At 43.8% G+C, this 239,155-nt stretch overlaps 3 protein-coding genes and 2 pseudogenes across 5 annotated transcripts; 3 read left to right on the forward strand and 2 right to left on the reverse strand.

Moving 5' to 3' along the window:
* Positions 1-4: 4 nt before the first annotated feature.
* LOC121166883 (zinc finger protein 585A) lies at positions 5-2,119 on the forward strand (the record flags this gene model as incomplete). The annotated part of the gene is made up of 1 exon (XM_040996206.1): positions 5-2,119. A coding segment is annotated over one exon (1,173 nt), but the record flags the coding sequence as incomplete, so codon positions are not given.
* On the forward strand, positions 1,427-1,529 carry LOC121166889 (annotated as a pseudogene).
* Positions 2,120-13,455: 11,336 nt separating the features above from the next.
* Positions 13,456-224,551, reverse strand: LOC121166871 (zinc finger protein 420). Of its 3 annotated transcripts, XM_040996185.1 has the most exons (9): positions 224,528-224,551; positions 221,584-221,661; positions 215,304-215,430; positions 213,421-213,516; positions 205,493-206,899; positions 175,340-176,097; positions 99,205-100,242; positions 41,888-42,704; positions 13,456-15,483 (listed from the first exon to the last, which is right to left on the reverse strand). In XM_040996185.1, exons 1-9 carry the CDS (start codon positions 224,549-224,551, stop codon positions 13,868-13,870), a joined length of 5,961 nt encoding a protein of 1,986 aa, XP_040852119.1. In that variant the 3' UTR covers positions 13,456-13,867. The 3 variants fall into 3 exon arrangements, with proteins under 3 accessions (XP_040852119.1, XP_040852120.1, XP_040852121.1); XM_040996186.1 differs by lacking the exons at positions 41,888-42,704; positions 99,205-100,242; positions 175,340-176,097; ... (3 more) ...; positions 221,584-221,661; positions 224,528-224,551 and adding an exon at positions 34,403-34,499 and having other exon boundaries at positions 13,456-15,783; XM_040996187.1 differs by lacking the exons at positions 13,456-15,483; positions 99,205-100,242; positions 175,340-176,097; ... (3 more) ...; positions 221,584-221,661; positions 224,528-224,551 and adding an exon at positions 53,222-53,309 and having other exon boundaries at positions 41,417-43,021.
* LOC121166866 (zinc finger protein 540-like) lies at positions 74,984-81,408 on the forward strand. Its single transcript, XM_040996175.1, is given in 6 exon segments — positions 74,984-75,043; positions 75,353-75,479; positions 76,732-76,827; positions 79,631-80,497; positions 80,500-80,770; positions 80,772-81,408. Coding segments are annotated over 6 exon segments (2,058 nt in total).
* An 11,578-nt stretch (positions 224,552-236,129) lies between the features above and the next one.
* On the reverse strand, positions 236,130-236,439 carry LOC121166887 (annotated as a pseudogene).
* Positions 236,440-239,155: the final 2,716 nt, after the last annotated feature.

The raw sequence follows: 239,155 nt of genomic DNA on the forward strand, positions 1-239,155 counted from the left end.
AGAGAAACCTTATGCATGCAGTGACTGTGGGAAAGCCTTTACCCAGAAGTCAGCACTCACAGTGCATCACAGAATTCACACGGGAGAAAAGTCATACGTGTGCATGCAGTGTGGCCTGGCCTTCATCCGGAGGACACACCTGATGGCACATAAAATAATTCATACAGGTGAAAAACCTTATAAGTGTGCTTACTGTGGGAAATTCTTTACTTCCAAGTCACAGCTTCATGTGCATAAGCGAATCCATACAGGAGAAAAGCCGTATGTGTGCAGTAAGTGTGGGAAGGCCTTCACAAACAGATCAAATCTCGTGACACATCAGAAGACTCATACAGGAGAGAAATCCTATGTATGTCCTAAGTGTGGGAAGGCCTTCACCCAGAGGTCAGATTTGATAACTCATCACAGAATCCACACTGGAGAGAAGCCTTATGAATGTGTTACCTGTGGAAAAGCCTTCACCCAGAAATCACACCTTAACATTCACCAGAAAATTCATACTGGAGAGAGACAGTATGAATGCCATGAGTGTGGGAAAGCTTTCAACCAGAAGTCAATCCTCATTGTGCATCAGAAGATTCACACGGGAGAGAAGCCCTACGTGTGCACCGAGTGTGGAAGGGCCTTCATTCGCAAGTCCAACTTTGTCACTCATCAGAGAATCCATACTGGAGAGAAACCTTATGAGTGTAGTGATTGTGGGAAATCCTTCACGTCCAAGTCTCAGCTCCTGGTACATCAGCCAATTCACACAGGAGAGAAACCCTATGTGTGTGCCGAGTGTGGGAAGGCCTTTAGTGGAAGGTCAAATCTCAGTAAACATCAGAAAACTCACACTGGAGAAAAGCCTTATTTCTGTTCTGAATGTGGGAAGACCTTCAGACAAAAATCAGAGTTGATTACACATCATAGAATTCATACTGGAGAGAAACCTTATGAGTGCACTGATTGTGCAAAATCTTTCACTAAGAAATCACAGCTCCAAGTACATCAGCGAATACACACTGGAGAGAAACCTTATGTGTGTGCTGAGTGTGGGAAAGCATTTACTGACAGATCCAATTTGAATAAACACCAGACAACACACACTGGTGACAAACCTTACAAGTGTGAAGTGTGTGGAAAAGGCTTTGTTCAGAAATCAGTGCTCAGTGTGCATCAGAGTATTCATATTTGAGACAAAGTGGGAAAAATGTTAATGAGGACGTGTGTATAATGTGAATCTAGTCATCAGACCACTGTATGTTATTAAGTAGACACATCTATATCAGTGTCACACTGAAGAGGAGGGCGACTGGGAAGATGCAGAGATGGAACTCCTAGCCCACTGCCGCCAGGCTCACTAAACCTTGGGACTTTCATACTGAGTAGGAGCTGAATCAGTTTGATGCCTTAATGAGAAATGCTATCTAAAATGTGATGGAAAATTGCTTCTCAGCCTTTTGGCTAAGATCAAATGAAGTATCTTCTTATCAGTTCAAAATATAATGCAATGCTATTAGAAGAATTTTTAGGGAAGATTACGTTAAATTGTTTAATCCTGTTTTCTGTGGAATAGGGATAGTGCCAATGAAGTAGTTAAAAAAATAATAACTCATATATATATTATGGTAAATTCAAAGTTCTGCGAGTTGATTCAAAACACATTGTTTTACAGTTGTCACTGTTTTTCATTGTTAACAGATTTGTACATATTCAGTCTATAATTGAATAATTCTTTTTAGGAAATACGTGTCTTTTTTTTTTTTTAAGGAAAACCTGTTTATATAGATGTGGAGCTGAGAATGTGTTAAACTTAAAATTTCCTTTATTACTCCCTGGGAGTATCTTTGAGTCTCATAAGAACTAATATTAAAACAGACTCAAACATACTGTGATTATCTGCGCGAGGTCCATTTTCATGCCAAACATTCTACAGGACCGGTTTTGCCAAGTGCCTGAAGCACATGAGTTTAGTGTCTGTGAGTGTCTTTGCATCCGTAATGCCCGCAGGAAGAGCACAGGTCATAATTCTACCTGTGTGCTTTCTACCTCGTGTCTAATGATAAACCCTCGGAATACTTTGCTACCTGACCCTAACAGGCTGCTTCAAAATTATAGCTGTTCTGCCTTCCTCTTCTATAATGTTCCATACCTGTAAGCATAAGGATAATGTGTACATTTGTTTGTGTATTCTAACAGTAGATCATTTTCATAGTATTCTTTACCACTTTGAGCCTGGGTACCTGCATGTGGGTGGGCATGGGACTCTCAGGGAACTGTCCCCTGTGAGCTTGTGGATGGGAATGTTGATGTGCTTATTCCTGGGCTGCTGCATTCTCACATGGGTTGAGGCATCAGAGCTGAGCCTCATGGCCTGGGTATATGCCTGTGTGTGTGTAAGGGGGAGAGAATGGAGCTTGTTCTGTGTTTCTGTTTTGCATAATTAACCAAGGGTAGTTTCTTGCAGTTCCTGTATGAGTTTCTTAGGGCTGGTGACCTTATATCCTATGGTATAGCTCACTGAAAGAACAGAGTACCCATGTCCTGTCCCAACATTAACTGCATAAACCTCCTAGGAACTCTGTTTAGACTGACAAAAAAAAGGGATGCAGATTCAAGAAGGTCCTGGTGATTCCATGGGCATCCCATAGAAAGAGAACAACAAACCTGGCCTTAGCTCCATGATCAAAGAGGAGAGGGACTTGGGGACAGGATGGTGTGTTCAGATGGTGGCCCCTTATGGCCAGTTCAGCAATTTCTCATTAGCTTTAGCAGATGACCTGGCAGCTGGGAGTTTGGTCCAGCCTAGATAGAAATTGCTTTTTTCCTCGGTCACTCTTAAGAACAAGACACATTTATCATTGGCTCCTAGACAAATGCTTGGGGAATCCTGCCTGAGAGAATTTTGTTTCCCATGCATATTTTTTAAAGATTTATTTTGTTTTCTTTTTATAAATTTTATTTTTTATAATGATTACATGGTGGATCAGGGTGGGAAGGATTGAGGTTTAGGGAAAATTGGGTGAACTCATTGCTTCCAAATTTGCTATTTCTTCTTGTTTCTGGGGAAAAGGGAGAGAAAAGAGGGGAAATTACAACTTTCTACCTGAACCCTATCAGATCCCCCATTTCTGGGACTCACAAACCCGGCCCCCACTGGGCCCAGGCTGGCATGGCTCACCTAACCTCAGTGTCCGCAATCTTTTTTTTTTTTAAAAGGATTTATTTTTATTATTTTTTTATTGGAAAGGCGGATGTACAGAGAGGAAGATCTTCCGTCCGATGATTCACTCCCCAAGTGAGCGCAACGGCCAATGCTATGCCAATCCGAAGCCAGGAGCCTCTTCCGGGTCTCCCACGCGGGTGCAGGGTCCCAAAGCTTTGGGCCATCCTTGAATGCTTTCCCCGGGCCACAGTCAGGGAGCTGGAAGGGAAGCGGGGCTGCCGGGATAGAACCGGTGCCCATTTGGGATCTCGGGCGTGCAAAGCGAGGACATTAACCACTTGCGCCACCACGCCAGGCCCAGTGTCCGCAATCTTATTGCGCAGCCTGGCCTGGTCCAGTCTGCCCCTGTTGCAGCTCCTTCTGGTGGGAGCTGCAGCCTATCCCAGCCCAATCTAATTGCTGTCCCAGTTCTAATGTGAACTGTCTGGTGTTTAATGATGTGGTGTCCTGGGTGTCACCACAGGACCAGGAGCTTGATGAGTGGAGATAGTGTAGTGGCTGCCCAAGGTGTGGGGCCAGGCTGCGTTGAGAGGCCTCTCTTGCCTTCTGCACAACACTGTAAATAAAAGCTTGGCCTCTGTCATAGCTCCTTAGTGATCTCTGGTGCAGTTTCTGCTTTCTTGAACCTACTTGGGATCCTCAGGTCTTGGGGGTCCCTCTTGTGGAGACCGGGGGACTCAAGGTGTGACATCCACACCAAGTAGAACTTTGGGCCATAGGATGCAAAGGTGAGATGAACCAGTGCACACTTTATTGAATTTTTCTGGGGCAACTTATACCAGTTTTTTGCAGGGCAAGCAGGTAGATAAAAGTTACTAGTTAACTAAACAATAGCATACAAGCTGCTCCAATGACAGATCATAAGCGCTCAAGGGAATAATCACCAGGTCTCAGGCAACAGGATAAGTAAACATGAGTTACCGGTAAACAAACAGGTCTAACTAGGGAAAGAATCTAACAGAGCTTTCTCTGTGTTGAGATACATTCAGGCTATAATTGCTAAAGAAAGAAATGATAGTGAAGACGCCTCCCACCTTCCCAGGCACGCTGTGCAGACACGGTGGTCCACAGTCTCAGCGGGAAGTTTGTTTCCTGCATAATTCTCAGGTTGCTGAGAGTGTCTGAAACTCGGTGTCCTCGGGTATTTGGTGGTCTGGGTCAGGGAGTGGATCTCCACAATTAATAAACCTCAACACTTAGGACCCCTGGAAGCACCCTCTGGCATGACAGTCTTGAAATTGACTGATGCTGGATTTTCTTTTTTTTTTTTTTAAGTAAGATTTGTTTATTTTTATTGGAAAGTTGGATTCAGAGAGGAGAAGAGACAGAGAGGAAGATCTTCTGTCCACTGATTCACTTCCCAAGTCGCCACAGTGACCAGAGCTGAACCCATCTGGAGCCAGGAGCTTTTCCAGGTCTCCCACATGGGTGCAGGGTCCCAAGGCTTTGGGCCGTCCTTGACTGCTTTCCCAGGCCACAAGCAGAGAGCTGGATGGGAAGCAGGGCAGCTGGAAAATGAACATGCCCACATGGGATCCCAGTGGACGCAAGGCAAGGACTTCAGCCACTAGGCTACTGCACTGGGCCTGGAATTATTTTTGTTAAAGATTTATTTATATGAAGGAGTTAATAGAGGAGAAAAAGGTCTTCCATCTGCTGGCTTACTTGGGCTTGGTCATGCTCAAGCCGGGAGCCAGAAGCTTCTCCAGTCTCCCACTTGGGCGGCAGGGTCCTGGGCCATCCTTCACTACTTTTCCCATGGTATTAGCATGGAGCTGGATTGGAAGTGGAACAGCTGGGATTTGGATGGGCACCCATATAGGATGCCAGTGTGACAGGTGGTGGCTTTACTCACTCTCCCATAGTGTTCACCCTCATATTCTAGACCTTAATTGCTTTTTTGCCACCTCACCTCCTGGAATCTCAGTGTAGGTGGGATCCTTGTGAACACTAATGTGTATACACTTTAATAGCACTCCTGTCAACACTGCCCTGAATGTGCCTGTACTAACCAGGGGATTAGGTCCTGGCCTGGTGCCTGCTGGCCCTGAGTCTGAGGGTCACTGAGTTCACAGTTGCCGGATGCAGTGGTCTCCAGGTTGTACACTGGCCACATCCTGGTCTTACCTGGCTTCATCTCGGTGATCCTCAGATTGCATGACCTGGGGACCACTGTGTCCTAATGTGGAGCGTATGTGTGTGTCCTCACCTGGGACGGTGATAGTCTTCTGAGAGCACAGGAGGTTACTGGAGGTGGGGAGGCAGCAGCATTGGTGGAGTCCGGCCGACTGTGATCTTAGAGTCAGAATTACTTTATGAAAAGGCTTGTGACCTTCTCTGAAGAGTGAGCCCTTGTCATTGGCAGCAGGGGAATCCCTCCACCATGTGCTTGGACTCAGCCTTGTTCTAGGGGCTCAGGCTGGCACTGTGCCCCAAGCATGAGTGGCTTGGGTGAGGGTGAGTGAGCCCAGTGCCTAGTCTGCCTCACTCCTGGGCATGCTGTGCCAGGGTGTGGAATGTTCATAAAGTCTGGGGTCTCTGTGTATCTGCTGGGGGTTATGAGTTGGGCCTGAGGCCCAGGGTCAAGTTGCTGAAAGAACACAGCACCAGCATCCCAACTCCAACCACACAACCTTGTCGAGATTGCATTTAGACCTACAGAGGATGAACATACAGATCAAAGAAGGTGCTCGGCATACTATTTCCATCCCCTCTGTCAAGGTAACCATAACAGCATGAGCAAGAGGAGATGAGGGAGAAGATGGACCCTCAGGTCACCCTGCTAGGCTGGGCGGCTTCTTACTACCAGTACCAGCATTTCCTGACTGCTCCATCATTCTTCCATTTGAAATTAGATTGTTTTTTCTCAGTGGAACTAGTAACTCTTGAACAAGATGGCTTTCTCAAATGCTCAAGAACCCAACGGCTTGGTAGTTCCAGTCCCTGTGTCTTCTTCATACATCTTGATGGCTGTGCAGGGGAGCCCTGGGGGTGCTGGATCTCCTTGTGTACGCTGTGGTCCCTGGCAGCTCTTGGTCTCAGTGCCCCATCACAGCGAGGCCCCTTAGGACTAGGTGCAGGATGGAGTGTTTTGGAGTATGTTGTAACCTTCATCTGGTCAGAAATGGTGTCTTTCATTTCCTACTTCCTGCTAGTCTGTGTGACTGCATCCCTGTGCTGAATGTCCTGGTTTCCAGTGTTTTCACTGCGAGGCTGGGTGAGTGGAAGTGGGGCGGTGGCCATGTCACATGAAGGTGCAGCTGTCCTTTCCCTGGCCTCCCTCCCAAGCAGAATCCTAATGACTTGGTGTGGCCCCCAGCACATGTCCAGGGGTGGCTCCAGGGTTGTGTTGGGCTTTCAGTGGGAAGGGTCATCCTCACTGGTCCTGGGAAGTCCCACTGAGTGTCACTGGATCCCACCCCTGCTCCGTTTGCTCACCCCAATTTAGTTCTGTATGTGGCCTGTCTGACAATGACAGTGCTTTATACTCTGATGGCACTGGCCTCAGCATTCTCCCAGAGCGCTTCACTGAGTGACTGGCTTCTGGAATTACACCCGGCGCCGGCTAGGCCCACGTCAAAGGAGGTCCCAGACCCACAGTGAGTGAATCTTCACTGTGTATTGGATCTGGAGGGTTGAGCAGGCCCATTCCCGCCTTAGACGATTTCACAGCAGCCATCATTGTACCCACTTGCACTTACCTCGTCTTGTCTGGATCAAAACCCGGAGTTGTACTGTGGCATCTCATCCCCCGAGGCGGAGCAACGCAGGTGCTTGGTGGATTGGGCCGTGAGGGATTGTCCAGGGCCAGCAGTTCCAATGAACTTTGAATGTGGCGGCCCTCACTCAGGTTAACAGCCCTGCATGCAAAGGAACTGGCCGGCCTGTAGCTGCGCATGCGTGCTCAAGCCCGCTGTGACGTCACAGTGAGCTCTGCGCTGGCCACTGGCTGTTGCCTGGTGACGGGACGGAGTCTGCGCCCTTGCTGTCTGTTTGCCGCTGCTGAGCTTTCCAGCTGGTCTCCTAGCGGGTTCTGGGGAATGGTGTGGGAATCCCAGGAGCTTAGGAGAGCAGCTCAGTTGGAACGAGCGGTGTAGGCCGTGCGTGGTCTGCTGCAGGTGTGTGAGTTTCTTGCGTGACTGGGTGCGGGTTGTGGTGGTTGTTCCCGACAGTAGAGACAGATCACAGAGGGAACTCCGTACTGATGCCCAGACTAATCTTTCAGGAAGCCGCGTTTTAGACCCAAAAAACAAGGTGCTGGTGACACCGTTCCTATCCTTTCTTCAGAAGGCAACGGGAAGGCAGACTGCAGCTCTGCGATGAACGAGGCCAGAGGAACTGGGCGGGTACGCTGGTGAGCTGAAGTGGGGGTGCTGCTGTGGCCACTCCCTGTAGTTTTCCACTGTTGGTACAGATCCTCCTGGCAGCTGTAACAAAAATTGTGGGTTCGGTTTCTTGACGCTGTGGTTGAAAATTCTAGGATGCACTTGGGTTCAGTAGTTAACTGAGCAAGCAAGGAGAGTTTATGGCGTTGGAAAGTACACTCGCATCAAGTAGGGGGCTGGGCAGGCTGGGGAAGAGCATCTGCTGGAAGATGGAGCAGGTTTCCCTTCGTCTCATGATAGAGGACGAATGTTCTTGGGAGGAGAGGGAGAGTTCTGAGAAGTGGAACTTTCCCTTGATGCGAGTGCCACCCGCTCTCACCAGGGGCTGCCTTTGGAGCCGTTGGGGCAGTTGGGAGGCAGGGACTGCTGGAAGTACTGCGCTTATGTAATGAACCCAGGGCTAATTAGGGTAATGCAGTGGCCGATGGTAGGATGCCTTTTCTGGGACATTTGTCAGTGTGTAGTTTCTGAGAGCTGCTGGGGCATCCAGGCTCTGCTCCTCTCTAGCTTTCTGCCTCTTCTTCAGAGCTGGTATAGTGACTGCCCGTGTGACCCCGAGCCTGCACTGCTCATTTGGCCACCGTTTTGCTTTGCCTCGCTGTTGGGAACACCTGGCGTGGGGAGGGTCCACGAGCAGGTCCTCCCTGACGACTTGGCCTGGGGTGATGCCCGGGACTTCCCAGGTTCCATTTCTGCCTTTTGCACGTGTTGTGGCTCTGGGGCTCAGCCTCCGCGCCCCTGACCAACCTTCACCGTGCGTGCAGTGCTTTCACTTTCTCTCCTTCCTTTATGTGGGACTGATATCCAGTGTCCTGCTTCACTATTCATGACTTCAACCCACACTGAGTTTTCTCACCTGTCGAGTTTCGTGAGGAACAGGACTGTAAGGCTGGGTGAATGGATGGGGCGGGTAGCCATGCGAGCTGAGGGGGCTTGGGCTCCTCTGAGAGGCCTCTCTGTCTTCTCTGTATTGTTCCCAAGAACTGGACCTGGCCTCCGGCAGAGCTCTGCTGGTCCTAGGAATGGTCCGCACTTCCCACAGCGTGATTGCTTGGCTCTGCTACCCAGCGTCACTGGCTGGCTGGGAATTACTGTATCTTGACCCTGAGTTCCAGTCTGGCTCTGGCTGCTCTCCTGGGATCCCAAATCAGTCTCGCCCACCTGGCAGGGTCCCTGGGGATTGAATGTGCCTCTCAGACCTCCTGGGTCCAAGGTCAGTGACTTGACCCCTTCACTTGTAGACTCAACAGTTTCTGCTTCCTGGGTGGGCTATATGCCCTCTTTTGGGATTTCCTTAGAGCAGCCACTCAACCTGCTCCCCCAACTCCCCATCCCGTTTCCACAGAGGAATCACTGTGGTCAGTTCACATCCCGAGACACTAGGTGACCCAGGCTGCAAGGACGAGGCCGGGGCCGGCTCATCTCACCGTGGTAGATGGAGCACTCGTTGCTGCCTGGCAACCACAGCAGGCCCTCCAGGTGCATGTGTTGCTTCAGGCTTAGTACTGACGTCACAGGGACAAGCTTTACCTGTGGCTGGTTGCCTGTGTCATTCGGGGTGGATTCCTTACTTGCCTGTGTGTCCCAACAGCACTTTAGGCTGAGGTCCTGGTGTGATGCAAGGTGAAGGTGCAGTGTTCCTAGGGATTCAGGAGGGCACACATAAGTGGACCATTGTGGGATCCCAGTGTGTAACCCTCCAGCATGGGAAATCCGCCGTTCATCCGGGAAAGGTACTGCAGGCGCTCGTGGGCTGCGTCCTCCGTGGGGTGGAGGTGGTGTGCTGGAGCAGGGGAGCCTGTAGCTTGGAAAGTGGCTTTGATGAAGCTCCTGTAAATGGAGCTTGTGAAATGGGTGAGGAACCAGCCCAGTGATCCTAGTTAGTCCTGGAGATGCCGCCCATCGGTGTTCTTTTGTGACCAGATGTGGATTTTGTCTGTTGGCTTTGTTAGTGGTTTTTAATTGAATGGTTTTCTCTGACTTTAGAGTCCACCTGGCTGGAGAATCACATCAATCATCAGGGAATTTGGTTTAGACCTAGAGAAATCAAATCCACCACTCCTTTCCTTCTCAATTTAACAAGTATCCTCACTGTAGCTTGGTAATCACGGCGAGAAACATGGTTGAAAGGATGACCAGCTGAGCGGAGCACGGTAGCCAGTTCAGCGGTGGGCCGCTAATGTCATTCACCTGGCTGCTGTGACGTCTCCTAGGCTGCCTCTCACGTGGCTCAGGTGCTCTGTGGATTGGAGTTTCACCCCATTCCCAGTGTACTGGGAACTTGGAGCCTTCATAGGTGCCGGGCAGGGGTATACAAACCAGTCACAATCTGCAGTTTTTCAAGAGGTTAGGGGAAAGGGGAGAAGTGGGAACCTGAGGATATCAGATTCTGATGGCAGATCCCTTTAATCCCAGCATCCTATGGGCTTTGGGTGCCAGCTGCCATGTTTCCACTGTGCTGTTGTTCACCGGGTGGTTCTGGGCTCAAGAGTTGGTTGTTGGGTCCAGTTGGACCCCTGGGGCACAGTCAGCTGTTACCATACAGGGATGTCTTTGGGGTCCCTGGGAAGAAAATGGTCATGGGCTTCTGTCTTCTAGCATGTGTTAACTGCAACAGACGCTCACCAGACTAGTTCCTGCTCTGTTGTGAGTGTCTTCTCTGAAGTCAGGAGCCGGAGTTTTCCAGGGAACTCTCCTTACTGAGCTGCTGGGCTGTGTGGATTTCTCTGGGGTGGCTCGTCAGGGGAGCGGCTCTGCTTCCTGTGCTGAACCTCAGGGTGGCAGGTGGTGGTGGCCGGTTTGCGTTTTTTGTTTGTCCTTTCTCTCTGCTGCCTCAGTTCCTGATATCCCAGTGTCAACAGCCACTGTTCTGTCGGACGCTCTTATTCAGGTATGCACTTCCAGATGTAGCTGCTTTGAGTTTTCTTGGGAAAGCAGGAAGCAAATGCTGGTTTTCTGTATATAGGCATCTTGATTATCTACTGTTTTTCTCCTTGAAGTAATTAATGTTTGAATGCTTCATTATTCTTGAACTATAATCAGTGATTCCATGGTCTCATGACTCTGGATAAATGTAAGCAAATAAGTGTATGTACTACCAAATAAGTATCATCTCTCATAGAACTATTGTATATGCACAGCTGTGGACAGTACTGCCATTTCATATGTAAGATCTCTCTAGGTTAGTATGTTTAAAAATGAACTCCCAGTTCTCCCCACTGGATTTTTAGACCTTCAGCTTCCTCATCTTGTTTCATGAATTTCTAGCTTTCTTTTTACTGAAGATAATGCCTCTCTGTTTCCTTTTGTACTTTTTTCACATCTAACATCTAACCACTAAAGAATATCTGCTTTCTTCAATACATGTATCATGTATTTAGGATATAATATTTCTTAATGTAACATTACCACCCTAAACCATCATCTTTCCTATTTATCATTGCCTTAGTCCCCTATGTTACTTTAAAAAAAAATACATAGCCATTCTTTCCTTACAGTAGCTACTTGGCACACCATGTCTTCTGCTCAGAACTCACCAGTGCCTTTCCATTTCCCTCAAAAGAACAGCCAAAATGCTTACTAGGCCTTTCAAGATATGGCCCTCTCTTGCATCTAACTTCCTGTACTAGCAACTCCTCCTTGTTCATAGCTTTCTTAATACTTAAAAAATATATGTTTGATAGGCAGAGTTAGAGTGGATTTTCCATCCACTGGCTCACTCTCCATGTGGCTGCAACAGATAAGTCAGGACCAGTTGAGACAGGAGCCACCCTGGGTCTCCTGTGTCCGTGCAGGGGCCCAAGCACTTGTGCCATCCTCCACTGCATTCCCAGGCCATTAACAGGAGCTGGTTCATAAGAGAAGCTGAAGTCAAAACTGCCAATATGTGATGACTACACTACACTACCTTAGCCGATACATCATAGAGCCAGCCCCCTGATCCTCCTTAAACACACCATGAAATTTTTGTTTTAGGGTTGTGCCTCCATATATTTTTTTCCTTTACTTGAACAAATCTTGACTTTGATATGTCTTCCTTAATGTTCTGAGTCATTGCATTTCATGTGTCAACCTGGACAGTCATATTCCCATCACCACCAACTTTCCTTTAATTACTCTTTTACCCTGTATTATTGTCCTAGTATTTCACATTAATTATTTTCTCTTAAATAATATAATTGTTAATTTATATATTCCAAACAACAAACAGAATGGCTGGATTATAGTGAGCCCTCCCTAAATGTAGGCTAGACATGGGTGGGAAAAGCATGAACTCTGTCATATTAGCTTCCTTTGATAGGCAATGGATCATTTCTTCTGCAGGCCGGCCATTTAAATTTTAATGGTCTCAGTTCATGGGATAGAGGATTAATTACCTGCAACAAAGGTAGCACCTCTTAACAAAGCAGTTACATTTTCCCTTTTATTAGTGACCTGGCTAGCTCTACTGTCATGTATTTTGGAAATTACAGAAAGCAGCAAAAACCACTAAGTAGATCCTGAAACCCTCCTACCATTTCCTCCAACCTTACAGCCTCAGTTGGCACGCATTTATTATGTAAGGTAGTGGATGCAGCCTCACCAAATGCCTTGCCAGTAGAAATAGGGATGTTTCCTTTTTCAGGCTGAAAGGGATAGATCATCTTGTGTATGGCCTTACATCAATATTATGTTTGAATTCTTATGGCCACACGCTCCAGGCCTAGGCACATTTCTGTTGTTCTTTAGAAATTTTGTTGTTAATAAGAGAACTAAAACTATATCAGCAAAATATAGGGGGGCAGACTGATCAGAGTTGGTATCATTTTTTCAAAAGCCCTCAGAGCCAGAAAACCATTCTGTTCTTCTCCACCGTCTATACTCCCAGATGCCATTTTCAATGTCTGCCTGACACTGTTGGAACTCTGGCATACATGTCCACGCTTTGGATGCAAGGGAATCTTCACTGTCCTCTTAATGCAAAGAAATGCCACTTCAGTTTGTTGCCCTTTAGGATGAATTGATGGTTTTTCCTTCTAGGATTTGTTACTAAAAAAGGAAATTTGAATATTGGGTAGAGAAAGAGTAGTCTCTGACAAAAACTCACAATTTAATACTCATAATTTTTCATTACAAAATAGTCTGTAATGTTAGATTTTCTGTGTAATTCAAAATCTGCACCTGTTAATTTTTTTTCATAGAAACAATTCTCATTTAAAAAAATACTTTCCAGGGCTAGTTTAAAAGTACATTTATTTATTCCTTTATTGGCAACAAACACACACACACACTCTCTCTCTCTTCCTCTCACTCAGAGAAAAAAAATCCTGCATCCACTCATTCACTAAGTGGCCACACAGCCAGTTCTGGAGCAAGCCCAAGTCAGAGAAGCTCCATGCTGATTTCCTACATGGATGTCAGGGGCCCAAGAATGTGGGCCATCTTTTACTGTCTTTCTTTCCAGGGACATAAGCAGGAAGCTGGATCACAAGTGGAACTGGCTTTTCATTAGGGGAGGCCAGCATTTAAAGTATCAGTGCATGCTTTGGTACTATAATGCTGTCCTTCCTATATCTATGTTTGCTAAAAATTTCAATTCAAAACAATATTGAATTGTGGTTAATGATGTTGGAAAATACAAATTTGGGGGTTTTCTGACAGGTCACATATCATTTATATATATATTTTTTCCTTAGCAGTTCTGCTTAATAATCCACTTACACATAGGGCTTTTGTTCTGTATGAATTTCCTGACAACATAAGGGATCAGATTTGACTAAAGCTTTCTCATATTCATGACAACACACAGTACACTACAATCAAATCTGGGATAAACATTTAATGAAATATTTTCTGAGTGTGTACCCTCCTAATACAGAAATGATAGCTTTGATACATGATTGTGATAGTCTTTCAATGCACTATTCTAAGAGTTCTTATAAATAATAAGACACAATACTTCCACGAACAGTGAGAAAGATGCTGTTTATTCTTAGGTCTGCTTACAGTTGGTTAAATCAAAGCAGAATTCTCAGAGCCAAGATAGTCTTGGAAAAGACCTGTGCTGTGGCTAGAGGCCTTCCTGTGTTTACTACATTAGCAATTCTCTATTTTATAAATCTGCTAAAGTGTAGTAGGTTTCCAGTAACAACAGGCTTTTCTATCTGAATTAAGTTAATATTTTCATTATACCATCAAAATTCTCACATGTGCCCCATGCCCATATTCACATCTGTAGGAAGTCTTTGCTTTCAGTGGATGACAAGAACAAAATGTGAACAAAGAATCAGATAATTCATATGTAGACTTGTGCACCATGATTAAATTCTATTCCACATTCCTTATATTCAAAGGATTTTTCACTGATGTGAATTCTCTGGTGTTGAGTTAATTGTGAGCCACGAGTAAAGGACTTCCCACACTCCTTACATTGGTATGGTTTTTCACCAGTATGTATCCTCTGATGTCGGGAAAGATGTGAACTCTGGGTAAAAGCCTTTCTACATTCTTTGCATTCATAGGGTTTCTCACCAGTATGGATTCTCTGATGTAAAGTAAGTTGAGAGCCATGACTGAAGGCCTTCCCACATTCCTTGCACTCATATGGTTTTTCTCCAGTATGAATTCGCTGATGTTGAGTAAGCTGAGAACCACGAATAAAGGCCTTCCCGCATTCCTTACACTGATATGGTTTCTCACCAGTATGAATTCTTTGATGTTGTATAAGTAGTAAACCACGAGCAAATGCCTTTCCACATTCACTGCATACATACGGTTTCTCACCAGTATGAAGTCTTTGATGTTGGGAAAGGTGTGAACTTTGAGTAAAGGCCATTCTACATTCTTTACACTCGTATGGTTTTTCACCAGTATGAATTCTTTGATGCTGAGTAAGCTGTGAGCCACGAATAAAAGACTTCCCACATTCCTTACATTCATAGGGTTTCTCACCAGTGTGAATTCTCTCATGTTGAGTAAGTTCTGACCCACGACTAAAGTTTTTTCCACATTCTTTACACTCATAGGGTTTCTCACCAGTATGAATCCTTTGATGTCGAGTAAGGAGTGAGCCACGGTTAAAAGCTTTCCCACATTCTTCACATTTGTAGGGTTTCTCACCAGTGTGAATTCTCTGATGTTGAGTAAGCTGTGAGCCATGACTGAAGGTCTTCCCACATTCCTTACACTCATATGGCTTTTCATTGGTATGAATTCTCTGGTGTTGAGTAAGTTGTGAGCCACGGATAAAGGCTTTCCCACATTCTTCACATTTGTAGGGTTTTTCTCCAGTGTGAATCCTTTGATGTTGCATAAGGAGTGAGCCCCGGATAAAGGCCTTTCCACATTCCTTACATTCATATGGCTTTTCCCCATTATGAATTTTCTGATGTTGAGAGAGCTGTGAGCCACAAATAAAAGCTTTCCCACATTCCTTGCATTCATAGGGTTTCTCACCAGTATGAATCCTCTTATGCAGAATAAGTTGCGAGAGCTGAGTGAAGACCTTTCTACATTCTTTACATTCATACAGCTTCTCACCAGTATGAAGTCTCTGGTGCAAAGTTAGTTGTGAGTTCTGAGTAAAGGCCTTTCCACATTCTTTACATTCGTAAGGTTTCTCACCAGTATGGACTTTCTGATGTCGAGTGAGTTGTGAACTGCGAATAAAGGCTTTCCCACATTCTTCACATTTATATGGTTTTTCACCAGTATGAATTCTGTGGTGTAAAATAAGTTGCGAGCTTTGAGTAAAGGCCTTCCCACATTCTTTGCATGCATAGGGTTTCTCACCAGTATGAAGTCTTTGATGAAGACTGAGCTGTGAGTCACGACTAAAGGCCTTTCCACATTGCTTGCATTCATAGGGCTTTTCCCCAGTATGAATACTCTGATGTTGAGTTAGGTGTGAAGCTCGTCTAAAGGCTTTCCCACATTCCTTACATTTATAGGGCTTCTCAGTAGAATGACATCGTGGATATTGAGATAAGTAAGTGTGCTGATTGAAAATGGACATTTTTTCAAATGTAATCATTCCTTCCCTGATAAATTCCTTGATGTTCTCGTTGCTTTTCCAACTTGTCTTGGATTTTTAGATACTCTATAGAATTAGATTCCTGAAGATCACAATTGCCAAGCTTGTCACTTATTTCCCATTGAGATATAATGCTGTTGCATAAGTATCTTTTTGGAGGTAGGTCCTTATATACATACCTTGAAGGCAAGTCAGAAACATAAAACATTAAATAATTTAGAAGAAATGTGACTTCAGTAAAAGCCAAATCATAGAAAACAGTATTGGTTTGAAATAACAGGCTTATGTGTTTTTAAAACATTGTTTACTACCCATTGTTAAGCCCACATTTCACATTAAAACTATGTAGACACAGTTTCTATGTGAAATTCCCTATTTTCTGTAATATTTTACTCCTATTTCTCTCACACCATCAAAATCAGGTAAATTTATTTCATGGTAATGTTGCTACCTAGAACTTGAAAAAATAAAGTTTGAATGTTAAAAGGGCAGCTGAGAAGTCAGGGAATAACGAACACTCAGGAGACTAGAAGAAGAAACTAGGAAACTACCATCAATGGTTCTCTAACATTGGCGGGAATCAAAGTCATGTAGAGTTTGATGAAACTAAAGATGTCCAGATAGTACCTGAGACTAACTGAATTTGAATCTAGTGAATCTGTAAATGAGCCTGGAGGTCTCCCGTTTTACCATTTTTATTAATTGATTCATATTTTGATATATTTGGTGATTTGCTATCACTGCCTAAAACTTTTTAATGGTCAAATTTGAAAAGGCATCCAAACTCTTTCATAAGTCTGAGAAATTGCTTCATGGTGTGGTCTGTACCTTTGTATCTGCTTTTTCCCCCTTGGCATTCTCATCGTTGATAACTCTCAGCAAAACACACAAGCTCCCTTTCAACTTAGAAAAATTCACAAGGCCAAAACATGTCCCATCTCTTGAGATGTTCTAAGCCTATAGAAACTGGGTTTGCTTTAATTACTAATTCTTCCATCTGAAGGATTCATTTCTGTTACTTTAGATAATTACAATTAATTACATAAACTAGACAACATATAAAAGCCACCCAAATGAAGGCACAGGAGACAACACTGAAAGAACGAACTTATGGGCTAAAGTTTAAGTGAAGTCCACTTTTCTGCTTCAGGAAAAGGCAAATAAGAGGTATAGAATCAAAACAGTGCTTTGGAATCCTGCAAATGTCTCAGTGACTAGCTAGAAATGAGGCCTGCTGAAATTTCTCCATAATTAAGTTGGGATCTCCGGGGCCTATGGTAATACAGCAGAAAAAGCAGGTCAGTCTGGGTAAGGTCTGATACCTGAATCATCTTTGAATTATTTGAAACTCAGAATATGGAGTGTGGTAATTCAAGATTGTTTGCTAAAGTACATTTAAATGCTTATTAGAAATATATAATATGTAAGACTTAGAATTATTTTATTTCTCCTGAAAAACAGGAGAACAAACAGACGAAAGCCTAAGTCTTGAACAGCAAGTCCTGTACCAGCCACCAAATCTGCATCACTAAGTTCCACTGTCCTGTCCCTTTGCAAGCAGCTCTTCCTCCCACCAGAGGGCAGAAAGCACCTGTTTGTGCCTTCCCCATTATTTATTCACAGATGGAAACAAAGGCATATCCACACTAAATTTAGGGTCATATAACTCGCTCCTGTTGACATGAATACTACTTCCCCAGTAGAAGCCAGATTATTTTTAATTCTCCTTATTTTTTTCAAACAAAATACCTAGTTGCTGTTGTTTGCTTTTTTTTTTTTTTACTTCATCCTTCAGTTCTCAGCTCCCATCATCACTCTAATATATCCAAACTGAACCACAGATGATCATCATAGAAAAATATCTTTATCATTTCTAAGGCACTAAAACATAATAAAAGGTCTATATCTTCCTAGCTCCCTGTCCACCACAGGCAAATCCTGGGCTTGTTCAGGCCCTAGGTCTGAGAATTTCCTGTCGGGTCTCTGGGAGTGCCCAGGCTCATGGCTCTGCCCACTGCCGCCACGTTGGTGGGTGGAGTCCAGGTAAGTCGGCTCAGAGGTGTGGGTACCTTATTCTCCCAGGCTTTGAGGCTGGGAGAACCCATGTCCGGTCAGACTCCCTGCTAGAAATCCTAGCTCTCTGTGCAACGCTACCAAGTGGTGGGCAAATCCTGGGCTTGCGGCCCATCAGAGCGCAAACTGGCACTGGGCTCTCCCCACTCATCGCACAGCTACAAGCTCTGGGGTCTTGGGGTGTGGACTTACTGCCCAGGGACATCCATGAATAAGGCCATGGTACATGTAGGTGAGGAATGAATCCTGAGGGACACCCAATGACAGGGCCACTGTACTTGCAGGTAAGCAAGGGGACTGAGACCTGGTGGTTTAGAGGGGAGAGACGAGAAGATCTGTATGGGTCAGACTCATGCACCAACCCACATTAGAGTCCTGAGCATGGAACATGGCTGACAACCACACACCAGGCTACGCAAAAGCTAGAGCATGGGTGGTGCCTGTCTAGCAGCACTAGATCCTAGTACCTGACTGAATGTTGCAACAGGACAGGAAACGGGTCACATTAAGCAGGGCCATGACACTAACTAGTACATGTGAGCACCGTGTCTGGGGGGAGATTCTGTGGGGAATATGTAGGCCCAACCCTATGGAAATACAAGTCCTGCTGGTGAGCTCAAGTGTTTGGGGGTGGTGATGGGCTGAGCTAGCTCTAACCTTGAAACCTGCCAATACTTAAGGGTTCAGGGACCAAGAATAGTCTGGGCATGTTCAGGCTGCAGCACCTACATGCATCCTAAACAGGGTGTGAGGCAGGCCAGGCTGCAACATTCACCAGCCCATACAAAAGCCAAGATGGAGGGCCTGGCTATGCTAGGCAAGGACCTAGCACCTGCTGCAACGTGTAAGATCTGGATCTGGCAGTGGGGCAGAGTAAGGGTAACTTGGCAAATTCCTCTTGTGGTTCATAGCTCCTGCTGGTGAGCATGTGGTCCAGGCCTGGGGTCGGGCAAGCTGGGCAAGGTAGCTCCAACTGATGGCAAATGTGTGGGTTGGTTTTGGAAGGGGTGGGCCAAGTAGGGCTGAGCAAACCTTAGCTCACCAGCAAGTGCAGAAACCAGGCTGCAGTGCATGTAGGTAATACTAAACTACGCTGTTACATCTAATGGTTTGCATGAGCCAGGGATATAAGCAGACTGAGCAGGGCCAGGCTGTAGTAGCCACCAGCAAGAGATGGGACTGGGGGCTGGCCTGGTCAGGCCAGGCTAGAGCGTCCCAAGGCAAAGACAGGAGGGACTGTGACAGGAGGGACTGTAACACCCAACAGTAAGATCCGGAATGGGTGAAGTCCAGTCAGGAAAGGTCACTGTTCCTGCTAGGACAGAAGGTGGACCAAGTAGGGCTGGCCCATGGACCCAGTGGTGTGCGCGAGATCTGGCATTGGAAGAGGTTGTGATGGATTAGCTTTGGGGAACTTCCGTGTCGGGACACAGTCACTGCAGGTTAGTGCAAGAACCATGATAGGGAGCAGCCCAGACCAAGCCAGGGAATGGTGCCCACTGGCAAACATTTGGAGCCTATCAGGGATGAATTAGACTGGGCCAGTTCATATCACCCACTAGTGAATCCAAATGCCAGAATGGAGTGTTGGGTGACAACACAAGCCAGTTCATATGAGGGCCAGGACTGGGGGCCAGCTGGGCTGGCTAGGCTGTAGCCCCAACCAGCATGAGCTGGAACTGGGGTTGGGATGGGCCCAGTCAGGCTCATCCAATCACCACATGAGACACAGTGGGGAAGGGGCGAACCCAGAGGGGGCGCTGCATGAGGCTCCCCTGCTGGACCACAACTCCCACTTGAGAGTGTGAGTTTGGACGGGGACAGACCAGACTGGGCAAGGTTACAACACCTGTTGGACTCATATGAGTTGGGACAGGAGAAAGTCAGGCTGGGATGACTGTCCCTACTGGTTCATGCATAAGTCAGAGTGAGGGTGGGTTGGCTGGGCTTTACTGCAGCATCAGCTGCTGGCAGGAGGCGCAAATTCTGTTTAACTGCAGAACCATCTGGAGAGTGCAGGATCCAGGAGTGGGAGTGGACTCAGTAGGGAAAGAGTGAGCACCTCCCTCTTGGGTTGCCACTCCAGCTGACAAGCATGAGAACCAGGACTGGGGCAGGCATGGCTAGACAGAGAGTGGCACCCACCAGCATGTGTATGGGCTGGATAGTGGGGCTGGTTGGGTTGAACTAGGCTTTAAGCCTCATTGACATGTATGAGAGCTGAATGGGATGTGGGACAGGTTGGACCAGTCTGCTGTACATACTGGCAACCAGTGCAGGGGACTGGCCTGGTGGGGGTTATTGTGGGTCACTTTGACTAGGCTACAGCTCCCACTGGTTTGCATGAGGGCTGAGTGTGTGGTGGGCAGGATTGGGCTGGCTGCAACACCCACTGGATTGTGTAGAAGACAGGGTTGGAGACAGAACTGACACAGCAATTGCTACCACCAGCATATACATAAGCTGACTGGGGCAACAGACTGTGCCGGACCCTGTATTGGCAAGCACATGCAAGAATCGGGTCTGGATCACCTCAGATGACGTTTCTTTGGGGATTCCCCTCAACTGAACTGCTGGACTCAGAACCCCAACCATGGAGAGAATTGCAGGTTCCATGGTCTGACCATGGAGTGCATGTGTCAAAGCTGAGCCTCCTCAGTGGCTTAGACGGAGCAGTGGACAGCACATCCAGGTGCACATGGAGGATATGGCAGTACATTGGAGTCTGCAGAGGACACCTGGTACCAGACTAGAAGACGGAGGACAGAACAAATTAGTCAGCTACCCCAGCCAAGTGCAGGGAGTGAATATCTGGTCAGAAACTCTAAGGTGGACTTTATCAACTAGTAGATTCTGGAAGATTTCATTGTGCTTAGAGTGGCAAGATCAGCAGTAATTCAGAACTCTGGAACTATCAAGACCTCTTCAGCAGGACTCTCGGCGCATGCCCCATAGTGAGGACCCTGGGGTGCGGTGGGTGGCTGTCCTCTATCCCAGGGTGCGGAGGCATTTGGGAAGCTGGGTATAGCTTCTTCCCCTACTTCCCCCCATCCCCCAGATACAGGAAGGAAAAAAAAGAGAATGTGGAAATGGTGATCTCACCCACCTTCCTGTAGCCCTTGACCCTTATCACCCTAAATAACTACGTAAAAATCATCAAAAAATAAATTAATATAAAAAAATAAAAGGTTTGCATCTTGTTGTTGTAACAGAATCCTGGAAAGGAATAATGCAGTTATCTAAAGAGTCAGTTCTAGAAATTCTATAAAAGGACAGATTTCTTGTAGATGGACATACAGATCAAAAACTAGAATACTTGCTGAGAATACAAAATCGAACATCCACAGGAAAATGGGAGTAGATTCTTATGCAAATATACTTAGCATATGATGTGGAAGCATCTTTGTAGGTATTTATACTTATGTTAAGACAAAGGATTATACACTAAATATTACAGCAACTTTATTCGTATTTTTCCAAATTGGAACCAACCCAGTCACTGCAAAAAAATATTGGTACTTCCCTACAATGGGAATTTATACAGCAGGAAACAAAAATGAAATATTGGTTGGTAGAAACATTAAATATATGCTAGTTGACCCCAAAGGCATATACTCTGATTCCATTTGTATAACTTTTTTCTTTTTATTGGAAAGGCAGATAAACAGATTCAGAGAGAAGAATCTTCCTTCTGCTGGTTTACTCCCTAAGCGGCCACAACAGCTGAAGCTGAGCCGACCTGAAACCAGGAGTCTCTGCTGGGCCCCACATGGGTGCAGGGTCTCAAGGCCTTGGGCAATCTTCTGCTGCTTTCCCAGGCCACAAACAGTGAGCTGGATGGGAAGTGGAGCAACTGGGACATGAACTGGTACCAATATGGAATGTAAGGCCAGGATTTAGCCACTAGGCTATTGGGCTAGGCCTGACATTCTGTTTTAAAAAATGTTTATTTTTAAAATTTTATTGGAAAAGTAGAAAGAAACAGTGCCAAAAGCAACCTCTCTTACATTCATTGCTGTTCAAATGCTCCCAGCAGTGAAGGGCTGGGCTAGACCAAAGCCAGGAGCCACAACTCCACTTCGATTTCCCACATGGGTGGCAGGGACTTACGTACTTGGGCCACGATGTACTGCTTCTGAGGATGCATTAGCACGAAGTGAGTTTGGAAGTCAAGAAGCTGGAACTCAAACTAGCTTTCTAATATGAGATGCAGGCATCTAAACCATCAAAATCCCGCTCCACTCCAAATGACATTCTTGTAAAGGTAGAACTCTCGGGATGGAAAACAGATGAGTAGTTTTCATAGCTTGGGGGAAAAGGACAGGCATTAAAACAAAAGAGCTGAAGTTTGAATATGACTTAGTCCTTAAACTCATGATGCAGGACATTTAAGCCTTAGTTAGTGGTACTAAGAAGGTGAAAATTTATTTTGTTGTTTGCAAAGAAGGCCTAGTGGGAGATTCCTGGGGCATACTGTCAGAAGGCATTTCTAGGGCCCGGCAGCGTGGCCTAGCGGCTAAAGTCCTCGCCTTGAACATGCCAGGATCCCATATGGGCGCCGGTTCTATCCTGGCAGCTCCACTTCCCATCCAGCTCCCTGCCTGTGGCCCGGGAAAGCAGTCGAGGACGGCCCAAAGTCTTGGAACCCTGCACCCGTGTGGGAGACCCAGAAGAAGTTCCTGGATCCTGGCTTCGGATCGGCATAGCATCGGCCCGTTGTGCTCACTTGGGGAGTGAATCATTGGACGGAAGATCTCCCTCTCTGTCTCTCCTCCTCTCTGTATATCTGACTTTCCAATAAATCTTAAAAAAAAAAAAGAAGGCATTTCTAGTGAGAGGGTTATTACAGAAGCCTGTGTTTGGGCCTTACCACTTGCTCTGATCCTAGTTCACCAAATAATCCTTCTGCCCACTGCCATCCACGGCTTTGCCAGGTGCTCCACTGACATGGAGCCATCCAATCTTGGACTCGCAACTCCAAAAGTGTGAGCTGAATAAACCTTTTCCCCATATAAAGTTAAGATACCTCAGGTATTCTGATGCAATAATGAAAAACGAATACAGAAAGTGTAGGGAATCAGGGGGTCGGTGATAAAACTTACAAATTATGACCATAATAGACATAATTGAGGTGCAAATTGTATATTAGATTAACTGAGGAATAGCAATAAGTGTTTAAAATATAATTTTATAAAACCGTTTTAAAAGTGTGGCCAAGCTTAGGAAAGAAGATGAGAGTGGAACACTGAAATGAGAACAGAAACTAGAGACAGAAATGTACTCTGAAGTTAGTTAGAGCCAGTCCTGGGTCATTCAGTGTTTTTACTTGCCAGAGTCTATATGGTAACATACTGAAAGACATCAAGAGATAAGCTGTTGGGCCCACAGAGAGCAGAGAATAGGAACTGAATCCAGCTGTACAGAAGTTGAGAGGTGGGCCTGGCTCGGTAGCCTAACAGCTAAAGTCCTTGCCTTGCACATGCCAGGTCACCTATAGGTGCTGGTTCTAATCTTGGCTGCTCCACTTCCCATCCAGTTCCCTGTTTGTGGCCTGGGAAAGCAGTTGAGGACGGCCCAAGCACTTGGGACCCTGTATCTGCATCTGTATCTGGAAGAAGCTCCTGGCTCCTGGCTTTGGATTGGCACAGCTCTGGCCGTTGTGGCCACTTGGGGAGTGAATTATCAGATGGAAGATCTTCTCTGTCTCTCCTCCTCTCTTTGTATCTGACTTTGCAATAAAAAAAAATAAACTAAATCTTAAAAAAAAAACCAATAAAAGTATTGCATACATATTTATGTGTACAGAAATATGTGGTTCTAAGGAGAGACTTGGATTTATATGTAGAAATAGGAGCCATCACTGAGTTGGTAATATTTAAACCTGGGGGATTTGGTACGATTATACAAGAATATCTTATGTAGAAAAGGGAGGTTTGAGCCCTGAGCTCCAGGACGCATCCACATTCAGAGGTCAGGTAAATGAGAAAGAATCCAGCGTGAAGGCTGAGAGCGAGCGTCTACTGGAGGCTGGCGACCTCGGAAAGCAAGTAAAGTGTTTTAAGGAGGAATTGCCAATGGTGTCAAATGCTGAGATGAGGTAAAAGGCTGACTAATAAGTAAATTAATGATAATACAAGTACAATTTTGGTGGAGTAATTTTGGATTAAAGTAGATTCATGAGTATGGGAGAGGGGATGGAGATAGGATGCAAAATTCTGTGTGCTGTTTGTGAAATGTAGCACAGAAATGAGGCTATTTCAAAAGGAAAACGTGTAAAAAGATTTAGTTTTTCCTTTTTAGAAGAAACTCTAGCATGTTATCGTAGCAGATACAGACAAGTAGGCATTTTAGTAAATGCTACCAAAGGGTCTTTAAAAATATTCATATTATACTAGACCCAGCGCGATGGCCGAGTGGCTAAAATCCCTTGCTTTGCATGCACTTGGATCCCACATAGGTGCTGGTTCATGTCCTGGCAGCTCCACTTCCCATCCAGCTCCCTGCTTGTGGCCTGGAGAAGCATTCAAGGATGGCCCAGAGCCTCGTGACCCTGCACCTGCGTGGGAGACCCAGAAAAGGCTCCTGGTTCCTGGCTAAAGATTGACTCAGCTCCAGCCATTGCAGACACTTGGGACGTGAACCTGCAGACAGAAGAGCATTCTCTCTCTGTAAATCTGCTTTTCCAATACAGATAACTAAATAGATCTTAAAAAAAAAAACCCTGAGTGCATATATTATAATTGTAGCATGTATTCCATGACCTAGTGACAGATGTAGCACCTTAGTTTGTGTAAATATGCTCTATGATGTATAACAATAAGATTGCCTGATGCATTTTCCAGAAGATGTCATGATTACTACACCAAAAGAAACTATGTGTTGTACCTGGAGGAAACAATCTCAAATGCACTTACTAGAAAATAAGAGGCAGAATATAAGAACTGAATACAGAGAAGACACACTTGCCTCAGCCACGGGGAACTGCCAGAACAACAAAGGGAGAATGCTGTTTCAGGAGACAGACTTAGGAAAATTTTTAGTGAAGAAGTGATGCAGCATCACAAAGACTCTGACACCAGGGCAGAGGAGAGGCATGCGGCTCCTGCGTCACTGCCAGAAGAGGTAAGAACGCACTGAAGTCCTTGCTGGCAGCACGGCCCAGCAGAGAATCCCAATCCTCGGTGACGTCAAGTCCAGCCTAGAGAGCTGACTTGGGGGTCTGAGCAACTACTCTGCTCCAAAAAGGTAACTCATATTGTCCGTCTCAAAGTGCCAGACTCCAGTTTACTGTGGTAGAGCCACTGCTCCACTCTGTTCTGATTTAGCAACTGCACTGCTACGAGAAGCTGCCAGAACCAGCTCACTTTTCTAGAATAGGCGGTGGAACCCTTGTACTCTGCAGCTGTGAAGTTCTGGGCTTAAGCTCTTATCGCTGCGCTTACTCTGTGTGACACAGCAGTGGGGTTACCCTTGGCCTCCTGGAGCTACCACCAGCGGCAGCCCATACAAATCTGAGAATACCAGACCTGAGGAGGAAGGCCTTTTTGCACCTTCAAGCTCAGGATGCTGGGGGCCCTGAAGGCAGACTGCGGCTGTCAAGTTACAATCTCTAGAGTAACTAGTACTCCACTGTGGCATCTTGCCTGTGGTCCAGGTGATAGCTACCTTCTGATGATTGCCAGCCTAACTGGCTGGCCACTGTGAATGGGGTTGCGATCTGACAGCATTCCAAAGCGCCAGCACTGTGACTGTTGGTACTGTTCCTCAGAGGACCCAGGGAAGAACGTGCCTGCATTCCACTTCTCTGTGTCTATATCTGCCAGTGCAAAACGTCCACTGTATCTTGCAATCACCCTGTAAAACTGGAGCAGGATCCCCTTCCATTCCCCGAGTTCCAGGATTAGGGTATTGGTGTTTTTACAAGCACCAGCACCAGTCACACTCTGTCAGCAGGAAGTGGACAAGATCCCATCAGTGTTACACAGTTCTAAAGCTGCAGTTACTGTTGCCAATGGGACAAAGGGACAGGCCCTCCTGTGTTCCTCAGGAAGAACAAGGTTGCAGCCACCAGGAACACTAGTAAGACTGCCACCCAGTTCCCCGGGGAACTGAAGACACATTCCCTACAAAGCCTGCATCCACTTCAAACTCATTTTTCTACCCACCCCCACCACCACCACCAAAAGCTGCAGATTAGGCGACTGTGACACTTGCAGGCCCTGATGAAAGCTAAGGAAACCCCTGAGGGTACGGGGTTTTGCTCATAGAGAAGTCAAGTCAAAGAATGGTCCAAATGCTACTCTGCACTCCATCTAAACAATCTTCTAACAAAATCTACTCCATGGAGAGGAAGGGCCTGGCAAATCAGGCCTAGGAACCTAGGAAGGAAACACACTGCAACAAAATAACACAGATGGTTTAAAGAGATGAGGAAAAAGAGCAGATGAGATGAACCAAAAGGATGTTGAGAGTGTCAACAGCAGGAGAGAGCACCTGAGGAGAATGTTTATTCTGGAAGACAAAATGGAAGAGAAGACTTCTGAAATAATGCAGTCAGAAGTGGACAGTGATTCAGCAGGTTAATAAGCAAACACTGGATTTGTACAACACTTTAGACCCCTGGATCTAACAGGCATACCAATTACATCCACTCATCAGCAACAAAATATACAAGCAACAAAGTGTACACACAGGACATTCTCTGGAGAGATCACATGTTAGGCCACCAAAAACAAGTATTAATAAATTTAAGATGGAAACCATGACAACAGTTCCAATCATATCTAGTATGAAACTAGAAACAGAATATCATGAAACCCATAAACTTGCACATGAAAATTTAAAACAATATGCTTTCAAAAAACCAACTGACCAGTGAAGAAATAGGGAAACTTAAAAATAGCTTGAAATAAAATACTAGTCCTTAGGGAGAAGTGCCTAAATCACTTCTCCTTAAGGAACTAGGAAAAGAAGAATCTAAACACAAAGTCAGCAGAAAGAAGGAAGATAAGGACCTAAGAAAAAAAAGATTAGAAAAATAATACAAAAAAAAAAATTTGACAAAACAGCTGGTTCGTTTCAAAGATAAAACTGACAGGCCTTTGGGTAGATTAAGAAAAAGATTCAAGTAAGTAAACTCAGAACGAAACGTTACAACTTATACTGCATAAATACAATCCTAAGAAACTACTATGACCAACTACACCCTAATGAACTGGATAAACAGAAGAAATGAATTCCTACATATGTAGGATAATGAAGGAAAAAAGAAAGCAGTACCAAATGAATCATAAAAAATAACAAAAAAATCAGGGAAAAAAAAAACAGGATTTTATAGTTTCAATACTGAATTCTTAAACAAACAAATTATCTATTTTTATTGGAAAGGCAGATATACAGAGAGGAGATACAGAGAGAAAGATCTTTTGGTTCACCCCTCAAGTGGCCACAATGGCTGGAGCTAAGCTGATCCAAAGCCAGGAGCTTCCTCCAGGTCTCCCATGCAGGTGCGGGGTCCCAAGGCTTTGGGCTGTCCCAGGCCACAGGCATGGAACTGGATGGGAAGTACAGCAGCCGGGAGATGAACAACCCAGCATTTGGAAGGGGAAGGACTAGCCAACTGAGCCATCTCACTGGGCTCTTACTCCTGAATTCCACTAAAATTTCAAGAACGAATTACAATATCAATCCTCAAATTCTTCCAATAATCAAAGAGAAGGCACTACAGATACTTCAAACTTACAAGGCCAGCATTACCCTGGTACCAAGGTCAGGCAAAGACAATATAAAACATCCTTGATGTTGCACAAATCATCAACAAAAACACTAGCAAAGCAAATTCACCAACATAGGAAAAGGATTATGAATTAATATGATTTATACCTGAGTATAAGTGCAGTTCAATGTACACAAGTCTACAAATGAAATATATCATGAAGATTTCTCACAAGACTGTAATACAAATAGCCAACAAACAGGTGAAAAAATGTTTAATACTGCCCACCATTAGGGAAATATCACATATCACATAACACTTCTGATCTGTCAGAATAGCTTTCTCAAAAAGATGAAAAAGAGTGGGCTTGATGCTGTGGCCAAACAGCTAAAATCCTTGCCTTGAACGTGCCAGGATCCCATATGGGTGCCAGTTCTAATCCTGGCAGCTCCACTTCCCATCCAGCTCCCTGCTTGTGGCCTGGGCAAGCAGCTGAGGATGCCCCAAAGCCTTGGGACCCTGCACCCACGAAGAAGACCCGAAGAGGCTCCAGGCTCCTGGCTTCAGATCGGTGCAGCTCTGGCCGTTGCGGTCACTTGGGGAATGAATCACTGGATGGAAGATTTTCCTCTCTGTCTTTCCTCCTCTCTATATTTATCTGACTTTAAAAAAAATAAATAAATAAAATCAATTTCTTTAAAAAAGATGAAAAAGAGTACATGTCAACAAGGATATGTAAAGGAGGGAACCTTTGTTCATTGTAGATGTAAATTTGTACAGCCATTGAGGAAAACTGCAGAAGCACCTCAAAACACTAAAAATAGAATTACCCTATGATTTGCCAATCACACTTCTTGGTATTTACTTGAAAGATTTTGAAATATGTTTGCTGAAGAGATGTCTGCATTTCCCTGAAGCACCAGTCACATGTGCCAAGAGAGTGGCATCAACGTAAGGTCCCATGAACAGGTGGAGCAAGATGAGAAAGAAATTCTGTCACGTGTGGAGTTGGAGAACATCATTTTGAAATAAATCAGGCACAGAAGGGCAAATACCACGTGTCTGATTATGTGGACTCTAAGAGGATAGAAGTCGTGGAAGCAGAAAATAAAAGGTGAATGTGTGTGGGGGGGTTACGACCCAAAGGGACAAAATCTCAGGAGCACTCGGGTTTTTCCTTTTGACATTTGCTGCACAGCACAATAGTGTCACGAACCTGACAAAAATATCTGAGAATTAAATGCCAAATGTCCTCATTCCTACTTAGCTTGATTTAAATAATCCATATTATATTCATGAAGCAAACAGTGCCCTACACAATACACAGTTATAATCATCAACCCATCAACCTAGAATTTTTTAAAAATAAGCAAAAAGAATCTTAAATTTTAGTTTAGTAGCTATATTCTTAAAAATAAATATTTCTAAAGAATAATAATCATTTGTATACACTGGTCAACTGTATTTAATGGTCACTGCATCCTGAGACTTGATGCCTGATGGTACTACTGGCAAAACCATCCAAACCCTCAAAGACCTTGTGAGCACAATTCAGACCTTACACAAATGTTGTTGAATACAAAAAACTCTGGAAATTTGCCAAAGTATTTTCTGACATTAGATTCACACATATATTAAAAGTTAGACATGGAGCTCAGGAAAGCTAAGTCAATCTCAGGAACAAACACAGGGAAAATTTTAGTATTTACTTTTAGTTATTTGAAAGATGTATATGACAATCTCTCTCCAAATGACTACAGTGGCCATGGTTGAGCTAGGCTGAAGCCAGGAGCCTGGTACTCTTTCTGGGTCTCCCACACTGTCGGGTGACAGGCTCAGGCACTGGAGCCTTCTCCTGCTCCCCCTGTAGTATTCCCAGGCACGTCAGCCGGGAGCTGGATCTGTAGTAAAGCAGCCATGACTCAAACAAGCTTAGCCTCTTGACCACAATATTGGTCCCTTAAATTCTAAATAAAATTATGGCAATAAAGAAATTATCTGTGTATTTAAGGATTATCACGATCAAATGAAGTTTACTCTGCAAATGCAAGAATAGTTTTACATAATGAAATATGTTTTTCCTATGTGAATAATCTGAAGAATAACATACAGAGGATTATTTCAAGAAGTGCAAAAGAAAAATCTTTTTTTTTTTTCATTCACTTCAAAAGCCAAAGTCCAGAGAGGGAGACCGAGATCCTGCATCTGCCTGCAATGGCCAGAGCAGGGCCAGATCAAAACCAGGAACCACGGACTTCACCCATCTCCCATTATAGGTGGCAGGATATGACCCACTTGGGCCATCCCCAAGGAGATGGATCGGACATAGAACAGATGGGCACAAACTGGCACCCAGATGGGATACCTGCATCAACTGCCATGCCACAACATTACCCCAGAAAAAAATATTTTAATTCTTTTAAGACCAATTGCTGAAAACTAAGATTTCAGATGTATATATGGCTTATGGTCAAGCTGCAGGTTTGAACACTTGCATCCCGTATCAGATTCCCAGAATTCAGTTCCTGGTTCTGGTTTCTGACTCTAGCTTCCCGCTTTTTAAAGATTTATTTTTATTATGTTTTTATTGGAAAGGTGGATATACAGAGAGGTCCCAGCCAGTGTGCTTTCCCAGCTTCTGGCTAATGTGCCTGGGAAACAGCGAGTGCTGCTCAAGTACTCAGTTCCTGCCGGCCATGCAGGGGACGCAGATGACCCAAAGGCTGCTTCCTGGCTTCAGCCTGGGCCTGCCCTTCACCAACTGGTGATAAACTAGCGGGTGAAAGATATTTCTGTCACTCATTCAAATAAATGAATAAAAATTTAAAAAACAATTTATTTTCAAATTCTGCTAAATGGCCTACTGAATATAGTTTTATAAAAAATAAATAGAAAAATATATATATAAATTGTACACACAAATATAATATTAATATAATATAAAATATTCCTACTCATAGTTCCCTAGAAACTGAAACTGCTGAATATAAATGCTTAAAATATACACAATATCAAATAAAAACCATAAGAAAGGAACAAGGTTTAAAATATCTGGGAAGAGGGGTGAATATCAAGTATCTAGAAATGAAGAAATGTCCAAAATTATATTAAAGTCATAAAGACAAAAACCTTAAAAAGCACTAGAGAGAAAATACAGATTACTTACAGAAGGACCAACAATAACCAGATGGCAGACTTCCCAAGAGCTAAATAGAAGCCAGAAGACTAGAATATCCTCAGGGTGCCGAGAAAAAAATGTCAGGATAGAAATTTATACCCAGCTAAATCACCAGGAAAGATGACAGTGAAACAGTTACACTGCAAAGTCAACAAAACATAAAATCTATAGCATTTACTGGGCCCGGCGGCGTGGCCTAGTGGCTTAAGTCCTTGCCTTGAACGCCCTAGGATCCCATATGGGCGCCGGTTCTAATCCCGGCAGCTCCGCTTCCCTTCCAGCTCCCTGCCTGTGGCCTGGGAAAGCAGCAGAGGACGGCCCAAAGCCTTGGGACACTGCACCTGCGTGGGAGACCCGGAAGAGGCTCCTGGCTTCGGATCGGCATAGCATCGGCCATTGTGCTCACTTGGGGAGTAAATCATTAGACGGAAGATCTTCCTCTCTGTCTCTCCTCTCTGTATATCCACCTTTCCAATAAAAATAAAATAAATCTTTAAAAAAAAAAGAAATGTACCAATTTCATCAGCGCTTAGAGTTGCAGTTCAGATAGAACTTACTGCCCAAAGTATTAAGTCAAAAGCAGGCCACTTTAAGAAATTTATTCTAAAGATAAACCTCCACATACAAACCTACACTTATTTACTGCTATGTTATATAATGAAAAACACTGCAAAAATTAAATGCCTACCTACAGGAAAGTGGTTGAATATTTTATTACACACATATAATAAAATGTATAGTTATTTTAGAAAATTAGGAAAATCTCTACAGACTGCTAGAGACCTCCAGGATATAGCAAATGTGTAACAGAAAAAAAGAAGGCATAGAATTGAATATATATACCGAATGCTCTTTTAATTAAAATGGAGGAGTGGGCATAACAGGTTAAACCATCACACTGGACACCAGCATCCCATATTGAACTGCCAGTTCAAATCCCAACTACTCACTTCTGATCTAGCTTATTTTTTTAAAAAAGATTTATTTATTTTTATTACAAAGTCAGATTTACAGAGAGGAAGAGAGACAGAGAGGAAGATCTTCCTGACCTAGCTTCTTGCTAGTGAAATTAGGAGGCAGCAAATAATGGCCCGAGTATCTGAATTCCTGCTATGCACTTGGGAGGCCCAAAAGGTGTTCCTGGCTTCAGTCTTGCCAGCCTTGTATGTTGCAGGTATTTGGGGAGTGAACCCAATGAAAGATCTCTCTGTGTCATTCTCTTTAAAATGAAAGTAAACAGACAAAATCCTGTGCTTTCATTAATCATCCTGATGGGTCATATTCTATTCTCTAAGAGGTACTAATGATAATTGTGTATTCATATGGTTAATAAAAAATACCTATACTGTTATTTTCAAATTCTTGATCCTTCTCCACCCAAAACAACAACAACAAAAACAACAAAAAAAGGGGTGGGGGAGAAAGAGGAGAAGGAATAAAGACTAGGATAAAAATAAACAGCAAGATGATGAGTTGAACCAACCCACTATCACACACAAAATAAATTTTCTAATATTACAAATAAAAACACATTGTCAAATTGAGTAAAAACAAAAAACTCAAGAAAAACATGTGCTTGAAATTTGAAAATACAAACAGGTTAATAGAATAGAAAATATAGACTTTGCTAATGCTGGTTACAAGAAAATCAGAATGGTCACATTAAATATCAGAGAAAGCCAATGTTCAGCACAAAGAGCAACGAGAATAAAGGCCATAAAGGGATAAGTTCACTATTATGACATAAAATCTAAAACATAAATATACCTAATTACAGGGCTGCAGAACACATGAAGCAGAAACTGAGAGAAACTATAAGGAAAATGAGATAAATCCAAAAATCAGTAAAGATGTTAACGACACTACCAATCTAGGAACCTTGCAGGTGCTTACAGAGTGCTCCACCCAGCAACAGCAGGACCCAGGACCCTCGCCTGCCCACAGGACACTAAGATGCAACAAATTCTAGATCGCAAAAGAATTCAAGAAACAAAAAGTGTTGTTTTTTTTTTTTTAACACAATGGAATTAAATTAGAAATAAGTAAAAGATCCTTGAGAGATACCCAAAATATTTGAAAATGAAATAATCTACTACAAAATAACTGACGAACTAATGGGAAAAATCTGAATGACATACAGAAAGGATTTTTAAAGAAGGCAGAACAAATGCAGCGAGACCGGCAAGCGACGACAGTGGAAGCAGGACAGCTCATTTTCCTTTTGTGTACATTTGGAAATCTCAATCAAAAGCCAAAAATACAACAAAGTAGTTGAAAGCTCTCATTTTTAAGTCCTTTAGTTTCCCTAAATTCAAACAATATTGGGAAGTATCAGTGACAACTACATTTTCCATGCTTTCAATCTACAAAAACAAAATCAAGCCCCCCCCCCAAAAAAAAATACACAAATTCTTTTGCCTCCATCATTTGAGAATGCTTGGGTAACACATTTTAAAAGAGAAAACAAAGATTCCTTTACTCTAAGAAAACACAAAGCCCTGCTGGGAAACAATTACTTATGGGGAATTCTGTGCTTGTATGCACACGGGCCATTCTCTGGAATCTGTTCTCAGAAAACAGGGATGAGCTACCAGAACAATCTGGGGCCACACTAAGAACACACACTCTTCTCTCCAGTATCTACCCCAATTTAACACAAAGGGAGTTAGACACAGACTAACACAGGTCACCCTTTGCGTCACAAAAGCCAGACTCCAGCTACCTTGGATTGAATGTATTTCTGGATTCAAAGCTCTCCATCAAGAGGAGCCTCCCTACAAGTTCTAGAGTGTGGCTGGCACCTTCAGGACTCCCGGGGGAAGTACTTCCTCCAGGGAAACCCCATTATATTCTCAAGTGGCCTTATCTTGAAAGTACTACCTAAAACATCTCAAGGACCAAGCTTATGGCTTGGAATTCACTCCTATTCTTCACCCAGAGGTTCAAATGTTATGTCTTCTTTTGCCACTTTTCCATATCCAATTCCCTTAGGGCGATAGGGTGAGAGATCAACAGGAAGCTGCGGCAAACTTACAACTACAATTTCAAAGACCTGAAGGAGGACACATCGACGAGGAAATATAGCCCCTTCATGAATGCGCAGCCACTTTGGTCAAAGAGAAGTCCGATCAGAGGAGCATAATGCCACATGGGAATCGGCAGAAATACTGAAATAAAATTTTACCCTGGTATGCCACTACACTTAGCAGAGGATCAGAGTATGAAACAAGAAAACCACATGACCTTACACACAATCACATTTCCACAGCCACACGGGCAAAACCACACTAATCAGCAATATTGTGTTATCAAGACCATCTAACCCTAAAATCCATCATACATGCAAACACATCCAAGTACTTTGTCAGGGACACGTGCTAGTAAAAACACCCTTAGTAAAAAAAAAAGTACAGCAGTCTCATACAAACACGAAAACAGCACATAAAACCCCACAGTGACACGCAGAGCACACACGCCATCCATCACCCCGAGAGAGAAATACGTCAAGGAAACACTGTCACACACATCCCATTCACAGGCAAACCCCAGTCACACATAAGACACCACGCACACACCTAACCTCGAAGTGACACAACCAAACCCTGTCACGGCTGCGGTGTCGCACACTGCACCTCCACACACACACAACCACGCTGTCAGAGCGCCCGCAGCCTCCGACGCCCTCACACTCGCAGAGCCCACGTTCCCACAAACGGCCGTGGCACATGCCCGGTCCTCCACAGGGGCACCCATCCCAGGCAGGCGGTACCACACGCACCCGCCGCGTGACGCCCGCGACGCCCCCCGACTCGCCAACGCCGGACAGTCTCACCTCCCCAGAAGTGCAGTTCAGGACCCAGGATCCGACGCCCAGAATCCAAGCCCGGTTCGAGTTCGCCCGCCCCACCAGTGCCAATCTCCTCCACAGACGCAAAGCCCTCTCACGACGCCAGGGCGTCCACACGCAAAACCGGAAACGAAGCCGCGCTCCGTACCAGGCGGTTGTGGGAAATGTAGTCCGCGGCGTGTGGGCGGGATTGTACTCTAGAAGTCGCTTGGCAGCACTAGGTGGCAATTCCCGGCTCGTCGCTCAACCACCGCGCCGCGGGAGTTTCGGGCAGTGCCCGCCGGCGCTCTGTACTCAGACGCCAGGCGCTCCCTGTGAGCAGCCCACAAGGCATCGGTCCGTGGTTCCCAGTCGGCCAGGCCGGCGAGGAGCCGAGGCCAGAGCAGCTTGGGCACTGTGTCCGCCTGGCTGGGCCCTTGTGGGGGCAGACGCCGGCGGATGGCGGACTGTGGGTTTCCTCTGGTGTATGGATCTGTTTCTGCCTGCATGTGAGCTTCCAGGTGCTGCACTCGAAGCTGAGCGGTCTTGGGATTTTGTAATGTTGTGAAATTGAAAGTGAAAGACCTCCGCTTTGTGGTTTATTTACAAGGGATCTGTGGATTTCTGGTTTTGTGTCCATAGCGGAATAGCTAGTGATGCTTTTGTGTTGTATAAACTGGCATTTCTTTATATTTTTAATTTTATATGTCATGATAGTTTCATAGGCCCAGGAATTTCCGCTTCGACCTTCCCTGTTGCCCCTTGCCCCGATCGATTTCCCCTACATTTTTACAATAGTATTATAACAGGATGCAGCCATTGATGGCTCACACCCGCGTGTCAGATTGGCAGTGGACAAAGCACAGAAACGGAGTTTCCCTCCGCACCCCGCCCTTCCTACCTCCCGCCATTCAAGTTAACTAAAGGTGCAAAAAGCACACTCTGCCCCGGCTGCCTTCTGCACCATTCAGAACAATTGACAGCACAAAAATGACACTGGAGGCTCTGCACATCTGGCCCCTCCTGCTTCCTAGTGTGCTAGATTAGGGTAACTATAGCAAAATGTTGGGCTCTGGTAACTCCCTGCCTGCCTCAAACTTTCTACTGCATGGCTCTCAATCTGATTGGAGGATGAGAGCTTAAAAACCCCTGACTTTCCCTCTCAGTGCAGTGGACTCCTCCTAACATCCCACACTTGGGTCCAGTGCGATCTCTCTTGCACTCTGCAACAGCACAGTCCTTCAACAACAGTCCTAAGTCACCAAGTGAGCTTGTACGTAACCGTGGCTATCAGTGGAAAAGTGATGCTCAAGCGATTTCTTCTTTGTTTAGTTGATGATTTGGAAAAGGTAATCAGTATACCTGACAAGTGCCGTGGAATCTTTTTTTTTTTTTTAATGTCTATCTTAGGGGGACCAGTGCAAAACCAAGCTCTGTGTGTGTTGGAGGGGGAGGGAGGTGTTTCCTTTTTAGAAAGATGATTTCAAAGACCAGCCTTTTTTTTTTCTCTGCCACAGTATCACAAAAGTGAACATCCTTTATTTTCTATTAGAAAAAACATTACAGGACCCAATATCATAGCCTAATGGCTCAAGTCCTCACCTTGCGTGATACCATATGGGTGCCAGTTCATATCCTGGCTGCTCCACTTCCCATCCAGCTCCCTGCTTGTGGTCCAGGAAAGCAGTCAAAAAATTTTTGACACGGAGTTTCAAGAGGAAGAAAGCACTTGTTTTCATATCTCAGAAAACCATCAAACATGTCAGGAACCACAAACTCTCAGATGAAACAGTCTTCTTTTTCTAGGGACTCCAGTGTAAAAACAGGCCATTAACTTAGAAAGGGACAAAGTTTTGAGACAGCAGACCTTTCTTCGGCTCCAACTGACCTGTCAGAAACAAATGTCCTGCATTCACACCGTGGGCAGGTGACCGGCTTGAGCAGTGGAGCCGGCTGCCCACCTGATGGGCCGCCTGGACATACCGCAGTCCACCCCCTTCTCAAGTCCAATGTTTAAGCCGGTTTCTGCCTCAAACCGTCTTACTCTGTGAGCAAGTCCGTCGCTTGGAAGCTTCTGAGTGGGACTCACCTATCTTTTTACATCATACAGTGTGGCTTCCAGAAAGCTCCCAGCGGTGATGACAATGAGTGGGGCTCAGTCTGCCTAGCCTCAGCCTTCTGGAAACGCCCACTAGCCAATGACTGCACAGAAGGCAATGACGTCACAACCGCAGGCCTCTGTGAAACGTCATCCAGGGCCTGAGGCTTCCCTCAGAGCCTGGCGAATCTCCTTGGCCACAGGAAGCCTCTTGGGAGTTCCTGCTGTGTGGGGCACTCCTGGTGGAAAAGGTCCCAAGCGGGTGGCAGTGGGGTGTGCAGGTGGTTAAGGGAGGGCTGGTTCCATCATGGGGATTTCTGGGGTGGCCCTGGAGCCCGGATGTGTAGGGAGGGTCCACAGCCCAAAGTGGGGGCCTGAGGGGGGGTGAGAAAGCAGAGTTTAGGAGGCTGAAGGGGAGGAGGACGAGGGCCTGGGGAAGAGGCCCATTACTCCTCCCCTTGAGTGCTGCTAAGAGCGTGTTTGCTTCTGTTCAAGCACTGTGTGGTTGTGCTTCTCTGTCAATCTAATCCAAACAGACTCATGAAGCCCAAGACTGACTTGAGAAGAGCAGTGCGTTGCTTGCTGTACCGAGTACTGAAGAGATGAGGCAAAGGAAGGATTCTGAAGGTAGAAATGAGAATTACATAAAATATGTTTAAAGTCTAGCCACGTTAATTAATAACCATGGTGAGTGACCATGGTGACATTAGTCAAAGGTGGCCCAGGCAGTTCCTGGGCAGTTAGTTGTTGCAGAAGTACTTTTTGGAAGGTTGTTTTTTCAATCTGGTCATGTGATTATGGTGGTCTCTTGACATCTGCTATCAGGCAGTTAAGTAGAAGAACCTTTTCTGCATAACTTCCTGACTTTTAAAAATACAATTGAAGAGATTTATTTATTTTTATTACAAAGTCAGATATATACAGAGAGGAGAGACCGTGAGAAACATCTTCCATCTGATGATTCACTCCCCAAGTGAGCGCAACGGCTGGTGCTGTGCCAATCCAGAGCCAAAATATATGGTAAGGTAGGCACAGACTGGTTTTTATGCTAACAACTTTAACATTCCCTTCATAATTTTTATGATTTTCTAAAATAAATGTTGAAATTAAAAAAAAAAAACCAAGTAGACAACTTATTAGAGAAAACCTTTGTAATACATTCATAAATTGTTAATGTAGTCATAAGACCCCACACTGCCCTGTCATATAAAGATAGCCACCAAGTCACTTAGTTTGGCCTGGTTTTGAACTCTATATAAATATAAATCATATAGTATGTAACCTTGGTATGACCTCTTTTGGCAAAAATTTCTTTTTTGAAATTAATCAATGTCATACTTGCAGCTTATGTATCAGTGTTGTTAACGGACGTTTGTTTCAGCCTCAGTCTATTCAGAATAGTGCTACATGAAAGTTCCTGCGTCTGTCTTTTACTCTACATGTACATATCTTGCTTGCATATATACTCAAGACAGCAAGTGCTGCATCATAGGTAAAACACATATTTAGCTTTAGAAGGAATCAGATCTTCAGAATTGAGTCAAAAGGGACATACAATGTTAATACGTAAGGAAAATAAGACAAAAACTGCCATATTGAGAAAGACTGCACCTCTTCCCCAGTCAGATCCCTTGAGAGCCTTTTCTGGTATTCAAAACAATTTTTCACAGGAAAGGAGAACAAAAAGTAAAAATAGAAAGTGCTATTATATTTTATAATTTGAGAACTGAGTCATTTTTCTAAATTTCTAAAAAGTCATTCAGTTGGGGCCTGGCGCAGTGGCCCAGTGCCATAATCCTTGCCTTGCATGCACTGATGAGCATCGGTTCTAATCCCGGCAGCTCCTCTTCCCATCTAGCTCCCTGCTTGTGGCCTGGGAGGATATTCTGGGGCCTTGGGACCATACACCCATGTGGGAGACCCAGAAGGTCCTGGCTCCTAATCAGGTCAGCTTTGGCTATTGTGGCCACTTGGGGAGTGACCCAGCAGATGGAAGATCTTTCTGTAAATCTGCCTTTCCAATAAAAATAAAATAAATCTTTTAAAAATTTAGGGGGCACTTTTCTGATTGCCTGCAACTCTCACTAGTGAGCATGACAACCAGGGCTGGGGGCGGGCTTGGCTAGACAGGCAGGGGACCCATCAGCATGAGCGCGGCCTGATAGAGGGATCAGTTTGGCTGAGCTAGGCTCCAGTGCTCATTGATGTGAACAAGATTTGAATAGGATGTAGGACAGAGTGCACCAGTCTGCTGCACTTACTGGCATGCATAGGAACCAGGACTGGGGGCAGGCCTAGTGGGGGCTATTAGGAGTTACTCCAACTAGCCTGCAGTTCCTTCTGGTGAATGTGAGGGCAGAGAATTTGGTGGGCTGGGTTGTGCTGTGCCACATCTATTGGCTTGCGTATGAGGCGGGGCTGGTGACAGAATTGACCAGGTGACTGCAACAACCAGTATATGTGTAGGCTGATGTATGATGGACTGAGCCAGACCCCAAACTGGCTGACACACACAGGAATCAGGTTGGGGTCTGAAGCCTGCAGAGTATGTCTAGTACCACAGAGGGCAGAACAAATTGGACAACTCTCCTGGCTAAGTATCTAAGTGAATTGAGACTCAAGGTGAATTATGTCAGCCAATGGACCTTGGAAAGATTTCCTAACCTTGGAGCAACTAAATCAACAACATCTCAGAACTATCAAAACCACTTAAGCAGTATCCTCAGAACATAGTCCACATCAGGAACCCTAGGATGACATTGGGTGGCTGTCCCCCATTCCTGGGTACTAATGTGGTTGGGTTGCTGGGAGCAGCCCTCTCCTCTTTTCTCTATATTTCCCTCAGATACCACAAGAAAATTATTTGAGGCAGCTATCTCATCCATTCTCCCATTCCTTGACCCTCCTCATCCTAATTGGTGGTCCACATGGGCATGTGTACCTCTCAACTCTAAACATCATTTAAACATCTATTATTACAAATAAAATAGGACCCAGCGTGGTAGTCTAGTGGTTAAAGCTGTCGCCTTTCATGCACCAGGATCCCATATGGGCACTGGTACATATCCTGGCTGCTCCACTACCCTTTCCAGCTCCCTGATTGTGGCTTGAGAAAGTAGTAGAGGAAGGCCCAAAGCCTTGGGACTCTGCACTGGGTGGGAGACCCGGAAGAAGCTCTTAGCTTCTGGCTTTGAATGGGCTCAGCTTCAGTCATTGCAGCTATTTGGGGAATGAACCAGTAGATGAATGATCTTTCTGTCTCTCCTTCTCTCTGTAAGTCTGAGTTTTCAATTAAAAAATACATCTTCAAAAGAAAAAGTAAAAATAAATTTTAAAAAGGGAAACTGCTTTGGTTCAATAATTGTGACATACATACATTAATGTAGTGTTAATAAAGGAAGCTGGGTGTGGTTTGTACATTATGGGAGATCTATCATAGTAATACGAGATGTTTACATTAGGGGAAGCTGAATGTGGGCTCTTTGGAAACTATTACTTCAGAAAACTAGTCTGAAACAAAAAATTTAAAAGTAGTTTTTATTTTATTTGATGCAGATCTGTAGTGATCCAAATCATGGAAGGGCTATCATGGTTTCATTTTTCACTTCTATCCTGGTACTATTATGGTGTATTTAAATTCTCACAATTTATAGTCTTGTATTTTTGTTTAGGATGGACAATCTTATTCAAAATTTCCTACATTCTTTATAAGACTGTCTTTCTCCATTTGCTGATAAGCAGGTACTTATCATGGTTAAGTTTTTCCATAAATAAGAACCTGAAGAAAATAATAATTCTGATGGCTAATATTAATGAGGAAAGTTACAGAATCCATACAAGTACCCTAATTGTGCTCATATTACCATATGTGTATCATATATGTATATAAATGATCTGGGAAGAGTCAACTTGTTCACATAGTAGAGAAACTGAGGTCAGCATGTTGGTCAAAAAGAAGCACAGCTGAATCTACAATGTATAAACCTGCAAGTAACAGAACCCCACATTATCTCTGAATTGAAGGATAAACAAGGTGCACACATACAAAAGGTATCAGTAGGACTATTTATAATGGCAAAATGTCTAGCATTTGACAAAACAAAGGTTTGAAAAAGACAGGTGTATAATCTAAAGCCAATAAAATATTGACAGTGTATTGTACAGAAAAAGATATTAAAGCCTGGTTATAGTAATATCATAATTACACTTTCTTTCCAACATGAGATAAGTCATAAAGGGTTTGCTCCAAGTTTGACAGTGACTATCCATGATTGCCAAGACTAACGTAAGCATATCTATTTTTATGTTTTTAATCTACATTTTATGGATGGGAAGTTGTTTCGTAAAATGAAGAATATATTTATAAAAGAAAAATAAAACAATCTTTCAAAACAAAAGGTATAGACCCATCAGATAATGAAAGATACTTCAAAGCAACAGCTATCTACCATAAACAGGGCAACACAGTAACCAAATGGGTGCAATTTCAAAACTATTGAACTGCTACTCAAGCGTCATGAACAAAAATATAACTTACCATCAAATAGCCAAAGAAAACATGAAAGTAGATAGTTATTGAACAGTGAATGGTGTTCGGATGAGGACTGGGGATAGGAAATAACAGATTTTCAATAGTTAAATTTATTTCAAAATGGATCAGTAATTTTGTATAATACATACACAAAAAATTTAAAAATAAAAGTAGAAAAACTAACAAAATTAGCTTTCAATGCTTAAAGGAAAAATACAGTTAACATGTTTTTAAGAATGTTTAGTGTTTATAAGTAAGACTATTTTGAAAATAATAACAAAGGAGTGTAGATAATGATCTTCAAAGACTTTAGTTGGAGTGATTCTTTTCCTGTACAACTTTCTTAGCCCGATTAACACATGAAAAATAAGTACAGCATTTGCCCCTGAACTACATTTGAAGAGACTGTCATTGGTGTGATTCTTCTGTCATGTGTTGAAACTCCTTTCTTAATCACCTAATTTCAGTTCATAAGTTTCAAATTCACGGAACAATGAGCTTTCTTATGTTGCTGAAATTTCTGAACATCTCTGAAAAGTCTTTCCATATTCCTTGCATTCATAAAGTTCCTCACCAGTGTGAACTGTCCGGTGTTGAGTAAGGCTCCAGATACCATGAAAAGCCTTCCCACATTCCTTACATTCATAAGATTTCTCACTAGTATGTATTCTCTGGTGCCTGTTAAGAGCTGAGCCACTATTAAAAGACTTTCCACATTGTTTACATTCATAGGGTTTTTCACCTGTATGAGTTAGCTGATGTTGGATAAGTTTTGAGCCACTACCAAAAGTCTTCCCACATTCCTTACATTCATAGGGTTTCTCTCCAGTATGAATTCTCTGATGTTGTATAAGATCTGAACTACCACCAAAGGTCTTGCCACATTCCTTGCATTCATAAGGCTTTTCCCCAGTGTGCATTCTTTGGTGCTGAATGAGTTTTGAACCACTTCTAAAGGCTTTCTCACACTCCTTACACTCATAGGGTTTCTCACCAGTGTGAATTCTCTGATGCTGAGTGAGGTCTGAGCCACTATTAAAAGCCTTCCCACATTCCTTACACATGTAAGGTTTCTCACCAGTGTGAATTCTTTGATGACGAGTCAGGGCTGATCCAAAACTAAAGGTCTTCCCACATTCATTACATATATATGGTTTTTCTCCGGTATGAATTCTCTGATGCCGAGTGAGAGCTGAACCACTACTAAATGCCATGCCGCATGATTTACATACATAAGGTTTCTCACCAGTATGAATCCTCCGATGCTGAGTAAGGTTGGAACCACTGCCAAAAGCTTTCCCACAATCTTTGCATTCATAAGGTTTCTCACCTGTGTGAATCCTTTGATGCCGGGTGAGGGCTGATTCAAAATTGAATGACTTCCCACACTCCTTACATTCATACGGCTTTTCACCACTGTGAATGATCTGATGTCGAATAAGGCCTGATCCAAAACTAAAGGCTTTCCCACAATCCTTACATTCATAGGGTTTCTCACCAGTATGAATTCTTTGATGATGGGTAAGGTTGGAGCCACTACCAAAGGCTTTGCCACACTCCTTACATGCATAAGGCTTCTCACCAGTGTGAATTCGCTGATGATAAGCAAGGTTTGCACCACTACCAAAAGCCTTGCCACATTCTTTACACTTATAAGGTTTCTCACCAGTATGAATTCGCTGATGTCGAATAAGGACTGACACAAAACTAAAATCCTTCCCACATTCTTTACATTCAAGGAGTTTCTCTTCACTATGATCGGTCTGATGCTGGGTCCTGAAAGTGGACATGTCTTCAGTAAGTATCATTTGACTGAAATGTCCTTCCTGAGGTATCTCTTTTCTCTCAAACTGGCTTTTACATTCCCAATCGCCTCTGAAACTTGAACACTCAATGTTGTGTTTTGTAAGTCTTTCCATTATCTCCCTCCAGGATGATTCCATAAATATCCTTTCTTTTCAGAAATAATTTCTTGTTCTCAACCTTGACTCATAGTCTGAAAGAAAATATAAGAGCAAACATTCACTTTTTTTGTGTTCTGAAAGAAATGAAACTTTTATCGTAGATATGAAAGATGTGATTGAAATTAACTCTCATAAAAAGTGAGTGACTTATACAGGACTCAAATTTGATTGGGCAATTTGAGAAGCCGATAAGGATAACAGAACAAGAAAATGTCCCATTGTAAAAGGAGATATTTAGGAAAACAGATTAGGCCAATTATTCCTAAACAATGATTTAGATAAAATGTCTGTAGATTTTTTTATTTTTTTATTGGAAAGGCAGATATACAGAGAGGAGAGACAGAGAGGAAGATCTTCCGTCCCATGATTCACTCCCCAAGTGAGCACAACGGCTGATGTTATGCCGATTCGAAGCCAGGAGCCTCCTCCGGGTCTCCCACACAGGTGCAGGGTCCCAAAGCTTTGGGCCGTCCTCGACTGCTTTCCCAGGCCACAAGCATGGAGCTGGAAGGGAAGCGGGGCTGCTGGGATTAGAACCGGCGCCCATATGGGATCCCGGGCGTGCAAGGCGAGGACCTCAACCACTGTGCCATCGCCCGTCTGAAGATTTAGAGAGCTTCATAGATATACAGATGTCTTTTTCCCACCTGATTTTTTTTTTAGAGGATGAATGCAGTTTCACATACACTTATGTGTTATCAGGATCACAATTTCATAAGTTTCACTGGAAAAATAAACAAATATACTCTAGAGGAAAAAAGCCAGGAAAGATGGTCAAATAACAGAATTTGCATATAACCTCCATGAGGCAGAAAGGTATGTAGCAGGTTTCATATGAGAAACTAATGTGTTGAGTATAGAATGAATAATGGGGAAAGGAATATTCTGCATTAAAAACAAAATTTGTTTATATCATTTGAATAAAAGCTAGATTTTCTTATAAAATCTGAATTAACCTCACAGGAAAGAAAAAAGGGTAGTAGAATAATTAACAATGTACCTTTAAATCCTAGAGAAGTGACGAGAATAAAGGGGTTACTTCAATATTATCAAAGATTGCAAGAATGAAAACAAATGAAGACACCGAATTTCAGCTCTGGTAATCAAAGAGTGATTCTGAAATCTCATATAAGATAACCTTGGACCCCATATGGGATCCCGGCACGTTGAAGGTGACGACTTTAGTCATGAGGCCACGCCGACGGGCCCTGGATTGTAATCTTAAGGTAGTGCATTTTCAAGGTCTGTGGGCATCGTAGCAGGTAACTAATCCTAAAAGGAAGTGAACACGGAACGCCCTCGTTTTACAGCCAGTTGGTCTGAAGCAGCAGGACGTTTACCGAGGACCAGCGGGCTCCTAACTGAGGTCTGACACTAGTTTGGTGCTGGACTGGGATTTGAATGCATCAGATGGGATTAAGATAGCATGCAATCTTCACAGACTGGAAAACAACATTAATAAAACAGCAGTGTTCCCCAATTTGCATCAAGACTTTAGTGGCCTTCAGAGAAATGACAAAGCCAACTGTCAAATTCATATGGGACTGGAATGAGTCCTCAAAAGCCAAAATAATATTGAAAAAGAAAAACCAGGTAAGCTCACTTTTCCCACCTCAAACTTATTAACACAAATCTAAGGTAATCAAAATAGTGAGATACTGTTTTAACAACAGAAATATACATCAATGAAATAGAACTAGGGCGGAGTCAGGGTAAGTCTGAGCAGTGGCACGGGTGTCTGGATCCCCAAGCCATGGGGGTACCCGTGTTGGCCCAGGCTTCCTGCATGGGATCCTAACTTCCCATCCACTGCTGCTAGGCACAGGGAGTGTCCTGGGCTCATGGGGGGGCAGAGCGCCAACTGGCGTCAGGCTTCATCTGCTGGCTGCCCAGTGGCAAGCCTGGGGGTCGTGGGGGTACAGAATTACTGCCTAGAGATCTCCATGGATAAGGCCATTGTATGTGTAGGTGAGGAATGAATCCTGAGGGACACCCAACGACAGAGCCACTGTACTTGCAGGTAAATGAGGGGACTGAGACCTGGTAGTTTGGAGGGGAGAGACCTGAAGATCTCTATGGGTCAGACTGATGCAGCAGCTCACATTCGAGTCCTGGGTTGGGCCTGTTAGCATGGAGCATGGCTGACTACCACACGCCAGTGCACATGCAAGCTATGGCTGTGGGCCTGTCTGGCAGTGAATACCTGGGCAAACGGAGACTCTAAGGTGGACTACGTCAGCCAGTGGAATCTGGAGAGATTTCATCATGATTGGAGTGGCAAGATTGGCAGCAATACAGAACTCAAAATCACTTCAGCAGTACCCTCGGAGCATGCCACACATCAAGGACCCTGGGGTGGCCGGGAGGCTGGGTGTAGTATCTCCTTTTGTCTCCCAATTTCCCCCCAGATACAGGAAGGAAAAAAGAGAATGTCAAAACAATGGTTTCACCCACTTTCTTCTAGCCCTTGACCCTTTGTACCTTAATCAAATATGTAAAAATTATGAAAAAGAAAATTTATCCAACTAAAAAAAAAAACCTTGGGACCCTGCACCCGCGTGGGAGACCTGGAAAAGCTCTGGCTCTTGGATTCAGATTGGCTCAGCTCTGGCTGCTTTTCATGAACTCCAACAAGATGATTCTACAACTCAATATGCAACACTAAATGATCAAGACACTCCTTAAAAATAAACTGAAGAGATTTGCTTGATCAGATATGACTTATTATAAAACAAATAATTAATTGACTAAAGCACTGGCACAGCAATAGAAAAATAAAATATGGCACATAACAAAAAGCCATAAATATATTCATATGGGCCTGGAGGTGTTGCCTAGCGGCTAAAGTCCTCACCTTGAATGCGCCAGTATCCCATATGGGCACCGGTTCTAATCCCGGCAGATCCACTTCCCATCCAGCTCCCTGCTTGTGGCCTGGGAAAACAGTCAAGGACGGCCCAAAGCTTTTGGACCCTGCACCTGTGTGGGAGACCCAGGAGAAGATCCTGGATTTTGGCTTCGAATCGGCATAACATCAGCCGTTGTGCTCACTTGGGGAGTGAATAATCGGACGAAAGACCTTCCTCTCTGTCTCTCCTCCTCTCTGTATATCTGATTTTCCAATAAATAAATAAATCTTTAAAAAAAAAAGAAATATGAATTAGGACATCTGGTTGGGATCCAGATGAAACTGACAAAGAAGACACTTGGAATTCTCTTACCAGGAATAACTGGCAGTGTGGTATTTAACAGACTAATTTCTGAGTGAAAACCCTAACATCACCAGGACTAGCATCTTCAAAGGGGGTGATCATCCCCCCCAACCCATTAGAATCCTTCTGTAGCCACTAGATTTATGCAGATCCAATCTCAGCATGATACAGGGGGCACGCATACTGTGTGACCCATGAAGATAAAACTTCCTTACTGTATTAATTTGTTAGCTCTGTAATAACATATATACAGGTAGGCTTATACAGGCTTATACAATGGACATTTGTCCGCTCAAGATCCTAAATATCTGGTTTCTTCTGGGGCCTCCTTCCTTGGTTGGCAGATGGTCACCTGTTCTTGCCTGCATGTGAGCAACCTTGATATTTTTTCATGTGTCCAAATTTTTCTTTTTCTTTTAAAGACCCTAGGACTTGAGCCATACTCTATTGCTTTCCCAGGCCACACACAAGGAGATAGATTAAGTACAGCAGCCGGCACTTGAACCGGTGCTAACATGGATAGCTGGTGTTGCAGGTGGAGGACTAACTTGTTGAACCACTGCGCCAGCACCCTAATTTTTTTTTTTTCTTGTAAGAATATTAGTCAGATTGGGTCAGAGCTCATTTAAATATGCTCACTTTACATTAACCATCCCTTCAAAGGCCTTATTTCCAAAGACAGTCACATTCTAAAGTGCTGAGGTTGATGTTCTTCAACACACAAATTTCAAAGTACACAATTTAGACCCTGACACTAACCAAACAAGGAACAAAATGTCACTGCTGTAGCTGTACTTTTTGTATTATTGTAACAAAATAATACTACATTGAAACATAATTTCAACATATCAATTCTTGTTCTAGGGATTTTACATGAACCAACTCCCTCTTGGGACCAACCCTATTATATGAGCACTTTCTATCATATATCCCATCTTTTGGTTGTCAGTTGTGACCCTCTTTATATAGATATATTTTAAGCAATAAAACAAGATCTAACACACACTTACATGTGTACATATTTAAATGCATACAACAAAAGCTGAAAAAGCACTGATTTTCAGCTAAACTTGAAAAGACTGAGGGACTGTAGTCACATGGACTTCAGCCTATGTAGAAGAAATGAATCATTTTCACACACAAAAAAAACATGAATTACCTATCTAATTATAATTTGGGTAAAAAAATAAAAACACACTAGGAATGTATATTATTTATGTCAATAATTTATACTAAACTACAGTCAACATAAGGGGTTTGATAAAATGGTAATACCAAAAAGCCATGACAACTCAAAACAAAGATACATGTTAATGACAAAGGCAGTTGTTGAATCATATTTTGGCAAGATAAAGCCTAGTAATAGGATAGTAGCCACAGAATGATCTCATTAAAAAGAATTGTATTTATGCTAATGACTTGACAGCAGTTATCTTTAAATCACAAAATTACAGTAACTTTTATTTTTTCCTTAAGTTTTCTGTAACTGCCAGGGGCTTGGAGGAGTGCCTGCTGAGACCGAGAAGCAGGCCCTGAACCCTGGAGTGCCTTCGGTCTTCTGGAAGGTCCTGAGACAAGCATGTTTAGGTGGCTACACTGAATGGCTCCCTGGGGACATGGCTAGGTGCTGGCTCTGCCACCGCACTCCCCGGCCCACTCCCTGCTAGGTGTGCTTTTCTATTCGGAAAACAATTGTAGCCTAATGACCTAGAGAAAGAATCCAAGTTCATGGGAACTAGGCAGTGCTTTAGCAGTAATGCCTTGGAGGTTTGTAACTACCATATTGCGTAAACTGTGTCTCACTAACTAGAAGACCAGGTGTCCTTGTAGTCAAAATAGTCCTAGACTGTCTGCTCTCAAGGCTGTCCAGAGAGCCAGGTAGCGTGAGTAGAAGGAAAGCTTACACTAAACTTTTTCCTCTGGACTCCTGATCCTTGGTCCCATGTGTCTTTTTCATGTGACAGAGCTCCTGCGTCCTAAGTTGTAAGATCCAAAGGGATCCACACTTCTCTATGACCCTTAATATATGATAAAAAGGAATTCTCTTCATAATGAAAAGAATAAAGACTGAGTAAAATCTAGAAAAGAAGGGTTATATCTAATCAAGTATTCAAAGATTTTTCTTTCAAAATCTAAAGTTTTTTTTAAAAAAGATTTATTTATTTTTATTGCAAAGTCAGATATACAGAGAGGAGTAGAGACAGAGAGGAAGATCTTCCTTCCGATGGTTCACTCCCCAAGCAGCTGCAACAGCTGGAGTTGAGCCGATCCAAAGCCAGAAGCCTCTTCTGGGTCTCCCACATGAGTGCAGGGTCTCAAAGCTTTGGCCCACCCTAGATTGCTTTCCCAAGCCACAAGCAGGGAGCTGAATGGGAAGTGGGGCTACTGGGATTAGAACCGGTGCCCATATGGGATGCTGGCGCGTTCAAGGCGAGAATTTTAGCCGCTACGCTATTGTGCCGGGTCCCCAAATCTAAAGATTGTACAGGTAGATGCATAAAGACATATATCAATAATGTGAAAATTTTAAATATGTAGCAAACACTATTTATTATATTAATACAATCCATTAATACTATTAATATTTAATTATATAATTTAAATAATACATCAGCCTGAAGAAGGCAATACAAAGTCCAGGGAAAAGAATTTATCAAATAGGTTGCAGGGATGATACTGGGGAAATTTTTTAAAAACTGCATTTAGATCCTTATTTCATAGCAAAACAAATTTAAAATGGATTGCAGAGTTATGTATTTAAGAGAATTAAATCCCGTTTCTAGAGAGCTTACAATGTAGCTATGCAGCAAAACTTACATACAGAATTCTTTAGGAAAAAACCCTATACCTTTCTGTAAACAGTTTATACAACAATTCCCATCAAGGGCCTGAGAATGGAAAGAAAGAGAGAGAGCAAATACTTATCTAAGAGATAATGAGATCAGGTGTTCCACACATATAGTACCAATGGCAGAGAGGTATTATCGCTCATTCAAATGTCAAGCAGCTGAGAACACAGTTTACAGCATATTACAGAGGGATTAAAGTAGGTAAAACAACTGATAATACAATTTCTTTTCCAACAAAACCAAGATTTGAACTGAAGCATTGATGAGAAGGGATGGTAGAGATAGACAGCATTGTGGGGCCAACAGGTGCAGGGAGAGGACAGAGCTAAAAATTAAATGCGGCAGGGAGAAAAATCTAAGATACAAAATGAAACAGACTTGACTGGAGCAGATGTTACAAAAAATATTAGATAGTTGGGCCCAGCGTGGTGGCTTAGCGGCTAAAGTCCTCACCTCGAAAGCGCCAGATAACATATGGTCGCCGGTTCTAACCAGGCGGCCCCACTTCCCATCTAGCTCCCTGCCTGTGGCCTGAGAAGGCATTACAGGACAGCACAAAGCCTTGGGACCCTGCAGTCGCGTGGGAGACCTGGAAGAGGCCCCGGGTTCCTGACTTTGGATTGGTGCAGCTCTGGCCGTTGAGGATGCTTGGGGAATAAATCAACAGATGGAAGATCTATCCTTCTCTCCTTCTATCTATCTATCCTATCTCTCCTTTTCTCTGTATATCTGACTTTCCAATAAATGTTAAAAATCTTTTTTAAAAATTAGACAGTAAATATCTAAATCAATATGCAATTTTCCTACCCTCCATATCTAAGGAAGTATTTCAGGAGGCTAAGAACTTAAAAAATTTAGCAACATTAGTAAGGAACTGAAGAAAGTAAAATGGAAGGATACCACACAAAATAATCATTAGCCCAGTTCTATCTTTCCCCAGGTAGTTAGCAGTAACCTGTTAACACAGAAAGTCAATACCTTGTCCAAATCCCAAGAAATATTTGAAGGAGAAATTGTAAGCCATGTTTCCGTTCCACTCCCAGCTGAAGTTAGAGGTCCACAGGAAGGAAGAAGTGTATTTAAATGGAGGAGTCCAAAGCTTAGAGGACATTAGAGGGAATTTTCAAATCTATTCTCTCCCACTCCCATTTCAAACTCTTTTGAGAGACATAGAGACGGAGAGAAAGACAGAGATCTCCTCCCTCTGCTGCTTCATCCCCCCTTCGCCTGCATAGCCAGGGTTGCACCACGCTGAAGCCAGGAGTCAGGAACACAACCCAGGTCTCCCAAAAGGACGGGAATGATCTAAGTACTTGAGCCATCACCTGCAGCCCCCCAAGAGTGCATCAGCAAGAAGATGCAGGCACTCTGACTTGGGACACTGGCACCCCAAGAAGCATCTCAACTGCTACGTCAAATGCCCACACAAATCCTTCCTGGCACAACATATCTATTCAAGTTAGCATAGAGCAATCACTTTATTCTAATCAAGCTGATTTTTTTTATTAAAATAATAAACGGAGGAAGTATAATAGAAAGAAGAAAAGGAGTAAACGTTATAGGTATTTAACATGAAAAGTCCAGGCTAAATAATTTGATTACAATTGCTCATTATATGAAGTATTCAGATTTCTGATAGTCAATGAAGAAAGAAAATATACATCACATATTGTATACTGTATAATTCCTGTCAAGAACTACTTACAAAAAATAAATAAGACCTTACTGGGAAACATAAAGAACAACTATATCATGTCTATCAGAAAAGAACTCCAATTTCTACTCAGATAAATACAATACAGTTCAATCAAAAATCCAAGTTGATTTATATATTTACATGCAAACGTGAAGGAACACAGCCAAGGCACTCATGGATTGTGGGAAGGCAGGAGGCCATCCTCCACATGTAAACTTACAATAAATAAGATGGTGAGGCATTCTTTAAGGAGTGACAAGCAAACCAATGGTCAGAACATAGACTCCAGAAACAGTCATTATACATAGTCCCTTGGTTTTTACCAAAAAGAGACTATACACCAACTTTTCAATAAATGCCAATGATATAACTGGATCTCACATTAGCAAAAAAATCCTTATGCTACAGAAATTAATTCCTAGTGATAAGCTCTGTTATAACTGAAAACTAGAAAGCTTTTAGAAGAGAGCAGAGAAGAAAACATTCTCTCTTAGAGCAGAAAATTATTGAGCAAACAATAATCATAGGAAAAGATTTCCTTACACTGAAAGCTAGAAGCTCTCACTAACAAAAAGCTATCATAAAAAGTGAAAATCCAAGCCAGGAGAAAATATTTTTGTCATACACATAACTGAAAAGATTTTATACAAAAGATATTTATACATGTATATATATCTTATTTATGGCACATTAGATTCCTCTGATACATAAGTTAATATATACTCTATATTTGTATCAGAGAAAACCCAATCAAAATTGGAAAAGTATTTAAATAAGTATCTTACAATGATCATGAGTTGCTGACCAATTTCATGAATAAAAAAAAGAAATGTAAATTAAACATGGCAACGTTTAGCAAATCAGCAAAAATTAAAAAGGAGGAAGATGCTGAAGCCTGGCTCAGACACAAGACAGGGGCCATGTCTGTCAACTGTTACTACAAGTCAAAATTTGCATGGTGCCTCTTGAGAACAGTTTGGCATTTTCTAGAAAAACTGAAAGTGTACGAATGCTATTCATTAGCAGAGCTAGAAAACGACAAAAATTAAACCTATTTGGTCTGAGGAGTAATATCTAGATGAGAGGCTAGGAAATGATTGCAGCGATTAGCACCAAAGGACTAGAGTGCTGTGTGCCGCGGTGGAGGGGGAGGCCCCGGTCTCCCTCGGTGATGAGGGTTGTGTTCTATTTCTTCATCTGTGTACTCCTTCCACGGGTTTATACAACTTGTTAAACTGCACAAAATGGCGTTGTATACCATTTCTGTCTATGATCTTAAAGAAATAAGCTAAATAATTATGCACCAAAGAGATGCTGTATAAACATATGAATTTAATTTGTAAAATTCCCACCTTACACGGACACATAAAACATACTGCTAGAAAGGAAACATCAAAAGTTGGCACTGGTTTCAACAGGAAATCGGAATTTCTTCATTGGAGATTTCAGTACATTTGAGTTCAAAATAATCATGCTTTATAATTAGAAACAGTATTTTTGTAAAAGACACCATAAATTTAAAAATTAAACTCACCTGACAATAAGGGGAAATCAGGTGTGTGGGAGGAGGGAAAGCTGGGGTGTGGAGCCATCACATTTTCTCAAAGAGAAAGTTACCTCGGGGTCACCAGATGAGCAAGCATTGACACAAGAAGCAAGCAAGTCACGTCTTGACAACAACGAATTTGAGGAAACAGCAACTACCTTGCAAGAGCCTTGTGGGGTTTCCAAAGCCATTCTTTACACCTTTCTGGAGACTTCTACGCAAGCGGGGCGCAGCGCTGGGAACCCAGAAAATAGCAAACACCAGGCTCTTGCGGGGTCTGAGGCTTGCCCGCCTGCCACCTACGGAAGGAGGCCAGAGAAGTCTATCCTGGATCCCACGTCCCCAACCAGGCAGCGTCCCCTGCAGCTGTGCGCAGACTCTGCGCCTGGGCTCCCCAGGGTCTCCTGCGCCCCAAGTCCCAAAGACACAAAGATGCCAAAAACCTACACTGGCCAAAAAAAAAAAAAAAAAAACAGTTACACGCATGACTTCAGCCACACGGCTGTCACAAGCATCCCAAACCCAAACCCAAGGGGCTGCCCAGAGTTACACACCCCATGGAGACAGACAACTGGGGACCCAAAGGCACCTCTCACACTGCGGGGGACACGCACTTCGGGGCCACAGAGAATAAATTCACAAGCGCCCTTCATCAACAATACCACAAACACGCGGGGACAACAGCCACCGGGCTCACAGTTCAGGCGTCCTACACCCGCGGGGTAGCAGAGCCGTGAACACGCACACTTACGGAGTCTCACCTTGGCAAGCGCAACGCCAAACCCGGTCCCATGGTGCCCAACTCCCATCAGGCGCGCAAGCCAAGTCGTCCTCGCGCCCACCCGAGGGACTCAGCCCGCGCCCCTCGGCCCGCTCCTCCAACCCCGAGACCGCAGGTTCCCGCGGCGTCCGGCTCGCAGCCGCCTCACCTGCGCCTCCCGCGGCCGGGTCTGCTCCCTCAGCTCCGGCGGGCACAAGCCCGACTCGGCCCTCACCAAGGCCATTCGTCCAACAAGCCTGAAGATCCCTCCCCTTCCACAGAAGAGGGTCTCGTTCTCGCGGGACGGAGCGCCGGACCGAGAGGCTTCTGGGAAGTGTAGTTCACAAGGCGACGGGCGACCAAAAGCCGGTGACCGGAACCCTGAAACCAGACAAAACTTCCTCCGTAGGGGGCCGTTATCCGGTGCTTCGGGATGAGGGTCGGGGTTGTCTCATCTGACCAGGATTGCCTGGACCAAACTTTTTTTTTTTCTTTTCCTGAGGGGAGAACCTAGAGTCGGGACTCCTCCTTGACCCCAGGAACCCCCTTCAGCCAGAATCCGGCCAAGCCAGTTTAGCAAGACACCCCCACACCTTTGATACTTGAATTCTCCATGGTAACTTGCTGTCCTTTCTCTTCCTCACTCTGCCCGTTAGCTATAAGTACGCAGCCACTATTGCGCTGTCACAAGAACTTGTAACGACATTCTCACAGCCCACTAGTGTGGTCTCTCTCACAGCCCAGCCCCCAGAGCGTGGCTCTCCAGCGTCCCACTGGGAAGCACAGTTCAAGATCCCAGCAGGTACTGGGCGGGCCTGGCAGCCCGCAGCCACATTCTCTAGGCGTTCGGCAACCCTGAACAGATTGTGCCAAGAAGCCACTTGAAGTTCCTTTTTGCGCAAGGACCACGCAGAAGAGTTATTTTTAAATCTTTTTTAAAAAGATGTATTTTTATTGCAAAGTCAGATATACAGAGAGAAGAGACAGAAAGATAGATCTTCTGTCCGTTGACTCACTCCCCAAGCGTCCACAACAGCTAGAGCTGAGCTGGTCCAAAGCCAGGAGCCAGGAGCCTCCTCTGGATCTCTCACAGGGTGCAGGGTCCCAAGGCTTTGGGACGTCCTCGACTGCTTTGGGCCATCCTCGACTGCCGTCCCAGGGAGCTGGATGGAAAGCAGGACTGCCAGGATTGAGAAGCAGGGGCTGCCAGGATTAGAACCGGCACCCATATGGGATCCCAGCACGTTCAAGGCAAGGACTTTAGCTGCTAGGCTACTGTGTCAGACCCAAACGTTTTAATATAATCATTAAGGCTGCTGCCTTCACTCAGCTAAGGCTTACAGCCTTTTGGCAGTCTGTGTTAGCATTTTCATAAGTCCGAGTTTATAAAAGCAGTTCTCGCATGTCTGTTTGTCAAATGGCATGAGACAGCTTCAGTTAGTTGAGCTATAAAATCTGTGTAAGTTTCACGACTGCCGTTTCCCTGAGTCCTCTACCCTGTCGTCCCCCCCCCCCCCCCAAGGCGCGTCTCCGAACCTGAGTGGTTGCTTCATCACTCTCTCGGAGTCGAGCCTGGATTCCCAAGAGGTCTCCCCGGCCTACAAGCCGGCGCTGGAGACACCAGTGCACGCATCGGTATTATGATTTCTCCTTTTTTGTTGTGGAGCCTCATCCTGCCACCAACTTCTGAATTGTAAAAGCAAATTTCCTTCTAAAACGACTTTAGCGAAATTGTATATGGAATCATGAAGCAAAAATCCGGTAAAAGTGGAATGCATTGCATATGAAGCTGTGGCCTTTTTGAATTCTTTGAAGGTATCTAATATTGAAATGTTGATGCTCAAATACATCAAGTCCCCTAGGATTCTCAGATCCTGCCTCTTCAAGTGGGATAAAATCAGTATTAACCGGACATGCCCTGCCGTTACGAGGGAAAAGGCTAGGGCGCAGATTGCAAACCTGAAGCAGGAGGGGATGATGCTTGCTCTGGGATGAAGCAGAGTAGGTTTAAGTTGGAGGAATATTTGTAAACTTTTGTTCTTAGGTGCAACCTCCATAGTCTGAAGTTCAGAAACCCCTTTTCTAATCTCCTTTAGAAGGAGGCCATGTTGGGTTTTGGTTAGTATCCATTTAAAAGCACTGGAATCAGTCTCAGAACTTTCAGAATCCTTTGCCTTGTTGGAAGAGGAGGATGAGTGAGGAGGGGCTGTAGATGGAGCCCTCGTCTGTGAGGAGCGCTTGGCTCTCCTCTGTCCTCATCGATTTCAGCTGAATCTACATTGATGGGTGAAGGCACAAGAGGTCAAGAAGCCAGCTGATCGGCTGATCAATAAGGCCTTAATGTTCCCTCTTCCGTAAGAGAAGCAAGCTCCATCTCTGACAGAACTCAGGATCCTCTGTGTCTGGCGGCAGTGGCTGTAAAGCTCAGGAAGTGAGAAGCACAGAGTCGTTATTTTACAAGGATTATTTCTCCTTCCTGCTGTGCTCTCCTGAGAGCTTTAATACCTTTTTCCATACTTTATAACACACATCTTCCAGAAGGATGAAACCAATAACAATGCTTAGCAATAAAAGAAAACAAAGCATCACATTGACTTTTTTTTTTTTTTTTACCTTAACTCCAGTTCCCTGTAATAAACCCTGCAGAAGATCACATAATGTTCCCGGACTGAACCAGAATTTCCCATATTAAATGAAATGCCGAAAGTTCACTTACTGTGAGCGTCCCCAAGTCCTTTCAGTTTCATTGCCTTCACTGAGTCCCACACATTGGGCACCAGCTGTTGGGGTTCAAAGAAAGAGTGAGACTCCAAGGCAAGTGAAATGTCTTTGTTCTTCAGTGAGGCAGCCACTTCTTGCCATGAACAAAGAAGCGCCTCAAACAAAATAAGTGGTTTTATTTTTAAAAAAGATTATTTTTATTAGAAAGCAGATATACAGAAAAGAAGAAAGACAGGAAGTGGGGATTTTTATAGTAAATATCTACGTGACAATGGGTGTCCGCGTGACAGTGAACATGACTGTATCTACCTGACGGTGAGCATCTATGTGACACAAAGCAGAAAGCAGGTAGTGAAGATTATCATTATACAAGCACAGGTTTCTAACCTTTTCACTTCAATGCAAACAACTATATACAGAATGTTTCACAGATAGCTGTCCCATAAATCTTTAACACTAAAAGAAACTACATAGCTCCTGCTTCCTTCTTGGTGTTTTACGAAGCACAGTGTTGGGCGGGCCAGTCATGCGAAGCGGAACCTCCACTTCATTGGCCACTTTTGGCTGATGAGTGGGAGCAGGGGTTGTGGGGGAGCAGCCAGAGTGCTCACCAGGCGCTGGACTCTGCCCGCTGGCTGCCAACCAATGGGCTTTGGGGACTTGGGGGTGACGAATTGCCGCCTAGGGACATCCTTGGATAAGGCCACCACGTGCGTAGGTGAGGAATGAATCCTTAGGGACACCCAGCGACAGAGCCGCTGTACTTGCAGGAAGGCAAGGGAACAGAGACCTGGTGGTTTGGAGTGGAGAGCCTGGAAGATCTGTATGGGTAGAACTGATTCAAAAGCCCACACGGGAGTCCTGAGATGGCCTTATAAGTATAGACCATTGCTGACCGCTACATGTCACCTCACACAAAAACTATGGCTAGGGACCTGTTTAGCAGAGCTAGATCCCAGTACCTGATAGTGTTGGAACAGGAGATGGGTCACATCAGGCAGGGCCATGACACTAACCAGCACACAAGAGAACCACGTCCAGGGGCAGATTTTGCAGGGGGATAAGTGGGCCCAACAATATGGTTAGCTTGAGAGTTGGGAGGGTGATGGGTTGAACTAGGTGTGAACATGGACCCTGCCAACACTCACGAGTACTAGGGCTGAAAATAGGGTAGGCAGATCCATGCTGCAGCACCTGCATGTGCATTCTAAAATAGGGTGTGAGGCAGGCCATCAGCTCATACAAAGACCAAGATGGAGGGGCAGGCTATGCTGGGCAAGGGCCTAACACCTGCTGGAGCATGTAAGATCTGGGTCTGAGAGTGGGCCAAGTGGGGGAACCTGGGAAACTCCCCCACTGGGTCATAGCTCCCACTGGTGAACATGTGGTCCAGACCTAGGGGTCGGGCAAGCTGGGCAAGGTAGCCCCATCCATTGGCAAGTGTGTGGGTTGGTTTTGGAAGGGGGAGGACCAGGCAGGGCTGAGCAAATCTTAGCCCACTGGTAAGTGCAGAAACCAGGCTGGAGTGCAGGTCATGCTGGGCTAGGGTATCACACCTACTGGTTTACATGAGCCAGGGATGGGAGCAGACTGAGCAGGGCCAGGTTGCAGCACCCACCAGTGAGAGTTGGGACTGGGGGCTGGCTAGGTCAGGCCAGGCTACAGCATCCAAAGGCAAAGGCTAAGACAGATGAGGGGCTATGCCAGGCTGGGTCAGAGCAACCACTGGCACGCATAAAATCTGTGCCTAGCTGGGGTGTGATTCCCATTGGAGAGCGCAACGGCCAGAATGGGGTTTGTGGTCTGGTGTGGATATGATTGCAGGGTACCTTGGCATGTGTATGGGCTGAGTCTGGGATGCGCCAGACTGGGCTAGACTCCAGCACCCAATGGTATTTGTGAGAACCAGGGTGGGTGTAGGACTGGCTAAGCTGAAGCTCTGCCCCTACTGAGCCATGCATGAGCTGTGTCTGGGTGTGGACCAGGCTTGGCTGGGCTGTAGCACCCAACAACAAGAACCGGAATGGGTGAGGGCTGGTCAGGAAAGGCCACTGTTCCTGTGGGACAGGAGGTATACTAAGTAGGGCTGGTCCAGGGACCCACCAGTGTGCACGAGATCTGGCATTGGGAAAGATCCTGATGGAGGAGCTTGGGGAACTCCTGTGTCGGGACACACTTCCTGCAGGTGGGCACAAGAACTAAGTCAGGGAGCAGCGCACCCAGGCCAAACTATTAAATAGAACCAAAAGATTGAATGGCTGATTCCAAGGCCAGAGAATATAAGTAAAGAATGAATCTGTACCATCTTTTTATTCCAAAAATAAGGAAATACTTAACATTTATAAAACTATTTTAAAGATATCATAGCTAACTGGAAGAGGCTTCTATGACCCAAATCTGGGGTAATGTAAATAAATAAATAAAGTAAATGTAATGGACATTCATTTAATAACTGACAAATGAACATAAAATTTTCTCCAAGGAAAATGTTAACAAATTTTAAAAGATTAAAGGCTAGAAAAATCACTATTTTGTTAACTATCAAGTAATAAGTGATTTAAGCAGAAATCATCAATGAATGCCACACAGAAAATAATTTAAAAAAAAACCTTATTATAATATAGACTCACATATTCTGTAATAATCTTATCAGCTTAAAAAGTGTTAATTCCAAACCTGTAAAATATGTTAACCAAGAAATCGAAGTTAACATCACCACTAATGGGGCATGCTAACGTCAGTCCATTGCATAAGCAACATACTGAAAAGGCACAGCATTGCTTAAGTACTTTACTTTCAGAGCTGCATATCTGAACCTAGTCATTAGGAAACAAGCAAAATCAAAGATACTGTAGAAAATAAATGCCTGTCCTCTTCAAAATGTCAGTTTCATTAAAAAAAATCTAAAGGAGTCTTAATAGACAAAAAAGATGCTACATGTAAGTTGGTCCAGGGGGAAAAAGTACTATTAAGGCATTATTAAACAAATTGCAAAAATATTAAAAAAAAAGGTGTAATTATATAATTGTAACAATATTAAATAAGCTGATTTAATACTTAAACTGTGTCTATGTAAATGACCACATAAGTGTACTCAGGTGTTATTCTTACGATACACACTGAAGAATTAGCGGCAAACGGAATGTTGGAATGGTTCTAGGTAAACATAATTTCAGTTTCTCTAAGTAATGGCAAATTTACTTTTCCCTTGCCCAATTGTGCCACAGTCACAATCCTAACCCACCAGTAGTTCTTCAAAAATACACCCAACGCCCTGCGGAAAAACAGACACATCCTTGGGGAAATGTCTCAGGCTCTTCCCCAGTCACCGCCATCGGGTATCAGAGTTGGGCTAGTATGCTAAGCCTAACCTTCCCCCGGGGTCTCTGTGCGACACACCATCCCAAGAATGACACGCAGGTCCAGCCCCCACGCACGAACCAAAGGCGTCCATGATCCCGGCCAGGGTCAGACACACTTAGACCTGCAGGGTTCTAGAATCATGACACGCAAATCCAGTCCCATGCAACAAAGGCGTCCATGGTCCAAGCCTGAGTCAGGCACACTTAGACCTGCAGGGTTCTAGAATCATGACACGCAAATCCAGTCCCATGCAACAAAGGCGTCCATGGTCCCGGCCTGGATCAGGCACACTTAGACCCGCGACAATCCTAGACAATCCTAAGTCGCCTCTCTTGTGTGTCAGTCTCAGGACCCGGACCCACACCCACTTAGCGTCTCAGCCGCCTGAGAGCTGCAGGGCATGCATCCCCTGTCACCAGTCAGCGCCTAGCGGAGACTACATCTCCCAGCAGCCTTCGCCGATAGTAGCAACAGCCCGAATTCTCTACGTTTCCGGTCTTGTGCTACATTTCCCAGAGGCCACCAGGCCCGAGGGACTGGGTACACCGCGTCACCCACCCCCGCACCCTTGGCTCTGCTAAGGGCTCGTCTAGGTTCGTCCTCGGCTCTGCTAAGGGCTCCCTCGGCCCCTGCAGGGCGTCGTCTTTGCGTCCTGGGTGCCGCTGTCGTTGGGGAATAATGATACCTGAAGTTCGGCGCTGCCTGAGGATGGTGAGCCGTGAATCCATGCGGTCGCGGCTTTTCTGGGAGAAACGGGCTGTGGTGGGGTGACAGGAATAGTGATGGGAACGGGAGCGCTGAAGACGCGGCCGCCTGAGTCCTGCCCTCTACGTTTCCCCTAGTCGGAGAGATGGGTGCAAGGTGGAGGTCGTGTGGTTTGATGCGGGGCTTGGTTTTTTGGCCGGGCTTGTTTCTGAGAGACCCTGAACCCACGCGATCTCCGGTCTTCTTCTCGGGTGGTACCCTAAGAAAAATCCCAGGAAGGAAGTCAGGGATGGAAGCCTAGAGGACCGTGTCAGGGTCGGCCCCTGAAATATTGGAAGAGCTGCAACCTAGACGTTTCTGGTCCTTTCCTCCATTTTCTCTGCGTTTGGGTGTGGGAAGCAGGGACAGCAGAGTTCTGACCAGCTTTCAGACAAGGCCGGGGGTCTCACGCATCCATTCCCCGCACCCCACCAGTCCGTCCTTTCTCCAAAGAAGGCTGTTGTGGAGGGAGAGGCTCATTGCTGCACATAGGAAAATGCAATGAAAGGTGAATTTGTGCTTCCTCTTTCTGATGTGGAACGGTGGAGAAGTGCGATGACTTTCTGGAGTGCCATGCCCAAGAAGAAGGCATTCCCGTGTTTTTCCCTCCAATGTGAATGGTACAAATCCAGGGCATTCCTCCAACTCCCCATGGCTGTCCAGTTAATTAAGTATGCATTTTTGGAAATCATTCAGTTATTCCTGTTAATTCTTTTTACTAATCATTCATATTGTAAAAATCTGCAGGATAGTGTTATCCCATGATTTTAGACAGTGATTAAAAAAAAAAAAACTGATATACCCACTTGGAATCACTACATATTTTTTACTCTTCTGCACAGATTTGAGTTAGTAAGCAAGGTAAAGCAGGAGATACGTAAAAAGAACTTTAGTTTAAAAATTGTTTTAATTGAGCCCGGTGCTGTAGTCTAGCACATACCTTGCACGTGCCAGGATCCCATGTGGGCGCCGGTTCGTGTCCCAGCAGCCCTGCTTTCCATCCAGCTCCCTGCCTGTGGCCTGAGAAGGCAGTCGAGGATGGCCCAAAACCTTGGGACCCTTGCACCTGCGTGGGAGACCCGGAAGAAGCTCCCGGCTTCTGGCTTTGGTTCAATGCAACTATGGCCACTGCAGGTGCTTGGGGAATGAATCATTGGACGGAAGATATTCCTCTCTATCTCTCTTCTATATATCTGACTTTGCAATAAAAAGAAACAAAAAAATTTTAAAATTTTATTTGAAAGGCAGTTATGCAATGGCCATGGCTGGGCCAGACCAAAGCCAGGAGCTTCTTCTAGTTCTCCCACGTGGATGCTGAGGCCCAAGCAGTTGGGCCATTCCACTGCTTTCCTGGGCACACTGGCAGGGAATGGATCAGTAGTGGAGCAGCTGGGACTCCAGACTGCACCCATCTGGGATGCCAGAGTCACAGGTAACAACTTTATCCACTCACCACAATGCTGACACTAGGAATTTGCTTTTTGGGGTTCTTACGAGTAGGGAAGTAGTCCAGCAGAGAACTCTGTTTCTAACAAGGACAGAGTGTCTCTTAGCCCACCTATCCATCCCCAATTCTAGCATGACTTTTTCTCAGGCTACATTGTTCTGGAATGTGAGAAGCAATATGATATAATGGCTAAGAATATAAACTGAAATCTAGTTTTAAAATCTTAGCCTTGACACTTGCTATGTGTGTGAGCTTGGGTAATTTGTTGAACCTCCTTTTGCCATAGCATGAAATGGGAATTGGGGCCAGTGATGTTGCATAGCAGGTTAAGTGACTGGCTGCAGTGCCGGCATCTGACACGGTCACTGGTTTGATTCCCTGTCTCTCAAATAAATAATCTTTAAAAAGTAGGATTAGTGGGCCCGGCGCGGTGGCGCAGTGGCGCAGTGGTTAAGATCCTCGCCTTGCACGCCCGGGATCCCATATGGGCGCCGGTTCTAATCCCGGCAGCCCCGCTTCCCATCCAGCTCCCTGCCTGTGGCCCGGGAAAGCAGTCGAGGACGGCCCAAAGCTTTGGGACCCTGCATCCGCGTGGGAGACCCGGAAGAATCTCCTGGCTTCAGATCGGCATAGTATCGGCCGTTGCGCTCACTTGGGGAGTGAATTATTGGAGGGAAGATCTTCCTCTCTGTCTCTCCTCTCTGTATATCCGCCTTTCCAATAAAAGAATAATAAAAATAAATCTTTTTTTTAAAAAAAGTAGGATTAGTAATACTTGTAGCATTATTAGGAAGGTTAGATGAATTAATAGTGTAAAATCACAATGCCTGCCCAGTAAACCTTACCTGCTGGTAGGTGGCAATTCTGGATCATTCTGTCTCATTTCCTGTAGATCCAGAACAATGACAATGTGAAATTAATTTTGTTTGCATTTGCAGCAAAGAAAGAAAGCCAAATGCTAAGGTTATATGAAAAAGGATTTCTTAATCCTTGATCATTTCCCTTTATTTTACAGGCTTCCAGAGGCAACAGGCCATTTAACTTGTTTACAGAATTGGTGAATGTATGTACTGTGTATTCAGCTGTACAAAATTTACATTCAGTACCATGTAAGCCAGTAAACGATGTGATAGGATAATATTCAGTGAAAAAGTTAGTCATAACGGAAAATGATTAGGACAGTATTAATACTGACAAACAAGAATTCTGGAAGTGTTAAATTATGTCACGTTCATATTTTAATCTGAAGGAAGTAAAAAAGGATTTTATCTAAACTGGCTGGATGGTAGGGAAAAGGGTAGAGCCATATTTGTTGAACATCAGTTTTGTACCACATTGCTCTTTCTTTTGCATACCCTAACTCTGAGTTGAAATGCTGTATACCTGCACTGCATTTTTTTCACCAAAAAACGCCTCATGCAACTGATATAATACAGCAAACGGATATTCAAGAGCATTGTGTATTATGAATATTATATAATGATATTATTATATATTTCAGTTCCTGGATTTACAAATGTGCTTAGTTCTCGTAACTGACAACATACAGAAGGAATTATCTTAAATAATTTAAGGGAGCCAAAGGATTCAAACATGATCATGGGCTTTAATTTACTCCTGCAAGTAAGACTAAAGTACCCATAATTCTAACTAGACTCGGCAAACTATTCAAGTACATATAGTATCTAATATAACAAGGACCAAGCTAGCACATCAGCAAGTAAAGCAGTCATTTGAATTACTTTTTTGGAGGTTTAAGATTAATATACAGATGTTGGCAGTAAAATAGGAAGTTAAGGTTTCTCCCTAGATTAAAAAATAATGTGAGGGATAGATTTCTAATAAAAAACCAAGATATTAGCTATAAACATTTACAAGTTTTTTATTGGGTATGGTAATAAGACTGAGCCTTTGTTAACATTTTCTATTTCTCATTTTATCACAGCAGAATTTTTGAACTGGTTTTATGATGTAGAATGAGACCTCTTTCATTGCACCTGCTGAGATTGGCCAATCATTATGACCTTTTTTTTTTCCTCCTGAGAATATTGCTACTTAAAAACAATCACATTCTCTAGTCTCAGCTCTGAACATTATAAATTAGTGTTATTAGTAGTATTTAAATGTGATTACAATGGTTATTTTCCATCTACATTTGAGTGTAGACTTGTTAATTGAAGTTCTTTTGTAAAGAAATGTTGTCCTTTATTTGTTACTCAACAATTAATGTCTGTATGGGTATATAACTATTTATTATTCCTGATATGATAGTATCTGACTTACAAATAAATATTAGCTATCCCAATATTATGGTAACATTTATTTGTTAGTCAAACTGTTCAAGCTTTTGCTACTTTGGGAGTTTTTTTTTTTTTTTTTTTTATTCACTCCAGTGTCCTTTTGACGTGCTCCGCCATCATCATCATCATCATCGTTAATCATCATCAGCAGCATTTTGTGGAATCAGCCACTTCTCCAAGAAACTTGTTTTGCTTTTATGGGGGAATGGCATTTGAGAACTAAGGTCTGGGCTGTAGATACACTCACTGTTTCCAGCCTCTCTCAGCAGGTAAACTAGGAAATATATATATGTATATTAAACTGCATGTAGATGCATAATTATGTTTATTTCTGTATCCATACCTATCTTTACAGCTATGTAAAAGAGTGTGAATTATTCTCATATCCCTTGCTTCAGTCCAACACAGTGGGGTTCATTCTAGTATTCCTTCTTAGCTTATTTGTAATTTCTTTTCCCAGTGAGCACACTTCATTGAGCAATGCTTCAATCCTAGTATATATTTGGTTTTACAACTACTAACTCTGTAAGAAACAAATAATATCAGATAGATACATTATATATTTACTCTTTAGTCTTAAGGTATCCAAACAAACATTGTTTTCCAAAGTTACTAGGTTAAGTCTTTGCTTGCCCATCTCCTTCACTGTGATTGTCATTCTGTATGTCTGGTTCATTGCCATCTGCATGCCAGCTTTGGAGCCTCTGACATTAATTTTTAAAAATTTACATAAAGTAAAAAAAATCATTATATAGAATAAAATTTATTCTTTCTATTGCAAAGGCTTGTGGCTTTTGATAAATTCATAGTTATATATTTAGTACCACAACCTAAAGCAGAACACTTTAATTACTGCTAAAATTCACTTATACTGCTCTTCATAGTCAAATCCATTGTTCTTAACCCTTGGCTATTACTGATCTGCATTTTATTCCTGGAGTTTTTTTTATCCCAGTGTCATGTAAATGGAATTATGTGAAATGTAGATTTGAGGATCTGGCTTTTTTGCTTAGCAAAATGCATTCAAATTTATTCTTATTTTTGCATGAATCAAAAGTTCATTCCTTTAGGTACTAAGTCATTTTCTGTTCATAGTTTGTTTATTCATTTCTCTGTTGAAGGACATCGGAATATTTCAAGTTTTTTGTGATTATGAATAAAGCTGCTATACATACCATAGATTTCTGTGTGAATAATTTCAATTCATCTGAATAGTACGAGTAGTTTGCTAAGTTATATGGTTATATTATATGCTTAGCTTTTTAAGAAACAACCAAAGTATTCTTTATTAAGTGTTTGTACATTTTCATTCTGATCATCAATGTACATATATTACATATAATAGATTTTGAACAGTATTATTCATGCTTTTTGTCAGAAAAACAGTAGATACAATGAGACTAGTAGGACCAGATTATCTAGCATCTATTTAGTTTTTCATGGGGGAAAAAAAAAGAAAAAGCAAAATTGAAAAATTCCCAGAGGAAGACAAGCAAGATTGGACTCTAGAAATACTACAATATATTATCTAAAATGCGCTGTTTTCAAGAACATTTAAGACATGACCAATATATAAGAATAAAAACAAGCAACAGAGTACTCAACTGGGAGACTTATATCCAACAAATGCCTTTCCTGATAAACAAAAAGCTGGATGAATTATTAGCATATCTTCCTAACAAATAATACTGAAAGTAGTTCTTCAGTAAAAGGAAATTAAGACAATGTAGTAGACGAAAACACACACACACAAATACCCACCTTCTGCTTACGAGAACATGTTACTGTTTGTTAAAGTGTCCCTTCCTCCCCACCCCCAAAGGTTTTGTTGATACAAATTAGGGTTCTTGAGATGGGAGGTTATGCACAATTACTTGGTTGAGTAGGGGGTTTCTCCATGTAATCATAAGGCCTTTTGAGAAGAAAGCAAAAAAGCCATATGAAGAAGGAAAGAGGGAACAACTGGCCATTGAGTAGTGAGCCAGTGAATGAGGTGGAACCTGGCAAAGATGAGGCAATGTTTGCCTCTAGCAGGAACTAGCACTGTAACAAACAGATGCTTTCCTGTGAGACATTTGATGCCTGGGACTTTACAGACACTTCCGATTGTATTTATGTTACATATGTAATAATTGATTACAGTAGCAATAGAAAACCTATTGAAAATAGCAATTCCAATGAACACAAACAGGGAGTACCTATAAAGTAATTATGTAGGTAAGAAAGAAAAATACATCTTTTTCACCATTCTTCTGATTGATTTCTTTTAAATTATTGCATAAGACAATAAAATTGTATTTTTGTGATTCTCATGTAAAGATGCAATATAAATAGATATGAAAATGGCAAAAAAAAAAGGTGACGCTATATTGCAGTGATGAAGAGTAATATATAGAGGAAACTTGCATATGCAGGAAGAAATTATTACAGACAACTTATGCAAGTAGATCATATAAGTACTAGCTGAAATAGATAAGCTTCTTAGGAGTACAGATATTACCAAGATAACTAAAATAACAAATATATTAGCTCTTCAAAAGTTTCATGAAAAGTACATGGATGGATTTTTAACATTTTTGTACCAAAATAAACCTGCCTCTTTTTTTTTTTTTGCATTTTACATGAACTTTTTGAAATTCTCATATAAAATTTGAACAGACTGATTATAAGAATTTTTAATTTAAATCTTGTGCACTGAGATAACCTCAGACTTGTGTTGTTAAATAGGAAATTATACTGATCCTTCGCAGACTTTTCCAGAAAATATGGGAGAGAATATATCTCAATTAGCTTATGAATCCAATTTTATACAGATATGACAGACTTAAAGACATTGGAAGAGAGCACAACAGACCAATAGCTACTTGAATATAGTCACAAAAATCCTCAAAATATTGTAGCAACACAGGAAAAGAATTATGTGTCTTGGTAATTACTCCTGTGGCTAACGTAGTTTAGCACTCAAAAAGTCAATTCTTTCAGCACATAAACTCATACAATAAATAATACCATTATCATATTAATAGGTGCCAAAACACACTGAGGGGAAAAAATGCTCAACAAACTATGAATCAAAGAGAGCCTCTCCAACATTAAAAACATTGTACTAGCTGGCTGTTACTATAGTGAGGCAGCTGAGGAAAATAATTTCATAAAGAAAAGGAGCCTGGACCCTGCACTTGCCTGGGAGATCTGGAAGAGGGTTGGTTTGGATCAGCTCAGCTCCACTCTGGCCACTTAGGGGGTGAGTCAGCTGAGAGAGGATCTTTCTGTCTCTCCCTCTGTCTATAAATCTGACTTTCCAATAAAAATAAATACATCTTTTAAAAAAGATTTATTTTAGATGATGGTAACCGTTGGAGGTTCACAGTACAAGCTTGGGTTCAGCCTATGATCATGCCATTCTTGCTGGCAGAGCCCTGAGTCAGTGCAGATACCACATGACCAGAGGGCACACATGTGTCTGGAGGTGGTCTCTTTAAAGCCACCAGGGAAGTTCCACCCTAATATCCCAATCCAATCACCTCTAAACACCACAATGGGATAAAATGTCTGCCTTTGTGGTGCTTGAGACTTTAGAAAATACTTGATAGCACATTTATTAAAACTAAAGCTAACACACTAATGGTGCAAGACTGAATACTTTCCCCTTAAGATGAAGACCAAGATCAGAATGTTTGTTCTCATCACTTTTGTTCAATATTTTACTGGAAGTTCTAAGAAAAAAAAAAGGTATTCATAATCCTGTATGTAGAAAAACTGAGAAACATCTTCTAGAAATGATAAAGAGGTCCATTAAGGTCGAGGTTAAGAGATAAACACCAACTGTTTCTTACACATTTATAGTTAATAATCTGGAAATTAAATGCCAAAAAGAATAAAATATCTAGGAATAAAAGACTACAAAAGACTGCTGGAATAACTGGGAGGTCTAAATAAATGTAGATATCCTATATTCTGAATTTTAAAACCCAGCATAGTTAAGAATATAAAGGTTGTGCAAAGTGATCTGTAGTTTCAGTGACATTCCAATCCAAACGTTGATGGAATATTTTTTTTTTTTCAGAAAGAGACAAATGAGCCCGGCATAGTAGCCTTGTGGCTAAAGTCCTTGCATTGCATAGGCTAGGATACCATATGGGTGGTGGTTCATATCCCGGCTGCTCCACTTCCCACCCAGCTCCCTGCTTGTGGCCTGGGAAAGCAGTAGAAAATGGGACCTTGGGACCCCAGAAGAAGCTCCTGGCTCCTGGCTTTGGGCAGAGAGCCAGCAGATGGAAGATCTTCCTCTCTGTAAATCTGCCTTTCCAATAAAAGTAAACTTAAGTAAAACTTAAAAAAAGAAAGAGACAAGCTGACCCTAAAATTCATACGAATATACAGTGGGTAATCAAAACAATCTTCAGAGGGACAATGTTGGAAGTTACATATCTCTTGATTTTAAAACTTAAATTGGCATAAATATATAATTTACTAGAACAGAATTGAAAGCTCAAAAATAAACATTTTCATTTACAATCAAATTTTTTTGACAAAGGTACCAGGAAATCTGATGAGGAAAAGCTAGTCTTCAACAAATCATGCCAAGACATACATTTGCATGTCATTTATAAATGTAAATTATATATTTGAGTTCTTTAACCTCACACTATACGCAAATGTCTTCTCAAATCACAGTTGCAAATGTGAAAGCCACATTTTATTTTTCAAAAAGATTACATATTTGAAAGGCAGAGTTACAGAGTGAAGAAGGAGGCGAAACCCGCATGGAATGCTTATCTGGGTTCCTCACATGGATGCAGCAGCCCAAGCACTTGGGCCATAATTGGCTGTTTTCCCAAGCACAGTAGCAGGGAGCTGAATCAAAAATGGAAGAGACAGGACACAAGATAGCACCCATATAGGATGCTGACAGGTGCAGGTAATGGCTTAACTAGTTATGCCACAATGCTATCCACCCCACCCCCCCAAAAAACTAAGTTTTAATACCATCAGAAGGAAATTTAAGGAGTCATTTTTTTTTTTTCATAGCACCAAGGACCACTGCTGGGTGTGTCTCCATTTAATGTGGTCTTTTGGACTGTTCTGCCCCGTGTGCAGCAATGCCTAGGGCAAGTTCTTCCAGGAATGTGCCTGGTCAGTTCCTCACTGAGGCAGACGTGAGTCTGTGAAAGGTATGTATACAGCCATCTTCCTAGTGCAGTTCCTAGTTCATTTGCTGATGCTGCCCTTCATGTTCATGTGTCTAAATATGACAGTCCCTACTCATCAGCCTCTACCACGCCTTCATCACCATCTCCAACATCAGCTTGTGGGACTTTGTGGCTGATATGAACCTTGGCACCAGTTATATTACTGCTATTACTGCGTAGAGCTCTGTTATCTACTTGGGGCTGGATTTGCCACCCCTCTTGGTCAACTTTAAGGTAAGTTATGTTTGTGGAAATCCACAAAGCCATTAAAAAGCAGCAGCACAAGGCCAAGGATGTTCCTATCTTCAGCCTTCTGTCTGAAATGGAGGAGACCTACAACAACATATACGGCAGACAGGGAAAAAGGCAATGAAGATGAGCAGGAGTGGGGAGGGGATTGTGGGACCAAGATCTGGGCTGGCCCTTTAAGACAGTTGCCCCCCCCCACTTCCCCAGGACCCCTGGTGGTCTAGTCCATGGGGGAGGTATCACACTAAAGAGCGAAGGATTGTGTTGAGGCCCCTGGAAAACGAGATGAGCACAGGCCCAAGAAGATGCTTCTCAAGTGTTAACCCACCACCCAGACTACCATGTTGCTCATCCTCCAGAATGTGTGACAAGGAGGCTGGCCTTTCGGACACGGAGATGTTCTCACACGGCAACCTGGTGGTGGTGGAGAGGCCCCAGGTGGTGCTGAGGTGTCCCTGAACATGGGCCAGTTTCCTTCCCTAGATGAGTCCACCTTGACCAGAACACAGTCTGAGCTCTCTGCACCAGGGGCTCCTGACGCATGAGTACAAAAAGACATAGCTCCAAAAGCGTGTGAAATGGTGCGGGTTCCCCATCCCAATTTGGGTGTCCTTCCCTTTTTTCTGGGGTATCCTATAATTTCTCAACCCCTGGCCTCCTGGGGCCCACATCTGAATCTAAAGATAGCAGCCAGTTACCTGCCTTAGCTGCACTCCCCATAGCTAAACTACCAATTATTTGCACCATGTCCTCAGGGCAGAGCCCCTGTTGTCCAGCTTAGCCATAACTCAGCAGTGGCAAGGTGTCTGTCTTGAGCTTGGCTGGTGTATTTGTGGATGGGAACACACATGATTAGAACTGCCCCTGAGGAACTTTGTACCTGCTTAGGTCTTTTCCCTGTCACTTGGCTGAATGTCAAACAAGTATCTTGAGTTGGGGGCTCTCAGCTATTGGAGTTCACTCCTGTTAAGCAGCAACTTCTGTGTGCTTGGCACTGATCTAGACATTTCATTATTTAAGATTTTAGATTTTATTTCTTTTTATTGGAAAGTCAGATATACCGAGAGAAGAGACAGGGAGGAAGATCTTCTGTCCGATGATTCACTCTCCAAGTGGCCGCAATGGCAAGAGCTGAGCTGATCTGGAGCTAGGAGTCAAAGCCAGGATCCTCTTTTGGGTCTCCCATGCAGGTGCAGGGTCCCGAGGCCTTGGGCTGTCCTAGATTGCTTTCCCAGGCCACAAGCAGGGAGCTAGATGTGAAGTGGGGCTGCCAGGATTAGAACTGGTGGCCACATGACAGCCCCAAACGTACAAGGAAAGGACAATTTCCACCAGACTACCATCCTGCACCCTTTATTTTTATTTATTTTAAGATTTTATTTTTATTGGAAAGGCAGATTTAGTGAGAGAGGGAGAAAAAAAAACTTCCCTCCTCTGGTTCACTCCACAAATGGCCAGAGCTGAGCTGATCCACATCCAGGAGCCAGGAGCTTCCTCTGGATCTCCGACACAGGTGCAAGACTTTGGGGTTATCCTCCACTGCTTTCCTAGGCCACGGACAGGAATTTGGATGGGAAGTGGAGCAGCCAGGACATGCTGGCACTTGAAGATGCAGGATTAGTTAATTGAGTCATTGTGCTGAGCCATGAGCAAGACATTTTCAAGAGGGAAGGAAGGGTATGCAAGACCCAGGTCCTGCCTGTTTAAGCTCTAAAGTGGGGAACAATACACGTGATAGGGCTAGAGGGAAGGTCATTTTCATACCTCAGCAGTATCATCTCTCACCCCCATCCCCCTTCTCCACCAGTTGGCCTCCTACTGCAAACTGCAGTGGGGAAAAGGCAAGTAAGGTGAGGGAGTAAGGGTATGATGGACAGATGTTGAAACAGTAATGATTTGTTGAACCTGGAAGAAGTCCACTGTGGGCCCAGGGGTCTAGTGCTCCATTCTTATTTGCTTGGAGCCCCGTTTCCTGTCTCTGATTCCCTTTGGCCGAGCAATGGCATATTCAAGGTTTTCTGCCCCCACTTAGCCTCTCAGGAACTGTAGCCAGGAAGCTCAGGAGTGAGGCTCAGCTCTGACAAATTCTTCCCTCAATGTTCCTGCCCCTTGTCAAATCCTGACCAGCCTGCACTTACTCTGGACATGCATGTAACAGTGGATACAATTGCTTAGCTCAGCCTGGCTCTCCCCCTAAAACAGCTCACATGCAGGCCAACAGGTGTTGTAGCCCCACCCAGCCAGGTCTGCCCTTGGTCCCAGTTCTCACACTTGCTAGTGAGAGCAGTAGTCCAGCAGAAGAGTCCCCGCAGCCTCCCTTGCTGCAGCCCAGTCTGCCATGGCCCACCTCACCTCAGCATTTGCCAGCAGGCACTGTAGTCTGGCCTGGTCTGATCTGTCCCCAGTTCCAGATCTTGCTAGTGGGTGCTTGAGCCCAGCCCTGCCCAGCCAGCCCCCAGTACTGGCCCTAATGTGAACTGGCTGGTGTTACAGTCCAACCTGGCCTGTCCTACCCTCATCCTGGTTCTCAGATCTGCCAGTGAATGTTTTAAATAGGCCCAACCTGGCCCACCCCAGGACCTGACTTGCACGTGTGCCAGCTGGTACTGTAACTAGCCTGATCTGGGTTGCTCCCAGACTTGGTTTTTGTTCTCATCCCCAGGGATAGCAACCTGACAGAGTTCTCCAAATTCCTATAATTAGGTCACCTCTCAGTGACAGACCTTGCGCATCCTCTGGGTCCTTGGCCCAGCTGGACTTGGATCATGTTCTGTCCTGGCAGGAACAAGTTTTGCCTGACCAGCCCACACCCATTCTGGTTCTTACTCTTGGGTGCTATAGCCCAGTCAAGCCTGGTCCACCCCAGACCCAGCTCTTGCATGGTTTAGCAGGTGCTGAGACCTGTTCTACTCCTGGCTCTCGCAAGCACCAGCTGGTGCTAGAGTCAAGTTCAGCCTGGTACAACACACCCTGGACCCAGTGCATACCCATGCTGAGGGATACTGCAGTTATGCCCAGCCTAGGGCACCAGCCCCATTCTGGCTCTCACGCTCACCAGTGGGAACCACTACCCAGCTGGGGCATCCCCTTAGCTCCCAGACCAGGTCAGCTCCAAGCCACAGGTTTTATGCATACGCAGTGGGTGTTCTGATCCAGCCTGGCATAGAATTGGGCCTTTCTTGGTGACTCTAGCCAAGATCATGATGTGTGGACCTAAGCTGTCATGTAGAATTGAGGAGGGTTCATTGATTGGCAGGTAAGTAAAAGTGGGGAAGGTACCCATTGCAAGTGGCTAGATGCTGGGAAGGAGACAATCACAATTTCAGGCTTACGCTGTCTCTCCTTGTAGCCTTATAATGCTATCAAGGTTAGATGGCGCCACAATGCTTCCTACCAACATGTGCAAGCAGTGACGGCCATATGTCTACATTCACATTCATTCTCTAAGTAGTTACAGAATCTATCAGCCGGGCACAGAGTATGGGAAGGGGCATTTTTGTAGTTTTCTGGGAAATGCTTTCAGGAGTTCATCTTGTTGGGTGTCCTCAAATCACGCACTGTACATAGATTACCTTCTGCTGTTTATCGTAGGTCATTATCACAGAGCGGATCAGAGTTGGAGCAACCAGGACACAAACTGGCATCGTGTGGTTTGGCAGCATCGCAGACGGCAGCTTTACTCACTAGGCCACAATGCTGACCCCAAATTTTGTTTTAAACAAAGGGTCAACCAGCAGATATTCTAGGCTTTAAGGCTATATAATCTCCCTCATAATAGTTATTCAACTTGGCTATATAACTTTCTGAATGTAGACACAGACAAGAGTAAATAAATGGGTATGATTGTGTTTCATTTTAATTCTATTTACAAAACAATGTAAGTGGGTCAAATTTGGCCCATGAACCCTGGTTTTCAGACTCTTGGTCTCCTGTCTTTAAGTCTGGGGAGGTCAGAAAGGCCTGAGGCCATGGAGATGGCCTGCTTGGGACCAAAGGCTCCTTTGTGGATGGTGAGAATCAAAGGAGGAAAAATCTATTCCAGGCAGTTCTGAACCCCGCTCACAGGCCTACCCAGAGTGCTGGGCAGGTGTTCTAATTCAGAAACACTGCTCTGTATCCTTGCATAGCCACATTTCCTTGGTGTGGCGAGGCTGTGTGTGACAGAGAAGTAAGCCTTTTGGAGGAGGTATTAGCAAGCAAGAATTAACAAGAAAAAAGTACTCAGCTATGTTTTGCTATCATTGTTTCTTTTTTTTTTTCCCCCCAATCCAGGCTTGCTAGAACTGTGTTCCTCTGGGAGAAGTCTTGAGGAAGACCAACCAATTCCTGTGATTCTAAAATCATGGCCCTTGTAAGTTGCTATTGCTTGTTCCTTCTGGACATTTTTTAAAATCATGATTTTTCATTCTTTATCATAAAATTTCCAAAATTTTTTTAACTTAATCTCCACCCCTGCCAGGCTCTACTTCTGTTTTCCTCTTTCGCCTAACCAGTACCCACCAAACACCCACCAAATCATTCAGCATTTCCTGTGTACTTAGCAGAAACAGAAGAGAAATCAGGTCCCTACAGGAAGGGAGGTTTCTGAATATCCCCTGTCAGATATGATGTGTGGATGGAACAAAGTATGGATGGACTTGACTTCAGATGGGAAAAACCTGGGCTTTCCCACAGACCTGTGCCTGCGGATAAGCTGCAGCCCAGTTAACTGAGTATGGTCTCAGTGTGTGGTTGGAGCTTGCTTTTAACAGACAAGGAGGGGTCTAGCGCAGTAGCCTAGCTGCTAAAGTCCTTGTCTTGCATGAGCTGGGATCCCAGATGGGCACTGGTTCTAATCCCAGCAGCTCTGCTTCCCATCCAGCTCCCTGCTTATGGCCTGGGAAAGCAGTCGAGGACAGCCCAAAGGTGCAGGGTCCTGTATGGGTGCAGAGTTCTAAGGCTTTCGTCCATTCTCAACTGCTTTCCCAGGCCACAAGCAAGGAGCTGGGTGGGATGTGGAACAGCTGGGATATGAACCAGCGCCCTTATGGGATCCTGGCGCATGCAAGGTGGCCTCCATGATTTTTTTAAAAGTTATTTTATTTGGAAAGTCAGAGTTACACAGAGAGAGAACCAGAGAAAGAGATCTTCTATTTGCTGGTTCACTCCTCAAATGGCTGCGACAGCCAGCACCTGGGCCTTCCGCTGTTTCCTCAGGCACATTAGCAGAGAGCTAGATGGGAAGTAGAACAGCTGGGACTCAAACCTGTGCCCACATGGAACATGAGTATTGCAGCTAACAGATTAATCCACTAAGCCACAGCACCAGCCCCCATGATTTATGTTTTAAACATACTTTAAAAATCATTGCATTGTGATGCAGTAGTTTAAGCTGCTGCTTGAGACACTTGGTAATGTATCAGAATGTTACATGAAGTTTGGAATTTCACTTCCTGCTCATGTGTATGGGGAAATCAGTGGAAGATAGCCCAAGTAAATAGTTCCCTGTGACCCGTATAGGGGACCATAATGGAGTTCCTGGCTTAGGCCTGACCGGTGTCTGCTGTGGCAGTCACCTGGAGGCGTGAACAGATAGAAGAGAGAAGATTTCTGCCTCTCCAGTTCTCTGTCACTCTGCCTTCCAAATGAATAACTCCTTTCGAAAAGTTACCTAAGGAAAATGAAAGATACAGGGCTCCTCTTTTTCCTTTAGTTAATATCTTATTAATTTTTATTATTTCATCTATAAATTTGTTTATTATTAATTATTTCTTTAAAATTTTGAAGCAGGAGCGAATCAGCTTATTTGCTTATACCCACTACTTCAATTAATTGTAAAACGTAATTGTTTGTTCCTAAAAATTTTGGCTAATCACGTATTCCCATTTTTAGGGAATCTTGCATGCACCAACTTGATTCTTCAAGAAAATAAGGTAATGGGGCTGCAAGTTTGGTGTAGCACATTCAGCCACCACCTGCAATGCGTCGTATTGCATGTAGGTTCCAGTCTGAACACTGGCTGTTCTTCCGATGCAGCTCCCTAATGCACCCGGGAGAGCATCAGAAGATGGCCCACACCCTTGGGCCCCTTCCGCCACATGGGAGACCCATGTCTGACTTTGACCTATCTCAAGCCTGATCACTGCAGCTATCTGGGGAGTGACCCGGTGGATGAAAGATTCTCTCCCTCTCGTCTCTCTTTTCTACAACTCGTTCTTTCAAATAAACAAATAAATCTTACTCTCTGCCCTTCTTAAATTGTTGTTTTGTGGTTTCACCCATGACGTGTTATTCTACATCTTCAGGCAGTGGTGATGTTCCAAGATGTGGCTATTGAATTCTCTCAGAAGGAATGGGAGTGCCTGGACCCTGCTCAGAGGAGCCTGTACAGAGACGTGATGTTGGAGAACTATAGAAACCTTGTCTCCGTGGGTGAGGTCTTCCACGTCAAATATGCGAGCTCCTCTCTGCAATGACAGATTTCATGTCTTTGAATTCAGGATATTTTCCTACAAAACAAGCTGAACTCTTTCTCTGTTTCTTATGGGATGAGTTAACTTTGTTGGTTTGTAAATGACACTCAGACTAAATATTTTTTGTTTTCATCATACTTCAGCGATCCTCATGAAACATTTCTCTATTTGCTCCTAAAATTGCCCCTTCCTTAGTGACTTCAAGACTGGGTTTGAATGCTGAGATACTGATTGCAGAGCCAAGGTCAAGCAAACCAGGTTTCACATCATATCTGAGTTGAGAACTGTTACGGATGTTCTGTTCTTGCTGTCCTAGATACAGGAGAACAGCCCTCCCCCCCCCTCCTCCCCGCCACCTCTGCTATTGGCCCACGCTGGATCTATAGTTTTTGTGTCATTCAGGGGTGCAGAATGTCTGGCCCACAGGTTACACAAAGCTTACAAAATTACCCCTGTCACAGCAACCACAGGCAAGACTCGAAAGTCAATCAATCTACAGCAGGCTAATCTTTAAGTTGGTAACATTGCATGTCCTGAGAATGATGTTCTAACTATCCAAATAACTCCTGGCAGGAAAAAAGGCCCCCTCCCCATCCCTAGTAGATGAACAAAATATATTTTAGATAAAAATATTCTGTTTCCTACAACAAACATTTTTTAACTTGCTTTTGATTAAAAGTTAAAATTCATTAGCTTAGCATTTAGCTCTAAGAGAATATAGCAGGAACCCATGACTCAGAAAGCTTTTTGTATTATTTTTTCAATATCAGAAAAAAGAAAACAGTTCATTAAAACCTTACGATTGTGAGGTAGTATTCTCAGCATTAGTTATGAGACTTTTATTCTCATTTCACAGATGAGGAAACTGAGGCCCAGTGAATTTGCTATAATGAGTAGGTGGCTCAAGCAGGATTTGAACCCCCAGATTTCTGGCTCCAGAGTTTATACTCTTCATCACTGCCACCTCTTACTAGAGTGCGCCTATATGTGTTTTAATTCTAAAAAGATCTCTCTGGCTCATCAAGTTTTATGATTTCTGGGATTCTTAGATCACCCTAAGTCAAATATTACCTTCATGCTATCCATTTTCTCAGAAGTATGTATCAACATCATGTTAATTCAGATTTTATTACTAAATTTAACCAAGCTTCCGAGTGTTTTGGAATTTGCGTGTTTTACTTCTACATCTTTTATTTCCTTCCTGAAAGCAGGGTATGCTGTCTCGAAGCCAGATGTGATTACCTTGTTGGAGCAAGGGAAAGAGCCTCGTATGGTGGGAAGGGATGTGACAGGAGGAAAGTACCCAGGTGAGTGAAGCCTCCTCAGGCAGCTGGAAGTTATCACTGTCACTAAAACCCGGCTGGTCTGCGAGGAAGCCCTGCAAGGTCCCCTTCAGGGGCTTCAGGCCCACAGGCCAAAGCTGGGAAGGAAACAAGCTTTCCTGATGTAAGTTACCAAAAGGATGTCAGCTCAGGTCCCAGCTACCTCTGTCCTTGTTCTTCTCTCCCCTTCCCCTCCTCTTCATTTCTTATCTCAATAGGCTATCTTCTTTTTCTCAATGCAATCATTTGCCTTCCACCTTACTTCATTCATGTTTTCATGTACTCGTTTCCAATGCTTAAAAGTTCATTCTTTCACCTATTCAGCATATATTTACTGAGGGCCCATTCTGAGCCAGGCCAGGCACAGTTTTAAATATTATTGATACATGGATGATGAAGCCCAAACCTGAGGCTGGCTTTGCAGTTCTGTGAGAGATGCAGGGAAGTGTAAATAAGGGAGCAGATAATATAACATTAAATAATGATGCTTGCTATGAAGGCAGGACAGGCAAAGGGGAGAGAGGTCGGGTAGCATTAATTTGGGTGGGGTACTCAAGGAAAGCTTTTCTAAGGAGGTGCTGCCAATGCAGAGACATGAAATAGGAACTTAGTCCACATGAGCATCCGGGGGAAAGGCTGTGCTGTGTGAAGGCAGGAAGGGCCTCGTGTACTTGAGGGACAGCAAGAAATTCAAAGCAACTGGATAAATCTGTCAGTGCTGATCCAAGCCTCTGCCTGTTTTGGTAAGTAAAGTTTTGCTGAAACATAGCCACCTGTGTTTATTTATACATATTTTGTTTGGTAGAATAGCTCAACTGAAACAGAAAAAACAAACAAACAAAAAACAGGACCCACCAAGCCTCTGATCTTGACTCTCTGGCCCTTTACAGAGAGTCCTCCCCTAGGGAATGAATAAATACATGCTGTTAGAACGAAGAGGGCCAGATAAGCCTGGGGCACTCTATCTCCAGAGTGGAAAAAGAGTTACTCTGTTTCTAAACAGAGAAGGAAGAGGTGGCAGTAAGTAGATTGAGAACAAGTAATCCAGGGGGCACAAGACAAATGAAGAAAGGTTTCAGCCAGGAGGAAGTGTCCACTGAGAATTGTCCACAGGACAGCAGAAGGAAGTTGGCTGTGACTTTGTGTAAGAGATCAAGGCGTCCATGGACTCTGGGGGTGGAAGCTTACTAGGTATGTCTCAAAAGAGAGTTGGAGGCAAAGCAGCGCTGATGTTCTGAAGTAGAGCATGTCTTTATGGGGATTTTGTTAGGAAGAGAACTAGTGATGAGGTTAATAGCTATGAAGTGATACAGGATAAAACAGTGTGTTTCAAGATAGGAGATTTTCGGGCCTGGCATGGTAGCCTAGGGGCTAAAGTCTTTGCCTTGAATGTGCTGGGATTCCATGTGGGCGCCAGTTCTAATCCCAGCAGCTCCACTTCTGCCCAGCTCCCTGCTGGTGGCCTGGGAAAGCAGTCAAGGACAGCCCAAAGCCTTGGGACCCTGCCCCCGCGTGGGAGACCCAGAAGAAGCTTCTGGCTCCTGGCTTCGGATCAGCTCAGCTCTGGCTGTTGCAACCACTTACAGAATGAACCAGCAGATGAACAATCTTTCTCTCTGTCCTCCTTTCTGTAAACCTAGCTTTCCAGTAAAAATAAATAAATCTTTAAAAAAGAAGAAAATATGCAGAAGGGCAGAAAATTAATGGCCATGCATTTGAAAATTGTAAAATGAAAGAAACTGACACTGGAATAGAAATAAAGGCTGTAAGACTGACTTACAGTCAGTAGGGCAGCCCATTCTGTGAAAGAAATTTATAACCTGAGATTGAAGGATGAAAAGGAGTCAGCTTTTCACAGAGTCATTTTTAAGAGACTTAACAGCATATTTAGATCTGTGTGGTATTGGAAAGGTCATAGCACAAGCCAGATCTAAATAGAAACCCCTGTTGTGGGAAATCAGATGCTCAGTGCCTATGAAAGAGGTTAAGAAACCAAAGACCATATTACAATCTATGGTGACATGTTTGTATTTTAGTCTAAGAATAAAGAAAAACTACTGAAATTATCAATTGGAGAGTCTCAAGCTTTTCAGAAGAATCTAATGGAATTAAAAAGTAAAGATACTCAGTTCCTTCTCGTTTGATCTGGAATGTTATCAAAATAGCAGTATTTCTATTTTTTAATTTTTTTTAAAGATTTATTTTTATTATTTTTTTATTGGAAAGGCGGATGTACAGAGAGGAGAGACAGAGAGGAAGATCTTCCGTCCAATGATTCACTCCCCAAGTGAGTGCAACGGGCCGATACCGATCCGAAGCCAGGAGCCTCTTCCGGGTCTCCCACGCGGGTGCAGGTTCCCAAAGCTTTGGGCTGTCCTCGACTGCTTTCCTGGGCCACAGGAAGGGAGCTGGAAGGGAAGCAGGGCTGCCGGGATTAGAACCGGCGCCCATATGGGATCCCGGGCATGCAAGGCGAGGACCTTTAACCACTTGCGCCACCTCGCCGGGGCCCAAAATAGCAGTATTTCTAATGAATTCCCCACAGGATTCTTATCCACACCAACATTTCTGAACCACTAGATGTAAACTATTTCCCATACCATCCTAATCTTATCTTGTACTCTCTAAGCTCATACTGCCTTGAGTTCAAATTTTAAGACTATATTGTGAAGTTCCTCAAACCTTTTACTTCTAATAAAAATTGTTCTTGTCCCTTATTTTGAAGATGAATGTTTTAGGTTTGAATGGCTGTGGGGAAATGATTTTTGTGTACTTGTTTTTCTTTCAGGTTTGTTCTCCAAGAGTAAGAACAAGACGTTATCTCCAGAAAAGCATAGTCATGAAATCAGTTCATCTAATTTGGAGAAAGTAAAAAGAAATACAACTTCTGACCTTGAAGGATCCATTGTCAGAAATGATCAGGAAAGCAAAAGTGAGACTGAAGGTCAACAGGAACCTCAAGAAGGACATTTCAGTCAAAAGAAAATTATGAATCAAAGAAGGCCATCGACTCAAAACCATACATCTCATCCTCCCAAGCAGAAAATCCATGATAGCGAGAATCCTCAATACAGGGAAAGTGGGAAGCCCGTTAGTTGTGACTCCAATTTAGTTCGACACGAGAAAATTCATTCTAATGAGAAACATGTTTGTAAAGAATGTGGGAATACTTTTAGTAGTGGCTATCAACTTACTCTACATCAAAAAATTCATACTGGTGAAAGGCCCTATAAATGTAAGGAATGTGGGAAGGGCTTTAGGCAAAGCTATCAACTTACTCTGCATCAGAGATGTCACACTGGGGAGAAACCCTATAAATGTCAAGAATGTGGGAAGGCCTTTATCATCAACTCACAACTTACTAGACATAAGAGAATTCATACTGGCAAAAAACCTTGTAAGTGTAAGGTATGTGATAAGGGCTTTTTTAGTCATTTAGAGCTTACTCAGCACGAGAGGATTCACACTGGTGAGAAACCTTATAAATGTAAAGAATGTGGGAAAGCTTTTCGACTTAATTTCTACCTCACAGTACATGAGAAAATTCACACAGTTGAGAAAACCTATAAATGTAAGGACTGTGGGAGAACCTTTGGTGCCTGTGCAAAGCTTATCCGACATCAGAAAATTCATACTGGTGCAAAACTATATGAATGTAAGAATGTGGGAAGGTCTTTAGACTTGGTTTTTACCTTGCTGAACACAGAAGGACACATACAGGTAAGAAATCTTACGAATGTAAGGACTGTGGGAAAACCTTTAATGTGCATGGGCAGCTTAATCGGCATAAAACGATTCACAGTGGTGTAAAACACTTTGAATGTGAAGTGTGTGGGAAAGCTTTTAATTTTAGTGGTGACCTGAGAGTACATCAGAGAATTCATACTGGTGAGAAACCGTATGAATGTGAAGAATGTGGGAGAGCCTTTACTTCGTTCAGCCCTTATTGAACACGAGAGAATTCGTACTGGAGTAAAGCCCTATGAATGTAAGGAATGTGGGAAGACCTTTAGGGGGCGCTCTCAAGTGAGTCTGCACAAGAAATTTCACACTGATGTAAAACCCTACAAATGTACAGGATGCAGGAAGACCTTTAGATTTGGGTTTTACCTTAGTGAGCGCCAGAGAATTCACACAGGTGAAAAGCCCTATGAATGTAAAGAATGTGGGAAGGCTTTTATTCGTAGAGGTAATCTTAAGGAGCACGTAAAAACTCATTCAGGTCTAAAACCCTATGAGTGTAAAGAATGTGGGAAGACCTTTAGTTGGCGTGGACAGTTTACACAACATCAGAAAATTCATACAGGTGTAAAGCCGTACAAATGTAAGGAATGTGGGAAGGCCTTTAGTCGTAGTGGAGACCTTAGAATACATCAAAGAATTCACACGGGTGAAAAGCCCTATAAGTGTAAAGAGTGTGGAAAGGCCTTTAGGCTTAATTCACACCTCAATGAACATCAGAGAATTCACACTGGTGAGAGACCATATAAGTGTAAAGTATGTGATAAAGCCTTTAGACAACATTCACACCTTTATCAACATCAGAAAATTCATAATGTAACCTAAGAAACCATGCTTATTATTCTACATCCAAAAGTTCACGGGAAATGACATTAGAGATAAATTAATTTTTGTGCAAAAGTTGAAATCCATGCATGGTCTTCATTATACGAATTTTCCACGGATGGTTAAAGACTTAACATTTATAGAATATAAAAATACAATATAGAATAATCATGCTAGATAATAATTCTGCCAATGTGTCAACCTTTCTTTAAGACAAATTGACAATAAATGGGTAAGAGGTTTTCAATACCTCCGGTTCTTGATAAATTTTAGGAAATTCATACTAAAAACAAAAATTAATGTAAAGTTATGGGAAATTTTTTGCAGCAACATGTACTTATCACTGCCTTTGTGCTTCTCTTATTTCCTGTGTGATGTGAGTGAAAACATTTACCTCTTGATGCCTAAACTGTGAAATGATATCCTACTAAAAGTGTGGTTAATGGTTTATAACATGCATTTTTCTGTAAAAAGTGTCTTTTATTGCAAATATTTTGAATTAACATTAGATAGTTTTACTTTTATCATCAATATTACTGTTAGTGAATCTTTTAAATGCACTGAAAAAAGCTGCATTATAGTTCACGAAATTTGTCTTTGATAAAATGAATGTTGGGAGTTGAATGTTCAGAAATTTTGTGTTGAAGTCCTAATCCTGCTATTTGGAGGTGGGAGCCTTTGGGAAACAATTGAGTCATGAGGGTGGAACCCTCACGAATGAGGTCAATTCCCTTATACGAGCAACCCAAAAAAAGCTCTCCAGCGCTCCAGCTCTGTCTCTAGCTCTGTTTGAGCTATGTGAGGACACAGTGGGAAAGCAACAGTGTAAAAAGAGGAAAGTCCTCACCGGAACCCAAGTAGACCAGCACCCTAATCTTGGTTCCAGAACAGGGAGAAGCACATTTCTGTTGTTGATACATCACTGAATTCCTGACGGTTTGCATATCGGTCCAAACTAAGATGGCCCATTTCAATACAGAACATGCAGAGATCTGAATTCAGACCTTATTGCTTCAGTTCAATCAGAGATCTAAAACTGCGAAGAAACTTTAAGAATGTAGCAAATAGGAAGATGTTAAGAATAAATAATAAAGCTGCTGGCACAGCAGTTGGTGCAGCAGTGAGAACATGGCCTGGGATTTCTTTATCCCAGAGAGCCTGCGTATGAATGCTGACTCTGCTGTTAATTCCAGCTTCCTGCTGATACACCCCCAGGAGCAGCCCTTGGATCCCTGCAGGCGTCTTCAGGGTAGGCCCAGATTGAACTCTCAGCTCCTGGCTGTTGCCTGGCTCAGGCCTGGCTATTCCAAGCATTTGGGGAGTGAACTAGTAGATAAGAAATCTTTGTCTCCCTGCCTTTCAAATAAACAAACACTGAATTAAAAAAAAATATTATACCATCTGAACTACCAGATAGAGGTATGAGGAATGTATGTATAATACTATAGAAATTAAAAGGATTCAACACAAAGCTATCTACCTTGTCATTTTTTTTAAAAAACAAATTTGTTCTGAAAGTTTTCTGACAGAGAAACAGAATGCAATCTATACTGACACTCATTTTACTTTCCACCTTGATTTGAGCATTTAATTTTCACATTTGTTTTGTTTTTAAATAAAGTATGTTATTTTTGCTGTACCATGTGTGAGCTCATTATAAAATATATCACTTCATTCTTAAATAAATCAGTTTGTATCTCCTTAAGTATTACGTGTAAGTGAACTACTACAATCATACCTTAAAATTAATAATTTAATGGAATCTTACAACACCTGGTTCAAACTGAAACTTCTCTAATTGCTGTAAGAATATATTTCATAGATACTCTATTAGGGGTCACTTTCCAGGTTTGTGCATTGTTACATTTGGTCTGTCACTTTAAATGATACCATCATTTTGTGATACTGGTTTTTTGAACAGTCCATCATGGTTGTCTTTAGATGCCTTGAATTTTTTTATGTGTCTAATTCATTTCCTCATAGTGTTCATTTTGTTCCTCTGTCTTCAAGATGGATCTTAGTGGAAACTTGATTTCATATTGGTTAAACATTTTTAGCAAAGCCAAGTCATAGGTATAATACAGTTTAAACAGAGAAGGCATACAATGCCAAGTTTTCCCATTATAATTGATACTAAATCTGATCACTCATTAAGTTGGCAATTTCCAAACCTTTCCACTGTAAAGGTGCATTACTTTCTTAATTTTAAGTTAAGTAATTGGTGATAATTTGAATCTTCTCTTAGAAATTTATACTTGCATGTATCAGATAGGCATGGATTAAACTGATAATCACAATTTAAACAATTGTTTAAGCGCGATGAAATGTGGGATGTGATCAATGCTCTAGTCTCTGGGATATTAATATTGCTTAATGCACATAGAAAACCACAATTGAAGTAGGGAATATTTTGTTTTCTCTGTCCTTAGCACCTGCTGGATTACCTTTCACTTAATAAGCATTTGATAAAACTTAGGGAAAATAAAGTGAATGCTAAAGTCAGATGAGGCTGATATAATTAAATTTGGACATTAATAAGAGAGATAGTAAACAAATGGACTTACCTAATTTTTTCCAAATATTGATGAAAAGAAAAAAAAATGGCACACACACAGTGACAGCATCATGAACAAAGAAAGTGACTTCACCACAGATACAGATATCACCTAGTTAAATCATGAGAAAATGCTGCTACACAGTCCACATATAATGAAGTATTTTTGAGAAAGTACACTGGAATTAAAAAAATATAACCAAGCCTAAACAAACTGGTAAATTTAGAGGATAATTAAACTTAACTCAAATGATTTCTTATATGTTTTCCAGCATAGTACGTTTTAATTAGATTTTAACACCAAAAGCCCAAGAAGCAATTAAATGGATATTTTAAAAGTTCAAGGAAAGAATCCTTACCAGAATTTTCCCAGTTCATGCTGCATAGTTGACATCATCCAACTGTAAAAAAGTAAAATTTAAATGATTTCTAATTAAAGGAAAAGTCAAAATATTAAATAAAATGTCAACAAAATGATATATATATGATGTCCAGGCACTCGAATTTTCTGGATCTGGGCAGTTCCCACATAACTTTTAAAAATAATTTATAATTGTTATATTTTAATTTTATTCTCTTAGATATATTTAGCCCTATTTCATCAATACCTCAATTTCATCAATGCTAAAAACCACTTTCCCTTGCCATTTTAGCATTTTCAAAATGATGCCATTTCACAGTCAATACTATCTTATAATTACATTGGACCAAATATCAGTGAAGATTTGTTTATATTTTGTGGTAAGGTCAATACTGTGCCAATATGAAAGTATTTTATACTTGATACAATTTATATATGTACATACACAAACACAAACTAAGCAAGGATTCATACAAATTTAATTCCTTATAAAGATGATTTTCTGAAAATAACTTTCCACACACATTTTATTATTTTCAATTAAATTTTAGTAAACTGTTGGGAGTATTGCTTATATATGCAGGCACACATGCATATAAATGGCTTATTAAAATATAAATAACTGCTGAGGAATCAGAGATACTGGAGGATATCTGAAATACAGAAAGCAACTGCTATTAGATCATTTAAATAAATCAGAAACCAAAATAAGGTAATAGGTACCACTTTAAAAGATGAGTATTACACAGCAAGGGTGATTGCCTAGGGTTTGTCATAGGAATAATATGGAGACAGTGAGAGTAATGAGATTGGTTATTTGGGGGAAGTAAATAACTAGCGTGCTCCTCTTCTTTAAAACAGCTAGTCGTTACTGTCCTCGGCTTCCAGGAGGAATATGAGAGACTAGTGAGTGGTCCCTGCACTGGTTAAGCAGGAGCATCCCTAGGAGAAGCAAGCAAGATGTCACGCAGCATTACAAAGCTGCTGCTTCCTTCTCTCTCCTGAAAATTAGGTCAGAGTAAAAATCAGAGCAGAATATCCTATTCTGCACGGAAGGAGCCTCATCCGCAGAACTTGAGCATTCATCACAATTAACAACATTTGAGGGGAAAAAGCTGACTCCCATATAACAAAAATAATTCTGATAGAAAATGAGGTCAAGGCAACCATATACAGATAGGATTTAGAAGATGTGAGAATGACATTCTGAAAGATATGTGATGGAAGATGGCATATCTCCAACAGCATAGATCTATTTTATAGAGGAGAGAGAGACAGAGAAAGAGATATCTTCTATCTGATGGTGCATTTACCAGATGGCCACAACTACCCTGGTCGGGGCTAGGCCAAAGCCGGGAGCTTTTTCCAGTCTCCCACATGAGTGAAGGGGTCCAAGCACCTGAGCCACCTTCCACCTCTTTCCCAGGAACATTAGCAGGGAGCTGGATCAGAAGCAGAGCAGCTGGGATTTGACCCGGAGCCCATATGGGATGTAAGTGTTGCAGGTTGTAGCTTTACCCATTATGCCATAATGCCAGACCTTTGTATATACAAATTATTCAGTTGTCTTTGTGCAATAAAAACTTTAGCTGAGGGAATTTCCTTTCTCTAAAGATGCGGTAGGTTTCTCCCAATAGGTAGCTAAGCTAAAAACCTGGGATATTACACAATGTGGAGTGGCTGGGACTTGAACCAGGCACTCCAATATGGGATATAAGTATCCCAAGTGGAGGCTTCCCCAGTTGCACCACAACTCCTCTTTTTCTGTTTCAAGAAGTATATACAGTAATATGTGTAAATCAATGCTGATGCACATACAATGCATAAAGATGTGTTTTATGACATGCGTACATAAATCATGATGGCAGAATCATGCAAGCAACATTGTGTACTACTGAAGCAAGTAGGTATTAATTCAAACTAGGTTGTTATTTATGAAGACATAGCGGTGGAGAGACATTTAGTCTGCCATTCAAGATGGTGGTCAAACCATTGATTCTCCTCATCCAAGTACCTGGGCTCCACTCCCAGCTTTCACTGCAGACTCTGGAAGACACCAGTGATGGCCAGAGTAACTGGATTCCAGCTATGCATGTGGAAGCCTTGGACAGCATTCTTGGCTTCCAACTTTAGCCTCAACTGACCTGGACATTCGGGGAGTAGTTAAGAAAATGAGATGTTTGTGTCTCTGAAATAATTGTAAAGATGTGATTCTCCACAGCAACCACTAAAACGCATTTAAATTAAATATTAAAGTGGGTGAAAAGGAAATAAAAGTATGCATCAGAAAATATGTCTAAACAAAATATAACAAAGCAGAAATAGAGAATAAAAAGAAATATGACATAAAAAACAAGTAGCAAAAGACAGGCTGTCTAAAAAAAAAGCAGCAAATGGTAAAATATATTTTCCTCTCAGTAATTATATTTCATGAGAGTGAATTAAATGCCCTAAATAAAAAGAAGAAATTAACAGAATGAATTTTAAAGGAATTTTTAAATGATTCAACTCGATACTGTTTCTTATAGAGATTAAATTCAAATAGTTTGTTGAAGAGGCTCCACAAAGATCAGGCAAAAAAGGTTGAGATAATAATTGTTATAAGAGGTTAAAAATTCGATCCAGCTAGAAAAATAATATTGTATCATATGTTGGACTAAAGTATACAAAACTGTTGTTATCATCCTTGGTCAAATCGTTTTGTGGACAAATGCATTCATTTCATTTTCCTTGAGTATATACTTAGAAATGTGAGTGAGGGACACAGGATAATATGTCCTTCCCTTGAATCGACACGGAGGATACAGACACTCTTCAAAGAGTGTTTTTACTGAATGACACTGCTTGCTATGTTTAACTGTGCATGTTGCATCACAGCCTACACAAAAAGCAGCAGTTATTAAGTGATATCATACTTGATGAATCTCATTAGTGCTTTTGTGAATATATTCCTGAAATAAGTCAACTGTCCACATGAAATACCTTGTAGAAATATTGTTCTTCAAAAATACATTTCATCCTAGTAATCTCATTTTGCATTACCAGTGGAATGAAATATGTAACATGATAAAAGGCAGTATAATGAAAAGATGTGTAGCATACTTCAGGAATGCATTTACCTCCAGAAATTCCATGGGTTCAAAAATCCTGTAGCTTTCCAGAATGCCTCCATCAATATCTTCAGGGATTTACCATCCGGATTTTTTGTAGTACTTCAGATTAACTACTATGCAGATTATACATTTCATGCTGAATTACAAATTTATTCTCTCAATATTGATATATTTTTTCAGTACTGCTGAATGACCAAGAACTACTGAGAGCATGTAGAAAAAAAAAAGCATGGCAATGGAAAATATTGGTCATAATTTTTGATATAGATGTTGCTTTCAAGTGTCTCGGCTATCACAGTTACCACAGTTGCAGAACTAACTTCATCATATACCTTTAAATTAGAGATAATTTGTTATTGTAAAATTGGTATATCAACACAAATCATATCAGACAGCATTTAACAAATAGTTAATAAAGTTATTTGTTGTTATGAAAAATAAATTCTTGGTATTTATTATTTAAGAAAGCACTTCCCAAAATATGAAAGAATTCCATGATGGCCGAATAAGGGTGCCTAGCACTTCCTTCTCCACAACAAATAACCCAAGCAACTATTGAATAACTGCATTGGAGGTGAGTAACCAAGGCAGACCACCAGAACTCAACAGGGAGAGTCAAGAACCTAGTTAGACACACAGAACTGAAATGATGTCAGAGGCAGAAAAAGAAACTGGCAGCCATAACTCTGACTCCCCAGCTGGTGGCAGGAGGCCCCCCCTTTGCAAGGGACAGGGTAAACAGGAGAGTTTCAAAAGATTACTTCACACCGGATGACAGCAATCCGAGCTGGGCGCTCTGGATCTGCCTGAAGCCTGTGCTATCGCTTTGCTTCACACAAGGAACTCACACTGTCTACCTGTAACACCCAGAGCCATGGCTGCTCCATCATTCTGTTATCCTGAGAGCAGAGCCACTGTCAGATTCATAAAGCCCCAGCAAACGGAAACCTATACCTGTCACGATCCTGGGGGCCCCACAGACACCCTAGAGGGGCTGTCGGCTCACACACACAGTCTTACAGTGCAATGGTGACCCCAACACACAAGCTCATGAAGTACCCTTCACAACTGGGAGTAACTAGTTATGCATGCAGAGGGATGCCAGGGTGAGAAACTAAGTTGATCTTTTTGGGGATCCTGGGTGAGCCCCTGCTTCTACCTCCTTCCACGATTGAAGCAGATACCTGCTAGCTCTGGGCCTGAGAGTACTTCCAACCATGTTCTCCTTCTTCTGTTCACCACTGTCAAGGTAACAAGAAAGGAAGGAAGCAAGAGAGAAAAGAGGGATGGAGGGAGGATGGATAGTAGGCCAAGCCTCCATTGTACTGCCAGCATCCCATGCGGGTGCCCATTCATGTTTTGCCCACTTCACTTTTGATTCAGCCCCCTGCTTATCACCTGGGAAAGCAATAGAGGGTGATTCAAGTCCTTGAGCATGTGCACTGACATGGGAAACCCAGAAGAAGTCCTGGTTCCTGGTTTCAGATCTGCTCAGCTCCAGCTGTTGTAACCATCTGCAGATGGAAGTTCTCTCTCTCCTTTTTCTGTAACACTGCTTTTCAAATAAAAAACACATTTTTAAAAAAATCAACAAAAAAACATCCGAGTTAAAACTACACCACACCCCAGCTGTATGCAGCTGACTAGGTTGTATTGTACCTAGCCAACTGTTTTACACTGCTGGGAGAAAAGCAGATGATAGCTGGTGGGCATTCTGGGCCTGCTTAATGCCAAATATGTGTTAGCTATACCAGTGTGTCAGCATAGTTGCCAGTTCAATTTTTTTTTTTAAAGTCATATATTTTTACAGATGCAAGCACACTAGGAAAAGGGGTATAAGGACCCGCACTCGTGCATGCGTGGGACCCTGGCAAGTGGGCAGGGCCCCAGGATGGCACAACACACTGCCAGAAGACCAGGCTTGGGGATCTGTATGCTGGTGAGCAAGAGGGGCAGCAGATTGCTCAGGGAAGGAGGTCTGGAGATGTGTGTGAGGGAGGACCACTGAGAGAAAATGTGCCAGGTGAGGAGTGTCTTCTGAGGGACTTCCACCAATCAGGCTACCTTTTGGGCCAGACCAATACACCTGCCCACGTGGGAGTCCAGTCCTGAACTGGGCTTTTTAGTATCAATTACCATCTACCAGTGCACACAAAAGCTAGGGCTGGGCAGACTGCCTGGCAGGCTCGATCACAGTACCTGACAATGAGTATCAGGGCAGGGGGTGGACCATGTTAGACTGGGCCATGACAGTAGCTAGCATGTGAGAAAGCCAGGTATGGAAGTAGATTCTGCAGGGGGAATTTACAGACTCACCCCCTATGGAACTGCCCTATCAGCTGGTTTGCTCGAGGGCTGGGTATGGTAATGGGCTGAGCTAGGCATGACCATGGAACTCACCAACACTCATGGGTGCTAAGGCTGGCAACAGGCAGGGCAAGTACAGGTTGCAGCACTTGCAGGCACACCTAAGAACTGGGTGTGCGGCAGGTCAGGCTGTAACATCTACCAGTACACACAAAGGCCAACACTAGGAGGAAAACCATGCCAGGTAAGGGCTCAGCACCTTCTAGCACGCATGAGATCTGGGTCTGGGAGTGAGCCTGGTGGGGGAACTTGGGAAACTCCCCTGGTGGGCTGTAGCTCCTAATGGGGAGTGTGTGAGTTGGCTGAGTATTGGTCAGTCTGGGCAGAGCTGCTTCACTTGTCAGTGGGTGTGTGGATTGGCTCAGGGATTGAGGGGTGGGGGAAGGAAGAGGGGGAGTGGACTGGGCAGGACTAGGCCAAACTGTAGCACACTGGCATCTGCAGGAGCCAGAATGGGATGCGGGCCATGCTGGGCTAGGCTAGGCTATCACACCTACTGGTTTGCATGAAAGTCAGGGATGGGGGCAGGCTGAGCAGGGTTCAGCTGCATTAACCACCAGCAAGAGTTGGTTTTGGGGATGGGCCAGGCCAGATCAGACTGCAGCATTGATGGCAAAGGCTAAGACCGGGGATGTGCTATGCTGGGCTGGGTCAGAAAAACCACCAGCTTGCTCAAGATCTGTGGCTAGGAGCCTGGTCAGGGAGCTACAGGGATGTCCCACTGGGCTGCAACTCCTACTAGTGGGAGTGACATCTGTAAGGGGCTTGGTTATCTGGGTTAAACATGACTGTAGCATCCCCTGGTGTGGATTAGGCTTGGGGTGTGCCAGTAGAGGCTAGGCTCAAGCCCCACTTGTGCTTGCAACAGCCAGGGTGTAGAATAGGCTGGGCTAGGTCTCAGTACCTGCTGAACCACATGAGAGCTGGGTCTGGAGGTGGACCAGATGTGGCTAGGCTGTAGCACCTAAAATTAAGCCAGAATGGATGTGGGTTGATCATGCAAAGCCATTTTGCCTGCCAGGACAGGAGATGGGCCAAGTCTGGCTGGGCCAAGGACCCATCGGTGTGCACGAGATCTGTGATTGGGAGGTGACCTGATAAAGGAGCCTGGGGGAACTCCTCTGTCACGATGCAGTCCCTGAGGGTTAGTGCAAGAACAAAGGTTGGGAGCAGCCCAGACCAGGCCAGGTTGCAGTACCTGCCAGCACACATGTAGGTTGGGGGTAGGCCAGACTGGGCTAATTTATAGCATCCACTGGCAGATGTGAGAATCAGGACAAGGGGTAGGAGAAGCCAGGTTTGACAGCAATATCAGTCATTTCACCTTAGGGCCAGGACTGGGGGCTGGCTGGGCTGGGCTGGGCTGGGCTGAAGCACTCACCAGCAAGAGTTGGAACTGGGGACAGATCAGGCCAGGCCAGACCTTAGCATCTTCTGGCAAATGCTGAGGTGAGGTAGGCCATTCCAGACTGGGCTGCAGCACCCACCAGCACACGTGAGACCAGGGATAACATTGTGAGGACTTCCCTGGTGGGCCTCTGCTCCTGCTGATGAGCATGAGAGCCAGGACGGGGTGCAGATCAGGTTGGGCAGGGCTACCCAAGAAGAGAGTGTGGGGCAGGCTGGCCTGCAACATCCACCAGGCTCATACAAAGCTTAGGTTAGAGGGGGCAGACTCTCCTGGGTAAGGGCCTAGTACTCGTTGGCACTTGTGAGAGCTGAATCTGGGAATGAGTCTGGTGGAGGTACTTGGGACACTCCCATGGTGGGTCAAAGCTTGCTGATAAGCTTGTGAATCAGGCCTGGGTGTTGGTCAGTGTGGGCAAGGTAGCTCTATCTGATGGTAAGTGTGTGGGTTGGTTCTGGAAGGGGTGGACTGGGCAGAGCCGGGCCAACCTTAGCTCACTGGCATGTGCAAGAGCCAGGCTGGAATGCGGGTCATGCTGGGCTAGGCTATCACACCTACTGGTTTGCATGAGCCAGGGACGGGAGCCAGGGATGGGAGACTTCCCAGAGCTAGACTACAGTGCCCACCAGTGAGACTTGGTTTTGGAGGACTGGGACAGATCAGGCAGCAGCATCTGATGGCAAAGGCAAGTAAAGGGAATGGGTTATGCCAAGCTGGGTCAGTGGCAAGATCTGTGGCTATGAACAGGCCTGATTGAGGAGCTAAGGGAATGCCCAGCTGGGCTATGATTCCCACTGGTGAGTGTGAGAGCCAGAACGGGGCAAGCACATGCAAGAATCAGATCTGGGGTCACCTCAGATGAGGTATCTCCAGTTACATTACCTGTTACCAAAAAGCCAAAACAGAAAATGCTGGTGAGGACGCAAACAAAGAAGAACCCTTATACACTACTGGTGGGAATGTAAATTCACACAGCCATTACAGAAAACAGTACGAAGCTTCCTTAGAAAGACTGAAAATACAGTTGTCATACAGGGGTCAGTGTTATGGGAGAGCAGGTTGGGCAGCTACTGGTGATGGTTGATTCAAATGTTATAGTGCCAGTTCTAATCTCAGTTGCTTTGTTTCTAACCCAGCTTTCTGCTAATGCTACCTTGGGAAGGCAGTGGAAGATGGGTCCTTGCAGTCCATGTGGGAGACCAGGATGGAATTCCTGGCTTCTGGCTTTGACATGGCACAGATGCGGCTGTTCTGGCTACCTGGGAATGCACCACTGAGATGCAAGGTACTTCCATCCCTCTCTCTGTATCTGTCACTCTGACTTTAAAATAAATATAATAAGGAGCTATCAGATGATTTAGCAATCCCACTACTAGATGGGTTTCCAAAATGAAGGAACAATTATACCAAAGAAATATCTGTCTGGGCTATTCTTAAGTGCCAAAATGCAGAATTAACCAAGCTGTCCATATACAAAAAAACGGATTTTTCAACGTGGCACATGTACAATGGAATATTATTCAACCCTAAAAAGGATGAAAACCTGTTAGGTTTAGTAACATGGATAGCACTGGAGAACACTATATTAAGTGAAGTAAGCCAGAAACAGAAAAGACCAATTCTGCGTGTTTTCATCTGTGGAAACTGAAAAAAAAAAAACTGGTAACACAAAAGTTGAGATTAGACTAGATGTCAGCAGAGGAGGTGGGGCAGAAAATGTAAAGCTAGGTAATGGGTTCCAGGACACAGCTGGAGGGAGGAGTAATCCCAATGGGGCACAGCACCATAGCGTAAAGACGGTCTACAAGAGCTAATGAACATACTGCGAAGTAACTGCGGAAGAGTGACGGTCCCAGCATACAGCAACGATAGTACTTGAGGTGACAGAAATGCTGATTAGCACTATTTGATCATTATATACACATATCTTGAGTTACAACCCAAAATTAGTATGGTTATTTTATGCAAAAAAAAAAATTTAAGGGAAAAATCTTTCTTCCTTTTTCATATAGTAAAACGAGTTTTTCAAACTTTTTCCCCCTAGTAATGTTGATCAAGCAGCTCCATTGAATTAGCAAAGGCCAGAATATTTCTTAAAAATCTCCCAGTGCTCCTACCTCTTGCCTCCCAATAGTTGCAGGGCAACAAAAACCTGCCTGAATCATGGAAACAAATAAAAGAATTCTATGTGATAAGCTATGTAATTATAAAAATTATGAGTTCAACATGTCCATCACAAACATTAAAGTAACTACCTATAACTTTTAATACCTTATTCTCCTTAACTATTAACTTGTTCTTGGGAGTGTTACATGCATAATGAAGAGTTTGTAAGACACAAGCTTATCAAACATTATTGCTTTATCCTGGGAAAACAGGCTTAGGATGCCAAAAGTTCCACAATTCTGAAACAATGGATTTTAAAAAATCATTTGCTGTCCTGATAATTATGTCTTAGTTGATATTAATTGATGCCTCACTTTTATTCAACCTAGACACAGAGGAGGAAAGTTTACCAACAGGCAGTGGTGTGCAAGGAACTTAATTTTTTTGGAAAAGAGCTCTGATTTGTAGAGTTTGATGATTTCAGGGGTTTAAAGATTCTACCATGACCAACTCTGCACTACTTCTTGACCAATTTCAAGTGCCTTAATAATTGGGTCCCAATATTTCCTAATATTTAACATAAGGTCTTTTAAAAGCAATTTATTCATTTTGAAAGTCAGAGTTACATAGAGAGAAAGGAAGACACAAAAAGATCTTCCATCCACTAGTTACCTTCCCAGATGGCACAAGTTTGAGTGCAGGGTGAGACCTGAAGCCAGGAGCCAGGAGCTTCATTTGGATTTCCCGTAAGGGTGGTAGGACCCAAATTCTTGGGCCATTTTCCAGTGCTTTTCCCAGGCCATTAGCAGGGAGCTGGATTAGTAGTGGAGCAGCCGGGGTAAGAACTGGTACCCTATCACAGGCTGCAGCTTTCCCTACTACACCACTACACTCGTCCCTAACATAAACTCTTTTTTAAAGATTTTTTTTTATTGGAAAGGCAGATTTACAAAAAGAAGGAGAGGTAAAAAAGGTCTTCTGTCCGTTGGCTCATTCCCCAAGTAGCCACAATGCCAGAATTGAGCTGATCCAAAGCCGGACCTTCTTCCAGATCTGCCACACAGGTGCAGGGTCCCAAGGCTTTGGGCCTTCCTCTTCTGCTTCTCCAGGCCATAAGCAGGGAGCTCGGAGGAAGTGAAGCAGCTGGGGCATGAACCGGCATCCAGGGGATCCTGGCGGTTTTGCAAGGCGAGGATTTAGCCACTAGGTTTTCGCATGGGATCCAACATAACCTCTTGAAAACTAGTAGGAGCTTGGTTCAGAAAACTACCTTATTAACACAGGAACACACTCAATGTCCATTACATCAGCTCTATTCTAGCCAGGTGCCAAATTCTGCACAGCCAAAGCAGGTTTTACACACACATAAAGCCTGCACTCAATCACAATCACAGTAACAGCCCTCCAAACACACCCATACAGAAAACACTCCCATTCTTTCTAACCCACACGTGCACAGTCACCCCACACTGCTGCACAGGGTGCACAGCTCGGAGCCTGACTGCTTTGGCCTTGTTTACAAATCCAACACCTTCTACTCTGATTTTGATCGTGAACTGGACAAAGTTACTTCAATATACAGGGGGGCACTGGAAGGAAGCCCTGAGGTTTAAGCTATTTAGCAAGCTTCCTGTGAAAAATGCAATTGAAAGCTGGAAACAAAAGTGTTCAGGCTGCATGCCCCATTCTCGCTGTAAGGCTCTAAGAGTAAGCAGCTCTACAGGGGAAGAGGGGAAGTGGTTAAGTGTCAGCGTAGAATCAATGAATAGGTTCCAACCAAGCACACGTAACTGAAGACCCAGGGGGAGAACAAAGAGAATGAAACAGAAGAATATTTAAAGAAACATTAGCTAAAACTTTAACTAAAATCACAGTGACAAGAGATCTCAAAATCTCAAGAATAAAGAAAACTTTTCTGAAATCAAACATTACCAAAAGTGACAGGAATCAACAATAAGACTGACAGCTGACGCTGAAACAGTGCAACTAAAGCTACAACAGTCTCATAATATCTTCAAGGTGCTGAAAAAAATATCAAACTGCAATTTTACACTAGATAAAAAATAGCCAGCTACTATTGAAACGAGTTTACCCTATCCAACCATAACTCCAAAATTTTAAATGTCCTGTTTATTTTGAGATTATCCCATATGACATTACTTATGACTACGGAATTTATTTTATAACAGAAGTGAATCAATAGGATCATATCCATGAATTCACCATGTTTTGGGTATACTCCCAGAAGACAACTGATCATATGCAGATGAAAAGTTCTGAAACAGACACAATAAGGATTATCTAAGAGGAATAGTATGTGATATTGGTGATTATTCTGTATATTTGCTCTGAACAAAAGATCAGCACATGATGCTACATCTCCAAAATCTTATACATGGATTAGTTCAGGAACCAAGGGTAGGAGGAGGTCAGATTAGACATTCTCAGTGTTTCACCACAATTTCTGGTTTTCTGCATTAGAACTTCGGGTTCTTCTACAGACAGCAGTATTTGATAGGATGGAAATTCTTAATCTCTTTTTTCAATGGTTTTTGGTTCCGGTTAGAATATATCTTCCAAGGGTTCATGTGTTGGAAGCATGATTCTCAGTCTTACAATGACCAGAGCTGGTGAAATGCGTAGAAGACACATTGCGCTAGGTACTACTTAGGTCATTGGAGGTGCCACCCACAAAAAGGATTAACAGTTCTCACAGGATCCCAGTTACTTTCAATGACAGTAGATTCTTGTAACAGGGCAAAATCAGGGATGCAGTTGCGACAGAGCAGATTGAGCTGCTGCCTGCAACTCCAGCATTCCATCATAGAAGCTGATTCGACTTTCAGCCCTTCACTGCCAATCTGGCTCCCTACTAATGCGCCTGGAAAGGTGGCAGAAAATCACTCAAGTGCTTGGGCACTCACGTGGGAGACCTAGATGAATCTCCTGACTCGTACCTTTAGGTGGGCCCAACCCTGTACACTGTAGCCATTTGGGAAATAAGGCAGCAGGTGGAAGATCTCCTGCTCTTTCTGTCTCTCTGCTCTCCACCCTGGCCCTACCAATCTCTGTAAATTTGCCCCGCTTCCCATCCAGCTCCCTGCTTGTGGGCTGGGAAAGCAGTCGAGGATGGCCCAAAGCTTTGGGACCCTGCACCCGAGTGGGAGACCCAGAAGAAGCTCCTGGCTTCAGATCAACTCAGCTCCAGCCCTTGCAGCCACTTGAGAATCAGTGAATGGAAAAGATCGCTTTCTATCAATCTTTCTAAAAATAAAAAAAAAAACAAATCTTCAAAAAAAGAAACTGTTTGGAGGTAGTTATTACCAGTAATAATCAGAGCACTGAAATTTTTCTTAAAAGGAACTATCATGAAGTTAAAAAGAAAATGCTTTTCAAAGCGGGAACGATGGAACAGGTTGCAAGGGACGCACCGATGTGAGATTGTCCCCTCTTTTATGTTTTTAGCTTTGGAATCACAGAAGTGTTTTACATTAAAAAAAAAAATCAAATCTGGACCCAGTGCAGTAGCCTCGTGGTTAAAGTCCTTGTCTTGCAATGTGCCAGGATTCCATATGGGTGTGGGTTCAAATCCCAGCAGTCCTCTTACAAGGTGAAGACTTTAGCTGCTAGGCTCGCAAGTGATACCACACACCTGCCCTTGTATTGCCTTTCTGACTTGTATTCTTGGGTGCTTTCTGGTCTTGGGGGTATTGATTTGACTAGTCCGATTTTGTTGTTTATACCAGAGCTAACAACATAAATACATAAGCTACAGATGACATTTAATTTTTTAGGAGTCATATTCAAAAATACAATGAAATTAATTTTACTATATTTTAAATACAAAATATATCAGAACACAATGTATTGAATAAATATCTCTAAAACATTTTAATATGCACTTTGGGAAACTAAAGGACTTGATATCCTTTATAAAAACTGAGCTGCCAAACTAAGAGAGTTTTGTTTTACATTTAACTAATTTAACTTGGACTGACCACATTTGAAGTGTTTCCCACCTCAATTTTTAAAAAAAGATCTATTTATTTTTATTGGAAAGGCAGATATATAGGAGGAGAGACAGGGAGGAAGATCTTTTGTCCAATGATTCACACCCCAAGTGGCCACAACAGCCGGTGCTGAGCCAATCAGGAGCCTGGAACTCCTTCCAGGTCTCCCACACAGGTGCAGGGTCCCAAGGCTTTGGGCCATCCTCAACTGCTTTCCCAGGCCACAAGCAGGGAGCTGGATGGGAAGTGGCACCACTTGGATGAGAACAGGTGCCTATATGGGATCCCGGCATATTCAAGGTGAGGACTTTAGATGCTAAGCTACTGTGCTGAGCCCTCCTACTTCAATCTTTGTGGTCACCATGAGTACCATCTCTGACACTGCAAATCTTGTCCATTAATTTCCACATTTAGTTATAGGAAGCTTTCTTTATTCATTCTTTGAACACGAAGAGATTACTATCGGAAAGGTGCTGTACTAGATACAGAAATAAGACATGAAGTAGGAGGGTGCCTGGACCCCAATCTTAACTTTCTGAATACATTACAGTTTATTTCATATTCTAACTGTTGAGCTTTGGAAACATCCACAGGTTTGATATATAGGCACTTTCAAATAAGCCACACTTCAACTTGCTTGTACTTTTAAGTTTAATTTAATCCTTAAAAGATTATAGAAAATGCTTAAACATAAAAAACTCGTAAGAGAATAGCCAAAGTAAAACAAATAAAACCTACGCACCCATACTCAGTTTACCACAATTCTGCCAAACTTACCTTTCCCTTTGCTTTTGCATAAGCATTTAAGGATAATTTAGACATCATCTCTCCCATGTATAATATTCAGAATCTCTTCTAAAGACATTTTAAAAGCATACCATAATGCTACTATCAGACCCAACAGAAACTTTGTCTAACCCTATTAACATTCCTAATTTTCCAACTGTAAAAACACCTTACTTCACAATTTGTTCAACTTATAATCTAAGAATAGACTTTTCACTATAATCAATTGGACTTTTCACTATAATCAATTGATGTCTCTTAATCTTTTTCAATAGCTAAGTGTTCCACTCCCCTTGTTCAATGTCATTTTATTGGTTAAGAAACCATGTCATTCCTCTTGTAGAATTATCTACAATTTAGATGTAATTGCTTCTTTTATGCCATATGATTAGTTCTTCCATTCCCCAATTTTCTCTGAACTTGCTATTAGGTCCTGAGGCTTAAATTCTGGTTCAACATTTTTGGCAAGATCTGTATATCCTGAAACACACAGGAACGTTTTACTGTCCTACTTTTTGCAAGGTTAAGATGGATCAGTGTTCAGATGATTTGACTCTGATCAATAATTCATTATGAGAACCATGTGTAGATCTATTATTACACTACACACAATGATCTTAATAGAATTCTCTAATTCTACTTCTGCATTCATTAGCTAGAATCCTGTAATAAAGAAAAATTTTACCTCACCAACTTCTGGTTGTTCTGGAATACAGTATATATTGCAAATGCAGCCTACATGTCTTTTCTTTCCTTTTATTCATCAATTTTCAGGATGAGTTTTACCCTGGCAATCTCCATTAAATATAATGGATGGAAGATTATAATGATGACAATAGGTAAGACAAAAAAAATTTCCACATTCATTCCTTTAATAAACTTGCCTTCTAGAATGACTTCCTAAAGTTCAACATGGTATTGGCGACAGACTTCCAAATATTCATCAGCATATTCTTCTTTTAAATAAACCTCTTACGCTTAGTTTTGAGCATGAAGTAAGAGATTCCCACATTCTAAACTTTCCCTTCGGAATTTATTTTCTAATGTTCATTAACACAAAATTAACAGCAAGATTCTTATAATTAAGTTACATTATGAATCCGTTGATGATACGTAAGGTGTGAATGTTGTCTGAATGCCTTCTTACATTCCTTACATTTGTAGGGTTTCTCACCAGAATGAATTCTCTGATGCTGAGTAAGCGAAGAATGAAGTCTGAAAGCCTTTCCACATTCTTTACAGTCATAAGGTTTTTCACCGGTATGAATACTCTGATGTTGAGTAAGCTGTGAGAGCAACCTAAAAGTCTTCTCGCAATCCTTACACTGATAGGGTTTCTCACCAAAATGAATGCTCTGATGTTGAGTAAGTTGTGAGAATAGTCTAAATGCCTTCCCACACTCCTTACAATTATAAGGTTTCTCTCCAATATGAATGCCTTGGTGGGAAATGAGTTCTGAGTAACGACGAAAGAACTTCTGACACTCTTTACATTCGTAAGGTTTCTCACCAGTGTGAATTCTCTGATGGAGAGTTAGATGATAGCCACGACTGAAGGTCTTCCCACACTCCTTACAATCATAGGGCTTCTCACCAGTGTGAATTCTCTGATGGAGAGTCAGCTGCTGCCGCACTCTAAAGGCCTTTCCGCACTCTTTACAGTCAAACGGTTTTTCACCAGTATGAAGTTTGTGATGTACTCGAAGGCCTGTACTACACAGAAAAGCCTGCCCACATTCCTTACACTCATAGCGCCTTTCAGCTGTGTTGAGTCTCTGATGTCGGGTCAGGTGTGCATACTGCCGAAAGGTCTTCCCACATTCCTTGCATTCATAGGGTTTCTCACCAGTGTGAATCCTCTGATGAAGATTAAGTTGTCCTCGAACTCTGAAGGCTTTCCCACATTCCTTACATCCATAAGGTTTCTCACCCGTATGAACTCTCTGGTGTACTCGAAGGTCTGAGCTACATGTAAAAATCTTTCCGCATTTCTTACATTCATAGAGTTTGTCAGAAGCGTGAATTCTCTTGTGCCGGCTGAGGTGGGCACACTGCCTGAAGGCCTTCCCGCACTCTGTACACTGATAAGGTTTCTCACCCGTGTGAATTCTCTGATGAAAAGTAAGTTGCTGGCGGACTCTGAAAGCCTTTCCACATACCCCACATTCATAAGGTTTCTCTCTGTTATGATTTTTCTGATACAGAGTGAGAGAAGCTAGTTTTCTGTAAGTGGGTACTTTTTCAGGGGTGGTTTTTGTCACTTGCCTGAAACGTACCTTGTAAGGACCATCTTGTCCTTCAAACTTTTTATATGCATCATCGTTTCCAAGAAATCTGTCATCAAGACCACGACTTCTAATTTTTTCTATTATTTCCCACTGAGATAAACTCATTTCATATTTATCTTTTTCTTGAAATAACTTTTTAGTGTCATACCTGGATTCCAAATCTAAAAGAAAATAAGAAACACATGGTATATTATTATTCTAAAAACACAAGGAAGCAAATGAAAATCTGTTAATAGAAAAAAAAAAGCATAACATAAAATAAAGGCCACAGTGAGTTTAAAAATCTAAAACACTTATGATAGATATCACAAGAGGAATAAAAAAAAGATGAAAGATAATCAAATTACTGGATGCAAAAAAAGTTTGAGAGTCCCAACTCACGTTTTTAACTATAATAAAGTGCAAATGGCTTTGCACACTTTCTATTTACCATAAGCCATTAACTCCAGTCATTCTTTCCTTTGTTCCCCATTTGCCTCCTATTTGCCTTCCCTGGGCTCCTACTACACGTCATACGCTTGTTATAGCCATTCACTATTACATTCTCTAGTAATTCTATCTTGGGTTTACATGGTAGCTAGGTTTCTTTCACACATTACGCATCATCTTTCAACTTATAAAAAAAATTTTTTATTTGAAAGGCAGAGTTATACAGAAAGGAAGAGTTTCCATCTATTGGTTCATTCTCCGAATGACCACAACAGCTAGGGCCGGGCCAGGCAGAAGCCAGGATCCAGGAACCCTATTCCAACTTCCCACATGATGGAAGAGGCCCAACTACTGCGGCCGTCTTCTTTTGTCTTTTCAGCTAATTATCAGGGAGCAGGACTGGAAGCAGAGCAGCAGGGCCTCAAACGCTGCTCATGCAGAATGATGCTGCAGGTGGTGACTCAGTCCACTAGGCCACAGTGCCAGCCCCACATGTAATAGTACAATTAAGAAGAACTGCCCGCGCTAACTTTAATTTATGTCCTTTATTTTCTACACCAATAGCTTATGTTTGGCTACCCAACACTTTCCCCAATCTTGGTACTCACTAATTTCCTCATTTATTATTCTCTTTAAATGTTTGTGTTTTAAGATTTTATTTATTTATGAGAAAGGCAAATATAGAAAGATCTTCCATCTGCTGGTTCACTTCCCAACTGGCTGTAACAGGCAGAGCTGAGCTGGAACTGGGCTGATCTGAAGTCAGGAGCCAGGAACTTCTTCCAGGTCTCCCAAAGAGGTACAGGGTCCCAAGGCTTTGCCCCATCCTCTACTGCTTTCTCAGTCCACAAGCAGGGAGCTGGATGGAATCCCAGCTGATGCGAGGCGAGGATTTAGTCACTAGGCTATCACACTGGACCCTCATTATTCTATTTACTTCCCTAAAACTTCCTCAAATGCAGAAACAAATTTTCATTTACCACTTAGTAACAAATCAATAATAGTAATAATAATTAAATTTCTATAACTAATTAACAATTATTGGATATTTTCCCCTGACTCCAAGTATATCTTCTTCCATTGACTAAATATTCTTTTTTTTTCCCCCTACAGAAATATAAAGCAAGCACATCTCAGCTATGAGGCATATATGAATATAAATGGAAAGCAATTTATTTACAGTTAACCATTCTTCCAACTGTTTCTTCATTTACACACGCTGTATCTCCCCTCTTGCTCAATTGTTACTTTGCACTGTCATAACACAAATTTTGCTCTCGGCCTCATTTCAAAACCAAGGTAAAGAGCAATTCTATTTGAGAATAGAATTAGTCAGAACAACGGTTTAGTCAGTTATGCTGCAGCCTGCAATATCAGCCTCATATGTGTTAGGATCCCAGATGGGCATGTTCATGTCCTGGATGCGACATTTCCCATCCAGCTCCCTGCCTGTGGCTTGGGAAAGCAGTCAAGGATGCCACAAAAAGCCTTGGGACCCTGCACCCACGTGGCCGACCCAGAGGAAGCTCTTGGCTCCTGGACTCAGCCTTGGCCATTGTGGCCACTGGCGGAGTGAAACAGCGGATAGAAGATCTTTCTCTTCCTTTTGACTGTACATCTGTCTTTCCAACAAAAACAAATAAAACCTTGAATAAAAAAACAATCTGCAGGGGCCCAGGTAAAGAAAAAAAAATTTGTAAAATTAAGTTTATGTTACGCATGGCAATATATTATAGCTGTTGCAGGAATTGAGGCCCACATGGCTCTCTTTCTTGACCATCCTGTCTAAAGTTACCCCCACTCACTCACTCAGTATCATTCTTCATATCCTTGCCTTATTTGCTTTTTTTCATAACATTTAATCACTTCAGGATGTTTAGCAATCCATCTATTTGCTTACGTTTTTACTGTATGTCTCTCTACCATGTAAACCTCAGGGAAGCAATAAAGACAAAACCCATAAAAGTCAAAACAGAAAGGAGGAGTTCAGCATCTAAATTAAAGTTACAGGTGCAACGGTTATCACTGAGGAAGAAAGTTCTTCCCTGCGGAAATGGAATGAGGCTACCCATGCGAGAGAAGAAACAGGCGGTCCATGGAAGCACGACTAGGTTTTCATCTAGATGGAATCTCCCTGATGGCTCACACTGACAAGTTCTGTTTTCTTACCAAGTTTCAGGACTGTTCTACGTAACCAACTCTTAAGAAGTGTGTTCCTCCTCAACAAGCAGGTCAGTGCCCTGCCACTGGCTGGCCTCTGCTTGGTGGCAACTTACTCACCTAGGCGCCATCTTCTTTTCTCACCCCTCACAACCAGCCAGGGCTCCTTTCCCTGTTCCAGTAGAGTAATCACTTCTGGCTTAGAAACGGAACATCCTGTTTGAAAGGAAATAACAGAACATAAAAACGGAAGTACCTGATCATGTGTTTAGAACAAAAATAGCTATCAGGATTGAAAAACGCTACAGTCACTTTAAGATCACAATGAGAAATGAGATCAGGGCGGTAGGGACATGGTTTTTATTTTAATTGAAACTTATACAGGCTGCCTTTTGAGAGTGATATTTGAAGGCAGTGCTTTCAAATTCTGCCTGCTACTGAGTCACTAGTGCAAATTATTTAATCTCCCTGTGCTTCGATTTTCTTCATTGTAAAAGAGTGGATAATAGTATCATGTTATTATATACAGGATTGTTATATGGTTTAATTTAATATAAGTGTTTAGGACAAAGTAAGTACTATGTATTTTAGGTGCTATTTACAAATATTTTGTTCCGGAGAAAATAATAAGCTTGTTGCTAGGATATTCATTCAATGTTTAATGCAAAGTTCACATATTTTAAACTTTCAATCACAGAGCAGTGAAGAGATATTTGTAATAAGAAATTAAATAGGGCCTGGCAGAATAGCCTAGTGGCTAAATCCTTGTCTTGTATGTGCTTGTATGACGCTATATGGGCGCTGGTTCATGTCCTGGCTATTGCACTTCCATCCAGCTCCCTGCTCCAAGAGCTTCTCTGTGTCTCCCATGTGGAGGATCCCAAGGCTTTTGGGACATGCTCTACTGCTATCACACTGGGCCTTTTAGCTGGGTTTTAAACAAGAAGATCAGGAATTCAGTACAGTGAAGTCTCTAAATTACTTAATGCACATAATCTTACCCAGGGAGACCAAGTTGCTGTAGTTCTCTAATATTACATCTCTGTACAGATTCCTCTGGTTTGAGTTTAAGCATTCCCACTCTTCCTGAGAGAAGTCCACAGTCACATCTCTGAACATCACCAAATCCTGAAACGACAAACCCATGTATTGTTGGTAAGACCCAATCAACTGTTTTTAAAGTGGAAGGATTTTTCAATGAATAGGCTTAGCAGCCCACGATGAGGCTAAGTAGCAGTAGGAAAAAAATGTGCCTGAAACAATTATTATCTCTTTTTTCTTGAATATTTCTATTAATGTACTGTAAGGGGCCCGGAGCAGTAACCTATCAGCTAAAGTCTTCACCTTACACATGCCGGAATCCCATATGGGCGCCAGTTCTAATCCCAGTGGCCCTGCTTCCCATCCAGCTCCCTACTTGTGGTCTGGAAAGGCTGTCAAGGATGGCCCAAAGCCTTGGGACCCTGCAGACGTGTGGAAGACCTGGAGGAAGTTCCTATCTCCTGCTTTTGAATCGGTTCAGCTCTGGCCATTGTGGACACTTGGGGAGTCAATCAGCGGATGAAAGATCTCTCTGTATATCTGACTTTACAATTAAAAAAAATAATAAATCTTTAATGCACAGTAAGGTTTGGGAAATTATTTTGGTAAAGGGCAATCTCTTAGGCTTTGCATACCACAAATGGTACCTGTTGGATATTCTTCTCCATTTTTGGTCAAACACTTCTTTTACAATGCAGCCGGCTTATAGGATGTACAAAAATAAGCCATGGATTTAATCTGGCTTACAGTCCAAGTTCGTGGTATCTAAAGTTTGCCTACCTCTCCAACAACCAAAACTTCTCTCTTTTTCTTTTCTAAGATTTATTTATTTTTATTGAGAAGTCACATCAGATTTCTTAAGAGGAGAGACAGAAAGATCTGCTGGTTCACTCCCCAAACGACCACAATGGCCAGAGCTGAGCCGATCTGAACCCAGGAGCCAGGAGCTTCTTAACGGTCTCCCATGAGGGTACGGAGTCCCAAGCTTTTGGGCTGTCCTCTGCTGCTTTCCCAGGCCACAAGAAGGGAGCTGGAAGGGAAGTAGAGCAGCTGGGATACAAACTAGTACCCATATGGGATCCTGGCACAGGCAAGGAAAGGACTTTGGCCTCTAGACTATTGTGTCTGGCCCTATATTACCTAACTTATAAAATTGAAACATTAAACATGGTAGGTAGTTCAATTTAGATGTGTTGTAAATACAAAATACAGACAGTTGTAATACTGTCTGAAATACAAACAGTAAAGACTTTGAAAAGGAGGGGCCAACACAATGGCAAGTGCCAGCACCCCATATGGTTCATGTCCCAGTTGTGCAAATTTCCATCCAGCTCCCAGCTTACGGCCCAAGAAAGCAGCAGAAGATGGCCCAAGTCATTGGAACCCCACACCCACTTGGGAGCCCTGCAAGAGCTCCTGGCTTCAGATTGGATCAGCTCTAGCCACTGTGGCCACCTGGGGAGTGACCCAGCAGATGGAAGATCTTTCCTCTCCATAATTCTATCTTTCCAATAAAAATAAACAAGCTTTTTAAAAGAGATTTATATTTGTTGGGCCCAGCGCGATGGCGCAGTGGTTAATGTCCTCGCCTTGCACGCCCGGGATCCCATATAGGCCCCAGTTCTAATCCCGGCAGCCCTGCTTCCCATTCAGCTCCCTGCCTGTGGCCCGGGAAGGCAGTCGAGGACGGCCCAAAGCTTTGGGACCCTGCACCCGCTTGGGAGACCCGGAAGAGGCTCCTGGTTCTGGATTAGCACAGCACTGGCCGTTGTGCTCACTTGGGGAGTGAATCATCGGACGGAAGATCTTCCTCTCTGTCTCTCCTCTCTGTATATCTGCCTTTCCAATAAAAAACAAAATAAATTAAAAAAAAAGAGATTTATATTTTTTATTGGAAAGTCAGATATACAAAAAGGAGGAGAGACACAGAGGAAGATCTTCTGTCTGTTGATTCACTCCCCAAGCAGCCACAATGGTCGGAGCTGAGCCAATCTGGAGCCAGGAGCCAGGAGCTTCTTCCAGGTCTCCCATGAAGGTACAGGGTCCTCAATTGCTTTCCCAAGCCACAAGCAAGGAGCTGGATGGGAAGCCAGACCCATAAGGGATTATAACCAGCACCCATATGAGATTCTGGCACATGCGAGGTGAGGACATTAGCTGGTAGGCTACTGTACCAGGCTCACAAACTTTGTTTAAAAAAAGGAAATTTCAGAATAACATGTGAGAATAATCTGGAAAAAAGAGAGTTCCAAATACAGACACCAACTTACATGAGCCATTATTTTAGCACGGCAGGAACTGGTCAGTTTTCCTCAGGGCTCATTTACTGTAGAAGCAGAGTCCACAGAAACCAGGGCTGGTGGAAGAAAATGAAACTATGAGAAAAGAATGGCCTCAGAGATTCCAATTTTTAAAAACCTGTTTTACTTCTCTGTTTCTACCCACAAACCCTGCCACCAGCACACAGACAAGTTATGAAAGGTAAGAAGTAACTTACACAAACATTTACCCTCCCTGTAATCACAAGGAAGTCTGCCATGCAAAAGGACTGACATAACAGCAGAGTCGCCCCACAGCGAAGCACATGCCCAGACACTCGGGCAGGTGGACTTCCAGTTAACCCCCCTCTTCCGCCTGGGGAGGCTGGACTGACAATAGGTTCCACAGACCTAGTCAGGCAGATCTTCGTATCTACCCAGACTTGAGGACAGAAATGGCATGTGGAAGAACTGCTCGGATTTTGCTAGAACCCAGAGTCATTGGAAGATTTTTAAAAATACACAGATGCCTTCCCAACCCTAAATACTGATTTAATTATCATAGAGTAATTCAGCACTGGGATTTCTAGATTAAAATCTCCCTCGGATGATTATAAAGGACAGAAAAGTTTGGTAGTCAAATTGCAGTATGCACCGGAATGCCCTGGAAGGCCTGATAAACCACAGATTGCTAGGATCCACTCCTAGAGTTCAGTGTCAGTAGGTCTGAGGTTCAGCTTCAGAATCCACCTTTCTAGGAAGCTGCAAGGTGATGGCGATGCTAACTGGGTCAGACACCTCTCTGGGTATCTCTGCCCAGTAGCCTTGACCATAGCAAAGCGGCGGCAGCATGGTGGGCGCCCCTCTCCCAGGCTCACCTTCCACTCTTAGGACCCTCAGGGCTCTCAGAGCTCAATGTCCACTTTTTCCTCGTTGAGATCACCAACACTGCCTGTACGATCTCATTTATTGCTCAAACTTTGATACTTAGACTGGGAAGATGTGAATTTGTGAAATCCAAGTACACATTATTCTCTAGAAGGAAAAAAAAAACCTGTCTATGTGTTTGATAAAATGCATATTAAAGGAACCTGATCACCATATTTGAAAAATTGGTGCCTTGTATTTACAAGGTTTTGGGGAAACGGATATGCACTGGTATGAAGTAGAAAAAATAAATGGTGTGAGGACAGAAGGTGTTCATAATGGGACCAAAAAAAATGTAAAAACCACCTACCTAGCTCTAAACATTGTTAAATAAATTCTCTGTATTCATACAAGGGAAAACAAAACAGTCATTGAAAGAAAGTGAGGACAAAAGAAATAAAAAGTAAGTTACAAAAATTTTAAAAGCATGAGTAAAATTCTAAGTTTATGTCATGGAAAGATGGTTATTACATCTCATGGGGTAAGCCAGTAGGTTAGAATTGTAGGGGCTGGCATGGTAGCCTAGTGGTTAAAGTCCTCATCTTGCACACACCGGGATCCCATATGGATGCCAGTTTGTATCCTGGCTGCTCCATTTCCCATCCAGCTCCCTGCTTGTGGCCTGGGAAAGCAGGAGGACAGCCCAAAGCCCTTGGACCCTGCGCCCGCCTGGGAAAACCAGAAGAAACTCCTGGCTCCAGGCTTTGTGGCAGATTGGGGAGTAAACCAGTGGACAGAAGATTTTTCTGTCTCTCCTTCTCTCTGTATTATCTGCAAGCCTTTTCAATGAAAAAATAAATAAATAAATCTTAAAAAAATAAAAAACAAGAAAAGAAAACAGAACTGTAGGGTCTGATGTTATACTGCAGCAAGCTAATTTACTACCTGCAGTGCCAGCATCCCATTGCAGGATCAGGTGGAGTCCTGGCTGTTCCACTTCCAAACCAGCTCCCTGTGACTGCGCCAGGGAAAGGGGCTGCAATGGCCCAGGTCCTGTGGTATCCGTCACCTATGTGGGAAACCAGCCTGAACCAGGACATGAAAGATTTCTGTCTCTCCCCTTTCACCTCTCTCTGATGGTCTGCTTTTCAAATAAATCAATATTTTTAAAAATGCTTCTACAAAGTGATGATGCTTTGGCAGAGAACCTGCAGAAATATGTGTTCTCAAAATAATCTACGAATTGGAATTAAATTTTACTGTATTTCTGTGCTGTCTTTATGGTATCCTAGTTGATCTTTTGTTTTATTCTGGATTTTCTGATTAAAAATTTCCCCTTGTATCATACATTGACATAAACTAAAAACAGCTGTTCAAAGAATATTACAAAATCTCCCCCAAATCATCCTCTGGCCCCCATCTTTCAAATCTAGAATCAATGGTTTTTATCTCTTTTAGGTAGGGATTTAAACTCCACACATTTAAATAATATGCTAATGCTGCTACTTTCTAATTTTCGGCTTTCATCATCGCGTGTTCGCTTTCTGCTACTGCAGCCTCGTTTCAGCCATCACTCATCCGCCCGCTCACTCCGCCTATGCACAGCGGCAGTCTCTACCACTCCAGCACGATTTATTTCTAGGCAAATAGAGATATTTGCCCCTTAAAGTGGAGGAGCAGAGTCCAAGGACTCCGTGCTTGACTCGTGATCCACATGAGCATCTGGCTGTTTCCTGCTTGCTAACATCCATCCTCAACTTGGCATTCCCACCACCCATGGGAGTGTAAATAAACATTACCCTTTCACAGCAACACCTACTATTAATTAAGCAACCACTGTGCTGTGCACAACTCCTGTGAGAGCTCTTCAGAAAGGATCGGCGAAGTATACTGAAATCCTGATTTTACGCACAAGTAAACTAGCAACAAGACTGCCCAAATTCACTCAGCGTTAAGCAGTAGCCAGGACTCAGGACTCTTAATTCAAGCTAAACATTCCTCACTACTACACCACAGCTCTCAGTCTATGCAATATAATACGATGAGAATATGATTTACCTAGACAAAGGAACCCCACTCCACTCCTACCCCCAATCACGAAAGATATCTAACCCCTAAAAAATAAGCCAAAACACAATCATTAAACCTTCAGCTTATTTTGGGAGTGCCCACCGAGCAGTTGAGCTCTGCACATGGTTAACCAGACTATGTGAAGTGGGCATTATAAAGAAAAATCTATTCATTGAGGTCCCAGGACATTGAACTAGGCAGGGCAATGCCAAGGCTCAGATCACTAAGTCATTCTGAAGCGGGACTTTTCAAGGGAAGGGACCCAAATGAATGTGTCCTGAAAATCAAGTGCATTCCACAGAAACAAAGAAACACCACAAACGCACACAGAAGTGAGCTTTTGAAAGGAGCAGCAGCGCTTTCTTTCTCTGGGGACGGTCAGGGCGGGGGAAGCTGAGCCAGGTGGGGACACTCGGGCTTTTCTGAAGTTGGTCAGAGCCACCGGGGTGCCACACACACCACACACACACACACACACATACACGCTCGCCATGCTGCCCTGACCCCAGCTCATCCCACTGGCAGACACGAACGGAAACAACGTGACAACGATTCTAGTTTGGCTGTAAATTAGGACTCCACCCCGCGAGGACGCTGGGAACTATCCAGCGGGTCCCCCAGTAACTGTGACAAAGACTGCTTTCCTTTCCCTGCTCTTCATATTTTAGGGTATCAGCTACTATATCGTGAATTACCGCCACCTAGTCAGGTGCACGGCAAGCCTCCCGGGGAGACATTTGGAATGGTGGACTCCGACCCAGCTAACAAAGGCCCCCCCACCCAACCCAGGCTGAGCCCTACTGTCCAGGGGTCCCCACCTGGCTGACGCCCTGAACTTCCCCGGATGAGCTGGCCGGATCCACAGCGGGACAAAGCCTGATCACATGGGCGCAACGGTCCATGGAACAAACCCATTGTTTTATTTCTAACCTCACCCCGCAACTCTCCCTGTCCCTGCAAACACCCCTCTGCTGACTTACTGGGCGGAAGGAATGCATTTGGGAGAAAGCGCTTTTTTTTTCCCTCCCCGAGATGCCGGCTTCAGGAAATTCTGGCTATCCCAGCCCTCAAAGATCCACCCCCTATCTAAGTCTTGGCTTTTTGTATTTTTGCAGGGGACTTCCGCGGTGGGTCGCCACCTCTGTTTTCCTTCTCTCAGCCTCTTCTCTCCACAGCCGGGCGGTGAGGGGCGAGGCGGAGCGGGGCGCGCCCTCCTGGCGCACACTCCCCGCCCGGCCGCACCCACCCAGCCCAGGGCACCGCCAGCGCCGCCCCCGGAAAACGCACGGCGGCTCCACGCGCCCCCTTCCCCACTCCCACTGGCCTTTCCTCACTGTCCGGCCAGCCCCATGCTCGCTTGCTTCCCTGCGGGGCCAGGACCTGAAGTTGGACCTGGACAGTCCTCACCTGATTCCCAGGACCGCCCCGCGCTCGGGTCGGCTGTGCCAGGATTTCGGCGAGGGCCCGGCTCGCTGGCGACGGCGCAGGCGCCCGGAGCAGGGGTCGGGGCTTAGTGGTGAGGAGGGGGATCGAATCCCACCGCTCCTCAGGGCTGCGAGAGGGGGCTCCTGGGGCGGGGTCCCTCGGCGCGCGAGGCTCCCCGAGCTACGGGGGAGCGGGAAAGGGCCGGGCTTTTGGGATGTCTCGGGTTCTCCCCACCGGGGCGCCAATCACGTGCGTAACAGTGTTGAAGAGAAGCGAGGCTGCCTGTTCCGTGGGCACCACGGCGCGGAACCACAAAGCCGTGGATGCCGCCTTTATTCGGAGTCGCGGCCCCGCGCGCGACCCGCCCCCAGCGCCGAGAAAGGACGCCTTCCGGCCGCTGTGCGCAGGCGCCCGCCGCCTTCTAGACCACCGCGTGGTTTGTGCACACGTCTGGGGGAGTTGAGGAGGAATTCACCGGTCCCCGGAGGAGGCGTTTAGCAATAAAATCTACCTTCACAACTTGCCTGGTACTCAATTCTGTGATCATGGAGCTCTGGAATAAAAATGAATTGGAACGTGAGGAGTGTGAGGAAATGTTCTTTCAAACTTTTTTTTAAGTTGAAAGCCCCAAATCACAGGATTTGAGTAAAAGCAGTATCCCTACAATAGATTTCATGCAGCACTGCACGATTAATGGCATTGGGAGAGGAGTTAGACTGGGCAGTAGGCAGTTAGGGCATTCTGGGTCCCCAAGTCATTTTTTTCTCAAATATAGAAGGGTATTTTCCCCACCATGTCTTAGATTCACCAGAGCACGTTTCTTCCAAGGGACAAGGGTGCTATTAGCATATCAGTTCCCCACCTGAAGTATTGGCCATCACCTCCAGCCATTGTCTGGGAGGGCTCAGGCTGGTCTCTCTATCATTGAGAGCAGGAAGAAGTAATACACATCTGCCTAAGGCCTGGAATGTCCTATGTCTGGCACCTCTGTGGCCTTCTGTCCCAAGGCCAGGTGCCATGGAAACCAGGAATTTTCTTTGTTTATGGAGAAACATCTTTGAGGGAAACCTTTAAAAGATGCTTTTCCCCACCATTAATACGGGTTCTTGTCCTCCTGCCACTATGGCAGAGCACTAGGGTCTTTTTCACTTTTCCTCCTGCCACTATGGCAGGGGGTAAGGGTCCTTTCTATCTCAAAGCCCCCTCCCGTCACTAGGACGGGAGTCTCTTTTCTCAACTTTTCTAATAAATCTTGCTTTAAAACTAAACTGTGTCCACATGAAAATTCTTCTTTCCTGCGAGACAAGAATTGAGGTTGCTGCCGTACTCGGGGTCAAAAACCCTACAGCAGCATTTGCTCATGACAATTGCATGCTAATGAAATGTGATCGAATTTCTAAGTTGAAGTTTAGGGGCCAGCGCCATGGCTCACTGACTAAATCCTCACCTTACAAGGGCAGATTATTCAACATGGGCACCGGTTTGTGTCCCAGCTACAACAATTCCCGTCTAGCTTCCTGCTTATGGCCTGGGAAAGCAGCAGAGGATGGCCCAAGTCCTTGTACCCTGCACAAGGGAGTCCTGGGAAAAGCTCCTGGCTCCTGGCTTCACATCTGCTCAGCTCTAGTCATCGCAGACATATGGAGAGTGAACCAATGGATGGAAGATCTCTTATAAATTTGCCTTTCCAACAAACATTTTAAAAATCTTAAATGAAGCTGCTGAGTGCATCGGTGGACAAGGGAGCTATTCACAAGCCAGGAACATCTAGGTTTGTGACTAAGCTAGGACACCAAGCAGCAGACTGACTCCTGGTGCTGTCTTCCTCTGCTTAAAAACAAGTAGTAGGGAGTGCCCTGGCCTCAATACTATCTTTTACTTTCCTTCATTTGTAAATAACAGATCAAAGCATAACAAGACTCTGTGTTAATGTCTTCTCCTTTTTTTTTTTCAGTGTTAAAAAAAAAAACTAAGAACTGCTAGCTTCACATAAGATAAGGATTAATGAAAGCTTTTGTGTGATACCCTGATTCTTTGCGGGGGGACAGTATATTTTTAAAGAGTGTCATCCTGAAATTGTGGATGATGGCCACGGTGTAAATTATTGAAATCATTTATCCGTTAAACATCTTCTTGTCTGTTGAATCAACTGTGACACTTAAAGTTGGAGTTTATAACCACTATCATGTATAACTCTTGGACTGATGAAAATTATGATCTAAAATGACAGGCTATTTAGAAAGGAAAGGCAGAAGTCTTGATCATAAAACCTGAGCTATGTGACTTGTAAGACAATCAATATTCTGGGGCAGGCATTGTGGCCCAGTGAACTAAGCCATCAATTGGAACCCCCAACTCAGAGTAGAAAGAGTCCCCCCCCTGCTAATACACACCTTGTGGAGCAGCAAATGGCATACTTGGTCCCTGCCACCCAGATGGGAGATGGGTGATATTCATGATGTGCACATTACTAAATTTATTTCCTTAAAAAAAGAAAAATCTTAGGACAGCATAGTCTGGCACCACAAATAAGTTGCTCATGGACATGTCACTCAAGTTGATAGCATGTTTTGCCACTATATATTTTCATAACAAGCTGTAAATAACCTGTGTAAATTATTAACTTCTACCATTTCATGTAAGCCTTTCTATTCCTCAGGAAAGACATGTAAAAAGTACAACTTATTCATTGTGGAATTTGTTCATGCACATATCTATTTGGGCAGGCTGGTGAAGTCCAGAACATCTTCGATGAGTATTTTAAAGTATATACAATAAATACAATGTATATTAAGCATATTAAACAATATATATTTAAGCATGTTTCAGGGGGTTAGTGCTGTGGTATATAGCAAGTCAAGCCTCCAACCTCAGCACCAACAACCTATATAGGAGCTGGTTCAAGACCCAGCCGGCTCACTTCCTAACCAACTCTGAGAATGTACCTGGGAAAACAGCAGAGGATGGTCCAAGTCCTTGGGCCTTGGCAGCCACAGGGAGACCTAGAAGAAGCTCCTGGCTCCTGGCTTTAGACTAGCCCAGCTCCAGCTGTTGTGGTTATTTGGGAAATAAGCCAGGAGATGGAAGACATTCTCTCTGTTTTTGTTTGTCTCTTCCTGTCTGTAATGCTACCTTTCAAATAAGGAAATAAATATTTTTAAAAATAAAATATTTCAGAAATTTTATATACCAGCAACTTGTGTGTCAACATATAGAAAATACTATAGTAAAAAAAAATTCTGAATTTCAAAATAATGTGAAGTATAAATGACACCTTAAAATACTACAATTATGTAGCATGATGATTTTTTTTCCCTCTTGGTGTCAAAATCAGTATTTCAACTAACTTTAATTTGCTGATCACATTTTTAAATGAAAGACATCAAATGTTGTAGGTTAGTGGGAGTGGATGGTAACATATGTGTTGATACTCCTTCGTTCTGTAACAAAGTACCTAGATTTGAGCCTTGGCTCTGTTCCTCATTCCAGCTTCCTGCTGATGCGCATCCCGCATCCCGGTAGGAAACAGCTGATGCCTCAAGATGCTGGCTCTCTGACACCCACGTGGGAGACTCAGAGTGAGCTCTGGGCTATTGTCTGCATGGGGAGTGCCAACAGAGAAGTCATTGATGCTGTGACCCCCATCCCTTAGAGGACAAAAGATGAGAAGGTAAGCCCTGCCTAGGTGGAAGAGTGTGAGGAGTCAGAGGGGATAGTAGGCAGCTAGGGTTTTTCTGGTCCCCAAGTTATTTTTTTAATATAAAATCGTATTTCTCCCCCATTTTTTCTTTCCAAGAGCACCCTCTCTTCCTGAGGAAGGACAGAGGGGCAGAATTAACATAGCAATTCACCATCTAGAAGTGACCTACCTCATTTCATCTCCTGGCCACTCTCAAGGAGATAGTGATTGCCTTATTAGAAGGGGAATGGTGCTGTGGCCTGGTGGCTAAGGTCCTCATGTTACACACGCTGCGATCCTACATGGGCACCATATGGGCAGCAGTTCTAATCCAAGTGGTGCCACTTCCCATCCAGCTCCCTGCTTGTGGCCTGGGATGGCCCAAAGCCTTGGGACCCACACCAACGTGGGAGACCCCGGGGGAGGATCCTGCTTCCTGGCTTCAGATCGGCTCAGCTCTGGCAATTGCAGCCATTTGGGGAGTGAATCATCGGATGAAATATCTTCCTCTCTGTTTCTCCTCCTCTCTATATATTTGCCTTTCCAATAAAAATTAAATAAATCTTTAAAAGGGGGGGGGGGGAAGAAGTTCACGATCCTGCCCTTCTGAGTCTTTTTGTTCTAGAGCCAGATGCTATTGAGAACAAATTCTTTCCTCTGTCCTTTGAGCAACTCCCCTGAGATGGTGCATAAAAGACACCATCTTCATCACCAACTCTGTTTTTTTTTTTTCCTCCCTCCTGTCATTACGGCAGGTGCCCTTTTTCTCTCCCCAAATAAATCCTACTTTGCAAACTGGAACTGTCCATAGCAAAATTCTTTCATGTGAGACAAGAAATGAGGCTGCTGCCTTTTTTTTTTTTTGCATAGAAAAAATATCCTACAGCAGAAGCATAATTTGGGGAGGGGTTACTGTAGAAAATAAGCCCACCAGAGACCTACCCACCAAAGAAAACAAAGAAAGCCGAAAGTGAGACATTTATTGATACCTACAATGACCAGCAGGTGGAAGCAGGTACCACGCTCAAGAATACAGCTCTTTTTATTCCTGTTATGTGGAAGTCCCTCCCCCAAATTTCTCCTTGGTTGAGCATCTTGGGAGGTACAATCTAAAGGGCACCTAAAACAGGCTAAGGGGGATGAATGCTGCCGGGTGGAGTAGGACAGGGAAGGGGGAAGAGTTATATCGTGGTAATGGCAATGTCTACACAATTCCAGGAACAAGGACCAAGGAACATTTGGTAAGGAGGTTTAGTGGTTACAGACTACAAAATGGCTTAAGGTTACAAAAGTAACAAGTAATGCAAGGTCTGCAAACCAAACTCAGCAAGTTTCCTACTTAGGGGTTTTTGCAAGTCTCCCTCTCCTATATGCTGCTGAGGCCTAGTATCACAGCCACACTAAAGCTAAGTGAAGTCTTCATGAACATACACCATGGCGTCATTTCTCACAGTGAGGGATCAGAAGTCCCTCTTTCAATATCTTCATGGAGACATTGGAATTCGTGTCCATGCTCCTGGTCCTGGAGGGGATGGTTTTCCCTACAGGGGCAGTGCCAGTCCCAGAAGCCTCCCTAGAACCAAGGCTCTGCCCTAATATACCACTCCTCTCCCAGAAGGCAAGCATGGTCAGTGTCTCTTGGAAATAGGCAAGGCACATGTGGCCAGCCTTCCTCCTTCCTTTTTGCATGCTTTCAAGTGAATGGGTAGGGCAAGAATAGTGGGGATCCCAATCAAAGGCCCCAGTCTGTACCCCTTCTTTGCCGTGTTGGAATTTCTGTTTTAATTTGGAAATTATTTGGCCATCTGGATAAGAGTGAACTATTCTGTTCCCAGGACATACATATAGCTCAAGGCTTGATTTCTGACCATCTGGATATGAACTACTTTACATACAGCTCAAGGCTTGATGACAGATGACACTTTTTAAAAATTTTATTTGAAAAGCAAAGGAGTGACAGAGGGAGGGAGATTTTCCATCTGCTGTTTCACTCCACACATGACCCAAACTCTTGGGACCCTGCACTCATGTAGGAGACCCAGAAAAAGCTCCTGGCTCCCAGCTTCGGATCAGCTCAGCTCTGGCCCCTCACAGCCATTTGGGGAATGAACCAGCAGATGGAGGGTCTTCTACCTCTCCTTCACTCTCTGTAAACTCTTTCAAATAAAAGAAGATACTTTTTAAAATATTTATTTTAACTGGAAAGTAAGATATATAGAGAGGAAGATCTTCCATCTGCTGATTCATTGCCCAAGTGGCTGCAACGGCCAGAGCTGAGCCAAACCAAAGCTAGAAGCCCAGAGCCTCTTCCGGGTCTCCCACGTGGGTGCAGGGTCCCAAAGCTTTGGGCTGTCTTCAACTGCTTTCCCAAGTCATAAGCAGGGAGCTGGATGGGAAGTGGCGCCTATATGGGATCCTGGTGCTTGCAAGGCAAGGATTTTAGCCACTAGGCTACCACACTGGGCCCATAAAAATAGATCAATCTTTAAAAACTAAATTTAAATGTGCAGAAAAGGTAGAAACTTTGACTCTTTAGATATAAGACAATACAAAACTGTCATCAGGTCAGAATGATCAATATGCATGCAGGAAAAATAAAAATAGAAAACAGGAAACATATACTACATTGATACTAGGCAGTTAAAAGTAAGTTCTGGATTTTGTGATGTTTATTTTTGGAGACATTGTTTTACAGGCTTCTTGATAGATTGATAGAGCTTATTTGCTCACTAAAAAGATGCACTTTCTTATTGAACTCAGCACTTGCCAAGTTGTATTATGACCTCATCGTGCCGGCTTCAGACCATCGGCAACATGGGTGATCCTTTGCAGCCAGGGCCCGTGTTATCCTGCCCCCTCATCACACCTCACCCACTGGCTCCGCCAAAAAAGCCCACCTCACTAATTTCATACGCCGGTGCTTCACGTGGATGTGTCTATGAATGGACACAGCTTTCTTTGTTATCTTACAGTATTTTTTGCTTATTAGAAAACATATCATTTAGCATTTTTTTAAAGATTTATTTTTATTGGAGAGGCAGATTTACAGAGAGAAAGGAGACAAAAAGAAAGAAAGAAAGAAAAATCTTCCTTCTGCTGATGATTCACTCCCCAAATGGCCACAATGGCCAGAACTGAGTTGATCTGAGCCAGGAGTCAGAAGCGCCTTCTGGATCATCCACGCAGCTGCAGGGTCTGAAGGCTTTGGGCCATTCTCCACTGCTCTCCCAGGCCATAGGCAGGCTGGATAGAAAGCGAAGCAGCCGAGCACAAACTGGCGCCCATATATATGCTGGTCCTTGCAAGGTGAGAATTTTGCCATTGAGCTATTGCACCGGGTGCTAATTTAGAATTTTTACCATTTTTACTGCAATGTGTAGGAGGAAGGGCAGTCGCATCATCGTCACCTGTTTTGTATCCCAGTCTCAGCTCGCTGAGTTCTGAGGAGTCTGGTGGAATGTGCATCGATCTTTTGATGATTTGTGTGGGCTTAGGAAGGAGTTCTTGGGGCTAGCCGAGCGGCATTGCAAGCTAAGCCCCCATCTGTGGTACCACTGTCCCATGCAGGTGTCAGTTTCCTCCTGGGTGCTCCACTCCTAATCCAGCCCCCTGGTAACAAAGCACCTGGGCAGGCAGCGAAAGATGGCCCAGGTCCTTGGGGCCCTTGTAACCAAGCGGAGACCTGGAAGAAGCTCCTGGCTTGGAACCAGCACAGTTCTGGTTGTTCCAGCCATTTAGAGAGTGAATCAGTAGTTGAAGGGCCTTTCTGTCTCTCCTCTCACTGTAAAGTTGTCTTTCAATTAAAAATAAATTAAGCTTAAATACACACACACACATATATATATAAAACTCTTTACCTCCAAAGTGAAAAACGCATAGCATTTTCTTCTAAAATGGTGCTTACTGATTATGCTAGAAACTACATTTGTGACTATGTGATGGTAGTTTATGTGCTAAGTGAGTTTTTAAGAACTGACAATGGAATTTGACATCTAGTAATAGTATGGTGTCCACTGAGAAAACAGTAACCTATCATTCAAATTTCAGCAGGTCATGTAAATTAATTGTGGATTCAGAAAGTAAAGACGCTAGTATACTTCTTTTTCTTAAGTCCTATGTTGAAGACAAATTTCTATTCATTTTCCAATAAAAGCAAATAGAGCTCCTTGAAGAAACAGAATATTCCAACACGGTAGGAGGTTACATACAAGAGGAGCCTCAAGCAACTTCAGTGGGGAAAAAAAAAATGGGCTCAGAGGTCCCTGTGCGGTAGCCTAGCAGCTAAAGCCTTTGCCTTGCACGCACAGGGATACTATATGGGTGCTGGTTCTAATCCCGGCAGTCCCATTACTCATCCAGCTCCCTGTTTGTGGTCTCGGAAAGCAGTTGAGGATGGCGTAAGACCTTAGGACCCTCCGGGATCCTGCTTTGGATCGGCACAGCTCCGGCCATCGCGGCCACGTGGGGAGTGAATCATCAGACGGAATAAATATTTTTTTAAAAAGTGATAAATGATATTCACAGAATTTTTCTTGACATAGGCAAAAAAAAAAAAAGAAAAGAAAAAAGAAAAAAAGAAAAGAAGGAGAGGGAAAGAAAAGAAGGAGAGGGAGAGACTTTGTCTTTCTACCGGAATGTACCTGAGGCTCTTCTCATTACTATACCCGGATAATAGGCATTTTGGAGGAAAAATGGCAGAGCACGTGACTAATCATCTTCTAAAGTCTTTTAGCCTCCCAAACCAGGACAAGTGTGCTAAGGCATCCCGAGAACACAGGCCTCAGCGTGGGAGACTTCTAAAGGTCTGCAGCGAATTTACACACACGAAAAGGACACCAGGGGAAATGAGGAGGCTGGCATAAGGCACAGGTCTTAGTTAATATGCAATTATTGGCTACTTGCGAAAAAACATATCAAAGTAACATAAGATTAGTGATAGGAGAAATGAGGTATCAATTATATGGAAACTTTGGATGATTTTCATAATTCATTACATATGAAATAGAATGTTTATTCATCACACACACACACACACACACACACACACACACACACAACTTTAAAAGTCTCTAAGACTTGTGGGATAATATCAGGAATTTTAAGATTCATATGAATGGCGTTCCAAAAAGAGGGGAGGCAGAATTTTTTTGGGTGCAGAAAAAAATAACTTAAGAATATAGTTTGAAAACTTACATTTGGTGGAAATTTCAAAAAAACCAGAAAAATCTCATCCTGATATTCTAAATTCAAACTGCTGAAACCCGACATGAAAGAAAGAATCTGGGAAGCAGAGAAAAAGATGTCTATTTTTTACATACAAAGACAGACGAACAGACTGATCACAGTTTGAAGAACTGAAGATTTCTCCCCATAAATCATAGAGACCCGACGCGGATCACCGTCATTACAGTCCGAAAGGACATAACTGTCAGCCTCAAAAGGCGAGTGATGCCGAGTTCAGGCTGATGAATAAATAGAAATGCTAAATGCTGGTATAATCATAACAAGCTATTTTTCTCATTCTTTAAATGATAACTTGGAAAGTGAAAATTCACAACACTATTGGGGAGGGGAGTTATTATTTAGTCAGTGTCGGTCAGTGTAAAAACCTAAGACAAGGACAATAGCAAATACACCAGGAAAAGGAACCTGTATGCGAGTTAAACTTCTACATTTTACTGGAAGCGAAAACATACTTATTATAACCAGACTTTCAAACCTTGATATTATTCCTAAAGCATTACTTTTAAAATAAGCATGCACAAACTCAAAAATAAATAAATAGATAGATAGATAAATAAAAAATCCAAGACCTGAAGAGTCATTGAAGAGACACAAACGGAGCAGCCAAGACCGTCCATGTGCAGGTGTCAGCTGACCACAGCTTGCTGTTTCCCTTGCCTAAACAGCTCTTCAGGAGCTGCTGGGTCACATGGACAGCAGGGCTCACAGCAGCCCCCTCTGCCACCTGGCCCAACACGGCAGGAGGCCAGCAGCCCCTTTGTCTGCTCTGAGCAGCTTTCTCCTTCAGCCTGGGGGAAAAGGGGGGGGGGGGACAAGGCAGCTGTTCACACACTGGCTGGCCTCACTCACAGCTGCCACCTGTGGCTTCCGCAAAGGAGTGCCTGGGGATCCCAGAGCCAAGCAGAGCAGAAGCCATGCACCTCCCCGTGAGCCCCCTTCTCTGCCCCTGCACCACTAGCAGCAGCAGCAGCAGGTGCAGGCCCTGAGCCAGGGAGGCAGAGGTAACCGAGTGCCACCTTGGGTGCCTGAGGTGACCCTGCCCATTTGCACCTGTGCACTTTGCCAACATGCACTCGGATCCCCTCCCGTCTTTGTTCACAGCATCCACGCGGGCTTCTTTAGCTGAAGCCCTGGGCATGCCTTTGTCATAGAAGTGAACTCTCCTTCGCCTGCGCAGTCTTGCATTCCTGAACCAGCTTCTGCTGGAAGCCTGCCACCTCAGCTCTGTCCCTACTTTGCCGCAAGTGCTACTGGTTCAGTTTGTCTGGCTGCACCTGCCACACAACATGCTCTCGGACAGGAGCTAGTAATTATATCCCACAGTCCCTGGGCAACTTTATCTGAAAGCTCTTGGACTTAAAATCAAAAGAACCGAGTGTTTTCTGTTCATGATTGGAAGGTGTCCTGTGGCTCAGTTTATAGGCAGAAAACTGTGCTTCTGCCACAGGACCTTGTAACTACCCTGATTCTGCATGGGACATCCGGCTGTCCCCCAGACGGTGGAGCAGAAGGGACTCTGAAGGACTCCAGAGAGAGCTGAAAAGCATGGCAGGATAGCAAGAGTGCCTGGCTGAGTAGGAGAGGCAGGACGAAGAAGGGGTCCTGGGCAGTGGGAAGAACAGCGGTCATGTGGTCACTTCACATGCACCACACCCCAGCTCTGCCACTCCTGCCACATATTGCGCTCTAGTCTGGCTATGTTCATCATCGATTAACCCGGAGAGACAGTGTCCAACCCTTAAACTTTGACCTACTTCCCCTATTAGACTTTCTGCTTTGGTGGTCAAGCCTGTCCCCTGTGTTAGGAACTAAAGCCAGTTACAGCTAGACTGACTGCTTTCTTCAAGAATGTGCTGATCAGGGCCCGGCGTGGTAGCCTAGTGGCTAAAGTCCTCGCCTTGAACGCACCGGGATCCCATATGGGCTCCAATTCTAATTCTAGTGGTCCTACTTCCCATCCAGCTCCCTGCTTGTGGCCTGGGAAAGCAATTGAGGACAGCCCAAAGCCTTGGGACCCTACACCCACATGGGAGACCCAGAAGAGGCTCTGGGCTCCTGACTTTGGATCAGTGCAGCTCTGGCCGTTGTGGTTACTTGGGGAGTGAATCAATGGATGGAGGATCTTCCTCTCTGTCTCTCCTCCTTTCTGTATAATCTGACTTTCCAATACACATAAATAAATAAATAAATCATAAAAAAAAAAAAGAATGTGGTGATCAGTGTGGGCCCTCTTTCTCTGAGCCCAAGTTCAGGGCCTCTGGAGAGAAGCCTGTATTTCTAGCATCAAGATGGCAGTTGTGCCAACAAGCTGCATATCTCTTTTAGGGAACTCCCGCACCTGTGAAAGTCCAGCACAGGCTCACGTGGCCCCACTCCAGGCTTCCCATGACTGTGGGAAACGGACAGTCCACCCACCACATCCTAGCAACCTGACTATGCTACCCAGAAAATGAGCAAGAACAGGCCTCTTCACTGTGGCTGTTTGGATGTTTTTGTGCCTGTTACTGTCCTTCAAGGCAGAAACGACGTCTGACTTACTTCACACCCTCATAGATTCTAACCATAGGTAGGCCTTATAAGGTTTCAATAGTTAATACCACTGAAATAGTTAATACTATTCAATAGTTAATACTACTACTATTTGGGCCCGGCACGGTGGCGCAAGTGGTTAAGGTCCTCGCCTTGCACGCCCGGGATCCCATATGGGCGCCTGTTCTAATCCCGGCAGCTCCGCTTCCCTTCCAGCTCCCTGCTTGTGGCCTGGGAAAGCAGTCGAGGACGGCCCAAAGCTTTTGGGACCCTGCACCCGCGTGGGAGACCCGGAAGAGGCTCCTGGCTTCGGATTGGCATAACATTGGCCGTTGCGCTCACTTGGGGAGTGAATCATCGGACGGAAGATCTTTGTCTCTGTCTCTCCTCTCTGTATATCTGCCTTTCCAATAAACAAAATAATAATAATAAAAAATACTACTACTATTCAATAGTTAATACTATTGACTGCTAGCCTTGAAAAGAAATTCCTGAAAACCCATTTTAAGATGATAACATTTCTGAAAGACTCTCAGTGCACATTAAAGTCTACAGATGCCCAATCATGTATTGCTTAGTAACACAAAAACATTCTGAGAAATGCGGACGTAGGCAAAGTCGCCCCCGCTGGGACCGCACAGGGTGTGCTTACACGAGCAAAGGTGGCCCTGATGTCTCTACACAACATAATCTTTTTTAAACACAGATTTATTGTTTTGGTGGGGTGGGGACTTGAGAAAGGGGTAAGGGAAATCCCAGAGCATATGGAACTGTATCCTAAAATGATAACAATAATAAAAGAAGTAAAATAAATTAAAAAAAATTTTTTTATTGGAAAGTCAGATTTACAGAGAAGGAGAGACAGAACAAAAGATCTTCCAACCCCTGGTTCACTCTTCAAGTAGTTGCAACAGCCGAAGCTGAGCTGATCCAAAGCCAGGAGCTTCTTCTGGCTCTCCCACAGGGTTCCAAGGCTTTGGGCCGTCCTTGACTGCTCGCCCAGGCCACAAGCAGGGAGCTGGATGGGAAGTGGAACAGCAGGGATATGAACCAGTGCCCAGTGGGATCCTGGCATGTGCAAAGTGGGGACTTTAGCCACTAGGCTATCACATCGAGCCCTAGACAATCTTATGGAACCACTGTTGTGTATACAGCCTGTCATTTTGATAAAAAAATCTTTATGTGACACACGGTTGCCTATTTAATATTTATATAAATACATGCTGCTGCTATCAGTGTTGAATCAGCTCATTAATGTGAAAAGTTGAGTATCTGGTTGATATTTATGCTTGTTTAATATACATTACCTATAATATTTAATTCCATTGTTTGTGTTATGATATATGGATTCATACAAATAGAAATCCTATAGATTTAATTAATTTAGGAAGGTTTCATGAAACTATACTCGATTCTTTCAGAATAACTTCGGCAGAACACAAAAAAATAAGAGCATCTTTTTATAAGATCATCTTAAAGGTGAATCACATATTTAAAACTTGAATGAATTTAGATTTATAGCCTTACGAAGTGAAAAAGATTTGAAGTAGACAATAACGTACGTTTTGTATTAATACAATACAAAATTGATTATAAGTTAACCAAAGGGTCCTGGCACGGTAGCCTAGTGGCTCAAGTCCTTGCCTTGCATGCCCAGGATCATTTGGGAAGTGAACCAGTGGATGGAAGATCTTTGCCTCTCCTCCTCTCTGCAAATCTGCCTTTTGAAGAAAAATAAAATCTTATCAAAAAAAAGTCGACCAAAGAATAACCATCTTGCAATTTTTTCCCAAACTTTACCATAAAATTGAAATTTTTTCACATCACAGATAATACTTGACTTGTAACAGCAATATTTCCTAGCCATTTATGATGTGTTTTACCTAGGCTAGATTCATTGCATTGAAAAGCTTGCAGATTGAGAAACATCAATCAAAGTGTGTAGTCAAGAGATCCCTTTGAAAAATCCTTTACTTTTCACATTTGGGCAACAAAGAGAAGCCAGTGGAAACACCTGGGACCAAGGTGCTATCAACAATCTGTATTTAGATCGATGAGGGCGTTGAGCAAATGGGATTCAATATCTGAATATATAGGATAAGAATCCAAAAGTATAACAGTTTGTGAAAAGCAGGGTCATTTATAGCCTCTTGTTGACTGAACATTTTGATTTCTTCCCGAGAATACACTTCCATATGCAGGCAGGCACATGGTCTCCACAGGCACGCACGCATATACACACACAGAGACACGCAGAGAAACACACAGCAAGTTCAAGCCTGAGCCCACTTCCGGCGGCTTGTAAGCGATCAAGTGTGCCAACCGCCACCGAGGCACCGCGCGGACCTGGCCGGCGCACCCGCGCGTTTGGGCGTGAGACCTCGAGACGCACAAGCTCCCGAGCTGCCATTGGCGTGCGGGTCCCCGCAACAGGTTTCTCCCTCCGCCCGCCACCTCACCTCAGCCGGGCACCCCCCTCACCTCAGCCGGGCGCCCCCCTCACCTCAGCCGGGCGCCCACCTCACCTCAGCCGGGCACCCCCCTCACCTCAGCCGGGCGCCCGCCTCACCTCAGCCGGGCACCCCCCTCACCTCAGCCGGGCGTCCGCCTCACCTCAGCCAGGCACCCCCCTCACCTCAGCCGGGCACCCCCCTCACCTCAGCCGGGCGCCCACCTCACCTCACCTCAGCCGGGCACCCGCGTCACTTTAGAGGGGGCACCTGCGCCACCTCAGGGTCGCCCGCCTCACCTCAGGGTCGCCAGCACCTGGGCCGTTATCCCTGCGCACCCCAGGTGTGGACTACAACCCCCAGAAGACCCTGGGCCCTGAACCGTGGGCGCCGCGAGAGAAGCTAGTCGCTGGTGGCGCCCCTTCGGAGCTGTCACTCACATGGCTCAGTTTCCAACCCCCTCCGAGGGATGCGGTCCGGAATCCAGTCCGGTGCGGGACGACACTTTCCAGAGGCGAGTAAGTGGACGTGGCTTCCTTGTCTCTCTCCTCGCGCGCTGCCCGTGACTCGTGGCCACCTGAGCAGAAGTCCACGCGAGTCGGCTGAGGAGACTCTGTGGACCGACCAAGGTTGCTGTGTGGCCGTGGGAGGGGGTGCGCGGGGTTCCCTGTAACCATGGGTGCGATTGTAAGTCCGCGAGGTGCGTCGTTATCCCTGGGTGACGTGTCCTTTACGCGAGGGTCCCTTGCCGTGGCTCTGTGATGTCACAGGTGTGTGACTCCGGGTTCCCTGCTGCGTGCTCCTTTAAACCACACTACTTGTTTAAACTTGTTCCTACTTTAAGATACTTGTATTACATTTTTGATGATCAAAAATTGTTCTCATGAACATCCTTGTATATATTTTGTATTCTTCCATAGTTAACTTCTTTTGAAAAATTTCTGGATGTGCAATTTTGCTATTGAGATAGTAAGTGTCTTCAGTATGGTAGACTTGACATCTGTAGTACTTGGCGCAGTATATTCGCTAGGGAGAACTATTTCCTTGACAATGCCTGTTATGCATCAATTAAGGTAAAATCTGAACAGGAGCAAGTCTGTAAGACAAAGTCCAATGAAGGCCACTGGAAAGCTCTAGGTGACCTATCTTGTGAATCCACCGGAAGTGAACTCAAATCTGTTTGTAGCAGTAGCCAGGATATGAATAATTATACCAATTCTGAGTAATTTGGTGATATGTGGATTTTATACTGTAACTTTAAGAAATATTTATTTGAAAGACAGAGTTACAAAGAGGAGAGGCAGAGAGAGATCTTTTATCCTCTTTTTAACTTCCCAAGTTGCTGCAGTGGCCAGGCTGAATCCAAGAACTTCATTCATCCAGGTGAACTTCATTCATCCATTCTCCCAGGTGGATGCAAGGGCCCAAGTAATTGGGCCATCTTCCATTGCTTTCCCAGGTGTATTAGCAGGGAGCTGGATCGAAGTGGAGCAGCCAGGACTGAAGCTGGTGCTGCTGTGGCGTGGTGGCATCACAGTTGGTGGCTTAACCTCACCACTGGCCCTGTATGCTGTAGCTTTGGTACCTTATAGTTTTCCTTCTAAGGAAACAGATAGAATTGGTAATTTGGTAATATAATCGAGTATTGGTCTGCGAGCATCAAAGCATAGCTGATAGATTTGGAAATAGAATAAACCTGCCCATTGATAAGACCTGAAATGCAGCTCTGTGACAACTGTAAGAAGAAATGATCAAGTTCAGATAGGGGGATCCAAAAGTAACAAATAAGTTTTCAATATTGAGAGAATAATGAATTTCCTGGAGGTCTTTCTTTCTTTTTGGAGGATATCTCCCTGTTAACAATAAAGCCAAAAGAAACATTGATTTCAAGCTAACCTACAGGCATTGTTATAATTAGGAAAAAAATTGAAAAAGAAAAATATTGTTCATAAGTGTTCATAAAACCTTCCAAACTTTCCTGCGTACTGATTTCAATAGTCTATCTGCTAATCTTTGTTTTTTGATTGATGTGCTCGTGTAGTTCACAATTATAATTAGGTTGATTTGACAATGTAAATACTTTTCCCAACTTCACATTTGTTGTCTACTCTATATTCTCGGATGATAATGTTTTTAGAAGTTTAACTAGTAAGCTTCCCAGACTCAAAGCTGTGAACATACACTGCCTTTCTATCTCCAGCATCTTAACCAACTTTGCTCAGTTCCCAAGCCTAAAGAAGCTGTGTTTTGGATGATGAGGGTCCTTTTGTTGGGAGGTGGGAATAGAAGGAAGAAACATTCATAGTCAAACTCTGCTGCTTAATCACAGGTCTACACTTACCTGTTTGTCCTTAATACAGAAGTTCCTGTATTCCATAATTTTGTCCAGTGGCAATACTTATGGTTCGGGAGATAAGATGTACTTATCCAGACCCTTAGATGTACAGACTATGTGTAATGGGAAAGAGTTTGGAGCCTGATATAGAAGAGTGTAACAGCAATATTAGGTAAATCAAATTCAGTCAAGAACATTGAACAAAATGTCAGGGTTTTTCTCTGCTGCTGCCTGGACAGTCTAGATCTGTGCTTTTTGGACTGAATGACCCTGAAGTGATCTGTTCTCTTTACAGGTCTAAAACTGTGGTTCATGTAAGTTGATGTTTTAAAATGTTAGTTTATTTAGATTATGTAAGTATTTTTGGTAGTTTACCTGAAGGTTCCCCCCAGGAAGGCCTCTCAAATAACCTTATTTCAGCTCTTGTTTTCCAGTGAACTGTGTTGCCAAATTACTCAGCACCTTTCCTACGTGGCTCCTTCTAAACTTAGTAGTAATCCCATAGTTACTGACCCAATAAGTTCAGCATGTCTTCCATGTCCCCCCACCCTTTTTTTTGTTTGTTTCTGAAGAGCAATGATGCAATTAAGTCATTTAAAGCAAAGGAGGATACGTTTTGAGTAAATCCTAGTTTGGTGGACTAGAGACAATGGTTGTATTTGACCATGTGGCGCAACTTGAACTTTCACTGACTTGAGATTAACCAGTGGAGAAGACAGAAATTTGGTTTTAGTTAAATGACCAGTTTGTTGGGGTTAGTAGGCGATTGGGACTTGTAAAGTGAGAGTTTACAAGAGAGACAGACACAGTGAACGTGGGTGATATGAATGTAACTCACCATCCTTCCTCAGCATTCTTTCATTCAGGGTACTGATGATCTGTTATTACAGTAAAAAGTACCTTGAAATGTAATTATTTAAAACAGTATGGAATTTAGAATTCTAGGGATTAGAAATCCAGGCATGGCTTAGGTCATGTCCCTGACTGTGGGTGGGTATTTTAAACAGTGATTAAAGATGTTGGTAAGGGGCTCGACGCGGTGGCGCAAGTGGTTAAAGGTCCTCGCCTTGCACGCCCGGGATCCCATATGGGCGCCGGTTCTAATCCCGGCAGCCCCGCTTCCCTTCCAGCTCCCTGCCTGTGGCCTGGGAAAGCAGTCGAGGACAGCCCAAAGCTTTGGGACCCTGCACCTGCGTGGGAGACCTGGAAGAGGCTCCTGGCTTCGGATCGGCATAGCATCAGCCCGTTGCGCTCACTTGGGGAGTGAATCATCGGACGGAAGATCTTCCTCTCTGTCTCTCCTCTCTGTATATCTGCCTTTCCAATTAAAAAAATAATAATAAAAATAAATCTTAAAAAAAAAAAAAAAAGGAAATGGCTTAGTTCAGCCTAAGTATAAAGGGAGGAGATTCCGCAAGGATGTAGCACTGTAAGAGAGCAGTCGCTGGTACCAGCAAGGAAGCTGTCGCCTGTGCGCAGTGTAAGCCCAGTGTTCAGTGAGAGAGGGTACAGGATCAGAAAAAAAAGAATGTTAGTCTACGTAGTGGATAAACACGGGGTCCTAGGATTGGGGAAGACCTGACAAATGTGCTTCTTGACTGCCTGCATTATCCAGTCTGCTACACCTGCAAAGTAGACTCTTAGGCCAATAATAAGCGGATCTGTCAAAACAAAACAGAAACAATAAGATACTTAAAACTTGAAGCTATTCATTTTTAAAAAAAAATACTTATTTTGAAGGAGAGTGAGAGAAAGAAATTTCCCATCTGCTGTTTTCATTGCCCAGATGGTTGTAATATTGAGAGAAAGACAGAACATCTCCCAGAGGGTTCCAGCATCCAAAGCTGACCTCTGTCACAGCTGGGAGCTAGTCGCTTCATCTGGGTCACATTACCATAGGAAATGCCAGTGATGCTGGTGGCAGCTTTACCCGATACACCACAACGCTGGCCCCAAGTTCGTTCTTAGGTTAACCCCATTTTCTAAAACCGAGACTTTATGTTGTATGCCTGTATGTATTTTAATGATTTGTTCATTTGAAGGGCAGAGAGCCAGAGGGAAGAGACAGAGAAATAGTGATCTTTCATCTGCTAATTTACTCCCCAAATGACTGCAACAGCAGGGGGGTGGCCAGGCCAAAGCCAGGAACCAGAAACTCCAGCCAGGTCTCCTACATGCGTTTCACAATATTTTTGCTATCACTGCCAGGCGTAATAGCAGGAAGTTAGATTTGAAGAAGAGTAGCCAGGGACATGAACCAGTGCTCTAGCGCTGACATCACTGTTTGCATTTCTTTCATTTCCCCATATTATGTAGGTTTTACATTTCAGACACCATTGACATTCAGGGACTTCGCTTGGCCGAAATGGCAATGTCTTAACCCTTCTCAGAAAACTGGATACTGGGATGTACTGGTAACTTGGTCTCATTGGGTGTGTTTTCTGACTCAAGCAATCTCAGATACTGTAGAATCTTCTCTCTAGGTAACATGTTTGCTTCCTGATTTTTAGGGCTAGTTTTAGGAAGCCCTAAAATTTTGTTGTTGTTCTTTTCCCCAAAGAAATTTCAGCTCCATTTGCCACATGGATCTTTGCCTTTCAGTGATGTTTATAAACCTTCTCTCGTGTTACTTAGAGTTGCCTTTCTTCATTTTTGAGGCAGCCTAGATGGAATTTAGTGATGTTTGCAAGGATACTTCAGGAAGTTCATGGAAAAAAGCATAATACAAAAAGCTGCATAGATTTTGAATCTTGTTTTTCACCAAAACAAATTTCTTTTTTTTAAAATTTGAATAAATTATCTTTTTGATGATTTTTACATATTTGATTAGGGTACAAAGAGTCAAGGGGCTAGAGGAAAGTGGGTGAGATCATTGTTTTAACATTCTCTTTTTTTTCCTTCCTGTATCTGAGGGGAGGGTAGAGTTAAAGAGAGAAGCCACACCCAGCCTCCCCGTTATCCCAGGGTCCCCGATGTGGGGCATGCTCTGAGGTCCTGTGCAGGTCATTTTGATAGTTTAACAGTTCTGTATTACTGCCAATCATGTCACTCCATGATGAAATCTCTCAGACTCCACTGGCTGACATAGTCCATCTTAGAGTCTCAGTTTGCCCACATAGTCACTGCCAACTCTTGTCTGGCATAATTGAGAAATTTTCTGTGTCCTCTGTCCTCTGTTGTGTCCTCTGCAGGCTCGAGTGTGCTGCCATGTCCTCCGTGTGCATCTAGATATGCTGTCCACTGCTCCGTTCAAGCCACCAAGGAGACTCAGCTCTGACACACACACTTGACAGTCAGAACTGAGTCTCGTGTGTGCCTGCCAATACAGGGTCAGACAGTCTGTTACCCCAATCAGCTTTTGCATATGCTGGTGGTTGCAATTGCTGGGCCAGTTGTCTCTAGCCTTTTTTTAAAAAAATTTTAGATTTATATTATTTTTATTGGAAAGTCAGATATACAGAAAGGAGGAAAGACACAGAGGAAGATCTACCATCTCATGATTTACTCCCCCAAGAGGCTGCAAAGGCAGGAGTTGAGCAAATCTGAAGTCAGGAGCATGGTACCTCTTCTGCGTGTGCCACATGGGTTCAGGAACCCAAGGCTTTGAGCCCTCCTAGAATGCTTTCCCAGGACCCAAACAAGGAGCTGGGTGGGAAGTGGGATGCTGGGATTAGAACTGGCATTCATATGGGATTCCGGTGTGTACAAGGAGAGGACTTTAGCCTCTAGGCTACCAAGCTGGGCCCTCCAGCCCTTTTTTCTATGTAAAGGAACCGGTACTGCAGTCTAGCCCCATCCTGTCTACCGCACACTTGGCCCCCACGCAAACCAGTGGGAGCTGTAGCCTAGTCAGAGAGACCTGCAATAACCCCCACCAGGCTCACCTCTTGTCCTAGTTCCCGAGCTTGCCACTATGTACAGCAGACTGGTCCAATCTGTCCCACATCCCATTCAATCTCCTACATGTCAATGGGCATTGAAGCCTACTTCAACCCAACCAGCCCCACTATCCAGCCCACACTTGTGCCAGCGGGTGCCACTCTCTGCCTAGCCATGCCTGTCCCAGTCCTGGTTCTCATGCTCACCAGTCAGAGTGGCAACCCAAGAGAGAGGTACCCACTGTTTCCCTACTGGGCTCACTCCCACTCCTGGATCTTGCACTCTCCAGGTGGTTCTGCAGTTTACCTTGACAGAATTTGACCCCCATGCCAGCATCTGCCAGCTGATGCTGTGGCAAAACCCAACCAACCCACACCCACTCTGAGCCAAGATAAGCCCATGGGTGCCATTCCCTGGCCTGGTCTGGGCTGCTTCCTTTCTTGGTTCTTGGGCTCACCTGCAGGGACTGTGTCCTGACAGAGGAGTTTCCCAAGCTCCTCCATCAGAACCTCTCCCAATGCCAGATCTCACGCACACCAGTGGGTCCATGGGCCAGCCCTACTTAGTCCATCTCCTGTCCTAGCAGGAACAGTGGCCTTTCCTGACTGGCCTTCACCCATTCTGGTTCTTACTGTTGGGTGCTACAGCCCAGCCAAGCCTGGTCCACACCCAGACACAGCTCATACATGGCTCAGCAGGGGCAGAGACCTAGTTCAGCCTCTCCTACACTCATCCTCATTCTCACGATCACCAGTGGATGCTGGAGTCTAGCCCAGTTTGGCACACCCTACCTCCAATCCATACCCATGCCAAGGGACACTGCAGCCATGTCCAGACCAGATAGCGGCCCCCCTGCTCACCAGTGGGACCCACAACCCAGCCACAGCATCTCCTTAGCTCCCTAACCAGGCCTGATCCAAACCACAGATCTCATGCATGCCAGAGGTTGCTCTGACCCATCTTGGCATAGGGTTGGGCTCACATATCCCCCACAGAATCCACCCTCGGACCGAGTTCTCTTGTGTGCTCGTTGTTGTCATAGCCCAGTCTAATGTGACTCATCCCCTGATATGACATTCACTGTCAGGTACTGAGATGCAACCCTTCCAGACAGGCCCCCAGACCTGCTTTCACATGGACTGACATGTGGTGATCAGCAATGTTCCATGCTAACAAGTCCAACCCAAGACTTTCATGTGGGCTGGTGTATCAAATCTGACCATTAAAGATCTTCAGGTCTCTCCCCTCCAAACTACCAGGTCTTAGTCCCCTCACTTATTTGTAAGTACATTGGTCCTCTTGTTGGGTCCCTCAGGATTCCATTCCTTACCTACATGTACAGTGACCTTAACCATGGATGTCCCTAGACAGTAATTCCACCCCCTTAAGACCCCAGAGCTCGCCGCCGGGTGACCAGCAGGTGAAGCCTGGCGCCAGTTGGTGCTCTGGTCACCTACAAGCCCAGGACCCTCCTCCTGCCTAGCAGTCTGCATTGTCTAAAACATTGCCAATTTATGATTTAGAAGAACATCTCCACAACTTTTTATGATGCCCTCCCAGGCCTTAAGCAGGGAGTCTGACGGGAAGTGGAGCTGCCGGGACCAGAACCGGCACCCTTGTGGGATCCCGGCATGTCCAAGATGAAGATTTTAGCTGCTATGCCACCGTGCAGGGCCCATAATTTGGAAATATTTTTAAAGATGCATTTACTTGAAAGGTAGGATTTTGGAGAGAGACAAGCAGAGATCTTCTGTTTACTGTTTCACTCCCCAAATGGACACAGCAGGCAGAGCTAGGCTTAGATCTCATGCATGCCAGCAGGTGCTGGCCCTCATCTGGCATGGCCTGCTCCATCCATTCTGGCCTTTGCATGAACTGTGCAGCCCAGCCCATCCCACACCTTGATCCAAAGCCATGAGCTGGGAGCTTCTTCTGGGTTTCTCAGATGGATACAGTGGTCCAAGGACTTGGGTCATCCTTTGCTTTTCCCAGGCCATTAGCAGGGAGCTAGACTCGAAGTTGAGCAGCCTTGACTCAAACTGGTGTCCATTTGGGACCAGTGCCACAGGTGACCTCCTTCTGTACCACTGTGCTGACCCCAGTAAATCATTCACTGTTTTCTTCTATTAGTTCTAGTTCTTAGTTGGACAGTTATTTGTTGTGGAATTTTTTTTTAAAAAATTAGCATGTTGCGTTTTCCCAGGGTTGGTTGAATGTTTGTAATCTGAAATTCCAAAATCTGGAAAGCTCCAAAAGATGAGGCTTTCTGAGTGTCACATGATGCCACACATGACCTCATGTGAAAACCAAAATTTAGAGAAATGAAAATCCAGATGTGTAAGGGGCTGGTGCCATGGTCACTCAAGCCTCCTCCTCAAGTGCTACCATTCCATATGTGCGCTGGTTTGAATCCCAGCTGGCCACTTCCAATCCAGCTTACTGCTGATATGCCTGGGAAAGTAGTGGATGATCACCCAGGTCCTTGCGCTCCTACAGCCTTGTGGGAGACCCAGAAGAAGGTCCTGGCTCCTGGTTTCAGACTGGCCCAGTTCTAGCCATTGCAGCCATTTGGTGTTTGAACCAGTAGATGGAAAATCTCCCTTTTGCTCTTTCTCTCTTTGTAAATCTACATTTCAAATTTTAAAAGATCTTTAAAAACAAAAACAAGATGTGTGTTTCTCAGCTTTAAGGATATTCGTGAGAAATGTGTTCCTGAGCAATTTTATCATCGTGTGATCATATAGTGTGATTACACAAGACAGCTGTGAGAAAACAAGGTGATGCAGTCTGACAGTACCAGCACGGTGCACGTGGGCATTTAGGAAGTAAACCAGCTGGTGAAAGCTGCCTCTGTCTCTCTATTTCTTAATTTCTGTCACTGTGCCTTTCAAGTAAAATAAAAATTTAACTCATTTAAAATCTATAGAAGTAGAGACAACATTCACAAAAGATTAAATTGTTTATAAAACACTGAACAGTGACTAGTCAGCTTTTCCATATATTCTAATAGCTTAATCCTTTTTTCTCTATCCTTTTTAAACGTTTGTTCTAACTCCTTCCAGTTTTATTTTTTACCATATGGATCAAATTTTGTAGTTTGTAGCTTTAAGTTTTCTTTCTTATATATAAGGTGACAAGAGCTTGTGAACAAGCAATTTCTTGTTCAGATTACTGTGGATGGTCATTACCAATGTGAACTCAAGAATTTTTTTATTTTAAGAATACACTTGTTATATTTCTAATTTATGTTATAATCAAATACTTAATGGCTGTACTAACTAGAGTTCAACAAATGAAAATTAAAGATTGGGTCTGGCATTGTGGCATAGCTAGTAAAGCTGCCACCTGCAGTGCCTGCATCTTATATGGGTGCTGGTTTGCATCCTTGCTGCCCCACTTCTGATCCAGTTTCCAGGTGATGCTCTTGGCAGGCAGTAGAGGATGGCCCAAGCATTTGGGCCCCTGCACCCCCACATGGGAGACCTGGAAGAAGCTTCTGGCTTCTGGACTCAGATCCGCCCAGCCTCAGCCATCGCATGCATTAGGGGAGAGTGATCCAGTGGGTGGAAGATCTCGGTCACTCCCTCTCTCTGTTACTTTGCCTTTTAAATAAGTAAATACATCTTCAAAACTGTTGCTGCACAAACATTCCAAACTGACAGGAGGAGTTATTGTAAAACCCCAAACTGGGTCCACCAGCCCAATGCACAGGAAGCCAATCACTGACATAGGCAGGGAGGAAGAGAGTAGGTGTTTATTGTGAAATGGAGAACAAGGAGCCAGGCAGCTATTGCTTCATTCCTGGGCTCCCTGAGGAGTTGGAGTGAAGGTTCTTATAGCCAGAAATTGGCGCTGAGAGGTGCATGATCAGCTCATGTCCAAGTTCCTGGTTGGTCAGTGGAGTTTGTGACCTTCCTTTGATTGGTCAGTGATGCCATGCTCTTTAGGGAATTTATGATGGCCAGGTGGGCTCCAGTTGGTCTGGAGGTTATGTGAATGTGGCAGTTACACTCTGCCTGGTGCTGGAGTTTCCCTACCCAAATCACCCCCGGACAACACTGGCCATCAAGGTTCTCACCTCATTAGAAGCCTGCAAAGTCAGCTGACTCACTGCCTTAAGTCAGTCAATTCCTTTTGATAAAAGTTAGACAGGGACACCTTGCGCAAAGGGAGACAGAAGGCCGGGTTCTGCTTTCATATTTGTGGGGTTCAGTTTCAAAACAAAAGAAAAAAATGATCATAATTATCTCAAAATATAAACTAGTTAAAAATAAAATATATACATAGATATTATTGTGGTAAAATACACATGAAATTACTAGTGCGACCAATTTAAACCTTTCTGCTCACATACATACACAATTCGCATTGTTTCATGGCCATAGCCCGGGGCCGCCCAGAACTCTGCAAGGGGGCGCCAGGAACCCCACCAGCCTGCACCGGCCGAGACCCGCTTTGTTCTCGCGAAGCTCGCGGGCGTGAAGCACCCTGGGAAATGTAGTCCGGCGCTGAGAGAGCCATGTTACGACAGCTCATCTTAGTAAGCCTGTCTTCGTCTTTACTGACCTCATCCTTAAAAAAAGAGAAAGCACCCTGGCACTCACGTGGGTGGTTAACTACAGTCGCAGAGCCTTCTGGGAAACGTAGTTTGGCGGCCACAGAGGCCAATCTGGATGGAATTTGTCTCGAGTCATCTCATCACTCTCCTTGACTTAGGCCCAGCGCTTACCAGGCGCTGCCTGGAGTTCTACCCACAGCTCAGAGAGCTCGGAAGTATGAGGGGGCAGATGTGTTTTTAGTGGGGTGTGGCTTATACCTTTGGTTCCAAGACGTGTGAGCAGGGAGATACAACCTGGCCGTTTTGGACGTTGGCCTGCCTGGAGCTCATAGGGGACCAGGAGCGTTCTAGTTGTGTGTGTGATGAAGGAGAGACGAGATGAGTGAGAATGTATGTGAGGTAGATCATCACTGAAGGGGAATGACTCTCTGATTTCTTCATAACGTATCCTCTGAGCCATAAGTATGAGGTATAAATTTATATTTAGGTTTTCTTTAATTTGTCAGTCATTTTTTGTAGTTTTCTGTATACAATTATTGCACATCTTTTCAAACTAAACTATTTCATGTAGTTGATGTTGTTGCAATTTTTTTCTGCTTTTATTTTTAATTACTTTGAAGATTTGTTTTTTTGAAAGAGTGACAGCTCTTGAAGGAAATAGGTGTAGTCTTTGAAGTAGACTTTTAATAGAACCTTTAGATAAGCCTTTCACAGACTTGATTTTCTCATTTCTGTGAAAAGTTCCTTGCCAGTATTTCAGTTGTTGCTATTTTACTTCCTTAGTCTTGGAACATGACCGCTAGTAACAAGTGGTTGGAAAGGTTTCAGTTATTTGAAAGATGAGATAACACAGCAATCCTGTGTCTTGCCAGGATCATTGGAACAATTAGGTCATCTGCCTATAAAAGTCTTGGTTCAGATAGGGACCACATAAATCCAGTACTGGAACTGGATGGCATAATTAAAGCCCGTAGGATTAGCAGGAATCACGCATTGCTTCACAGTACGGTCATTTGTTCTGTTGCTGAGGAACAAACAAAATGTGTGCCTGGACACAAGCTTTTCTTGCTCCATTGTGGAATTGGATATGGGTCTCATGTTCCAAAAAATGGTGAAGTTTTTATGCTAAGTGAATAAAAGTTTCACAAAAGTCCATGGAGAGAGCATGCTAGACCAACATCACTAGAATGAAGCTTTTGGGTGTGTTTTCCACTGTTGATGTCAGGCAGTTTTTGAAAAATTCACTTTGCACACTGGGTGACAAATTCATTTTGTAGTTAGTAGTCTTGCTAAACAATGCCCCAAACTAGTTGTGTTGTTGAAGAACCCCCAAACCTGGTCCACTTGCCAAAGGTGCAGGAAACCAGGGATTTATTGCAAAGCACAGAGGAAGGAGCTGGGCAGGTACTGCTTTATTCTTGGGCTCCCAGAGAAGATGGGTGAAAGGTTCTTCTAGATGGAAGTTGGGGCTGAGAACAGCAGTCAGCTCATGTTGGTCCACGGTGCACATGACCTTCCTGTGATTGGTCAAAGCGATGCCATGATTTTAGGGAATTTGTGATGGTCAGGTGGGCTCCAGCTCGGGTGGGGTTCAGGTTGCATTCTGCTTGGATTAGAATTCCCATAAGCAATGGCCTCCCCGGCCACACCCAAGACAGGACTGGCCACCAGGGCTCTTGACCTATGGGAGAAGCAGATGACTTCTCAAATCAGTGCTTGGAGGGCCAGCTGTATCATTGTCTCAGTCAGTAAATCCCTTTTGATAAAGGACAAAGAGGAACATCTAAGGGGCACAGACAAGAGGCTGGGTCTTGTTTTTACTTTATTGGGGTTCAGTTTCAGTAGTATTTCTAGCCTAATGTAGTCTGCCTAGTTTTTCTTGGCACGCAAGTGAGAGGCCCCAAGCAGTGCTGGCTACTGTTCTTTGGTGGTAACATTTAATAAGATGTTTGCTGTTTTAGAAATAGAGAAGCTGTTCCACAGGCTCTTCTTCACATGAGCATTTTGCTTTAAAATACTTTTTAAAAAAAGATTTATGTTATTTTTATTGCAAAGTCAGATATATAGAGGAGGAGAGATAGGGAGGAAGATCTTCCGTCCAATGGTTCATTCCCCAAGCGGCCGCAACGGCTGCAGCTGAGCCAATCTGAAGCCAGGAGCCTGGAGCTTCTTCTGGTTCTCCCACGTGGGTGCAGGGTCCCAAGGCTTTGGGCCATCCTCGACTGCTTTCCCAGGCCACAAGCAGGGAGGTAGATGGGAAGTGAGGCCACTGAGATTAGAACCAGCATCTATATGGGATCCCGATGCGTTCAAGGCGAGGACTTTAGATGCTAGGCTATCACGCCAGGCCCTAAAACACTATTTAAATATATATACATTTTAAATCAGAAAGGCAGACATATTTACAGAGAAAAAGAGAGACAGGGATCTTTCATCTCATTATTCCCCAAGTGGCGGCAATGGCTCGAGCTGAGCTGATCTGAAGCCAGGAGCCAGGAGCTTCCTCCAGGTATCCTACAGAGGTGTATGGTCCTAATGCTTTGGGCTATGCTCTGCTGCCTTCCCAGGTCATAAGCAGGGAGCTGGACGGTATGTGGAGCAACTGGGACAGAAACTGGTGCCCATAGAGGGTGTTGGCACTTATAGGTGGAGGGTTAGCCTGTTGAGCTACTGATCATGTCTCCAAAACATCCCCCACTCCTGTATCTCCCAGGATAGCCAGTTTGCTATTATACTATATAGGGATGTCTTAAGAACATTAGGCTGGGCCTGGTGTGGTGGCCTAGCGGTTGTAGTCATTGCCTTGCACGTGCTGGGATCCCATATAGGCTTGGTTCTGATTCCTGCATCCTCATTTCCCATCCAGCTCTCTGCTGGTGACCTGGGAAAAACAGTTGAGGGTGGGCCAAAGCCTTGGGACCCTGCACCCTCGTGGGAGACCCGGAAGAGGCTCCCGGTTTCAGGTCAGCGCAGCTCCTGTCTTTGTGGCCACTTGGGAAGTGACTCATCAGACAGAAGTTCTTCCTCTCTGTCTCTCCTCCTTCTCTGTGTATCTGACTTTCCAATAAAAAGAAAATAAATCTTAAAAAAAAAATACATGTTTAGATAAAGAAAGGACACTATGCTGGGGAGCCAGATGAGTTCATCCTTGGGGCCTGGATGCATAGACCTCCTGGCAACGTGGTGGTTGCTGGGCGCATCTGCGCCAGGTTGGGCTCAATGCTTGTATCCCTAGCTCCAGCCACTGCTGCCAAGCTGTGGGCAAATTCAGGATCCCATATAGATGATGGCCCAAAGCCTTGGGTCCCTGCATCAGCACGGGAGACCCTGAAGAGGCTCCTGGCTCCTGGCTTCAGATGAGCTCAGCTCTGGCTGTTGTGGCCACTTGGGGAGTGAACCATCTGTTTTTCCTCCTCTCTGTATATCTGACTTTCCAATAAAAATAAATAATAAATCTGTTTAAAAATCATTTAAAAAAAAAAGAACACTAGGCTGGATTATTATTCAGGCAGAATGAAACGATGCATCTTTCATGCAAAGGATAATTTTGAACCATGTGGTTCCCTAGGAAATGTGAATGTTTGAAAATTGAAGCACAATTTCTATTTTGGAGGCAGTTGGTACATTCAGTTCCCTACTCAGTACCAGGTTGTGTTCCAAAGTTTAACTTGGTTATTTGGAGCTCGGTTTGCTTATTATAAATGGTAGGTAAATTCTTCGCCTTGTCTGCTCAGAGCTGTTTAAGTCACAGCAGAGTTTGTTAGACTGGTAATGATGGCAGCCTAATTCTGGCTGTTGGTAAGTGGGATCACATGGAATGGGAGACATGCTGTCCGTACCCGCCCCTCCGTCCCTGTATGTGCCTGTCTGAAGACTGGAGTGCAGGGAACTCCTATCAGAGTGGCTTCTGGGCCACTCAAGAGCTTCAGGTTCGTTGTCTTTTCATCTTCCAATCCTATTGTTGATTTTATTTCCTTTACAATTTAATTGCAAAACAAATGGTTGAAATTAATTCCCCTCCAGGGCCCGGTGCTGTAGCCTAGCAGCTAAAATCCTTGTCTTGCATGTGCTGGGATCCCATATTGGTGCTGGTTCTAATCCCAGCAGTTCCACTTCCCATCCAGCTCCTTGCTTGTGCTCTGGGAAAGTAGTGGAGTACGGCCCAGAGCCTTGGGACCCTGCACCCACGTGGGAGACCCAGAAGAAGCTCCAGGCTCCTGGCTTCAGATCGACTCAGCTGCAGCTGCTTGGGGATTAAACCAACAGACAGAAGATCTTCCTCTCTGTCGCTCCTCCTCTCTTTATATCTGACTTTCCAATAAATAAATTTTTAAAAATTCCCCTTCATGTGTTAATGGATAAAGAAAGTTGTCGCTAACCGGCATATATGTTAGGCTAACTCTGTTAGTGAGTGCTAGAATTTCATGTTATTTGAGTCACGCTCCTTAGCAATATTGGAGGTACAGCATTTTTAAAATATATTTTTGTTTTTAGTTGACTCATAGTTATTGCTTATATTTATGGGATAGACATTTCAGTACATGTGTAGGATCTGTAATGATCACAATGGGGTAATTCGGCTATCCATCATGTCAAATCTTTATCAAGTTTCTGTGTTGGGAATTTCAAGAATCTTTCTATGTTGTTTTTGAGACATGCAGTTAATTGTCGTTTATCGTCATCCTACGTGTATGGAAGTTCTTCCTCCTGTCTAATTGTAGCCCTGTGGAGTACACTGTTAACATTTTTTTTAAAAACAGTGTTTCTTATTGATAAACAGTTTTTCCTCTGAATTTTTCCATTCAGTCAGTATAGCAAGATGCAAAGACCAACCAAGGCGTTTGAAGTCAGGCAGCTCCCAGGAAGGAGGCTGGTCCTGGTCCCAGCTTCTCACTTTCTGATGGGTCTGAAACAGTGCATCTCAGCTCAGGAAACCGGAGAGGGAATGAATCCATGAGGAGTCTAGGAAGCTAATCCAGTGGGGACTTGCGATCTTCCAGCAGCGCTAAGCTCTTGGATGCACACGCATGTTGGACAACCCGATGAAACTTGAGTGACACCAGAGGACCAACCGGTGCCTCTCACTCCCCAAACCTCCTTACTTACTAGACAAATGGTTGTGAGGAGTGACTCAAATATTGACCCTGAAGGCCCTTGTCATTTGGACTCTACTATTTTAGGTATCTGCTCCCAATTTGCCAAAACTTGTAAATTTCCTGCCATTCTGGTTGCCGACAAATCCCTCGTGGCCCCTCCCCATAATCCCCGCCCACCTACCAACGCGACAGTCCCATCCACGCCCTCATTCTTCTCTTTGATCTGTCTCTTGAAATTAAAACGGATGTATTATTTTTGGATCCTGAATTAGGCAATTTAAGTTTTGCTGTAATTTTTTTCAATGTATATTTGCAGATTTTTTTCTACTAGTAATACACAGGATTTGCAGATGAGCTGCTTTTAAGGTCAGCATACTGAAGCTTTATACATGTGTGAAAATAAAGCCTTCAGCAGCAATATTTCTAGCATAATTCTGGCTTTTCTTCTGCAGATATGATGAGGCAGATGGCCTAAGGCAGCAAATTCCAGCATGCATGTGGGCAAGCCGTGAATACGGCCCAGTGTTAGGATAATACCTGTATTTCTCCTGTGATTTGGATTTGTCAACCTCACATTTCTTGGACTTAATCATTGAAAAACTAACTTTTTTCACAAGGTAGTTAATAACTCTGTGCCACGAGACATCCTGCTGGCTCTACCGATTTTTCTATAATATGTTGACTTTCCATCTGAGTCTTTCATGGAAGATTTTTTTTTTGCTTGCTGGGGCCATTAGATTCGGATTTCACTGAGGTTGAGTTTTGCATGCTTTATTCAGCACACAAGTTTTTCTCTTAGTACAGAGTAACCTAATAAAATGCTGCACTCTCTTCTGGCTCTGCCATCTGTGAATTGAGAAGATTCTTATAGTGATGCTATGAGTTTTGGCAATCAAATGAATTTGATGATTGAGTTAGTCAGCTTATCTCACACAAGTCTTTCTTTTGTGATGCAGTTTAAATTATATGTTATAAAATTCACAGAAATTTGTAGTGTAATGTCCTATTTTTTGTGACAACAGGGGGACTGAAATTTACTGAGAAGTAAATAGTATAAGAACCCAAGAAAAATCTCCCCCCAAAAATACAAACTTTTGATCAACTCTGGGAAATAATACATTTCAGCATAAGATTTACAAGATTAATAATAAATGGAAATGAAGAATCTTTACTGGGCCCAAGAAAAAAATGATCATTGACCATTCCAGACAGGTCTGTGCCCAAGGCGCCCCCGGGAAGACCAGCTGTGCAAGCCCTGAAGCGTCAGGCCTCATGCCTTTTTCCTTCCTAAGATGCCATGTCTTTTTTTTTCATTTTTAAATTTATCTTTCATTTTATTTCAAAATCAGAGAGACATATGGCATGTGGGTTTCTCAAACAGCCTCTTTAACTGCTGTGCCAAACTCCTACCCCAAGATGCCATTTCTTGACTAATTACTACCTACACTGGGCATCCGTGAGTACTGGATAATAGAAACACTTTCCAGGCTGTCCAGAAACCCACACGTGTGCCTTATAGAGCTAACTGACCTTTTAAAATGTTCATATTTTTTTTTTATTTGAAAGGAAAATGGTAGCAAGAAAGAAAGGGTGAGAGCAAATGCGAGAGAGAGAATTCTTCTATCCACTGGTTCACTCCCCTCAAGCCCACAGTGGTTAGTGCTGGGCCAGCCCAACGCTGAACTCAGCACTCAGAACCCAGACTAGGTTTTCTCCATGGGAGCCAGGGACCCAGCTACTTGAGCCTTCACTGGTTGCCTCCTAAGGGTGCACATTAGCAGGTTGCTGCAATGAAGAATGGCACCCAGACTTGAGCTTAAGCACTCCAGTATAGGATACAGACATCCCAAGCAAACAACTTCACCACTACGGCCACTGTCCACACTCTTCCCCCAACCAATATATAACTTAATACTTTGTTATTTGGTATCATGAGCCTTTATGGGGGCTTGCGAGGGGAGTGGTCCCATAACAATGCAATACTGCCCTCTCTCAGATTCCAGATAATGATACGTGAGCATCACAGCTAAGCAGAAGGGACCACATAGGTGGGGTGGGGGAGGCAGGGGATTGACTTCCAAGCTTGTGACCCCGAACTAGCTGCCTAGAACCACAACAAAACATGGAAAACAACCTAGCAAGTGGCTTAAAATAGCTTTATTGAAATCCTGGGAAAAGGTCAAAGGGCTACTGCAATCAAGTAAAGGTACAAAGAAAACAAACCAATTTTTAAAGTATTTGTGTATTTGAATGGCAGATGACATACAGAGAGATCTAAAGAGAGAGCTATTCGATCTACTGGTCCATTCCCCAGATGTTCATACAGGTTGAAGACAAAAACCAAGAACTTCATCTGAGTCTCCCACATGGGTGGCAGGAGTTCAAGTATCTGGACCATAGTTCAATGGCACGTTAACAGGGAGCTGTATTGAAAGTTGAGTAGCCAGGAGTTGAACTAACAGTTTGATATAAGACCTACCATCACAGTAGTGTCTTAACCTGATGTGCCACAATACTGGTCAGAAAAGGTCCCATTTTAAATGATTGTTTTTATTCATCCTTGACAGTTCCTTTCCAGTGTAGTGTAGAGTGGCATGGTCAATAGAGGTTGGGAATCAGACTTTATTTGTAATGCGATTTGTTAGGAACTTGTGTCTGTTTCACCTACCTGGGAGTTCAAAGAGGAGACGTGAAAAAAAATAATTATGTGGAAACAATAGTCTTACCCAATTTCTTGCAGCCCTTGACCCTTTGTGCCCTGATCAACCATGTAAAGATTATCAATATAAAATAATTACACAAAGAGGGAAATGTGACATGGTTTGCATCTTAGCCCAGGAAGAGCTATGGGAAGGAGCAAGTCATGGTTAGGAGGATGCTTCTGTTGAGCTTGTCAAGAGGGACACCATGTTGAGCTGGGCTGTCTCTTAGGTGAGGTACTGCCCGCCAACCTGTTAGACTGTAACCTGGCCGAGAAAACTGCATCCTGCTTAGCAAGAATGCTTGGACAAGTATGACTAGGAGAAAAATGAGTTTCACCTGGCATAACAACAAAGGCTTGAAAACTTAGTGATTCGTAATTTTTTGTCCCACCTGCCTTCTGTCTCAGTGTTGACTCTCATTTAATTGTGTGAGGAGTGCTTGTTCTCATTCCCACTACTCAACACTTAGAATCTACTCGCCTGAGTCCTGCCAACAGATAATACCCTGTGCCTTGTGGTCACCTGTGGACGGAGTGATGAACTTATTGGGTAGGAATGTTGCCCAGCAGGTCTCCCACTGTAGTGTGGCAAGTGAGCATGGATAATGAAAAGGAATTAGACATAAGCTGGGAGAGACACATGAATACCAAAATGATATTATGCTAAGACCTCTTCTGAGACTTTCAAGGGGGCAATAGACAAGGTTTCAAAGCCATTCTTTGGTGATTTATTTCACAAGCACATGCCAAGTATTTCCTCTGGGCAGGCATGATTCCAGGTCATGGAGACACAATGAAGAAGATACCATTAAGCCAGAGAGACAGGTGATCCAACAAAGGAAACCAGCCATGGTTATTTGGAAGATTCTCAAATACAAATTGCCTGGCCTAGGAATGACTTTGATGGAATAGATCTGCTATAAAAGTTAGAATTTTTTTTTTAAGATTTATTTGTTTTTATTGCAAAGTCAGATATACAGAGAGGAGAGACAGAGAGGAAGATATTCCATCCGATGATTCACTCCCCAAGTGATCACAACAGCTGGAGCTGAACTGATTCGAAGCCAAGAGCCAGGAACCAGGAGCTTCTTTCAGGTCTCCCACACAGGTGCAGAGTCCCAAGACTTTGGGCCATCCTCAACTGATTTCCCAGGCCACAGGCAGGGAGCTGGATGGGAAGTGGGGCTGCCAATAGTAAAACCAGCACCCATATGGGATCCCAGCGTGCACAAGGCAAGGACTTTAGGCACTAGGCTACCACACCGGGCCCCCAGAAATTTCTTTTCTAAATGTTTGCAATTGTCTTCCTCTCTGTCTCTCCTCCTCTCTGTATATCTGACTTTGTAATAAAAATAAATATTTAAATGTTTACAATTGATGTGATTCTCCTGGCCCAACAGGCCATACCTTGTAATTTAATCTGTGATTTAATTTGAGTTTTGAGTGTTTGCTCCAGCCAGCAGAGCCAGTAATGTGGACACAGCGAGGGTCTGGGGATGAGGCACTGACAGGAGACCAGTGATGGTGGAAGTCTCTCCGAAGCCTCCCTTTATTACTCCTTATATACTCTTTCCCCCAAGCCCTTTAACCAAACAATAGGATGCCAATGAGTCCCATTAGACCAGGTGCTTTTAGCCACAAGCCCATTTCCTGTTACTGCTCAGCTTAATGAGTGCTAATCAACTCCTTAGCCCACAACAAGTGTTGAAAAATGAAAACACAGAAAGAAAAAAAAATGTTTCATAGAACCATGACACAGCAGTCAGTGTCTGGAGAACTACAAGTGTTTGGGTATGGATGGAGTACAGAGTGTGTTTGGAGGACAAAGAATGGAGACAGGAAGGAGAGGAAAAGGCTAAACCATCAAGGACCATGAATGCCAAGCACAGGAACGTAAACTTCATTCTGTGGATCATGAATGCTGGATTTTAAACAGGGGAGGGGGTATGCTTTGAAAAGATCACAGTGATGTGTGTAAACACAGAGGCGGGAAAGAGAGACAGGATCATGGGTAGCCTGGCATCACTGAGGAGTTAGGGCTAGGGTTAGCATTAGGGTTAAGGTTAGGGTTAGAATCAAATAACCTTTTGCTTAAGTAAAAAACAAAGTGTACATAAAAAAACAAAGTCTAATAAGATATAGATATACACACGCTCGTGTGACAGTGGGACATCAGTGGAAGCAGATGGAAGAAAATAAAAAAGTATTTCTGGAAATGGGTAGATCTGAGAGACTAGTTAGGATGGGAGGGAACATTGTCTTTGCTTTGATACTCTTCACTAGCTTGATTTTTTTAAAAAGCTATGAATATGTGTTACCTTTTCACAAGATCTTTCGTCCGATGATTCATTCCCCAAGCAGCCGCAAAGGCCAGAGCTGAGCCAATCTGAAGCCAGGAGCCAGGAGCTTCTTCCAGGTCTCCCACATGGGTGCAGGGTCCCAAAGCTTTGGGCCGTCCTTGACTGCTTCCCCAGGCCACAGGCAGGAAGCTGGGTGGGAAGCAGGGCCGCCGGGATTAGACCCGGTGACATGCAAGTTTAGGCACTACGCTATCGCTCTGGGCCCAGGGAAAGAGGTGTTAACAGGAATTGGGAGTAATATCCTCCTCTTTGACTTTTGCCTCCCAGCAGCTCCTTGGTCACTGGACTGTTGCCAGTCTGCAGGTGGTGGCTGGATGGTGACTTATTGTCCAGCCTTCGAACCAGAGTCAGAGCTGATGGGCAGGATGTGAAATTCTGGGCTGGTGAGACATTGTCTTTCTGAGGAGCAGCCTGGACTGAATTCCTGGGACTGTAGGAATAGTCACGCCCGTGGAGTAGGACCCAGTTGCTGTTGCTGGGTGCCTTGTGATCCTATTCCATCCTTCTTCTGCTTACATAAGTCTGGGAACCACTCTGATCTTATCATACTTTGGATAACCCAAAGAGGTGAAACTTTACTTCATGTAAGGTCAGTAGGAGGGTACTTTAAAAAGTTCATGGAAAATATCAATCATGGAAAAACCTCTGTGAATTAAAAAAATAAATAAAAACTTGTACCACTATCAACTTGTCTTTTAATGCCATTATGTATGACCTGCATGTGTGTGGGCAAATTCTTAAACTAGATCCTACAAGTGGCTCCAGAACTGGTCTTAGATGGCCCTGCCTATTTTGCAGTTGATGGACTGGAGCCGTCATGTTCAAGGTGAGGGGAAGAACTGCAACACTAGATGGTGGAGACTCCTCCGTGGGAGGTGCTTTCTGTACAAGGACTTGTAGGTGCTATGGAAGTAGCGCCTTTGCTTATCTGTAAACTATTTCTCCGGCAGTAAAACTTTGGTTCATGCCATTCACCATTCGTCTTCCTTTGTAATCCTGGGAGATACCTGTTTATAGTATCAGTGTGGTTAACTCATACCTCTTGTGAAACAGCCTTATCAACGAGAGTACAACTAGAGTACAGTGTCTTTCAGTTGTATGGACTTCACACATTTCCAAAATTAATTTGATCAGGACTATTGAATTCAAGTGCAGTCGGTATGACTGGAGTTAGGCTTTAGGCTGTATGTGGACACAGTAGCCCTAGCTAGAACCTCCAACCCAACTGCAGGCCAGCCTTAATAAGTTACCAGTCTCTGCCCAGGCCTTGAAGTCACCTGAGTCCAAGGCAATGGCCCTTGGAGAGACGAGAGGGAAGGTGTGAGCCACACTCAGAACTCCGGTCTCTGGTGCTCAAAAGGTGATGGGATTGTGCATTCCTGTGTAAGGAGAGCTGTCTGTGACTGATGTTCTCCATGTAGGATTGGGCCTATAAGCAACCGATCTGGCCAAGGGGAATCTCAGACCATGTTTGGAATTCTGGGTGCTATCCCTCTCATCCTGAAAGCTAGGAGCTTGCAGTTGATACTGTCATGAGGAAGCAACAGTGAGGTCAAATCTGACCCATTGGGACCGACGCAATAGCCTGGTGCCTAAAGTCCTCACCTTGCATGCACCAGGATCCCATATAGGCACCTGTTCTAATCCTGGCTGCTCCACTTCCCATCCAGCTCCCTGCTTGAGGCCTGGGAAAGCAGTCAAGGACGGTCCAAAGCCTTGGGACCCTGCACCTGCGTGGGAGACCCGGAAGAAGCTCCTGGCTTTGGATTGGCTCAACTCCAGCCTTTGCGGCTGCCTGGGGAATGAATCAGCAGATGGAAGATCTTCCTCTCTGTCTCTTCTCCTCTCTGTATATCTGACTTTCCAATAAAAAGAAATAAATCTTTAAAAAGAGAAAGAAATGACGTTTAAAAAAAGTTTGCACTTTGTGCAGTACGGTTCAGTAGGTTTTGAAAAATATACAGGATCACATCTCCAAATGTTTCTCTAATCTGTTGTCTCTCCTATGCTTCTCCTGTTCCAGCTCTGGGAAACCACTGTTCTTTTACTCTTTCTCTTTTCATTTTCGCCTTTCCAAACTGTCATATAATTGCAATTATATAATAGTTAGCCTTTTCAGAACAGTCTGTTTTATTCAACAACATGCATTTAATAGTGATCCGTGCCTATTCATGGCTTAATCACTTTATCTGCCAATTGCTGATGAGTGTTCCAGTATGTGAACGTCCTGTGGTTTTCCTACCCATTCACCCGCTGAAGGACACGTTCACGTGTTTGGAATTATGAATAAAGCTGCTACAGACATTTGTTTGCAGGCTTTTGTGGGGTCTGTTTTTAAATTACTTGAATATATGAGTGTAACTGCTAGGTCATATGGTAAGACTATGTTTAGCTTTGTGTGAAACTGCCCAACTGTCTTCCAAAATGTTAGTTCCATTTTCCATCCCTGACAGAGTAAATGACAGTTCGTGTTATTTTTCATCCTCACCAATAATTGGAATTGTCAGTGTAGTGAGTTTTTGAGGCTACCGTTTGAATAGGTGTGACGTGGTTGTATTTTGGGCAGTTCTCAAGCAAAGATAGTATTCAGTATCATTGCATAGGCTTATTTACCATCTTTGTTCCTTGCTGAAATGTCTGTTCACATCTTTTTAAAATTGAGCTGTTTTCTTATTGTTGGAGTGTTAAGTTTTATTTTTATATTTTGCAGAGGAGTCCTATACCTGATATATATTTTGCAAACATTTGCTCTCATTCTGTGATTTTTTATTCTCTTGGCGGTGTTGTTTGTTTGTTTGTTTGTTTTCAGAGCATAAGCTTTAAGTTATATTACAGGTTTACAGATAGGTCCTTTCTTCAGTCTCCTTCCATCCCTTTCATGTTTTTTTTTTTTTACAGATCAAACATTTTAATTGTGATGAAATTTAATTTATTAATATTTTTAGGAATTTTGTCCTATGTTGGTTATCACTGTCTCCATGATTTCAAAACTCAAATATGTCTGAATGATGATGCCAAATTTTTCCATAGCCCTGACTGACAACTCCACTGAGTCTTGCCCCTCTTTCCGACCTGTGTGCCATTCATTCAGCTCTGCATGCACAACCAAGCCTTTATTTCACCTCCGCCAGCCACAGCCACCAGACCCTTGCCTGGACCGTTGCAATAACCTGCTCACTCACTCGTCTCCCCACTCCGCTGCTGACCATTCTCATCTAACAGTCACAGCGATCCTCAGACTCCAATCAGAGCATTTCTCACTTTCTTCTATATTCAAAATCCACCCCCTCCCAATCCATTTATTCCTCCCACACAGCAAAATCCAAAAGCTCTTCATAGCAACCTTTGATGTCTCCACACCTTGGGCATCTACTTTCCAAACTCTGGCCCCGTGTGCTGATGCAGTTCCCACAAGGCATTAGCGTGAGAAGTGTTTTCAAGCACTCCAGCATCCCAGCACCACTCCCCCTGTCCGGATGCTCCTGTCTCAGGTTCCCACTCAGCTTTCCTTAGTGCCTCCTTCATGCTTTCACTCTCACACCACTTTCTACTCCTCTCACCCTGAGCTTGCTTTCCGTCCTCAGTCTCAAGCCTCCATATACTGCTTTTTTTTTTCAAACATACTAGGAAGCTCACTTATTGTATTTATTATTGATTTTTCTTTCCCCCTGCCTCACCCAAAGAATATATGCTCCATGAGGATTGGAAATTTGTCTGATGATCTGTTTATTGTCTGACTTTTCCTCTTGTTTCTGTACATGTAACAGTTTTTGGCATATGACAGGTGCACCATTAAATATGTTAGGTGAATAATTCTGAGGTAACTTCCTCTTACACAGGCATCTTACACTGTTCTTGTTTGGACTTAACATTTCCCCTAACCCCACTACCCGCCAGGGATTAAAAAAAAAATTCCTCCCTCTATGGCAGAAGGTAAGGAGGAGCTTACTTTAGTTGCAGTTCCTCCCAATGGCTCTCAGCTTCCTCGTGCCTCATGGTCCTGGGCTTTGCTTACTTGCTTCCTGCAGCAGCCATAACAGTCCTTCTAATACCACCGCGCTGCATTCTTTTCAAGATAATATGCAAACGTTATCTTCCGTATAGATGTTATACCTCAACCTCACCACACCTGATTCCCTTGGAAGTATTTCCTGACTGCAGATCTGCCCTTAACCTGCCTTGCCACACGCTATGTTCTTACCCTAAAAATAGCCCTTTGCCACCTGGCTGCCGCCTCCTTCTGCTTTAAGGCTCGGCTCCCGTCTCATCTCCGCAGCTTTACTTAGATGTCCCCTCTTGCCGTCTGTGTCATCCTGACACTTTCTGCTTCACTGATCGTTGATGCTTCTGCATCTGTCTCCCTTGCTGTACTATAAGGGGCTTTTTCAGAAAGAAAAAAAAGAAAGAGGTGTCTTTTGCCTCTACATGCCAAATGCCTGGCAAGGAGTCTGATATGGGGTCATTGCGGAACTAAATGTTTTTCATTCCTCCGCTGGTACAGTGACGCTTCTGACTGATGAAAGGCTCCAAGAGGACTGCATTTTCAGTCGCTTGGGGGTGGAAGGGGCGCAATATCCACAGGCCAGCTCAACATGGGTGGGAACCTAAGTCTTCTGGTTTGAAATTTGCAGTGACTTAATGTAGAGAAAGGCTTAAATATATCTGAGACATGGCAGTGCCTCGTATCATGACTTCATGCAAATTAGTTGAGATCCTTGTACCTAGTCCTTAATCGCAAATACAAATTATATGGTGGTTGTCAAAAATTTTTTTTTATAATGAACTATTTTGACTTTTACTACTCAAATAGTACCCCCTCTGTCCTTATTCCTCAAAAAAGAAAAGCATGTACTAAGCAGTCCTGCTTTTTCTAAACCAAAATGACAAGAATTGTACTGAATTCCATCACATCCTCCACTTATGATTGTTACTAGTTTATGTATAGAACTCTGCTTTCTTCCCTGCGTGCCCCTGCCACCCCAGCTCACTCAATGGCAGGCCAGATTCCCTACTGAGATGAGAGTACGACCAAGTGAGTTGTTTGGGTCTAACTTAAACCACAATAATAATGTAATTAAAACATAAACTAACTAAACCTTAGCGTATGGATTCCTATTGCATGTGACCAAATCTGAGGTCACAGATGTGGGTAAGAAGCAGCAATTGCAAGGTGTAAGATGAGTCCCTTTTCAGGGGCTGTTGGCACTGCAGGGCCACTCCTTCCTCAAGCTGTGAGTATATTTTGAAAATTCCCTGTTGCCATCCAGTTGGACCAATTTCCTCCACATGCCATCAACTGAGGCACAGTAACAGGCATAAACAGGTAAATGTTTCTTCATCTGGTCTCGTTCACAGAAATCAGTGGTTTCTCCACACTTGCTGTATAGGTAATGACATGTGACGGTGTCCTAAAGAAACAATGACAAGACTTGAGTCCTAAAACATGTGGACATCAGACTAGAATTTCAGGAAGAAAGTGGGAAAAGGGAAGAAGCAACCGTAGGTAGCTGTGCGTGTCTCCACTGCTTCCCCCTTAATTGTTGTGCTGCAGGAGGCCTTGCTCCTCACCACGCTGAAGCTGAGTACTCAGAAACAATTCCACTTGCAAGGCCCGTAGACAGGTGTGGCTGAGCCCTTCAAACACAGGTGTCTGAAACTATGCTGGCAAATGTTGGGTCAGCATTTGGGCACAATGCCAGACTCAAAACCAGGAGCAGTGGCTGTGCCAGAGGGGAAGACAGTTTGGGTGTCACCACACAGTGGCCATGAGGTCACATGGGTGCCCTAGGGAGAAGCTGTGGAAAAGAAGCCCTCAAGATGGCTTCGTGGTTCTGCCCCAACTGGATGGCCCTGGTGTAAAAGCTGGGGCTGGAGCTGCCAGATTTCCAAGCCGGCAAAAGCTCTGAATATGGGCTGGTTGTGGGGAGCTTCAGGTCCAGAGAGGGTGAGAAGAGGCAGGGCCTAGTGAGTTGAGCTCTGAGGTGATGCTCCTGGAGGGGGCCAGTCAGGCAGCTCCACAGGTGCCACAAGGTCTTCAAAGTCTGGTCGCTTCCTGCATTTCTTCTGCTGAGGGGGCTGGAAGGGAAGGGCTGGAGGAGGAGCCCAGTGGCAGGCAGGGGAGTGTGAGAAGGCCAGGAGGCACTGAGTCCTGGGTGCTGCCCTGGCTGCCATGCTTTTTTGAAGTCTGGGTGCCCAGGAGTAACTCAGAAGTCGAGCTTGGGGTACAGGATGCTGCCACCTCTGATAACACAGAACTGCCGTGTGGGAGCAGTCCCTGCAATTTCACTCTGTCCTGAGGGAGAACTTGGGTTCTGCTTCTACAGGGCTCCCAGAGCTAGAGAGATGGACGAGGCCTGTCCTTGTTCACTTTTTTGGTAACACTGTCAGACTGCCAGGGCATGGTAGAGGGAGAGGCATCCGTCTCCTGCCATTGTGGGAATCCTGGGGTGGTACTGTGTGAGCCTGTACTCGACTTTCATAGATGCAGGAGCTCCAGAAAGAGATCAGCAGTTTGTTGGCACAACTGCCATCTATGTGCTAGGAATATAGTCTTTAGAGACCCTGAACTTGGGCTTAGAGCAAGAGAGGCCTACACTGACCTCCATATTCTTGAAGAAGCCAGTTATGTCTGGCTACAACCGGTTCTAGAGAGGCCTTCCTTGGGGGCCATGAATAAAGCTAGCACGAAAACATCTAGGGCCCGGTGTAAAAGTCTAGTATCAAAATCCTTGTCTTGCAACTGCCAGGATCCCATATTGGTGCCGGTTCTTGTCCCGGCTGTTCCATTTCCCTGCCAGCTCCATGCTTGAGACCTGGGAAAGCAGTAGAAAATGGCCCAAAGCCTTGGGACCCTGCACCCGCATGGGAGACCAGGAGGAGGCTCTTGGCTCTTGGCTTAGGATTAACTCAGCTCCAGCAGATGCAGCTACATGAGGAGTGAACCAGCAGGTGGAAGATCTTTGTTCTTTGTCTCTTCTCTGTAAAACTGACTTTCCAATAAAAATAAAACGAATATTTAACATGGGGGACAGGTCAGCACACCCTTTCGGGCCCCCCAAGCAGGAAGTCCATTAAGGAAGCGGTTCATAGGTCAAGTGTTCAGCCCTGTCTCCCCGGTTGGGTGGATGACAAGTGCAGCACAAATTGGACTCGGTGTGTGGGGTTGGGATGGAGTTGGGGTACGAGGCTGTGAAATGACCGTATGACAATGTGGACTGTCCCCCCACACTGTCCATTGATCGTCATGCTGCTCCTAGTGGTGGCTGATCTTCCTTTGGGCATTCTCTCTCTCCAGTCCCCCTTGCTCCAGAGTCTTGGGGACAACCAGGCATCCCAGGCAGCACCAAGGGTACTGCTGGCTCTGGTGCTGGAGGTTGGAACCACAGGAAGTGCTAGCTAGCGCTTTGGGCAAACTGCACTGAATTTCTTTAAGGCCAGGGCCTGCAGGTGAAGAACCCCGAAAGGAACACTGGGTCTGTGGGGTGTAATTATTAGATCCCAGCAGTGCTGCAGGGGCAGGCAGGTGTGCCCACCCAACAGAACATGCAGGGGTGAGAGGGGGCGGCCCAGAAGCGTCAGCTGGCAGATAGCTCTGTAAAGGTAGGACAGGGCGAGATGGAGAGCACAGGCGAAGGAGAGTTTACTTCTATGACAAAGGCATGCCCAGGGCTTCAGCTAAAGAAGCCCACGTGGATGCTGTGAACAAAGACGGGAGGGGATCCGAGTGCATGTTGGCAAAGTGCACAGGTGCAAATGGGCAGGGTCACCTCAGGCACCCAAGGCACTCTGTTACCTCTGCCCCCCTGGCTCAGGACCTGCACCTGCTGCTGCTGCTGCTAGTGGTGCAGGGGCAGAGAAGGGGGCTCACGGGGAGGTGCATGGCTTCTGCTCTGCTTGGCTCTGGGATCCCCAGGCACTCCTTTGCAGAAGCCACAGGTGGCAGCTGTGAGTGAGGCCAGCCAGTGTGTGAACAGCTGCCTTGTCCCACCCCTCTTTCCCCCAGGCTGAAGGAGAAAGCTGCTCAGAGCAGACAAAGGGGCTGCTGGCCTCCTGCCGTGTTGGGCCAGGTGGCAGAGGGGGCTGCTGTGAGCCCTGCTGTCCATGTGACCCAGCAGCTCCTGAAGAGCTGTTTAGGCAAGGGAAACAGCAAGCTGTGGTCAGCTGACACCTGCACATGGACGGTCTTGGCTGCTCCGTTTGTGTCTCTTCAATGACTCTTCAGGCGTTTTTGCTTGAGTGAACATAGGCGCGTGTCTGCGTGTTCTTTCAATAAGGCTTTAGGACATCACCCAAGTCTCATTACAACTAATATTTCAGTTATCGTTTCCAGTAAAGTACAGACACCTGAGTCCATACAGGTCCTTGTCCCTTTCACTTTTTACATTGTTATCCCGTGCTTTTCATGTTGAACCTCAAGTCTCCCATTGGGGGTTTGTTTTTATTTATTTGAAAGGCAGAGTACAGAGAGAAGCAGAGGCAGAGAAAGAAAGAGAGTATCTTCTTCTGCTGGTTCACTTTCCAAATGGCCACGTTGACCAGAGCTGGGCCAGGCTGAAGTCAGGAGCCTGGACTTTCTTCCCGGTTTCCCAGGGAGGAGGGGCGTTGTCAGGACTTGGGCCATGGTCCGGGGATTTCCTTAGGCCAGGAGCAGGGAGCTGGATGGGAAGTGCAGCGGTTGGTTACCCCTCCCCCGCTCCTTTTGTTAATTCCTGAGTCTGATGCCAAGGTTCTGTCTCTCCTGGTTGCCAAGCAATGTATCTCTAAACCTTTGGGGACAGATCTCTGTGCCCATATGGAATGCTGGCACTGCAGGCTTAACTCCCTGTGCCACAACACTGGCCACTTTCCCATCTTAAGACTAGGTTGGCTTGTAATGAATTCTGTTAGTCTTTTCCTCTTCTACATTTTCATTCCTTAAGGATATTTTGTTGGGTAGGATTTTAATGCAGACAGTTATTTTCTTTTAGGACCGCAAGGATATCATTCTATTTCTGGCCCCTCTTTCTTTTTTTTAAGAAATATTTATTTTGGGCCCGGCGCGGTGGCGCAAGTGGTTAAAGGTCCTCGCCTTGCACGCCCGGGATCCCATATGGGCGCCGGTTCTAATCCCGGCAGCCCCGCTTCCCTTCCAGCTCCCTGCCTGTGGCCTGGGAAAGCAGTCAAGGACGGCCCAAGGCTTTGGGAGCCTGTACCCGCGTGGGAGACCCGGAAAAGGCTCCTGGCTTCGGATCGGCATAGTATCGGCCCGTTGTGCTCACTTGGGGAGTGAATCATCGGACGGAAGATCTTCCTCTCTGTCTCTCCTCTCTGTATATCTGCCTTTCCAATGAAAAAATAATAAAAATAAATCTTTAAAAAAAAAGAAATATTTATTTTTATTGGAAATATTTACAGTGAGAAGGTGAAGCAGAGAGAAAGTGAAGCAACCACCAGCCTGTGCATAAGCTTGTTGTACCTGGACCGGCACTAGGACAGTAAGGCAGGGCTTCAGGCACGCTGAGGGCCGCTGTGCACTCAGCGAGTGGGCCACGTCAGCCGCTGTGCCAAGTCCATGCTGCAGCTCTGCAGGCAGCAATGGCAGGCAGCGTTACAGCTCTGCAGCAGGCAATGGCGGACTGCTGTGCCAGGCCAGCGTTGCAGCTCTGCAGGCAGCACCAGCACACAGCTGTACAGCTCTGCAGGCAGCACCAGCACACAGCTGTACAGCTCTGCAGCCAGCACCAGCACACAGCTGTACAGCTCTGCAGCCAGCAACACTGTCATCGTCTCTGCCACCATCCTCACCATCGCTGCTCTGGGCTCCCCCAGATGCATCACCAGGAGTCAAACGTAGAAACAAACACATAAGAGCATTTTATTTGAGCATGCTCGGGTCTTCAGAGTGAAGACGAAGCCCCAGAGCTTCCAAATTTCAGGGGTTTTATGCCATGAGACAGTAGTCAAACAACCAATCTGAATCATAGTTTTACAATTTATTGTTTACAGAGGATCTTATCTCTAAGACACACTACTGGTCAATTTAAAGGTAAATTTGTCTGAAGGGTAAATTTGTTCCTTATAACAAGGGACATGCTATTGGCTAACTTAAGGCACACACTATTGGTTAACCAACCTCTTAAGACACACTGTATTGGTCAACTACTGAATCCTATTGGGTCCTATTCTTACAGTCTCTCTTCCACTTTGAGCCGGAGTTGGTATAGGGACATACTTTCAACAGGCAAGTCTTATCTAAAAGACTCACCACGGGTCCTTGTCTAGAGGAATGCTCTGTCAGCGTGACTGGACATATGTCATGTAGGCATCAGGCCTGTAAGTTCGCACAGTTTCTTAGCTAAGCAAGCAAACCAAGAGTTACAAAAGCTGAATATACTGCAGTTAGCAATGAGCAATGAACAAATGGTTGGGATTTTGATTCTGAGAGTCTTCAAGCTAACTGGGGTGACAGACTGTGCCAGACCCTGTATTAGCATGCACACACAAGAATCAGATCTGGGATCACCTCAGATGAAGTTTCCTTGGGGATTCCCTCCAACTGATTCAATGAACTCAGAACCCCAACCATGGAGAGAATTGCAGGTTCCAGTGGAGTGCATGTATCAGAGCTGGGCCTCCTCAGTGGCTTAGACGGAGCAGTGGACAGAATATTCTGGTGCACATAGAGGACATGGCAGTACATTGGAGTGTGCAGAGGACGCCTGGTACAACGAAAGAAGATGGAGGACAGAGCAAATTGCTGAACTACCCTAGCTATGTGTTGGCAGTGACTATCTGGGCAAATGGAGACTCTAAGGTGGACTATGTCAGCCACTGGAGAGATTTCATCATGCTTGGAGTGGTGAGATCAGTGTAATTCAAAATTGTTTAAATACTGAAACTTCTTGAGCAGGACCCTCAGAGCATGCCCCTCATCGGGCACCCTGGGGTGGTATCTGATAACTCCTCCATCCCAGAGTACAGAGGCATTTGGGAGGCCAGGTGTGGCTTCTTGCCTTATCCCCTACCCCCAGATACAGAAAGGAATAAAGAGAATGTTGAAATAATGGCCACACCCACCCACCTTCCTGTAGCCCTTAACCCTTATCACCCTAATCAACTATGTACAAATTTAAAAGAAATTATTAAAAAAATTATTTTTATTGGAAATATTTACAGAGAGAAGGTGAAACAGAGAAAGATACTCCATCTGATGATTCATTTCCCAAGTGGCCACAATGGCTGGAGCTGAACTGATCCCAAGCCAGGAGCCAGAAGCCTCTTCTAGGTCTCCCATGTAGGTGCAGGATTCCAAGGCTTTGGGCCATCCTTGACTGCTTTTCCAGGCCACAAACATGGAGCTGGATGGGAAGTGGAGCAGCTAGGACAAGAATCGACATCCATATGGGATCCCAGCACATGCAAGGTGAGGATTTACCCACTAGGCTACCGCAGGGCTCCTCTGGTTTCTGATAAGCAATCCTCAACTCTTCAAGCAAAATGTGCCTGTTCATTTGTGTGTCTACAAATGTATGTGAAAGGATACACTTTTTCTCTGCCTTTAAGATTTTTCTTTTCATCAGTGTGAAGGGGATGTGTCAGCATGAGATTTTTCTGATCTTCATGAATTCTTATTTTACCCACTTTTGATAGTTTTCAACTATTTTTCCTCGACTGTCTTCTTCCTTGCTCAACTCTGTCTTTCTTTTCTTTACTTAATTCCAATGACATTAAAGCTTTTGCTACTGTCCCTCAGACCTTAGTTTTCATGTGTGTATGTATGTGTGTGTGAGAGAGGAGAGAGCACCATGTAGCATGGAAGGAAGTATCTCAGGGTAAAGTCAGAGTAAAAAATTGGAGAAAGGGGCCAGCACAATGGCTCAACAGGCTAATCCTCCAACTGCAAGTGCTGGCATCCTGTATGGGTGCTGGTTCAGATCCTGGCTGCTCCACCTTTCATCCAGTTCCCTGCTTGTGATCTGGGAAAGCAGTTGAGGATGGCCCAAAGCTTTGGGACCCTGCACATGTGGGACTGTTCCTGGCTCCTGGCTTTGGAGGCACAGCCTTGTCACTTGGGGAGTGAAACATTGGATGGAAGATTTTCACTGACTTTGCAATAAAAATAAATCTTAACAAAAAAAAAGCCTGTGTGAGTGGTTTGGCATCCTCAGTCACATTGCCAAACAGAGGAACCCAGTCCAAGCCAGTCTGCAGCCCTGTGTGAGAGGCAAAGTCACGGGGGTGCTTTCCTCTTAGCCCGTCCTGCCTCAACCATAAGGTTGGCCCTAGTGCTTAGGGGTTACCAACCAGGAGTAAGGGAACACAGGGCTGTCTGGCTGATGTGACTGCAGGCTTCAGATCATGTTGGCACACAGTCCACTGGAGAGAGGGCAGTCTAGCAGGTGGTATCCATTGGTGGGGAGGGGCTCTGTTGAAACCAAACAGCTTTTTCTCGTGGTGGAAGTCAAAGAATTCTCTAGTGTTCCCGCTTCCTTCTGAGCTGAACTATGTCTGTCGCTTCAGGATTGGGCTGGTGTGAGCCCCACCGAGATGGGGAGGGTGTTGGGGGGTTGCTGAGCAGGGTTCCCCCACAGCCCAAATATCACACAGCCATTAAAAGCCTCTCATCTGCCTTGGGGGTCCTAGGGCTCCGTGTGCGCCTCCCCAGTTCTTGGTTCCACCTTGTCCTGACCTTGGCCGTTTTACTATTTGCAGTGAAACATGAGACTTGGCTGCCTTATGGCCCAAGTGATTCGCATTTTCCTTAGCTCAACCTCACTTGATTTCACCGACTCCATCCCAGTCCTTTGCTTCCGGCATTGAAAACTGTGAAATACGCTTGGTTCTGTTTTTAAATTCTCACGGTTTCTGTTCCCTGTTGTATTTCCTCACATGGCCCTCCTACTGTGGCACTTCATCTTACCCTCTGCCCCGGCCGTTTCATGCTTCTCTCAGGCGGGAAGCTAATGACTATGCAGCAAGTAGGTGCCTCAGATTCCACCAGCCAGTGCTTGTTCCCGCCAGAAAAACAAGACTTCATTTTATGCCGCAGGGGAGGACCATCAGGGCTGGTCCGGACTGCTGAGACCAGGGCAGCACAGCAGGCAGGTGGCCATGGGGTTAGAGAACCAGCTCCACCCACAATCCATTGTGGTTCACCTGGCCACCAAGGCCTGGCCGTTCTGCTCCTCTGCTGAGCAGGACCCGCGTGGGAGGGCAGCAGTGTCGGTGTGAGCAAGAACAGTGTCCGTGGGAGGGGCTGACCCCACCCTTCCTGCGACCCAGCGTGGAGGTAGGCTGGGGCCAGACTGACTGAACTAGGGCCACCTCCTGCCCCTCAAAGGCCTGAGACACCTCTTGGGGAACCCACACGCAGCCTCCTTTCTTGAACTCACAGCGCTAGAGGAGGGGACCCCACGTGGGAAGGTTCATGGTGCTCCTTTCCCACCCCCCCAGGAAGAAGCAGGGCCTGGGCGCGGGGCTCTGCCCCCACCCTCCCCTGGGGAAACCCAGGAAGCAGAACTGGTGGAGGGGACAGGCCACCTGGCCCAAAGGCGCCTTGGCCAGCCTGGACCCTACATGATGCTTCCTTCCGGGCTTCTCCTGACTATGCAGCTACACGTGGGGCGCGACCCAGACCCACAGACCCAGGAGGTAAAGGGAAATGCCCCCGAGTCACGCTTCGGGGACAGCGCATGAGCTATCCGAGGCTGGCCCTGCACTAGGAACTGTTGCTACCTGGACCCTGAAAGTGAGTAGCAGCTGCGAGGGTATGAGTGAGACACCCCTAAACCCGCTGGGCTCCAGGACGTGGAATGGGCTTGCTGGAAATCCTACAGGTCCTGAGGACATTGGAGAGGGATGAAGTTGGAGTAACAGAAAAGCAGGCCTGCGGGTTTTAAAATAAGGATTTATTTGAAAGGAATTAGAATGGAATGGCAAGGCCTTCTATCTGCTGGTTCACACCCCAAATGATCTTAATAAAATCAGGAACTCTGGTTGTCCACATGGGTGCAGGGACCCAGGCACTTGGGGCGCCCCCTGCTGCTCTCCCAGGTGCATTAGCAGGGAGCTGGATTGCAATTGGAGCAGCCAGGACTTGAAACTAAGCATATCATAATGGATTGCTGATGTTCCTATGGCATGCTGGTGCCCCAGGGGGTACAGCTTAACCCACTAAGACCCAATGCTGGCCCCAAGGCATACGGTTTTTAGAGCTGATGTGGTAGGACATGGCGTGGCTGGCAGGAAGGACAAAGAATTCCAGTCTGCCCCTACTAATGATATGGGACGTTGGTACCTGCTTTGGGTTCCATGGTGCTAGTCGGGTACAGTTGAAGGGGTTGCCCAAGCTGCGTCTGATTTAGGAGAAATGGATCTCCTGGGTGGACAGCCCTTGGTGCAAAAGGAGAGAATAACACAGACTGTGAGGGGAGCTGGGTTGGTGATTGCAGGTGTGCGTGCGTGTTCAAAGGCAGGCAGAGAAACAACCTAAATTGGTGCTCCTGGGCTTTTGGAAACAGCTGTGGATAGAAGAGATTCCAACCAGCTCCCAAAGAGGAAAGCAGAACAGGTGCAGGAGTTGGAGGGAACCCCCTTCCAGGCACTCACTGAAATTGTAGGATGTGCTAAAGGTGTAGTGGGTGTGTGAGTGAGAGAGCAAGCAATCACATCTCTTCCTCCAGGCTTTGGTCTCAGGACTAGGGGAGGGGTCCAGCCCCACAGCCCTGGGACTGCCCTGATGGTCCCAGGGCCACACTTGGAGCTTGCTCTCCCCTAGGGCCACCCTGCACAGTGGTGAATCTCCAGATCAGATGACAAGGGACTTTTGTTCTCTGGCTAAGCAGAGATGACACCCTGACATAGTGTAAGAATGTTGCAGAAGACAGATCTTCCCCTTTCAACTGCCCACAAAGATTAAGGAACAAAATCTCTGAGAGGGAAATGATTTAGGAAAGAAGGAATTACCAAACAGGCGCTGAAGATGGCTAACACCTGTGATGCAGCGCCTTCATGGCTACGAATTTGAGAGACTCCGCTGCTGGGCTTGTTCCAGGCTTTTTGCCTCCACACACGGAAGAATTTAAAAGAGTTATAGACAACAGGAAGCAGGAATGTAAGACTCCTTGAAAGTCCAAGGTGAGTGGGCAATTGTGAGAAAAGATAAGTGTAACCTACAAGATTTGAGGTCTTCCTTTTGTCGGTCGGCACTGGCGCCTAGGACAGGACCTGAGCATTCAAAGGCTGTGGAATTTGGAGTGGACCTTCTTCCCACCCTGTCTCCTCCTCCTCCATTTTCTTCTGGATTTTTGCCGGGCAGAGAAACTTCTGGGTGTGCAGTTTCTTGCAGGGCATTCTCTCAGTGCAGTCAGAACAACGAGCCAGAAGAATTTCCCTGGGGTTATATCAGGAAGCCCGAACTTCCCCCATCCTGTGCGTGTATCCATGGTGATTAAACTGGGGAAGGACTTTTTCATTTTTTTATGATACAGCTCCTCAGGCTCAGGGATTTTCCCTTCCCCCTGGTTCCATGCCCTCTTCCCTGACTGTTCCCCGCCTCCCATGTTATAACAGAATAGTCCTTCCACAACAGTCTCAAGTCCATCATTCTTCTATATATGTGTGTCTTGACATTGTAGGTACAGACAATGATAGAAAGTCCAGCATCCAATTGTCAAGATATATTTAACAGTTTCATTAGGAGTCTATCTTTTATTTGGGAGTAGAGATGCATACTGCAATGTATCTTAACTTCACAGTATACTTGGCTCCATTATATAGTTTCTCTCTTTCCCCCCCATGTACTCACACACGTTAACTATATATCTATTGATATTGTATTTTACATGAAGGTTGGGAAGGACTTTTCCTTTTTCTAGGATTTATGTATTTTTATTGGAAAGGCAGATTTTACATAGAGAAGGAGAGGTAGAAAGATCTTCCCATCCACTGGTTCACTCTCCAAGTGACCACAATGGCCAGAGCTGAGCCAATTTGAAGCCAGGAGTTTCACACACACATGCAGGGTCCCAATGCTCTGGACCATTCTTTGCTGCCCTCCCAGGCCACAAGCAGAGAACTAGATGGAAGTGGAGCAACTGGGACCCATATGAAGTGCAGGGGAATGCAGGTGAGGATTTAGCCATTAGGTTATTGCAGTGGGCCCTGGGTGGGATTTTTGATGTGTAAAAAACAGACTACTACTAGCTCTGCTGAGTTCCTTTCCATGTGAACTTCCCATTTCTTTCTCTGTCTCCTCTTAACACGTAGGCTAGTGTCTGCCTGCCTATCATGACTCTCAGGGCACAGATTCCAGTTTGTTCTTTGTGGCTCTTGTGGATATTGGGGCCAGGTAAGCATCCTCTTAGGTGGCTTTGGCAGGAATAGGCGAAAGCACCCTGTCACCTCCCCAGGACACATCCTTGTGCCCAGGACTGGGTCATTTTGCTAAGGAAACCCATCAAGGGTCAGTCTGACCAGTGTCAGGCTGAGGGACAAGAGGAATGGGGCATTTCTGTATCTCCAGGAAGACATAAGAAGAGGCATAGAATCCCCCTCTCCTATTCCCTGCCCTATGCTGGGTTATGCCTCAGCCTTCCCAGGAGCCTGCCTTCTTTTTCCGCTCTCAGTGCCAGTCATGTGTTGGGTCGTTAACGAATCTTCCACCGCCGTCACCACTTTTCCTGGCTCCGAACTCTTCATCCCCTGCTTCTCCATGGATGTGATACTCCCAGGGCAAGCACCTGTGAGATGCATTTGAGCACATATCCAAGTGTGTTCAGGGCTGGACGGAGGTGGGACCGTGCTCTCAGCCTTCCCGTACAGTCCTCCTCTGGATCTGTTGGACCTCCTGTTGCCAGTGTTGGGCTCTAGTACTGAGTGTGGTTAGTTCCTCGTCTTTCCTTGTGTTCTGTAAAAATGCATGAGAATAGTGTGGTTGTCAGTGTCGGGAGCTGTCCTGTAGCCTGAGACACCTTTCCAAACACCAGAAAGCAAAGAAATTAGTTCACAAATTCATTTTAAAGTTATAGGAGGGGCAGGGGCAAGCACAGTGGTTTGGCCAGTTAAGTCATCACTGGGATTGCCCACATTCTAAGCTGGAGCACTGGGTCAAGTCCCAAACACGCCTTATCTACTTTCCTACAAATGCATCCTTGGTGGCAGCAGATTTAGTTAAACTGGGCCCTTGCCAGTCACATGGGAGTCCTGTGTGGAATTCCCTGTCTGTTGTTGTCATTTGGGGAGTAAACTAGTAAATGGAAGAGATGGATGATAGATTTCTTCCTCTCTCTTTTTTCATCCTCCCTCTCTTCCTCTGACTTTCAAGTAGATGAAAACAAACATTTAAAACTTTACAGTAGAAGTGTCAGAACAGGGGAGGTGCCCCACTGGGCATGCCGCATCCCACAGAGCTTCACGGCATCCCTCAAAGCAGTGGGAAGGAAGCAAGAATGTGCCTTCTGGACTCGACTGCAGACTTTATGTTCAGATTTGCCACATGGTCACTGCATCCTGCCATGAGACAGTGATGCCTCCTCAGCTGCACACGGGGCAAAGTCTTTGGTCATCAACCCCATGCTATAGACTCCAAGGAGCAGAGTGAGTGTGTGGGAAGGAAACACCTCTTACCGTGGAAAACATGCTGGTGACTTCGGAAAGCACCTGCATCACCACCTCGAGACAGGAAGAAATTTACCAGTGCTTATTCTGGAACCCAGTTGGGTGGATTCCAGGCTGTCCCAAACAAAAGGTGAGGCGAAATGCAAGGAGAGTGGAGGAGACAGGCCCTGCATCAGAGGCTGTAACCATGGAGGGTCTGTACCAAACCACCCTGGGGCCTTCACCCTGAAGCCACAAGGGCAGAACACAGGCAGAGAATCTGCATGCATCCTGCCTCTGTACAAGGGAGGCTCGTTGTCCCAACCCCTTGGGAACCTTACAGCCTGGATGGAGCGGGGTGATGAGGGCAGAGCCCTTACCCAACAAAGCTGCTGAGAGCCAGGCTTGCAGTCAAGCGCCAGTATGTTCAGGGCGAGGCTAATGGACAGAGGGGATTGGGGCCTTTCTGTGTTTCCAGGAACAGCATGACACCTTATCTTCTATTTCAAAGCTTTATTTCAGAAGTTTTAATTTTACAAAGCAAAAATTATAATGTGGTACAGAGTTCTCCTATGCCCAACACCCAGCTTTCCCTATTATTAACATATATGTTATATGAACTTCTCTAACCTTCACCCTCCTATAGTAAGCAGTCTTCTTCTTTTTTTCAAAGAGTTTATCTTCAGATCTACAGAGAGGAGGAAAGACTGAGAGGAAGATCTTCCATCTGCTGGTTCACTCCTCGACTGGCCACAACAGGAGCCTAGAGCTTCTTTACAGGTCTCCCACACATGTACAGGTCCCAAGGCTTTGGGCCGTCCTCACTGCTTTCTCAGGCCACAAGCAGGGAGCTGGATGGGAAGCAGGACTGCTGGGACTAGAACATGCACCCATATGGGATCCTGGTGCATGCAAGGCAAGGACTTTAGCTAGTAGGCTACTGTGCCAGGCCCAGTCTTCTTTATGTTGAGGTTCTTTATTTTTAACTCCAATGTATGAGGGAGAATATGAAATGGGTGTTTTTGTGTCTAAGTTCATTGCACTTGACTTCTCTTCTAGCTCCATAATTTTACTTCAAATGGGAGGATTTCATTCTGTTTATGGTTAAATATTGCCCGATTTTGTGTGTGTACACCACATTTTCTTTATCCATGCATTTGCTGATGTGTACCTTAGTCAGTGCTGCATCTTGGCTACTGTGAATGGTGGCAGTACACACAGTGGGACGACTCCTAGAAGCAATGATTTCGTGTTCCATGGGAATGTTGGCTAGTATGGCAGTTTTATTTCTCATTTCTAGAAAACTCTTCATGCTGCTCTCTGTAATGGTTGTGCTAATTTGCATTCCTATGGAGCGTATCAAAGGGTCCTCCTTTCTTCACCCCAACATGCTACTTTCTTGTTTGAACAGCCATGCTACCAGGGGTGAGGTGATGACTAATGGTGTTGAACGTTTTTCATGTATTTGCTGGACACTGGTGTTTTTCTTTGTACAGTTTGAGTTTTTTTATTCTGAATATTAATCCTTTGTCAGATAAATAACCTCAAGAGAACCAGTTCCTGGTTGGCTTTCACTCCATTGATTGTTCCCTTTGCTGGACGATGGCTTCTGAGTTTGATGGAATGCCATATGTCCAGTTTGGCTTCTGTTGTCTGTGCTCTTGGATTTTCATTTAAAACATCATCGCCTATTCTGGTGTCCGGAAGGATATTCCCTGTTTTCTTCTAGTGATTTCAAGTCTTCACCTTTTTGATTCATCTTGGGTTGATTCATGCATTTGGTGAAAGGTGGGGATATAATTTCATTCTTCTGTATATGTATGTCCAATTTTTGCCAGCACCATCTATGGAAAAGTTTTTTTTTCCCCCTCTCCATCGTATGTTCTTGGCACATTTTGTTAAAAATCAGTTGACTGAAAGTCCAGGCTGGTCTCCTGAGTGGATGGCAGTCCACCTTTCCAGGGACATTAGCAAGAAAATGGATTAGAAGCAGAATACCTGGGACTCAAGTTGGGACTCTCATATGGGATGCTGTCTTCACAAGCGGCAGCTTAGCCTGCTATGCTACAGTGCAGGCCCCTGTATTGTACTTAGAAAATACTTTTTAAAAAAGATATATTTGAAAGGCAAAATTACAGAGAGAAATAGTAAGCGAGAGCAAGCACTTCCATCCACTGGTTCATTCCACAAATGGTTGCCTCAGCCACAGCTGGGTGGATCCAAAGCCAGAGGCAGGAGCTTTTTTGGGGTCTCCCACATGGGTGCAGGGGCCCAAGGTCTTAAACCATCTTCTACTGTTTTCCCAGGCCACTAGCAAGGACCTGGATGGGAAGTGGAGCAGCTGGCACAGAAACCAGTGCCCATATGGGATGCCAGAGCTGCAGGTGGACACTAATCATACTATGACTCAGCACAGATCTTAGAAAATGTTTTGTTTTTCTTAAATGTGAATTTTCTTTTTTTAATATAGATCTGTATAGAACATATGTTATTTTCATTTTTTTCTTATGTTCATATTTTAGAAATGAGGTTTGAGACCTTGTTGATTTAATAATGTTTCATTAGCATTGTAAAATACGTACAAATATTTTTAAAAATATTTTGGACTTATGAAATATATTAAGGAAGCAATGTTGTGCTTAAATATTTTGTAAAACTTGTTTCAAGTTTCTTTTAGACAAACACAGCGGAGGAGTGGAGGTGTCATTTGAGCTGCCTACCTGCTATCCCGGACACCCACATTTTCTCTTTCTGCTGACAGGTGGTTATGAAGAAGTGTGTTCTTTGGGGCAGGAGGTGAAGGTTCAGTGTCTATATTCAATCAAACTTATTAAATATGCAATTAAAGTATTTTTTCCTGTTTACTTTTTAAAAAATTATCTATTTTGATTTGAAAGAATTTCTTCCAGGTCTCCCACATGGGTGAAAGGGCCCAAGGATTTGGACCCTCCTCATGGCTTTCCCAGGCCATAGGCAGGGAGCTGGATTGGGACGGGAACAGCCAGGACATGAGCCAGTGCCCATATGGGATGCCAGCGTGCAGGACTGGCCAGCTATGCCTGGCTATGCTTGTTTTTTTCTTAAACTACTTGATATGGCTTCAGTGTGATTTTACGGATTTTATTTCCCAATGATAGTATCTTTTGTCTGCTTACAAAAGCAATACATCATGTGTCTGAGTTTATCTTACAAAAGCAATACACCACGTACATGAGTTAATCTTTTTATGAACTAATTTATATTCCCTCCAACAGTGTATGCATGTTCCCCTTTCTCCACATCCTCACCAGCATTCATTCTCTTTTGGGTAGCAGCCATTCTGAAAGGGTTGACATTTTCATTTCCTTGATGGCTAGGTGGATTGAGCACCTTCTCACGTTTGTTGGCCGTTTGTATTTCTTTTGGAATTATCCATTCCAGGCCCTGTGCCTTGACAGAACTAAATGGTCTTGGTGACTTTTTGTTTTGAGGTTGAGTGACTGCTTCAACATTATGAATATTTATCCTTTGATGGATGAAGGACTTGCATATATTATCTCCCATTCTGTTGGATATCTCTTCATCGTATTGATCACTTCGCTGTGCAGAAGGTTGTGAGTTTGATATGATCCCATGTGTCTAGCTTTGGTTGCCTGCACAGTAGGGATCTTATCCAAGAAGTCATCAAATATACCAAGGTCTTGAGGTGTATCCTTTCCATCACCTAGAAATTTTAAGATCTTGTATATATTCAGGCCTTCGATTCATCTTGATTTCTGTGTATGGCTGAGAGGTAGGGGTCCAATTTCACTCTTCTACATTTAATGTCCAACTTTATCAGCACCACTTACTGAAAACTATCTTTTCTCCAATGAATGTTCTGGAAACTTGTCTCAAAAATCAATTGGATGGGCCCAGTGCAATGGCTCAGTTCATTAAACTCTCCTCTTGCAAGAGCCAGGATCCTACATGGCACCAGTTTGTGTCCTGGCTGCTTCACTTTACATTCAGCTCTCTGTCTGTGGCTTGGGAAAGCAGCAGAGGATGGCTCAAAGCATGGAACCCTGCACCCAGAAGAAGCTTCTGGCTTCTGGCTTCAGATTGACTCAGGTCCAGGCATTGCAGCCATTTGGGCAGTGAACCAACAGATAAAAGGTCTTTTTGTCTCTCCTTCCCTGTAACTCTACCTTTCCAATAAAAATAAAATGAGAAATAAAAGTTAGTTAACTAACTTTTAATCCATGTACCTGGATTAATTTCTGGGATTTATATTCTATTGAATTGATCTCTATGTCAGTTTTTAATGCCAATACCATATTAACATGGTAACTGTGGCTTTGTAGGGTGCTTTGAAATAAGATGTTGTGATGCCTTTATCTTTGCCAATTTTTTCCCTACAGGATCACTGTGGTTATTCTGGGTCTTATGAGTACATGTGAAAATGAACCCTCATAATGTAAAAGGACACGAACTCTTGTGTCTCCCAGGAGCTAGGAGCCTCTTTTGGGTCTTCCACATGGGTGCAGGGTCCCGAGGCTTTGGGCCATCCTTCACACAACCCAGTGCCCTTTACTGCTTTCCCAGGCCACAAGCAAGGAGCTGAATGGGAAATGAAAACAGCCGGCGCACAAACTGGTGCCTATATGGGATGGATGCTGGCACTTGGATATGGAGGATTAGCCAGCTGAGTCATCACACTGGTCCCGTTTAGTAGATTCTTAATGGAGTCCCTTCCCTTCTCCTATAGGAGTCCATATGATACCCCATGTTATATAGTATCTCCTCAATCTTTTAAATATTTTTGCTCTTTATTTTTGTTTTATTGGGTTATTTCAGAAGGCTTGTCTTCCAGATCAGAAATTCTTTGGTCTATTCTGTTGTTGAAGCCCTTCGTTGTATTTTTTTTTTTCACTGATTGAAACTTCAGCTCTAAAATGGTTGGTTCTTTATAATGATTTCTAACCTTTATTGAATTTATCTTTTGTATCCGTTATGTTTCTCATTCATGAAACTGTCTGTTCTTTTGCATTGCGTTCGTTCGTTAGGGTGATTATGTTGAACTTTCTCGGGCGTTTCCTGGATTCCCTTCAGGATCCACTTCCGGAGAGTTACCGTGTCTTTCAGGAGCTGTCAGGCTCCTTTCATGTTTCCTGTGTCCCTATCCTGGTGTCTGCAAATTTGATGCCATAGTTCCTTCTTTATACTGTTATTTAAAATTTATTTGTTTTGATTGAAAAGCAGATTTACAGATAGAAGGAGAGACAGAGAAAAAGATCTTCCTGGGCCTGGCATGATAGCGTAGCAGTTAAAGTCTTGAATGTGCCAGGATCCCATATGGACACAGGTTCTAATCTCAGCAGCTCCACTTCCCATCCAGCTCCGCGTGGATTTGGGTGGCTCTGGGTGTCCTGTCCTGACAGTCACAAGCCAGGAACTGGAGAATGCAGGCTGTTATTACCTGGCTCTTGTGCTGGGGGAGTGTGGTCTGGTGGGAGTGAGGTAGGGGCCACAGAGAGGGCTCTGCCGAGGTGAAGGCTAGTTATACCAGGGAGCAGAGCAGCGACCAGACAGGCTCAGGCCCACAGAGCCGAGGAGACAGCCCCCAGTTCTGGCATGGAAGACCACCGTAGGGCTGGATCTCTGGCTTCAGGACGCTGTGGTGTGACATGTAGAGCCACTTGCCTTAGAGCTGATCCTCTCAGCCTTCCTAGGGGTAGCTACTGGTGTGGAGCCCCACGAAGTTGGCAGCAAATGTCCCTGGGTTACAAAGAATAAGCGAACATGGCCCTGGGCATGTGCCCACCATCCCCACAGCCACAGGGTTTGGGGTACTTGCCCCAGTTGGGGTCCTCTTTCTGGCTCTGGTGGCTTCTGGTAGCCACTGGGCTGCTTGCCATCCTGTAGATCAGAATAAAGCATAGTGCAGCAGCAAGGCCCAGCCCTGGAGCAGCAGAGGCGATATGGGATCTTTTCTATTTTTTTGGAATGAAGTATTCACTTGGACCCCAACCAACTTTCTAGGCTAGATTTAAAGTCAGTGAGTCCTGTGGAATTTTCCTACAGTTAGGGCTGCCAGTTTGTGCTGCTGGCCAGAGGCCATGGTGCTTTCTGCTTACCTTTGCCCAACAAGCTGGCATCCTCCCACCCTGGTTGGGATCTGATGTAGACAGAAGCTGGGGTATGCTTTGTCGCTCTCTCTCTACTGCCTTTCAGAATCTGGTTTGCTGTTTCCATCATTTCTGAATGGAACTTTCTCTTCTGCTAGTTCCCTAGGTGTGTGGTCTTGATTTGTTCTGTGTTCCTGGGGCTGAGGTCTGGGAAGCTTCTTTCCGTTCAGCTGACTTGGCTGCCTCCTCACCTTCTGTTGTCGCAGCGTGGGAAGCACGGTGATCCTGAGGTCTGGTGACTCATGGCAGGATGAGACCAGCCTGTCCTGATTCCCTAGCTCATGTCCCTGGAGTTCAAGCCCACCCCATGTTAAGTGCAACTGGCCTGAGCTCATGTCACAATGACCACCACAGTTGCTAAGCAACATATTCCCTAAGATTGGAGGGCAACAAGCCCTCCCTCCACATGCCACGGCCTTTGTTTCCTTACTGCCAGATATGACTGTGAGCTACTGGGGCAGCAGGAAAAGATGGCAGCTCCCACAAGTCCATATAGAACATGGTCCAAGCTGGGGCTGAAGGAAATCTGGAGGCAGCATCTCCACACAGCCTCAGTCTCCCAGGCACAGGCCTCGATGGAGGAGGCACCTGTGAATGTCAGCGAAGGCATTTGCCCTGTGCCATGGAGAGTACCACCTGCCCCTCCTGTGTGTTCTCAAGGGGTGAGGGTGGTCCATTCCTTGTGTAGCAAGTGGACAGGACACAGAAGGCCATCTTTCTGCCTGGTGCTTGACGTCTCAGAGAGGGGCTTTTGCTCTGACAGTCTCCAGCATCTGGTACCAAGCCTGCCCCCTGGAGGAGCGGCCCTGACCACAGTGTCTGTGTGTGGAGCCTGGGTCTCTGTGTGTGTTTATCTGTGTGGGCTGGGTCTGTGTGTATGTGTGCATATGTGTGGGCTGGAGGGTGGAATTGGTTGGGTTGTTAGGTTTTAATGCCCAATGATGTATATAAGATCTGAATGGATGTGAGACAGACAGGACCACTCCACTGCACAAGCTGGCAGGAATAGGAACGAGAGCTGTGGTCTGGCCCAGTGGTGAACATGAGGGCTGAGTGTGTGCTGGGCAGGGTTGGGCTGGGCTGTAGCACTCACTGGTTTGCAGGGGAAGGAGGGCAGAACAAATTGACCAACTACCTCAGCAAAGCTTGACAGTGAATTTCTGGGCCAATCGAGACTGAGGCAGACTGTCAGCTGACTGACCTTGGAAGGATTTCCTCAGAGTGGCTATAATCAACAGCATCTCAGAACTATGAAAACCACTTGAGCAGAACCCTCAGAACATGTTCCACAATGGGGACCCTGGGATGACATCGGGTGGCTGTTCCCCATCCCTAGGTACTAAGGTGCTTGGGAGACTTGGCGTGGATTCTACCCTTGTATCTCCTACCCCTTCCCCCAGATACAGGAAAAGAAAATGTGTAAACAATTGACTCACCCAGCTTCTGATCCTAGATCCTTTCCACCCTGAACAACTATGTAAACATCAACCCCCCCAAAACTATGTAAATATCAAGCCCCCCAAAGAACATTTGGCTCAGTAAGTAGCTAGATCCCACCGGTGCTGTTGGATCTCTGCTCCTGGGGAAGTCTTCCAAATTACATTCATTCTGTGGCGATTCCTGGCCTCAGCACTCCTGGAACCACCTACCCATATTGCCCCTTTCAGGTATTTAGTTTTGAATTCCCTTGTTCTATCCCTTTGTATCTTTTCTTTCCTTCACAGGAAAGCACCCCAATCTGCATTGGGGCCCCCGCCTGTGGTATCTAGGTGGCTTCAGGATGACAGTGAGGTGACTGCTAATTGCACTGGTTACTGTGATCGGGCTTGGTCCCCTTCATCTCCTGTGTGGACTTCTGAGAAATGACTAGTTTATTGCCAACTGTGTAAATTTGCAATTATTTTTTTTAAATGTAATGAGTGTAGACATGTATAAAGTGCATTTCTGTAGATGTGAATTACTGACTTTTCTTATTTTTGCTTTATATAACCCAATGAAAACATACTGATCAAATTTTTCTCTGCTGATAACCATATCTGTCGCCTGATGCTAACACTGAATTTTCTGCATCTATACATGTATCAGATTTATTTGGGAATGACTACACTTGTCAGATTTTGATAACCTTACCTTGTTCTACTGTAACAATTTTGAGGTGTCTTGGCCTAAAGGTATTCACTTGTTAATATTAGTGTTGATGAGAATGAGCATTCGGGGTTTCAGAAAACTTCATGTCTTGACTGCTTTGATTTTTCTCTTAGCTACTCTTTATTTTGCATAATTTCTACTAAAGGCAAAGGTGTGACACACTAGGAAAAGGAAGTTATTTTCTGCATGCGATGTAACTGCATATAATAATAACCCAAAAGATTCCCTTAAAAATAATAAGTAGACACACTTCAGTGAACTGGGCACAAAATACACAGAAAAAGACTCGCATATGAAATCAGAGATGCTAAGGGGAAATCAGAACAATCTACAGAAATGCTCTAATTAGCAGATGTATGTATATAAAAAGGATACAACACAGGGACATACAATGTTTTCAAGTACATGTATTTATACTGTACCCGCATAAGCAAGTTTCTAGACAGAATGATGTTTACTCATTTCTAATTTTAGTCATTTCAGGTTTTAATTTGAAAGTAAAAAAGATTCCAGCAGGAATTTACAAGTCACAAAGGCATCTTAGAAGTTACGGTGGAACAGTATAGACAAGCAAAAAGTAAGGGTAATGAGGGGAGCGGACTCGACTCAAGGCTCCCCAGCTATCAAAACATTTTAGAAAGCATGACATCAAAATAAATTGGATTATGATACAAGAAGAGACTGGCAGATTAACAGGATAAAGAGGCAAAAACAAATCCAAATACCTACTGGAACTTAGCTTATTGTAAAGTTTACATTTAAAAGTGATACGACAAAGGTAGGTTATTACGTATCTGGTACAAGACAAGTGTGTGACCATCTGTGAATAACACCGTGTCCCTGCCTAACTCAGTGTGAGACCCCCAAACTCTGAGTAAGCCCAATACTTAAATAAAACATAACCATAAAAAAACAAACGTTAGGGATTTTAAAAAATATAATGGAGTGGAAAAAGAAGATTCATAAACATAACACCAAAAACAGAAGCCAAACAAATCCAGATGGGTAAATTTACCAACTGAAACTTCTAAGTGGAAAAAAATAACGAACTCTTGGGAAGGAAAAGTTAGTATCTCATATGTGGAGGTCTGAAAAGGCAATTAGAAAAATACCACTCAACAAAAAATGGCATTAAAACACATTTCACAGAAAATTTAAATAGTATTTACAAATAAGAAAATGCATAGTAGGGAAAATGCAAACTACATGTTATAAAAATGCAAATTAAAAGTATAGTAACACTTCCCACTAACAGACCAGCAAGAATTTAGAGTTTACAAAACCGTTTCAGCGTTAAGTATAAGGGTAATTCAAAAAGTTTGTGGAAAAATGGAATTAAAGTTTATTTTGGTGCAAAAAAAAGTTATTTTTGAAATCCTTGCATAGTTTCTTTTCATAATACACATTTTCCACAAACTTTCTGAAAACCCCTTATATAGAGAGATGGGCATTCTACTACTACATTGTAGGAAGGAATGTAAATTAGTAGAACTAAACAAAGGCAATTTGGCCTTACTAAAAATGCACAGAGGCACTGACCCAGCAAACTCACGGCAGATACACCTTTGATACGTTATTTGCATACAGACACTAGGTAATATATACAAGGATAGTCATCTCGTGTTTATTTCAAAGGATAAAAAAACAGGTACCTCAGTAAGGGTCCGATTCCGTTAACTGTGGTACAGGACTCCAAGATAACACTATGCAGGCAGAATACAAATGCGGAAGCTGTACATTCTTTACACACCTCGCTTTCTATCCTGTCATGCCCTCTTGGGAATCACATTTTTTTTTTTTTTAAGAATGTGTAGCATTTATTCACCAAAAAATTACCCCACTATCTGTCAACTGTTACTTTAAAAGGCTATATTAAAATTCCACTTGCAACTTGGTTTTTGCTAATCGATTCTCCCTTTGATTCTGTAAAATTCCTCTGCTATCGTCTGAGGATAGGTGATTGATTTCAGCTTCCTGGGAACACTTCCTACCAGACACTACAACTGCATTCCAGAAGTTACCAATCGTGCGCATGCACTTCCACGGAGATATTTTCATCTAGCAATGGTTACTCAGAGGTGTTATCTAAAAGCATATTTGCAAACATGGCAACTATTGTTTGTCCTTAAAATCTTTTCTTGAGGGTATATTTCCTTGTCTAGCATCTCATCAGTGTAACTTTTTTTATCCTTTTAATCTCAATCCTTTTGTGAAATTATGTTCTAAGTGACTTGTAAATAGCATATTATTTTAAGTAAAAAAAAATCAACTATAATAACCAGTCCATATAGGTTACGAGTTTTTTTAATTACTAACAAAGTTACCTCACTATATGATCCTTCCAACATGCCTATTCTCTATTTTTTCTGCCTTTACTTGTATTCTCATTTCCCTTCCTTCTTGCAATGCTATCATTGTCCTATCCCCTTTTTCACTTTTTTGCAAAGGTCACTTAACCTTGTCGAAGGAACTAACAAGCTTTTTGTAACTTTTCCTTCAAAATTTCCTTGAAAAATGCAATCTCCTATTTTCTAAAGGTCATTCCCTTGAAGAAAGTTTATTCAACTTTCTACAGGTTCATGAATCACAAACATATATTCTCATAAAATAAAGTTTAGATATTTCAAACTAAATTGAAATATTACAAAACACTTCACGATATTAAAAAATGGACTGCCTGAATAGTCTACCTTTCCATTTGCATTGTTGCATTTGTCTCATTTTTCCTATTCATGGTAGGCAAGACCTAGTCTATAAATCAGCTCGTCCGAAACAGCTTTTATATTAAGTCCACTGTTTACTCATTTAATTTCCTCTAAGCACTCATTTCAACCCACTGAATAAACTGATTTACATGCTACAGTTCCAGTGTTCATTCTGGGTTTATTGCTTTTCTGCTTGAAAGCTTATCCAAAACATCTAGAGAGCTTGGGTTTCATTTTGTAGACTGCTCATCACCTTTCATAAATAAACAGCCTTTCATTTTAGGCTGCATTTGTCACGTGGTCCAGGAGTTACATAGCGAGAGTAGTGTTTTTAAAGTACAAAGTTTCTTTAAAACTTTCAATTGTGTCTAACTGTCTTGCATTATTGTAAGAAAATGTACATTGCTTTTTGAAATCTATAGACGTTACTTTTTTGTATCAGCGCTATTAAAAAAATTCAGTCTTTTCAGAATGAATCTTATGACTTCAACTTACATAAGCTTAAATAAGTATTGCCTCATACTTGCTACATGCTAATTTTGTTCCAGAATAAAACATCCTAGCTTTGATATTGGATAAGCTGGGATGGTAGTAGAGTTCCCTGTATTATTCACAGGCTTAAATCTTACATGAATGTTCCAAAAGCAGTAACAAAGAGATGATACTATAGTTTCTTCTTGCCACTAAGTTGAAATCAGTAACCTGACAGTTTTTTTTTTAAGTACTTGGCAATAAAATACAGGTGGCAAATGGCAAAGCTACAAAGGTGTTGCAAAAGACTCGTGTTACAGGTAAGTTTTTCTACATTCAGAAAGTCAGCATGGTTATTCTCTAGTTATGATATTAATCATCATTATTGTTTTAGTGGTAACAGAATATTTAGTGTTTTATTTCTTTCCTGTAGAATTTCTGATAATGAATTATAAGTTATAAAGCAGAAGAAATTTATAGTCACTGGATTTTCTTTTATAAGTCTGCTGTTCTATAATAGCTAGTTAAATTCAAGGGTTTCCTACGTTAAGCGTATCATAAATTCTATATATTCACTGTGGTATAAGGGTAGGTCTTTATACATACCTCACTTTTGTAAGGCTTATCAGCACAAATTCATTATTTAAAAGGATAGCTGAAAGACCGATGAAAGTGTTTCGATCATTTCTTAATTTCTAAGGTTTCTTTCCAATACGAATTTGGTGGTGCTGAGTAAGGATTCACTCAAATGTGAGCACGCTAGGATGCCTACCTCAGAATGTGTATTCTCTGATGCTTTTTCACTTGTGAAACAGAAGTAAAGGCCTTCCCACAATCCTTACACTTATAGGGTCTCTCACCAGTATGAATTCTTTGATGCTGAGTGAGATGGGCCCTCTGCCTAAAGGCCTTCCTACATGCCTGGCACTCAAAGGGCTTCTCCCCAGTGTGAATTCTCTGATGTTGAATAAGAGTTGAGCAATCAATAAAGGACTTCTTACATTCTTTACACTCGTATGGTTTCTCCCCAGTGTGAATTCTCTGATGTCTATTAACGTAGGAAACACAAGCAAAAGCCTTCCCACACTCCTTGCATTCATATGGCTTCTCGCCAGTGTGGATTCTCTGATGTTGGGTAAGGTGTCCTCTCTGCCTAAAGGCTTTCCTACACTCCTGACATTCATAGGGTTTCTCATCAGTATGAGTTCTCTGGTGTTGAATATAGGTTGAGTAACAGAGAAAAGCCTTTTCACAATCTTTGCACTCAAAGGGTTTCTCACCTTTGTGAATTCTCTGATGTTTGTTCAAGTTTGAAAGCCAAGTAAAGGCCTTCCCACATTCATTACACTCATAGGGTTTCTCACCACTGTGAACTCTTTGATGTCTGGTTAAATTTGCACTCTGCCTGAAAGTCTTCCTACATTCCATACATTCATAGGGTCTCTCATTAGTATGGATTCTCTTGTGCTGAATCAAGGTTGAGAAGCAGATAAACGATTTCCCACATTCTTCACATTCATAGGGTTTCTCACCAATATGAATTCCATTATGTTGGGCAAGGTAGCTATGACCTCTAAAGGTATCTCCACATAACTGATACTCATTATTATAATTTGATAGGAGTTGATATTGACTAAGTGGAAAGTCATAAGCAAAGTCATTGTTATCCTGAAACTCCTCATATTTTACTCCAGGAACACTTTGCTCATGTTTCATGTGATCTGTGTAAAACATAAAGTTATTCTCACACCTTGGGTTAAGTTTGTCATTGTTATAGATTCTTACATACTGAGTCAGGTTTTCACAGAGTTTACATTCATAGAGCTTCTCTCCACTCTGAAGGATCTGACTTAGACCGTATGGTGCAGGTGGGATAAAGTCAGATGATGTCTCCTCAGCTGATGTATCTTCAAATGGTTCAATCACGTGCTCCAAAATTTCTTCCTTAATTTCCGGTTGTGTCTCAGCGTTTTCGTCGTATTCCCAAACATTTTCAAAGCAAGATTCCTCAAGGCAAGAACTTTCCATTACTTTCCACTTTAATGGTGTTTTTTCAAAAGCGTCATTGTTTAGCGATACCTCCTCAGTCTCATACCTAGAGGGCAATTCTAAAAACAAAATAAATAAATAAACTCACATTTTCCTCTTTTAGACGAAATGAAACAGCCTAGACACAGCATGCATAATTGGAATCCTTAATCAGATGAAGACAGACTTCAAACTTACTTATATTGCCAAAGATGATATAACCATAAAGGGGCATCTTATAAGGAAGGTATAGCAATTGGAAATGTATAAGTGTGGGCTCGGCCCAGTAGCCTAGTGGCTAAAGTGCTTGCCTTGCACACACTGGGATCCCATATGAGCACCAGTTCATATCCCGGCTGCTCCACTTCCCATCTAGCTCCCTGCTTGTGGCCTGAGAAAGCAGTCAAAGATGGCTCAAAGATGGCTCTCCATGCACCCACATGGGAGACCCAGAAGAAGTTCCTGGCTCCTGGCTTTGGATTGGCTCAGCACCAACTGTTGCAGCTACTTGAGGAGTGAACCAGCAGATGGAAGATCTTTCTGTCTCTCCTTCTCTCTGTAAATCTGACTTTCCAATAAAAATAAATAAATCTTGAAAAAAAAACCACGTAACATAGAAATCACTTGAAGAACTGACTACTAGAACCCACAAACATAATCAAAAGCTAGGTTGCTGAGATCTTCAAGCTTGATAAATCCCTTGGCCAACCTGATCAGGAGCATAAGAGAACACAAATGTCAGGGACAAAAGTGTCATTAATCCTACATAAGTAGTAAAAATGAAAGATGAGCCATCTTATATCTATAAAAATATGTAAAATTCCTAACTATATACAAACTATAGATCACACAAGAAACAAATAATAAACAAATTGTATACCAATTACAGAAGCTTTATTCATAGTAAAGATATCACTCTCCTGGCAGACAGGGCTTGAACTGGTGAATTCTACCAAGTTGTCAAGGAAAAATACTAATTCTACTCAAAGTCTTTCAGAATAAAGAAGTCACTATCAACTCATGGCAGAAGGGCAAGTTTTTACTCCTAAAGCAGTTAGAACACATTTTCAGCATCAATACTAGTGCAAAAAGTTTTTACTAGCAAATACATTCCCATATATACAATAAACAAGACTCAGTAGCGTTTGCTTCACGAATACATGTGGGCTTAAAACGCAAGTACCAATGAATGTAACTCAACATACTTTGAAACATCTTCAATAATGAAATACTGAAATTTTTCCTGTTAGATCAGAGACAATATGTGTGATCAATAGTGGCTATTATCCTAATTTGGTGATGATTGTACAAGTACAGTCATACACTCAAGTCTATCAGCTTGTATACTTTAATACATTCAGTTCTGTGTGGGGGGGCGGGGAGGGAAGCCAAACTGCTATTTGTCCCCATTTTTCAGTTTTTCTTAAGCCTCTGAGAGAACCTATCCTACAGCACTTTAGGACAAGTACATCACCGCTCTGCCCCGTGCGGGCTTCCCAAAGTGCACCCCGTGCCCCTAAGCCGCACTCACCTGGATACCACTCGGCCTTCTCCACCCAGGGCTCTTTCCCTTGCTCCAACAGGGAAATCACTGCTGGCTTAGAAATGGCAAGTCCTGCTCAAAGAAACAGGATATTAAAAATATGTAGACCAAAACCTACTGTGACTTAGAGCTGGTTGAACCTAAAGCAAATTCAGTTTCCTCAGAAGAATGATGGAAACAGAAAATCACCATTTGGCAAACACCAGCGTAAATGATTATTGCATGCAGGAATCATCAATGAAAACTAAAATAAGTGAGGAAAAGTATCACAAGAAAGAGAATATTTGTAGAGTTTCAAAGTACTTCACAACAAGCTACTTACTGTTTGCAAAAGTAAAAGTAGTGGCTTTACAATGCGGAACCTAGAGGACGCCACTTTAACAAACAGATCAAAGTTAGCATCACCAGTAACAAGACATGTGGACATCATTTATCTCCTGATATGATGCACTGAAAAAGGGATAACATCATTTCTGTGGTATTCTTGCCAAAAACACATATGCTCAATCCAATCATAAAGTACCAGACACACCAATCCAGGGATATTCTATGTAATAACAGGCCAGTATGGTTCGTGAAAGAAAAAACTTCCAAGACCAGAGGGGACTATGCAGATGTGACGACTAAATGCAACGTGTGATCCTGGATCAGTACAAAAACCACTACCAGGACGGTTAATGACTTGAATATGTCGATATTTTGCCAATATTGTATTGTTTGTTCATTTTCTGGCTTACTCATTGTATGATGCGCACATAAATTGTTAATGCTGGGGGAACTGGCTGAAGAGTATGTGGGCACGTATTGTTCAGTCTAATTCTTAAAACTCGTTTTAAAAATGCTTTAAAAACAGGCCTCAGAAAAACTTCTGGGCAGAAGAATGAAGAGGTGGAAAACGTTCACATTAGGCTGACCGAAGGAATCAGACGACAAACGAGCAGGGTAAGTTTTATCTAAATTTATACGAGGGATCTATCTCTAGTTAGTTTGGTAAGAAAAACAAGCCACTTCGAGACATAATCAGTGATTCTTCTTTTCAAAGTCCTTTAATCTTAAAATTCGTAGATTGTAGCTTTCAAAAAAAAATGCCAGGAGATGAATCATCCTACATTTTCAATGAAGTTCTACTCCTAAATTCTATAGCTTGTTCCACAAACATCTCTCCATCATAATCCATCTCCTTAAACACCAAGAAGAAAAGTCCATTGCATAAAGAGCCAGGGGAAGCTGTCAAGGTTGGTGAAGAACAGGAAATATGAAAGTGCCTGAGAGAGGCACACTACTCCAACAAAACAAAGTTCAAACCAGGGTTTTAGAAGAGGGAACAGACACTCACATATTTAATGCGGCCCTAGAATTCCAGTGGAGAGAGCATTTCCTGAATTGCAGGGAGCAGGTGCACTTACCCAGTGATGCCAAGTTGCCGTAGTTCTCCAACATCACATCTCTGTATAAGTCCCTCTGAGCGGGGCCCAGGTACTCCCACTCCTCCTCCGAGAAGTCTATAGCGACATCGCTGAACAACACCAACTCCTGAAAGGAGAACTCCATGTAACAAATGTAATAAGCTGTATATATTCCACATGAGTAAGAATTTTAAAAAGATTTTTCTGGAAGACATTCTAGAAAAGCAATAGATTAGAACTGGGACCTTGGACCGTGGGGGATGGGAGATGAGAGAAGAAATTAATATTCACATGCTGGTGAACAGTCCTGGGCTGGGGAACGGAAACAACCTCCTGCTAGTGTGGGAAACTCGGAGTAATCCAAACATGATAGGGGCGATAGAAGGCAAAGAATGCAAACAATGCGCACACAAACCGAGCATTTCTATAAACATGCTGTGACTGCAGGGAAGGCTGGTAGCTTGGAGTTCAGACCCTATACATGCCAAAGAACGGGCCTCTGGCTGCTGGGAAATCATTTCTGAGCCCTTCAATATCTTGCTGATTTAAGTGTTTTTAGATGCCTGAGCCTTTGGGCACTATCGGCTTGACCTCAGAAGCAACCTGAGACTAAGTAGCTGAGGCCAGCCATGTGGACACTGCATGTACCCTCACGCTGGCTCTCCAGGCTGGGATCTTTCCCTGGGTGTCACACAATTAAACACATGCTCCTGCAACTCTCCAGTTTACAATGATTTCTCTTGGACTTTGACCCAAGCCTCTTAACCCTTTCCTGATTTTAATCTGTATCCTTCCAATGCAATAAACCACAAGTGTGAATATCACCAAATTCTGAGCCCAGCAAAAGCAGCCAGAGGAGCAGTGGGTGGTCTCGGGGACATGACTGGCATCACCAGTGGGACTTGCTAGAATAATCACGACTTATTGGAACAAAGCAAAAGCACTGCTGGGAAAACAGGAATGTGAGTGGAGGTTCACGAACTTTTGTACTGGGTGAATCCTAACTCAAGGACGGCATGAGACAGCAGCACTGTGCAGTGGATGGAGCTGTCACTTGTGCCAGCATTCCACACTGGAAGTCCAGTTTGGGTCCTGGCTACTTCCAGTCCAGCTTCCTACTGTTAAGTCTGAGGAAGGAACGGAAGATAGTGCAAGGACTCAGGGCCCTGCTACCCTCATGGGAGACCTGGCTGGAGCTCCTGCAGATATCTGCAGAGTGAATCACTGGGGAGGGGTTTCCTCTCCACCCTTTTTCTAGCATTGTTTGTCAAATAAATCTGTGTAGTTAGCCATGATCTATCAGAAATGGTAGATCCAAGGTAGTGTTTCATTAGACAGATACATGAAGAAAATAATGTGAAATAATGAGAAGCCAAAAAACACAATCCCTTGGTTGTTACCTACAGTGGCTAAAATCCAAGGGGATTGTGGGGAAAAGTCCTGCCCTGCACCAAGGTTAGATGTGTCTGGCCTGAAGTGTGGCCCGACTAGCAGCTCAGAGCTGCCACCACAGGGAACAATGGCACCGCCACAACCTATGAGCACCAAAACCCAGTCCAAGGGGGAAAAAGGAGAGTCCCAAACCAAGAAACTGAGGAGACCCAGGGGTGTGGTGGGCGGGGACGAGTGGTCTTAGAATTCCTCAGTCTTAGATCGTGTGCTTCCCAGCAGATTCTTATTCAATGCAAAGCATTCCTGATGTGACAGGCTGGTGGCTGCAAATAAGCCGTCATGAGATAAATTTACTCTGAGATGGAAATCTGTCTGTCACCTCCTTTAAACGCCAAGTGGAACCTCCCAGATGAAGTGTGGACATGCCGGCTGCACACCCTGAGTTGGCTTTCTGATGCCCAGATGTGCAAGTGCTTGCCCAGCTCATGCCAAACACTACGGCTGAGGAACGTCTTTTGGAATGGACACCTTCATAACCTCACTAACTGTAAAATCAAGCAGTGGTTCAAGAAGCTGCATGACATGTCGCAAAGGTGCTCCTTATGTCGCATACAGAGGCCAAGAATGTTAGAATGACTTACAACAGAATGAGGAAAGATAAAGGAAAGTCAACAGGTTCATTCTCATAGTAATTCTTCAAATGACTAAGACATGGAAGTGGGACCGGTGCCACAGCATTGTAGGCTAAGCCTCTATCTGTGGCACCAGGGCCCTTCTGGGTGCTGGTTCCAGGCCCAGCTGCCCCACTTCTGACCCAGCTTCCTGCTTATGGTTTAGAAAAGCAGCCTAAAGTCCTTTGAACCTTGCACCCTTATGAGAGACCCAGAAGCTCCTAGCTTCTGGCTTTGGATTGGCTCAACTATGGCTGATATGGCCATATGGGGAGTGAACCAGCGATGGAAAATCTTTCTGTCCCTCCTGTCTCAGTGCCTTTCACATAAAAAAGAAAAGAAAAGAAATGGATGAGCTGGCATTGTGGTGCACTAGGTTTAGCCACAGCCTGCGATGTTGCCATTCTACAAAGGTGTATTTGAGTCCCAGCTGTACTACGTCCATCTTGGGTGTCTTGTTGGACTCTTACCTCTTGTGCCAGCAGCGACCAGGGCTCCTTGGCCCAACACAGTGCCTCTAGAGTTTTGGGTTTTGGTATGTGTGCCCATGTGTTCTTCCTAGCCTAATACCATCCGACTTGGTGGGACTTGGAGCTCGGCTGTGTGTGCTATGCCTAATGTGGTACAGTACAGCTTGCTACGATCCATGGCCTGGAGGTCCTACACTCTCCCCAGGCCCAGCATGGCACCCCAGGCTCCAGACAGAAGTTGCCCACTTGCTGCTTGAACCCAAGGTAGCTACTCCCAATCCAACCCAGCAAGCAGCCCATGGACAGTGATCCCAGACAGCATGTCAGGCTGCCTAGGTCACTCACAGATCCAGTCACCCTCAGATGGCATCTGAGGGGGCCACGTTCTACACCCAGCATTAGTGCACCTGTGGGGCTCTGCAGTTGGGTAGCAGCCAGGAGTCTCTGAGTCCACCCAGCCCCAGATCCAGCACTGATGTCACAACCCCAGTTCCTGACTTGGCTGTGTGTGCTGGGCACACCTGTAAGACCAGCAAGGCCTGCTTCCTACACCTGAGAAACCCATCACACCTATCCCTCCCTCGGGTAATGGCTGGAGGCCCAGACGCACAAAAAGCACAGGGACACAAGCCATATGAACAAGGCAGTCTAACTCTCTCAAAGGAACATTACAAGGCATAAATACTGGATTGTGACAAAAGGAAACTTGAGAAAATGCCCAAAAAAGAATTAAAAAGAATGACTGTGAAAAAAAAAAATCACTCAAAAAATACAAGAGAATACAGTGACACATTTAAATTAGGGGAAAAATGCCAATTTCATGATAATGGGGACATTAATGTCTCACTTCCATCAAGGCACGAATCAACCAGACAAATCCGAGCTAATCTATACAATGGACCAAATGACTGAAACCATCCCGCTCCACAGCTTCAGGATACATCAGTGCATGGAACATTCTCTAGGACAGACAACACATTAGGCCATAAGACAAGTCTCAACAGATTGAAATTCTAGAAATTACACAACGCACGGGGACTGAAAAACATCCTCCTGAATGAAATGTGGGTCATGGAAGAAATCAAAAAGGATTTCTCAAATTCTTATTAAAAAAAAATGTTAAAAATGAAAATACAACATATCAAAATGTATGCGACAAAGTCAAAACAATGTTAAGAGGAAACTATGTAGCAGTTTTTAAGTGCCTACATTAAAACTTTGGAAATAGTTCAAACAATCTAACAGTGTATACTAAGGACCTAGAAAAACAAAAACCAAACTGAACCCAATATTAGTAAAAGAAAAGAAGTAATAAAATAAAAGAATATAAAATTGAAAATTAAAAATAAAATAGAAATTTAAAAATAAATAAAGGAAATAAAATAGATATTTTTAAATGAAAACTCCCACAAAAGATGTGGGCTGGCTTTGTGAAATACTGTGTTAAGACATTGTGACACCAACATCCCATTGGGGCACTGGTTCAAGTCCTGGCTACTCTACTTCCAGTCCGGTTCCTGCAAATGAGAACAGGAAAGCAGCAGCGACAGATGGCCACATGGGAGATCTGGACAGCATTCCAAGTTCCTGGCTTCAGTGCAGCCACTTCAGGGTGGACCAGTGGATGTAATAGCTCTGCCTTTGAAATAAATTAAATTTAAAAAACAGTGAAATGAAGAACTGCTTTAAAAAAAATGAATAAGTAAATAAACGACTGGTCCAACTAACCAAGGGAAAAAAGGCTCAAATTAATAAAATTAGAGATGAGAAAGAAGATACTAAAACTAACAGAAATATAAATAATTATCAGAAACTATTATAGACAATGATATGCCAGGAAACTGAAAAATCTGTTAAGAAGTGCATAATTTCTGGACACACATAATTTGGGGCATGAAGATAGAAAAAAACTAAATAAATCAATAACAAAAACTAAGATTTAATCAGTAATGAAGAGCCTCCCATACCAAAAAAAAAAAAAAGCAAGCCTAGAACAGAATGGATTCACTGCTACTAAACTTTTTTTTAAAAAAAAGATTTAATTTTATTGGAAAGTCAGATTTACAGAGAGGAGAGACAGAGAGAAAGAAAGATCTTCCATCCACTCCCCAAGTGGCTGCCATGGCCAGAGCTGAGGCAACCCAAGGCTTCTGGGTCTCCCACACGGGTGCAGGGTCCTAAGGCTTTGGGCTGTCCTCGACTGCTTTTCCAGGCCACAAGCAGGGAGCAGGATGGGAAGTGGAGCTGCCGGAATTAGAACTGGCGCTCATATGGGATCCCAGTGTTTGAAAGGTGAAAATTTCGTCATTGAGCCATCCTGTCAGGCCTCTACCAAACTTTTAAAGAACACACACTAATTTTTCTCAAACTAGTTGAAACAATTGAAACGGAAAGGAACTCTTTAAAACTCCTTTTATGAGGTCAGCATTACCTTAATTCTATAACTGGACAAATATGTAACAAAAAACAAGTCTGCACATTCCTGATGAGTGTACATGCAAAAATAAGCACACCGAGTTCAACAGCACATCGCAAAGATCATCCACCCTGACCACGTGGGATTTACTCCAGGGATGCAAGGGCGTTTCAACACAAAGATGACTGTTCCAATAGATGCTGACAAAGCATTCGATAAATATCCATATCCTTTCAAAAAAAAGTTTAAAAATTAGATATGAAAGGTGCTACTTCGACCCAATAAAGGCAACATATGACAGCCTCACAACCTGCGTCATACTGAACGGGTAAATGCCAGAAGTGTTTCTGCTAAGATCTGGAAGCAAAGATGTCCCCTCTGACCACATGAGGTGATTAAAATAAATCAAAGGGAGACAAACAGGAAGGCAAGAAAACATTCCTGCTTGCAGATGACAAGATGGATTATTTAGGGGAAACAAAAGACTCCACTAGGAGTCTTACTAGAACTGACAGAATTCAGCAAAGTTGCAGGATACAAAATCAACCCACAAAAGTCAATAGCATTTTTATCTGCCACCAATGACCTGTTTGAGAAACAACTTCTAAGAACACTCTCAATCCTAATAACTACCAAACAATTTTACCAGGATAAAATTAACCCAGGATGAAATAAGACCTCTACAATAAAAATTGTAAAACGCCAATGAATGAAACAGGAGGCTGTGGAGCCAGCAAGGAAATGCTGTCACAGCCAAGCACTTGCCTCTTTCTGCAGTGACGTGCAAGTTAGCAGGTTTCCATGCTGTTACGCTCCCATCTGCTTCTGTGGCAACGGTGTGATGGCAACTGGGCAGACGGGGGAGCCGAGACCTTTTCCTGCTAGTCAGTGAACCCGTTTACCTTAGCTCCTCTGTCACAAGCAAGCTTGTATGTGTCCTGTCTGTTCTCATCCACTGCTGCGAGAAGGAAGGACTCTTACTCCTCCAAAGGCCCGGACATTGTCTTTTGGCTGTCCGGGGGCTGGCCGAGGAAAGTATGTCTCATGTACCTACGGCTCCTTGAGTGTTCTCCCAGCCCTGGTCCTGAGCACCCTGTCACAGCTGCTGACTTCTGACCCAACACAGACACACGCAGGAAATCGAAAAATCCTCCATGTTCATGGACTAGAATTAATGTTTCAAAACATCCAAAGTGCCCCAGACAATTTACAGATTCAGTACAATCCCATCAAAATCCTTCATAGAATCAGAAACAAAAAATCTTAAAATCAATACTCAAATAGCCAGGTAATATAAAACAAGGAGATAACCGTGCTAGATTTGAAGAAATACTACAGAGCAACTACATCAAAACAGCATGACAGAAGTGTAAAAAGACATATAGATTGATGGAACAGAATTCCTGGAAATAAATAAATGTCTACAACCAACTAATATTTTAAGAGCTATTCAGAGTCTTTCCCTGGACAAAGGACAGCAGCTTCAACAAATGGTGCTGGGAAACTGGATTTCCACATGCACAGACCCCCTACCTCGTACCCTATAAACATCAACTCAGAGGGGACCAAGAGTCTAAACTTAAGACCTGAAATTACTTAGGGAAACATGGAGGAAACATTCACTGCTCTTGGCAAAGATTTTGGATAAGACCCCAAAAGCAAAAGTAAACAAGTGGGCTTACCTCAAGCTAAGAAGCTTCTGCACAGCAGAGAAAAAAGTAAGGAGAAACAGAAAAGTACAAAATATTTAAAAAACAATACCTCTGATGAAAGATTAATACCCAGAATATACAAGGAATTCAAGGAACTCAACAACAGAAATGTCCAGTGAAGAAATGTCCAAAGGATTTGTAGAGACATTTTCAAAGGCAGAAATTCAAATAGACAACAGACACATGAAAGAGTCTCAGTAAAACTGGCCATCAGAAAAATGCAAATAAAATCTACAGTTAGCTATCAACTCACAATTAAAGTGGCTATGATACCCAAATAAAAAATCACACCTGCTGGTGAGGAGGGGGAGGAAAGAGCACCCCAATGTTGGGAATACCAACTGCTACAGCCAACACGCAACTCAATACAGATGCCTGAGAAACTGAAAACTGGCTCTACCACCTAGTCCAGCTACTGCACTCCTGGGAATCTATCTAAAGGAAGTGAAATCAGCATACAAAAGAGGCAGTTGTGTTCCCATGCTGACAGCAGCTCAATTCATACAGCGAAGATATGGAAACAACCTAGATGTCCATCAGCTTAGGTCTGGAAAAAGAAAACAGGATGTATACACATACACACACACTTGATATTATCCAGCCATCAAAAAGAATGAAAACCTAACAGTTGCAATAAAATGGACAAAAATGAAAATCATTATGCTAAGTGAATAAGTCAGACTCAGACAAATACCATGTTTACTCTTTATTGTACAAGTTGATATGGTGTGTGACTGTGTGTCTAAATGGAATGAAAACAGTGAACACTGACAAGGTCAAAAGAAAGATTCTAGCAACACTATCAGATTCTGGCTGGCCAGGAGGTACCCTTGGTGATCTGACCTTCAAGGGCCGTAAGCAAAATCTATTCTAGTTTGAAAACTTAAATGGCTGAAAGGCAAAAGTGACAGTGAGTGAGATACCTGATCTCCCAACCTTGGGGGCAAACCTTTGATAAATTAATCAGGAGGAGGAACCTGGCTGAGACACTAAAGCTACTTGCACACACATGGGGAAAGGCCAAGAGCGGAGAACAAACTTTTCTGGATTCCTCGCCATGAGACTCCAAAATATGTCGGTGACATCCTAACAAGGGCGGCACATCGGGATTCAGGTGGGGGCTGGGATGAAGGAAATGTTTGGCTGGACTTCCGGTGAACTGGTTACATTTACTTATCTGAACGTACAACTGTGAAGGATGCTGAGTCTGATTAGGGATGCTGCCTGCCTCTACCTAGGACTGCATAACTGAAGGCATGAGAATTTGCCCCTAAATCAAAGTTAAACAGAAATGATAAACACAAGCCCATAGAATTGCTCAACCCATTTAGTTGGCTAATCTGAAACACTACAGAATACCTAGTACGTACTGTAATGGTGTTGCCAACTAATTTTCTGCAAATGAAAATACTCATGGAAATACTAAAGCTTGAATGCAGTAGCACCACCTGCAGCACGAGCAGACACTGATAGGGTTTCAACAGAACAAATGCCACGGGAAGCTAAAGGACACCAGCACTCAGTGACTGATCTTTCTTCTTTTTTTAAAAGATTTGTTTACTTTTATTGCAAAGTCAGATATATACAGAGAGGAAAATCTTTCATTCAATGATTCACTCCCCAAGTGACCGCAATGACTGGTGCTGTGCTGATCCGAAGCCAGGAGCCAGGAGCTCTTCCAGGTCTCCCACACGAGTGCAGGGTCCCAAGGCTTTAGGCCATCCTTCACTGCCTTCCCAGGCCACAAGCAGGAAGTTGGATGGGAAGTGGGGCTATCGGGATACGAACCGGTGCCCTTATGGGATCCTGGCACATGCAAAGCAAGGCTACTGCGCCAGGCCCTCAGTGACTGATATTACAAATGTTTTTTCCTTGATCTTAGGAAGGAACCAACCATAGATTGCCTTCATGTGAATGGAAGTTTCCAATTTAACTTTTCCATATTGCCACAGTATAATTCGAACTCTTCAGTGTACTGTTATAATCTGGCCAGGATAGACTGGATTTCATGCAGGCTGTGGGTGTAACAATACTGATGACACAACGTCAGAAACTCAAGACCAAGTCGGGCCCGATTCCCTGGGGAAGTCCTCACACACACAGCTGTTGGGGCTTCTGGATGCTGTAACTGGATCCTGACAGGAGCTGACACTGACCCTGGTCTGGGGCACACTCGATGGACGCTATAATGCTCAAATACTATAAAAGGACTTGGAACGGAAGCGAATGGACATCCTACACAGGTGTGTTCCATTTTCTCATACCAATGGACACACTTTACACCCACAATATCCAACATCAAAAGGATGAAGTGTACTGTCAACTTCTCTCAAAAAAAAAAAAAAAAAAGCAGCATTTGGCCTCGAGGTTTAGAAAGCAGCAGGGAGGCCACACCCCAGACTGGAGTTCAGGCTCAACCCCAACTCCTAGTTTGTTTCTTGCTAACGGCCAGGTTGGGAGGCAGTGGGGATGGCTCACGCAGCTGAGCTGCTGCCACGCCCAGGGGACATCTGGCTTCAGTTCCTGGCCAGGAAAGTATTTCATGAGTGAACCAATACAGCGTGAGCTCTTTTGGTCTCTCTGCTTCTCAAATTAAATTTTTTAAAAGATTTATTTATTTTTATTGCAAAGCCAGATATACAGAGAGGAGAGAAAGATCTTCCGTCCAATGATTCACTCCCCAAGTGGCCGCAGTGGCCAGTGCCGAGCTGATCCGAAGCTAGGAGCCAGGAACCCCCTCCAGGTCTCCCACATGGGTGCAGGATCCCAAGGCTTTGGTCTGTCGACTGCTTTCCCAGGCCACAAGCAGGGAGCAGGATGGGAAGCAGGGATGCCGGGATTAGAACTGGCGCCCATATGGGATTCTGGCACGTTCAAGGCAAGGACTTTAGCCACTAGGCTACCATGCCAGGCCCTGCACAAAGATTTTGTAATAAACTACATCTCAGCAAATATGAGGGGAGGAGAGACCCCAATCTTTTTGAAGAGAATATGAATAAATTTGAAAACTTCCTTGCAGAGAATACAAGTACATTTAAAGAACTCTAGTAACAGATTACTGAGGAAATTTCAATGGAGAGGAACCATACTACTTATAATCAAGTCTTTACATGGCAAAGTAAATAATTCCATTTTTCAGTTGAAATTGCCAAAACAAGAAAGCTGGTTAAATCCACCAGTGGTGTTGGGGCATAATCTCAGTACACCCCGCACACAGATCCAATTCTGAAGCATACGCATGCAGGTGCAGCTCCTTCGCAGATACAGGCATGTCCCAGAGCTTCCGAACAGACCGGAACACGGACAAGGAGACAACACTGGCAACTTCTATTACACTCCAATAATGGAACACCAGAGAGCCGTAGCAATGACTTTTCTCCCTATGTGTGATGTCTTGTGCCAAGTAAGGAGGATTAGCAAAGAGTATTCATTTTTTTAAAGCAAAGATTAATCTATTTTTGAGAGAAAATCCACATCTACATGACTCTATGTTAGGGAAAAGTAGAAGGATTTGCAGAAAACACTGTCACTGTTACAGAACCACAGGTAATTTTCACCATTCTTTTATTACTATCTTTTAGCATCCCTGATGTTGGACGTGAATGGTGCAGCTGTATGTATTGCGACGGCGCCAGGAGGTCCCTCTGAAGGGCCCGAAGCCACTCCAAGGCTGCAGTACAGAACAGGGCTACCAGAGTCTTCACTAACTGCCTATGGTTTGAAAGCACTGCCTGCTTCCTTCCAGGTCCCCACGCACCACTTCATTACCCAGCACTATCCTCCTACACTTTGCATCCAAATGGTGAGATCTGCCTCTAAGGGGAGGAAGGAGCTGCAGACATCCTAAACCCATCCAGAAATCAGTCCTAGTCCTATGGGAGGAGGAAGGAGGAAGAATGGCTCTGTGTGTGCACATGCGCGTGGTGGGAGAATATAAAAGAGTTTGTGGGAAACTTCAAAATATTTCAGAACATGACTTGCAGGAAATTTTAAAAATATGTCAAACTGGGCCTGTCGCAGTGGCCTAGCGGCTGGGGTCCTCGCCTTGAACGCACCGGAATCCCATATGGGCACTGGTTCTGGTCCCGGCAGCCCCATTTCCTATCCGGCTCCCTGCTTGTGGCCTGGGTGGGCAGTTGGGGATGGCCCAGAGACTTGGGACCCTGCACCCACATGGGAGACCTGAAGGGGGTTCCTGGCTCCTAGCTTTGGATTGGCTCGGCACTGGCCGCTGCATTCGCTTGGGGAGTGAATACCTGGATGGAAGATCTTCCTCTCTGTCTCTCCCTCTCTCTGTACATCTGGCTTTGTAATAAAAATAAATAAATCTTAAAAACAAATGTCAAATCATATGAAAAGGCTCAAAATGCAGTAATGCTTATGCTATAATCAAAAGCATATAGTAGCCATGAATCTACAGGGACGTGAACATACTTCAAAAGTGTGGAGGAAGGTCTGGCACAATAGCCTAGTGGCTAAAACCATCACCTTGAACGCACCAGTTCTAATCCCAGTCAGCCCTGCTTCCCATCCAGCTCCCTGCTTATGGCCTGGGAAAGCAGTGGAAGACGGCCCAAAGCCTTGGGACCCTGCACCCGCGTGGGAGACCTGGAAGAAGCTCCTGGCTCCTGGCTGGGTTGGCTCCAGCCATTGCGGTCACCTGGGGAGTGAACCATCAGATGGAAGATCTTCCTCTCTGTCTCTCCTCCTCTCTGTATATCTGTCTATCCAATAAAAATAAATAAATGTTTAAAAAAAGGTAGGGAGGAATAGCCAACTTATATAGAATTCCAAAAAATTTGTGTCAAGAGCTCATTACAACATAACTCTACATTCCTAAGTGTGGCCTGTACATATGATTTCTTACAAATAGTAGAGGGGCTGGTGCTGTGACGCAGTGGGTTAAGCTGCTCTTCCGTTATGAGTACAGGTTTGAGTCCTCGCTGCTCCACTTTTTCCAACATCTTGCTCACGTGCCTGGGAAAGTAGCAGATGCTGGACCCTGCACCCATGTGGGAGACTCACACAAATAAAATCATCACTTTTTTTTTAAAGTATAGTTGAAAAGTTGGGGCGGGCACGCAATTGAGCAGTGGAGAAAACTGCCACGCACGTCCTCTGCCAGAAAGCCAAGGTAAGATGAACAGTGAAGAAATGTTCCGAGTCCTGCAGTTGTGCTGAGACTGGCAACCCAGGACCGCTGTCTTCAGTCCCAAATCCAACATCCCTCCGATGATGAGGAAAACACCAAACAAATTCTGAGTAAGGGACATTCTACAAAGTCATCAAAAAGAAGGAAACTGGGAAAGCAGGCTATCCTGGAATTGGCTTTTGGTTAAAAATGAAGAAATCTTCTCAGCTTTCCAAGATTTGACATGAAAAGGAGGAATGCAAGATATCTCAACGTTTATAGGGAGTATAGACTGAAATGATAATACTGTAGTTGTCATGGGCTAATATTTGGGGAAAAAAAAAGAGGAATTATTGTGCTGAAGTTGTAGCACAGCACATTAAGACACAGCTTGCAATGCCGCCATCTCATATGGGAGTGCTGATTCATGTCCCGGCTGCTCTGCCCCCGATCCAGTTTCCTAATATATTTAAGTGCTTGGGCCTCTGCCACCCACTTGGGAGATGAGGACAGAGTTCCCAGACTCCCGGCTTCGGCCAGGCTCAGCATTTGCAGCTGTGGCCATTTGGCAGAGTGAACCAAGATAGAGGATCTCTTTCTTTCTGGCACTCTGCCCTTCAAATAAATGAAATAGACTTAAAAAAAAAAATGGAGAAATCTGGATAAAATCTGAACTTCACTTAATAGTAATGTATCAATATTGACTATGACAAATGTATCATGCTAATGCAAGATGTTAATAGCTGGGGAAACAGTTTGAGGTACACTATTCTTAATTTTCCTATGTAACTGATATAAAGAAGTTTTATCAAAATGTGTAGCAGTCTTAACAGATATAAGAGCTATATGTCTTGTACGCATTGAAGACAGTTCTAAGTATGTTTTTTAATTTTTATCAGCATGGATGAATCTTTTTTTAGCCAATACTTTTCAGTATGACAGAACTTCAAAAAGTATGTGGGGAGGAAAAAAAACAAAGCTTAAAGAAAGTTTGTGGAAAACGAATTAAAAAATTAAGTATACTCTGTCATGCTGCATGCATTGAGTTAAGCAGCGGCTTATGACTCCTGCCTCCCACACAGGTGTGATGGTTCAAGTCCTGGCTGTTCTGCTTCCTGCTGGGCTCTGTTCTAATGTGCCTGGGAAGGCAGCAGGAGATGGCTCAAGTACTCGGGCCCCTGTCACCCGCGTGGCAGACCCAGACGGAATTCCTGGCTCGGGGCTTTGGCCTGGCACAACTCCAGCTGTTGCAGCCATTTGGGGATTGAACCAGCAGCAGATAAAAGATCTCTCTGTCTCTCCCTCCCTGTCACTCTGCCTTTCCAATAAATGAATATTTAAACACAAAATTTAAACCATGCCTTTGTTTTCATAATATGCATTTTCTGTAAAATTACACTAACATTTTATTTCCACTTCCCAACGAGCTTCGTACACTGCTGTGATGCCCTCCACAAAGTTACTGACTCATCTTGTGTCAATCTCATTCGGCAGAAAATCATTCCTGCAAGGCACCAGGTGCAAAGCTGATCACGGAGAGCTCCTTGGCTTCCAGAGTCTCTGTACCCAAGGTGGTGTCGCAAAACAGTCGCCATGACCATGGCTGGCAGAGGCCTCATTCCTTTGAACTCCCAAGGAGTAGCAACCCACATCTCAACTGATTTCTGTTTATGCTGCACGAGGGTATTTTTAGAAAGTCCATAGAAAAGTACACTTTAAAAGAGAAATTTATTTTTGGTGTAGGAAATTTTGAAATCCATGCATAGCTTTTTTCACAACATAGATTTTTCCATGAGTTTTTTTTTTTTAAAGAAATCTTCATATGACTGGATTTCAAAAATTTTTATACCATAAAATATAAGCTTTTAACTCCATTTCCCACAACCTTTTTGAAATAGCTTCATGTCTCCCTTACTTGATTCAACAGGAAATTGTTTTCTTCTTTTTTTTTCCAACCTGAGAAACAGCCAGCCCTGTTCCCTGGTCCATCCATCCCGTCCCCTGTGAAGGCCCAGGCGGGGCAGTCAATTAAGTCTTCCCACGGTGTGTGGCAGAAATCCCATTACAGGAACCTTCAAAGTCCCCCCAGGAGGGAAGCCAGACTCGGGTCCTGAACCCAGGCCCCCCAATAATGCAAGCAAGGTTATCTCTACCTGCCTGGCTTTTCTAGAGAGAATTTCAGGATGGCCACTGAATTATTCTTATCATTGCATTTCTCCCTGGTATCCGCGATATTCCTGGCATTACTGAACTGTGTTTGACCTAAAAATTCCACGCTGGAAAAGTTATCCATAGGAGAGACCTGTGAAAGGGCAGAGCAGCCACCACAGGCATCTACAATTGGGAAGTTATGCGACAGATGACTCCTCTACCATTAATAATTATAAGCAAGTGTTTTAATTAGCAAAGAGAGAGAAAGGATGCATAATGAAGGCAAGATGAATTATTACATAAGGGAGCAGGTTTTTTTTTTAAGGACCTATTACTTTTAGGAGAGGGTTTGGGGAAATAATGAGAAAGGCAGCTCCGTGCTTAGAGGCTCGTGATGTGGCTCTTCTCATGTACTGTGAAATTTGTACAAGATGGAGACAGGGAAAGCAGATGGGAAGAGCAGGAACAATGAGGGCACGCTGCCTGGGCTGGCGTTCCAGATCCGCTGCGCACCAGCTTGATGCTGGGTTGGGTTTTTTTTTTTTTTTTTTTTTGGTTAAATATTCCACCAGATGGATGGAAAAGAATTTCCTTAATTCTTTAGGGACACTAATTTTATCTAAGGTTGCCTCTATGGCTGTCACATCCTTTTTATACTCTGATTCTAGAATTGTAGAACTGAATTCTTTTAAGTCATACACGTTCACCTTAAGTCACAATAAATTATAGTTCTTTCACAGGATTTGTAACCAAACAAATAAATGACCTGCAGGTTTAAAAACTCCTGTATTATTTGAATGTCTAGTGTTACTTCTTATTTGCAAATATCCAACACAATTTTATATTTTCATTTTTCTTAATCCACAGCCAACTTTGTACACATGATTGTAACATCTTATGTAAATGGAATATATTGTTAAGTGCCAGTATTCTAAGAGTGTTCCATGCATTAATTTAGTCATTTTTACAAACCTCTCAGTGAGTGCTATCAGGCTCTCCATTTTATAAATGAAGAAATTAAGATGCAGAAATTTTAAATAAATTTCACAAATACGCAGATACTAAAACCCACCCAGAGCCCATGGGATGGGATGCCTGATTGTAAAAGGAGAGTTTAACAGTTCACGCCGGTAAATCTCAAACCAGACTTGGTTACCAATACAAAGTAGAAAGCACCAATTCAGGGGAAAATAAACCAGAAAGTAATTCGCAGAAGAAAATTTCACCTCACCTCAAACGGGGTTTTTAGCTCCACAATATCCATGCTTTCTGCTCCTCCGGTCAATTCTGGAAAATCATAGAACTGGAGAAGGAGAATGGAATTAGGAGAAAGCAGCTCTGTCTCAGCACACACCAAGACCTGCCCCACCACTCCTCGGTGCAGGTGCACACCTCAAAGTCAGACGGAGCAGAGCAGCTCCCACCATCCACAACCCAGAGGGAAATCTCAAGGTCGAAGCTTCTGGGGCTGCAACTTCTCACAGCGCCGGAGTACCTTCCCCGGGGGATTTCAAAAGACGGAGTTACAAGCTAAATTTATGACAGCGTGAAACTGTCTAGCAACCCATGGATGGTATCCTTCAGGTTCATGTACATGAACTTTCTGAGAATTCCTCCTGTGTGAGCCAGTCCAGGCTCACGGGGCTTGGCGGGATGTACTTCTGCCTGGGAGCACACAGAAGGCTCCACTGCAAGGAAATGCCTGATCCTGGGGATTCTTTCTGGGCTGTGGCCAAGAACCAGGACCAGGCTGCAGCTCAGGGTTTAAGCAGTGTTACAGCTTTTTTTCTCCATCAGGTGGGCCAAGGATCCCCTACCCCACCCTATCAGCCCATCTCCAATCAATCCAAGCCCAGCACTACCCTCACCCAACACCTTTCAGCCACTTCTCCGTAAATTTGCCATTTCATTGGAGTAACAAAGACCTTGATCTCCCAGTTTATTCCAGGTCCTCCAACCCCTGAAAATCAGATCAACAGGACAAACCGGAGGCCAGAAATAGGTCCACCTCAAACAGTTCATGGAAAATGGAATTAAAAGGTAAGTTTATTTTGATGCCAGAAAAGTTGGAAACCCACACATAGCTCTTCATAATACATATTTTCTATTCATTTTTTGGGGGGGGGAGGGAAGGAGCCCTTCTCTGAAACAACAATGGTTACCTAGATGTTCCATAGTCATCAATGAGACTGTTAATCCAGTTGAGGCCAGATTCAAAATGCAGCACGTTTCCTTACAGTTTTGGCCCTATTTCATACCCTGTCATTCATTTTGATCCACCGATGTGTTCATGTGACAGATTCCTATTCTTTGAATTGGGGTTAGTATACCCTCACTGAAATTATTTTTTCAGAGTGCAATATTTTTAAATATGAATTTTAAAGTCATCTTACACAATTAAAAAACAAGATGTTGCTGTTTTTATCAAAATCTCGTTATTACAGTTGCTGACTTCCCTTTCATTTCTAAGATTATAGCATTGTTTCCATTTGTTGAAGTTTTCTGTTCCTTCCTGTACTAGCAATATTCTCATGAAGGTTTTGTTAGTTATTTAAAACAGTTTAGAGTTCTAGTTCATAAATAACAGGTTTTTGCACATTTTCTTAACTCTACTTTAAGCCAGTGTTCCAGCTCTTGTTGCTATGGTAAATACCTACATTTTTTTTTTCATTATATCTTTTCGTGGCTGGTTTTTCACACCAAAGAATATGAATCTTAATTTTATAGTCAGCTGCTTCACAATTTCATCACTTACCTAGATGTGCAAAGTCAATTTTGTGAAATAACAGAGGAAGGATCTTTGAGAAAAAGCCAAAAGCTTTTATTGTATCACAAAGACATCGTGGCTCCCTGAGAAAACGGCAATAAACCGGCAGTCTGTGGGTCCCCAGGTGCAGCCAGATCGGAAGAGCCGCCAGGACTTTCCTGGGCCAACAACAGGCTCTTCAAAATCCGCAGTTACAGAGCCTCACCCACAATCCTGAACCCCGAATCCTGATCTCGCTGTACGGTAGGCAGCATTGCCTCATAAATTATTCCTTAATCCTTGGCTTCTCAAGTCTCCTATTTGTGTCTAAAGGTCTGACCGGAAAAAAAAAAAAATAAGGAGGGGGCCCGCAGTCCCACGAAAACAAGTTGCTTTAAACTATTCCTTTGTGTACATACTTAAAAGTCCCACTGGTCTGGAATCCTATACAATAGTCAATGCACGTTTTGCACAGAAAACCTCTTTTTCAGTCTTTATCACAGCGATTTTTGAAAATTCCCCAACCCTATCGTCGAGTATTTTGGGGTCCGGGCACAAGCACCCCCATTTTCAATATTGGATCGTCGTTGGAACCCAGGCCGCCCCCTCTCAGAGGATGACCGCGCGCTTCGGCTCGCTCACACAAACCCCATCGCCCATGCGGCAAAGCCCGCACTCGGCCACCGGGCCGGAATCCCCTCGGAGGGCGTCGGTCCGCACCTCCAGCCCGGGCCCGGGATCCCTGGACTCCACCCGCGGCCACCAGGCAGGCCAGCGCCCAGGACGCAGGCCCCGTCTCCCCCACCCCCAAACTGCTTCGGAACCGGCGGCCAAACCCACCTCTGCACAACAGCACCAAGTGCGGCCCGGTGTGTCTGCGTACTCGGAGCACGAAGGAGCGCTCCCAGGTCTCGGGCACCGCCTGGGCAAGCACTGGTTAAAGTCAGGTAGGGTGCGGAGATGATTCAGAACAACCTCCCTCCAGGCCGTTCCGCCATGTTTGTGGGCGCTAGCCTGGACTACATGTCCCAGAAGGCTGCGCTGCTCTCATCGACACCCCGCGAGATTTGCCATGGCCAGACGCGGTGGCTTTTGTGAGCACGAGTAGGCCCTTTGGGAGCACGGTCATCCTAGAGAGGATTAGGATGCGCTCTCCCGGTTGGAGATCTCTAAGAACACCTACCTGGGCCCTTTCTGGAGCGTTTTCAGTTCGGGACCGGGTGGAGGACCTTCCTTCTGGCTTAGATGTGGACCGAGAGGTGCTCGGTGACCCAGCTGCCGTCCTTCCTGCCCGTGTCCCGTGCTGGACTACATGTCCCAGAGGCCTTCGCGGCCTGCGTGCTGCGCGCAGGCCTTCGGTGGCTGGTCTCCGGCCCGGAGATCGGGCTCCTGGAGCTCCTGCAGCTTCTCCGGGCGCCGTTCCCAGTTCTCGTGGGCCCCGAGGGTTGGAGGATTCGAGCGCTCCAGGCTGCGGCCTGTGCGGCGGGGAGCGACTCCATGGGGCGCGGAGAAGATGGAGTGCGCTTGTGGCTTTTAACTACTACCCAACCGCTCATCACGCAAAAGCATTTACGTGGGCAGGTGTTAGTCGGACTGGGAACTCAAACCAGTTCTCCCACGTGATGACAGGAACCCAGATCGCACCCTCAGGATGCAGGGGGCTGCGCTACCTGGACGCTGGAGGGGGTGACTGCGCTTCGGTATTTAAACAGGTGGATTCCGGGTCCTTAAGAGTTCTGGGTAGTCGATTTTTACATCTTAGGGGCAAAGGCAGGCTTAAAAGTTGTAAACCTCCTGAAATAAGTGTTCGAAGACAGCTCATCTTCAGGTTCTGACAAAAGTATGTTCTCATGGCAAATACGCATTTTTCACAGGTTTCAAAGGGGGTTAGGGCCAGCCCAGGGACAAAGCCTTAAGAAGTCTTGTTACAGTTTGGTCAAGTCTCTCTCTCAAACGTTTATTAATTTATTTTAAAAAGTAACACAAAGAGATCTTCCGTATGCTGAATCACTCCCCAGATGGCCACACTGACCCTGCTTCTTTGGGACTTCATGTGGGTGGCAGGGATCACCTGAGTACTTGAGTCTAATTTCTCTGCTTTCCCAGGCCATTAGGTCAGAGCTGGCCTCGAACCCGTGTCCTTCGGGAATTGTGGCCTACGGCTTTTACCCCTGTGCCAGGACACCCGCTCCAGCTTTAGGCTCTTCTTGCATGCTTTGGATAGTGTCATTTGGGCCAAGAGTTATTGCAGCTGTTTTAATCTTTATATTAATTAGCCTTGGCATTGCTCTTGATAAGGAAAAGTATCCGTGACATTCACTGATCTATTTTACAGAGCAACAATTTTCAACAAGGTATTCTTTGTTATGTGACATTGTCTTGGCATTACAAGGTTACAAGCCAGCATGGCTGGCTCTTAGACAAGAAAGCCTACTGGCAAGCTTCTGTCACTGTAACAACCTAGAACTTGATACCACACATTTCCACAGCTCCCTAGAATGGGGTATAATTACTCATTGAGAATCTGTTACTCTGTAATAAACGGGACTTATACAAACAGAACTATTTAGACAGAGGTGATGAAAGATCAGCAACTTGATCTTAACCTGCAAATCATGTAGCATCTTCCCTTCTGAAACCGTTGCCTTCTCCCATATATGCTTCTGTTGTTTCATTTCTACTTCTTGTTATCTTCCCTGTTCTTCAGAACATTCCGGCATTTGTCTTCCCCATAATGGCTTCCCTGGTGACGGCCTGGATTTGAATTCTAGAGTATTTTAACCATGATCATTTCCTGCCTCATAAAAAGAGCTTTCCATCACTAAGCCAGACATGATCTCCATTTGGGGTAGGATGTGGAGGAACCCCAGAAAGGAAGGGAGGGATGATGAGAGGAAGGACAATCCCTGGTCTCTTCACCAGTTATGACTTTTTTTTCTGTTCTGTGTGACACTCTGGGGTCTGCCTTCAGATGCAAAGGTATGACTTTTAAAATAAGTGTATTTCTAGTTATAATGCATGTTTCATCATAGGGTATGTTGTGACATTTCAGTAGATGTATACAATGTATAGTCATCCAGTTAGCATATTGTGTTCAGAAATTTAAAATCCTCTCTACTAGCTATTTTGAAAAATTCAGTTGTTTCCAGCCATAGTAATTCTATTATGTGTTGAGCATTGGAGGCTATGCCACCCAGCTGTATTATGTACCTATTAATCAGCCTCTCTCTATCTTAGCTCCCCTGCCTTCCCCTACCCCCAGCATAACCAAGTGCTCTGATCTCTACTTCTGGGAGATCAATTTTGTGACTTTCACATGTCAGTATGCAGTATACAGTATGACTTTCTGTGTCCGACTTATTTCAGTTAACAAATGTCCTCCAGTTCTGCCCAAGTAATTCTAAGTGACAGAATTTCATTCTATTTAAAAAAAAAAAGCTTACTTTATTGTTTAATTTGAGAGAGAAAGAGTCAACAAACATAGAGAGGTATCTTCTATCTGCTGGTTCACTCCACAAATGTCCACACAATCGCCAGGCCAAAGTCAGAAGCCAGAACTCAACCCATGTGCTTGAGCCGTTCCCTGGTGCCTCCCATGCCAGCAGAAAGCTGGATGAGAAGTGGAATAGCCACAGACGCCAACGGGGGATGCAGGCATTCGAGGTGGCAAAGGAAGCTGCTGTGCCAAATATCTGCCCCATCATTTCATATTTCATTATTTTAATGGATCTCTGTATAGTCACACATCACATCTTTATTGGTTAATGTATCAGTGGATAACTGAGCTGATTCTATATGTTGGTTATTGCAAGAACTCCTTCAGTAAATGTGCAAATATCTCTTTGACACTGATCCAGTTTCCACCGGATTGTACACCTGATAGTCCCATTTCTGACTTTTTCAGGAACATCCACACTATTTCTTATGTCTGAACTAATTTACATTTTTAAAAAATTATAAAGTCAGATATACAGAGAGGAGAGACAGAGAGGAAGATCTTCCATCAGATGATTCATTCCCCAAGTGACCACAATGGCTGGAGCTGAGCCAATCCGAAGCCAGGAGCCAGGAGCTTCTTCCAAGTCTCCCACGTACATGCAGGGTCCCAAGGCTTTGAGCCGTTCTCGACTGCTTTCCCAAGCCACAAGCAGGGAGCTGGATGGGGAGCAGGGCTGTTGGGATTAGAATCAGTGGCCCTATGGGATCCTGGCACATGCAAGGCGAGGACTTCAGCCACTAGGCCACAGCATCAGGCCTCTAATTTACTGCATTCATCAAACCAATGAGGCAGCCCAATCTTGAACTTAAACCACTGTAATTCTAAGCCAGAATAATATCCTTCCTATTTATGAAAATGGCTTGCCTCTGCTTTTTTGCTTTAGTAACAGAAAGTGGATACTTTTTAAAAAATAAAAATTTGCTTTACTTTTTACTTGAAAGGCAGATTTAGAGGGAAAGAGAAAGAAAGAGGGAGAGAGAGATCATGCATTCACTGGTTCACTCCCCGCATGGCCACAACGGCAGGAGCTACGCTGATCTAAAGCCAAGAGCCAGGAGCTTCTGGTTCTCCAATGCGAGTGCACAATCCCAAGGACTTGACCATCTTGCACTGCTTTCCCAGTCCACAAGCAGGGATCTGAATGGGGAGCAGAGCAGCCACAACACAAACCAGCACCCATATGGGATCCCAGGACTCAAAGGTGGAGTATTAGCCAACTGGGCTATCATGCCAGCCCCCAGCTTATTATAGATAGATAGATACATACATACATACATACATACATATAGAGATATACACACACACATATATATGCCACAATACAGGCCCCACACTCTGGGTCTTATGTTCATATTGAATTAGTTTTTACATATGGTATGTGGTAAGGTCCAACTGTTCTGAATGTATTTTCCTGTTTCTGCATACTAGGCGAATGCTTGTTTTCCATTTATTGCTGCAGTAAAATATAGACAGCAAAATCTGCCTTGTAAACCATAAGTGTGCAATTCAGTAGCTAATTGTCTTCAAAATTTTGTGCAGTCATCACTACTACATAACTTTTCATCATTCACAAACTGTGCCAATGAAGCAATAAGCAGTAAATCTTTATTCTCCTCCTCAAGCCCATGGTGATTTCGAATTGACCTTTTGCAATTGGCAACAGGGGAATCTAAACATCTGATTTTGTGTCTCAGTTGCTCTGTTTCTGATCCAGTTCCCTGCTAATACCCCTGAGAAGGCAGTGGGAAGGGGGTCCAAGTGTTTGGACCCCTGCCTCCCACAAGGAAGAGTTGAATGGATTTCCAGACACCTGGCTTTGGGCTGGCTAGCCTGGGCACTGTGGCCATTTGGGGAATGATTCAGCAAATGGAAGATCTCTCTCTCCCTCTCTCTGTAACTGCCTTTCAGTTAAGGTGTTTTTTTAAATATTTGAATATGTGTATATAGGAAAAAAAAACAGGATATGGAAAGTCAGTAATCTAGTTTCCATATCAGAACTAAAGAAATAAGAGTAATATAAATCTAAAGCAAGCAGAAGAACTGATAAAATCCGAACAAAAATATAGAGAATAAAGACAGGGATAAAAAAAGGTAGTTCTTAAAAAAAAAAAAAAGACAAACCTCTATCAGAGGAGTCGAAAAGAGAAGATACAAGTTGGTGTCAGAACTGGAAGCGGGGATTGTCGCTGGCATCACTAGTACTATGAACAACATTCTGTTTAAGAACACAGGAACATGTAAGAACTGGACCCTTCCCTTTAAAGACACAATTTACTGAAACTCAAAGAAGGAGGTCGATAGTATGAATAGACCCAAACCTAGAAAAGAAACTGAATCAACAACTAGACTAGAAACCCAGATGAAATGGATGAAGTGTTAGACAGAAATGCCTTTCCAGGACTGAATCATGAAGAAATAGAACAACAAGCCCAGGACTGGAAGACTTCCTTGAAAAAAGAAAAAAAAATCCTACCTTTGAAGCACTAACGCCAGGGCCAGCGTGTGATACAATGGGCTGAACCAACCAGTGACAGTGCCAGCACCCCAGGATCAGAGGGCCGGTTCAGCCCTGTCTGTTCCACTTCTGACTCCATTTCCTGCTAACAGGTCTAGGAAGGCAGCTGAGCATAACCCAAAGACTTCATCCCCTGCAAACCACTGGGAAACCTGGATGGAGTTCCTGGCTCTTGGATTTGACTTGGCCAAATCGTTTGTGAACTGAAGTAGATGGAGGAGTTTTTGTCTCTCTCTCTGCCTCCTTCTCTCCCTTCTGTCCTCTCTGTGTTCCTGTTTTTTTCAAACTTTCAACTAAGTTAGCAAATAAATATTTTAAAAATAACTAACACCAATTCTTCCAATGTCTTACCAGAAACTGAAGAGGAAGAAATACTTGCACACCTAGTCTATGGAAAAAGCCATACTGGCACAAAATCCAAACACATTATTACAGCAAAACAAAACATGAATATCCCCCTTTGCAAACATTGGGACGTACTTGAATGTGGACTTCTGGATGATAATAGAGGTTCGGGACTATTGGGCTGGTATCAATGCAATTTACCCTGTGAGACAAACATGGATCATGAGCTTAAGGCTAGGTTTTACATATGTGCCTGTTCCTCAAGGTCTAGTGGGAGGTTTGTATGTCACTGAGGGCCTTCCCTCAGCAGCAGCTAACGCACTTCTCCTGGTCCCTAGTTGGTTCTCAAGAGAAGCCAGGTGGCTGGATTACTCTTCAGATTCCTGTCTTGCCATGTCCATCTTGCATACACTTCCACCATTGTGATGCCATCTGCCACCATGCCTTTCCAAGAGCTAAGCTATGGCAGCAACACATCTTTCAATCTCCAGAATGCTGAATACATTCCTTTTCATTAAAAAGTATCTTGCTCAGGCAGACATTTAGCCTAACAGTTAAGATGTGTGTGACTCACACTAGATGGCCCAGCTCTGGAACTGGACTCCAGCTTTTTAAAAAAATTTATATTTTATTATTTTTTAAACAATGATTACATGGGGCCCGGCACTGTGGCCTAGTGGCCAAAGTCCTGACCTTGAACACGCCAGGATCCCATATGGGTGCTGGTTCTAATCCCGGCAGCCGTGCTTCTCATCCAGCTCCCTGCTTGTGTCCTGGGAAAGCAGTCGAGGACGGCCCAAAGCTTTGGGACCCTGCACCTGTATGGGAGACCTGGGGGAAGTTCCTGGCTCCTGGCTTTGGTTTGGCACAGCACCGGCCGTTGTGGTCATTTGGCTAATGAATCATCAAATGGAAGATCTTCCTCTTTGTCTCTCCTCTTCTCTGTATATCTGACTTTGCAATAAAAATAAATACAGAATGGAGTTCCTGGCTTCTGGTTTTAGCTTGATCTAAATCTGACTTTTGTGGCCATTTGAGGAATGAACCAGCAGTTGGAAGATTTATTGCTTTTCTGCTTTTCCCTAGTTCGCTGCAGCTGTTCCACAAAAACAAATTTTTAAAAATGTATTTAGTTTTTAAAGTTCAGGGAAAATATATGTGCAAAAAACTACACATGGATTTCAATCTTATTTTTTTCTAGAAAGTAAACAGCTTTTGATTTTTCCTGACCAATTTAAGAGTACCTTCATGTACACTTAATACTTCATGTTAAGTACATTCAAAAATGTTTAAAAAGTTTTTTCTAAAGATTTGTTTATTTATTTATTTTTATCAGAAAGGCAGATCAGATTTATGGAGAGAAGGAGAGACAAAGATCTTCCATCTGCTGGTTCACTCCCCAAATGGTAGCAACAGCCAGAGCTGAACCAATCCAAAGCCAGGAGCCAGAAGCTTCTTCCGGGTCTCCCACATAGGCACAGGGTCTCAAAGCTTTCTTCTACTGCTGTCCTCCACTGCTTTCCCAGGCCACAAGCAGGGAGCTGAAAGGAAGGTGAAGCAGCCAGGACATGAATCCCAGCACCAGTAAGGTGAGGATTTAGCCATTAAGCTATCGCCCTGTGCCCAAAAATGTTAAAATGTTACATTGTATGTATATTTTACCAGATTAAAAAAAATGCTTCTCTTAAGGAGATTTTAAAAATAAGACATTAAAAAATAATTCAACAGATAAAAAAATGTACCGTAAGTTTTCAAAAACAAAGTCTAAACTCATTCTTACATTGATTGCTGAAGTATTAAACTGGAATGTAAAGTGAAATCAGAACATAACTTTACAGGTAAAATAAAGATTAAGTAATGAAAGTCAATAGGCATCAAAAGAAAAGATTATTACCCCAAGGATACTTAAGATTAACTGTAAGCATACTGTAAGTATACCTTAACATAGTGATAAGTCAAAGAGAAAAGTAGGGGCTGGTGCTAGGGCTTAGTGTGTAAAGCTGCTGTCTGTAGCACTGGCATTTCACATCACACTGCTCCATTTCTGATCCAGCTCCCTGCTAACACACCTGAGAAAACAGCAGAGGACGGTATAAGTGCTTGAGCACCTACATCCAGGACCCAGGAGAAGCTCCTGGCTCTTGACTTCAAACCAGCTCAGCTCAGCCATTATGACCACTGGGGGAGTGAACCAGCACTCTCTGTAACTCTGCTTTTCAAATAAATAAATATACTTTTTTAAAAAGGGAGAGACAGAAAAGAAGACAACAATAACAGCATAAAATGGAGTGGCATTTGGAAAAAGTGATAAACCTCTAACATAGGAATGTATTTAAACACAATACAGTTTTTGCTCACAACCAAAAGCAAACATTAGACTCATTAATGTGAAATGTTGATATAAATTCCACTAAACTGGATGCTCTCTTTGAGCCAGCCACCCTTTCCAAAAATAAGTTTCACAGAAATCTTTTAAAATGTCCTTCACTCTAAGATTCTGTGCATTTGGTCAGTTGACATGAATTCCTCATTAGGACTAGGAAAGCTTTTATAAATAAAGCATAAAAACACACAGCATTTCTACATTCTCTGAATATTCCTTTAATGTGAATATACCGAAAATCCACAAATAGAAAATGTCAATAAAGGTTTTTCATGTTATGAAAAACACCATAACTCTTAGAATGTGAACAATATTTTAGGTCCTAAGTAAAAATATTGACATACTTTTTTATATTTCCAAGAGTTCCCACAGTACAAATTATTTAATGTCTTATACACCAAAAGACATCTAAAGCATTCCCACATTCATTCAACTATTTCCTCCATTATAAATTTACCACACATCATATATGTACATATACATGAATATGTGCCTTCATAAGGCCTTTATATCCTTAAGGGATCTCTCGAGTATGAATCCTCTGGTGTACTTTAAGACTTGATTTATAGCTGAAAGACTTCCCACATTTCTTACATTCAAATGGCTTCTCACCTCTGTGAATGCTCTGATGTCGAGTAAGTCTTCCACACACACTATAGGCCTTCCCACACTCCTTACACTCATAGGGTTTCTCTCCTGTATGAAGTCTATGGTGGATGACAAGTTGATGGCCACTCCTGAAAGTCTTCCCACACTCTTTACATTCATAGGGTTTCTCACCTGTATGGAGTCTATGATGTACTTTAAGGCTTTCGACATGAGTGAAGGCCCTCCAACACACCTTACACTCATAGGGTTTCTCACCGGTATGGATGCGTTGATGCTTAACAAGGCTTGAGATACAACTCAAGGCCTTTCCACATTCTTTACATTCGTAGGGTTTCTCACCCGTATGAATTCTCTGGTGCATCTTAAGACTTCCATCATGAATAAAGGCCTTCCCACATTCTTTACATTTATAGGGTTTCTCACCAGTATGAATTCTCTCATGGCGAATAAGTACAGAGGCATGACTGAAGGCCTTCCCACACTTGTTACACTCATAGGGTTTCACACCTGTGTGTGTTCTCTGATGCGGGGTAAGTTGGTACACGTGAGTAAAGGTCATCCCACAGTCTTTACACTTATAAGGCTTCTCCCCAGTATGAATTCTCTCATGTTGAACAAGATTTGAAGCACGACTGAAGGCTTTCCCGCACTCTTTACATCTGTAGGGTTTCTCACCAGTATGGATCCGATGATGCACTCTAAGATCTATAACCCGACTGAAGGTCATCCCACACTCATGGCACTCATAGGGTCGTTCTCCAGTATGAATTCTGTCATGCTGCATAAGGTAAGAGGCTTGACTGAAGGTTTTCCCACATTCCTTACATTCATAGGGTTTCTCACCAGTATGAATTCTCTGATGTATTTTAAGTCCTCCACGTTGACTAAAGGCCTTCCCACATTCATGACACACATAGGATTTTTCACCAGTGTGAACTCTACGGTGCTGAGTCAGGTAGGAGGCACGACTAAAGGCCTTCCCACACTCTTCACATTCATAGGGCTTCTCACCAGTATGAATTCTTTGATGCACTCTAAGGTCTATGCTACGACTGAAGGTCATTCCACATTCTTCACATTTGTACGGCTTTTCACCAGTATGAATTCTCTGATGCTGCAGAAGATTGGAGGCCCGATTGAAGAGTTTTCCACACTGCTGACATTCATAGAGTTTCTCACCAATGTGAACTTTGTGATGTTCTGTAAGGTCTGTATGATGAGCAAAGCCCTTCCCACATTTCTCACATTGGTAGAGTTTCTCTCTATTAAGGATTTCTTCATAAAGAGTAACAGATGGATGTTTTGTATAGATACGTACTTTTCCATGGTTAACTATTTCACATTTTGGCTTCAAATCTAAAAGGAATAAGAAAAACATATTTTTCTGGACCAAAGTAAATGTTCTATAGATATCTTTTTTTGATTGAAAAGGTCACCAATTTCAAAAGAATACTTGAAAGCCCCCTACATAATTTGTAAAAGTTATTGATAATATCTTTTTAACCCTAATGTATCACTCTGTGCTACATTGCTTAGATGTATTCTTTGTATGAGTTCCCACATAAAATGGAAACAAATGGTCTCAAAGAAACTATATCCTCTTTCAAAATCCAATTACTGTTTTTCATTCCCTCTCATGTGCATCAATAAGAAGTTCTTGTCATTCTCCAACAAAAATAATGATTTTCATTTCTTTGCTAACTGTGCCCTCTGCTTTATTCCTTTGTGTCTTTTTTCAAGTCCCTGTTCATTTTACTTTTTACTCAAAGTTGATTATGCTGATAATGTCCAGAAGCACATATCAATGAGTTTTCACAAATATACTGAGCTTGCATGTACTGAGAGAAAGAATTTTAAATCTTTGGCTGTCTTGGGGAACTCAACTAAATGGTGAAGCAATGTAGAAGAATTCCAGGTAGTAGATGAAAAAGAATGCAAGGATTTATTGTGAAGGGTAATAAACTGCAAGAAATAGCTAGAGAAAATTTGAAAATGCTCAATGAGTGGGCTGACTTAGGACCAATAAATAATTCAATGTGACTGTAGGAACACTCTCCAAATTATAGTATCTGCAGAAATTCATAACATAAAACTAAAAAACTTCCATGTGAAAACGGAAATGCAATCTCCAAAAAAAAAAAAAAAAAAAACCTGCTAAGTCATTCTAAATAAAAACATGAGAAAAAAACTAACTACAAAGGACAACAGAAAATTATATGGCAGAACCTGAAGCATTCAACAGTTAGAGAACTCAAGAATTTGACAAATCATCTCAATAAAAATGAACAAAGTAAGTAAGGTATGCATCTGATCAAAAATTTATGAAATAAACAACTGAAAGTGACAAGATAAAAATATAACAGGTTGCAAATCAGTATTAACAAACAAGTCAAAGAGCTGGTGCCTGAAAAAAGTCAGTACAATAGGTAAAACCGTGGAAAGCGAACAAAACAACCAAGAAGGAAACGACAAATGGAAAATATGAGATCAAAGGGATTTTGTACTATGCACTTTTAAAACACATCATGAATTCTTTAATAACTTTCAAGGCAGAAAAATGAAATGGGTACTCTTCAAGAGAAAATCTTCAAAATTAGCCACAGAATAGTAAGCCCAAACAGGTCCAGGTATAGAAAAAGCTGTCAGGAAACATTCACGCCCTGAGCACCCTTTCACTCCTGAACTGTAACTTGTAAATGTCAATCTGTAATAAGCAGATGCAAAACAGTTAGACAAAGGGACAATTTCAGATGGTGGCAAGCTAGGCCAGCCTAGAAATCTCGTGTCGTAAAGAGATGGAAACTTCAAAAACGTGAAAAAAAAAGATTGGCAAAACCTGAAAACAATAACATAAAAATGACTGTGGTAGAAATAAAATAAACAATGAGTCAACTATGATATTTATAAAAAAGAAAAAAATGACTCCGTAACTGAGGAAGTTACAGTTCCATCATGGTAGCATTAGCCCTCTAAAAGTCCATCTTCTAGAGGTTAGGCTGCTTGCCACACTCCATGGGAGCCCAGGTTTAAATCCTGTTGCTCTATTACTGATCCAACTGTGATAATGCATCTGGGAAAGCAACTGAGGATGACTCAAGTTCCTGGGACTGCCATCCATACGGGAGACCACGATGGAGTTCCAGGATCCAGGCTTTAGCCTGGCATACACCCAATTATTATGGTTATTTAAGGAGTGAAACAGCTGAAGGTCTCTGTCTCTCCCTCTCTTTGCAACCCTGCCTTTCAAAGAAGTAAAAATAATTTTTTTTTTAAAATCCATCTCTGAATAACATAAACTAAAAAGGCTTGATGAGATAAATCAACTACCTGATATTAGCAATTAAGAGTAAACAAAACAGGAGGTCTACAGAGAGAAGCCAAAACCCTAAAAAGTGATCTGGCCTTAGCCTCTTGCTGTTTTTTATAACACTCAGGGCTTTGTTCCAAGGGCAATGCTGTGCAGGAAGAACGGGCAGCAAAAGCTCCAATGCATTTCTTGCTACAAACATGAAGGTAAGAAGCACCATCCAACTGGAAAGTGAGGTGGCATTATGGAGAAAAACATTCAAGATTTCCTAGTTTTAGATATAATCATCTCATACCTTGTAAAAGAAATATGAAAAACAAGCCTTAGTTTAATGCTAAATTTAATGTGCATGGGAAAGACACAATCCAAAGTAGCAAAGCATTGAAAAAAAACAAACTGAGGGGAAGGAGAGAGGACAGCACGATGGTTCAACCACTAAATTCTCACCTTGCAAGTGCTGGGATTCCATATGGGTGCCAATTTGTGACCCAGCTGCTTTACTTCCTATCCAGATCCCTGTTTGTGGCCTGATGGCCCGGGAAAGCAGTGAAGGCTGGACCAAAGCCTTGGGACCCTACACCCATATGGGAGACCCAGAAACAGCTCCTGGCTCCTGGTTTCAGATCGGCTCAGCTCCCGCCATTGCGGCCACTTGAGGAGTGAACCAGTGGATGGAAGATCTTTCTGTCTCTCCTGTCTCTGTAAAGCTGCCTTTTCAATTAAAATAAATAAATCTTAACCAAAAATCAAACATAGAATTAAACCACTGCCTGCAAAGAAATATATATCTTAAAATCCGACTGCTTTGCTTCTTAAAAAGTATTAATGTAAAAGCTAGCTAGCAATATTTTCAAGAGGAGTGAATATAATGCAGAAATCACACACACACACAATGTCTGACAAAACCCAAATCATTCAATCTACAAAGAACCAAATAAACATGGAGGGAAGGGTGTGTGCATTCATGTATTCTTAATGACTGAAATAATAGAAAATATTACTAAAGAAAAAGGAAGCCACGTAAGAACAAAGCGGAAACTAAAAACTGTATTTTCTGTAATTGTTTATAGTAGGAGGGAAATCACAGAGGGAGCAGTGTACTTGATGGACATAGAGGTAGTATTCAAGTTGGACTTTATAGACAATATAGGTCCCAAGGCTTTGGGCCATCCTTGACTGCTTTCCCAGGATACAAGCAGGGAACTGTATGGGAAGCGGGGTTGCCGGGATTAGAACCGGAACCCAGGGCCGGACATGGTGGCCTAGCGGCCAAAGTCCTGGCCTTGAACATGCTAGCATCCCATATGGGCGCTGGTTTTAATCCGGGCAGCCCTGCTTCCCATCCAGCTCCCTGCCTGTATCCTGGGAAAGCAGTCAAGGATGGCCCAAAGCCTTGGGACCCTGCACCTGTGTGGGAGACCTAGAAGAAGCTCCTGGCTCCTGGCTTTGGACTGGCTCAGCTTCAACCAGTATGGTCACTTGGGGAGTGAATCATCAGATGGAATATCCTGCTCTCTGTCTCCCCTCCTCTCTGTATATCTGACTTTACAATAAAAATAAAATAAATCTTAAAAAAAAAAAAAAAAGAATCAGTGCCCATATGGATTCCAGCACATGCAAGGATAGGACTTCAGCTCCTAGGCCACCACACCAGACTCAACATTTAAATTTTTTATAATCCAGATTAGACTAATTTAACTGCCTAGTATATCAAAATTTTCTACTATTAGTTCCATGTCTTCTCCCATATCATGTACTTTTTAGCATTTTTAAACACAATTAACATGAGCTACAAAATCATGAATTTAGCATATTACTCCATGACTCCATTATAAAGACTGTAAAAGAATTTGATTCATAAAGTCTAACAAAAGGGCCAACATCAACTGATAAAATAGACCTTATAAGAATAAAATAGCAGATAATGAAAAAAGTCTTCCAGTTTCCAAACTAGAGCAAAATTATAATACTCTATAAAACCAACACAAAAAGATTTTTAAGAAGTGCCATGAAAAAATGAGACAACAGGGGTTGACATAGTTATAAAGCATGTTGAGCTGCCACCTGTGATGCCAGCATCCCATATGAGGGCCTGGTTAAGTTCCAGCTGTGCTACTTCCAATCCATAACTCTGATAATGTGCCTGGGAAAGCAGTGGAACATAATCCAAGCACTTGAGCTCCTGCCACCCACATGGGAGACCCAGATGGAATTCTGGCTTCCTTGCTTCATTGTGCCCCAGATGCGACTACTGCTATTTGGGAAGTGAAGTAGTAGATGCAAGATCTTGCTCTCTCTTCCTCCCATGGTCTCTGTCACTCTGCTTTCAAATTAATTAATTTTTTAAAAGAACACCCACAAAAACATCATAATTATAAAACTCATAAAGGAAGTAACAGAGCTCAGAACTACAATTGGTATAAGAAAAAAAATTAAGAATGCTAGCCTAGAAAGAAGATAAATCCAAAAGATTAACATTTCGACAAAAAAATTTTTTTAAAAGCAAATACTTAATGTCTATAATGAAGTGAAATAGCTTATCAGTCTCTATTATAGAATCTAATGTCTTATAATAAAGTCTTAATTTTTTTAAGATAATGGCTATAAAAAATTACATCAGCTCATGGAAGAGTCATAGTTATTAATCAATGACAACACTTTGTTTGATCTGATCCCTCATAATTTACTGATTTCCTATATTGTTACTCATCCTTCAATAACCCTAACCTACCTCCTTTCTTCAAACATGCAACACTCTTGCCTGGAGCAGTTGTTGTATATGAGCATGTTAAGCAACTGCTTGGGACACGCACATCCTATACCCAAGTGCCTGGGATGGAGTCTCTATTTTCAATCTGACTTCTTTCTTTTTTATTTTTTTAATATTTATTTTATTATTTTTTATTGGAAAGGCGGATATACAGAGAGGAGAGACAGAGAGGAAGATCTTCCGTCCGATTATTCACTCCCCAAGTGAGCGCAACGGCCGATTCTATGCCGATCCGAAGCCAGGAGCCTCTTCCGGGTCTCCCGCACGGGTGCAGGGCCTCAAAGCTTTGGGCTGTCCTCGACTGCTTTCCTGGGCCACAGGTGGGGAGCTGGAAGGGAAGCAGGGCCACCGGGATTAGAACCGGTGCCCATATGGGATCCCGGGCGTGCAAGGCGAGGACCTTAACCACTGCACCACCGCGCCGGGCCCCTGACTTCTTTCTAATACATGAGCTTCCTTGGTGCTCATGAAGAACAGAATCTGGAAATGAGCTGTGTCCAGGATTATCAGTAAGATGTTGCACTACAAACAATAATGCATGTCAATGAAATTGGAAGGGCTCAATAGCTAAATCCTCACCTTGCAAGCATTGGGATCCCATATGGGTGCTGGTTCGTGTTCTGGTTACTCTACTTCCCATCCAGCTCCCTGCTTATGGCCTGAGAAAGCGGTCGGGGATGGCACAAAGCCTCGGGCCCCTGCTCCTACATGGGAGACCCATAAGAAGCTCCAGACTCCTAGCTTTGCATTGGCTCAGTCCTGACCATTGCAGCTATTTGGGGAGTAAACCAGCAGACGGAAGACCTTTCTCTTTCTCTCTCTCTCCATAAATCTGATCTGCTTTCTAATTACAAAAGAAAAAGAAAAAGACTGAAAGAGAAAGAAATTGAAATGGAAATATGAGATTGAAAATATGAGCAATTAATTCAAGTGAAGGTTTACTGGAAAGCTCATGTATCAGAAGCACCTGAGAGACAGCAGACGAAGGCCTAAGTATTTGGGGTTCTTGCCACTTATGTGGGAGATCCAGATGAAGTTCCTGGCTCTTGGCTTCCACCTGGGCAAGTCCCAGCTCCTGTGGTCATTTAAGGAGTGGATCAGCAGGTAGAAGATTTCTCTATTCCCTATCTGTCTCACTCTCTCACTCACCATTTCAAATAAATATATATACTTTCAAAACCTAAAAAATATGCTAATTAGTTCATTAGGGCCTTTCTATTTGTTTTCACTTTGTTGGCGTTATCATCCTCGTATATTGAAACAGCCCTCACCTTTCTGCTGAAATAGCCTTCGAAAACGGCTCACAATCAGCTCACCTCACCTGTATCTGCCTTGTCCGATTATAGTTTGCTTCATAGTATATTTCATTACCTGATATCATTTCTGTGTTTATTCATATATTTCTTTAGTGTCTCCCCTAATATACTGTTCCTTCGACTTTGTCATATGTAAGGATGAGTTTAGTTTTAGACAATGTAGAGACACATATGAAAGCACGTGAGGAAGAGAGTCTGGAAATCAGCTGGGTCTAAGATACAGGTAAAACGTGGTGCTGCGAGGAACAGTGATCACCACTGAACTGCAAGAGAAATCAGGGACTGAAAACTCGCGTGATTCATTCAGAAGAGCAGGAAGCTGACTGGGTAGCTCGTGTCTTTATCTCCTCTGGATCACAAGCATTTTCTGTATTCCAAATGCAGATTCCCAGGCAATAATATTCCCAGGATGTGCTCCTTCCTGCACCACCTGGGCTCTTACCCTCACAGACGGTTAACCACAGTCGGATTTACTCTTACTTACCAATACACCATCTTCTCGTTTCTTCCTTCACAATCTTCCAGGGCTCTTTTCCTTCCTCCAACAATGTGATTACATCAGGCTTAGAAATGGGATATCCTGTTTATAAAGAAACAAGCTATGCAACGTGACACAGAAAGACACTTTTAGTTACAATGACAATAAATTAAGATTTTGGAGAAAGGAAGTTAAAGAAAAGGAAATCAGTTAAGCATGGTAAAGTTTTTATTATGATATTATTACTGTTTAAGCAAGCGTTTATGTCTCCATCTTTTCCTTGTTGGCCCCCATGATGCTGGACTTCAGACTGCAGTTTCTGGTACCAGTTTTCACCTTCACCACTTCTGCTCACTGTGCTCCACAGTTCTCACTTGAAAAATGGGGATAACAATAAGGTTGCGGGGTAATCAGCTCAGCTCTGACTGCTGCAGCCACCTGGGGACTGAATCAGCGGATGGAAGATCTTTCTCTGTCTCTCCTCTCTGCAAATCTGCCTTTCCAATAAAAAGAAACACATCTTTTAAAAAAAAGAAATAAACCATACCTATATAACTTTACCTATAGTAACACAATGCTAATTATTAACACTATTACTAATATTGTTGTTTGACTAACAGCACACAAGGAAAATCCCTACAGAATATTCAGTCCATTTTAAATGTAATGTTTATAAATTAGTCTTGTGTTTAAATGAATTTCTTTAATCCAATCCACCATAACATATAAATAATGCAGCTTCTTGCCATAATTGGAGTAATTCAGGAATTGCAGCAATTCCTCTGTCAAGGTGCTCTCCCTGCAAATGGATAAGATTATATAATAGAACAGCCACACTAATTCTGACTATCAACAAACAGGAAACATGAATGCTTTGATAATAGTTGTACAATATAATGGTACTTCAAGAAGAGTATGTGAAAACCAAACTCTTAGAAATTTGTTTTGGTTAAAAAAAAATGAGGCTTGAAATCCACACATAATACACATTTTTCATGATCTAGTTTCTAAAAAGATTTACTATTTATTTACTGAAAGAGAGAGAGAGGAAGGAGAACGAGCGTGAGAGATCTTGCATCGACTGGTTCATTCCCCAAGCTGGCGCTGGAGCGAGCTGAAGCCAGGCTCCTGGAAGGCCCTCCTGCTCTCTCATGTGTGTGGCAAGAACCCAGATATTCTGGTCTTTTCCCAGGCTTGCTGGCAGGAAGTGAGACCAGAAGCTCGGCAGCAGGAACTTGAACTGGCACTCACATGGCTTATCCCATTGTGCTAGAATGCCGACTCCTATCATGAACTTTTAAGTACCCTTGTAAATACCACAGTATCCTAATGTAGCTCTTTTTCATAAATGTGACAGGCAACTCCAAGGAGAAACAGATTAGGTATGAACAACACTGAAAGGGGAGGTGAATGTCTTCAATGGTGCTGGCATTTCTAACGTAATAAAACTCAAATTACTTTGGCACAAAGGGAAGAGGACATTGTGGTACAGCATGTTAAACTGCCACCTGGGGCACCTGCATCCCATTTATCAGAGTGCCAGATCAAGTTCCAGACACACTGCTTTTTATCCAAATTCCTGTTAATGCATCCCAAGAGGCAGCAGATGACGGTGCAAGTGCTTGGGCCCCTGCTACTCACATGGGGGAGCCAGCAGGTTCTGGGCTCCAACCCTCAGCCTGCCTCAGCCCTGGCTATTGGGTGCACTGAGGAGCGAAGCAGTGCACACAATATCTTCTCCTTGTTCTCCAAGTAAATGGCAACTAATTAAAATATGGAAAAGAAATCTATCTTCCTAGAAGGCAGCCTTGAAAAAGAGCAGAATGAAATGCAAATCCTTAGAGAAAAGATTCTGAAGTATCATAAACTATTTGAGATAGAAAACATACCTAGGGAGAGCAAGTTAGCATAGTTCTCCATCATCACATCCCGGTACAAGGTTTTCTGAGTAAGGTCGAGACATTCCCATTCTTGCTGACAAAAGTCTATGGCAAGATCCCTAAACGTCACTGATCCCTGAAATTAAAAAAAAAAAAAATCAGGAATGATTAGAGAAATAGAAGGCTGTTTACAAGACGGGTGCACAGGAAGGCAGCACAGGCCACAGAGAGAGAGCGAGGGGAATGAATGGCACATCCTTCAATGTCTGAACCATCTGGGGATAGAAAGGACAATGTTTACATGTTAAACAGTTAATGCAAGCATCCTGCCTAATTGGTACGTACCATACGATTTTTTCTTTTTACTGGGGTGGGTGTCTAGCCTGACAGTTAAAATGCTGCTTGGGATGGCTACACCCCATGCCAGAGTACCTGGGTGGCAGTCCCAGGTCCTCTCCTGATTTCAGCCTCCTGCTAATGCACACCCTGGGAAGCAGCAGGGGACTCCTCGAGTAGTTGGGATCCCTGCCACCCACTTGGGAAAGGCAGGGTTAGGCCTGGCTCCTCCCGACCCTGTTCTACCTTGCCAGCATTTGGGCACTGAGTCACTGGGTGGGAGATGTTAAGCTCTGTCGCTGTCGCTCTTTATTTCTACACCTCAAATAAACTGCGGAAATTAATTTCACTGAATATGAACTGCTGCAGAAAATTTTTGTTTTTAGAACAGAAAAAAATATATCACATGTTTTTCACAATGCGGTATAAACTCAATTTTTTAAACTATTTTATTGGCATAAAATAACTGTCTCAAGCATTAACTGTTTCACTATAAGCAGCTTTTTTTGTGTGTTTTACAAATTTATGTATTTGTTGGCACATGAAATTCTATTTTATGGATGTGCCAGATTGAATAACTTATGCAGTTAGGATGCATGTTTCTAAGTTCTCCTGCAAGCCCAGCATCCTATGTCCATCTACTGCAGAGGTGAGGAGTGTCTGGCATGTGGCCATAGAAGGCTGGCAAAATCCTAGTAAGGCAACAGCAGGCAAGACTCAAAATTCAAAAACTCTGTGGCAGTCTAGTTAAGTAGGTGATTATCTATTACCTAGGAATCATGTCATAAATATCCAAATTGCCTGTGGCAGAAAAACATTCCCCACCCCGATCTACTGCAACAAATGACATATATATATATATATACACATATATATATACATTCACCATCTCCACTGAACACAGGCATAAATTGAGTGTTACAGGCAACTTCTAGGTAGATTACCAAAGATCCTCTTCTCTTCTTTTATTATACATTTCTGAGATCTCCTTCACTTACATTCAGGTTGAACTCTTTCCTTTCAACAAGCAGAACAGCTAAAGTGTGCAAATATTACCTGCAATATAAGGATGTAAAGGTCTAGAAATTCCTTATTTCCATATTTCTTTCCCTCTTGGGGTCTTAGGACAGTAGGTACTGTGTTTTAAGCTATTTTACTGACAGATCCACATAAACATAAGCCAAGAGTGCTCTACAATCAGTAGCTAACAAGGAACTCTCTGTCCAATAAGCCAGAGAGGAAAAGAACTCTATTAACTACAGGGAGTGAGCTTGAAAGCAGATCCACTCAAAGCTAGGCCTTAAGATGATTAATGACCTTAGCAAACACTGTGCAGGACACCGACAGCCAGAGAAACAAGAGAGGCCGTGTCTGCATTTCTGACCCACAAAAATCATGAGATAAGGAATCAAGATGGCAGAATAGGGTAAGGACACATTTAGACAGAGAAACATTAGCCAGGGTGAAGCAGAGAGGGCACATTCCAGGAAACAGGAGAGGCACCTGGAGACTGAGACACAGGGAAGCAGTGGAAACAATGGTGTGCTGTTGCAGTGACCACATATCCCAGCATCATTCTGCCAGCAGCAATCTGCACCAGCAGCCAGAGCTCCAACAGTAACCAAGTAGGAAGGGGAGTTCATGATAAGCTCAATAGGTGAACATAGGCAAAGAACTGCCAGTCCTGATTTGTTTGATTTGACCAGGAGCAGCGAGAGAGCAGATCCCAAGCAGGTGGTGCAGGAACAGGATGGATTTCACAACCAGATTCCCACAAGAGCCGCAATGGATGCCATTTTGCGTAGCGAGGGAAAGGCCATGAGACAGGACTGTGTATGTACTAAGCTGGGACAGAACTCATTTCTGGCTGAATGCATTGCACTGGCAATGTGGCATCCTACAGGTTCCACCCAAAAGGGCCAGGTAGTCCCCAGACTTAACGGCCAGCAGATCAAGAACTCAACAAGTGGCACATCAGGTGCTATTTTATACAGTTGGCAAAGGCAATGAGACTGGAGGGACAATAATGAGCTACGCATGTGCTGAGCTGGAAGCCCACTAACTTCCAGCTCAGTGCATTGTACTGGTCCCACAAGGAAAATAATACTGACTTTGGCATCCTACTGGTCAAAATAGGTTTGGGTGGCCCTCAGACCTAATGGCTAGCAGGTTCCAGCAAGATCAGTACCACCAACAACCTAGTTATTTAGGACACCTGGCATCTCCCTAATCCTGGGAACTGCTTGAACCAGAAGTGGTAGAAGGTTGTAGTAACAATACAATGGTACAGCTTCAGCACAAATCACAGGAGGGAAAAACAGTGAATCAAGAGCTGGGGCTACGGAGACTATGGTGGAAGTCTAACACAAGAGCCCAAACCTGAAACTCGCTGCAGGGAGTGGCACAAGTGATTGCAAACAAAGAACTGGGTACCAACTGCAATCAGTAGAATCGAACTGTATGTCTGTGGGCCATAGCTTAGAAATCTACCCTAAGGAGAAGAATCTGCTAACCACAAGTACAATGACCAAGAGCAAAAGAAGAGACAGAGGCACAATGAATATTACTGAAGACTCCCCTGCAAAGGTTCAAAAGCCTTTGCCAACCTCAGAGTTAACTAAGGAAGACATCGAGAAAATGGGGGATACAGAATTCAGAAAACTCATTATACGTTTTCTTATCAACAATGAGAAGCACATACAGGAATTCAAGGAATTTAAGGAATATGTCACACAGGAAAGAGTAACATTGAAACAAAATCAAGCCAAATTTTTGGGAATAAGGGATGCAACAAAGCAAATTAAAAGTACAGTGGAAAATCTTTATAATAGAATGAATGACACAGAAGAAAGAATCTCAGAATTGGAAGATATTTCTTGTCACAATGGGGAAACAATCAAAAAGCTGGAAGCAGAGCTGGGTCAAGCTAAAAAAAAGTATTCAAGAATTAAGAGACACTATTAAAAGGCCAAATATAAGAGTTATGGGAGTTCCAGAAGGTGCAGAAAGAGAAGCTGGGTTTTAAAATGTATTTAATGTATTTAATGAAATAATAAAGGTAAATTTCTCTATTCTAGAGAAAGAATTGGGAAAAAACATCCAGGAGGAACACAAACCTCCCAAAAGGGTTGACCAAAAGCAATCTTCGCCAAGATACATGATAATCAAATTCTCTTCAATCAAACATAAGGAAAGATCCTCAAATGTGCCTGTTAAAAAAAATCAAGGGCCCGGCGCGATGGCACAGTGGTTAAGGTCCTCGCCTTGCACGCCTGGGATCCCATATGGGCGCCGGTTCTAATCCTGGCAGCCCCGCTTCCCATCCAGCTCCCTGCCTGTGGCCCAGGAAAGCAGTCGAGGACGGCCCAAAGCTTTGGGACCCTGCACCCATGTGGGAGACCTGGAAGAGGCTCCTGGCTTCGGATTGGCATAGCATCGGCTGTTGCGCTCACTTGGGGAGTGAATCATCGGACGAAGATCTTTGTCTCTGTCTCTCCTCTCTGTATATCCGCCTTTCCAATAAAAAAATAAATCTTAAAAAAAAAAATCAACTGACATATAAAGGAATGCCAATTAAACTCACAGGAGACGGGCCCGGCGCGGTGGCGCAAGTGGTTAAGTCCTCGCCTTGCACGCCCGGGATCCCATATGGGCGCCGGTTCTAATCCCGGCAGCCCCGCTTCCCTTCCAGCTCCCTGCCTGTGGCCTGGGAAAGCAGTCGAGGACGGCCCAAAGCTTTGGGACCCTGCACCCGTGTGGGAGACCCGGAAGAGGCTCCTGGCTTCGGATCGGCATAGTATCGGCCCGTTGCGGCTCACTTGGGGAGTGAATCATCGGACGGAAGATCTTCCTCTCTGTCTCTCCTCTCTGTATATCCGCCTTTCCAATAAAAAATAATAAAAATAAATCTTTAAAAAAAAAAAAAAAAACTCACAGGAGACGTCTCACAGGAAATTCTACAGACCAGAAGGGAATGGAGCGACATATTCCAGATTCTAGCAAAAAATCGTCAGCCCAGAATAAAGTACCCAGCAAAGCTTTCCTTGTCTTTGAAAATGAAATAAAATTCTTTCACAGTAAAGTTAAAAGAATATACCTCTTCCAAACTTGCCCTACAAATGATACTTAAAGATGTTCTCTTGACAGAGAAAAGGAATAGTGCCCACCAAAACCAAAGGCAAATGTGAAGAACATCCCAGCAAAATAACAGCACAAGACTAAATCAATGAACAACCCATTGCTAAAATGACAGGACCAAATTATCACCCATTTATATTTACCTTGAATGTAAATGGATTAAACTCATCAATAAAATATCATAGGTTAGTAAACTGGATTTACAAAAGAAAACTCATGTACTTGTTGCCTACGGGAGACACATCTCACGAACAAAGATCAGCAGAAACTACATTATGGATTTTGATATTTTTGTTTTTAGTTTAATTTCTTCAAAAGTTTTTTTTTCTCATATTAAGTTCTTCACGGATTCATAGTCACACAGTGGCATCATTTTCTTAAGAATGTTCTTGATTTTCCTTCTCTCTTTCTTTTTTTAAGGATCTATTTATTTTTATTGGAAAGGCAGATATACAGAGGAGGAGAGACAGAGAGGAAGATCTTCTTTCCAATGATTCACTCCCCAAGCAGCCACAACAGCTGGAGCTGAGCCAATCCGAAGCCAGGAGCCAGGAACTTCTTCAAGGATCCCACGCAGGTGCAGGGTCCCAAGGCTTTGGGCCATCCTTGACTGCTTTCCCAGGCCACAGGCAGGGAGTTGGATAGGAAGCAGGGCTGCCGGAATTAAAACCAGCGCCCATATGGGATGCTAGCGTGTTCAAGGCCACGACTTTAGCTGCTGTGCTACTGCACCAGGCCAGATTTTCATTTCTTCTGTGACACATTAGTAATTCAGTAGCATATTATTTAATTTCACGACATTGTAAATTCCTTTTTTCTTCCTGTTGCTTATTTTGCTTTTTGGCTTTACATTTAAGATGTATAGTAACTATATCTCAGTAATGGAGACTACCATATCCCGATGTGAGGATAGAATGCTATATGCATCTCTACTTCCAGATCAAAGATGGACTCCCAATGAAACTGTTTGCTCTGTCTTGACAATGGGATGCTGGACTCTCTGCCATTGTCTATGCCCACAATGATGGACTTATGACTGTTTATGAAGAATGATACTATTGTAATAATATAGGGGAACTCAGTGGTGGTGGGGTTAATTGGGGAGGAGGTAAGAAAAATCCCAGGGCCTATGTAACTGCATCATAAAATGATAATAATTAAAAAATGAAAAAAAATGTGAGACAAATATTTTCTGTTTTCAATCACTAGGTTTTAAAGCAGTTTATTATGCAATAAAAAGATAAAAATGTACTGCGTACAAGAATTCTGAGGAAGACAAGTTACATAAATATCCCTTTTTACCAACAATTATCATGTCACTTCTCTCCCAGGGATTTCTTGCCAAGATTTACAGCCTCTCAGTTTGCAAGTCCCAATCACCCACCAATTCATACAAATCACGAGATGTCAATCTATGACGAGATTTGGTCATTCAACCAATACTAAATTTTTATCTTCTTTACCTGGAAATGTCAAGTCTGTGTGAAAACTTAAGTTTCATCACAGAGGGTCAAATAAAATCAGTGCCTCAATCTCACCAAACTAAAGGCATCAACCTTGATTTCAAAGAACTTAACCACAGTGCTTGATAGAATGAGCGTGCAACACATGAAGTATTTGATCAGTGTGTGAACACTGCTATGTTTCAAAAGGGTCACAGAAGGATGCTGGATCATTTGCCATTATAGTTCACTGGGAGCAGCAGCAGTAGAAACTGCTCATTGGACGGATACTTTTTGGTAGGAAACCTAACAGGAATACTTACATGACTTAAACACATGCACATATTTCAACAAGAAGAGAAACATCAACTTACAAGAGCCATGGTTTTAGACATGGAAGAGTCTGTTCTCAGGGTTCCTCTCCAGATAAGCACAGATCCAGACTGCCAGAGCTGGGAGAAGAAAAAGACCTTAGGACCAGTTTTGCTTTAGTGTTCTGGACAGAAACTAAGTTATCACTATTGGTGTGACAATCTTCCATTCCAGGTTCCCAAATACTTCTTATCACATACACTCTTTGGATAGATTAAGGATCTAGAATAATCTACCTGCTTCTCTAATTTGCATGGATTCCTACATTAGACTGAGGCATTTCTGCATTAAAGACAGATCTGCTGGCAGGAAGTTCTCTGGTCCCTGAGTCACTTTGGTGGACACCTGAAATTGGGCACTAGACTCTTCTCCTGAGCAGGTCTTTTAACCTGACGTGAAAAGAGGCTCCAGCATTTCATCAGAATGCTTGCTGTGATTCTGGAATCACATGATTCTGGAATCATGAAGTTGGTTAAGACACTGAAAAAGCAATGCTTATCGCTTTGGTCTAGCTAAGCCTGCTAGCCAAACAGGTGATAGGAGGGAACCACAGATGAAGTTATGACTTGAGATGCTCACATCCCATAGTGCAGTGCCTGGTTCAAGAGCTGGCCACCCTGAGGTTTTTTGTTTGATTTGTTTTGTTTTGTTATTGAAGAGTCAGATACATGGAGAGGAGGAGAGACAGAGAGGAAGATCTTCCATCTGCTGATTGACTCCCCAAGTAGCTGCAACGGCCAGAGCTGAGCAGATCTGAAGCCAGGAGCCAGGAACTTCTTCTGGGTCTCCCACACGAGCGAAGGGTTCTAAGGCTTTGGGCCAACCTCAACTGCTTTCCCAAGCCAAAAGCAGAGAGTTGGAATGGAAGTGGAGCAGCTGGGATACAAACCGGTGCCCATATGGGATCCCAGTACATGCAAGGTTAGGACTTTAGCCACTAGGTTACCATGCCAGGATCACACTGAGTTTCCAATCCAGCTTCCTGCTAATGTGCCAGGGAGTCAGGAGATAACTACCCCAATACTTGAGTTCCCAAATACACACATGAAGCTCCTGGCTTTTGCCTTTGGCCTGACCCAATTCAAGCTATTGTAGGCATTTGGGGAGTGAAGCAGCAAATAAGAATTTTCTCTCTCTCAATCCTTCCTTCATCATATTGTACAAAGGTTTCTAAAGCCCTTCTTTTCTATGCACTTCTTTATTTAAGAGGGTGGGGTCCCAGGTGGGCCACCTCCCATAATAAAGTCTGTCAATGTTTGGGGAAAAAAAATTCTTTTTTTCTTAAGAGTTATGATAACGACCACAGATTAAATTGAAATATATGTTGTTTTTAACAAGATGTTCTCCAAAAAGAAGGGTGCTTCCCGAGAATGATTTGTTCTTTGGCTATTATTTCTGAACTAAATGATTTCTTATCAGTAGGAAAGAGTTCTGTCTAGAAAATAGAAAACATGGTCATATCTGAGTCATCTCTTCCATAAATGCATGATGATATCCCATACAATTTTATTCCAAGATTTTTTTTCGGCAGAAAGATTTGTTTCTAAACAAGTCAGCTAAGCCTCGATCTCCCTCAGATTCTGAATTACATTATCCTATTAGGCTCATTTTGCAACATGACAATTGAAGGCAAATCTTTTCTTTTTTAAATTTATTTATTTCTATTGGAAAATCAGACATACAGAGAGAAGGAGTGACAGAAACATCTTCCATCCGCTGGTTCACTCCCAAAGCGGCCTCAATGGCCAGAGCTGAACCCATCTGAAGCCAGGAGCTTCTTCCAGGTCTCCCATGTGCATGCAGGGTCCCAAAGCTATGGACCGTCCTTTACTGAATTCCCAAGCCACAGGCAGAGAGCTGGATGGGAAATGGAGCAGTCAGGATATGAACTGATGCCCATATGGGATCCTGGCACAGACAAGGCTATCACTTTAGCCACTAGGCTACCACTTCAGGCCCAGAAGGCAAATCTTGAAGCACAAGTTATCGTACAGAATCCATTTACTGCCATAATTTCCTCAGAATTGATATAATTTGTTCATAACCTCACTATTGCTATGAGCAAAATTAATATACCTTTCTAGTAAACTCACAAGGTAGTTACCCAAGCCTCTGCAGTAGCCTTCATCATACAGTCTGAGACTTAATCCTATTCATATTTTACCTTGATATATAGGAGGCTTAGCCTTGGCACCGACATTCCATATCCAGGAATTTTTCAGAACTATATGGAGCCATCCCAGTGGCAAACCCTCCACTGCAGATCCAGCTTCCATAGGGGCACAGTTTTAAGTCGTGGCTGCTCCATTTCTGGTCTCATTTCCTGCTAATGACCTGGGAAAGCCATGAAGAATGGCCCAGGTTCTTGGGCTCCTTCACTCACCTGGGAGACCCAGAAAGAAGTTCCTGGCTCCTGATCAGCTCAGCTCCAGCCATTGTGGCCATTTGGGAGTGAAGCAGCAGATGTATGACTTCTCTCAGTTTCTCCTTCTCTCTCTCTGTAAAACCTACCTTTCGACTAAATGTAAACAGATCTTAAAAAAAAAAAAAAGAGGGCCCGGCGCGGTGGCGCAAGTGGTTAAGGTCCTCACCTTGCACGCCCGGGATCCCATATGGGTGCCGGTTCTATCCCGGCAGCCCTGCTTCCCATCCAGCTCCCTGCCTGTGGCCCGGGAGAGCAGTCGAGGACGGCCCAAAGCTTTGGGACCCTGCACCCGCATGGGAGACCCGGAAGAGGCTCCTGGCTTCGGATCGGCATAGCATCAGCCGTTGTGCTCACTTGGGGAGTGAATCATCAGATGGAAGATCTTCCTCTCTGTCTCTCCTCTCTGTATATCCACCTTTCCAATAAAAAAATAATAAAATAAATCTTTAAAAAGAAAAAAAAAAAGAAAAGAAAAGGAAAAAGAGGGCCTGGTACAGTAGCTTAATGGCTGAAGTCCTTACCTTGCATGCACCAGGATCCCACATGTACGCCGGTTCAAACCTCGACTGCTTCACTTTCCATCCAGCTCCCTGCCTGTGGCCTGAGAAAGCAATGGAGAATGGCTCAAAGCCTTGGGATCCTGCAGACCAGGAAGTGAACCAGACAGAAGATCTTTGCCTTTCCTTCTCTCTGTAAACTTTTTTTTTTACATTTTTTATTATATTTTGACAATCTTTATATAATTAATTAGGGTAAAAAGGTTCAAGGGCTACAGGAAAGTGGGTAAGACTATTATTTTTTCCATATTGTTTCCTTCATATTTAAAGGGGGGTATTAAGGGAGAAGGCCCACCCAATTTCCCACCCTCCCCAGGTCCCAGATGTAGGGTATGCTCTGAGGTTCTTGCAAAAAAAGGTAAATCTTTAAAAAAAATTTAAGATGTATGTACAATACTTTTAGAATGAGCATTATTTTTAATTTTGATCATCAAAAACATAAATCTCTTACAACAGCAACATATTAAACATTATAGCATGCTGTACCATAATGTACAATGCCAGGACTAATAACAACTATGATCCAAATTAAATGGCGGGAGAATATTACCTACAGCATATGGTGGTTTCCACAAGTAAAATCATCCATATGAGCAGTGTGATGTGCTGAGTACTGTCAATTATCATTATTAATGGTGAAAATCATTCCATGTTCCTTTATCCTCTACCATACAGTGAAGTTAATTCTGCTTTCTTTTTTCTTTAATATAAAATCTGAGTTTCCTGGATTTTTTTTTCTTCCTGGTAACACCAGTGTATATCTGGGAGAAGATGAGAAAGACAGCACGAATAAATCTCCCCTCCCTCAGTCATCAGCAATGCCAAAAGCCAGGAAAAACTTCGCTAGCATGATAGATCAAAGAACAAAATGTGGTAAGATGGAGGATCTTGGTCTAAGAGGACCTAAGTGGGTAGAAATACACCACACACCTGGGCATCAGACACGGTTGTCATTTCTCGGAGAGCAACCTTAGAACTCGAAATGCGCATTTCTGAAAGGATGTCTCCAGGTCACCGAGTTTTAAAACAACTTTCCTAATGTGCAGAAACAGACTCTCAAGAACACTACACAGCGATCATACTTAAACTACTTTTCCCAGTTAACGACATTTTCTTTGGTGGCTGAAAGGAGGGCGAGAGTAGCAGCAGCGAGCCTTGCACGCTGGGCAGAGCCACGGCCACGCGCGCTCACGCCAGGGACGCGTTACCACGTCCCGGTGACATCGGACTAGCCTGCACCTCTTCATGTCAGTCACGCTGTCACCTCAGCACAGCCTCTCACCTCAGACACACCGTCCTCGGCAGCCCCACCGTGCGTGGGGTGTGGGGGGCGAGCAGACACGCCGTGACTGCGCTCGGACCCCGGCGTCCCCGCAATGTCCCCTCTGACCGCCACGCACGGTCCCTCGTGGGCTGCAGTCCCGGGCCACCTCAGTTCTCTCCGCCACCCGCGACGTCGAATCGGCCTCCAGGGAGACTCATTCAAGCCAAAAGATCAACTAGAGGGAACGGAAACGGAACCGACCCTGCGAGGTTTTCACAGTTTCCTCTAGGCAGTGTAGCCCGAGCTAAAAGAGCTAGAATCGCAGTACCCTATGGGAAATGTAGTCCTGGGTAGTAAAACGCCCAGGAAAAGCCCTGCTCTTTGCCGCACGCCCCGCCCATGCCCCAGAGCCTTCTGGGAGTCGCAGTTGGCGCGCAAATTGTCCCAAAGGTGGCGGTCTTGACGCGTGGTTGAGAGTGGTTGCAGGACAGTCTCCACTAGGGGAGAGACGGGGATTGGGAAGCCGCACCACGTGGTCTCAGGGGAGAACTGTCGAGTTCTTCTACTCCAAGTCCCGTGTGTGAGCGTCAACCTTGAAAAGTCTATGCTTTGACCCACGAGCCTAAATCTGGTGATTAGCTAGTTGGGGCGTTCAAATGTGCCGGGAATGGGTGCGTATGTGCCACGTGCATATCTGCATATGACCAGTATCTTCTCTGGAAGGATACACAGCTAGGTGAGCTACTGTGTGACGTAAACATCAAAGCAAAGGTTGCTTATCTTTTACCTTAAACCTTTTTACGCATTTTGAATGGTTACCGTATGTATGCATTACACATCTCAAACTTGAAATCATGAATTTCCTATTTGCATGAAGTCTTCACATAGACACGCCTTTCCAATAACACCTGCATCTGCCCAAATTTTGAGACTCTGGTCATCATTTCATTGCCTAAGATCTAGGAAACAAAGTAGTTTTCATAACTAGCCACTGCTATTGGGAGCCAGAAATATAATAGCTCACATTTCCACCCAGTTGATGGGGAATGTTGAGATGAACTTAGGAAAACAAAGTTATCAAGTTTTCACACCTTCAATCTATGCTCCCATCTCTCTCTCTCTCTCTGGTAACTGGTGTCATGGTAATCGACATATCCACCTACTTGGCATGCTGCCCACAAGTCTGTTATATAATAGTTTGGCCCTGGGCAACTGTTGTCTATGGGCTCATATAAGCAACTGGCAGGAGGGGGGTTGCATGCTAGATGCAGCTGCTTGTGGATGTGTGGCTGCATATATATGTAGTTATCTCTGTGTATGTGTTCAACCACTGCCACAGACACAAAGGCTGAGAGCTCCTATAACTCCATTACAGTTGGGGGCAAGTGGTTGTTGCATATTTCTCACCACCACTATGAGTAAAAGATACAAATCTACAACTAAGTTGTATATCCTGAGCATACAGCTTGTCATAGTCATTAAGATTCTTTCAAGTGCAGTATGGAGTCAGTGGGTAGAACTTGGAAGTGGACAGCCACAACTACATGGAGCTCAGTGGCTTTGACCTTGAGGGCTAAGGAACCCCCTCCCTACAAGAGTGGGCTGGAGAAGACGACTCCTCCAGTTGTCTAGACAGCACTGGGTGGGCTTGGGAAGACATCTAAGCAAGATAACGCCCAGATAGCAGCAGGGGTCTCAAGTGCATTCTCCTAAGTGCCTCATGGGCAGGAGGCAATGCTGCAGCACAGGCTGAGACCCAACGGGGCCTGCTGAATGCTGAAGAGGAGGCAAAGTAGGGACACCCAGACGATGGCTCATATGTGGGTTGGGACCTTCTCACTGCTTTGTGGCCCGAGGATACTACTGAGCTGTAAGCAGATACCTGAAAAGCAAATCTCACACCTCATGGAAGAAAATGGAAAAAGGCAACCTTGAGAGCAGCCATGAAGAGCTCCAATGCAAGGCCATGCACTCTCCTGGGCCATCTGAGGAAGGGCTGGAGGATTGGAGAGACAGCCACAGTGGTGCAGGCACAGACATGAGACCTAGACTGAGGCTGCCCAAATCGAGTGGTAGGTAGAGGGACTCCAGCTCCTGGGGAAGCAGCCAAAGACCAAAAGCACTGAAAATTACCCTGCTGCCAAAACAGCTGCTGGGAGTTTGTGAGGGTATGTAAAGCCTGGGGTCAGGACACCTGCTGGGATTGGTTCCGCCACCTTTAAGTTAGAAGCCGCAGGCCTTTGGGATCATTTGTGGGCAGAAGGAAGGGAAGTCCTATCCTATCCTATCCCAAATGACCCCATCCCTGCCATGAGACACATGGCAATAGCCCCTTTGAGATTCCAGGAATCAAGCACCCAGGCTTGCAGCATCATCTCTATCCAGTAGGGCAAGGCCAGTCAGCTATGCAGGTGCTGTTGGCTGGCCTCTCCTTGACAATGGACACAGTGATGGCCATATCTGCAGGAGGCTGTAACAGTGGCTTCAGATGGAAACCTAGGATTGCAGAAAAGGTGAGCTTCAGCCAGCACCACACCACTGCCTTTCCATGGTGGGGAGTGGACTGCAGCTGCAATGGCAATAACATGGACAGACCCAGGCAAATGCTGAGGGGTACAGCAAGGCTAAGCACTCTCCTGGGGAAAGCTACTGGGCACACAACCACAACACCTATGGTGAAGCGTGCCCAGGCTTTCAGTTCTTCATAGGGCAGTGGACCGTGATCCCCCGAAAGACGAGATCTAAAACCTAGTGGTGATGTTGCAACTGCTGGAGCCCAAGAACAGCCTGTGAGAGGCAGAGAGCAGATGCCATAGCTGATAGGAGATGGAGACAGAGGAAAAAAAGAAAAAAAAAACCCACCACACAGGCCCTGGAAGGAGATGTTGCCACCCCTTAGGCTACATCTAACACAGGACACCACCTGGCAACCGTAATGGAAGGATCCCCTGGTGGAGAGGACAATGATAAACTTTCAGGGTTATTGAGGGATTCTGAATTTACCCACTTATTGTGTACAGGGGTAGGCAGGGTTCTGCTTTTGGGGCTAAACCCTGGACAATCAATGTTTTCGTGCAGTCAGCCTCGCAGCTGCATCCTAGCACCACCTTACATCATGATTTAACATGACATGGTATGAACTCTTACAGATTTAAAGCCATGTTTATTTTGATGAGCCCTTGAGAGCTGGCAAATAGATTTTATTGGACTTTCGCCCTAATCAAAATGGAAACAGCATGGCAAATACAACCACCTTGGGGGCCTGGACACCTGTGCAACAGGGACCAACTGGTCAGCCTATCGAATGTGCAGTTGTATGTCAGCTTTGCAGTTGGGCAGCCCTGGGAGGTAATCATGGCCACTGACCACACTGGACATGGTTATTAAACTACACTTGGACCCTTGTAGAGACTTCAGTCTATGAGCAATGCAATAAAGCCCAATCAGGGTTGTAGTATTCTGTTACATCTTACAGCTTGCTACTGTATCTTGTACTGGATGTGATATTCCACACCCTATGTATACTCCTTGCATGTGTAGAATTGGGACCTGAGGCTTGCACTCTTGTCCCTATCTCTCTCTATGGTAACTGGTGTCATGGTAACTGACAGGTGCACCTGCTTAGCTGGCTGCCCACAAGTCTGCTATGTAACACTTTGGCTCTGGGCCACTATTGTCTGTGAGCCTGCATAAGCCCATGGGGACGAGGCTAGAAGCAGCTGCTCACAGATGTGACAATGTATGTCTGACCACTACCAAGGGCACAAAGGTGCTTGTCTCCTGTAGCCCTACTGCTTTTGGGGGGCAGATGACTGTTCCTTGTGAATTTCTTACTGCTACTGAAAAGGAGACATGTGGCTCCATGTTGTTAACTCATTTAAGGCTCTTTTTTTTTTTCTTTTTTTAAGCAATCAAGCCCCCAAATGCCAACTTGGAAACATAAAACTTTCACAAGATGCATAAAATTTCTGTTACCTAGGTCAGTTATAAAAACACAGAAAAACCTTGACTAACAAGGAACACCATGTGACATAAATATATGATTTACAAATACAATATGGAACAAAGTTACAGAATTTGTAATTTTGCTTGTTTAGACTTTTAAGATAACTTTTCAGTTCTCTGGCACCTCTAAGAAGAAAAAATATCTTTTAAAGAACCCACAGTTTCTGAACACTGAAGGAGATAAGTTACTTTATGAAGACGCTGCAAAATCCTAGAAATCTCAGAAAAATCTTTAGCCTATAAGACAAGACACAGTTCCATGAATTTAATTTCTAAAGATCTACATTGTGAATATGCAGGTGCTGTGAATAACAAAAGACTTAAGAACATCCTTGATCACAATAACCACTCAGCAGTTTATGCGGCATGGTATGGTTTATTTGAACCTTTATTCTCTTAAGCCTATGGCCATCAGGGAGCTCTCCAGTGGGACAAGGCAGATATTGAGAGCCAGGTTGGGAAAATGAGACACCTGACATTGTGTAGTAGGGAATAAGTAAAACCTTGGGGCTGAGACCAGATGTCAGGTCTGTTCAATAGAGATGGGATTCCTCCCCAACCAGGAAAAAGAGAGAGTGTCTCTGTAGGGATGGAACAAAGGGACTCCAGCTGAAAGACACAACAGAGAAAGACTAGGGTGGCTAGTTTAAAGCAGAGTGGATAAGCCTGAGTCTCACTGACATATTAGCAGAGCCTGGTTGTTGCCACACAAGGCGGGGGAGCTCAGAAGGCTTGACATGGAGCAGCTGCTCAGGACTCACCACTGCTCTCGTTCTCTCTGGACTGACCTTGTCAAATACATTATCGGAGATGGCCCAAACGGGGGCTTTTGCCTTCATGCAACAAAGACTTCACACACAAGTAGTAGCAATGAGCAAAGCAGTAAGATTTAATGTGACTGGGCACCCATCAGAGCTGACAGGCATCTTTTCCATTTGGAGCCAGAGGAAGAGAGGCAGGGCCCAGTCATTTAGACTGGGGCAACTGAGTTTGCATAGCTTCATGCAGACAGGCTAAGTAGGCATCTCAGGACACAGCTAAGTGCCGAGAGCAATATCAAAGGTTTGGAAGGAGGGAAGATTTTTTTTTTTTCAGAAAGTCTGGTGGGAATATGAACTAGTACTTAGGAAAAGGAGGCTGAGTGGGTTAGGAAGGTAAGAAATTCTTGCCGAGGGCAAAGGAGGAGGGTGTGGTTTGTGCCAAGTGCAGAGGAGAGGTGGAGTGGGGTGCAGGAGCAGCCAGGCTCGCCCACCAGAGGCTGATGGGTTAGAGGAGAATGAAGGGGGATTGTGGAGGAAGAGAAATGCCTGTACATGGGGAACCTCAGACTGTGTTCCCCCGTGAATGATGAGGTTGTCTACCAACAGAGAAGCTGGGAGACAAAGGCCCTGCTTTCTGAGCCAATGACATTTATTACCTACTCGATATTATGGCCAAAATGAATCACACAATGTGAGTGCTTTTGCCCTAATTTCTATCCCTGAATATAGGGTCATAAGATTGTGGAGGAGACACCCAAGAAATGAATCCTTGGGTGGTTTTAAGTGCACGTTTCACATGCAGAAAGCAAGCCAGGGGAGAGGGTGGTGGGGAGGGCCGGAGAGTCAAAAATCAGGAGACAGATAAAGAGTTCTTCCTAGACGACAGATAAGAATTTTCAGTGCTCTTTCTACTTAAAATGGTGAGATGTCTGTTAGCGCTAGGCATCCCCAGAGTTAGAGTCAGACCACTGGGACTGGAGTAGGGACCTTAATGGAAAGACCTTCCATTTTCTGGTTCAGTCCCCAAATAACCACAATGGTTGCAGCTGGGCTGGTCCCAAGCCAGGAGCCAGAAGCCTCCTCAGGGTCTTGCACACAGGTGCAGAGTCATAAGGCTTTGGGCCATCCTCAACTGCTTTCCCAGGCTACAAGCCAGGAGCTGGGTGGGAAGTGGAGCAGCCAGGACATGAACTGGGGTCCATATGGGATCCTGGCAGTTGCAAGGTGAGGACTACAGCCACTAGGCCACTGCATTGGACTCACTCATGTTTTTCTTATTCTACCAAAGTTATTCAGAAATAATTCAAATTCTAAGGAGGCTTCCTGAAACATTCCTAAATTCATTAAATCCACAGCATTTCTATCTCATAAGAGTCCACTAACACCAAATAATAATATTAGAAACTGTAGTTGATTTTTATAGAGCATGATCTCTATGCCAGCTATTTGCCCAATGTTTTCACGTAAATGATCTCACTTAATTCTGAACAGTCTGATGTTTTCTATTAGCACCATATATAAACAAATCATAAAAATTGAAAGACAATCATGACAGTGAAGATAGATAAAAATGCTAATCACTCCCACAATTTTTTAATTAACTGAGGTTTTCTCTAACATAAATCTATTCAATTATGTCATTGCTTTTTGCTGGGAAGATTTTAACACACACACACACAAAGGCATAAAGAAGGAAGTGATGTTACACATTCTCTTTGTTAGATAAAAAATCACACCAAAACAGCAGGACTACCAACACCAGAATGATGGTAAACCAGGAGGATGTGATTTTAAAACACTTGGATGTTACCCACTGGTGTGACAGTTTTCCCAGGTTCCACTGGAGGCCGCCATCACCAGGCCTGGCGAATAGAGGCTCTCAATTTTAACATCTCTGTGCCTCGTGTGGTCTCTGAACAACCTTGTAACAAAACTGAGGTGTAAGACTTTATAGTCTCTTCATTAAAACTGATTCTGCAGTGTAAATGCATTGATATACTATACATTGTCTATTTTATACATAGATGCCTAAAACCTCTCATTGGTAGGAATTCTCTGATGTAATTTAGAGGCTTGAACTGAGCCTAAAGGACTTCCCACATTTCCTACACTAAAAGGGTCTCCTACCACTGTGAGAACTGATGCCAATTGGGTCGTTCATAAACACTAACGGCTTCCCCATTCCTTACAGGGTTACTCAACAATATGAAAATAGTAATGGCTCTTCTTTATATTCATGGGGTTTCTCATCAATATGAATTTTCCCATGTCGAACAAGACATCAGTCATGATTAAAGGTCTGCCCACAGTCTCTGCATTCATAGGATTTTCACCAGAACAGATTCAGTCATGTGGTACAAGGTTTGAGGCTTGACTGAAGGCTTTCTTACATGCCTTATGTCCGTAAGATTCTCTCACGTACCTAGGTCTGTAAGATGACTAAAGATATTCCCACATTTTTCACATTGATAGTGCTTCTCACCAGAATGGATCTGTTTATGGAATTCTGAAAAAGATTTATTTTTATTGGAAAGGCAAATTTACAGACAGAAGGAGAAACAAAGAGAAAGATCTTCCATCTGTTGGTTCACTCCCCAAATGGCTGCAACAGCTGGAGCAAAGCAGATCTGGAGCCAGGAGCCAGAAAGTTCTTCCTGGACTCCCATGTGGGTGCATGGTCCCAAGGCTTTGGGCTATACTCTGCTGTTTTCTCAGCTCACAAGTAGGGAGCTGGATGGGAACTGGAGCAGCCAGGACATGAACCAGTGCCTACATGGGATCCCGGAGCTTGCAAGGTGAGGATTTAGCCATTGAGCCATTGTGCTGGGCCCTGTCTATGGATTTTAAGGTCTGTAAGATGACCAAAGGTCTTTGCACATTCCTTATATTCAGAGAGTTTCTCTTCATACTGAATTCTCTGAGATAGGAGAAGAGATGAATCTTTTCTTTGAACATGCATTTCTCCATAGCTTATTATTTCATACCTTGAGCCCAAATCTAGAACAAAGGGAAAAAAAAATATTTCTTTGATCCCTCCCCCACCCCTAGAGCTCTATGCTGTAATTAAAGAAAATGTTGAAAATCTCACCCATTACAGATGTTACAAAGAACAACTCTAAGGGTGTCAGGATTCTAGCAAAAAGAGAAAGCAGAGGAATCCGTCCCTCTACCCAGACAGACAACAGCTGCTCTGTCAGAATCCATCTCTTGTAACCATTGTGGTATTCTGCAGTCTGTTTGAAGGCTTGTAACTCTTTGGGAAGGAATGGATGATAAGCAGTGGCTACTTTTGGCCTCAAAGCAGTTACTCATCCTGCAGTCACAGGCAGGGAGCTATGCATACGTTTCTGCAGGCAATTTATGACAGCCATTGTGTACAATAAAGACTCTATTCTTCAAAACACAGCATCTGGTTTCTGCAGACTGTTAGCAGTCTCCACAGTGAAGACACACAGGCAGCAGTTGTTGCATTCCTCTTTGGGTATCACAATTTTAAGGGAACTGAACAGATCAATTTCCTCTCTCTCCCTTAATTTTTTTCTTTTCCTTCCTTTAGAAGCCAAGAATTAACGTCTTGGGTGCTCAAAAGGAAAACACACAGGGGAATCAAACTTGAAAGTCAAACAAAAGAGAATCTTGAAATAAATAACTGGTCCCATGTGACAGGCCTTCCAAAAAAACTCATGGAAAATGCATATTATGAAGAGTCTGCATGATTGCCAAAAGCTTTCTGCACCAAAGTGAACTCACACCAACTTGTTAAGCATATCTGAGCAACACCAAGGTTGAAGAACTAAGAATAACACATCACTTGGAAAAGAGCCCCCATCAGGACAATCAGAATTCTGTTAAAACTGAATCAAAAAGAAATCATCAAGCTGATGCTGAAGGTTGTGTGGTACAATAAAGAAAGTAAAATCAATCATGTTTTACAAAGATTACTAGAAGAATGCCTCAAAGAAATCAGTAGTTTACAAATGGGTAATTCCCTTGAAGACAGGAAAAGATAATGCAGTCCACAGCACTACGCCATCCAGATAAAGTTACAAGGGAAAAGTGACCCTGGCCATGCCCTTGTTGAAGAGGGACAATGATTAAAAGCAGAAATAGCAGGCAGCACCACAGACAATATCAATCAATTCAGTTCAGCTTACATGATTCTGAGTAAAAAACTAAAGCGGAACAATGGGAACCAAAACTATGTGGCCAGAGGAGCTGTAGACAACAGCAGAGCTTTCAATGAAAATGTTATACAAGTGTTAACAAGATTCCAAAGCGATTCTTTTTTTAATTTTGTTTTGTTTTTAAGATTCTTACATTTTAATTTGTTGTTTTGAAATCACATTTTGAAAGCTAAAAACAGAATCAAGCCAAGGAAATTCAGCTACTGTTCAAGCTAACTGAGCCTGGCCAGCGTTCATAGAATGGCATCATGCAGGAGGTTAGCAAGAGGGAGCAGCCCTAAACCAAAACCACTGATTCCTAGTTCTCCTAAGTTAATAACCAAAAGCACACTCCAAAAAAGGCATGCTATACAAACATGTATGTGTAAAGGACATAATGACCCAAACTATATGCTGGGGAACCAAACCAGAGCTCGTCAAAATGGGTAAACAGATAAACAGATAAAATGCTTACATTCTAAAAACTTGCTGTGATCTAAAAACACTGCTAACTGCTGTCTCTAAGAAAGCAAGCAGAAGTTATTACAAATGGAACCACACTGAAAGTAGAAATAAATACAGGAGATAAGATCTTCAGATATTTAAAAAATAAATTAGGTAGTAATAAGAAATCAGACCTAGGGCTTGGCACAGCAGCCTAGCAGTTTAAGTCCTCGCCTTATGCACTGGAATCCCATATGTGTGCTGGTTCTAATCCCGGCAACGCCACTTCCCATCCAGCTCCCTGCTTGTGCTCTGGCAAAGCAGTCGAGGACAGACCAAAGCCTTGGGACCCTGCACCCTAGTGGGAGACCCAGAGGAGGCTTTGGATCGGCTTTGGATCGGCTCAGCTCCAGCTGTTGCGGCCACCTGGGGAGTGTATCATCGGATGGAAGATCTTCCTGTCTCTCTCCTCCTATTTGTATATCTGCCTTTCCAATAAAAATAAATGAATCTGAAAAAAAAAAAAAGAAATAAGACCTACTTCATTCTTTTATTTGCTACAAGGACAAACTGGCAGTGAAGACTACTGTAAATAAAGCTCAGGAAATAGTGGGGTGACGGCCCTCTGCACTCTACAACAGCCTCCTCACTGCCGGTTAACACCACTCTTCTTCCATGACATGTATCCACATGGAAAAACTTGTCAGAGCTTCTCTCAGGGCCAGATTAAATAAAAGACAGCATGTCCTAATTAGCTACTTGTGAGCCCCGCTGGCATTTATAGAACAGACTGGTGGAACCTGGACACTGGCTGTTAAACATCTGCAAGTTTCAGAACACCTTCTCTGTCTGCTATCATTTCAGCTCAGCGTCTCAGGGCTTGGTGGTACAGTCCCACTGGTGACTCCCCCTCAGGGCTCTGGTGGGTGCTAGTCATCAAAGTCTGGAATATCATCGCAGGACTAGCCACGGTAGTCTTTGGATGCATAATAAGCAATGCGCTGGTGGTAAAATCCTGGCAGGAGCACCAGGATGCCAATGATCAGCATGGGAACGGCTCAGTCTGCGTTCCTGCCCTTGCTGATGAAGTGCACCAGCAGGAGTGAGCCAATGATGATGAGGAAGGCGCCAATCAGGAACAGCACGATTGATGTAGCCATCATCTGTGCTGGAGAATAGCAAGTACTTCACTTTAGCACTGGGGATTCCAGTAATCAGGTTAGTGAGAGATGGCCACATGCTGGTTAGTGAGAGATTACCACATGCTGCCGTGGTGACAGCCCGAAGACAAGCCAACAAAACGGGTGTCTGGACGGGGCTCAGGCTCACCTTGGGTGCCAATGCAGGCCAGGCAGCCCCAAAGCAAGTCTTTAAGGAATTGAAATGGGATATGAGATGTGGCCATAACTGGGCAACCCTGAAAGACAATGGGTACCAAGAAGTTGGAGTAATATAGTCAAACTAAAAGCAGATCAGGAATCAGCATGGTGGCACAGTTTGATTAAATTGCTGCCTCACAGGCCAGTAAATTGCTGCCTCACAGGCCAGCATCCCATACTGAAGTGCTAGTTTGAGTCCTGGATACCCTACTTCCCATTTAGCTTCCCTGCAAATGCACCTGAAAAAGCAGTGAAAAATGGCCCAAATGCCTGGAACACAGTCACTGTATGAGCAACACAGAGTTCCTCTGACCCTGGATTCAGGCTGGTGCAGTCCTTGTTGTTGCAGCATTTGGGGAATGAACCAGCAAATCATGGATCTCTTTTAGTCTATTTCACCCTCTGTCACTGTGTATCTTAAAAAATAAAAAAGTAGAAGTGGACAAGTCAACAGCAGGGGCCATAGCAACACTTTATTGGGGGAATTCCTAAAGCATTTTGCTTATTGACATTCTGTAGGGCCAAAGACAATAACACCTGCTTATCAGTGTTTTGACAAAGATAACAAAGGCTTTAGCAGAAAAAAAAAAAAAGCACAGGGAAATATCACCGGAGTCCACCCCTAACAATGGTCTGTTCATTCCTCTCATCAAAGACAATTATGTAAACATTTGGGGGAAAATCACTAGGTGTAGACCTTCTGGTTTACCTCATTTTGACCTTTTGTGTCCATTTTTTTTTTTATTGGAAAGTCAGGTTTACAGACAGAAGGAGAGACAGAGAAAGATCTTCCATCCACTGGTCCACTCAGAGGAAACAAAAGGACCCAAGTGGCTGCACTTGCCCAAGCTGAGCCAATCTGAAGTTAGGAACTTCTTCTGGGTCTCCCATGTGGGGGCAAGGTCCTTGACTGCTTTTCCAGGTCACAAGTAGAGATCTGGAAGGGAAGTAGAGCAGTTGGGATCTGAACGGGTGCCCATATGGGATCCTTGGTGCATGTAAGGTGTGGACTTCAGTCACTAGGTTACCACACCAGGTGGTAAACACCTGGGATAAACATCTGCTTCAGGTCAGTCCTTACGAAGCCAGGATTTCTCAACTTGGCAACTTTTAATCAGCTTAAAGTGTCTTCAAATTGCCCTGTGTTTTAATGGTGCTCTTGTAAAGTCTCCTTTCATCCTTGCTCCTTCAGAACTGGAAACCTGGGCCCAGTGAGATGACTCAGTGGCTAAACCCTCACATTGCAAGCACCAGCATTCCATATGGATGGCAGTTCATGTCCTCGTTTGCTCCATTTTCCTTCGAACTCCCTGCATGTTACCTGGCACAAAGCCTTGGGACCCAGTACCCCTGTGGCAAACCTGGAAGAAGCTCCTGGTTCCTGGTTTCTCAGATCAGCAGAGATCCAACCATTGAGGCCATTTGGAGAGTTGACTAACAGATGGAAGATTTTTCTGTCTCTCCTTCTCTCCATAAATCTAATCATCCTTTCCAATAAAAATAAATACATCTTAAAAAACCTGGAGGCTTTCACTACCTAACCTTATGTCCTTCTTTTTCTTCAGTGTTACACTCTTTTTTTATTTTTTAGATTTTTTTTTAAATTGGCAAGTGAGATATACAGAGAGGAGGAAAGACAGAGAGAGGAAGATCTTCCGTCTGATGATTCATGCCCCAAGCTGCTGCAATCCGATCTGAAGCCAGGAGCCTCTTCCGGGTCTCCCACATGGGTGTGGGGTCCCAAGGCTTTGGACATCTTCCACTGTTTTCCCAAGCCACAAGCAGGGAGCTGGATGGGAAGCAGGCCACCAGGACACGAACCATGTCCATGTGGGATCCTGGTGTGTACAAGGCAAGGACTTCAGGTGTACTCTTAAAAACGTATTTATTTTTATTGGAAAGGCAGAGTTACAAAAAGAAGGAGAGACGGAGAGATCTAATATCTGCTGGCTCATTACCCAAATGGCCATAGTGACTAAAACTGAGCCAGGGTCTAGGAGCTTCCTCCAAGTTTCCCATGCTGGTGCAGGGCCATCAGGCTTTGGTCATCCTATGCTACTTTCCCACTACATAAGCAGAGAGCTGGATGAGAAGTGGAGCAGCTGGGACTAGAACCGTTACCCACATGGGATGTTGGTACCGTAGACAGAGGTTAGCTTGCTATACCACCATACTGGCCCTACGTTATACTCTCTACGCATCTGATCTGCCTCGTTGTTTTCAGAAGACGAAAGTAAAACATTTGTTTAGCTTCCTGATATACTGTGCTTTTACATTTGTTGTTGTTTATCAGTACATGGATCAGCTTTGTCCTGAGACCAACTCTGCAGATTAGCATTATTTGCCTTTTGGAGAGACGGGTAATTTCCAAAACCAAGGTCTGGTTCATTTCTGTTTAACTGTCTTCAGCTATCTCATTTCCTACATTTTAAGCAGCAAGAAGGTGACACCTTCAACAGCATTCTGTTTACAAGGCTCCTCAGCTGAATCACTCAGTTTGTAAGGTATTATTTTCTGCTCTTCATGCTCTCACACCCAAATATGTTGTTAAGCTTTCTACTGCTCCCTAATCCGTT

Source organism: Ochotona curzoniae, unplaced genomic scaffold, assembly GCF_017591425.1.
Source record: "Ochotona curzoniae isolate NIBS_2020 unplaced genomic scaffold, NIBS_Ocur_1.0 patch258, whole genome shotgun sequence".
Lineage (NCBI taxonomy): Eukaryota > Metazoa > Chordata > Mammalia > Lagomorpha > Ochotonidae > Ochotona > Ochotona curzoniae.

Excerpts from the sequence above, each read along its gene's own strand:
- LOC121166871 (XM_040996185.1), bottom strand. The coding sequence starts at position 224,551 with ATGTGGGATCCTGGTGCATGCAAG. Across the intron at positions 213,517-215,303 it reads TGCTAACTTGCTCTCCCTAG|GATATCCCATTTCTAAGCCT; the intron begins GTATGTTTTCTA and ends CTTTATAAACAG. Across the intron at positions 100,243-175,339 it reads GTGGGAAGGCCTTTACTTCT|CAACTTACTTTTCATCAGAG; the intron begins GTTTCACAAGTG and ends AGAGTCCGCCAG.